Below are 288,358 nucleotides of genomic sequence, written 5' to 3'. Positions count from 1 at the left end.
ATTCCCAGTACAGTGACTGCAGATGGGCCAGTTAGCACATGCATGGTGTCGAGGTGGGATTGTTGCTCATTTACCTTACATTGTTATGACACTGTAGTATTTGTTCTCTCCCCCTTAGAGATTCCCCAGAGCACTCCTGGCTTTGAACAAACTGATCTGTTGTGTCATGGAGAACATCACATGGCAGTTCAAGACTGTTGGGAAAATAAATAATAAATTACACATTAAAAAAGCTTTATTTTTTAACAATTTGCATTCGAAAAGAACTTCTAAAGTGCTTCATTATTGTAGTACTTAACAAGCAAACCAAAAACTTTAGTGTGCCTGACAAAACAAAACAAAAATGGTAACATTGCCAGTTATGTCTGCCTACCAGAAAGCAGGCTTTAGTACATCCTAAACCATTTCAGAAGGATGGTCTCTGTTCTAAATAACTTACAGCTGAAGGAAGAATGGACAAGCAAGCAGACAGAGAGCAAAGGGAGAAAGATTTCAGATAGACAGAAGCCTCAGCAATGAGTTCATCTAAGGTGTGACAGGCCAGAAAGACCTATATAGGACAGAACAGGGAGAAAATTTATTTTATATAAGGGCCATGCTGAGCATCCATAAGAATGCACAAAGAGAGATTTGAGGTTCTTTAGTATATTATGTTTAAGAATAAAGCCTTCATCTGGAAACAGCACGTCTTACTCTGTTTTCATGTAAACACAGCAGCAAAAATCCTTCCACTGTAATAGAATTAATGAGGCTTTGTTAGTAAAAGCAAGGTGTTGAGAGAAGCAAAGAACCCATTAATAGAAGTAGGAGTAGTCTGCTGCAGGATGTGGTAAGAGCACTGGGTATAAATTATAAACACTCTGGATTGACCGCAGCTGTGTTGGTTAAGCGTTAGCAACGCTGAATGGGTTTCATTAGCTTACTGCCACTGAAACAGAAGGTCTATGGAATATAATCATGCAGTAAAGTTAGGGTTTTCTCCGAAGTCTTATGTAGAATAAAATCAGAATTTTGGTACCATCTGTAGCCCTATCTTTTCTCTTCTGTATAATTCCAAGAATAGAGATGCTGGATACAAGCAGAGATGGCAATACGTTCTAGTTTGGAAATTGGACAGTGAATAGGAAGGGAATATGGTCAGAGGCTTTTATAGTCAGTGAGAGATCAGAGGAAAACCAGAAAGCCAATGTGCCTGGAATTCTTCTAAATAAAGGATGAATAAAGAATTGTGTTGCTGCAAAAGGGTAAAGCTGTCCGTTCATCCATCTTTAAGAAAGTCAGGATTATTTTCATCACTTAACCAGATTCTGAATAGTAAATTTTACTGTCAATACCACTACTTCTCCTTACTCGGTGGAGAGAGGGCTATTTCTTGTTATGTGATTTTAGCCACGTATCTGATAAATGTCTTGTGAAAATGACAGCTACAGAAATGCTTTCTCACATGTTTTGGTCCCCAGGGATTTGAGTCCAGAGTTGTCCCTGTGTTTTCCCACTCCCACACAGCTGAAGACAGACCAAAGTGACAAACAGAAAGACTTCTGATGGAGCTGTGAAAGCCAGATGATCTATGGAGACACAGGGGAAAACATTCACCCATACCATGACATGAACAGTACTTTAATGTAAAGAAAATGTAGCCAAATCAATTTACCCAGTGCTGTGGGAGGCTAAAGAAAAGGCTTTTTGACAATTCAATATAATTTAGAAAATATCCAGAGCCTGTTTTGAATGGTTTATATTTTTGCTGTGGTAACAGAGTGTTCCAGAGCTGAAGGGCATTATATTCACCTCTGGAGCACCCAACGGTTTTGCTCCAAAGCCTTCCCTTGGTTGCACTGTTATAATCTTACCTCTACTGTGATGGCATTGTCATTCAGAGCACTTTAGCGAAAGGCGTATGGGGTGGCAACTTCCCTTGTTGTGAGAAACATCTTACCCTAATGTGTCACATGAGATTCAGGCTCCATTAAAGCTACAAAAAATTGGTTAATCTAAGTTTCAAGATTCTTCTTTCTTATAGTCCATACGCAGCCTTCTTGTGGATATACACCATCCATTGATTTGATGTTCTTCCCTCAGGCTACATAAAGCAGAATATTTCCCTTCCTGATTTGGGATACCAGTAAGTGAATCAAAAGCTAAGAAGGATGTGGTGTTTCAAGAAGGAGATGGTGACTGGATGAGCCACTGCGCTGTTTTACAATCATGAGCGGCAGCCATTCAGGCAACAAAAATTCACTCCAAACTTCTCTCTCACACCGGATCTCATCTAGCTTTTTTCAACAATTAACTCTCTTAATCTGTTAATGTTGCTGAAGAATATGTGTAAAATATGTTGATATAAATAAGATCAGCAAGTTTTTATAATAGATAAAATAGCTTGTTGTCATAAAAAACAAGATGTCAAATTGTGATGGGGAGGCTTGTATTAACATCTCTATCTGCTCTTTCTCCCTTGTCAGCACATAGATGTATCTGACTTCTTTCAACGACAACTAAAAATAACTGATTAAAAATTCCCTGAGATTTCACACCTATGAAAACAGGTTAAGGAGAGACAGAAAAGGTCAGTCTTACAAAAATATGGTCAGGTATTTCACAGAACACAATCTGGGCTTTTTTCATTGCCAGACTGCTTAGAAATCTTTTCCATAACAGACGCACAAGGAAATCATCAGGAAGAGACAAGAAAGATAAGCTGAGGTAAAAACAAGGGTAAAGAACCGCTCTCCTGTGGCAGGATTTCTAGCAGATTCAGAGCTGTGGTACTGCCAAACCACTACAGAAAAAAAACCAAAACAACACACTGTACCTGTTTGTCTGGTTCACTGCAATCACTGGTTCTGAAATCCAGATTTCTTCTCACTGCTGTAGCTTGCCAGTTTGAAATGAAAGCTGCCCCTGTTGCTTGGCTCAGAGGTATGTAATTCCTGAGAAAGGTCTTTTTGTTTGTCTTTCATCATTCTAATAAGTGGTGTTCAATGTGAAGGTGGTGTTAGCAATGGATGATCTGTTTTGTGTTTTCCAAAGGATATAATCTAATAAAGGCTTGTAGTGACCCTTTCACCTGCTTATAGATTGGTTGAAGAAACTAGATTTTTAAATTTGGCTTTTGCAAAGACTTCTTAGTATTGGAGATCTTTCTTCTAGGTGAAACCAAAGTGTACAGTGGTTTTGATCTATTTTATTTGAATGAACTTCCCAGGCAGATAAAAATTTGTGGTCCTAAATGCTTAAAACTGGAGATGTACCGTTAGTTTACATGAAATTAACTGGGGGTATTCTAGCATCTTCTAGTAGACAAAAGATTCAGTTCTGAGAAACCATTTTAACTGTGATTAACAGCTTTCTGGTGCCAGTTAAAGGTTACAAGGCTAATCCTTCTAGTAGTTATAAGGCAATATTCGCATTGCTTAACTTCAGCTGTCTAAGTCAGAAACCTGAATAAGGAGTCTAGTCTCCCCAGTCTGCCCGGGAGCAAGGTGCATGAATGTAATTTAAAACCCCCTGGAGAGTAATTCAGAGAGTCTGAAGTTGAGGCATTCTAGAGAGAAACTGCAATTAGGTCTCTAAGTTTAGCAGAGCGAATATGCCTTCTTTGTGAGTTGCTGGTGAATAGTTGGGGGGCTGCCTGTCATACTGTAAGTCTCGCTTTCCTTTGAGTGCAGCAAGGTCTATGGAACCCTCTGCCCTTGCGGCACTTGCAGGGCAGCTGCTGCTGCTGCGTAATGCAGTGCAGGGATTTGCATCCTACTGTAGGTGACAGGGCACTGTAAGAGCCGCTCCCAGCTACTGCAAGATTGAAATTACTATGGATTATCTATGCCAGACCTACTTAAACACCTGGCAGAAGATAAAAATATGAGAGAGAGAAAAATGCCAGTTCAGTAAAGAATCTACAAATTAACTTTAAAAAAACCCACAAAACCAAAACAAAACAAAAAAATAAACAAACAACAAAACACAATTAAAAAAAAGTAAGCTAAAGAAGTGCTTTGGGGGGAACCAGTCATAAACCAGTATTATCCTGGAAGGCTAAAGCTTTTAATATTACATGAATTATAAAATATGAAATGTAACAGTCAAAAGATTTCCAGACATTTCCCTGCTGAGGTATAATCTTCTATCACTCATTGTCACCTTGTGTTTACTCATCCTCTGCACCACAGAATTGGCTTCAGACCATAACAGTTAATGCATTAAGTGCTCTTTTTTACCTTAAGATTCATCACTGTTGAAATCAAAATATAACAGAAAAAATGTGGTGTAAGTGAGACATATTTTAGCTGTAGTTATGTAGTTGCTCTCAACACAGCTTAGTATTTCATTCATTTTGTAACTAAAGGCTACAATAAGCAATAAACTTTCATGGTGATCAGCAAATTTACACCACTTGCAAAATAACTTGACTAACAGGGTAAAAGATTAGCATGTACACACTTCTGAATTTTCTATTTTAGATCACAGCTGGTGGCAACTGGAATCAGTTCTTTAGTGGTGTGACGATTTATACCATTGAAGAAACTCCTTATGCTTCTTTTGGGTCTTCTTCTGTTTCTTTTACTCCAACAGTTTTCACTACCATTTTGTGTATTAATAAGAACAGTCTAACTCTTGTTTGTTCACCTAATGTAAATGCAATTGCTCTTTTGATCTGTCCTGATAGCCATTGTACAAATGACAGAAATGAACAGTGATGATTTTAAGCTTGAAATTTCCTGTCTCCCTTGGACAATAAATAGGCCAAGATGTTGAAGCAATTTAGATCAAACAATATAAACAATCTTTTAATAACCACCTACTCACTTCTAGACAAATGAGTTCCATTTCCTTCTGTTCTTCCTCCCTCCATGTGCTTCAAAGTAAATTAAAGTGGTAGTACAGCCTATTATTTTCTGGGTTTGCCTTTCTTTAATGAGTCCTGTCTTTATTGATCCTCCTGAAAGCTGGGTACCATCTAGCTTGGGTACTAGCCTATTTCATGGCCAACCCTATGGTTTGATGTTTAATGGGAATTCATTAGAGGGACACAGGCAATTTTAAAATTGCACTTTTATTACTCCAAACTTCAGTCCAAACTTTTCTCTGACTATTCTTGTACTAGTTTAGTAGCCACAATGCTGAAAATTGAGAGAAAATATGTGTATTCTGCTTCTGGTTCTCCCTCAGCATCTCCAATTCTTCAGTCAATCTTTTGCCCTCCTAGCTGGAAAGTAACCTCCAGCAGATGCCATGTGGAGGTGTAATACAGTTTGAACTTCAGTTGGAGCCTCCATGACGTTATACACCTGCTTCTATACCTACAATTACCATCACTACAGTTTTCTTCTTGTTAACAATCGCTTCATAGAACAGCTCATAGGCAAAAGAAGTTTGAAGAAAATGTTCTCTAAATACATAAGTTCTTTTCAGTTGGGTTACCACGTGTTTTTTAGGCATAAAACTTGTCAGCCTTTGCACTGGGAGGGAGAGGTCCAGGATGGCCCTTCAATACTGCATCTGGGCATAAAATCAAACACTGAAGGAAGAAACAACACTGTACTACAACTACAACTAAATATTACATCTGTACCTATGTTCCAAAACAAGTGCTATCTAATTCAGCTTATTAGATCTACTTGTATTCCCTTCCAAATTCCCAAAGAGAAAATGTGTTTTGTCTGAGGAGAGATAAAAATCTTAAACAATACAAACATGTAAGGAAACAAAATTGACTCACTGACTGACAGAGTAATATTCTGGAGATATTTTTTGATCAATAATATTTTACTTCTTGTAGCAGTAACTTAGGTAATGAGAAAAAGATATCTTTTGTTCTTGTAGGCTTTTAGTCTTTATATGTCACTAGATAAAATGATGAAGTATACATTTTTAAATCTATCTTAAGATAAGCTTGACTCCATATCCATTTGATCACATATAGGATCGCACACTGTTGTATCACTAAGGTGAGGAACAGAAGTGGCAAGTCTGGTACACTGGTACTGTCTGGGCTTAAACACTTCTATTTCTTGAAATGTGGTAGTAGCATACCACAAGTTACCATGCCCAGATATCACAACAACGCCAGAGCGATGGAGTGCAGAAGAGCTGCTTTTAGCCCCTTTTCCACACATACAGTGCCAAAGGGCCCCGCAGCCCATACAGAGCAATTCAAAAGTTCATTGTCAGTTACCTACTTTTGGCATCCACACACGTCATGGCTAACTACTTAGCTTATAGGTTTGGAATGAGAAAAACTTGCCACATTGTGACGTGTGTTGCTTGGGAGTATCCATACAGCTATTTGTGCTACATAACATTCATGGGTTTTCCTCTAGTTTAGCACTCTGACAGACTTCAACAAGTTTTAAAACTGTTTAGGTGTCCACAACTACCTGTTGGTGCCTATAAGAATCAGCATCCCACTGTGCAAAGCTGCTTCAAATTAAGAGTGTTTTACAGACACTGCCCTTGCCTAGCTTCCAGCATCTGTTATGCTGCAATTTCTTCTGAAAGAGCAGAAATCATAGTGCTTGCTTTCTGGAGCTACAGTTGAGAATCTGCATGATAAGTTTTAATGTCTAGATACTAAAGAGAGAGTGTTTCCTGATGTCTGAGCACCCCAGCTTCTTCAGATGGCTGTTTTGTTCATCTAGACTCTGTATTGTGTTTATTTCTTCTGATTTGGATGAACATTGAAAAAAAAATCAGTCATCCATTCTATATTTAAGTAATTTTTAGGTCTCTCAAACTGCATTTGAGTTTTGTTTAGCTATCAGAGGGTGTCATGGTTTAACTCCAGCCAGTAATTAAGTACCACCCAGGTGCTTGCTCACTTCCCCCTCACCCAGAGGGGTGGTGGTGAGAAGTGGAGTGTAAAACTCAAGGGTTGAGATATGAACAGTTTAACAATTGAGATAAAATACAAACAAAAGTAACAATAATGGTAATAACAATAACAGTTATAATGAAAAGGAGGGAGAGGGGGAGAGGAATGAAATCCAAAGGGAAGGGAGAAAAGAAAACCAGTGACAAACAATACAACTGCTCGCCACCCGCTGACTGATGCCCAGCCAGTCCTCGAGCAACGATCTGTAGGCCCCGGACAACCCCCGCAGTTTATATACTCGGCATGACATCTCATGGTATGGAATATCCCTTTGGCTAGTTCAGGTCACCTGTCCCGGCTGTGTCCCCTCCCAACCTCCTGTGCCACTCCAGCCCTTGAGAAAACAAAAAATCCCCAACCACAGTGTTCCCACATCAAATCTGACACACAGCACTGCACTAGCCATCAAGAAGAAAATTAACTCTATCCCAGCTGAAACCAGGACAGAGTCATTTATTTATCTGCTTCTATATCTGGCTTGGTCAGACTGCAGACACATTCAGAAGAAACGAGAAGTATTTTCTTGGGTTAGTCATACAATTAGTTACAAAAGAAAGCTAAGAGTCATTCCTGCATGGTGCAGCTCTATTACATGTGAAAAAAAGCACATGCTTTGTTAAAGAGCAGACCAAATAAAAAGGGCATTTCTAATTTCATCCGCTACTTCTGGGAAAGTTCTGTTGGTTAGTGGAAAGATTGAGCATAAAGGTTTTCTACACCAGAAAGGACTATTGTTTGACCCAGTCTAATGAGTTTTGATTTTTGAATTGCCAGATATTTTTTTTGCTGGACTGTAGTGAGATTACAATTGCAATGACATTGAGTGAAATCTCTTGGAAGAGTGAGATAAAATGTAAAATTCAGAGAAATTACTAATATGCATAATTAAATGCAAAATTTCCAAAGATGAATAAAACAGAGAATAAATATTGCTTCTTCTTTCTCTTTTTTGTTTCCTTTTTAACCATCCTTTGTTCAGGAAAAACAGTAAGAAAAAAGAAGCAACAATATATGATAAACTGGACAGTCTGATCTGCACTGTCATCTCTGGAGAGCACTTTACATAAAGGAAATGATCCAAAAGATGTCAAATCATCTGAATTTTTTCACAACCCTCAGTTATTTTAGATAAGGCATTAATGTTATACAAACCGCCTCTCCTGACATCGTAAGGATTTGAAATAGCAAGATTGGACAGAAATCCCTTTGAAATTATCATCAAACCTGTCATTTACTTCTGGGGAAAAATATGAAACTTGAAATGAGGATGCTATATGAAGAAGAAAAAAAAAAGTTATATGTATTCTTCAGGTTTGTCTATAGCTGACTTTTCTTTCTGGAGTAAGATTCAGGGATTATCTCTAACCAACTTTTTGCGTTATCGCTAAGAATGCATTTCTATCATTTCTGCCTAAGTAATTTCAGCTGTCACCAACATCAAGAGAGTACAACTGGTAAACAGCAGAGACATAATAACAGGCTTTCTGGGCAGTCCTCAGGAGGTCTGGTTTGACTGCTTTCAAACATCTGGGTGAGCAATTAAACAGAAAGCCAGCCAAAACTGATCAAGGCTATGTCCTTGTCAAGCGTCTTGTTTTACTTTACCTCTAAAAAAATCAAGGAATGAGAGGTGCCAGGAAGCAGCGTGTGGGGCCCCTTGGGAGGGGATGAATCAAGGGCAACCTCCCACTGGCTGGGCTCTCACCGAGGGGCCCATCAACAGCCCCTCACACAGCAAGGGGGCACCCAGGATGAGGGGACACCCAGGAAATGGGGGTGGAGACCACCACTCCATGGCAGAGCTCAGGGAGGGGCTGAGATGGCCCCTAAGGGCAAGGGGGAGGAGGGGACCATCTAGGTGAGCCTGCGGTTATGGCCCTTCAGTACCTTCAGGGCCCTGATGGGGGACTGTGAAAACATCTCCACAGGATATGTGCCCTACACTAAATTGCAATGTAGAGAATAATATGGTTGTTAATGTGAATTGCAGGACCTTGCCTGATACCTTTACAAAGAATCCCTACTTAGATGTGGAATAGGACTGTAGGGGGCTTTGGTGTTAAAGATGACTTCTGGGGAAACTGCCTTATTTCATTGTAGAATAGCATCTAGTCACGTTGACCTGACTTCCCTGAAAGTCATGCCATTATTAATTAAAAAATCTGTTGTATACAGAGAACATGCAAAAATCTGTAATGTTGAAGGACATCAAGGCATACAGTGGTGAGAAAGGTGCACCATAAGCAAAAGGATCCAGGGCAGCAAGACGGGGAGAAACGCAGTGTGGATGGGAGCCTGTACCAAGAGGGGTAAAAGGGAACTGATGAGTATACTGATGAGTATAAGACAGAGTCATCTGAAGCATCAGTGGACTACTGTGTGAAGATCTGGGCTGAGTGGCTGTCTTCTATCTGTCTCCTATGGTAGGACCATTCCTTAATATAGCCATAAAGGGCAAACATCACTCTCCCGTATGTCCTGCCTAAGGAAGAAAAAGCTACTGCAGCTTCCAGGCCATATGAGCTTTACTGTCCTGTGTGGCAGCAGGATGGACACAGCCATCTAAGGGCATTGGCTGCTCTGGGGGACAAACAGAAATGATGAAGTCATGAAGCTGTGACTGCTTTCCCTGTATTAACGGTGCGTGCAGGACCAAGAGGACAACAGCTGCCCTCAGGCTCTGCTGTTTTGCATGCTTGGTGGCCTAGAGTAGGATGTTTGGTTATGCCCAACAAACCAGATGTGACCTATATCCTGACAGATGAAGAAACCCAGTGTGGTTTATGGACTTCAGGGGTAGGGATAATGATGTTGCTTTCCATAAATATAAGGAAAATTGCCTTAAGAAACCCTCAAATAAACCAGACTGAGTCCATTAGGAAGGCTGAAGGGTGCACAGGACACGTAAGGCAATGGCAGACAAACACTCTGCTTGTGACTTCACCTAATCCTCAGGGTGGTGGATCCCAGACATCGATGTGTCTGATATTTGGGCATGAACATTCTAGCAGGGCAGGGCATTTTCTTTTAAATAAAAGGAAACAGGTTCAGTAGGGAAGCGTAGCGCTGTGCGCCATCCCCTGAAAGACCAGAGATGAAAGCTGTACTTGAAAAATGCCTCCCTAGACCAGGTGTAGAAAGGCAAGAGACAGTAGTCAAATAATTATGCAAAATGAGGATTTTATGGAATTTTAGAGTTTGTATTATTTTATACATTTTTAAGAATATAATATTACTATAATTTCTCTAGATTAGGGTTTTCTTGGAAAAAAGTTTCTTCCTTAAAATAACCAGCTGACATTTTCACTTTAAAAGTTTTAAAAGAAAAAATAATGTATGTCTATATGTATACACATACATATATTTACACAGATATTCTGAAATGTTAAAGGTTGCCTAGAGACATTAAGAAGGACAGTCATTAATTTACTCACCTAAAGACAGGCTAGTGAACCAAGGGGACATTTCAATTTCAAAAAAATATTTTGTTTTGGAAAAAACAAATTAACCAAAAATTTGTTTTGAAGTTTTGAAATTATTCTCTAGATAGAAATGGCTAGAACTTGCAGTTTTCTTTCCTTCAGTTTTATTCCAAAATACTTCATATCTTTAAGAACACTAAGATCAAAGCATTTTCCTTGTCCCCAGATTATATTTTCACCTGGCCTATCACCAAAAAAATTAAACTACTTTTAATTCCCCTGCCTCAAGGAAATTCTTTAGGATTCACAGAAACCAAACAACTTAAGCACTGGTAGAACTTAATTCTAGGTGGAATTTAATGATGTTTTCAGCCTTACCTCCTTAACAGTCGTTTTTGAGATTTACATTGTTGGATTTTGCATGCATTTGAAAGACAGAAAATTCACTATAAGTGATACAAATCATTACAATATGATGGTAAACATAGGGACAAAAAAGTGCCACAAACATTTCTGAGAAAATGAAGTGTTAAAAACTAAAAAATAATGTCAAATGTTCTTCAGTTTAAAGGTATCTTCATTTAGGCAAACAATTGTCCTCTTTCAAGAATCCATCAAGGTCATTCATTTAAAGTTACTAATCTCTCGTGGACTTAAAGACCGATAATTCCTTAGCTACTTAAGGTATAATTCCTCACAAAATTTCATAATTAATTAATGCACACATTATTCCTTTTCATTTATCGCACTTGAAGCTAATTAACATATGTGTTTCTGTAAGGCACTTAGAGGAATGAAGTATATGAAAGAATTGGGGTTTTTTTTGCTATGAAACAGAGAAGTCAAAGTGATAATTTAATGAACGTTCTGGTCCAGATTTTTATCGCAGTTACATAATGGTGAACAGCAGTACTGAATAACTGAGTGTACATATGAAATCACAAGCTAGTCTTCAACAGCAGCAACTCAGCATTTTAAGTAAACTTCTAGCACTGTGCATTCACAAATGTTTATCAGTACTGCCAGAACAACCAACTGTGGTAGCTTTAACATGTCAACCAACTCCAAAACGATGCTTGAGGACTAGAAAGAAATCATCCTTTGTTTTTTTGTGGGTTTTTTTCAGGTGCTTTTATTTTTAAATATTGTCCAAAATGAACACTGCCAGAAACCACGTAATTTTGCTTTTCCAGATGAATCAGAGTAGGAAACATTGGAGGAATACCTACGACAATGGCCTTTATGGAAGAACTCAGTATTATATAGTCTTTTAAGCTAAACATAGGCAGAACTGACAAACAGTGAACATTCAGTTCAGTGGTTGAAACATAAGAATATCTTGGGTTCAAATGAAGTTTATGATTTAAAAATTAGAGAAAAGGAGACAAAAAAAATTGGACCGACCCTGAATAGTTTGATCCAACTCAAATGTTCTGATTTATTAAACGAGTGGTTTAATGCGCTTTTCCTTTTTAAACGAAAACTGGTATTTCAAGAAGAAAGGTCAATCTTTGATACATTACCTAAGCATTTCCTAAACAAAAACATATTTTTAGCAAGTTGAAAATGAATATTTTAATAAATATTTCAAGCAAATACTTTGATAGTTCTTAAACAAATGAAAAGAACTCTTCCTCTTTTTGTCACCTGAAATTCCTTTAAAATTCAGAGGTGTTTTATAATTATTTCCAATTCCTTTGAAAGCTTTGTTGGTAAATGCAATTGTTAAAAAGCCCTTTAATTTTCATTTTCCCTATCAGAGTAAATATCTTTTGTTTTTTTTCTCAAAATTTACTCACATTTGGTTTAAAAATGAACCTGAGGTTTTGCACAATACAACTAGCTTTTGTATTTTTAAGAATTTTTTTTAATCTCTCCTGGCTACAGAGAAAATTCATGAATACATGAATTATGAAGTGTCCACCAGCAGAACAAAAAGAGAAAAGACATTGACTGCATTGTCTTTTCAATCTTAGATCTAGAAATCAGTGCTTGTAACTTTGGGTATTTGACTTACAGTTCAAACACGTGCAGTTGACCCTGAGTTGCAGCAAAGCAGAGAGCAGCAATCAGTGGCAGCAGATGTACCCTCGCACTCTGCAAGGACCGTTCTCATATTCCTCCAAAAACTCAGAGAAAAGATTTTTGCCGAGCAGAGCTCTTTTCAATTTATTTTTTTAATATATAATGCCTAACCACCTCTCTGACAGCACTTCCACTTGTCATACAAATTTCTAGGTCAGAGTTACAAATGGAAAAGAGATTTTGGACAATTTAGTTTTGTTTCAGATGCATATCAGCACGACTGAGTGCCTGGTGTTTGAGTATATGAATGATTTCAAGTGCATGCCACACTAGTTAGAAACTCTGTCAATCTTCCAGGCTGATTTACTGAGTAAGGTCCTCAGCTGCATCCTGCCTCTATTTGCATGCATAAAAAGGCTAAAGCAGCATGCAGAGGCTTCCAAAAAACATTAGTTATTCAGGACTGTCACCCCTGCAGCACAGGCAGTGCTGAAGATAAGCTCACAGGAGTGCCTCTCAAGCTCTGCTCCAGTTGTCGTGCCAGAGTAGGAGCTGCGCAGTGGGGCAAAGCCTTAGCTTAGGACACTGTCACTGTTTAAATGGTGTTGAGGTGAGCTCATGGATACGGCAGTAAAGACAGGCAGGCCTGAATGTCGGGGTAAAGAGGAAAAAAAGAGATAGAAACTCCCTAGCTACGAGAGCAAACCAAAAGTTGCAGTGCACAGAGGTGATTGAAAATTATCTTCACCACCACACCTCAGTGCTGGGGACTTTAAAAGATTCGTCTCAGAATCAGACTCATTCTGTTTAGGTATGGAGAAGAATTTTATCTTTTTTTCCCTGGAGGACATGGACTTTGCTATATATGCAGCTGCTGAAAAGAATACAGGTCTAGAACAGCAGCAGAGCAGGCTGGGGTTGTTTTTTTCTCCAGCGGGTGTTTTTCTGACTTATGACATCTTCATAAAACACATGCTACTGTGAAAAACATTTATCAATTGTACTTAAAAAACAAACAAACAAACAAACAAACTGAAAAAGATGGCAGCAATGTCCTTGTAATCTCATCTTTCTATCATATGTCCATATTCTAGTTTCACATCAAAGAGATTTTACAGGTCCCTCCAGGAATCAATCCACTTTACAACATGTACAGTAAATCACGTTCTCTTTGAAATACATCAGTGGCATAAATGTTCAGTGTTTAACTTCTGTCCTATATTATAGTAAATCCTTATAATGCAAACTGGATTCATTAACTGACCAGTACTTCTTGTGCAAAAATCATGGATACAACTTCTGCATATCTTCCAAGAACTAATTACGTGGATACATTTGTAGAAAACACAAGATTTAAAGGAAGCTCCTCCTCTTTTCAGGAAACAAAAGGTACATGAGTTATAATTGCTTAATTCTGAACTGTTCAGTCAGCTTAAAATGCAGTATAAAATGTTAAGGGCAAACCTTTCTGTTAATTAAGTATGACTAGGTACTTTTTGCTTAGTTTCTAATTTCAGCACATTTAAATGGATAGATTTTCCTGTGTAAATACTACATCTATCTCTTTAGTGTCATTTTAGCTTTATTAGCATAGCATCACTGCATAAAGAAGAAATCATTCTTTTCACATCCATCCAGACAGAAGCCCATTCCTCATGGGAATCCATCATCAGAGGCCTCCAGTTTTGACCAAGGCAAGCAGCACCCAGAAAGGAGTTCTACAGGCGCTTGCAGGGGTGAATATTGTCTGACCACGCAGAGTTGCTTCTGGGAACTGACAGGTTCTCTCACGTCGCAGCACCAGCTCAGCTCCCCCGAAGACATTAAGCGCTTGGGTAAGACACCAAGGGAGCGCAGACCCCTCCACCTGGGCAGCAGAGAGGGCAGCCTGGGGACCGAGAGCAGGAGTTTCACGGGGAGGGAGCTGTCTTCTCCTCCCAGCTGTGGAGGCTTCAGCAACTTCCACAGCAGCTGCCCAGCAGCCATGCAGGACAGTCACAGAGACAGGGGACGGATGCATGAGCACTGGCTCTGAAAAACATCATTTGAAAGGAAACCTTGCTGATGAGAGTCATAAAGACTGGTACTCCATGACCAATGTTACTATTTTGCTAAAGACAGGCTAATAAAAATGCTATTGTTCAGAAGTGAATTTTAAGTTAAATTTTAGGTCAAAATGGAGATTCATTTTGAAGTTAATATTGTGATGCTAACTTTGTGATATCAGAGTGAAAATAAGAATTCCTGCTTTTCCATATTGACTCTTACAAAATGATGCAGGCTTTCTGAAAGCATGACACTGTCTTTAGGAAGACGTAAGTATGTCTGGAGCTTATTGCTGTTATTTCAATTGCATTTGGGATTAATTTAATATACGTAAGGGGGCATGTGCTGAGAGAGGAGTGGTTGAGCATGTAGCACTCACTAGGGTTCAGAAGGGTTTTTGTCAAGCTTTTCCCCACAACCTGATGGACAAGAAACCCATTTCACCTTTTCAATGAAACACTTATTCTTGCATAGGCTTTTGAGTTGGGATACTGTGGCTTTATGGAAAACATTAAACGTTGAAGAATTATTTTAAGATCTGATTCGACACCAGTGGCATTTTCATGAGATTAAGAAATGGCTTAGCTGTGTTTTGTAAGCCTTTGCAACATGACCAGTGGCACAAATGTTCATGCACTGTTACTGACTCCAGCTGAAGGAAAACAGAGAAAGAGACATGAATAAAATATAGTGACAGAAACAGCAACACTTGGACCCAACAGGGATTTGTGACCCACTGGGCACACTATTTTTTCCTAGTGGTTTAGTCATCCCTTGCCAGTGACAAAATTATTTACTAACCTCACCCCGATACGATGAAAAACACTCCATGCTTTCTTGATTCAGAGATGCTTTTGGAGCTCCACATGAATGCTGTCAAACTGTATCTAAATGACTTACTGATAACAAGGTTTTATCAGAAAGCAAAGAAATAAGGGGATGTTCCCTCCTCTGGCTCAGTGTGATGGATAATGTGGGGATAGAGATATATGATTTTTGCATTACCCCATGGAAAAAGAATTAGCTCAGGAATCATTCTTACTTCCCAGATACCTGAATCCCCCCATATCTGTCACAGAGCAAATGTGACAAGATTGTGAATTACAGGGATACTATGCAGTTTAATCTCTTTTAGTTTCCTTCCTCAAACTTTCACTGAAAGGGAAAAGCAAATAAAACCTATTACAGCTGGAGTAAGACAACACCAACAATAATCTCAGGGTCTGACCTAGCTTAGATTTTATGTAATGGCAGTGGCTCATTAAGTGAAGGAAGAAGTTTGTTTTCTTTGATTTTAAAAGCCCCAGTTCTATGAAGCTTTAGACTGGCTACATTTCAATTTGCATAGAAGAGGCTACTATGGTAACCTCTTTATGTTGCTAGGGCAACTATTTAACAATAATTAGTTCCTTTAAAACTAATTCACCTTTTATAGAGCGTTAAAGATTACACGTAACACTTCCAAAAGGTGTGAACTTTCTGCAGGAAGAAGTCATACTACCATTTATAACATGTCAGAAAGACACCTTTTTCCATCCACCCCCCACCCCCCCCACCCCCAAACAAGGAAGCACAATTACTCCTCTTGCCATATTCATATATCTATTCATGGGACTCGTGTCATATGTGCAGTCTCCACAATATTTTTGTGCTTGGAAAAGATACACTCAATATTGTATAATTTCAAAAGAACTGCACCAATTCAGATCTCTCAAATTAATGAGTGTCTTCATGTCCTTATGGCATTCTGCTCTAGCAGAAAAGTGCATGCAGGAAAACTCTTTTTTCCACCATATTCTGTAAGAAGGGATGACGTTTATTACTGCAAATGAGCATGTGTTACAGTGCACCGTGTGCTGGAGGCACCCTCAGTCAGCCGCTGCCATGAGTAGGGCTGTGGGAAGAGGGATGTGTTGGGGGGCTCATGGCTGGCCAAGGCAGGGCTGTGAGAAACTGGAGCCCAGCCCTGCTCTGGCATTGCTGGGGCAGAGGCTGATAACTCTTGGACCTGAAATGTCCTGAGCCATGGGCAGGGTGGTGGGAGCCCTCAGGTCCATGGCTGAACCGGGCGTTTGAAGCAGCTTCCAAAGTCAGGAAAATTTGTACTCGGGTCTAAGCTGCACACCTCAGATATTAACTTCACAACATGGGAAATTCCACTCTATGTATATGCAGTTACATGACTACTTAACAGCTGTGAAACTTGACTCTGAATCCATACTTGCTTTCTAATTTACCCAACTAGGAATACAGCTTTTACAGACAACATTTTCTACTCATGTCATTGCTCAGCAGGGGTTGAAAGGTAAGGGTGAGAAAACCCTCCCACTGATGACACTTTGCTCCTGATCACTTCAATTTAGTGGCTACAATTCAACACTTATAACCCCAAACTTTCCCCTTAGTGTTCTGAAGTATCCAATACCTCCCTTTAAAAGACTTAACTGCCATGGACAGTCTCTCATGATAAGCAGAGCACATCACCACAAATCGGAAGTTTGTACTGCCACTCCCTTCCTGAAGGCTTTGTGTGCAAGGTGGTTAACATCACCTGCTTTCACGAGTGAGTCAGTCCCCATGCTGGGGCATTGGTACCTGCAGACAGTCACAGATTTCACAGCAGCCTGACATTTAATAATCTTATACAGAATTTCAGACTTAAATTTTATCACTTTGTGACTTGAGGTCCTGTTTGTCTAGTGCAAACTCAAACAATTCTCTGGGCTGCATGAGAATGCTTGGAAGCAATATTTCTGTTCATCTGTCACTCCCCCCTGCAGCCACCTGAGGAGGGAGATGATGAGAAATGGGAAACCCACTGAAACCACTGTCCCTGTGGCTCAGAGTAGCTGAGGGAACGCAGATAAAAGAAGTTACAACCGTGTAAAGAAAATGGGACTGAAAGGAGAAGCACAGCTGAGTCACCGCTATTTCTCTCACGTGTTTGGACACTGCTGAGCCCTTTCCAAGCACAGTGACATACAGGTAAGCAGACTCCCAACCCCTATAAGCTGAAATGGCTTAAAAAATGCACAAATCTCTTCTTATTGCAACATGAAGCTGACACAATTAGCCTGACAGTTTGCTTTTTGATGCCTGTAGCTATTATTGAAGACATTCCTCTGAAACATACCCAGAAGAGCAGTAAGAAAGCAACAGTTTTCTAATCACCATCAATTTATCTGGCTTTTCATCTGTCCCAAAATATTGGGTAACATCTGGTAAAGACCCCCACCCCAGCAATTCTTTTAAAACTGCACTGATGAATCTATATGACTAGGGGCTGTAAAAGGAAAGCAGATGGCACACTTATCACCCAAAAACAATCCCACAACCTTGTCCTTTACAAGAGTCTCTGGTGAGGAGGCAACTTGTTAATGATAGCAATTAGCATCATGGAAATACCAGGAAGGCCAGAACCTTGCAGACAGCATTTCTGATAAGCTCAGGGATTGATGCTTTTGAAGCTATCCAGAGAGGCAGAAACCATTAGTGTCTAATGTTAATTCATCACAACTAATCAGGTCCTATGGGTTTTTACTTTGGGGTAACAGTAGCTTGCTAGTAAAATGCTAAATCAAGGAGAAAGGAAAAAAAAAATCTTGGTCTTTTGTCAGGAATCTCACATTTTTGTTTATTATTCTCATGCTCTATGGACTTTCAACATCAAGCTGTCCTGTGTATATTGTGGTTTGGTGAAAGTCACTCTCCTTTAAAGTAACTTTTCCCAATAAAGGAAAGGAGCAACAGTTCACAACAACTTAGCTGAATGAACTTTGTGCATAACAACAAATTTCAATATCACTTCAGTCTGTAATTTTATTTGGTAATTGCAGAACACCTTCTTGAGAAGGATGCAATGATAGGAAAAGAGGTGCCTGGTCTGCAGTTTGCAGAATTGTGTGTCCTTGCAGCAACCTACATAAGCTGAGCACCTTTCTTCATCTTGATATATTAAGATTACTGATTAAGAAAATTAATTCAGAAGATGCAACATTTGCAACTAGGTTTATAGTGAAACTCAGTTTTGGCTATCTGTACAACTCACAAAGGTGTTTTCATCACAACACTGGTAAAGTGACTTTCCCCCCTACCCCGAAACTGGGGAACTCGACCAATTCCCTAGTGAAACATCTTTTTATCAGTGAATTTCTCTGGCCTAAGTGACTTATCTCTTTGTAGGTGATGTGCAAAGAAGTGAGATCAAATCTTGCTTTGACAAACGACCCTGAATTTTGCACTCGTAGCTCTCAATGGGGTAAATCCAGAAAATCATAATTTTAAAGACAGTTTTAAATTCCTAGCGGTTTGAATGGTGAAGACCCCTAACAAGCTTCAAGGAGAATGCCAGCTTATTGCTGAGAATTCATCTTCCATTTAAAACTGCATAAAAGTTGATTGCTATGCAGCTTTATTACACAAGTAAAACAAACTCTACAACACTCACTAGGAAAAATATTGGTCCAATAAAACTGAAACAAATCAGGGAAATCTGTTGTGAATTCAATCATATTTATTCTCCAAGTGTTCATGTCAGAATTTTCATCTATAAGTTACTCTTCTGGTAATTTAGAGTCTTCAGAAATTCATTGTAACCTGAAAACATGGTGTTTATTTTGTTAAGATGGGTATTTTATAGTTGCATCATTCCTCACTTTTAAAAGTGGGGCTAAGGGAAAATGAATACCTGGACATGAAATAACAGGCAGATACATGTACACCTGCAAACATATCTTTATATGTGTATTTTCAATTTCTGTTGAGTGGTTCAGGTCTTAGGGTAGGTCAGCAATCTGTGGTGAAATTAAAGCATTGCCTCACTCATGTTCCTGACAGGAATTCATCAGCACCCACAGTGGCTCTGGGATTACCAAGTGCCTGGGCAGATAGACTAAGGACTGCAACTGAACTTCTGTTTGATCCCTCGTGGTGCTCCCTCTGGTCAGAAAAGTGGTACATTAGCAAGACAACATCTGGCATCTCACACTGTCACATTTGTTCAGAAGATCAATGGAAGACCTCTGCTCACAGGGTAGTCAATCTGTTACCTTTTATAAGCAGCAAATTCACTTAGCAAAGCATGAAGAACAGGAATACAATAGAAATTCATTTACTTTGATCACAGCCAGATCTTGACATTTAGTCTCTACTGTAAGGACAATAATTCTGAATGGTTTGATGTTTTTCTCCTCCTGAGCTATAACACTAAAAAGCCAGCTGAAAAATATTAAAATCTAGCCATGTTTCCAGACTTCTTAAACTATGTTTAATGCAGCTTTGGTCTGGTTCACTGGTTGGTTGGATGATCTCTTTAAAATACTGTTTAATAGCAACAATCTAATTAATAAGTTACACACTTTTATAAACATTACCATAGCCTGTAAATTGTCAGTAAAACTTCTTTAGATTCTCATGTTGTTGTTTATGGTCGGTAAACATAAATAGTTTGCAAATCAAGACTACTGCACTTATGAACAGTTGTGGTAAAAGAGTAAGAAACTCAAGGTGACATGAGAAGAGAGAGTACATACCAAAAAAAGAAAAAGTTCTCTATGCTTGTCTTTACTCCCTCCTCTTGAAAGACCACCTTGTAATATAAACACCATCCCACCAATTCCTGAGGTGGCATTACCATTTAACTTTGACAAGGCTGAAACAAACCAGCTATTTCTACCTGTCTTGTTTCACAGATGTCTACCCTCTTACTAAGCAGATGGTCCTAGCTTGGTATCAGCACACAGTTCCAATACAGTAAGAGATATTCTTTTCCTTTATTGTCTTGAGTGTAATCCTTGTGCCTTAAATACAAAACATTCAGAATAAGAATATTCTTTTTAGAAACCTTATTTTTTAGTAAGGAATAATCCTTCAGAACATGATGCAACAGTTTCCTCATGCTCTGTGGAATGGTTCTTTTTTGCTTTGCTTCTTTCCTGTAATGAACAACAAAGAGTTAATGTAATTTTAAAGCCTTTCCCTTGTCTTGGGCTCTTGTTTTACTAGGATTTTCCATTTTGCAGCCTCATGAATTTCAGCTGTTATTTGGAATTATACCAATAGGAACCTAGTAAGTAAGCATCACTCAAGGGTCTTTCAGGTTCATCATTCGACATTGCTTGCAGTTCTCAAAAAACATGCTCTCGACAGGAAAATATCTCTCCCAGAGCTATACCCCAGAATTTTGAAGAATATCTAGCACCCTGAAGTATCTCAGACTTCCCTAAAGATTATTTTATTTACCTTTCCAGATTTAAAGGCAGCCTAGACAGTCTAGCCAGTTTCCCATTTGCAGTTGCTTACTCCCAGAGATACTCTGTACTTCCCCACAGTTCCAGTTTGGATTAGGTCATGGCATTTCTTCTAGTTTAACTCACTGAATAGCCAGGCACTTGCAATCCCTTCCCGTCCCTCTCCCTCCCCTTGCAGACTGCCCTCTCAACCTTCCTACGGTCAAGTTCCCTCTCACTTTTCCTGTTTATTATTCCCAAAAACTCACACGGTAAGGGCCATGCGTGTTTCCTTTTCTTCCTCCTCAGCTTTCTATGTACTATTTACACTATGCTTTTATTACCTTTCCCACAGGTACCTGGGCTCACTTCTCCCCTCACTCTTCTTTCCAGGAGTTCCAGCCTTGGACGTAAAGTAGCTTCTTAAATGCTCGCTGGGAACGCTTCAGACAAAAAAGCTCTGCATTACCAATTGACCCTGCTGATACCGAAGTATTCAGCCCAGCTGTAGCTGTTTAATTAACTCTCTTGCAGCTGAGAAACTGAGTATTTGTATATTAACCCCTTTGTGGCCGGCAAATACTAATGAACATCACTGATCTGAATAGTAATGAAGATAACTGGCTCGTAGATGATCCAGCATTTACAGTTTGTCTCTCTACCATTTAAACACTTGTGTGTTTTCTATTTCTTCATATAGAGGACAGGCTGAAAGAGTTGGGTTGTTTATCCAGGAGAAGGCTCCAGGGAGACCTTATAGCAGCCTTCCAGCTTTTAGAGGGGCCTACAGGAAAAACAGGAAGGGACTCTTTATCAAGGAGTGTAGTGATTGGACAAGAGATAACAGTTTAAAACTGAAAGCGGGTAGATTTTGATCAGTGATTAGGAAGAAATTCTTCACTATGAGGGTGATGAGGTACTGGAACAGGTTGCCCAGAGAAGTAGTGAGTGCCCCATCCCTGGAAGAATTCAAGGCCAGGCTGGATGGGGCTTTGAGCAACCTGGTCTAGCAAAAGGTGTGTCTGCTTGTGGCAGGGGGGTTGGAACTCGATGATCTGTAAGGTCCTTTCCAAGCCAAACCATTCTATGATGCTATGATTCTTTCTGATTTCTCTCCCCAGACCAATAGACCTATGGTTCATTCACTCTCTAAAATCACCTGAGATTTAGAAATGGAAATTGATACAGAATGTAAAAGTTGCCATGTCCACACTATCCAGTGCTCTGATGAAGTGGCTAATGCCTACGGATTGTGACTATCATTTCACTTTGCTCAGTAACAGTAATCTGGCCTTGGAAGTTTAGTAGCATAGACCAAGGGAATCTCATGTAGAACAAGCAGAAACAGTAAAGCTCACAAAACCTTACAGCAGCTTGATTCAAGGCATGTATTGGTGATGAGCCTCAAATTCATGAAATAAATAGTTTGTGTTTCATGTACTACATGGCTGATTAGCCCCTTGTTTTCACCACGTGGTGGCAGGCTATGATTTTGAATATATATATTCATGCATGGCATATGAAGGCACAGACCCCAGGTGAGATCCTTTATTGCATACGTAAGTGCTGGTTATAATTCATAATCCACCGAGCTGTTTACTCCCTCCACACTTATCTGAGGAGCTCTCTTCTTTCCAGATCAGGATTTAAGATGTGGGAGGCTTTGGGCACACCCCTCATTGCAGACAGGTGTGCACAGAATTGATTTGCAGGTGAGCTCAGAGAGTCAGATTTAGTGTTAGTTGTTTCCTAACTACATTTTAAGGCATAATCTCTGCAACCTGGCACCAAGACAATGAACAAAGCCTTTTCATTATCTCCACATCCAGGGCTAGGGAGCAAGCAGGACAAGCCTTCACAGATTTCAGAAAGAGCCCTTACCTGCATATATAATTATATATATATTATAAATATATAATATATATAACATTTACTATATATATAATTAAAATATATACAGTAAATCCCAGACTGTTTCTCCCAACTCTCTGCTGCAGTTGCATCTCTTGTTTCTGTTTCCATCCCGAGAACATCTGGCAGAAACTGACTGTCAGCATCTTGTGAAGCAGATCAGCCAACAATTTAAGCAAAGTTCACCCAACAGCAGGAGAAAGTAACTGTAAGGCTGCAGTTACTGGAGTTACCAGTGTTACCGGAGAGGTCTTTGATGACATTTCTCTTTCTCAGGGATATGTTGCTTAAACAACTGTGTTAAGTTTTGCTCAAGAACAGGAGCTAAATTCTACGGTGCTCAGGATTTCTCTGCATCAAAGGTTTTAATCTTTAATAAAAGGTAATGAAAGTATTAATGACTAGGAGAACTTTTGTTTCAAAACTAATTTAATGAAATTGGCTTACTAAGATTTGGAAATTTCCCCTCTGAAATTTCTATAGAGTCGCATTACACATATAACTGTCAGGATTTAAACCGTCATGTTACATGAATCATGTCTCTCAAATAATTTTTCTTAGATGCTCACCAGGCAGCAAATGGAGTCGTACATTGAACTTGTAAGTCTGTGTCAGTGGTATGAGTCTACTGCTTCTGGCTACATCTATACTAATAGCTTACTTATAAGTCTAAGCTTTCATTCAAGCTGAAAATCCTGGTTTGGCCACAATATGTGTCAGCTCAGATTTGACTTTAGTCCAGAGCAAGCCAAAGAGCTGCCCTAACAGGAATATTTGTGCTTACGGAGAGGCTGCCTTAAGCAGAAATGTTGCCTTCTACAAGCTGTACTGAAGAGGCGTCATGAACAGCTCAGTGTTGTTAGCCAGAGCTCACATTTGAGCACAGATGCCAGAGACAGACAGAAGCTACGTATGTGTGGGGTGTTGCACAAATGGCTCTTTGAAGCGAGAGCACCTTAGAGAAGCAACCAGAAAGACAGGCATTTCTGGCAGAACATAGTGACTATGCTCTTAATTCCTAAAAGTATTTACTTCTGATTAGTCCTGCTGAGCCAGCACACCCCCAGGGGAGTGAGCTGCGCTGGACCAGGGCTGCAAAATAAGCAGCAACGGAAAGTGAGTTTGAATCACAGTCTTCTCTGCGAAGGGTGACCTTGGTAAGAACTCACTTGCATTTCCCATCCTAAATCAGGTTTACTGGGCTGGCAGTTAAGAAATACTACTATTTAAGCAGAGGTTAATTTATCAGCAGCTTTTTATGGAAATGTATGACAAATTTGAGTGAAGAAGGTATATCTGCATAGTCTACAAATAGAATTAATGTAGTCTCTTGGAGACAAATCCAGTATAGTTTTCATTACATATTATTTGAGAACTGTAGGTAAGTATTAAACTTTAAATAATCCTAATTGTCAGATTATCAGATTTGTCTGGCCTGGTGGGATACTCTTACCACTCTCTTCTCACGCACCTTTCATCAAGTCTCCAGTTTACTGATTTAATTGTTAAGACAAACCTGCACCTGGAGATTCATAGGCTTGCATTAGAAATTGTCAGAAGAAAACATAGATAAAGTGACTGATTGACTACAGTAAAAATGGATGGGGAAAAGAGCTGTGAAGCCACTGAACTATAAAAAAGGAGAAAATAAATATTATGTTCGCAGGTAGAATACAGCGTTCAAGTCAGAGATGAGTATGCGGTGCTAACGGTTTCTTTTTCCATCTATGTGTACTCTGCTGGTACATTAGAGACAGGAGGTATTAAAACAACCTGGCTTCCAGATGCATTGAGCTGCCTTATTTTAAGATCAAGTTCTGAAGTCAGAACTGAATGAGACCAACTAAGGAAAACACCAGATAGAGAGAAAATATTTTGTCTTGTCTCCTGTATTTCCAGCTGGAGATACATGGAATTATAAACCCAAGACTGCTTCATCTCTGTTTCCTGGTAAATCTTATTGCTCTGTTTAACTGCAATAAGGGAAAACTGAGTGAAATCGGTAGCAGAAAGAGATCAGTGAGAAATTTTCTACACATAAGAGAATAAACTGGTTAGACAGCAATAAAATAAATTAAAATAGCATTTCATAAAAATGGAAATAAGTGTTTTTTGTCTTGTGAAGGAGTATGCAATAATATGTGACATTGCTTATAATGAATTCCAAGCAGAATGCAAAACACTTTAAAATGGGTGAAGACTAATTTTCTAAGTGACTTACTTGTCTCCAATGTTCTCTTTTATTCATTTTATTGTTACAGCAGAGGTTCTGTTGCTGCACTGAAATATAGATCAGTTACAGTCAAATGGCATTGTTTTGTATGAGAAGGGGTTTACTTCCTTTTATTTTTGCCTGCTTTTTGTTCTTCTGTTATGAAAATGAGGTTTGGTACTTCATGTATTTTCCGGTTCAGTTACTGCATTGCTAAAATACTGTTGCTAGCTTGTTTGGTTCTTTTTTCTCCCCAACCTTCAACACCTTAGTTATTTCATGTAAAAAAAAAAAAGCTAAATCCTATTCTTCCCATTATTCTGAACCTTCAGTTTCCTGTTTGCAGTATCATTTCTATGATACAAATTCTTCATATTGCTAAATGAAAAGAGCAAGACTTCTTTATCACACTGAACTGCCAAATAGCAACAACATTTAGCAATGTTTTACTAGCTTGCTTGCAAGGGACTTTGGACTGCAATAATGCCATGGCCACCTGCTCTAACAGGTATGCCCACCTGGTATTGCCCACCCCCCAGCAATGCTCTCTCACTGTGGTCCTCCCTGCTGTGTTCACCTAGATACTGAAGAGACAGCTCTCTCCTGAAACAGGATGGGGTGAAAAACAGGGAAAGTTTCTGCCTCAGTTAGTGGTCCTTATCAGGTCTCAAGAGGTGCAGAACAGGAGCCTAGTAGAATTGGAAGATCTCTGCTTATGATAAGAAGAGGTGGGGAAAAGGAGAAGACACCAGCGTGTCATAGCACTAAGCAAAACTAGCCAGCTACAAGAAGGCTTTTACCATCCCATACCAGGTTAACTTCAATAAGTAGCTCCCACACCTTGCCCCTGCACAGCCACCAATCCCCCACAAAGTTTCAAAAGTTCATCTACTGTCCAATGCTGTTTCTTCATCCGCTTCAGGCCAGTCCATCCTGCTGCATCCAAAGTCTTCTTTCTCTAAGCCTTCTACATACAGAGCACACGCTACGCTACGCTACGCTACACTACGCTACACCCTGCCCTGCCCTGCCTCTACTTCATCTGGGTTCTCTCTTCATCCAGTAGCCTTCTTCTATCCCCTTTAGAGCTATTTAACTACTTAGCAGGAACCAGCCACAGCTGCACATTGTCCAAGTCAGCCAACCCACTGCCCCTGAAGCCAGCCCACAGCTGTATATTATCAATGTTAATTAACCTGCCTTCATTCCTCTACAATTCCTCCACACCAGGGCACCCTCAATCCAGGGCATCCAGTAGTTGTCATGCTTCAGAAACTGCTTTTCTCTCTTTTCTGCTATTGAAAAGTGTCAAGTCACTTGATTTTTTTATAGTCCCCACAAAGGCAAGCCCCATATTCCCTCTATGCAAAATAAATCCTATCAGAAATAGCCAGCAGGGTTTAAGACATTGAGGAAAGTATCAGAAGGGGCTTAAGTTTGACTTGTTCTCTTGAAACAGGGAAGATGTTGAATAAATATAATCCTTCTCTTAACCCTTCTCGAAAAAAAACCCTAAATTTACTTACTGCCATAGGTAATGCACATCATTGTGGTTTTTCTACAGAAAGCTTCCGAGTATGGGGCTTGTGCAAATGATGTCATAGCACCCACCAGCAATGACTGCCACGTGTCAAGACATTCTTTCACCTGACTGGTATACTTTCTTCAGGTATATTTAGGTATTTTTACAGAAACCAGTTACACTTTGGAAACTATGTTAAACCACTGCAATTGAATTACAAATTCCTGTGCAGTATAGATTTGACATGGACATAAAATACTAACACCAATCTGTCCCTTGACAGAGAAAAAGGGATTTTTCTGAAGTGATCCCCAATCTAAATCTTAAGTGAGAACAAAGCATATGTTGTAAAATAGGGGGAAAACCCAACAATCTTAAATCCAAACTGAATATTACTAAATGAACAAAGAAAATGTAAATGAAGTTCTGATAGCATTATAATGTGGTTTTACAGTCTTATAACCACAGTGATTGTTAAGCTCATCTTCATAGTTTATTTGTTCTCATATAAACACTGCAAGTACATTATTTTTCATTAGAATTGAGCAGAAGTCTGTAAGAGGGACTTGATAAATACTTGAGCAATACAGATTTGATTGCAACATGTACCTAACATCATAATCTTAGTGAAACCAATAGATTTAAAGCTGTACACACTACCTATGGACTAGGTGATATTCATTTGATTGATTTTTATCTAAATGAAAAGCTGATGGAGAAAAGAAAGCTGGAAGCCACACTCAAACAGTATTTCAAAAGTGCCTTCTGATTCACCTCTTGTCCTCCTTCACAGCACACATTATCTTCCCATGCAGAAAGATTTTTCTTCTTTGGATTTCCAAGAAAAAGTAGTGAAAGAATTAATAAGATAATGTCAGCAAAGTCTTTTTAAGTCTGAAAGCATTGTATTAAGTATACTTTTGACTCCAAGGCCAAGGAGCTCACATTTCAACATTCAGCTCAAAAAAAATTGTATTAGAGCAAGAACAGCCACAAAAATTATTTCATTCCCTAACTCTCTGCTGAGGACAACCTCTTGAGAAAATTACCTAGAAGCAGATTTTAACAAGATAAATTGTATTTCCACACTCGGAATGTACTTTTACAAATTTATTCACAGGAGTTGCTAATGGGTGTCTATGTCCCTTTTTCAAAGGATTCTATAACATGTCTAAGAGAATGACTAGACTAGTTCTTTTTTGACTACTAGAAACATGCAGTGAAATTATTCCTGTATATTTGGAGAGACTATTTTAGTACAACTGCAATATAATATCTGCTGTATGCCTCGGTAACAGCCTCTGAAAACCTCTGTACTTCTGTGTCTGTCTCACTATGTAAATGCATTACAGTGTGTCAATAATTTCAGTTGTAAAGATCTCAAGGTTGAAAAAAAAAGTTAAACTACAGCTGGAATCCACTTCCCCCCCTTTCTGCTTATCTTCTGTTATTGCTAAAAGGTTCCTGTAAAAAGAAAGGTCTTGATCTGAACTCTGACTGTAGCCGGAGTTTTGATTCAATCTGACACCTCTGGCAAGGACAGTCACACAGCCAGGGACTTTCAGATGATTTCAGAAGGAATGAAGTATTCATTGCTGTTATAGCATCTCAGGTGAAAAAAAAAAAAAAAAAAAAAAGCGCAAAAAGCAATTATTTTAATAAGCTTTTCACTCTTTTGGTGCCAAAGGTGAGGAACCATCAGCGGAGGATGAGATCAAGATGTCCCATGGCTCAGTATATCTGCTCAGCCTAGTGCAGGCTTCATTTCCACTGACTGCTTTCTTGACATGGCTAGCAGAAAAAAACCTGCAGAATCACATGTAAAGCATTGAAAACATCTTGGCACAAGCCAGTGTTTCACACAGTCACCCAGACATGCTGCATCTGGTCTGTTTTTAGCCAGGTTTAATATCGATAGATCTGTATGTAATTTTGAGGGTCTGAAATTGCTGCCCAATAGATTGCTTCTGGAACAGTTTCATAAGTAAATAATTTTACTGTCACTGCACACAGTTAGTGTATCATCAGCTGCCACTACAGACAACTTTTCATAGTTGACTAACAATATATCCAATACGTCTCAGTGATATTGGTTGTATTAAAGCCGCCTACCTGGTATAGCACAGCGCAATACGACAGGGCTCTGGAAAAAAAAAAATCAGGGTTCTTGCTAGATAAAGTGTGCATGCAAGTATTGAAGATTATTCCAGCAAAAATCATTGCCAAACAAACAACTAGTTCCAATGCTGAAAAGGTCACTGGCAAATGAAATGTTCTTTAAAGGATTATGTAATTCCTCATATGGGTTTTAATACCAATTTAGTGCGCACTGCCTCCAGGTTCACAGAGCGTTAGATCAGATTTTCAAGTTAGTAATGGAGAGAGATCTATGTCACTTCTGCAGCCAGAAACCGCTTGAAGTAGAAAGCGGGAAAGCAACATGAAATGAATACAGTGGGCATTTATCTTCACAGAACCTGTGCTTTCAGCATAGCACATCAGAAAGCATTACATTCAGATTGTCCCCATCATACAACATAATAAATATCAAATTGACCTTTTGCATTCCTTGGACAGTTGCAGTGTTCTAAGGCATTGAAATAAATAAACAGATGCTCTCAAAAGATAGTAAGCGGCTGCCCTCTGTCTCTTCCGTAGGTAAAAAAGGACTTTCCTGTTAACACTTCATCTCCTATCACTTGGTAAAGGGTAGAAAAAGCAAAGATAGCATGTAGTACTTAATTAAGAGTCCTGACTACCAGCCAAATAGCTTGCTCGATCCAGAACTGTAGAATTTAACATTTGGTTTATGTTCCAGGTAGCACACAAAAGACTAGTGTGTCTCAAATTAGAAGAACTGGTTGCATAATTTATATGTAAAAAAAAAAAAAAATTGCTGCTGGGTATTTAATGGAAAATATTTAAAAGGTCATTTACAGAACTTGTTGCAGAGACTGTAAATGAAACTTCAGAATTTAAAAGAGAAACTTTTTCTTCCTTGCTGTAAATAATAATAACCTTGCTGGCTATATATTTGTTATTCTCAAAGTATGACTTGAACCTCAAACTTCTTATCTATGTATGTCAATCACCTGTTAGACACTCAGGAAGATCTTTACATAATTGTAAATTAAATTAGTGCTAAGCAGCAAAAGAGTACCTGGTATCTAAAACCACCTGTTTATAATCTTTCTCTTAAAACACTTTATTATTGCTCAAATGGATTGTCCTGTGTACTAAACATAAGTTTTGCATATATAATGTGAAGTTTTGGTACCCTACTGTGTTTTCTCTATCATCTTCCATCTGGCTTTTTGTAGAGGAATGAAGCTGGGTTAATTAGCATTGATAATATACAACTGTGGGCTGGCTTCAAGGGTGGTGGGTTGGCCGATGTAGATAAGGTGCAGCTGTGGCTGGTTAAGTGGTTGAGAACCAATGAAGGCAGAGCAGCTGAGGAAGAAGCAAGAGAAGAGAGAGCAGGCTCTGGATGAGGTGAGGAGAAGGCAGCAGAGGCACTGTATGAAGAGTATGCTGGTATGAGGTGGCAAAAGATCTTGTTGCAGCTTGATAGTCTGGAGAGTGCTGTGACAGCTTTTCCCTAGTTAATATCATGGATCTGTGTTCTCCAGTCACAGATTTCAGAAGTTTTATAATATACCTAACTTTTTCCCATCTTCTCTGCTACTTTGTACTAGTTCTGTATTCCAAGATGTTTGGATTCACTTGGTTTTCATTTTTCTTAGAATAATAGATCTTTTCCAATTTTTATAGTATCCGTCTCTCATCCTTTCCTTGGAAACACAGATCTAGACATGTAACACTTTGGTAATCTCTCCTTCAGTCAAAAAATTCCCTCTGACACTTGACAAAGGCTTTACGCTCTTTCTCCTTGACCCGTGGTTACTTAGGTGCTTGGAAAGTATCTAATTAGGTACTTAAGTTGTATTAATATCTTATTTTTGTTCTTTAGGTTTTGCTTCCCCAAAACCTCCTTCCTTCTAACTTCTTTTTGTACTTATCCCATTGTCACATCTCCACTTTTCTTCCTCCCCAGGATCTGTGGCTCCAGCAACAGGGACTGCACAGTTTGGCAGCGTGGCTCTATAGTTTGAGAACTGCAGGCTATGAATATTCCTTCAGCACTGAGCGTTTTCCCTCTCTGCATTGCTGCACACCATGCATTGCAACCTGCACCTTCAGCTTTGACTTTGAAGACTATATTTAGCCATTGATCTGATTTACAACGCTTCTGAATGCCCCCCACTACCGCGGGCTTCAAAGTCACTCCCAGTGTAGCTGAGAACAACACGCTGGGACAGGGAACATCTAGATAACAAGTACGCAAATATTGCTTTTGTAGGCATGCATCTCAGCAGCAGCTGCTGGGTTCTGAGTGCTTTGGAAAATCAAGGAGGCATGACACTACAGACTTCAAAGACTTGACTTGCCCTGTCCAGTTCTGAAACTCTAGGACTGCAAGTAAAACTTGTGGAATGCTGGGCGACTTGGGATTCTCATTGCTGTTCATACTATCAGTACGCACTGGCATTTCTTTCTCCTATTGATTGTAGTGCTTCCCGTTTGTTTGATTAGGAGGGCAAAAGCTGCTGAAGAGACCTGTACCACATAATTGTATAATGCTTCTAATGCTGCTTTAAAGGTCCCTTCAGGCACAAATCTAAGCCTTGATTCACTTGTTATCAGTCATTACTAGACAGTAAATTGAAAGGGAGTTTCATACTCTTCGGATGTAAAGCAAAGTTTAGCTTGTTAGAGTTCACAAGTCTGGGGGAACAAGACTTATATTATAAAATAGATTTCATTATAAACTAATTATTAATTAATTAATATTAAATTTTATTCTCTGGGGCTCAGAGCTTTGAACTGAAAGAAATCCAAATTTCTTTTTTCTCTGTTTTTCTGTTTTTTTGCACAGCTGGTCGCAGTGAAAATATCCCATTATGTACAAGAAAATGTGTTGAAATGTTTGCTTTTGTGTAGACCTTATGATTTTGGAATGCAAGTGATTCATAAATATTAATTTTTTTGTACAGTGACTCTGAGAGCCAAGAACTATTATTCCAATTTTGGGGGGCGGGGTGGTGGTGATAAGAAATGAGAGAACACATAACTTTCTACAGAACTGACAGAATGGCCAAACTAAAACTCTTTTGTGAGAATTTTTGTGAGTGTTTATATAGTGACTTTCAGATCAATATAATTAAAAAAAAAAAAAAGAATTAAGACTGAAACACTAAAATTCTTTTTTGGGCATTTTAAATTACTATTTGTTTAATCAGGATACCTCTAAAATGTAGTTAATACTAATTGCATGCTTTCATAAAATACTTCCAACTATTACAATGAAAAATAAAACCAAAACTTATCTCTGTTCTCTTTGTGGTATATTGTTGCTATTGTACTACTCTTACATTATCTACAAATTACAGAAGTCCTGGGGCAAAACTTGTTATACTTTCATCAAGCTAAACATGCAAGAATGGCTTAATATTCTGGAAGTCCCCAGGTACAACTTCTATGCCATAGCAGAGGTTGGAAGTTATCTTTCTATCTCCAGCAATTATTAAAGTAGTCTAGAAAACCAGTTTAAAGATTGAACATTTAACTGCACATGGATAAAATCAGAGAAGCCAGATCCTTCCTAGGTGACAGGCTGTGAAGCGTGGCTGCAGAATTGCTGTTGGTATTGAGAATGAGATTTTTCAAGTGCTGTAATACTAGCTTAGAGAAACAGATGCCATTGGAATTTTAACCAAATGGCTGAAGAAATTATTTCAGAAATAAACATCAGCCTCTCCTGCTTGTTGTCTTTGGAAATGTCCAGAAATTAGTGATTCAGGCCTTATGACTGCTGTTCAAAGAATCTTATAAGAAAATGTCTATTTGTGAAGTATTTTCAGTCAGTCTGAGATCTTTTAACCCTACTTCCACACCTCTTTTCCTCTCACTTCCAGTATTTATGAGCTCTGCACAAATTTTATATGATGCTTCAAGAAAATTATGTGAAATATTTTATACAGAATTAGAAAAGAAGGGGTGATAAGGACAATAATGGCAGGTGACCCTCTGTTGTAGTTAAACCCTATCCAGCAACCAAGCCCCACAGACCCACTCACTCACTTCCCCCAGGTGGGATGGGGGAGAGAAGCGGAAGAGTAGAAGTGAGAGAACTTGCGGGTTGAGGTAAAGAAAAATTAATAAGCAAAGCAAAGACTGCTTGTGCAACCAAAGCAAAACAAGGAATTTATTCACCACTTCCCACCGGCAGGCAGGTGTTCAGCCATTGCCAGCAAAGCAGGAATCTATTGCACGTCATGGTTACTTGGGAAGACAAACACCATCTCTCTGAATGTCCCCTCCTTCTTCCCCCAGCTTTATACGCTGAGCATGACGTTGTTTGGTGTGCAATATCCCTTTGATCAGCTGGGGTCAGCTGTCCCAGCTGTGTCCCCTCCCAGCTCCTTGTGCCCCCCCAGCCCGCTTGCTGGAGGGTGGGTGAGAGGCAGAAGAGCCCTTGGCTCTGTGCAAGCCCTGCTCAGCAGCAAGCCAAAACACCCCTGTGTTATCAACACTGTTTCCAGCACAAATCCAAAACACAGCCCCATACTAGCTTCTATGAAGGAAATGAACTCTATCACAGCCAAAACCAGCACATCCTGAATGCAGGCAAGAACCAACAGAAAACACTGGAACAATTTGAAATGACCACGGACATCAATTGGTTCTGAAAACATCCAGGTAGTGAAGGACAGTGGCCAGATCTGGAGGGTCTGAGAAGATGTAGAGCTCACTTCTGAAAATACTGTTTGCCACCTCATCCCACATACAACAGGTGAAAGTCTATCGTTACACATGGGGAGACACATTCTCACCCCAAGGAATTTGAGCACCACTGTTTTCCTTCCCTGTCTTTTCCCTTTTGAGTCACTTTTATACCTACCTCAGATGTCATTAATTTATACTGAGTCACATTTCATTCCCAATATAAACTCTTCAGCAATGAAAGAGAGATCCAGAAATACTAAGATGACAAATACTTGCTAGTGTAACCTAGATTAGTCTTGGTTATTTAATCTAAAAATATTCCTTTCCTGTGTTATATGTGTACTGCAATAGAACAGAACAGAATTACATGAATTACATTTTGCTGAGCATCTTTTATTCTATTCTCCAATGCATGTTTCTCTCAATACTGGCCTTCCAAAAATTTTTTCACTCTTTTTCTAAACGTAGCTTTTGACCTTTGCAGCAGTTCTGGATTCATGACTTTCATACCATACTGAGTGCCTCTCTTGTCCTGTAGGCAAAAATGTACCATGTAATATTCTCCTACTGTCCTGTCAAAAAGAGTCTCATCCTAAAGGACTTTAGTTTATAAGGTGTCTATCTCCTGTTCAATGACCCCTTGACATTTGTTACTAGCAATCACTAGTATATTTCTTTTTTAGGTGCTTTTTACTAAAAATCTTTAGCAAGTAGCATACCTAAGGTCTTGTAGGTACTTACTGGTCTCCTGTCATCATCCAACTTTCCTCCCGCTCTTTACAGTTTAACCTTGTACAGGTTTTCTCTTCTTCCTAATTTCCCTTCTATTCTCCTTACTCTGTTAATATAGTTGTCAGGATTTCACTTTCTTTCATACTTAAATATTTTCTTGTCTGCCCTGTTGTAGTCTGTGCTAGAATCAAACTCTGGTTTATTTCCATTGCATTTTCCCCTGGGTCTTCTTTCTGCACCCAGACCATTTATGAAGGAAATGTCACAACTCATTTACTACATCTTTTCTGTCCTTTTTTCCCACTTAACAACTCTTCTCCCATTTAGTGGATTTTCTCAACCCAACCATCAATCACCTTGTCACTGTCTTCAAGAATTGCCCCACTGCAGCCAGCATTTTACTTGTTCCACAAGCAGTTCCTCTCAGGCTCCCAAGAGGAACTTGACCAAGGCGAGTGCCTTTGCATTGCTTTTGTCTTCCTTTTCTTAAACTATTAAATTTACCGATTAAAAAAAAAGATGTTTCTTGACTGCCTTTTCCTTAACACCTTTACTTGTTCAAATGACCTCACTGTGTAGTCTGTCTTCCTCATGCTCTTTTCATTTTCCCTTTTTACTGCTTTCACTATAGAAAAATGCTTCCTAGCATGTTTTTCCTCACAAATGCATTTTTGCCTTTTACCTCTGAGACATCCCTTTTCTACATCATTGCAGATGCAAGTGATCTATCTTCTAGGTTTATAATCTAGGTTTAATCTTTAATTTAGAGTACTTTTTAACACTGACATGTAAAACCTATTTTTAAATGTAGCAGATTCTTTTTCAGTGGTGGTGGAAGCTTGCAGAGCACTGCAAAGATACAGTTTTATTGTCCGTTTAAATTCTTAAAGCTTTGCCATCTTACAATTCAGTTGCTGCGGCATCATGTTGTCTGTTCCTGTCAAAGGCAGTTTTGCTCTGCCGGAGTGCATGTAGAAGGTTGCTGCTAAAGTCATTTTCCTAGTCCATCACTTTGACTTTCACAGTCTGCAATTGCTCTCCCTTTCTGTGTTCCATCAGAGTACTTTAACTTTCCAGGCTTTTCAGGTCTTACTGCAGTATCAAGTTGTCATTTCCCTCCCCCAGACGGCCTTTGAGGACAGCTTTCATCACACCCATGTTAAATTCTGAACTGCATACATTCAGGCATCAAGTGGGACCTCCACCTGTCTTTTACTTCCTATAACCTTCCACAGAAATCTGTGTTACTCCCTTTCAAGCCACCTCTTAAACCACCATTCTTCTTTGATAGAGTGCTCACAGAAGTGGGCATTGCTGGGGTTTTGGTGTACTGAGATCAGAAGCCAAGCACACCCACAAATGTTGCCTCACTGTTTTCCTTTACTCCTCCTATCTGTCTCCGTCCATCTGTTTTGTCATATAGTTTAATTCTGGTTCTCTGAGGACAAAACATGTTTGTATGTCCACAGCACCGCTACCTACAGCACTTGACACACTGGGATCCCAAACTGTGGCTAAAAGTCAAAGACAAAGGCCCCAGGATAATGCAAACAAATAAAAGTAGATGCAATTATTAGAAGATTTTCTCCAATATTTTATTGTTTGGGTTGAGGGTTTTTTTTCATTTTCTTGATGATGACAGTGTTCATGATTTTTTTTAAAAAAAATCTGTCTTGTCTTTTTGCTAGTAGTTTAGAAATGTTAGTGTTGGGGGTTTTGTCACAACAAACTAATCAACATTAAACTGTGTGCATGAATTCTGGCAGAATTTTTCCATCAACTGTTCATGAACATTTTCTCTAAAAAAGTCTGTAATGTGGTGACACAAGAAGTGTTAAAAGGACACGTTAGCATTCCTGCCAATAATGACAAGAGGGAGTTAATCCATATGTTGATAAGCCGTCAGTCAAAAGCAAACTAAAAAATAAATTCGTCTCTAGGCAAAAAATAAAAGGACATTCCTTGAATTTTTGTTTGTTTGCAGTCCTCCCCCATGACTCTGTGTGGCTAGTATGCATAAAAATAAATACCATGGGTCATGGTAGATATGTTATGGTCTACATGTTAAGAAGGTAAATTAAATTTGTCCCTCTTCTTTTGAAAGCTGTTTTTCTTATTGCACAGTAATATTAGGAAGCAGAGAGGACAATAGGTAGCTTGACGTCCTTTCTTCTGCCATTTTCCCAAAGCTTTCAGTGGAGATCCATATGCTTACTATGCTATTTGTATACACAGTTATTTTTCCTGTCCAAATGTCAGGGGCAGACAAGGAACCATGACAAGAATGTCAAACCAGCAGAGAAGCACTTTTAAGAACCAAACTTTCCTACTGGTTATATGAAATGTATTGGTGTTTTAAGCAACTGGGGTTTTTAAAATTTGTATTGCTTTATTTTATTTTATTTTATTTACATGTAATATCAAGCTTTGCATTTTTAGTTTTTCCAACATTTGCCATCTGTAGATTACTACTGCGTTCTCCTAAAATGCCTTACTGAACATCAAGGGACATAATCATGTCTTTAAAAGATTTGCTGAATTGAGAACGTAGCTTTATTCATGAAGAGTTGTGATAATCTTTCATCTCTGCGCCCCAGTTAACAAGGTATTTTGATAGAATTTTCTCCTGATATATAGTGTCAAAGCCCCTAATATTCCTAACCTCTGAAACAAGTTTTAGTCCAGATAATGAAAGTTAGTGCCTGTCATTTGTGTCTTTGAAAATGTCCCCTGAAGCCCAGCAATGCAGTGGAGTGCAGTTTTGATACTGACTGCTCAGAAGAACAGTCAGTCAATGGTTTGACATTTTCTAATCTGGATGCATGAGATAAGTCAGTTAACGAAGCCCAGTGAGCTCACTATAATGGCAAATATCAAATAATTTTGTCTTTTTATATAACCGGGTGTGGTAAGAATTGGATCTGGTACTGTTACTCAGGTAACTTTGGAAAGTGCTATCTGCTTCACGTTAATTTGTATATATATATGAAGTTTCAAACTAATGTTCAACTCTGCTAATTCCACTGTGCAAAATTTTCCCTCTATCAGGCAGTGATAACTCGATCAGAGTGTTTAACCATTTGTACTTCCTAAAGGTCAGAAAATAAAGTAGAGCCACTGCACAAAAAACCCTGATGGAATTACTTAGCCAGACCACTTTTGGTATGCATAAAAAATTTTCTCATTTATAAAAAATATCTTTTTGTATGAATTCTTTGCAGGCCTCTTTGGTCCTAAGAGTTCCTAAGCAGAAAGTAGGATTTGCTCTTGACAGAAAGTATGAACTGTTGCAATCTCCCTTCTTCCTCCCTCTCCCCATTCAAACTGTGCCTCTGTCTGACACTGATGGCCAGTAACCCAAATGTATCAGTGGAAGATGTAATAAATCTTAAATTGGGAAGTTACAGATAGAATTATGGAATCATTTAGATGGAAAGGATCTTTAAGATCATCAAGTCCTACCATTGTGGTTACGTGTCATCTTAACCTTCTCAGTGGTAGGAGTTTTCCTTGTTGACTTTTAATGCATTAGGAGAAGCAAGAGAAATCCTGAACCCAATTCAGTGGCATATTTGCTCCCTGACTTCACTGTGGACAGATTTTTCTCTCCGAGACCTCCCTCTCAGGTTTCTCTGCAAAAGACTGTCCTATCTGTTTCCCCTTGTTTCAAGGAGGCCAATCCTCTCGAGCCATCAGCAGTAGCAGAAATAACCTCTAAGATCAACCAAGGAATTTTATGAACACCTACAGCTTTCCCTCTTTCTATTGTAGTCCTGATATTGATAGCAAACAAGATACATACCACTTACTGGGTGAAAGGCAGGACACTTGAATGTGTGTGTCATGGTTATGGTATCACAGGTAGCCTTTGACAGATAAACAAGTATGCAACAAGCAACAGATTAAAAAGTAACAAACAATACAGCCCTCTAACGGTAAAACTGAATGCTAACATTTCAAAGAATAAATAATAATTGTATGAGAGAAATATTTTTATAAATCATATAAAATGTAGCGCTCATAATCCCTTCTCTGGTACTACTGATACCAATTGGATTAAAGTAAAGAAGACATTAAATCCAGCTAGTGGACAATAATGAATCCCAAAGCACAGAAAAAAACCACGTAGCCCTGATCTTAAAGGCCAGCAGAACTGAAAGAAGCAGGAGAAACATGAAGGATGGAACGCTTTCTCTGTGACTGCTCTCCATAAATGCACAGCTCACAAACTTGCACTGTGCTTTGGGGGCTCCTTTCCCTGGTTTCAAAAAAAAATATTGTCGCTCCACTGGGGACATTCTTCTTTCTGAAGCTACACTGGGATCTGACTTTGACCTGAATCCTACTGTTGAGTGCTGATGGTTGAGCCTAAAGCTGCTTTTGTCATTGACTGTACTTATGGTAATGCCCTACAGTTTCCAGGGCAGTGCTCCTGTGGTGCTATAAAAGCAGCAATTGAAACATGAATGCTAGAAAACACAGTTGCATTCAATTAATTAAAATGGGAGGTAGTTGGTTGCAGGAAGTACACTAGGAGAGGTTCCTGGTTCTATTCTTCACCCAGATCTCTGATCTGTTTTTTTGTCATGCATGCTCACTTTTTCCCTTGTGGAACAGTCCAAGGGTGGGAAGAAGCTATGTGAGGAACTAGCTGAAGATATGTACTAATAAAATGGTTTATGTGGAATTATTTCTGCTGTTATTCGGGGATAAATCCTCAGTTTTTCGGATATACTTCTCCCTGCAGAGTTTTCTGCTGTTTTTTTATTTCATGCCCTTTGCATGGGTCTGTCTCTAAATGAAGGTCTACAATCAGTAATGAAGTCCTGGCTGTCTAACAAACAAAACAAAGAGCCTCATCACTATCCCTCCAACTACATTCTGCTCTCATGCCCCCATAGCAGCCTCAGCAAGTCCGACAGGCTGACATGGAAATACAGGCTACTTCCTCTCTTACCTCATATTTATGAATGAGAAGTTTAATGTAATTTCTACGGTTATATTCAGATCTCCTTCTACCAGAAAGCTTACAGCTGTGTTATAGCTGGCCAACAGTGACAGCCAGTGTATCATGTAAAGATATTATGTGAACTAGATTAAAAAAACCATCATTTTTCTATCTTCCTAGATGTTATGGCACCTACATATCACATCACACAAATACACTGCAAGTTCTTCATAGCAAAGGCATTCCTTTCATTTGTGTTGATAGAATTAAGCCTTCACTGGTATGACTGGGTGCTACTACCATGCAGCTAAATACATGAATGAAGGGCTAAAGCTGCTTTTACAGCAAGCAGCAAATGAAGCTGTTTCAAATTTGGGCTATGTTTTACTACATACATATTTTCAGCTGAAGGTATAATTTGCTTTCTATATAATGTAAGCTGTTTCAGGGCTGATGTAGCCTCCAGGATACTTATTTAGGTTACTCTTTGAATCCAGACATTTGTGTAAACCCTGATTCTGTTATAATTAGAACCCACATAGACTCTCATAAGCATTACAGAAGCTCTTTAGTTAAACCATGACTTAATAAGATATACAATTTTGCATAGAACACAAGAGTTTCAGACTATTTTGCACATCTTCTAGAACAGGAAGAGATATCAAACAAGAATATCAGTCTACTTAGAAGCAACTCCAGGAATAACTCCATTAGAACTACATGAATGGCATTTCAGTGCATTTTTCAGCTATTCTGAGCTTGAAATATAAGACAGCCAGGCTTCTGTGAGAAAAAAAAAAAACAAAACCCACAACAAAAACCAACCACAACAACCAAAAACAAACCCCCAAAAACCAGCTATTATAAACATTTCTTCACTTTATAATTCAAAAGAAATTCAGGGCAAATATGTAATGTTTACATATGTGAGTGATACTAACAGTGACCCTGAAGACATGGAATTTGTCATACTTTCCCACTGTATGCCCCATATTATATACTACGGATTGCTTCTTTTTAGTCTCCTATTTCTGATAGGAAGGATTGTGTTTTCATTTAGAATATTTCAGCATGATTATGGATGTATCATCTGTGAGCAACTGTTACTAGGAAAACAGATTTTTTTTCTTTCATGTTTTCTGAAGCAGTTTAGCAGTTGCAAAGAAGATGAGGAGACTACATATTTATTACATGGATCATATCTGGAGAACTAGTGATTTGCATATCTATTATTTTTATTTAATATAGTTGATCTATAGGATAGAAGGGCCTCAATAAGACAACTTAAGTTTTCATGCTCTCAAGAATTTTTTTTCCGTTCATTTCAATCGTGAATGGCTGTTTTCCATGGATACTTAATACTGAAGTTCTCTCTACTGATTATATGTTAGTACCTCAAATACCTCACAGTCCTTTCTGTACTAGGGACTTACACAGAGCTCTACCTTCCAGTTTCCCTTTTCTTAAGTAACCAGAAACTTATGTTGAAAGTTAGTAATACTAAGTTCTCTTGACAGTAATAAAGCCAGCTTTAAATATCAGTTCAGATGGGATGTACTCCCTGGAAATGTCCATTTTACAGAGAACAGAGAACTTAAGATCTAAATTTAGACACTTCAATTAAGTGCTTTAAATGGGGTGAATCCAGGCTTAAATTCCTGAACTGTTGTTAAAGATGTTCTCCATTGCCATCTTTTGTTTCTTTTGAAAGCCTTCCTTTCAAAGGAAGAAAATTGTCTTGACACCATGAACAGTATGGTTTACAATACAGAACTTGAAAATCAATGTAATATAACTTAAGTTAAATTTGATTTTAGGATTCAGGACACTTGGGATGCCAAACAGACTTTTTTCACCTTTGTTTACGAACAAAGCAAATCTTTATGGGCAAGTTGTAACAGCTGAAAAGGTAAAAAGCCAACACCCTACCCCCACAACAAGTAAAGTTTAGATTATTAAAAGACAGAGTCAGCATTTCTGGCTGCTGATAGTCATTATGAATGTGCTGCTATGTTGTTTCCAAAAAAATTCCTCTCCTAGTTGATGATGCAGAAGCTTTTGCAGGAGGAACAGCACTTAGGAATGGGCTCTTCAGTCTCCTCATATCATCACACATTACACTGCAAGGGTCAGTCTTCCCTCACCTCATTTGTCTGGTTGTACAATGTCATTACAGGATCCACTCTGTAGTTCAGGAGGAGTAGGCAGATGAAGACATCATTTATTTCTCATCATGAAGACACATAATCATGTCTAACTTTTTGCATGAGTGCCTTTTGCAAGAGGAATGACAGACTATTGTTTTGACTAGTACTTTGTACGTACAGCCCTGGTTTGTGAGAGGTCCTCCTTTTTGCTGCCTGGCCTCACTAAGTCACATGAATCAATTCGGTCAAATATAATTTGTAGTTTGCATTTTTCACTGCAGAAAAGTATAATTTGCCAGACATATAACACTTCCCTCTTCTTTGCAAAGGTGAATCAAATAGACAAAGAGCATCCTGACACTTGACGGTCTCAAAATGTAAATGAAGCAGGAATGTATTTTTAATAACCTGTACTGACATTAGATAGAAAACACCTTTAATTTCCTTCACAGAGAAATATTTAATAGTCATTTTTCATGTGCTTTGGCATTTCTCTTAGAAAATTATTATTACAAATTGTGCTGCCATTTCTATGACTTGTAAAGGTGTTTTCTTTTGTTTGTTTTCTTTTGGCTTCACCTTTGCTCCTGTGTTCCCATTTCATTCTTTATATTTTAAAGAATACCACTAAGCAGCTGGAAGCTATATAAACATTGACTGCAATGAAAGCCATATCCCATTTTTATGGCATTTGAGAGACTATTTTCAGGAACCCAGCTGCATGGGTGGGCTGGAATACAAACACAGGAGACCTTCTTCCCACCACACCACACTGAGCTACAGAGGATGAGATACTTTATAAAGAGAAAATAAGGGGACATTGCATTGGGATGCCTTCTTGACAAAGTTCAGTACTCTGCACCAGTTTACCCCTTGGCCACAGAGGTAAAAGGAATTTGTTCACTCACTAAATACTGGGGACATGGAGAAATTCTTCCCAATGGAGGTTTTGGGGGGAGTCAGACCAGCTAGTGATGCCACGCGTGGAGACCAGCCTTCTCACAGCAGAAAGTGAAGACCTAGTGGCCACTACCTGATGGAATATCCTCTGCATACAGGTAGGAAAGAAGCAGTAGCTGCTGCTGTGGCAGATTCAGCAAGTACTGGGGCAGCACAACTAGCTGTGGCTAGATCAGCAGCAATTTCCACAGAAACAGCATTCGGGAAATATTCTTCAGGAAATATTCTTCAGACTGACTATGAGAGAAATTCTGCTTCTGAAAGAGCAGTCTTAACTAGTTGGGTGAAGACTGTCAGATATGACATGGAAGGGCAGCTAACAAAAGCCTGGCTTTGGAAGCTCTGAAAGGTGATCTGAAGCATCACTTACAGACACATCTGAAGATCTCTTGCATTGCTGCTGTTTGCTGCACAGAAAATTGCTAGAAAGTAGGAGGGTTTACATGAAATGGAAATAATCTTTAGATCCCTAACTGAATGCCTGTTTATCCTGAGAACTTCCAGATGGGATATGGCAAAACAAAATACTTAAGGTACACCTAAGGAAATAGGAAGATTAAACTTCTTAATAAGGTAATATATTTAAAAGATATGCCCAGATCCTACCATTGACAGTACAAGTAAACTCCTTTCTGAGATTAGTAGGATAAAACTGATTAATCCTAATTGAGTTTCCAGCAGACGCAGTCTCCTTAATTGATCCTATGTGTAACAAAATACTTCACAGAATGAAATTATCACCTGTGTGTGCAAACAAGTTTAATACGACCAACTGCGCTTACTGAAATGCTTAATGCTTTGAAACTCGGAGGGTGCCACAGAATTAATTTTGTATGTAGACACTTAGGAAAATTTAAGGCAGTCCTCTTAAAAGCAAGTGAGAAAGGGTGGATCTTACTGTAGCTGAACCAAAGATTTCTCATATCCAGCAAAATAATGTATGTGATAATAGAAAAAAAATCCCACAGCTAAGGAAGCCAGCTGAGACCCTAAAATAGTACCTTGCAGTAGGGTTCACTAGAATTATTACACACAAGTGGAGACCAAATCCCAAACCAGCCCTCTGCTATTCATCGCTTTAGCCTTCTTTGTCATCAGGATGTCACAGACCCACTGCTATCAACACAGGTCCACGTAATGAACATTTTTCTCACCATGTTACAGATCTGTTGAATGAAGAACGAGTCTGATTCAATTCTAAGGAGGTGGAAATGAAAAGGGAAGGTGTGTAATTGAGTCTGAGGCACCTATCCTCACTCTGAGGGAGGAAAACATGCAAGAGGAAAAGCAAGGAGAATCTGGGGAACTGCACGCTGGTGAATCTAACCTCAGTTTTTGGGAAGACAATGGAGTAAATTCTTGTGGAAACCATTTGCAGGCACACGAAGGACAAGAAAGTGACTGGTACAAGCCAGGATGGATTTAGCAATAGAAAGTACAACTGATCAACTTGGTTTGTTTTCCAAGAGGACATGACTTGATCTATGGAAAGGAGACAGAACAGCAGATACTGTTTATCTTGAATCTAGCAATATTCTCGGCATGGTATTCCACGTTGCTAATCCAAAGAGGTATGTTTTGGATAGATGGTGTATAAGGTGAATGGAAAATTGCTGGATTGTTGGCCTGAAGGGCTAACGGAGAGAGGTTTTTGAACCAACTGGCAGCTGGGTACCAGTAGTGCTACTTGGTGGTTGACACAAGAACCAATACTGTTTAAATTCTTCATTAAGGACTGGCAGCATCGAATACCCACCCAATGGACTGGCAAACAAGCAAACTAGGTGGAGGAGTGGTTGATCTGCGGGAGAGTAGGGCTGCCATTCTGAGGGGCCTTCACAGGCTGGAGACATGGGTCAACCTCATGCATTTCAGCAAGGGTAAATCCAAGTCCTGCCCCAGGACTGTAATAACCCCATACAATACAATAAACTGGGGGCTGGCTAGCTAAAAAGATGTGATGGAGAAAAGGGGTTGGGAGTCCTGGTGGACAACAAGCTGAACAGCAATCACCAGTGTGCTTCTGTGGTGCAGGAAGGTGTAAACTGGATTTTATTAACAGGAGCATGGACAGCAGGTACAGGGAGAAATTATGACCTTCTCCTGGCTTGTGCAGCACACTTTTTATTCAACACATTACGGTGGTTAAAAGCTGTGGGGATATTAATAAAAATGTGACCCTAGATAAATAACAAAAGTGATTTTCCAATCTGATCACTCAATAGAAAAAGTACATTTGATTTTAACACTCTTCTTATTCATTTGTGAGATTCTATTATTTTGGTATTTGTGTTTCACAGGGAGACGACTGGTTAGAAGAGATTCTAACAAGGCAAAAGGGGGTTTTTGTCACAAAACTTCAGAATATAGGTCATAAGGCTCGTGTGTTCACACAGAAATTCAGGAAATTTGCAAACTTGGGTGCATCTGCTGTTTTGACTGGTGTCTGGGCAAGGAAATGGAAATCTCCTCTGACAGGAAAGCCTCTCAGCATGGACGTGAAAGGAGACATGAAAGCTGTCAAAACAAACCCCAGTTATATACACTTTATCTCTTTCAACACTATAAGGAAACAGTTCCTCTGAAAGTGTACATCTTCCCGAGGAATGCAATTGATCCATCTCCTACAACATGATCAGCTCCTGGGTCTCTAGATTGCATCTAACATTTAGTCTAGTTAGTAGCAAGGTTCATCAGTACTCTTACCATGGCCAGAGTCCCTGTTACAGTGGGTACTAACTTTTCCATTGCTATCTTCCTAAGGGAGTGGCTCAGCGATGAGTGATTTTCAGATACATAGCCTAGGAAACACTGGATTCTTTATACCTGATCCCACTAGTATCTTTTATACTACTTCCTTTCATGATATGTTGATTATATTCTCCTTCACTCATTTATCTCTGAACACTGTATAAACGGGTTATAGCCATGGCTTTGTAGAGCACAAAGAAGCAACTGAAGTAGTCAGGAAACAGGATGAGATTCAGGTAGGTGGACCTGAAAATATCAGTGAACAGCTTGGTATAGCAATCATCTACATTGATCTTGGTGAACGCTTTCTGTATCTATTAAATACCAATAGATTTTTCATAGTGTATGTTAATGAACTTAATGCTCTTCAGCATCAAAAGAAAGGGGAGTAGAAACAAAGCATTTCCATACACAGTAACTGACACCTCTCCATAACAAATGTTTAGTGGCAATTACCCGCAAAAGGCAATAGCAACAGCAATTCTATCCCATGACAAAGATGGCATGGGATAGTCTATATGACCAACAAAGACTTGGTTTAGCCTCATGTAATTCAGACGTCTAAGCAAAGGTTCTGCTCAGTAGAAGTTCCCTTCAAGGCTGTGCAGAGCTTTAGGGCTTGGTGGACTGAATCAATATTTTGCAGGTACCTCTCTTTTTGCATTGTCTATGGAGGAGGAATTTAAAGTCACACAGCTGATGAGTTCCATGCATAAATTTAACCAGAAGGAATTTGGCATAAAGTATAGTGTCTGAAAATTAGGTTATTTTAAATATATGCCCTTGTTACATGACTTTATTTTAATAACTTCTTTTGCACAACATTTATTTTAAATTACCTCACTGAACAAATACCCCAAATAAATCTGTCTTTGGAAAGGTGCAAATACTGGCACTCACTTTGTATCATGAAAAGAGAGTTATGGACTAAGGAGTGATCTCAGTTGAACTTGTTGGCATTTTGAACGCTTGACTGTTGTCATCCTCCATCTCCTAAATGGTGTAACACAAATGAAATTGAGCCACACTTAGAATGCCAATAGCGGTGTCATGGTAGATTTCCAACCTCGGGAAATACTAAGTAGCAAGAACTCCTAAATCCCATAGAGGAAGACAGGGCTTCTCTGTAGCACAAAATAATATTCACCTTTATCTATTTTATCTTTTCTTAATAAAAAAAAATAATAGAAAAGATTAATGGTTGTGAAAAATTCTAGCAGAATACATGGTCTGGACAGAAATTACATTTATTGAGCCAGTAGCCTCCAAACAGTGGTATTTATTATTCCTGCTTCCGACGTGTTATTGAGATGATTTTTCTGAAATGAAAATCATTAAAATTGCCATTAGAAAAACCAGCAGCACAGAATAATAACCAGCAGCTAAGCTACTGGGTTCTGAATAAGGACTTCTCATTCTCCATAAGCTTTTCTCAGATTCCCCTTAATATGGCCAAAGACATTCGCAAATTGGAAAAGCTTCAGCCAACAGAACATGGCTTATGGGCTTAGTGTGAGGAGTCAGCACAGCTTCACAAAGCTCTCTCAAGGTGCTCTCAGCAGAGTCTCAAGTGACCAAAGACAGTGGCTTCTCACATGCTCTTGTCTTTAATAGGTAAATCCAATATTAGTTCATCATCCTTCTAAGAGTGTGACTCCTCTGGCAGCTGGATTTTTGAAGCCCAGGATTTCTGAAGCTAAGTGGATTTCTAGTGGAACCACATATAATAAAAGCTGCAAAAGTCTGAATGAGAAAAATGAATTTTTCACAGGCAAATAATTGACAATGAATTCTACAGACCGGTGGGTTTGTGAGCACAGGATATGTTGCATTTTGGAGGACTCTGAATGTCCTTGCAGAGACTAGCTTCAATTTAATGGCCGTGTAGCTCTATTGTCATGGGAACTGTTGTGCTGCTATTGTACAATTTATTTTTTCAGTCCAGATAAGGTATTATCCAGTAATGAAACCTGTTACACAGATATGGTCATTTATATTATAAATGGTGATAATAATTTCTGTCTGTGAGGTGCTTGTACATCATGCAAGGTATTGCACTCTCAGAGGATTAAGCATGTTCTCTGTTCCAAATCACTGGCCAACATAATTTATGACATAGGGATCCTTTTTACTCTATTCAGCATCTTCACACCCCTCTATCTATTTAGAAGACACTGGCATGTTTTCTTCTGTATAGCGTTCTTCCCTCCTCGTTTTTTTCTAATTTTTTTTGTCTTTTAATTTGCATCAATAATTTCAATCTAATTAAAAAAAGATGAAGAAAACCAGCCGGTGTGAAGGAAAAAAATCTAATGATATCCACAGAACAGAGTAATTGTGGATAAGTTTCTTTTTCTATGGAAATGATCTGGCATCAGATACCACCCTGAACTACCGCCTACTGTCTGGTGGGTTTGTGCTTTGTTTTAAAGCATTCGTTGTGGCAAACACAGTTTTTCATGCAAGGCCTTGATCCTGCTGAGAGTTGTCTTGACAATAAGATATCCTAAATTCCCTGTAGGGCAGGAAGCCAACCCCCTAAGCCAACAAAAGGAAAATGAGGGTGTGCATACAGTTATCGCTTGTACTCCCACTGTTTCGATGGAAAACTCCTGTGCTCCAAAGGCACAGACAAAATTGAATCAGCTGAGGAAGCAGGATGCAAGCTGGTTGGTAATTTGAACCACATATAAACCAATGTAATATCTTTTTGCGTCTACAAGTGCCTTGAAACAATAGCTCAGAGTGGGATCAACTACTGTTCTCATCTCTGTTTAAATGTACATAAACATAGGCACACAAAGACGTTGGTAACTGTAACCCTCTTCCTCTGTTCCTCTGCTAAGGGATGCAGTGCTCTGTGGCCAAAGGCTTAGCTCCAGTGCAGTCCAGCTGCAAAACACAGGGATAAATGTCAGAGCAAATTGTTTATTGTGAGAAAGAGATGTGAGGAAGTGCATGCAATCATGCAAGACAAAGAAGCTAAAACTGCAAACTCATAGCAGCTTGAGGACCTAAGAGGGAAAACACCAACGTGAAGACTTGGTGTATAAAACCCTAAAAGAAAAAAAACTGGGAGTCATAAGATAGCAAAAGAGTAATATCAGGGCTTGGCCTCTTCCACAGAGCAGTGGAGGCTGAGCCTTTGCCCCCTCCTTGACCACTGCCTGACCTACAAATAGTCAGGGCTCCTTATTAGGGGTTGTGAGCATATGAATGCTTAGAGTAATAGCTTGGTAAGTGTAGTTGTGGTGTGTATTAGCTAATAAATTACTTCTTTGGTCTTTTAAGCTATGTGAGTATGTGAGAAGCACTTGAGCATATGGTAAACGCTGCCTGAACAAAATGATCCAGGGAGAGCTGAAACAAGGATAATGAAAAGAACTTTGTAATTTGCAGTTTTGTTTTTTTCCATTTCAAGGGAGTAGGCTTAGCCATTCATATGACCACAATTTAGAAAATCACTATCAGCTTCTGTTTTCTATACTAACCTCTGACCACTTACATGGGAATAGAAACCAACAGAGAAAAAGAAAACCAACCCTGTCAACTAAAAGACTTCAGTCTTTTATTTTGTATTATTTCCTACAGTATGACTCTAAAAAAAAAATATTAAAATATATAATGGCAATTTGGCAACTCTTCTTCCACCATATTTGCAACCTTCTATATTTCTGCCATGTTCTTCATTATCCTTTCCTGGGACTAAAACTCTTAAACTTGATATAGAGCTCACAGATTCTAACATGGAAGTGTGTAGTCTATGGAGAAGCAGGGGAAATACAAATGTAATGATACCTGCGAAAGTGTTCTTCCAGTCAGTGGGGGGAAATGTGTGAATTAATGAGTCTTGCTGGTTATCTTTGAAAAGCCCACAAAATTTAAGACAATAAAAATTTTTTCAGCATAATTTCTACCTTTATGTACTTAAACGAATCATGAGAGTAACAAACCCAAACATCATTTAACCATCAGAAGCCCTTCAGAAAGATGACAGCTAAACTCTGAGATAATTTTTACATTTAAAATTCAGGCTCTTTTCATTATAAAAGCATTTGGTTTATTTATATTTTTGCTCAGAAAGGAGAAAGATGGCAGAGGGAGGCAGAGGTGGGAGACAAAAGCAAAAAGTCATTTTGTTGGATGAACCTTTGAAAGCTCTTAGGCTGAGTTGTGGAAGACAATAGAAAATGCTACTTTGGTTATAAAATGTAAAGCATATTTTGTGTCCTTCAGTAGTAGAAAATACAGCAGAGAGGATGTGCTTTGGGATAAAATTGTATACTATCTGCTTGAAGTGCAGGCCATATGAATGGAAATATTAAAATGTAATAATATCTCTATTGAAAAGTCAGATGAGAGAAAACCTGTCTGCTGCTATTTTGTTCTCAGATCTTTATGTGGTCTGACATTTCTAGCCAGACTAGCGGGAAGCAGCTGCACAGCACTGGGAGCTACACTAACAAAGATTGCTCTCCTGTAGAGCTGAGCCATCAGGACAAGCTTCTTAACATTTCTGGCATGAAACCCAGACCTTTGCTAAGATTCCTCTAGAGCCTAGACACAGAAGAAGCTGACACCATGCAGACTTCCTTTAAGCAGTTTTGAGATATGCTGTGCTCTCCTGCGTTTGGGCTTCACACTGTAAACCATGCACTTAACATCTTTGATTTTAACACCTCTGCTACTTCATCCAGGGTTGAAACATCCTGACCTCTGATAACGGGTTTCACATCTCACCTCAGCACCTCTTCTTTCCTCTTTCATGTCCCCTCTGTGCCCAGAAGCCTTTCAAATTCTGCCTGCAAATTATCATGAAACCTGTGTTTATGTTAGAGCTGGCCAGAACCACAAATGCATCTTTGTGAACCGTGTGATAAAAAGATACCTAGCAGTTTAACTACTATGATTTCATTCACCTCACAGCAGAAGGCATGCTATAGGATGAATGCTGGGACCTGATACAATCCCTTTGAACATGCAGTGGATAAAATATAGATCAAGAAACAGAGAATGCATGGGAGAATCACCTCACTCCGAAGAAGCCCACACCAGCATGGAGAAAGCATAGCAGCCCCTGTTTTTCACAATCATCTCACCTGTATGTGTGTAGGGTGTGACAAGGTTCAAGGGAGTCTCTCTATATTTGGCTGATACCCAGAAGTAATTTCAGTACATTAGTTCTGTTAGTAGTTAGGGTAACTTAACCTCACAGACAGCATCCCAGTAACAGAAGAGCTTTACGTGATCCTTGTGAATTCCCCCTGACTGGTGCAATGTGCTTTTCAATGACAAAACCCAATTTGATCCTACAAAGACTGCCTTTTTTGCATGACTCCAGCACTGTAGGTCTTATGTACTTTAACACAAACATTTCTGAAGTAGGAGCCTTGTAGAAATGAACGGAGAAGTCCACTTTAGTTCCATTCCTGGGTTTGGATCTTCCTATTCCTCCACAAAAATAACTCTAGTGAATTACATGAGAAAGCTGTCCCTTGCAAGCCAAGAAATACAGTTCAAACTGTTTGTTTCATGAAGCTAAAGGTATCAACACAATAGCATTCTCATATCACTGGCAGGTAAGACACAATTATGTAATTTTGAGATTTAAAGCAGATCTGGAATAAGATAATAAGTTTGCTTCCCTTAGAAATGATTCCAGGGGTTTTAAAGCAAGAACTGAATGTAAAGTTCGAGGGTTTTTTTCACTAATATAATATTCTGCATCACTCCTCATTGTCAGATGAATATTTTGTAAAATATTGTTTCTCCAGACAGTGTGATACCCTGAGACTGTTTTAAGACGCTTTGTAGTCAGATTTTTAGATAAAGATGTACAGAGAAAACACTTTTTGAAAACAACACACTATAAATTTTAAATCAATATTTTCCTTGATTGCACGTCTACCCAGGAGAAAAGTTCTAGTTCATTTACAAGCTATTAGGTTCAAACTAGAAATGACTGGATAAAATTCAGTGAGTCAGATGAAGAGATAAGTCAGAATAGATAATGTTTATGGCTTAAAATCTATTCAACTGTTTAGAAGGAAAAAAAAAAAAAGTAATCTAGATTGATTTGTAACATGGAGTTGTTTGCTTTGGTTATTTTGAAGGGAAAGACAGAAAGCTCAAGTCTAGAAATACATACTTCCCTGAGAGATCTGTTTGGTTTATCAAACTGTTAGTGCATATTGTTGAGGGCCAAAAATAGGAGCTGAAAACTTGGGCACTGATTCAGCAAGGTACTTAAAATGAGCTCAGCCTTAAAATTGCTTTAATCACAGACAACGTTTCTGGTGCTACTGCCCAATTTTAGAAAGCAAATTTAGCACTAATGAAAAGACGCCAGAATGAAACAAGTAAAGGCTGTCATCTCTTTCTGTACGGAAAAAAATGACAGGGGAAGTAGAAAGTCAAGCTTTTTTAAGCCTTTCCTGCCTGCCCCATCCCCATTACCCCTCCCCCCATATGTTTAAACTTAATTTTATTCCTGATGCAGTCCTTGAGATGCTTAGCAACAATTTCAGTTAGCACCAACAAAGGCAATGCTATATTGACACACATTCAAACTAGTAATGTAAAAGGTAGTTTGTAGCTCTAGCCAGTCCTGTTAACTAGCCAGTCCCCTTAACAGTTCATCATCTTTTTTACCTCTTTCACCGCTTGAACTTGTTATCCATGGTTCCCACATTAGCAACACCTCAGCACGATGTCTGCTACCTTTTCTCTCACTCAGAACATGTCAGGATATTTGCCTGACTGACAGGTTTAATTATGAGTAGCTGGAGCATGATAGTATCAAGGGCACAAAGGTGACAAAGAGAAATGAGGTTTGGGGTGGATTATTGGAGGCCTTAGGTATCCTTGTAAGCCTCCAAAGGTGTTAGGCTGTGAAACAAATGTCTTCTTGGTAGAAATTTTTCAGAAGAGGTGTTCTGGTTTCTTAACCTGGGAACTGTTTTCATAAATAATGCGTAGTTCAACTGAGACATAAACTTTTATTCCCCCACAGTCCCCTGTTCTTGGCATTGATAAACTTCTCATCAGTACCGAGTATCACTGTCTCTCTAACGCAACATTGAAAATTCTTCTTCATGTTGTAAAATGGGAAAGAACTTTGGTGGGGGTTGGTTTTATGTGTTATTTTCAGGGCACATTTTCTACAGTGTCTTGCTGTAGCAAACAAGAAGCTTGCAACCTACAGCAAGATCTTACCAGATTTTCATTAAGACATCCTCTGCGCTTCATGCACCAACAGGACGGGACTGAGATTCACGCTGTACTTCCCGCATGGGACATGAGGTTGCCCTGAATTACAGTTCCTAACCCAAAACAGTGCAGAATTTCTATAGTCTCCTCAGAAACCAGTTCCTACAAGAAGGGTTCAGGGATGGGTGAGGATAGGAATGAGAGCCAAACCCAGCTCTTCTCTCCCAGCATATGTCTCTAAGTGTGGCTGGAAGATGTGTAGGGAAGAACATGGCATCAAAGCAAGGGGAGAGCAGTTCCTGGATATCTGCCTTGTTTGCAGAAATGATTAGTTACAGGATTTAGATGAATTTGTCTAACTTTTGAATGTGCTAATACTTTTTTTCCCTCATGATGTTCTAGATAAATACATTCCAAAATTGCCAATGCAGCATTTGAAAAAGAACTTTCAGGTGTTTAGGTTTGGAGATAAGAGCACCCCTAGCTCTTCTGCTCTGTGTTGTAACTCCCTTCAGCTGTTTCTTTCCAAGCTGAAAAGTCCTAATCTGTTTAGCCTCTCTTCATGTCTCATCATACATGTTGTCCTTCTCTGCACCTTTTTTATTCCTGCTATATCCTTCTTCAGTAACTACACTAGGTGTTCAATATACAGAATGCTAACATTTTACACATTGGCTCTAAGATATTTTCCAAGCATTGTGCCTGATCATGATTATATATTTTTTTAAACTTATCCCTATGTGGGTATTTATGTATTTGCTTTCCTCTCTGCATGTATATTACCTTGCATTTGTTAACATTGAATTTCATTTCTCATTTCATGTCTCTGTAACTCAGTGTCATACGTTGTCTGGCAAAACTTTAGGTACACTTAATATTTACTGTGATGACTAATTTTGTGTCAGCAGCAAATTTTATCACCTCACTAATTTCCCCTCCTTTCACACAATTTATGAACACACGGAATAGCACAAGCTCTAGAAAAGATTCTTGAGTGAAAATATCAGTGGTAAACCATTCATTTACCTTTGCAGTAGCTTTCTGAAAGTCAATAATTTAATTGAAATTCAATAATGCTGTATTTACCAGGGCTCTTTTATCCCTTGCTTTTTGACTGCTCCAAAGGAGCTAACAGATCTGTGGTGCATGACAAACACGTTGACTTTTCCCCAATGCTTTGTACTTATACATAGGAAATTATTCCTGTTTTACTATAATGTCTACCAGTTTTCTTACTGCAGAAATCAGATTTATTGAGCTGTATTTGTCTGAAATCTCTCTTAAAAATTGGTTTAACATCCTCTGTCTTCTGATAAAAAGCCTTACTTTAAAAGTTACATATATGTTTTTAGTAAATAATTTTAGCAGTTATTAATTGTATAAATTTGTTCTAAATAGATCTCCTGCCTTTCATTTTGTAAAAGGTTCTCAGAGTTGTACTTGAATGCAGGACCCTTTTTTAAACCTCTTTACAGTGAAAAGTGGAGCATAACAAAATTTAACTTTTTCACTTTTAAACTTCTACACCTGGAGAATTTTCTATCCTGACTGACTCTGGTTGGTTTCCTGCTTTGATGCATTTTGGAAAATTCCTACTGAAAGTTTTTCTGCTTTTAGCAAGTTTCTTGTAGACAACATTCCTGACCTGCCTCATTGCCACTCTACATGTCACGTGCTGCTTTCTGTTCTTTTTTGCATTCCTCATTTGGACAATAGAGGGAACACAGGTTATTATTTTTCCTCTGAAGCATCAACCATTTTCTGGCAGTATGGTGAAGGGACTACACTGGCCTCTTGGAAGAAATCTCCTCATAGAAAAAGTAGGGAGGCTTGGGAGATGGTTTCTTCAAAGGAAAAGTAGCTTCCCTGGGGGCAGCTGCCACCCCTGAAATAGCACAACTCCACATCGTTCTCAACACTGCAACATATTGGGAAATAAGAGTTTATTTTAAATGGTAGGTTTAACCTTTGAGTAGGGATATTAAATACTGCATGAAATATGAGTTTCTGAGTGATGTTTGCCTAAAATGTCACCTCTTAAAACTCCTGGATTAGAACTGAATCTAAAGAGAGCATGGGAAATTCTGTTAAACTGACAATAACACTTGTTACTACTTTTCCTAGCTTTTTCATGAAAAGTGAGTTTTGTGAATGATATTTTTAGGGAAAGTATGAATTAATCAAGCAGTGGTAGTCACTTGAAACAACTTCAGCTGGGTGCAGTACCACTGGAAGGAACAGAAGGGGCAGGGGAAGGTTCCTCCTCACTCCTCAGACTTACCACAGTGGACCCTACATGGCTGCTATCCAGCATGGTCATGGTCTTTGCCAGTTTACTTTTTGTCACTGAATCTTCACCTCTTCAGTTTAATTTCTTTTACCTTTTGAACTTGTACTCATCCACACATACCAAAACCAGAGACCAAAGTGAGAAACAAATCCCACCTTCCACCTCCAGGGCTTGATGAAATTTCACTCTTTTCTCAGCTTTCAACATCATGTAATCCATTTCTAATAAAATACCATCACAGCACTTCATATTCCTAACAAAATTATAAGCACTTTACTCAATTTATAAAAAGCATTTATACCTAGTTGTATGTGGAAAATGGTTATTCTAACCAAAGAAACTTTAGGTGCTCACAGCAGTATGGCCTACAATGCATCAGGGTAAAACCAAGACCTCGACAAGGATTCCATGAGAAACAAGCAAACAGATCAGAGCATTTGCTCCTTGGGGTTCGAAACTAGATCTGCCACATTTCCAGTGAGTCCCCTGGCACTGTAGGAAATCTGTCCTACAAATCTCTCTCCTTCATTTCAATCACACATTCCATCTTGATCCTCCCCAAAAGGAAAAGTTTCTGAAAAACACCTCCAACAATGCTGCAACTTCCTTGGCAACTGCTGGTAGTTTTCCTGACCAATGGAATAGGAGCCCCTCTGCTCAGGAATATGGGATTTAGATTTATCACAGAAAGTTGTATCGTGCTAGCCAGACTGCTCTGCTTCAGCAAGGTAGGCTTTTGCATCTTCCACCCACTGCTGATACAGCATTCATGGTAACAGCAATGGGGACGGAAAAAACGTCAGGAGCGACAGGTTTTTAACAGTGCCATTTCTTCTTGGTCTTCTGCTACCACAGCTATGCAATTGACAGAACTAAGTTGCCACTGTAAAGCTCTTGAATCTGCTACACTTATTGCATTTCAGAGAGGCATATTTGGAATTAACTCCTCTTGCATTTGTAAACAGCCTAAATTAATAGAAATTAAAGTATTTGACATTTTAGATCACTTGATGACAATTATTTCATTGCACTGGGTTTTTCACATTTCAAAACCAGAAAATAACTACATGCACTTTTTCCTCCAAATTAGTGTGTTCTCAGAAATTCACAAGTCATATTCTCTTCTTCAACAAGATTTGCAGAGCAGATACATACAAACCACCTGTGCAACAAAAACCTTCATTTCTTTCCCCATATACTCATTCTTTCAGGTTGATGCTATTCACAGCATATGAGGTCATGGCCACCTTTCCAAGGCTGATGGATGACCTCCAGAGACTAACACTCAATACAAAGCTGCCTACTTAGATGATACAAGTCATCTACAATGAAGACTGGAAATGCCAGCTGCAGAGACTGATGGCTGTTCTGTAATCACTGCAAAACACAGGTCATGCTCCTATCAGGCCATTCTACTAGCTGATGAACTACCTATTATCTGGGTTACATCACGGGAAATGGCCAGGGAAAGGTGTCATTTATGAAACTGCTCCTTTGGCTTAGAAACCAATCACAACAGTAAAGGAAGCCTGTGGCGGTTTAACCCTGGTGAGCAGCTCAGCACCACACAGCCACTCACTCATGCCCACCACCCAATGGGATGAGGGAGAGAATAGGAACAGTAAAAGTGAGAAAACTTGTGGGCTGGGATAAAGACAGCTTAATAAGTAAAGCAAAGTGTCACGTGCAGGGAAAGTAAAACAAGGAATTCATTCACTACTCCCCATCAGCAGGCAGGTGTTCAGCCACCTCCAGGAAAGCAGGGCTCCATCACACATAACAGTTACTTGGGAAGACAAATGCCACAACCTGACTGTCCTCTCTTTCTTTCTCCCATCTTTATTGCTGAGTGTGATGTCATATATCATGGGATATCCTTTTGGTCAGTTTGGATCAGCTGTCCCAGCTGTGTCCCCTCCCAGATTCTTGCCCGTTCTTAGCCTACTTGCTGGCAGGGCAGCGTAAGAAACAGAGGTGGCCTTAACACTGTGTAAGCACTGCTCAGCAATAGCTAAAGCATACATGTCTTATCAACACAGTTTTGGCCACAAATCCAAAACAGCATCACATGAGTTGCTATAAAGACAATGAACTCTATCCCAGCAGAAACCAGTACAATCTCCACCCCTTATTTCATGCCATTGAACAATGTGGGACTTGAGCATGACGTTAAATGATCAAGAAGGTGCAGTTAGGATGGCAAGGAGTTCAGAAAGATCACCAGCTATCTGTTCTTCTGGTAACACTGCTGTGCTCAGACTCTTTTTAAAATATCTGACAAATCCATTTTCAAATAATAACTTTCACATTTAAAGAAACATCTGAAAAAGTTTTGCAAACTGAGCTGCAGGTGACTGGACCTGCTGACAGATTCAAACCCTTTGAAGGACACCTGTTAGAATCAGGTTCCCCTCTCGTGCGTTTTCATTTTGCAGTCAAAGAAAGTCCCTCCTATAGTTGCCCCTGTGTGGGATGCAGTACGATTGTTCTACTTTTCTACACAAGTCCAATCATTTCATTTCAGCAAGGAGACTGTACCCAGCACTACCTTACCTGATGAAGCTGCAAGGTATGTGACTAGTTTAAAGGATTCTGGGTTTGCCTCTTTTTATGTGTTTACTTATTTTGTCTAATATTGGCTCTTTTTTGAATGTATTCATATAAACTTAGCTCTTGAATCTTCATCCAAACTCACAGCTGCTGACTGCCCTAAATCCAAAACAAATAGTGGGGTTCTGAAGACAGAACTGCTACTTTGGCACTGCCAGTACAATGACATCATATACAGATTATTTGCTGTTGACCCTGAAGGTGGAAAAAAGAAGAAGAAAAAAAAAAAAAAAGCAAAAAAAGACACAACTTTAGTAAAAATTCTAGCAGTCTTATGCATAAGAAGTACCAAAGGTGATCCATGTGATACAGGGATTGTAGAGTTTTTAACAAAATGTAAAAGACATTAGATTTGTATCTTTCTAGAGAACAGTTAGATACTTGAGGGGAATAAACACAAGTGATGCTGCAACACTAGGTGACTGCTAAACATGGGAACATAAGTTATTTTTCTAACAGAACAGAATCAAACATACATGGAAACAGGTTTACTTTGTAGAAACTTTAGCATAAAATACTAACAGTGGCATTCCAAGAAAAAAATGCATACATGTAAGAAGTGGAAAGAAGAGGCTACAGGAATACAAAGTAAACCTAAGACATGCAGTAACAGGGACTGGCTTTTTTGTTTCATTCATCTTCCCGTATTTTTGAGTATTACACAAGTGCTCATGAATGGGATAACTTCCCTGAAAAAGTCAAGGCACATTTTTTTGGTTTTGGGGGGTTTTATTACAGGTTTCCAAACAAATAAATAAATTTGGTTTTCTTTCACTGAAGACCTGCACAAATCCTCTGTCCTTAGCCCTCTCAGTGAGAGCCGTTACAGAACAGTATGAGTCTCAATGGTGATTCAAATATCATACTTGCTTCATGTATTAATTTCATGTGAAAACTAGTCTTAGACCCTTTCTAGTGAGAAAATTTTGAGATAGTCTGAATTTGACAGACAATCTGAATTTGAATTCAGTATAAATTTTTTACTTTTGAAATGCAAAGATTTTCAAGACAATCCTGCATTTATTCTTCAGAGGGCTTTGAACTTCCTGGGACATGCTCCATTTTATCTACATGACTTAATAAGTCACTAAGTTTCTAAACTGAAAAGGAAAAGAAAAAATGATAAATGTTCAGCTTCTCTATTACTCATATAAACATTAGTTTAATCCCTACTCAATGATTTTTTTTCCAAAATTGATCTCCCAAAGAAAAGCAAGAAATTCTTGTACCAAGATACAGCTGCAGAGCTTTAAAACCTTGAGATGCAAGTAATGATAGGAGAAACTGGTTAAAACTGAGTTTATTACTTGCCTCCTATAATGTGCCTTAGGTCAAACTTTCCAGAAAGCAAGAAGGAAAAAAAATCTTTGTTTAGAAAGGTAACTCTCTTTTTTGCAAAATGAAATAAGGGCTCCTGGCTTTTTCTCAATGTGTTGGTTGCACTTGCTGCTCTTTTTTTTGCCGTGCACAGGGAAGCACACAACCTTCTATAATCTGTTTGTACCCCAATGCCAGTCCTGGCAGCCAGCCCCCACAAGAACCCATTCATCTACATTGTTCACCTTCTGCTCAGCCTTATGCTTCCCAACACTTCTGGCAGTGGCCACCACCACACCAGCTGAACCACCAAATGCAAATTTACATGGGGCTGGATGAGTTTGGGCTCCCTGGACCCATGAGTGACAGCTGCTCTGGCACGTGCTCTCTTGGTAGAACTGCTCAGTGCCTCCCGTTAAAGTGAGGCTGCATCTATCCCTGGCTCCCCAAATATTAAATTGTTCCCTCAATATACATGAAAAGATAAAATATTTAGTTTATCCATTGGCTTTACCTAGGTCATCAGTTAGCACCCATCATGAATATATTGCAGTATAACACAATTTCAGCTATGTATTATAGAAAACTTCTAAAATATCATCTTTTTTCACAGCAAGTTAATTCAAATACACTACCAAAATGCCTGGTTTACATCCAAGACTCCTGATATCAGCATCCTGGAACAAATTAATGAATATCTCAGCAACACAGTCAAGAGGAAAAAGATTTATTAGAGATGGCATTTGCTTACTGGTCACTACATGGCTTGAAGAACGAAACGAGAGTTTGCAGGTTTTGCCTGTCTTTATCTTTATATCTTTATCTTTATCTTTATATTTATATTTATCTTATCTTTATCTTTATCTTCATCTTTATCTTTTTATCTTAATCTTAATATCTATATTTATATTTATATTTATTTTATCTTTACCTTTACCTTTATCTTTACCTTATTTTTATATCTTTATCTTCACCTTCATCTTCATTTTATATATCTTCACCTTTATCATCTTTATCTTTGTAACTTAGCCTTTATCTTTGTCTTTCTTTGCCTATTTTATGTGCTACCATAGATGGGGACTTTGTGTCAGTGTTTGATGGACTGAAATTTTTGGATTTAGGCACTTTGAAATAGCCTAAGAGTTAATTGTTTAACTATCACCTAAGCATGAAACCCTCTAATACTCCTAGGATACTAATTATACTTTGAAATTCCTCTAGTGATTGGTCCTGCCCTGGTATCTTACGAACAACAAAGCTTAAAAAAACCTTTCATTTTTTTCATTACATCTTTTAAATAGTTCTATAGACTAGACTGCAAAGAGATCAAGCTCCTTGCTCAGTGCTGTGCTGTGAATCAATGACAGACTCAGCAACATACCCAAAATGACATACAGCAGTTTACTCTCCTTTAACTGACAGGCTGTATTTTCCCAGATAACAAATTATGAGATGTACAGGTCTTTATTTCCCCCTATAGCATACAAATTCTCACTACTTGGAGTTAGGTAGGCATTCTATATTTTTAATGAAGCTGTATAATGTTTCACAATTAGGCAGTTTCCTGATGGGAAACTTCTGGGTTTTTCCAAAGTTTTAGAGCTCCATGGAGCATTGTCCTATTCTGTTATTTTAGTTCTTATTTTTGTTAAAAAAACCACAGAACTTTTGAGATTGTGCTTATTTGTTTTGCCTCCCTATGTTAAATACCTGGCCCGGAATTGAAAACTGAAATCTTCAAAAGTGTTCTTTTTAAAAGGTAGCAATTATGAACAAATTTGTTTGGGAAAGGAAGAGAAAATGGCGCTTCATTATAAGGACTTCAGGCGGAGAAACTGCTGCCTCAGGAAAAAAATGTACATAATTGTTTCTTTCAGTCATTGTTAATAAAATGGAAGTACTGTTTACAGAACTGTGGGAGTACTGCCAGAAATCCCTCTTCAGTGCAACATCAATATAAAATATTAAACCAAATTATTCATTCAGATCCCATTCTTTTCCTCCATTAGGATCAGCACTGGTTTTAGACCCAGACTGCCTCCATGTGCTGGTTTTGGCTGTGATAGAGTTCATTTCCTTCATAGAATCTAGGATGGGGCTGTGTTTTGGATTTGTGCTGGAAACAGTGTTGATAACACAGGGGTGTTTTGGCTTGCTGCTGAGCAGGGCTTGCACAGAGCCAAGGGCTCTTCTGCCTCTCACCCACCCTCCAGCGAGCGGGCTGGGGGGGCACAAGGAGCTGGGAGGGGACACAGCTGGGACAGCTGACCCCAGCTGAGCAAAGGGATATTGCACACCAAACAACGTCATGCTCAGCGTATAAAGCTGGGGGAAGAAGGAGGGGACATTCAGAGAGATGGTGTTTGTCTTCCCAAGTAACCATGACGTGCAATAGATTCCTGCTTTGCTGGCGATGGCTGAACACCTGCCTGCCGGTGGGAAGTGGTGAATAAATTCCTTGTTTTGCTTTGGTTGCACAAGCAGTCTTTGCTTTGCTTATTAATTTTTCTTTACCTCAACCCGCAAGTTCTCTCACTTCTACTCTTCCGCTTCTCTCCCCCATCCCACCTGGGGGAAAGTGAGCGAGCGGCTCTGTGGGGCTTGGTTGCCAGCTGGGGTTAAACTGCAACACGGCAAGCACTTATTGTCAGGGAAATAGCTGTTACAAAATGAGATGTGAAGTCTAGAGTGGTATCAGCAAAGTATTGCAGTCTAGTGCTATAATGGTGAAGAATCCCTTTCATCTCACACTAGAAAACAGCCTTCAGCACTGAAGCTACTCAGCTGCTCAAGGACTGAATGTTTGTTTAATACCCTTTGACGATATTTGCCAGCCAACTTATGCTACGCAATGTAACAAATGGTATGAGCCTTGTTTTGCACAACAGACTCTAGCAGTCTTGCAGCTCCAGTGACTGAGCTATAAATTCAATGGCCCTTCATTTGCCTGCTGTCTGATACCTCCTGCATGTTTCCTAGATGACTACTTAGCTTTATCAGACCACCAAAACCAGTGGTGACTTCCAATCACCATGGTAAGCATGTTCAACACATCTGGAAACACGATGGTTCCCAGGTACATTCTCGCTGTGTGATGCCCTTCTTATTTTACAAGTGCCATCTATCAGTGCTTGCTAGCCTTTCACTGGGCAAGAGGTATGTTGGATCAAGTAATGCGTGGCCAGCAGCCCCTCTTAGTATCTTGTTACTCCATCATTCACAAATAGACCACGTTTGGTCTTTCCCATGTGATGCATGATGAGCCCGTTTCCCAACCAGATCAGCATGATGTCACAGATGTGATAAAAATTAGTTTCCTAAGCCAGTAAAAATGCTGTGCTATGTTAAAAGAAAGCTTTAACCTTCTTGGTATGCTTGATACCATGATACTGCTTGGCCTTGGCATGTATCACATGCTTTAATGTACTCCAGTGATCAGTCAGGATGCTGGCAATACCTACATACCTTCAGTGGCGGGTATTTCCTAAGGACCCATTACCACAGCTATTGTTTAAACTGTGTTTCAAAAACAGTGACTCTTTTAAAGTAGTAGCCAGACATCTTGTTGGACTACAACACAGTTTTGGGGATATATCATCACCTCATGAAATCCTTCATTTAGGCTTTGAAAAGATGATTGATTCCTTAACCAGGTATCCTGCCTCCATAACCCAACATTTAATTGTCTTCTGCTCCAGAAACCAGACTGGATGGAGGAGGGGGAGGGGATCAGCTCTCTGCCCCACTGTCCTGGGCTATTTTGAAGCCTTTCTGTGAGTTCTCAATGGTGCTGGCAAACCTACAGAATAACTGTATTGTACAAAGATTTGACTAACCCCTCGCCTCTGATTCCTGTAAGACTTGGAAGCACAGTTTTGCAGCAAGGCACACAGCACACAAGCTGCTTATGAGCTTCTTTGAAGACAGACACAGTCTTGAACTGTAGTGGAGATACATGCAGAGAGGTTAGTTTTGCTGCATGTGACAGACCTTTTTTAACAGCAAATAACAATTCCATTGTCTTGTTTTTGAAGGTAATCAAAGCTCCAATAAATGCAAAGTTTTTTGGTATAAAACAGGATCCTACATATTTCCCATATATACCTACTCAGTAGTTCAAAAGGCTGATTGAGGGAAACTTGTATTGGTATCAAGGCAGTTTAATACATAAAAAACCCTCTGCATTTCAACTGAGAGGGAAAAACAGGCTCCTGAGAATTTAATGATTGTTTTTCAAAAGGCTTTAGTGACTTAGGAGTCCAAATCTCACTGACTTGCAAGGAAAGTTCTCACAGGTCCTGGAGGCTTTTAAAATTAAGACAAATGTTCCTAAATTACTGGAACACTTTTGAAAAGTTTCCCCCTAAATCACTGTGGTGAAATACTGCACACAAATCAGATCAGGATTATGTTATATACATTCGCTTCTCCTTGATAAGAAAAAGATTTTACCTTTCTCTTTTCACTGCTATATACATCATGTGTCAGTTTAACTTAAATGCTAAAGGCTTTTATTCTCACAATCAGCCTGTGGTTTAAGTGAATTATAAAGGAGAAAAGTGTTAACAATTCAGTTCACAGAACCCCTAGAGTTACCCTATGCAGAATTTTAGACCTAGCATTAAAGCAAATAGTCTAGCTTTAATAAAGGAAAGATTATGGATGTTGTAATACATGAATTATTAACAAAAAATATTCCAGCCAAGATAAATCAGAATAGTGAAAATCATCCTCTTATTCTACTTCTGTCTGTTAAGTCATCTTTGATCAAATAAGTTCATTTTGGGCTTTGATCAAAGATTTGTTTCTTTTAAGGTACAATTTTTGCTGAAATATTAACAAAAGCCTATCTAACCTTTCAAGCTGGATGACACAGAGGGCATCGCAAACAATGAGGATTTCACACACTACTCCCATATAGCTACTTCTGGGGTAAACACAGCAACCCTTCTGCTGATCAGCATCTAACACAGGAAAGGCTAGACTTTCTTCTCAGTCGTGCTGATACCTCAGACTAAAATCTCAACTAACTGTAACAGGAAACATCAGCTTTGTCAGGGGTGTTAAAGTGGGAAAGTCCAACAAAATCAGACCTTCTTGATGTAGAAATTACTTATTTGGAGCCAAATCCTACCACTGTCATGCATGTGGGATGGCATCTTGTCCACATAATACATACATTTCATGGCTTTCCTGGGAGACACACTGCTACCCAGTAGGAAAGCTGTACATGGTCAGTTAGTACTTATGCCTCAGTTTACACATCTAGAAAATTAATATTAGTAACACCTGTATTCCAGGTATGATTTTATTAAAGTTTCGATAATATTTAGAGATTTTGAGACGCATAGATTCAAATAAACAATAGATATTGCATTTTCTCATTTCTGCCATTTAGTTAGGTTTTCTGATGGCTGTTTCCCAATAAGGGCAAGTAAGCAGAGCAAAACAGAATGAAAAAGATGAGTTATGCAATGCCATGCAAAGAAGACATGAAATCATAAATCTCTAATATACCTAAGGAAAAGACTTAGGCACAGAGATACTTTTAAATCAGAATTCCCCAAGCTCTTTTTCCCTGCACTGCAATCCCAAAAGTACCCTCCTCCCTGTGCCTCCCACCTCATTTGCTCCGTCACAGCCCTGTGTCCCTGTACCCCCACTGCTCTATGGCTTTCCGTGTCCACACCTCCTCTACAGCCTCATGGCACAGGCAGCGCAAGCACCAGCCCAAGTGTGTACCTCAGCTCCACTACCAAGTTCAGGTGAGCTCTGGATTTTCTCCTCTCAAGTAAAATACTTGTGTGATCCCTTGCTGGAAACTGCGTAACAAGGGAATGTTTTTGCCAGACTGCAAAGGATGGCTGAGTTCTTGTTTGCAATTTTCCGTTTGTATTTATATATTTTTGCCTTTCATCTGAATGCCATGCTTTGACATATCTAGATAAACACAGACAGCACGTGCCCTGCCTGGTCCATATACCCAACAAGGCGATGTTCTTGAGTGCAAGGCATAAAGTTCCTGCCAGCTTAAGGACAAAGCTCTCTGTCTGACTGAAATGTCAGATACTATATTAAAAAGGTAGCAGATTGTGATGATAATGAAGTGCTGCAGCCTGTCGCTATGTTACCAGCTGCTCTGAACTGACGTGTCAGAAGGAACAGCAAGGAAAATGCCCAGGATCCCTGTTTGGATCCCCTTCCCACACCTACCACCAACTGAAGTATTTAAAATATTTACAGATATAGCCAGCATGTTTATTTAACAAAGCCTAAAATTATAACTAGATAAATATATTACCCAGCAAGGCTGCTGTCTAAAATCACCCTCCTGCTTCTCCACTTCACCTCAGATCACATCCTGCACCCTCGAACAGAGAGAGATTGATTTGGAGTGGGTACTCTGCCCATTCTCTGTCCCTTAAAGAAGCCAAACTCCCCCTGACAGATGCAGTGTGTTTAAAAGTAGATTGAAACAGGAGGGGAGATGTTTTCCTGCTGACTGAGGATGAGGTGAGAGCCATGGATGCTCTTTAAAGGGAAGGGAGACATTTTCCATCCTTCACCTTGCTGATTCTACCTGTTATTTTCTTATTTATACAGTGTTTGCATCACCATCCTGGGCAATGAGCCTTGCTTGATAATAAAACTGGGTGCAGCTGGCCTGTAGGAGTGGAGGCAGACGGGAGGAGGGTGGTGCACAAGGACACAGCCAAAACTATTGCTTCCATCCTGTACAGAGCAACACTCATGGCAGGCTTAATCCCTTCCCCTCCCTCAGCAAACCTACCTACTGTGCAAAGCAGAAAGCGCTCACAATCAAACCGCTTCTGCTTTCACGGGAATTTTGCATAAACAAAGAGAACAAAACAGAGCCCTTATCACAATGCTAGGGATGTACTGTGACTTGTCTGGTAATTTTGATATGAGATGGGTCTTCATCACGGGGTATGTTTGCTGAGAAGAGATTGCGTTTGGAAGGGCACTGGATCTGGATGTGATTCTGTGCTCATAGACACTAATGTAATTTTTAAAACTGTCTATACTCAGTCAAGCAAACAAACTGGTTGGAGTCACTTGTTTCCTGCTGCACAGTACATAGAAATTGAATTCTTAATTATTTTACCAGTTGTGGCTGAATTTTCAGTTACATAAAATGGTAGGTTTTCCCAACATTATGAAGAGATCAGTTCTCTGAAAAGCCTACAACATTTAAATTAGAAACAGGTTCATTTTCTGCTAAAAATCTACTGTATCTTTATCCTAATTTGTCAGTAAAGTATTTTAAACTGGGTATTGGGTGAAAGTAAAGTTGTGTTAAAATAACAGCAGATACATTGTGAAGAGCCAAGAACACAATTATGAAAGTAATACCATTGTTTATGAAAAATCACACTAGTAGAGGCTGCTAGACATTCAGCTTCAATAAAGATTTTTTTCACAACGATGTGAAGCATCAAAAGGCAAGTGTCTAGATTTGTGCATCACACAGCTACAAAGCTTCACGTACCAGGTAAAATGGAGGAAATAATGTGGTATGAAGTATGTGCTGTTACTTGACCGGGTACGCCAGAGATAATGGAAAAGAAAAAAAAAAAAAAAAAGACAAAACCAAAACCACCTAAACCCCACAATTCCATATATTTCTAATTGTGTTTGAAAACAAATTGCTCAGAGTGCAACTGAAGCCATGCACACCTAGGAGACTTCTACCCCTGTCCCTGTTCTCCTAGTAGTAAGGGCACATGGTGGCAACTGCTGTACTGAGGAGGGGGAAACAGGCATTTAACCAAATTTCTGATTAACAGTGCAGGAAACCTTCATGGCCTATCACACTTGATCAACTATATTCACCCTCATGCCATTTGTCATCACTTCTCATTAGTCCTGCCAGGCAGCTCAGAAGAAAATTGGTAGAACTTACATAGCCGATACGAGGCCATGCTAACATCTTACAGGCATTGTTTTTGTTCCTTTCAGCTTCATTTGCTGTTCCTTCCTTTTGCACCCTCAGTTGTGAACGGGCAGGATCTAGACCTAGCTGAGGCAAATATCTGAGAAAATCTTATTCTTTAGGCCCTGCTTAGCAACAGCTGTCAGGAAGCATATATGACTAGGCTAAAATTATACATAAAGGAGAGAGACGGACAGGACTAACTCCAGTAGCTTCCAGCTGCACTGTAAAAGGTTGGGTTTGGGTAGTCCAGGACAGGGCTTCAAGTAAAAGCATGTGCTTTCTCACAAGGGACTAAAGCTAAGGACAGTGAATAAGTAGTTCAATGAAGCTGTGGGATGTCCACTGGCTGAGGTTTCCCAGATGTCTGCCAGGTATATTTTAGACATGAGGTGCCAACATGTTCCTGATGATTAACTAAGGTCCCTTCCAGCCCTGTTTTCTATGACTGTATAATTCTGACATATATGTTAATATATTTTCTGCCTCCTATGAAAAAGGAAATGCTGCTATACCATTTCTTTACTAGTATTCAGTGGTACATTTTTCCTGACAGCAAGGCCCTTGGAGTGCAAGATATCAGATGCATTGACTCAAATATAAATGACTAAATTGGTTTTTTCTCCTCCATTAATTCTACTCAGCCCTTTACTCTCATCCTCCAGACAGATTCCTGATTAACATAATTGGAGCAAAGAGTTTTGTTTTTCACTTCTCTGTAGAAAGTTTTGTTGTTCCCCCCACCCACCTGCCATGGGTATTCAGTGCGTGAGCTTGACAACATCAACCTGATTGATTGAAATGTGCCTTTTAACTTTGTCTGAAGAGAAAACCTAGAGGAAAAACATGAAAGAACAACAGCTCTAAATGAAAACTCCACAGTCTCTGTTCTAAGTGGATCAACAAAGGTTGATAGAATAGAGTTAAGGACTGCCTGCATCGGCAGGACTTGTGATGAATTAAATTGTTGGGGGCTTCAGCCAGTTTGTTGTAGTGAGGAGAAGTCTTCCGGGTCAAAGCTCTCCACTCTAGTTATTTTTACCCGTTTACTGGCAGTGAATGTTTTATAGATGAACCATTACTGGCAGGAGTTAAGCAAGCACACGCGCACTCAGTTGGATGCCCAGAAGCCTTGGTAAATACTGAGATTATCCATGAAAACAAATGAAGCATAGATGAATTTTGACCATCATGAAATCTGGTAAAACATCAGATGTCACATCCAAAGGCTTGACAAACATATATTATTGTGTACATAGGAGGTGATAACTTTATGTTCTCTGTTTTTCTGAGCCTGAGATGTCCTTTGCATTATTACAGTTCCTGGGGGGATTCTGAGGTACCAGCAAATGTGAAGAAGCTTCATGGATGTATCTGCATTTCTCTTCATGCTCAGAGAGTTACAGAATTAATTCTAGTTCATACTCAATAACTGCCACACTACAGTGGGAGAAATTATTTAAATAATTTGATAAATAAAATTTAAAAAATATCTTAGGTATCAACTTGCATTGTGTGATTTAATTTCACAAAGCCAATGCTGTAGGCTATAGGCACCCGTGAACCTTTCCTACTGTGCCCAGGTTTTGCATAGACTTTGTTCTTCTCCAATTCTCAGAAGTGCAGCTCTTACTCTATGCATGAAAGAGGAGAATATTTCTGTTGCTTGGTGCTTTAGCTGCTTGAGTGCTTTCTTGACTAGCTTGCTATTCTAGTAAGAGAAAAATTTCACAACAAGTTTTCCATCTCTCCCCTCTGCTTTTGCAGCATCCAAAACTTATAGCAGGAGTAACATTACAGTGTATTACAAAGAGGTAAAATGGAGATGCAATCAATCAGATCCAAAGATGGCATGGATGAGAGAGGAAATTCTGGTCTAAGCTGCTGGTAATACACTCATCTCTATCTCTCTCTGGGGCTAGATCTTTTCTTCTGGGTTTTCTGAGTTAAAACCATGACACTTAGATGCAAACTCTTTCATCTTGGCCACTAGATGATAATAAGGCCATTGAAATGGATTGCAGCCAGCCAGTAGTGAGGGTGAAAAAGTTACTCCTTCAGAATGGAAATGAAGAGGTTGTTTTGGTCTTGAGAGCAAAGACAGGCAAACTGCAATGAACTGAGGTGAGCTTTAGCAGATCCCTAAGGAAAATGGGCTGCCACAGAGGGCAACTGAGTGGCTTCAAGTGGGCTCAGCCTCTTACTGCTAGGCTTGCATCCATATCCTACCCCAGACTCACTCTTCTGCAAAAGGTGGAGTGCCACCTCCCACATCTGCACTGCCAGGAGCCTACAGACTTTGTTTGGCTTAAAGTCCTCAATCTGCCTCTAACAGCCCAATGGTGGCTTTAGAAATGATGGTTTCTGATGATCTCACTTTGCAATATCCCCAGTAGATGGTAGGATCAAATTTATCCTGAGCGCTTCATTTTTGTACTGCCATTTTTAATGAAATCATAAACAACTATCCAAAGAAAGTGGATGAAAAAGTAATTTCAAGTGGAAGTACTGCTAGCAATTTTCTAACCAGTTCTGCATCTTAAAATAAAAGAGGATCAGAACAATATTATAACAAATTAAGTACCGAACAAGTATAACAGGAAAAATAAAACAAATCTGATTTGTTACTCTCCAAATTAATAAGTAAGTTTACAGTGCTGGCAAAAAACACTTGGTCCCATTGTACCATCCTCACTACTTTCCCACCCACCATTTCATACTTGAATGTATTTTTGTATGACTGGAGCAGATGTGATCATCCTGAAGGAAAAAAGTAACTCGGTAGCTTGCATGCAATACTTGCTAAGTTGTTATTTCTTCATAATAGCCAATATGACTTTAATGGAAACGAACCCTTTAAAGAATAAAAAAGATAGATCGCATTGTTCCCTTGGGACAATTCTAGGCAGGCTAACTTCAGCTTATTTAAATGGGTTAACTGAAAGGATGTTACAGTGTTTACAAAAGTAGCCATTGTACCCACGGGCTGGTGTTGTCCTTTAGTATATTAAAGTATTTTGTAAAAACATGATGAGCAGTAATCAAATATTATTATAAAAACTATCAAGCTGCATAGTCATTTATTAAAAAAGTCTATTTCAGATTCTACCAGAATCCTGGCAGAAACACGGTTAGAACCATTTAGGAGCATATAAACAAATTAGCAATTTGGAAGACAAGCTCAGATCAATAAATGTCAGATCAGTAGGGTCTCTTGAAAAAAATGAGATGGAAGGCACAACAGAGATGTGTCTTTTAATGGATTGCAAAGGTGAAAGTGTTTAGAGGTAAGATTATTCCGAACACTCTTTGATAACTTGTGCTCAATGCCTTCCTGACAAGGTCATTTCTAGTATGGAATTATACTTCCAGAAATTTCTAGAATATCTGCTAGTATATGTGTTTGTGTATATATGTGTGTGCACCTCTAGGTACTAATACACACACACTTTAAACAAGATAATGTTGCAGAAAATGTTAGATTCAGTCTTCAGATTCCTGGACTGTATTTACTGTGGTACGGTCGGAGAGATGAGTGACCTTGAATCAAACTCTGCTAGTTCTCTGTGCTTCGGTTTCCCCATTTGCAAAATGATGCCAATCACATTGACTTCGTCATGAAGTGTATTGACATCTTCTGATGAAAAATATTTCATGTTAATGGACTGAAAATTGTTTACAGCTATTTCTCACTAGTATGAGTGAGTTAGAATAAAAGCAATGAGCATGATTTCAAAAGAAAAGCCTGTGGCAGTGGCAGTGGTTTCACCTGCTAGTCAGCACGTTGCTTTTTGCTGTACTTATCTTTTCTTTCCATTGGCATTGTGTTACGATTTAGAAGTCTTATCAGCTCACAGCACTCGCACAAAGAGCACAGAAAGGTTTCACTGCCCCAAAGAACTCAGGGATCTATAATGGGAGTTTTCAATCCATTCATGTCAGCTGCATTTGCACCCTTCAGCATTGCTTTCTCCACAACATTTCCAATACTATTGACTTTCATGCTGTTAGTGTTTTTTCCTCTGAGGCTCAGAAATACAAGGGAAAAGAAGAGAGAAGAGTAACTCTCCCTCTGGATCTAAGAGCCTATTCACCAATTCCTTTTCACACTCTCACTCTAGCAGACCCTGAACAGCTACCTGCCTGTCTGGCCTAATGACTTTCATGCTCATCAAAAGCTTTATTGCAGGATGGTTATTTGGTATCTTTTAAAATGTTGCCATACACCTCTCTCAAAGCAAAAAGGAATCTGAATAATACCTGACAGCCAAAAGATGTGCAGTCTGTACACACAAAAACATTTTGAAATCGTGCTACTAACCACCCAAATCAGCACAACTTCTCTTTGTTGCAAGATATGAAAAGCAAGCAGAGTGAGACAAGAACACATGCACGAAATGGACCTTCTTTTCAATACTCAAATTTTCTAAGAAATGGAGAGCTTTTTATATCCAGCAATCAGTTACACCTTGTAATTGTGGGGCTGAGGGGTACAGGAACTCATCAGGTTGATTTTGTAGCTTTTGCACTCCCTCCCTCCCTCCCCTTACTTTACCAGCAAACTAAAGAAACAGGACATAGATTGTTTTTCTGCTAAGGGTGAAAGCAACTGTACTTAACAGCACAGTTGCACAATAGTTTTAAGCCATCCTAATGTGGCACTATCTCTTCCTGATGCATGCTACACGCTCCCACCTCGCTGATCCTATGACCTGGTTCAGGGAACAAACCCAAATGGTTCAGGGAATTAAACCAAATGAAAGCTAGCCCTGGAAGGAAAGCCTGATTTGGTTTTGCCTGGCTTAATTTTTGAACCATTCCACAGTTAAGGTGTAGTACCCCCGTCAGCACTCCTGCTCCCTGAGCAGTTCCTGACTATACAAGAGCTGAACATCCTTCAGCACCCTGATCCATGACACTTCCACAGTATGAGAGTCCTGCTTCTAAAGCCAAACATTCAAATCTTGCTGCTTCTCTCTCTCTGTAAACTCATAGGATACTGGGAAGTGGCTCCTGACCACAACAAGCTCTTGAGCTCACATCTTAGACTTAAATGTGTGTTGAAGAGCTTTGCTAGACTGCAGAGCTCATGACTGCAATTGTGTGGGTTCCTCAGAATGTATTTTTCTGCTTCCACTTTAAGTACAATGTTACAAGGGTCTGCTTGAAGAAAGAAATGAAGGACTACAAAAAGAAGAAAGACTATCATAGCCATTACTGTCATCTGTGCAAAGAAAGCATTGCAATGGAACTTTGCCTGTTGTGTCTAGTTTACTGTCTTCCTTTGAAGAAATATATTCAAATACCAGGGAATTATTTTGCTTAGTCTGCAGTCTGGCTTTTGCAGCAAGGCTTTTCTCAGGGTTTCTGAGCTTCAGGCTTTAACCTGTGCTAAGGTGTAAAGGATGTGGAAACAATGAGGTAGAAAGGTCAGGCTAAATTGGGATCCTTAGGCAGAGCAAAGGGAGATAGCAAATGGAGAAAACTGCCTCATTGGAATGAAAGTCAAAGATAATTTATGAACAACAGCAACAAAATAGTTTCTCCAAATAATACTTGTTCACATAATTCACTTATTTTTTTCTGTTTCTATTGGCCTTTTTATTTAAGGTAGAGTGGGACTCTGAAATCATTTAGCTTGTCCTGAGGCATTCACAGCATAAATAATACACTGCATGCAAAATAATTATATATTACTCTGAAAAATTAGGGAGCACGAGGATTAAAGAGGCTTTTTTAACTGTGCTCCTTCCCTTTGTGCAATTCTGTTCCTACATAGTCACGTAAGTTTGCATTTCATGCTTACATGCTGTTTTTCTCAGCAGGCACCCTTCCCCCTATAAAGAAGTCTCAAGGCTCTCTGGAGACTGTGTTTAAGCATTCCTGCCTGGGGTCCAGGCCATCTACTCAATAGACCACTCAAAATGAACTTGTTTTATATGTTGCTTCACATCAACAGATTTAACAGGGCCACGTGGCACAACACAGCTGTGTTCTTCTGAGTGTTTTAGACAGAAGGAAAATGAAACTTTTGAAACACCAAAACAAGATTCTGAAAGGGAAAAAGGATATGGATCTGGTAAAATCTAAATAAGAGGACACTGTCCAGCAAGGCTTCACTGGCTCTGGGAAAAAAAGCAAACTGCTCTGATTGGTAATACAGCTCCAGCAGCTGCAATTCATACAGTGAGACCTGTGACACATTGAACTGCTTCTTACCAAGGTTTCTCTGCTAGCACAGGTCTGTCACTCAGGGATCACACCTCGTCACAGCCCCGAGCAATGCCAGCACAAATTTTTAGTGCAGATTTGAATTCAGTGGAGCTCATCTTATATCAGGTCCTTTAGGGGCTAGTTCAAGAAGACATGAAGGGAGCGCAGTTTAATTCCCTTTCTCCCTTTGTATTTTTAAGATATGACTTACAGTGTACCGTGAAAAATTCCCTAAGTACAGAAGCAGCCCCAACGGCAGCTTAACACTTTGGTTCTTTCTTTCACACTTTAAGCTTAGACTTAATTCTCTTCACGCTTCAGCAGATGTGAACCATAATAATTAGAGCTAGCTTTTGGAATGAGCTGCAAGAATAATTGCTTGGGCACCCTGTGTATGGAGAGAGGACAGAGGGACCATTAAATTATGTTAGGCTGTGTCCACACTGAGAGGCTGGTGTGCTCTATGATGTCCACTGCAGCCTTGGGCTTCTGGTCTCCCAGCCTCCCAGCCTGGCCATGACCACTTTTAGCCGGCATGTTGGGATTTTCTTTCCCTGGAAATCTACCTGAGAGGAGAATAAGAGAAGGAGCTGCTGAATAAGCTGAAAAGTGTTCCTGGCTCCACAGTCACCATATGGAAATGTCAGAAAGGAGAAGATCCATGAGTTACTTTCTCACTGTAACACTGACTGCCTTTGCTTTTTGCCAGTAGTTACCTGCAGTTTTCTGATCTTCTACAGATAGCTGGTGTTTGTTGAAGGTTACACTGAAGAAGGATGCTAAAGAGTGGAAGAGGTATATACCTAGCCATCCTTCTTCATTACCATTAAGAGAATTATATGTGCTAGTAGCTACCTGGTGCCAATAAGGGATAGGAAGGGGAAAAGAATATGGTCTTTCTTTTTTGCTTAACTGCTTTGCTAAACAGGTGTCAGCAACCTTAGAACAACATTTGCTTACATGTGGGCTTCCACAGAAACTCATCCTCAGATAAAAATTCATTTTTAATGAGGCTTTTGACCCTTATGTGCAGGGTTCTTAAACAAAAAGGGTAGGGGAAAGTGTCCTGTCCTCAGGGTATTTAACAGGTGAACAGTGAACGGAGCCAAAGATTTGCTATAATGTTACAAATCCACTATCATTTCTTCCAGCGATTTTATTCCAGCTCTAGGAAATGTTTCTGTTTACTATAAAAGGGGAATATCTAAAGAGTTGAGGGTTAAATTTACACTGAATATTGGGTTAAGTTAAATCCTCACTGGGGAACGAATGGTTACTATGGCAACTGGAGCATGCATTCCATACCTGTTATTCAAGTCTATACCCTCATGCTTGTTAACTATCACATTGTTTATTAATCTTCACTCTAAAACGGATGTTGCCAGAACCTCTTTGCTTTGACCTAAGTAGCAAGCATTAATTAATGTGAAAAGAACTCGCAACTGCTATCAATACATTAAGATGCCTCTCAAAAAGCACAGATCTTTGTATCTGAAGAACAACTTTTGCTTCCTTGTAATAAAACCTCAAAAAAGCATTTTTAAACAGAATTCTGAAGGGAGCTCTGCCTGGAAAACAGCAGGACTTATCATGATCTCCTGAAACAAGCAGTGCAAAATTAACAAAAAAAGGCAGGCCAAAACACCCAGGTAGATACTAAGCACCAACACATAAGAACTGCCATGCAGGATCAGACTAAGTGCATCTGACTGTATGTGTTGTTGAATACCATGAGCAATATGAAATGACTTAGGTGAAGCTGGAGCCCTTGTGGCTCCCTGTTTTTTTCTACTATGATAAAAGAGAATAATATGTTCAGAAAATATATGCTAGTTTTGGCCTATGATAGTTTGCAGAGGTCAGGAACATTATAAGGACTTGCAAGAACTAGTATGCATTGTACAACACAGTAACACTTCACAAAGCTCTTGAGACCTCTGTGTAGCTTCCCACAAGAACACAGAATTAAATACACATAGCAATTCATCCCTGAGCTTACTCATTCCTCTCCCATTCAGAAATTAAGTATCAATAGCAACAGATGCTTCAATCTGAAACAAATAAACAAACAAAAATATTTAAAATGCTTTCTTGGGAGTGAAAATTCTTCCCATTCAGAATCATCAGAACATGTTATTTAATTTCATTTAGATTTTTACACCATGTTAAAATATACACAATGTTATATAAAGCTTACATGACACTTATACATGAACATGGTGTGTTCTTTTAATAGTGCACAAATATGACAGCGTGACTAACAAGTGTCTGTTCATGGAAACTATGAGTTTGTCTTGTTGACTCTTGGAACGCTAACAGACAGAAGTTAGGATCAGCTGGATCATCTCACTTTGTTACTTTCAGAAGGCAAGGCACAACATTAGTCCCTGTGTACATTTGGCCCTAAACACCCAACACTTTTCATAATTTGGTGTTAGGCTCTGAAGTCTATCACATTTCCTCATCACAGATGTTACAATCTATGCAGCTGCAATGCTCCCAAGCATAACAGAGACAGAGACATATCAGTTCATCTTAAAAAATTATGCTATTGAAGCAAAGAATATCATTCTTCACTCTAAACGAGTCTATGAAAGTAGGAGCACTCAGTTACTGAAACAGAACTAAATTGCCTGTTCTAAATGACATATTGCAGACAAGTATAGAGCACAGAGTTGATATTAAATTGATCATTCTGCAAAAAAATTAATATTTCTGCATAAGCTAGAGTCTCATATCCTACAATATCCTTGACTTCAGCTGTCTGAAACCACAGTGCTTTGTATTCTCCCAGTAAGATCACATTGGCCTAAATAGAAGAATTACTCAAAGGATTAAAAAAAATCATTGTAGGAATAATTTTGTACATAGTAAGAGTTCTAGACTTTTTATTTCATTTTTATTAAATTCTTGTAAATTTTCCATTCTGCAAGGGCAGATGTCACATAAGACTTAGCACACACTGGACAACTATAGAAAAGAGGTTAAGATGTCCTCAGGGTATTTTTGAAGATCCTATGGGATAAAAGTAATGAGTACCAATCAAAAGTAAAATCTTAGGGGAAAAAAAGTACTTTGTACAGAGATTTAAGAAGTGTCTGAGTTTTTCACTTGAAGTGGTTTTTACTTTCCTTCCTTTTGCTAGCCTCAGATGCTGGCTTTCTCAGACACTATAGTGATGAGAATGTGACTAGCCATTATACTAAATACCCAAGCCTTTCTATAGTTAAGACCAGTACATCAGAAAGGCATCTGAAATCTTTTGGATTTTACTAGCAATTGAAACCCTAAATTCTCTTTGAAGTCCTTTAAAATATTTAGCCCACATCCCAAATCCAGGATAAAGCTTGGGATGCTGTAGGGTTATAATTCCCCAGCAGCAGCACTCTTAGGCTCCCAGGTGCAGCAGGCAGGGCCAGGGTGGCCAAAGAGCATTCATAGAAGTTGTGCTTCCCAAATTTACTTGGATGGGTTGCCTTGTTCAGTGATGGAAACTTGGGAAGTGTCAGCACAAAATTTCTTGGTAACTGGAAGCATTTGAACTCTAATTGCTTGCCAGTGACTATGACAATCATCAATGAAAGACTGATATCAAGTTAATATCAAATAACTGTAATCAAGTAAGTGGGACTTCTCATTTCTGTGTGATATGTGCAAGTTCTTCATTTCCATTGAAGACTAAAAAGAAATATAAACAGGGCTCGGCAGAAAGCATCACTGTTGATTTTCTTGCATCAGACATTAATAAAATACTTAGAGCCACAGTCCTGCAAAGACATAACTTCTGTGACTTGTCCCATGAAGGCACCCAAACTTCTCTCACTGCAAACTTGGAAGTCTTTCCAAGGCAAGAGGTTTTGATTGAGTTTGAGAGCACTTTAAAATAAAACACCACTTTGTTTTGACATTCGTACTGTAACAAGAACAGGTGGTAAAACATTCTGACCCTACAGATGATCTCTGCACTTATTCAGATTATTTTAATAAATGCAACAAATGATGTCTAAGAAAATAACACCAGACAGTACGAAGTTTTTTGTTTGGGGGTTGGTTTTGTTTTGTTTTGTTTTGTTTTGTTCATAAAAAAGCAGAACAAACAACCTTATGATAGAAAGAGGAGAGCTAATTAAAATCTGGACAGATAATCTAATTCTTTTTGAAATGCTGCTTGGTAAAGTGCAACACCGTAATTAGGTTGTTCCACCAGGTTTAATGAAGTGGGTCAGTTAAATTAGTCTCTCTCTGTTATGAAATATAGTGAAAATCTAGAGTGACTTTTGGACTGCAAAAAGTGTTTGAAATGATTTTTTAAAAGTATTATCTAACTGTGGGATAAAAAGATTGAAAGAGGTTGGTAATAGTTTTGATAATTTGAAAATATTTCTTCAATTTTTACTCAGGAAAAGAGCACCATCTACTGATCATCACTCTGAAATTCCAGTGTGATGCTTCATGTGCATGGGGTTACTTATATACAATATTATAATCTTAATTCCAGCAGCTCTGGATGACTCTTGAACACATGTGAAAGAAGGTTTACGTATCTGCAGCTACCAGATAATACCACTGTGATGTTCTATTGTTTTAGTATCAAGCAACACCTTAGCAGCAGAAAGCATGAGCTAAGAAACTACTAACATGAATTAAGAACTTCAGAACCTATGGCGATATTAAATAAACCCACATTTTTACCAAAAGGATGGTACATGCTTTCCTAGTACAGTTGCTTGTTGCATATGCCTGCTTCTTACTAGCACTTTTTGTGAAGAACTAACCTAAGCAGGGGAAAGGTGGTTTTTTAAGTAGGATCTCTTTTTCAGCTGCCCCAATAGGGAGAGGACAAGGACTGCCCTTTCAGTCCCAGCACAGATTTATACCAAATTACAGTATCGTTTAACAGTTCCTTAAAAGACATGCAGCTCTTCTGCTCTAAAGAGAATACTGAGTTCTTGAGTTCACCTCCAAAGCTTTTTTTGAGCTTGCTTTTCTGCCAGAGTGCCAGCTGTGACAAAGAACATCACACCGAGGAGTATTCACTGGAGAGAGCAACACTCATCCAATGCCATAAACACTCTCCCCACTTACACCCAGAAGATGTAACTATACTTAAATCTCAAGTCATTATTCAGGTGTTCTACCAGACACATTCTAATTATACTCTTTTAATTATATCACATACATCTTCTTTTTATAGCTGTTCTGAAGGCTCTGACTTTTTTTCCAGAAAGGTGGTTCATCCAAGTTCCTTTATTTTCTTTCCCTCTGAAGGAAGAAGTGATTGCATGCTGGCTGGTGAGAACACAGTAGTGCTCCAGGAGCAGAGGGGTGGGCTGCCCAGTGGGTGTGGGGATGGTGCTGGGCACTGAGGGTGGTGGTCCAGCAGGCCCTAGTGGGGCAGAGATCTGGTTGAGCCGGCAGCTGGGCTGTGACAGTGACCAGGACAGGAGCACCCTTGCTTTGGACAGAACTGAGAACTGGAGCACCCATGCAGCCTCAGACCTAAGGCACAGAGGCCCTCAGTGAGGTCTCTCCCAGCTCTGTCTCACAACCCAGGGGTGGCAGCAGAGCCTGTAGAGCCAGCTGGTGCACTCGGGGCCCTAACAGCACCAAGCAAGCTTAGCTATAAATAAGTTTTTTCTTTGCTCATTTTCCTGTACGTTTGATATGACTTGAATTCTTAAAAAGCTCTAGTGCTGTTCTGAAAAGCAATTTCAGAAAATTGGTGTGCTGGTGATTGCTGTCATCCTATGAGTGATGGGGCTATTTTCCCAGTGTTTCACACCTGATGTGATTGTGATGATTGTCTCTAAACCAGAACTGAGAAGCTGAACCAGGAGCTCCCACAGCTGCATGCACAGCTACAGTTTGAAACTTCCAGCTAAATCTCCATGACTGGCACTCGTGCCCGCACAGGTCTGGCACACAGGGGAATTCATTGCACGTCTTATGCAGTTATGCCTCTGTGCGAACTACAGGAGAATTCAGGTCCTTCTCATACTACTACCCTTGTCAAGCCATAGCCCAGCAGCTACAGCTGAAAGGTACCGTTGCTCAATAATTTCTTGCTTGACTCAGTCTTCAGTGCTAATGGATTCCTTGTCCCACGGCCATGCGACCAATGGGAACATCTCAGCTGCCTGGGGAGGAGTTGTTTAAAGAACATTTCTAGATCTTCTATCTTCAGGGTAAAACCATCACTTATTTGCATTCAAGATACTCCGTTGCCCTGCCTAAAAAAGAAAGTATCAGCCTTTTGGATTTGAGGTTTTTCTTTTTATACACTGGAACTTTTGCTGGACAGGTTTCTACTTTGCCTGGAAGGGTAGATGGTTATTTAATGATTTTTGGATGCAAGCCTTGTTAAGACTGAAAAATCTGTTTCCTCCATTAACAGGAAGAAGAAATGAGTGACTTTAACAGAAGTCACTGTTTATAAACAGAAAGCATAGTAAAATCATAGGTTAGGATAATTCAAGTGAGAAGTGACCTCAGAAGGTCTCTAATCCAACCTCCACCTCCAAGCAGCAGCTGTGAGCTTAGACCAGGTTGCTCAGGGTTTTATGCAGTTCAGTCTTGAAAACATCTAAGGATGGAGATGACATAGCCTCTCTGGCCTACCTGCCTCATTGCCTGACTGACCTAGTGGTGAAATAGCTCAAAGCTAAGTGAGTCTCAGTTAAAATATAAGTTGCCTATACATATATTGAAGGAATGGAGAGAAAAGGATATACATATATTGAAGGAATAGACAGAAAATGATAAAGTAGAGCCATCTACATGGGAGAAACCATAGCCACCGAGGTGTGCAGTCAGATATTAAGCAAGTCAAACCATCTGTAGGCTATGTACATCACTGGGTAATTGTCCTGGTTTCAACTGGGATAGAGTAGCTAGTGCAGTGCTGTGTTTCAGGTTTGGTGTGAGAACAATGTTGATAATGCACTGATGTTCTTAGTTGTTCCTCGGTGGTGTCTATACTAAATCAAGGATTTTTTTAGTTTCTCAGGCCTTGCCAGCAAGAGGGCTGGAGGGGCATGGGAAACTGGGAGGGGACACAGCCAGGACAGCTGACCCCAACTGACCAAAGGGACATTCCACACCATATGATGTCGTTACTGAGAGGGGAAGAAGAAAGAAGGGGATAATGTTCAAGGTGATGGTGTTTGTCTTCTCAAGTAATCTTTATGCGTGATGAACCCCTGCTTTCCTGGTGATAGCTGAACACCTGCCTGCCGATGGGAAGTGGTGAATGAATTCCTTGTTTTGCTTTGCTTTGCTTGCGTGCGTGGTTTTTGCTTTACCTATTAAACTGTCTTTATCTCAACCCATGAGTTTTCTCACTTCTACTCTTCCAATCCTCTCCCCCATCCCACTGTGGAGGGAGGGAGTGAGCAGCTGTTTCATGCTTAGTCACCAGCCGGCGTTAAACCACGACAGTAATATAATTCCAAGGTACATGATAAATTCATAGATAGAGGTTGCAGATGTCCTTTTGTGGAAATTAAGTTGCAATGCTAGAGTGGAATGAATGGCTGAACTAGTCAGGAAATGCATTTTCATGCATCTACAAAAAAAAAAAAAGTGTGGTTGAATTATCTTCTTTTTTTTTTCATTCAAAGTATTTCTTTGACATTCACATCACTGGTTTGTTTTAGGAGCATCTCATTATTAATACTTTGCACATAAAGAAAATACAGCTGGTATTTTGGGTTTTCTAGCTATTTCTCAAGTCCCTCGAGTCCATCCCTTTGTGCCAAAACAATTTGTGGGATTAACTTTAAAGAGGAGCAAGTATTAGATTTTTAGGTTCATCAATTGAATCAGGTCATTCAACATCACACCGTGCCATGAGAATAAGAACCAATTTCTCATTTTATTGCGCTCTCTGCCCCAGACAAATCATTCATACAGAGCTGGGCAAACTCAAGTGTACAGCTAACATGAAGAAGACTTCAATACTTTCACATACATTATGAGGAAAATGTAGTGTTTTTTTCTTAAAAAAAAAAATGTAAATAGTTTGACACTTCCTTAAACTTTCTTCTCTCTCTATTGAACTAGGCCAGCTGTCCCTGTTCTGCAGTGTCAGGAATTATCTTTGAATCTCATAGTGCTCTGTGTAAAAATTAGACTTTAAAAGTCAATATGAACCACCATAAAACAACTATCTCTTCTAGTCAATAACTACATTTGAAACCTTAGCCTTAAACAACTTCATACTAACATAGTTAGTCAGTTATGCCTTCTGTTTTTCTGTGAAAAACATACCAGGTTATTGATCTGAGAACTCCAGAGGATATTTGGGATAGAGCATCTAAGAGTAGAGTGAAGGGAGTGGAAGTTATTTTGAAAAAGATTCTTTCAACAGGTTTAAATTAACATTAAAATGCATCTTCACTGGAAAAGATTTAAGGAGATGCAAACTGAAAGGCTTTTTTTTTTTTTCCCCAGGCAGGCAATTATACTTGGTATATTTAAAGGTGGTAAGTTCTGATAATTTTTTGATAAGATGATTGCCCTGAAATTCTGATTTCTTATTCCACATTGTTCTATACATATTATGTGTATAATACATTATGTATCTACTGTGTGCTAAAACAGTGCACATATCCACGGCAAGACAAAAAAAGTCCTGGATAGTTACAGCTCTTCAGAAACTGCTCAACCACCTTACAGATTGTATAGAACAGATTTTACTAAGGCAAAGAAAAGAAAATGGGCAGAACTAAAACAAAATCCGAGGATTAAACATATAAAAATATACACAGAAATTTTAATATATGGTTTTCTGGCTCCATCTGGTGTTTATTTTACAGAACTTCTAGCCAAAGGAAATCCACTCTTCAGCTATACACTGGCAATGACGAGAGGTATTAAAAGGACAGTTAAATTCATGCATCCTGAAGGCTTACATTCAAAGTTGTATATTAGCTACTGTGAAGGAATAAGAATACTTTTAAGTGTTTATAGTCTGTGACTTAAACCATATTCAGATGCAAGAAAGGGCGTAGACTGCTAAAATACTGTTCATCACTACTGATCTTGCCTTGCTTACATCCTCATGACGGCTAAATCATCAATACTACTGCTTTATTCAAATGAATTCTCAAACACTTGCAAAACAATTATCACAAGTATTCACATCTAGTCTTTTATTGTTGCTGCTCTCAGGTCAGATAATAACATATTCACTGACTGTACAGAGAAAGCAAGTTGGAAGGAAGAGTGAGCAGATGACCACTTGACTGCTCACTGAGTCAAACATTCATGGAGAAAGTACCTTTACAGTCTGGGACATAGATCACTTTTAGTATCATAGAACTATAGAACAGCCCAGGTTGGAAGAGACTTCAAAAGGTCATCTGGTCCAATATTTTGTGGGAAAGGCAGCCTAGATAAGATTATTTAGTACCCTTACAACACCACCTTGAAAACCTCTGGTGATGGGGACTCGTAACACATTTCTGAAAGGTTGTTTCGGTGACAGATTGTTATCGCAGTAAAAAACTTCTTTCTTACACTGAGAAAGAACATCTCCCAGTACAATTTGTACCCATTGTCCCTTGCCTTTTCCATGTGACTCCATGTGAAGAGAGAACCTCCATCCTCTTTGTAGCTGCCCATACAGTGCTGGAATGCCATGATGAGGTACCCCTGAGCCTTCTCTTCTCCAGGGAGAAAAGACCTGACTCCTTCAGTCTTCCCTGAAAAAAATATTGATCACCACCTTCCAAGTGAGGCCTGTGAGCCAATTTCCTACCTATTTCAGAGACCACCCATCCAGTCTGTATCTTGCCAGTCAGTCCAGCATAAGGCTGTGGGAAACAGTGTCAAATGCTTTGCAGAAGTCCAGGTAAACAACATCTACTGCTCTCCCCATGTCAACAGAAAATGTTATTTTGTTGTAGAAGGTGACCAGGATTGTCAGGCATGATTTGCCTTTGGTAAATCCGTGCTGGCTTTTCCAATCATCTGCTTCATTTGGTTTGTAATAGTTTCTAAGAGGACTTGTTCCATTACTTTCTCAGGGACTGAAGTAAGACTAATGGGTCTGTAGCTTCCTGGGCCATTCTTGTAGATGGGTATGACATTTGCCCTCTTCCAGTCATTAGGGATATGCCCCGATCTCCATGACTTTTCAAATATTATAGAAAGTGGCCCTACAACATCGGCCTCTTCTCTTAACACTCTGGGGTGGATTTCATCCAGACCCATAGATCTATGTAGGTGTAAGAGCATAAGCTCTTCTTTATTACCATTTCTCACAACACAATGGCATAACACTCTTCTTTTTCTACTGGTCTAACATACAAAACTGTCTTGTTGTGGTGTGTTCATACACCAGCAAATGTACTGTAAAAGCCAGGGTAAGTTAAATGTTATCCTTTAAGATAGGGATTCTCACTTTCCATAGAGTAGAGAACATACATACCCACACATGAATGTTAAAAACAGTATTAAATCAACATGAACACATTTTCAAATATGATTTCACAATTAAGAATAATGTGGAATAGCCGGTACTTCCAGACAAACAAGCCTTCTGCATACCTTATGGGCTTGACTATACTTGTAATGCACCTGAGTAAAGTAGGTAACATTGAGAAATTCTTCACCAGAAGAAAATATGTTAAAAATTACATCTTTTTTTGTCCCTATGTCAGTTAGAAAGAATGGGTTTTCCAACCTTTCTCATTTAAAGTAGCTTACTCTTCAAGATTCTTGGTTACAAGGGACAATCTGTTTTCAAAGACATTGTTCATTATATCTATGGATGTTACTATGGCCTTTACAACTTGACTGCACAGACTTACTGTTCAAAATTACCAGAGTATTTGTATGTCTCATCTGCAGGTAACTGAAGAACTCACTGTACTTGATAAGCAGCATTTCAGCTTTGGTTTGGACTGAATGCATGCACTAGCTCCTGGGATCTCACTGGTGCTCCGTAACTTTTACGTTCTTCTTTATACTGCAGATACTCACACTTCTGGATTCAGACCTGTGTTTTGCCACACAAAAAAATCAATTTCCTAAAATGTGTGTGTGATGGCAATGTGGAAGGAGCTAAAGCAAAGATACTGTAAATCAGCTGTCAGTCTCACTAAGCCCAGGTTTTCCCTGGGGTAGTCAGTTGAGTGCAGTCAGTTCAGTTCTCCCCAAGCTCAATGTACTCCCATTTGAGCTGCCGCTCCTCATCCCGTCCTTATTCACCACATGTGAATTACCAATCTCTATTGCAACAGCTGGCAAGAAGCTGAAGGAACTACCTTAATAAGACCCAGACAGCCATAAGTCCCTGGTCTGAGAAGGATTACAACTTGTATCATTCTCTGGCAGGACAGGCAGGCAATGAAAAAATCAAAGCAAATGAAAAGCAGGCCATATAACTGGCCCGTTCCCAAGCAGGCAAAACAAAATGGGTGCCATTTAGCACAATGGACTCCTTCCACCCCCTGAACATTGCCCAGAATAGCACCAGTGGTCCTGGAGATGGGTAGACTTTTGTGCTTCTTCCTGATTCCTTCTCTTCTTCAAGATTAAATACATTCACTCTAAACAAGTTACAGCCAATGCCCAGGGTGGAGTAAGTGCTGCCTGCTTAGGAGACTCTCTGATCTGAGGTGAAGGCATATTTGGAGGAGCTCAAAAAAAGGAGTTGCTTCTTTTCCTCTCTCCAACCCCAACCCCCATCCCACCCTATGACAGTTGTATTTATAGCTGTCAGACTGAGCTCTTCCTTCCAATAACATATGCCATCCACCATACCTGCCCTCTACAGTCTCTAACTCAGAATGATTCAGCATCGGCTGATGTAAATGGAATGGATTTCCTTTAAAGGAAAAAATTATTTTTGGCTGCCCACTGTCACAAAGGAAATTCATGGCACGTAGGAAAACAACTGTGCCCAGTACTGTTGAGTCAAGACTATCTAACATGTTGCACTCATTATAGCCTAAGCATAATAACATTTTTAATGAGCAGAAAACAGGAAAAGTCTTATGTCCCTTTGGTGATAATGTGGAGGCATTATTATTATTAAAAGCCTTGTTTCCTTCTGATTTCTGACATGCTAAGAATGGAATCTGTAATATTAGTGATCTGATCCAGCACACATGTAGATGGCCTCAGCATCAGGAAGTTATTACCCAGTGATATATTTGTTCCTGATGCCAAAACCAAGCTCATTTCCAAGACTCCTGGGAGACCCATTCCAGAAGGCAAGGAATCCCAACCCTGCCTCTTGTGCCACATCCATCCAACCCTTTGTGTGCCATTTCCAGATGTCAGCTCTGGCCCAGGGAGGGAAGCTCAATATAGCAGCTTTGGTTAGCCTGAAATTCAGGAGAAAGTTGTCTCCAATCCAGCTCCTCATCACAGTATCACCAGGATCAAAAAAAGAAGTTACTTAATCTCTTTCTGTGCTTTCTTTCTAAAAATGGGTAGAAGATATTTCTGTATTTCACCAAGGTACCTGCTCCAGAAAGGCAGAAAGCTACATGCTTTCTGTCAGACGGAGCATTTGAGCTTTCTGAGAACAGAGGCTTAGTCTGAGCTGACATGGTTTCAGGGAAGAGTTGCCTAATAGTTCCACAGTAGGCACATGTTTTGGGGGTTTTTTTGGGGGGGTTGAAATCTGAAATGGTATGTGATAAAGAGACTTGTAATGCATTGCAATAATCTCCAGTCTCTTACTGGCTTTCAGCAGAAGGATCTCCCTAAGTATTATACTGCCCAAATCTCAATTTATTATGTGTAGCCATTAAAAGAAACCAAACCCAGCATTTTGCAAAGGACAACTACTCTTCGTTTTCTGGTTGTGCTAGTAAAAAAAAGGGATGAAAACAAAGGGAACATTTTTTTTGAAAGCTCTTGTGGGATTGATTCAGGTGGGAGGGGGGCTCTGGAAGTCCCTAGTCCAACCTCCTACACAGAGCAGGGTCTTCTCTGAGCTTAGAGTGGGGGTTGCTTAGGGTTTAACCCATCTGGCTCTCGGAAACCTCCAAAGGTGAAGACAGCACAATCTCTCTGGGCAGTCTGTGCCAGCCTCCTGCCTCCTCTAAGTGACAAAACAGCCTATTCTTACATTCAGCCCAGTCCTCTCATTTCATCATGCCCCTGCTATCTCTCATCCTCCCATCTATGAAGAGCACAGCTCCACCTGGCCAATATCCCCCTTGTGAGCCCTGGGGGGTTGCTGTCAGGTCTGCCCATTCCCTGCTCCTTCAGCCTCTGCTCGCAGGGAGGTCTCCTGCCCTGATCAGCTCCTGGGCTCTGTGCTCAGCTTGCTTCAGCTTGTCCAAGTCTTCCCTATGCCAGGGCCCTAAGCCCGGCCATGGACACGCTAGATGTGATCTAGCAAGTGCTGAGTAGGGAATGAAAAAACCCAGCAAACAAACCCCCTTTCATTCAGGCCTCTCCAGCCTAGGAGGCTAGGATTTCCCAAGCACTAAGGCAGGGAACACCCAAATCATACAGGCCTCGCCCGCACCTGGATGCCTGGTTCCTCCTATCATTCCTTTTGATAGACTCCATTTTGAAACTACCCGCAGTGTAAAAACTCTCATTTAACGCCCCTCGGGAGCGGCGGGCTCGGCTGGCCGGCACCAGACACCTCCCCGTGCAGCGGGAGGGAGGCCTTAAGAAGCGGGACCGCCGCCACCCTTGCGTGCTTCTGCCCCGCACCAAGCAGCAGGGAGCGGGCGGCAGCGCCCCCCGCCCCCAGCGGGTGGGTCCCGGCCCGGGGCCTGGTGGAGCCGGGGCCGCCCATGGGCGCGGGCGGGCGGCGCTGGGCGCACCCCTCCCCGCGGTGAGGGCGGGCCGGCACCCGGAAGAGGAGCTGCCGCCGCCCGCCTGACTTCCCCAGCTGGTGGGCAGGGAGGGAAGCAGCGAGGCGGGCGCCATGCTGCAGTTCTTGGTAAGGCTCCGCGGGGCGGCGGCGATGCCGCCATTTGGCGGCGGAGCGAGGCGGGCGGGGCGGCGGTGGGTGCGCGCCTCGGCGGCGGCAGGAAAAGCCGCTGTGTGCCGTCACCGCCCGCACCCGCGCTCCCGGGGGGGCCGGAGAGTGGCGGCCAACCCCTGCCGCGCTGCCCTGCCTGGAGGGCTGGCGGCGGCCTCCCCCTTCAGCCGCCTTGGGTGCTCCTGCCCCGGGGCGTCACTCGCCCCCCTGGCCGTGAGCCCGTCTCAGCGGGGCGACTGCGCCCGGTTCTGGCTCCCCGGCAGCGCGGCATCCCTTTGCGGGCGGCTGCGGCCCCGCTCCGGCTCCTTCAGTCCCGCCCGGACCCCTTGAGTCGCCCCGCCGCGCCTTTGGGCACCCGCTCGCTTTGTCCCTGCTCCCCGCCGAACGATGCCTTAAAACGACGCGTAAAACCTTAAAACTGCTCCGAAAATGAAGTTCCTGCCTGCTTTTTTCTCCCAGGTGTGCCCCTAGTTTGCCTTGGAGACTCAGCAGGTTTTGCTTGCTCACGGTTGTGCCGTCCCTGCCGCTGGAGTTCCTTTGTGTTGCCGTACGTGCCTCCCCGTTACGGGAGAGCGGGGCTCGGGCCGTGCTGCTGTGTGCACCCTTAAATCATTTATCGCTTCAGATGCGGGCTTTTTATATATAGAAGTCAAGGCAGGGGTCACGTTTCATCACTGCCTTTCATTAAATCCCCTTAAGAACAACAGAATTAGACTGAATATTTTTGTACGTTTCTAACAGTCCTTTCTATATGTTCCCCTAAACTCTTCTGGGGGCCTGACGTTGGATGCTTGGCTACTCTTCATTAAATACTTGATCAATGCTGGTATTTTTACTGCCCAGTGTGGAAATAAATTACCTGACCAAAAAGATGGTGTTTCCTGCTATAGCAAAGCATGGAAACAGCCTCCTGGTTTTCGTTCTAGTGACGTGAGGGATACTTCAGGCTTTTGGTTGTGTTCAGGTATGTCCCAGTAAGTACTTTTGTTGGGGGAACTGTAATTCAGCTGGCTAATAAATTTCACTTGTTGATACAGAGCAAGAAGAGATGGCCTGTTGTAAGTTGGGAGAGTCTCTGTGGTTTTATGAAATTAATAAATGAGGCCTATTTCTTATCTCAACTTTGGAGCAACAAGTATGAAAGCCTCCGTAATTTCTGTAGCTGTTTACAGTCTCTGTCCGCTCTGGTGAAAACAGTGAGGGTATATACGCTTAGCCACTCTCGAAGTTTCTGTGTTTATCAACTCCACTGCTTGCTACTAATCTTTTGTTGCTAGATATTAATTATGACTTCTTGATTAGCACCTGAAGGTTAGAAAAAAGATACACTAATTCTGTGTTTCTTCCTTCTTTGGGTGTAGACACTTGCTGCCCCTTGTTAGGGCTGTAGCAAGGAGATAAAGGGATAATCTCACAAACCTTGTATTTTTGCTGTCCCAAGTATTAAATAAACATTTTTTTAAAGTGTGACTTGAAATGCTGGGTAGAAACTGGAAGACCCCAAACTCTCATTCGCCCTGTTGTCTTTAGTCAACATGCACGTTTTAATTGGCTATATTCTTTACTTTCCACATGATTGAAGTCTAAATAGTGAATTTTTTCACACTGCTTGAGTGTACATAACTGGGTAGACTGCTCTTGAATGCAGTGCTAGACTTTTCAGTAAAGGGGTACCTTTAAAGGGAGTACTGATCTCACTGCTCTGTACCAAATAAGGTTTATCACACAGCAGAATATGATAGTTGTCCCATCTTCAGAAAAAAGTTGTCTCATCCTACCTTTTGTAGGGTGAAAGCCTAGGAGACGGCTAATAAACAAGGACCTTGTTTGTGTTTTCAAGTGAGTTCTCAGACGCTGCTAAAGATAGAGGAAATTCTCTTGCTGGAATGATGCTCTGCATTAAGAGGAAGCACAAGTCTGGTTTACATCAGTGTAATATTTTTAATATCTCCCAGAGTACTACTTTAACTGATAATTGAAACTACAAGAGCAAATGATAACCAGTGTAGTGTACACAAAAAGAACTCTACTTTTTCTTTAAATTGTTTAAGCTCCTAGAAAAAGTAATGGTAAGCAAAGTATAAGACTAAAAATCTGTTTAAGAATATACTGAAGTAATTGGCAGTTATGGTTCATTTGACAATTTTCAACCAATTTTAGTTTTCTAAAGCTTTTAACTGGTGATGCTTATGGAGTCTGAATCACTGAAAATATGAGCCATACCGTATATCCTGCTTTTGGCATGGAAAAGATGTCTAGTCAGTATGTGATGGCAAAGTTATTATTGTAAACAGTGGTTTTATTTTTCTTAAAATATTCTTATTTTGACAGCAGTGACCATAAGCTATAATAATTTTCTTAAATTATTAAACTGACCTCATCTGTCAGAGTGATTTGTCTACTGACTATGAATGAAGGCACAATATTAGTAGCGTCCTTCCAAAATAGTCAGATGAGCTTTCATAGTACAGGATGTACTTCTTATGAAATACAAATATCAAAATAAAATTTAGGGTCTTGGGGAATTGGTGAATGAAAATCTCATCCCCTGTCTGAAAAGAGGAATTTCTTTCACCCCAAAAGTGTTGTTACACTTGAAGATTTTCCTCAGCTGGCAAGCAAGGTCTAGGCCAGGAACTGTGCTTCTGTTTTAATCTTGCTCTCCTTCCAGCATGCATTTTCACAGACACTCCTCAGCAGCTACTAGTTTGCAAAATTGTCAAGAGAGGTTGTGCCCTGCTTCCAACCAACAGTGTTTTCCTGCCTTACGAGATTTGGCTGAAAACTAATCTTTTGGGGCCAGAAGGGTCTGGAGGTGAACAGCTGTTAATTGTTGCAGAAGAGAACTTTCATCAGTTTAAGCTGATGGAGAAGCTCTATTTTTAAGCATTTTAAGGTGAGACTGGGATCTTTTTGCAGTCAAAGCCTGACTTTCAAGAGTTCTGACTTTCAAGCTTGTGAACTTTTTTTTTTTTACTGTATATTATTGTGTTATGTCTTTGTATATGTGTGTCCCTTCCCAGCACGGAGTGTTATTCTAGTGGGGTGTTTCTTGAGGCTTTACGGGCATGGACCAAGAGATATGTGTGATGTAGGTTTGTGCTGCTATCTCACCCATTTTTATCAGAGTTGCTGCCTTTGTGGGTATGCAGAGAACTTTACAAAAGTGATCCAAATAGTCTTGGATATGTGTATTGACAACACAACTGTGCTGTATTTTGGAAATGATGACAAGGATTTCCTAGTGAGGAAGATGGTTAAAATGCACCTCTCTGGAGGAAAGGTGAGAAATTAAGTAGAAGTGGAATTGAAAATCATTAGTCTACATTACTTGCAATATTATTTTTTTTAAATTTTATGTTAACATCCTTCCATCAAAAGCACATTCGTTAACTATTCTTCTCTCCCTTTTTAGCTTGGTTTTACTCTTGGCAATGTGGTTGGGATGTATCTGGCTCAGAACTATGATGTGAGTATCCTTGTATTCTCAGAGTTAAACCTATTCTGAACTGAAGATATAAGGCTGTTTTCTCTCAGTTGGAACTGAATCAGTTTTTATTTTGATGGTTTATTTAAACACAGTGCAGATCTGACTTGAGTTACAGGTGAACTTGAGTGTAAATGGAACCAAACATGTACCTCTGACATCTTCCCTGTGAAGGAGTAATGCTTATAGCCTTTACTGGTGTTAGGGCCCTAGAGCACAGGTATGGTAAATAGGTATCTACACAGGTAGAGACAGGAGAAACAGAAAAGGTTTAGCACCTGTTTATGGGTTATATCAGCACTAAAATACTGGTTTCCTGACTGATGGACTGTCTGCTTACAGTGTTCTCCACTCACTACACCTGTTTGTTACTTAAAAATCCTTCAGAGCATCTGAAATTTCTGTCTCCTGTACCAATAATGAAAGTAAGTTTTGCCAGCTTTTGTGGAAAATTCAGCATGTGCTCCTACTTCAAACAGCGTGTTGAGCTACAGTCTCTTTCCTCTTTTTCTCACAGTGAGAAGAGAGTGAACTTCCTTTCCTGAGTTCCCACTGTGAACAGAGGTTTTTCACTGTGGGAGTTAGAGCAGATTTAGAGCTGAGTCTTCAATACAAGCTTTTAATTTCAGTGGTCAGCAGAATCCCTTTTAAGAGCAGTGCCACTTAGCTTTTTACAGGCTAGAGGAGTTAATAAAATTTAACATTAAGTTTTTTCCTTTCTTATGCAAACTGTATTAGACTAGTTTAAAAAAGCAAAGCTGTTGAGGCTCAGATCTCTGAAGACGTGTTTTGCTTTCCTCTCATCTTCAGTATTGAAGTCATGTCGCTTTCAGAATTCTTATTTTTAGCTTCTTGGTCATGCACAAACTGTTGTGATGCTTCATGTCAGCACTCCTGTAGGAGTACTAATAAAAATCTGGTGTTTCTTTCCAATATATGTTTTAACAGTATTATGAAAATGTAACCATAAGAATATATTTGGGTGTATCAATATGGATTGTAAGCATGGTATAGTGGGTTTTTTTGGCAGCACTAATAAAGTATTGCCACAAGAGGGGGACATGCTTTTGATTTGCAGGAAGTGGTTCCCTGGGAAGGTAACACTGACTTGCAGGATGAACGTGGTCATTTTATTGCTGGTATTGAAGATGATTTGTTTTAAATGACATCTAAGATAAACATGTCATAATGAGGTCCTAATTCTGCAGCTGTACACACATGTGCTTAGTTATAAACACATGGAGGGTTCTCTTGACAGCAGTGGAATTCTCTTGGTTTAGCTTAAATGTCAGGCATGTTGCAGGCTGGGCTCTTAATTTTGTTTGCACAAACAGAGCTTAACTTTGAAAGGGAAGGTAAGAGAAAAACTTAGGATGCTACCTGTACTATTAGCCCAAACCATCCAGTCTGTTGGGATTCACTTCTGCTCTGTGGTCAGGTTACATACGAAGTAAAACCCCATGATTTTTTTTTCACAATTATACCAAGGGGAACTTTGCTTTCTTTTCATTTTAATCAGTTAGCTTGTGAAATCCAGTGTTGTCAATTCCCCGTTTTAGCTAGAGTAATGAGATAATCTATTCCTTGCTCCTTAAAGTTGCTGCTATTTTTTAAAAAGTTGTCAAAATTTACTGTTGGATTATTTTTTTAAAATGCTTTTATTTGCATGGGAGAGCTGAAGTTTTGAAATTCACGAGCAGTAAATTGAATTTTCATTCAAGTGTGAAACTGCAAAAGGTCACCAATTTGCAATGTAGTAGAATTCCCAAGTGGGGAAGTTTGGTTCCCAAAGGTGGACCAGGAGAAGTATTTCTTCATAAATTTCTTGAGAACATATTTGCTGCTCTTGAACCTATTTTTTCTCTTAGTTTGTGATGAGTATAGTACAATCTAATTTTCCCTCAAAAAGTCATTATTAAAGTTTGTGCATCAGTGTTTAAATTGGCTTATTCTTGGCAGTCTGTCATCTTTCAGTGGGGAAGCCAGACTGGTCTTAATAAACTTCCTGTAAAGTGACATTTTTTTTTCCTCCTGTTCCTACTGGTTGACTTTTAGTCTTAACAATCTAAAATATCTCCTGAAGCCTCATGTGAAGTGTTTTTGTCAGCTGTTTGCTTGATATTGCTTTGTTTTTAACCTCTGTGCAAGGTAACATCCTGGAAGCAAGTATCTTCTAGAAACCAGTTTAAACTTCATAGAATTTCTTGCTGTGTTTATAGTATTGTCTTTCCTGCTGAAGCTCATGTAGCTGAGGAGATTTTGTTAATTTCTGTGGTTTTTTTGGTTTTTTTTGTTGTTTTGTCTTTAAAGATTCCTAACATTGCAAAGAAGCTTGAAGATTTCAAGAAGGATGTGGAAGCTAAGAAGAAACCTCCCAGCGACAAGTCCTAAGAGAGCAGTGTTACCCAGGTCATCTCTGTGTGTGCATCAAGAATGCAATTTACCTTTCAGGCAACAAAGATCAAGTAGAGGGTTGGCATGGGAGGTTCCACCACTTTTAGTCTCCTAGAACTGGAAAGTCCTTCTTTGGAAAGAGCAGCCGTGAACTTTTCCTGGGACTGATTTTCAAGGGTTTCAGAATTTGGATTTGCAGCTGATATGCGACTGGATAAGATCATTTGTAATTTTTGTTATTGCTTTTCCTAATATTTTGTAACCCATTTTTACCTGACCAAACTGGAGTCCTCTTAGTCCTGTTACTATGTATACCTCACACTTCGTAAAACCCTAGGTCTTAGAACATCGCAGAAGAAATTAAATGCATAGAAAAGTAACTTTCAGGGTTTCTTGTCATTTGTTGTGAGCAGTGATACTTCACTGTCCTCAAGATCTGCGTTCCATTATTGGAGATGGGGAAAGCTCATTTGTCAAACTATAAACCTGGGGGGAAGTGGGGAGCTCCTGCCTTTTCCATTATGTTAAATCATCACTTCCAGCAGTGTAGACTTTGCACAAACATGGCTGATTTTAAAAAGCGTAAAAGGCCATCAACTTTAACCTATGTTTTAAATTTATGGTTTCTTCTATTATTGTCTCTTCATCTTTCCCTTCTGCTTGGTTGCTTGAGGGTGTCTCTGGAGCATTGGGGAGGATGGGGGAGAGAAGAGTTATCTTCCGTATGTGGTAATTGGGGCACATGGAGGTCAGCAGTTAAATTGTGAATCCAAACCATTCACTTTATTTACTTACTTAATGACCCAATATGTGTAATTGTTCTAAGTATGCTTTTTTATTGCTACTTGTTGTGGAACAAGGACTAGAGCTCAGTATTTCTATCAAGTAAGTCTGGTATTGTCATTACTTCCTCATTCCTGTGCGTGGTCTTCAGCCCACTGCCGTTGCAATTTGTTTCAGTTGTCTACCATGTATTTTCTTAGAATTAGAACCATTGATCTGCTGGTCTCCCTTGTTGTCTGGTATGCTCTTCACCCATTGCTGCCACTGTGCCACTGAAAACCCTGGTGTGTGAGAAAATACATATATTGTAGCGGTGTCCTAATTTCTTTGAATGAAAACCAGTCTGCATTTGGAAACCATAGTTGTGCAGAAATTCTTTTGTAAATTCTGAAGAAAATATTGCCATAATTTGAATAGATGTAAGTTTTATTAATTCAACAGTCTATCAAATAAAATTTAATATTTTTTTTCTGTAAAATAGATGAGATCTATCAACTCTGTAAGGTGGCTTAAATCACTGAGTCCTCTTGACAGTCTGTCCTGACAGACAGGCCGTGAAGGACAGAGAAAAGCACCAGAAAGATACTCTCCTTGCTTTTATTAACAATGCCTGGTGATGGACTGCTATGAACAAGCAGGAGGAACAAGCACAGAGAATGACCTTCTCTACTCTTTCAGGCTCTTGATTAAAGCACACCTAGAGTGCTTCTCCGGTAGTGTTTTAGTTAGGGTAAGGATGGTGCCTTCAAAGTGAATTGCCCTTTTACCATGTTTTCATTGTCATTATAGGAAAACTGTAGAGCACATGGACTGGATTCCTTTCAGAAGAGACTAAATCAGAAGATGTGCTTTGATCTCTAATGGATGTTTAGTCCATGAGACTGGCCTAGAGGTATTTGGAGGGAAGATACCACAAGCTTTTGGCAGTAACTGTTTTGCTCCGTAGACACGGTGGACTGTGCTCTCTGAGATAAACATAACATGAAAGCTCTCAAGTACAGGGATCCCCATGTACCCATTGTAATTTTCACCCTCCACCCCAAAGCTTTTAATTTGGATACATCGAGGTGGATTCCAGGCTTAGGAGTTTTCACTGAATTGGCAAAGACAGATTTTCAGAGTATCTTACACCAAACTTTTGCTTCCTTTACTAAAGTTTGGTGGTGGCAGAGTTGTTCTACAATGCGGTTCTGCAACTGAGGAAAGTATATCTCATCTAAAGATTCTCCTTTTTAAGGAATGTATGTATATATACCTGTATGAGAAATACTTCACCTGTAATTTCCCATCCTTCCTTTTACCATCTGCCCTGAAATGTGTAGCTAAACATAAAAACTTTCAGTCTTTACTGATGAATATTTGACAAGTTTAAAAACCACAATCTTACTAGCTATGCTACCAACTCTCCCTGTAGTGAACACTCAAAAAACTTGAACAGGGAGAAATTATTTGTGCTACCTAACATTAGCTACCAGAAGCGCAGTGGTAGCAGTATGTGTAAAAGATGCTAAGAGTGCGCTTGGTGAAGGGAGTTCCCAAAGTACAGCTGTTGTACTGAAGCAGTAGTGTACGCTCTGGTCTTTGAAAGGCGTTGCCATTGGCTTTCCTAGACTTCAGACCAGATTGAAGGAACTGTCTTACACACCCACAAACTTTTCCATAGAGTGAGACAGCTCTGTACAGCTGTTCTAATGCTTTCATGAATGTGGTGAACTTGGCTTCCTGCTCTGCCCCCACCCCCCCCATCCCCATTTCTTTCTTTCCTATTTTTGAGCAGAGTTCAATGCTGGCTCTAACCCATCCATATTTCTTTGCCTGTCATATAAAATTATGGTAATGTTCAAAATTGGATTATTTCTTTCCTCAAACATGCTTTATGTTCTTCCCTTTATACAGAGACAAGAAAGGAAGTAATATTTGCAATCTCTATTTGTTGCCAAACAGGCCTGTGTTACTCAAAGTGTTATTTGGAGCTGAAACTTTCAGCTGAGCATTCCAAGCAGATGTTAGGATTTTATTTTTTTTCCCTGACAGATTATGAAGTGAACCAGCTACAGCCAGCTGTAGTGCTGTAGAAACAGTATATGCTCATTAATATTAAAGATAGGACAAACGTTTCACAGTTTGTAACACTTCCCATTTTAGCTCAAGCTGTCTTTTTTGCCCCACATTGTAAGCTGGAGAGCTGTATAACATTGTAACAGAGTTCTTGTGGACTTTACAACTACTGTATGACACATTTTACCTAAGTGATTCAGCCTGAGGCTATCCTAGAGGATACTAGAGGTTAACCTTGTATTTCAGAGGGCAGAAAGTACACAGAGATCTGCTTGGTGCAGATGTTACGTCTGAAGGCTCAGAGGGCTTTGGTTGCAGTGGTGTCATAGCAGGTCACAAAGGATGCATGCACCTTCAAGATATCCAGGAGCAAGTTTCCCGCTTACAGTGGGTACTGTGAATTCCTGCATGTTCAAAATGCCTGTGTGGATAGCTGGAATTTCCACCTAAAATATGCCATCTTCCTTCCTTTACTAAAAGCGGTTGTATTCACTTTCATGTATTGATTCTTTTGAGACATGTCCTAGGAGCTGAAGGTTCAACGCAGAAGGGAGGTAAAGGAATATATGAGCTACTAATCAAATATTTGCTGTGGCTTGAGACTTACTATCTTGTGATGGGAAATGCTGCCCTAAGGCTCCTGTAGACTATCTTCCATTGAATACAGTAAAGGATTAATACTGAAAATCACAAAACGCCAGATAGCAAAGCTAATCATTAGCCTACTGGGCACCAGAGCTCAAATAAAGACAGTGGATTTACCTCACAGAACTAACATGAATGTGCAGTGGTGCCATTTTATGTCACAGAACTACAACCCCTTGTCTCATGGTGCGTGATGCACCCTTTGGTCTTCGTGGCCCTTGGACAGGACTTGTTCTAGTATGCCCATGTGCCTCTTGTACTGGGGAGCCCAAAACTGGACATAGCAGTCCAGATGTATTTCAGCAGGGGTAGGAGGGGAAGCATCACCTCCTCCCTCAGCCTGTGGAGGATGTTGTGCTTAATGTAGCTCAGGGTACTGTTGGATTGCTTTGCCTCAAGAGCACATTGCTGTCTCATGTTCAACTCATCTACCAGGACACCCAGGTGCTTTTCTACCAAGTTGCATTCCAACTAGTGGGCTCCAGCTTGTACTGGTGTGTGGGATTATTCCTCCTCAAATACAGGACTTTGCATTTATTTCCCTTTGTTGAACAAATTGCATAAATTGCCCCCAGAATAGATATTCATGCCAAAGTCAATTCTGGCTTTAGTCTTTAATACATCTGGAAAATACCTACATACCCCATTTCTGTAAATCGCCAACTCAAACCATAACTACTCTAGTAACTTTACTATCTTGTAAGCCCAGACACTGGAGTGGAACATACTGTTGGGTTTCTGTGTGAAAACAGGGGTTCTGCAATCTTTCATCACACCAATTAGAGCCCTTCTCTGACAACTGTACCTTCAGGTTTAAAGATGCAACCCAAGTAGTACGATACTAATGAATGTATAAAAAAAAAAAACAACAACAAAAAAACAAGGGCCTGTTTTAAATTCTATTATTCACATTTTCTGCAAACCAGAGAGAACTGAACAACCCATGTACAAGTATAAAGTACAGCTATCGTGCTCTGCTTCTTTTTCCTGAGAAACAAAATATTAGTCTATCAGTTAAAGAATGAAAAATTGCTCAATATATATCACCTCAGTTTACTTCAGTTAAATTGTTCAGGTTTTATATCACTGTGAAAAGAATATATATGTAGCCTTAATAGGATTCTAGTAAAATGTAATATGAAACTGTAACACAGAATAGTACACTGCTTACTAGTTAATGTGATTATACTTTTTGGATAGGAATCTTAAATTCTGGGCTGAAAGCAGAACTTTTATTTTTAGGACTTGATGTATGTGCTGAATATTGAAAGCATCTGGAAATCACTTAATTTGAAATCAGGCTTATCTTCTCTCTGGTGAAAATACTTCAGCTTTGGTTATTGGTAGAGACAAATGTGAAGCTGAGTGACAGTATGCTATAAATTACCAGTGAAAATATCCCACTTGTTTGTTCACTTGCCATTTATTTTATTTTTTTAAAAAAAACAGAGCAGCAGTCAGCACCCATTGCTGTCATGCTATGAGCTGCGCAGCTTCCAAGCCCCAAGCTTGTTACTCACCTGCTGCTATTTTCCTTTGCTATATTCAGATTCTGCCACAAAATACTTTCTTGGGTACGTTCTTATGTCTTCAGTGAAATAAAGGGAATTCTACATGTATGTCTAAGGGTAGAATCTGGCTGTGGTGCATGCACTGGCTTATCTAATATGGAAAAAAGGCTGGTACAGTGCACTGCCTTCCTGCAAATGCCTGGTGGGACAGGGCAGTGACAAGTGCCAGCAGCTGTGGACATGGAAGTGTGCTGAGAGCACTGAAACAGGAGGAGAGGCTGCTGGGGAAACTCCTTGCCCGGGTCCACTCCAAATTTCTCTGCACCAATCTCATGAGACACAAACTATGCCAGAGACTCATGGAAATGTTTCTGAAGGAATACTGCTTGAGGTGCACAAGACAGCACTGAGCAATTTCCATTTAGCTAATGCTGTTGGTGTTATTACCAAGGAGTGTCGGTGGCCACTGTGTTTGATTTGTGAGTAATCCTAGATCTCCCTAAAGCTGATTAGTGTGCCAGCAGCTTGTCTCTTGCAAATGAGAATATCCTGTGTTCATATCCCCTGGGAGAGCTGTGGGATAGCAGAGGCCTGATGGGAGCTGAGCTGAGCAAGAAATAAGTATGGGGAGGGTGGGGAGTGATTTGTCCCTGAGCAGCTAGGCAATTTGAAGGTGATGGTGTATGAAGTGTGAAGTGAAAAGCATTAGATGAGTGCAGAGTAAAAGGCACAGAGCAGCTGAAGCCTTGGGAAGAGACCAAGCCAGAGAGTTTCTTGGCAGGGGGAGATGGCTGAAAGGAGTTTGGGGGACTGTGAACAAAACGCCCAAGGAGGGGAGCCGGAGTGGTGTGGAGGATCTGGATCCCAGCGGCAGGCATGAGTTTTATATGCTGGGGTGCAGCAGAGCAGCAGGCTCAGGATAGGGGCAACACAGGGACTGGGTAGTTGAGAAGCGTTGAGAAAGTGAGGCTGAGGTCTTGTTTTGTGGATTAGGAGGGCATGGGAATGCACTGAGATGTTAATTCACAGGAATGCTTTTTCAAAACCAGGTTTACAGGAACTACTATGAATAGCAATGGTTTTGCTAAGGGATGCTGCCTCCTGCTTTTTGTACAAGGGCTAAATCATGATTTTGTGATTTGTTTTATTTTTTCCCCCTACCATTTCATTCCTCTTCTGCCAACCTATGTTTTTACTCTATCTGTTTATTTCCAAGACAAGTCTTTGGGATCCCTCTGTTTTGGCAGAAGCAGTAACGAACGCCTCTTGCTCAACACTGCTTCCCTAAGAACTTTCGGTGAGTTGTGAGGTGAAATATATCCTATTTATATTCTCATAGAGCACCACAATATGCAGTAGTGAATAATTTATTTTATTGACATTTTATTTTTGTAGAATAGATATTCCCACTAATATCTAGAGACTAGATTATAAATGTAAAGCATAAAAAATCATTAAAGTGTATATATAAAGAGCATGATTACATGAGATTCGATCATCCTAACAAACAACTTAAATGCATTGACATTAAAGAAATTATTAAAACCAGGACATAATACAAGAGAAGGTTTACTGAGTATCACAGGGATCCAGTCAGAAAAGCAGGGCATTCACTTTGCAGACTATAAAGACATTGGCCTTTTGGTTTAGTAGTTATCCACTCTACGTCACAGTTTCCAACATTTGAAGTTCCTGTTCCCTGGGCTGCTAGAGAGCAGGTGGGTGTGATGTTCAAGTGAATGCACACGATGAGGAGATAGACCAGCACCACTCCACTTCAGCCCTCTCCCTTCTTACTCATGGAGCAGCACTGAGTGCCATCTTGGATGAGATTGTACTTTCTCTGTCAGGGAAATCATAACTGCATAACTAACTAAACAGCAGCCAAAGAGAGACCAATGGGCCTGTTGGCCTGGTAAGGTTTTGCTGGTCAGTGTCCCCGCTGCAGTACAATGACAAGGAAAGAAGGTATTGAACAAAACTTTCTATCTGTTTCTGAAGCTCTTTCTTCCAAAGCAGAGACTGCAAGTACTGCAACACTGGAAACTTTATACTAGTGCTGTGGAAAAAAAAAATTCTCCTTCTGAGAAGACTTCTTCCTATCTGTTTGTTGGTCTCTGTTATCCCTTTGAAATGCTGTAGTTGGTAGTTGTGTTTCTGTCCAGGCCATGTGGTTAGACAGGAAAGTGTTTTTTTCCAACACAGTGATGAGTCACCTCACAAGAATAATAATTTGCCTTTAAAAGAAGTAGGTTTATAAAACTCTGGGTTTGTGAATAAGACTCACCCTTTATTCACTGTAGGAGTCAATGGTAGGACTGAATACTTGGCTACTGAGTACACCAGTGTGTATATACTTGTCTTCTGCCATTGGCGTCCTATATCCCCTGTTTTACAAGTCCTACATAGTTGTTCTAGGGCATGAAAAAAACATAGGCAGAGAATTTGGAGGAGAGTGTTATTTCAGTTATGGTATCCCAGGGAAAAAATAGAGCAAGACTAATCTCTCCTTTTAACTCTTCTTGATTTTCAGAATGGAAAAGCTTATGCAGAAGACCTCCCTGTGGATTTTCTTCATGGTTTTGCTATGGATCTTGGTTCTACATATACACAAGTTTTCTCCTTTCTTTCGTATGTGCAATGTAGTTTTAATATTTTATCCCAACTTGCTTTGGTCTTGCATTTTTAAATTTTTTTTCTTATCTTTCATGGGAGATTATGTTTGGCTAGTGATGTTGCTGACTGCTGCCCATTCTGGAAAAGTATTCAGCTGGAAGAGTCTAATTCCCCAGGTGTTGATTGCCACCATGACAACAGCCAGGCCGATCAGATTTACGCCCAGGCCAGCTTTCACCTACAAAAGCAAAATGAATCAGAGCACAACCAATGACAACTTGATTAAAACCAGTTAACAGGGAAAAAAGAAGGCAATAGGATGTATGTATACTGACTTACATATGGTGTGATAAATTATGTACACTGATTTCTAGGGCAAAAAAACACACAATGAGTATTATGTATTGGAGTGTACATTGTGGGAACATTCAGGAGTGATAGTCAAAGGCTCTTACAGCTCATTGGAAAACTGCTCAGTTTGTCACTTGAACTTCTCAATCAGATAATCAGAATGGGGAGTTATACCACACACAGCAGGGCAATAACTGCATGACTTACTATGGAGCTATGTGATAAATCTAATTTCTCATCCTCTCCTGTGCTTGTCTTAAGAGGTCAGTGCAAAGAATTGTGTACTCCTGTTCTTTGATACCTCTTCAGACAATTACATTCCTAAAAAACTAAGAATAGAAATGTACATTTCCTCCAGCAGATGTGTGGATGTTCTTAACCTGACAGCTCATTTTTATAACAGCAGTGCAGATCAATATGAGTTTATATTAGCACTAATATCATCATTATTATTATTGGCTGCTGGATGTGAGGACAAGGTTTTGAGGTGACATGAAGCATGGGAGGATATACCCAATCTTAAAACTCACCATATCCTTAATCTGGCAGTGCCCATAACTGAAGACAATGGCATTTGGAGGATTACCCACTGGCAGCATCACCGCAAACGAGATACACATGGTGACAGGAATCAGGGTGTATAAAGGGTTGATAAGCAGGGTTTCTGACTGGAAGGAGAAAGGCAGAGGGGTGTTTCACTTCACAAATAAAAGCTGCTGCTTACAATTAGGATGAAAGGACCCTCTCTGCTCTATGTAAAGATTCTGTGAATCTCCTCTCCCTGATTTCTAAACTTAAGTGTGGAAGTCTTTTGTGGTATTTTTTTAGAGTAGAGCAGTGCTGTAATTTGGAGCTGGTCATGCTCCAGGGATTTCTTTTGAGGCATTTCACACTGAGGGAGGGTGGAGATTGCTACTATTAGACTGCCTTTGCGGTTTCTCCCACTTGTTCTCCATGTCATTGTTTGTGTCTTCTGGAGCTTAACATTGACTGCCATTTCAGTCTTCATCCAAGAAAAGTCACAACAGCTTGACATGAAGAACAAAATTCTTTCAGTTGCTGAGGGTACCGAGACCATTATGTAAAGTCCTCCTGAATGGTGGTTAAGAAAACTAGTTTGTGGTCCAAGCTTGCATGGTGAGAAGGCAGAGATGCTGGAATATTCTTTACAGTGGTCTGGAGAATTATTCTTGCACTGCAGCATTCAGTGGTGGTGAAATTTCACATTTTGTTTACATTGCTATGGCCTTGTTTTATGTCAGAGAGCAAGGGAAGGGTATTCACAAGGCTAACTTCATTTTGGAAAGGGAAGTGTGTCCAGGATACTTTTACATCAAAAAAGAGAGACTGCCTTAAGATGGAAGTTCAGACTACTGAAGGTAGATTACTGCTCTAAATTTCTCATCAGGAGAGCCTTTTTATGCATGGAGCAGAAGCAGATGTGAACTCATAATCCATACAAATGTAATTACTTATTTTCATCTGACCATATCTTCCTTTTACCTCAGAGCTGCTCACATAATGTACTTTGGGACAGTCCCGTAAAGTTGTTATAATAGAGAAACACAATTAATGACCTGCATTCTTGGTATGAAAAGCTTCACATTACATAAAATAAAAAAGACAGTTTTCTGTAACTGCTCTTCCCATACAGAATTCAATTTGTATTTCTTTCCTCTGCCTTTGTCACCAGTCTTCTCATTTTTTTCTGTCCCTTACAAACATCTCTGCTTTCTGTATTGAATGATAGTACACTTACCAGATCACCCCCTTGAACATATTTAAATCTGATATAAAATTCAATCATACAGTCTTTTCTTACAAGTAGTGAGTGGATGACTACTAACTAAGGAGCCATACATTTAAAATAACATTGATGAGAGTATCTCAAGCTTTATGTGGACATCACCTGTCTTGTTGATTGCAATGTCACCTTTTCTTGTACGAAGACTATGAATCCCTCGGTGCAGGAGCTATGTTTTCATTTTCCCTGAAGAGATATTGGATAAATTTCTTGATGCTAAAATGGGCTTTTGGCTGCCCGAGTTTATTATTTTTCCCTGAGCTCAAGACTGCGGGATGGCAGTTTGGGAACTAAGACCAGGTTTCATGTGAACAGAGTGGCAATACCCTGATGTCCTGAAACATTCCCATGAGCCTGTCAGCAAACAAGAAGCTAAAAATGTTGTTGTTTTTACTCACCATGCTGCATAAAATAGGCAGAAAGATAGTTATGGTTGCTGGATTACTAACAAACTCCGTTACCAGGGACACCAAAACGCAGGCCAGCAGAGTTACAGCCCAGTAGGGAAGGCTGCTCAGGGACAGCATTTGGCGTCCAATCCACATAGAGAGACCAGAGGTCTGGGGAAAGGACGGAAGGGCAAGAATTACTTAATGTGTTTGTGAAACAGATTCTTCTCTTTGGGGCAGTTTACATTAGAGAATCCCACCAGCAAAACCCCAAAGTTTAGGTCAATGCTTTCTGCTTTTCCTTTTGTTCAGTAAATTGGATTTCATTTCACTGCGGTGCCTAATAGATAGTTGTCCTTAGTAACAAAGAAATACATCTGGCAGTTAATAACATTAAAAAGGCATCAAAGATGACCTTTCCTCTTTCTTCAGCATGAGAACTGCAGTATAGCAATTTGGTGATGAAGGATTGCACAGTCTGGGTAGAATTCATTTTGAGATTAAAATAAAAAAAATTTAGTTGTCTACATGTAGAAGTCTATAGCAGAGAGAGGTGTGTATTCATGAATTATACTAAGTGTAGATACAGTCAGTAAAGCCTAGCATATGGTTTGGCCAGTCAGCGCTAGGAGCTTGACTCAGTTGCCTAAAGAGGAGCATCCAGTGGCAGCTGGGATGTTCCCCCTCTGCTAGTTGAGAAAGTGTGAGGTCTCCCTCAGATCCTGTGCCATGCCTGCTAGCCTTGCAGGAATATCTAGGTATTCTAAAGTGTCTGAAATGGCAGATGCTTACACAATTGTCCTGAGCCCTAAACATCCTTTTGTTAGTTAGTTGTCCATTGAGTGCAGGGAGTTGGGACTAGGTTATGTATACATTTGAAAGTATCCACATTGTAAATCCAAATTCGGGAGCATACAAAGGGATGAAAGTCCAGATTTATAATTTTTGTCTGAAGGAGGGTAAAAAGCTAAATCAGTACCTTGCATCCAGCTGCTAATGCATAACCTCCTCCAACCAACACTACGATCTCCCATGGCATGGTCTTCTGGAAGTCCTTCCAGGTAATGATGGGATCCAATGTGTTCATGTCTGTTGACTTTTCACCATCTCCTATATCAAAAGAAAGTACATGTGTGACCAGTATCACATTGGCCTTTTTGCAAAGATCTTCACATTTTTCACATTAGTAGGAATAATGTAATATCCATAGTAATTTTGAGAACTGTCTGTGAGAGCGGTGAAGAAGAGGTGTGTGACCTATTTCTCTGTTTAGCTCAGCCTCAGAAAATGCAGCATATTAATTCCAAATGTCCTGACTTTACCTTGGCTGCTCTGTTGATGTGAATAATTATAAATGTCTGTGTTTCATTCTATGGCTTTTTGAGGAATGGTGTGCTCTGTTGTGTATACACATGTGCAAATTACATGTAGACTGCAAAGATGGAGTTAAAATGTGATTATTTTCTCAAAGAAGGGCATTTTCTCTTTCCAGTAGACCATGAGGCTTGAAAAAGTGGATTTATGCCCCTAGGTTTTATCTGAGGACAATATTTTTTATGGATGCCTAAGTATTTTCTTGAAGTAGGAGTTAGAGAGTATAATTTTTCCTAAATGCTGCATAATATATGTCAGTATAAAAAAATAAGCATATCTATACAAATTTGCAATCTCTACGTAAGAGTCTATGCAGGCAATTCTATTTTCATACAGGACTGCTGAAAGCCTGGCACAGCAAACTTACCAATACCACTGAGTGCTACCCAAATGTGAGTGTGAAATACCAATTATTATTAATATCAAGAAGATTGTGCGAGAAGCATTGTGCAAAATTGGAACTTTGTCTGATATTTACTGACCACTTTTATGTTTACTTTAGGACATTATAAATTATTTCTGCTGTGTAAGCAGTGACCAAATTATTTACTAGAGCTTATCTTCAGCTGCTTTTGTAAACATCTGCATTACAGTTCTCAATATGGAACTCCATCTGAACCTTTCCTAAAACTCAGTCTTAAATTTTGATAACTCTGTTAGCACAGAAGAGATGCTGGTCTCAGATACAAGACCTGTTTGTCATCTGCTGGATGTCACTATATGAATAAAAGCAACAGAAGAGTGGACTTGATGCGGGAAGGGCTGGTATCAGAGGGGAAGGTGAACCCTGACCTTCCACAATAAAAATCTCTTCCTGAATATTTTACAGAGAACAGGAAAATGTCATTAAAGTCACTGGAAAATGGGCCAGATCTCTTTCTTGCTGCATCCTACTCACCCTTCCCCCTTTTTCCAAAATATGGCTTTTTTGCTGGAATCAGGAAAAGGAGAAACCCAAGAAATACAGAGACAGTGGCATCAGTCCGGTAACCTTTCCTAGGAAAGAAACAGTGGGATTATCATAAAACCTCACTAAAAGAAACATTTCCAAACAAGGTACATGGCTCCAAGGAAATTGTTGCAGATGAAGTTGTATTTCCTCATCTGAAATCTCACTGACAGCCCACTAGAAAAATATGTCTGCATGTCAAGGATACAAATTGGATTTCCTCCCTCCCCCCCCCCCCCCCCATTTTTTTAAACTGAGTCCTGTGGCTAACTTCAATCACTGCTCAACAATTTTTAACATTCCATTAAAAATAAGAAATGCCTTTCAGTTTACAAATCTATTAACTTGGAGGTACAGAAAAATAGTGTGTTTATTAGAAGCAAGAAACAGTAAACATGCTGGGGAAACATCAAACCCAAGTGATCCTTTAGAAGTGAACTGTAGATTGATTGTACATTAAATGTTTAAAATTAATTCTGAAAAACTGTTTTGAGGAGTACCAAACTCTAGAGATCCTCAGGAAATCCCAGTATTAGGAATTGTTTTCTTGTCAAAATTGGTATGTTAAAATAATTTTATGCAGTAGAAATGTTAAGAAAATATAAGTTTAAATAACTTGTTCTTAAATATGCAGTGTGTTATAGTTACTTTTTTTTGGTGTTATTTAAAATAAAAAATATTTGCTTCAGTCACAATTTTGTGTAATATTTAATGGAAACGGACATTTTCTTGATAAAAATTATCTTCAGAAAAATACACTTTTTGTAAAAAAATATTTTTTCAAAATATATATATATTTAAAATTATTTTCAATTATAGTTCCAGTCTATTCTGGTGACAGCCTCTCTATGAATGCACTAAAATGATGTAACTTCAAAATATGACCCTCCTATTTTTTTTACATTTTAAATACATTTATTTTGTTTTCTCTACTTAATTCACTCTGCTTATTGAAAGGGAATACAATTTTCCACCATGTGAACACGTGTAGTTTAAAAAGAAAAAAATCCTATTTTTTAAATAAAGTCCTAATTTTTCACCACCTTGTTAAAAGTGGCTGATGGTGTATTAAAGCCAAAAATTATTGCAGAAAGTCAGAAGAAGCAAGGCCATATTCTGGTGCAAGTTGTTTAGGGAATTTTACTTACCTCTCAAAAAAAGATGACCATCCTGGTACAAAGCCAGGCTCACGAGTAAACCAAAGCAAGGTCATCAGAATGAAGAAAAATCCAGTCACCATCTCAGGATAGCTAGAAATAAAAGAAAAAATAAAAAAAAAACAAAAACAAACAATCAAACAAACAAAAAGCTAGGAATATAATCCAAGGTCTGTCTGAAAACTCGAGAGCAAGTTCCAGAAGTACAAAAGCAGAAATTTGTTCCAAAAGAAGGATAAAAGCCATACAGAAAATAGAAAGGAAGATTAGTTTGAATTAAAGAATTTTACATTTGGCTGCCGGCTGAGAACCGTCTAAGCCCAGTAAAAAATTGGCTAAAATTATCCCTCCATATTTGCAGTTCAATCATTTATGTGCAAGTCCTGAATGAAACTTATTATAAATTCTTGGTCTGTATTTGCATTATTATCTGATTAAATGCATTAACAAGGTAAAGCTCATGTTATTATTCTACTGTAAACACTTTCTACTGCATTTTCTAAAAGTGTAGAAAGCCTAAGAGCAAATGACAATGTAAATTAGCACAAATGTTTTAAACACATGGAATAAATATAAGGTGATTTGAGGATACTGAGTTTTCATTTAGGATTGCTTTAAATTAAGCATGTTGTCATATTTAGGCACAGTCTGAACAATAGTCTGGATTCAGAGTTGATCGTATTCAGCCTGTTGATCTGTCAATATTTCAGTTGAACAACACAAACACGTTTTGGGAAGAACAAGTTTTATGAGGTATCATCCCTTTTGAAAAATTAAAATCTTGCAAAATAATCCTTCCAAGGGACGTATTTTGCCACCATGAATAAAGATTATGGGCAACTGAGAAGGGCAGACAGCTTCTGGCGTGGGAGATTGCTGCAAAGCCTTTGCTAACAGTGAACGTCTATCCACCAAAACAAGTGTGTGCTTGAATGGGGGAGGGGGTCCTTTAATAATTTAGTTCAAAGGCAGAGACAAACCCTGACTCAGATGACCTTTGCACCCTGGTATAAACCTGAATCTTTCCATTTATTTCCTTTTGCTTCACAAATAAAAAAAAGTCTGATTTTAGTTCATTTTTGCATTTAGTTCTACTCCTATCCCGGAAAGAAGGGGAAAGAGCTGACAGTTTAAGAACCAAAGGCAACATGGAGGGCAAGATGAGAGGGTGGTCCTGCCTAAACAGGCACATTCCTGAGGAAGGCAGGTATGTTTTACCTAACATTTCCCAGTTTCTTATATTCTTCTTGAATTCTTCTCTCTGACATTTCTTCCCGTTTGGTCTTCTTCTTCTTGCTCACAGAACAGGTCTCTTTAAAACTGAGTAGGTAGCACAGTAAAATTAGGCACAGGCATAAAGTGGGGAAAAAAAAAAAAAAGTCATGAAAAATAATAGCCATGAGACAAACTGAAAATTCCAGTTGCCTGGGGGCTGTTGGGAGAAGATGTGACTGGGGCAAGGCCTGATGGCAATGGAAATTACTGCATGTGACCTTTGCACAGTCTAGTTGCCAGATGTGCTGAGAATCAATCCTAGACGTAGTAGGAAGGTCTCCAGGGTGCTCTGGCTAATCACTGAGCCATCTCGAGCTTTGACTGGGCTCCCTTTCTGTAGGCTTCCTCAAACAACTGCTGGTGGCCACATTCTTCTGGTGTCAGAAACCTCCAAAGGCTATGGCTAATTTCTGTCACCGCATGGAAAAACTGTGACAGAGGCCAGCTGTCAACAGATTTTCTTAATGGAGGAACGGCATGCTCCCCAGTTGGATCAGGGCTATCCAAAACATATGGGACCCAGTCTGGCTTTTGAGCCCAAGTTTGACTTTAAATATTCAGGATTTACAATAAGTAATGGGGGAAAGCTGTGCTGAGGATCCCAATAGCTTTTACAACCTGTCTGCTTCTACTAATAGTAGCTGTTTCTAAACCAGGCACAATCTGTGTAGCACCAAATTGCCTCTGTCAGAGGCCAAGGCAACAAGCCTACTGTTCTGTCTGGGTCAAAAACGCCTGTACTCTTGACACACAAGCACAGTTCATAGCTGAGCGTATTTAAACCTGTTATACATTTGTATGAAAACTAGGTGAAGCCCTTACTTTATTCAGATTGCCTTCATAATATAACAAAACCTGGGCATTCCTAATTAAAATTGAGATACTAGCAAACTCGCTTTTAAATTTTCTTCTTTCTAGTAGCGTTACTTTGCTGTGCTTTGAGCCACAGATCTCTGCCTCTCAGCTTCAGCTGTACGCTCTGTCACACAAAGGTGGGTGGGGTGGGCTGAGAAACCTCTGCAGCTAAGCCAGAGGTTTATAAGCTAATATAAGTTAATATTCTAAGCTAAAATAGGCTGCAGCAGCAGGGAATGAAGTACCATGGGAGCACCATGGCCTGCTTTTATAGTTCCTGCTATTTTAATATCTAATTTGGTATCCTACTACAGCTCCATGCCAAACCATGGAGTACAGTCTCACTCTGTGTATCTGGTTAAGGCCAGATTCTCAAAGGAATTTGCAGAGCTCAGGGTGCAGGCAGGCCCTGTCTGGTAAACAGAAAGTCTTAAACAGGCTTTTCATTTCAGTCATAAATGGATACTTATGTGACACTTGGTTTTAGTGCACTTAGCACCACCCTGCACCTATAAGTATTTAAATTTCCTTGCAGACTTCGCTGTTGGAGTCCAGCAAAACCCACCAGCAGTAATGCAGTTGCTGGAAAAGAGCTATGTGGTTTATAATGGCCAGTTCTACAGTAATGATTCTACACTTAGCTCTGCTTTGCTGGCAAAACTAATTTGGTGGGTCCGTTATCCTTCCCCTTTGACCAAGTTTAGAGCCTAAAAAGCAAGTCTGACATGTTCCAGCTGGGCCAGATAAGAACAGACTGAGGACACTGGGCTTCCTAGAAAAGAACAAGAACATTATGGGAATTCAGTAAACATTTATCCACAGGCATTAGGCAGCTGTTTCAACATGTAAGTATTTACAGGCTTAGGAGGATGTAAAGACAGAGTATTGTAGCCAAGCTCCTAACATAATATATTCTTTAATGAACTGCAGCAAACAGGAGTTAGAGATTAAGGAGGCTTGGAATCAACCAGTACTTCTCAAAAAGTCAATAATGCTTCAGTCTCTGGTATTATTTAGAACAACATTAATCAGCATGAGGTCTTGGATGCAATGAAGAGTTTCAATTATATTTATTTTTTTTAAAAAAGAAAATAAGGTAATTGAAGGTCATGTTAGGGCCTGTTTCAAGATTTTTTTTAGAAAAACCCAACCTTTTAATTTGGAACCAGAAGGCTCAGGAGACTGACTTGGAGAACTCTACATTATTTCTTCAAATCTAATCAAGGTCAGCACCAAGCAGAATTCATTATCAATTTATTCATTGTCTTAGGTGAAATAAATTAGTGATGTCAGTTCATCTTACTTTTAAGAGTAAACTAAATCAAATTAAGACCACTTTAATTCTGAGTATATGTGTCTGCACCACAATTTAATGCAGATTAACTAATCTACTCTAAATGCACACATTTAGTCAATTTTCGTTAACTTTGCTGAGTGCCTCTGCAAAGAGAGTACGTGGTACAAATGAACTGGGAGACTGAGAGTTGTTCCTATTTTGGGGCTAAGAGACTTACTGGTATCAAAAGATATTAATCTCTTAGGCTGTGAGACCTTCCCACTTTAAAGAGAAATATGTATGGAGTCTATTTACCTTTAATTTTAACTGGCCTTATGTTAATTTCATTGAGCTGGGGAAGATCTGAAAAGTAACTTGTTCACTTGCAGTTATTTTTCTATTAAACTTTTAAGCTGTACTTTTCCAAAAGGACTTCTAGTAAGATTTTTGGTCCACATTGGGATTCTCATGAGAGTACAAAAAAAATCAGTTGAATGCATAGTAAATATTTCCATCAGCAATACCTAGGTACTTCACTCTCAAGCAGCAATACAGTACACTCCTGTCTATGCAGCACAGCTAAACAATCAGATTTCCTCTGTAACTGTTCTGGAAAGAAGAAGGAAGTTGTGCCTTAGTTTTTGTTACTTGCCACTGGAAACATCTTTATGAGACATGTTCTAGAGTAGCCACAGATGCCCTGCTTTTGTAACCCATGCATCTTGAACAACCTCCACTCACTTGCAACCCAAGAACAGCCAATGCATCCAGAACCAAGTCAGGACCAACATGATGAGGGAGATGGGGAAGCTGAATAAAAACCAGGTTCCAAAATTCACCACTTCAGCATTTGGGTAGTGGCTGTAAAGGTAAAAAAGGGTGCACCAGAAGTTAGAACAGTAACTCCAATATGCACAGATGCACACACACACACACACACACATATATGTGTGTATATATTTGTCATGACATGATAGAAAAATTGCATCAGGAAGTATTTGCAACAGCTGCATTACATGCACATAGTGAAACCAATTGCCAAAGAATATCAATCATTGACCATGCCTGACCAAGAGATGAGCCATGTAAGACTTCACACCTTTAAGACCAAATGGTCTGGATTACCTAGCCAGCTTCAAAAACCTTTAGAGTTACCAGGAGTGAAATTCTGGCCCTACCTGTGGTTTCTTTAAAGCTCTTTTTAGCGTTAGCAGACTTAAGAATTATTTCACCCAGAGTCTCTTTGTATGTCTTACTGTCGACCACGTGAATAATGACTGTAGTCTGCTGGGCTCTGACAAAGATGTCTGATATGTGCTTTTGATACAACTATCATAACAGCAAGATCTTTGGAAATTCTGTAAAATCCAAATCCTTGGATTAAGGATGGCTTCCAAAATCAGTTTTCTTTGCTACCACCATTTCAAAGAAAGAAATGAAGGATACCGTGGCGGCAGTAGATGATCAGAATCAGGTCTGAGCTTGGACACATAGCTGTGCATGAGGATTACCACCAGGCTTCTGACAAAGGTAACATTCATGTTTTTGAAAGCCCTGGGCATATATGATAAAGGAAATGCTTAGCTGACCACAGAGCTGTTTCCCATCTCCTCTGAAGCAAAGATGTAAGGCCATATTTCTAAGTCTATTTATTTTTTGCACTACATGTAGAGCAGCCCAAGTACCGCTAGTGATGCCTCTTGGTTCACCATAAGGACTTGCTTTCTAAGAATCCATAGAACAACTTGAAGCTGATCTTATGACATTTCTTCTTTTATGAGTATTTGTCTTCTTTGCTGTATCTTCATGACTTTAGTGTTTGCTTTCCCAGAGTGCCTGCTGTCTTCATGATAATCAGTGTGTAAAATCAAAAGAAGTTGGTGAAGAAACTCAAATGTTACCACATGCTGAGGAATTTTTATTTTGCATGGGAGAAAGATATTGATATGTATTAACTTATGCTCCCCCTTTCAACCATTAACCATTAGTAACAACATAAGAGTAGAGTAGGAAACAAAATTGCCTTCAGAGACACTGTCTTACAAGGGTTCCTTGAGGTAGTAAATAACCCATGGGGAGCACCACAGAGATTGTAATGACCCAGCCACCATTCTCACACAACTCCAGTAGTATCACTTACTTGTTGAAGTGCTCTAAGAATATGAGGCTAGTGGAGGTCCCTATGATGGTTGTCAGTCCTCCAATGGTTGCCGCGTAGGAGATACTTAGTGAGAGGCATTTACAGACCATGTGGTCATGTCTGGTCTGATACCGGTACTTAGTGCTCAGGCCCAGTTCTGAGGGCTTAGGAGGCAGGACCAGTATCTGAGCCTGTAAGGGAATACATCCACCAAAGAAAGCAGGTGATCAGAACAGAAGCCCAACTTGCCCTAATGCTATGGTGATACTGGTCCCTCAGAAACAACAGGTTTGCATAAGAGGGGGCAGATTTTTCTTCACAGGGATTAACTGGGATCAGAACTAGAAACCTGTCCAGGGGCCTGAAATTGCCTTGTCTGTGGCAGAAATGTAGGACAAACAGTAATCAGACTTCTGGCTATGGTTTGAGCCAGCTCCGGTTCTCACTGGAATCTCAGCAGGATACCAAAAGCCTTAGTGGGCTGCACGGGCAGGATGCCAGCACTGCATCAGTAGGAATCCATAATCCTTGAGGTTTATGAGCAGCTACCAGACAAATGCTTGGTAAATGCTTGGTGGACTTTTTATGCTTACAGTGGCTCAGACCCTCTAATAAGGAATGGAGTGCTAGGGGTCTCAGAAGTAGCACACAAAAAAAAAAAAAAAAAAAAAAAAAAAAGGAAAAGCTGGGCAACAGGCAAGTGAGAGAAAAAGCAACAGGAAAATACTGTTCCAAAAGAAACTTTCTTAGCAGTGATAGGAAAGTCTCTATGTTGGTAAATCAAGTTCCCGTACTGGAAAAAGAGTACAGTACTTCAAGGCACTTCACATGCAACCCAAGACTATAATTTAGGATCAGGAAAATGCAGCAAGTGGTTCAGATAGATTAGTTAAATTTATTAATTTGGATTTGGGTTTATTTACTAAATTCAGTCATGCTATATGTTCATCATCATTGTGAGGGTACCCTAGCTAAAATCCCTGTAGGTTAACAATGAAGTGAGTATATTAGTTATAAAATAACCACTGAATGTGTATGGGAAATGGGTATATAAAGGAAATCAAGTACCAGGAGCAGCCCACTGGCCTCTTTTGAAAACATGCACTCAGATTCTTTTGAACTGTGAAAAAAAATTGTGTCGATTTTAGCCTAACCTTTCCCAGATTATTATTTTATGCCATAAAGATACTATATAATTGTAGTTCAAACAGCAATCACTTCTTGGATACCTTCAGGCAAGGCAGAAATACCAGTGCAGGTGATGTTCATGTCTGTCTTTTCCCTCACCCCCTGGGTCTAACATCTCCTTACCTGAGGTAGGTGCTGCCCATTGCTCTTAGAATTCATCGTTCCAATTGAGTTGGCTATCATGTGCACACCATTCATACTCTGTAGAGAGGTAAATGCCTTTGGATTAGCCTTTCTTATGTTCCTTGGGGCACTTAGATTAGAATTTATGATACTTTGTAAAGGTCATGGGTAGTGGGATTTTGGGGGGCAGGGGAAACCCCAAACCCCACTAAAATTTCAGCTGTAAACTTTATACTGGAAAAAATAATAACCAACAGCCACCAACCTGATTTTACTTCAAAGTAATCTTAAAAGTCAGATTATAGTAAGTTTAGGTCTTCTCCGTCTGCCAGGTATGAGAATCTAACGGGTCCCTTGCTAGAGGCTATGGCTTTGTGGTATGTGTAGGTTGTTCTAGCAACTAAACTGCAGAAGCTGGCAATACTTGGACTATAAAAGGTCATATCTGAATTTTCTAGAAACCATATGGAATCATTAGTTTACTGACTGGATCTCAGGATCTCCAGCAATACGTACAACAAACACTACAGAGCTAATGTTCCCCAATTTGATTTGTGCAAGCAGTCTGATAGATTAAATACAAAACAGGATGTGCTGCGATATTTACTTTCTGCCAACAATCACTACTTGTTTGAAATAAAGGAAACAGTATTTTGTTGCAGAGCTGTGTGGACTCTGTTGATGGTTCCTGCATTAGAAGACAGTGTAGCTCAGGAGATAGTACCTATGACAATACCTTTGAGTGCATCAAGGAGCTGAAGTCAGTAGTAGTAGCACTAAAAACAAAGAAAGGAAAATATACTTTAAAAATGCCTGTTCACCCAGCTACCTCAATAGGCACACATCATGGGTAGGAGAGGCAAGATCTGCAGGATAACTAGTGCCTACTGAAGTGGTGAAGAATACTATTTATCAGTGTCTTATGTGGTGTCTTGGCCAGATACATGAGTCATCGTTACGTTCCACAGCCCTGTCTCTAGCTATGTAGCAATGGGGTTCCATCTCCATGCCAGAAAAAATATGTATTCTAGGTAGTATATACCCCATCCTAGGAATGCACTCAATTCACAGTGCAGTGAATCACCAGGCAATCCAGTACTACTACTGTCTTGTTCTACTCAAGTTCTCTGATCAACTTCTCCAAACTGCTCTTTCTGAGCACCCACCTGTACTACATTAAAGCCTTCACTAAAATCTGTCCTGTGTGGCATGTGGGCCATACAAAAAATCCACTAAACTTTTACTTTGACACTGAAAACAGATTTAATTTTAGATGTGCTGCGTTTCTTTTCCTACCAATTTTCAAGCTCTTTTTCAAGTAATGTTATTTTACTAATAGTTCTTTTATGAAATATCCCAAACATACTCTTTGATGGGGCTTGAAGGGATTAATGCACAATGCCAAATCGAAAAATTTATTCTATACTGCACAGAAAATATGGCTGGGATAAAAAGAGGTAACAGAGGGAATATTGGAGAACCCATTAGTCTCTAAACTAATGAGAAAACTATTTAGATCTTGTAAATTAACTTTAAGTTGTCAACAGGTTCTGTTTGATTTTATAGTTTTTATTTTAAATCTGTAAAATTTTTACAGATGTTACAAGAACTTGTTTCTTTTTTATTTAGAACACTTGTGAACAATATAGAAGGAGCTCAGGAAGGCACTGTGCAATTTATTCTCACACCTTGTAAGAAGATGCTCAAGATTTATCCCATAACATAGATTTAGGACAATAACATTGTATATTCTTTTGTGTACCCTGAACTGCAGAAAAATTAGTCCTTTCCTTTTTTTTCTCTTTTCACATTACTAGATTTTACCCCAAATAGAGATCTGGTTGAAACTGTTAGTGTTTCAGGCTTCTGAAGAACTTTGTCTACACTAAAAGAAGTATTTTAGGGTTTTTTTGGGGGGAGGAGGGGGTGTCTTTGGTTGGCTCTCCCTCCCTCTGCCCCTCTGCTCTCAACTGTCGCTTGAATCCAGGAAATTTAGACTTTCCTCAGGAATCCTCTGTACATGTCTTCCCTCTGGATATGTCCTGTGGATACTCCATGTTGTGCTTGGATCCTCTCCATTATTGTTCCTTCAGGGGAACAGAAAGCAAAATCTGTGGGCAGCACTCTCTTACACAGCACAAGCACAGACTTCAAAAGATCTTTCAAACCCTGAGAAATATTTTCTTTCTCTCTAAAATGGCCATAGTGTTAAAAACTATATGAATATTAGGAAGCTTTAGTGAGATCCAGACCATTACATTAATCCCATTTCTTATATAAGCCTTTGTCAGTCACATCTGAAACACTCATTTGTAAGCTTCTGCTTGCCCTTCCTGGCTCTATTCCTGGGTTCATCTCATTGCAACCTGTGTAGGGCTCAAATCTCCAGTCGTGATGTACAGAGTTCATTCTTACTCCTCATTGATGAAGATGAGCTCCAGTGAAGGCTGGCCATTCTTTTCGCTGAGACCTGCAACGAAGGAAGAGAAAGCCGCCCTTGGGATATGAACTGAGCTGATCCCCTGGGACTCACCACTGAACCTGGAGAAATTACTGCAAAAAAAAGCTTGTCCAAACCATCTCAGGTACTGTGTGACCCTTATGCAGCATTTTATTGTAACAGAGTGTCCTGATCACGTGCTTCTGGCAATTAAAATAATACCTACGTATAATAGGCAAGATTAGATGACATCATTTTCTGCCTGGAATTTGTGAGTTGAAAGAAAAGGGAGACTCTTTTCTTCCAAAATCCTTTCTTTCTGGGAAAGAATGAACAAAACAAATCTTAAAGCTCTTATCAATTGTTCTAATTTTTTTTTGTGTGTGTGTGTGTGTGACACCTGCTCTGACTTGGGCAGCCTGGAAGGGCAGAACGGACAAGAGTGGAATTGTCACAGACCGCATTTTTAGGCCTCTTCTACATTTTTTTGACTTTCTTCTCAGAGGTTTCTTTTCAACCCTGTAAAATCCTATGACCTAAGAATCCAACACACAATCTCCAGTTCATACCCTAATCCAAAGTAAAGAGTTTCCCAACTCCAATTGTCCCATCACATCTTGGAGCTTTCGAAAGAAATATCAGAGTACAAAAAGAAAGAGTATGGAGCAGCCTTTTTGGCAGTACAAGTCAGATAGCTCTGACCTCAATAGAATGTGAATAATGTGTATCGTAGCAATGAGTCTGGTCACTGATAACTAATGAGAAAAGAATGACCAGTATTGACAAATACCTATTGGCTCCTTTTCTTCAACAGTGGTGCTGCCTGCAGTACTGATGACCTCATGCTCCTCCTCAGCATTCACTAGCTCCTGGAGCACTGCCTCCACGATTGGCATCACCATGGCTGTGGTGGATGTGTTGGAAAGCCACATGGAAAGCACCGTTGTGCAACACATAAAGCAAAGAAGCAACCTGGAGTATAACACAGGGAAATATTCTTGAGGTACTTTAACAAATATTAAAGACCTCCTTGCCTAACATTTTCATTAGTCAACTGATAACTACACAGTCTTTTTCTTTTTGCAGGTGCCAAAATATCATGCTGTGCACAAGGTAAAATGCAGCCTTGTGCTGAGAACTGTCATAAGGCAATGTGTCATTGGAAGCCGTTTGCTGCCCCGTGTAGAAATCAGCATTTGACATAAGAAACAGTGATTTTCAGCATATCCAAGATTTAAGCATCCTTTTGTGTTGGCTAAACAGCACACAAAGAAGGAAAAGAGAGAGTGAAATCAGCATCGGTAAAAAAATTGAAAGCAAAGGAACAACAAGCCAAGGAACAGGAGGTGGCAGAAAGGGGATGAGAAAACTTGTAAGCTTTCAAACTCTGAAAGGAAATATGAGGGGGAAAAAGAGTCCCAAACCAAGCTAGCTTTTGCCCGTGGATGGGAAAGTTGGAGTTGTTATTTGCTTTTTCAGGCTGCTGCTGTCAGCCTCAGGCTACCCCAAAGTCAAAGGTTCACTCACATGCCTGGCTTTGCTCCTGCCATCATGACCATGCGCAGGGCAATTCGCTTGTGAAGATTCCACTTTTCTACAGAAGCTGCCACACAAATCACACCCATGAGGAGCAAAGTTGTGTTCTTGAAATATTCAGCAGCCACCTGCATTAAGGGCAAGAGGGAAACAGTCAGTTAAAACAGCAGTAACCCCTCTACACAGAGAGCATGCTGAATGAGAGGAAATATAGTATTATGGAATTTCTCCCCCTAGAGAATGACATGGAGCTGGAGAAAATGAATAATTCATAAGTCAAAATGTTGTCTTTAATCTCTTCCATGCTGTTTTTACAAATAACAAGGCTCTATACCCACTTGTTAGTACGTTTCTCAGCTTTGAACAGATCAAGAGAAATTTTACTTCACTGCCTGCAGTTAATCAATCATACTGAGCTTGGCCCAGGCTGAAACAGCTACAGAAAAACCTCTGCACTGAAGGCAGCTTATTCATGTGCTTCATCATTCTGGAGATGCTATTCTCTATCTTGTTTATAATTCTTATCTTGTTCAACTGTTGGGCAAAATGTGACATAGCTGGAGCCTACAGTTTTAGAAAAAAATCCTTTGTGACATGCTCTCTGAATGCAATAAAGGAAGGCTGGGGTATTGCTGTGATGATCCACAAACACCATGCCAGAACTTTTCAAAATGGACATCCATCTCCATTGGATAAAGAAAATAGAACAAAGTTTAAAAAAAAAGAAAAAAAAAGAAAAAAAATACTTTTAATTTAATGGGGGTGAGTGTAAATCATCAGCTGGCTCAAGAAAAAATTCAGACACCACACGTGGTCCTCCAAAGCAGCATTCTTGAATGTGGGGCTTGCTAAGATACAAGATGATGTTCTGTGATGTGGCTGCAAAAATAACAGATGAAGCAAACCAAAACATTCACATATATGCACACTTAGAGACTCTCTTGTGTGAAAGCAAACAAAATGGGAGAAAATAGTAGTTTCAAAAAGATGCTTGGAGTCTAGCTAAATTTTTCATTTCATTCTGATGAATCTTTCCAAAGTTGTTGCAGGAATATTTTTCCAAAAACATTGTTTCTTCAGTTTAAAACTGTTCCTCTAACCAAATGTAGGTGCCAGCATTTTAAAACAATTAAAATCATTAGAAGCAGTATTTTTTCCATTGTCCTCAGTTATACCGACGTTTCTCCATAGAAGTGCAAGAATGACACTAATGTTGTTTTGTGAAAGCTGCAGCAAGTTAAGTATTTAATTATATTTATTTAAAAAATCCCCATGGTGACCTAAATAGACTTGGTCTCATAGCTGTGTGCCACAGCTTTTAAACATCACTTTTTTTGGCTCTCTTCACTGATTTCTTTCTCATTAGCTTTCTTTATTTTCCTGCTACCTTGTTAAAAAAAGGTCTTGAACTGAATGAAAGGAATCCATCAAGCCAACAGCACAAAGAATCTGTTGTTTTCCTTTATTCCTTTCCCAGACTTTTTTGAGAAATAAGTGAATACTAATATCCTTATTACTACACACGCCCACATATACGACACACTGGCTCATGTTCTTAAGCCCCTGTGAGTTATTTGTAGCTTAAACTGCTAGGCAAGAGCCCTGGGCTTTTTTTGCACTGTAGAACAGCAAACTGGAAATACTGAAGCAGCGTCAGAGTTGTTTATTTTAAAATACAGGGGTTTATTTCTGTACTTAAAGCAAATAATACATTCTTCATGGCAGTCTCACTTTCAAGTCTCACTGTCATCTAAATTGATAATACACTGAATTTCTTTCAGGCTGCCCTTAAATTTTCCTTTTTCAATATGCTGCAGTATTTTGTAATGAAAATGTGTAACTGCTTTACCTTTATGTGAGGAAAAAGAAATCCTGAAAATAATTTACTGTGTTGGTGTGGAAATGAATCTGATTATATTACACAGTTTTCACACCACTGGGAGAAATATGACAAGTCATAAAACTATTGGTTTATACTTGAGTCTATCCATAGATGGGTATGACCAGTGCTAGATTGTGTTAGAAATTCATTAATTGTATGGTTGCTATATATTCTTCTGTGTTCTTATCTCTATTTCTAATCCTTGTAAATCAAATGCGATGCCCCCTTACCCCCCAAAAAGAGAGAAAAAAGCACGGGGGGGAAAGCTGTAGATGAAATAAAATAAATTCTTGGATGTTATAAAAGAAAGTAACATTAAAAAAACCCTCAAGTAAGTAATTCAGAACTAATCATAGAGACTTTTTTGGCTTCTGCTTTGCCTTAGAACTCATGGCCACAAGGCAGCAGTAAGGTTACAGTTTGGGAAAAAGACTAGACAGCATAACGAAATTATCTAGTCCTATACAATAAATAGTAACTGTTTTTAGCATATGTAGCCTCTTGCCTTACACAACATCTATAATAAATATAATTGGAAGGAAGGAAACTCTACAGTTTATCCCATAGCTGCTATTGACATGGTCCTGGAGGAAGGGAAAAGAGGGATCCTTTGATGCAGTAGGTTTTGGGAATTGGTGACGCAGTAGCTGACAGGATGGACATCCCTCTTGGCTAATATAGCCTTTCCTATATCTATCTTCAGTAGAAGAAAGAGCTGGTCAGCCCAAGTTACACATTATAAGGTGTACACTTCTTCCTCCCATACCTCTTAGTCTTTGCTAGTCCACTAAGATTAGTTTTATTCGAGTAATTACCTTAGAGTAAGTATATTAAATCATAACAAAGTACACACTGGTCTGACCTCACTGGACTTCATGACTCCAAAAAGTGGGTATAGGAAAGCAGGAACTAAGGCTCCTGCACCAAGAGGTACCGCTTCAGAGACCCAGTATACAGCTGTCACGATCAGCACGTAGGCGCATGAGGCTTCCTGTAGAGAGAAAGCACAGATGTTATGGGTTCCTGTCCCAACACCTGCTGTGGAAGCCTTGTCAGTATGCCCATAGGACTCATCAGACTGTGGGTGCTTGGACTTAAACTCAACAAGGACTGCATGAGGACCTCCTAAGGTGCAGCTGTTCGGGTGTGAAATCTAGGCCAGTTCCAGAAGATGATACTAATGAAAGGTTTCGCACATAAGCTAGGGCAAAGCACTGGAATAAACATAATGATCAGCAAAATAATGGTTCCAAATGCATTTAGGGATTTGTTTGATGACCATAATCCATGTGTTCAGCCGTGAGTCCTCAGAGTGGGCCTGTGGAGCTGGTATTTCTACAGGGCTTTCTTTCCAACATTGGACAAGAACATGAAGCCATAGTTTTCAGGATCAGATGAGAACGTTCACATTTGCCATAAAATGAATAAAGCTATATTGTGGCTTTTTTTGGGGGAATACTCTGAAAATTTGCTTTTTTTTCAAACACTGCGCAAACCTATTTTTTTTTTCAGTTGAATTTATTTTCTCAAGTAATTTCCACAGACCCTGGCAGACGACCACAGACCTGAAGGGCTTACAGGCAATGGGTTAATGGGGTCAATCAAACACATTTGCTGCTGTCCAAGGCTCTGGTAGAGAAAGCCATGACAACTTCATGAGCATTCATGGAGCTCATATGATGAGGAGAGGTGCTATCTGCTGAATATTTTTACAGGAAAACACAGCTAGTCCACGGAAGTCTTCTGGTCCATATTTTAGATAGAAATGTCTTTATTTATGGCATTCAGTGGAGTTCTCCTTTGGCTCAGTTTGTTATGCTTAGAAACCTGAGGCTATTTCCTGCTAATAATTACAGAAATTACACTCAGGTAAATATTTTTCCTTTCCTTTTATCAAATTTGAAGCTGGCTCCTGTAATGGGGCTAACTGGTAGTCCTGTGGAAGCTAGTGGGTCTGCACTGATTTAGAACAGCTATAAATCTACTCATTCTTCATTATTCACTGGGTCTTCTGTATGAACTTAACAAGCTGCATGGATTCACAGGTCACAAAGGCTATTGTTTAGAAAAATCACTGTTCAAAAATGCTATTTGCATGTGTTAAAATATAATTTCATTACTTTTGTTTCCTGACCGGATGACTCCCAAATTAAGCAACTTTCAAGAAGTCACACAAGCAGTTCCCACAGATCCTTGTGCAAATCAATGATCATGTATTACACTTAATTTTTTTTCAAGCAGTTTTGTGAACAAGGTGGTAAAGTCTGAAGTAAGACTATACAGGGATATGGGTTCAATGGAATGAATAGCTTGTATTTAAATTCATGTTTATACTTGTTCTTTTTACAATACCTCTAATGAAGAGCCACAATCAGCTGTTCCTCTTTTTTAGTACAGCTTATAGTGATGACAGGCAGAACACAGCCCAGAGAAAAAAATACGATAGATTGCTATGTGCCATTTCCTTTACCTGCTTAAAAATTGCAGCCAAGGTTACTCAGAAGCTTGAGTTTAAATTAGCTGCCAGACCTTGCCCTGACTCCTGTTTCAGAAAGTGTAACATTAAACAGTTCTGATTCAAGTAAGCAGGGCCACCAAATAACTGAAATAAGGTTATCAGGAAACATAATTTCCTTGAATCAGATAAATTCCAATTACTTTAGAGACTATAAAGAGTGTCTGAAAAACTATTGGGGCAATTTAGCTCTGGATTGTTCCTTTACAGATGGATAAGTCCTCTGAACCACACAGAAATACACACACTAGTTTCTTTTCCTTTAGTACAATAGAAGAGTGGTTTAGGTTTTAAGATTTCCAGTACAGGTTTCACTAGTCTTCTACCATCAGGTCATTCAGCAAAATATTAAAAGATTTTATTTCAGTTGTAGCTTCAGTGCTACCAAGAGAAAATTATAAGAGAGGCTAGAGGAGGTTGGCATAGAATGGATGAGATCAGAGGCGGTTTTTTAACATTCATGGATTGTGAAGCATGCATTTTATAAAATGGAACTACTATTCTGTTTGAAACTCCAAAGACTGGTATTCAGTTTGTAACAATTTCAAGTGATTACTCAGTAAAAAACCAAATAATTTTGACTTAAAAGTGGAAATAATTTAAAAAGTGGTATGACAGGCATTAGAGATTTTTACAAATCTCTACTAGGAAGACAAAACTATTTTAGATGAGAGTCACAGAACCGATGGATGGGCTCATAAACATTAGCCACCTTGCTGCTCAGTCATCTTTAACTACATGTACTTCATGGTTAATATTCCACAGAGAGCAGAGCATAGGGTCATTTTTGTGACTTAGTGACTGACATATTTTTTTAATTTTTAACTCATTAGTTTCTGCTAACAAACTTCTATGTTTGCATGGGCTCTGTATGACATCCAGCACTTGTCTGAGGTGAAAAATGCCTTTTAATGAAAAAACATTGACTTTCATTTTAAAGCAGTGCAGATGTAAGATACAAGAGATATGTTTTGCCAAAATTAGTAAGATTACTTTCATCCTAACTGGATTACAAACTATTTTCTCACTCCACAAATATACTCCTCTTTAATTTCTTTGACCAAAGATTATTATTTCCTATTGTTCCTTGGTCTGTAGAGTAGACTGATAGTGGAAATGCAGTAGGACAAAAGGAAGTTGCATCTCTATCAAAACATAGCTAAAGCTAAGCTGGTCATTGAGTCTTTGTGTTTCCTATAAACAAAGCTGTAATCAGTTTATAAACAAAACTAAAATAAAGCACATTTTGAAATGGTATAAAACTGAGTAGCAAGTACTAGGAAAGCCAAAGTTTGATAATCTGCACTAAAAGCTTAATCAGCTTGTCTAGCAACTTTATTTTCGAAGTGCTTTAAACCAGCTCATTTCCAAGAGAAACCATATTAATCTCTTCTATTTAATTGAACTGAATTTATATATTTAATTAATGGTTACCAGAGCTACTAAGTACTGGACTGAAGTAGCAACTGTATAATTTTAACTGTTTCACTTCTCACTTCTTACTGTACACCTGAAAATTACTGTTAAACCCAACTCAGGACTTGAAGCAGGGAATAAGGAAACATGTGATGGGTGGAGGGACTACTCCCTATCTTCAGTCAGTCCCTTAGATGAAAAGAGAGGAGCTGAAAGGAAGTCCTGGGTAAAAATAAAATTTCCACAATAAGGGTCATGCATAAAACTTTTGTAACTAAAATGTCTGAGGCTCTCAGAGTGAATAAAAAGAAGAATAAACTTTGCGTTGCAGATTTGACCATTTAAGAATGTGCATTGCATATCTTGCAAGCAGGTACATGGTCAAGCTGTGCAAAGTCTAGTCTTTGTGATCTAGTCTCTGGACTACCATCTTTGAGTTTATGCAATCACACCGTAATTCCCTCCTTTCAGCTTGTGTAAGTAAAACCAGAGGTGAACGAAATTAAACCATCCGTTGCTGTTCAGAGCCTGTTCTGTGCTTTAGGGTCCATTCTGCTCATTTGGTTTGTCAGGCTGTCAACATCACTTGATGCTGCAGGTTTCACAGCTTACAGCAACTCTTGCTGACTTTTGAGGAGTCATCTACATGTCCTTGACTGTGTTCAGTGTGGCCACAGGATGAGCAGTCATGGGAGACCCTGCCCACAGCTGACTGGATTCATCTGACATGCTTAATGGTATTAACAGTGGCTTTATGAAAAAAAGGTGGATAAAGATGAAAAAAAGAGACAAAAATGTTCCTATGTCACTGTTAACAATGAGGGAAGTAAGGACAGAATGAAAAAGATTCATAGTTTGTAAAGCATACAAAGTTCTTTTCTGTCTGTGTCATGACCTGAAAGGCACTTATGCATGCCCCAAAGTTTTGTGCAACCCATAGTTCAGGTATAAACTTTGGAAAGGGGAGAAGAATGAAAGCAAATTTGCTCAGGTTTGAAATTTTACCCAACCGTTTCTTGTCATAAAATAATAGAAAAGAAACTGTGGACATTATTCCCATTAGCCATATCTACAAACAGTTCTGAGTCCTTGTGCTCCCTTTGATCAGTCCTGCTGCTACATATTTAATGCTCCTTTGACATTTCCAGAGTTGTGCTGATATCATCAAAGAAGCTGCAAGATGATTCCCTGCAGAAATGCAAATATAAACAACCTGGTAATTCTGATCTTTATAAGAAAGACAGAAAACTAAAATAATTATCTGATAAATTAAAATATAAGTGAGCAGGCAACAAATTTAATCTTCAGGTTTAAGAAGTAATCATAGTCAATGGGTTGTAGCAAAGTAAATACTACACTAAACCACTTGAATAGTGTATTGTCAACTGAGTTTATTTGGTGTAGATGTCTTCTTAATAGTACTGTAAACATTTGTCCAACTCTGGGTCAGATTTACCATCTGTGGTCATTCATGTATATATAAAGTGGATGTAAAACTGCATCTGAAGGTTTTTCATATGACTTTGCAATAAAGCACACTGAGGTGCAGAGTAATAGCACAGAGGAGCTTGTACTGTATGGTAGCAATTCTTGCAGCAATACTGTCAGTGAACTTCTGTTTCAACATCCATATGATGCTGTTACAATTCCCTTGGCTATTAAAGAGTTTCCTTACTGCATCCTGTTCCTCTGAATCCAGTAGGGAGCAAACAAGAGTGACAAATTTTAGTGCAGTGAATCTCATGTTTCTGAGGAGAGGTTCTCAAGGGACATAGAGCATGCTGCAGTTACAGTGCCTTATGGGCATGTCAGAGAGTATCTGTTCCTATGTCGCCCTTCCAGTGACATTGGGAGAGATTAAACCCTTTTTTTAAAACAAGCCTCTGTGAAATGGTGAGCCCTGCTGTTCCCTGAAGAGCATGTTTGTCTGACATTCATTCCCTTGAGAGAGAGAGGAGAGATGGAAAACTACTATGAGAGGACAGCTGAGATACACGTTGAAGTTCAGAGCAGGAAAACTCATTCAAAGTGCAACATACAATTCAGTGGTGTAGGAATATTTCCTTTCTATGAATCCTGTTTTTCTTTCCAAACAAAATCCTACAGTGTTATTTTTGAAAACTGCTATGCAATTTCTAATCCTTTCCATTTCTATTTGATAAAGTTGTAGTATTCATAAATCCGCTGGTACTAGAAGGAAGAATTAATCTTTAGCAGGGGAAAGACAGAATGGAAATTGCTGCACCAGTTGGCCAGATTTATGTCTAGGATTATGGAAGCACCAGCCACAGAATTTTTATATTGCACAGACACTGCAATTTTTTATAAATTAAACATCACCATCTCTATAAGGTAGGAAAACTGTTATTTGATGGTTTACAACAGCAGAGATATGCATAGAGAGGAGTTAACCACAGGGCCAAGGGTACTACTCACTAGCTCCAAAACAGTATCGCAGCTGCATTCACTCCCATGCGCTGGTCTGTGTGTTAAGCACAGGCTATTCCCTCCTTTGTACCGTTGTGTATGTCTCTGAGCCATCACTTACGAGCCACTGCCAGAGCTGCGATGTTTCACTAGAGGTACCTACACTTGCTTTAGAGTAGCCAGCGCCATGTATGGTCCTAACTCCAGCCTCACTGGAATTGCTATCCTATAAACCCACACTAAACTGAAAGTCTCTCCATACATACTTCTTAGTAAAACCTAAAGACACAAAAAGAATTCCTTTTAAAGACCTCTCCTCAAAGAAAGTTTTATGGATATGTTTGTTCCATTCCCCTTTTCACACACATATTATTGTAGAAAAAGGAGAAATACAATATTTCTGCTTTAAAGTAGTGCTTTACAAGCTTCACCTGATTCTTCACCTCTGCTTGTGACATGACTCAAGGTAGTTCTGACTCTTACTGTGAAGACTCAGTGGCCTTCCCAATCCTTCATATCTGAGTTCTTGATTTTTCTAAGAGCTATGCTTATTTAGGTCTTGGCGTTCCTTTTTGTGCACATCATGACTACCTACTGCATTCAGAGGGTTTGCTAAAAAGAAAATGAAAATGTACTTACGCTGCTGGGATATAAGAGTGGCAGAGGAAGCAGCAGAAGTGGAATCAAAACAACGAGCAAGAGATTTCTGGATCGGAGAATCTCCTTCATCATTGCCATACTCTTACTTTCTGGTGGCTTTCTTTTCCTTGGGTATCTTCTCCAGTTCCTCAGATATTACAGCTTCCACTCTACGTGTTTATTCACCTGTTTATCGATTTCCCCAAAAGGTCTTTCACTGCCTCATTTTCTATCCCCACCCAGTCACCTAAAATATTTTTCTCAATTTATTTATTCTTCAATCTGTTTTTTTCAACAAGGTTGTTTTCAATTAAAAAGACATTCAGTTTATGTAGGGCTCACCAGCACATCCAAATTATTATAACACCATAACATGCAGAGGTTTGCAAGTTGGAGCATAGTGATCTTTCGACAATTTTTCTTTTTATTTCAGGATAACAGATGTAGCTGTGTTGCATCCTTATCTCCATGTTTTGGAAAGTTTTTTTCTTCCATCATTTAGCAATGTAGTTCCTGTTTTAATAAACCAGGCGAGGTATGCTTCAGGCTGCTGCTTTTCCTCCTGTTTAGTAGTCTGAATGTCTCAAATGCAGGTTTCTTTTCTGTTGAAAAGTTATTAAAATCAACAGTTTATTGTTCAGTGCACAGAAGCAAATTTGCAGGTATTCCTTCTTTAAAAAAAAAACAACAAAACAAACACAAAAAGCACAAACAAAAAACCACCAAAAAACCCAACCGACAGCTCCTCCAGATTTTGTCTTTTTGCTATAGTTTTGGCTTCTACTTTGTAACTACCTTTACCCTACTTTTGCCCTGAGTTTGGAATTCACAGGGCAGCAATTCCAACACAGATTATACTTGGTCTGAAGACAAAAACTTGTTAAAAAGCTTCGTGCAGCTCTAATTGACCAATGGGGACTGTAGTCAGTAGGAGTTGCTCCACCCATGATCCAAAACCCAGTCAGAACATTTGAGAAAATCAGCAGCCTCCTCTTTCTGACATGCACGCAAACATACAAAAAGACCTTTTTTAAGTTGCTGAACAGTTTGTTATTGTTTCAAGGTCCCAGTAGTGATGATAAATAAATAATCATTGTTTTCTAAACAGTATCTTTTGTTTTTCATGTTTCTTCCTTCCTGATCTGTGAATGTCACTTATTCATAAGGCATACACCGATCTCTGTACTGATCCATTTGCCCACAGTAACCGTACGATTCAGACTCAAACTGAGAATTTTTAGGCTTTCCACTCTAGTCTTCTAGTGGAGAAACATTTCTACAACTCTGCCATTATTAATGCTTTCTGTGGGGCAGAAAGTACTGGAGATTTAGGACTGAATCCCTTGTACGGATTCTGTGCTGCACGACCTGTAGATGGCCATCTGTTTGCCCTGTACCTCATAGGAAGCCACACACCTAGGATCTTCCATGCTCCCAAACCTTGCTCGCCTATCATCTCCTCATACTCTGCTGTCAGACACAAACTGGGCTCCCCAGACTGGACTGCAATGCCTGTGTGACACTGAGCCCTGGAGAACTGGCAAAGGCAGACCTGCAAAGGAGTCCGATATGCAGGGTGAATTCTTCCTGGAATTAGTAATTATCCAAGACTGTGTAATGTTTCTATACCTTGGAACCTCCATCACGCAGCAGAACCTTGGGACCCTTCAGGCAAATTTAGCAATTGGTTCTGGAATCAAAAATATAGCTAATGTGAAGATATGGGGTTAGCCAATACAGTCAGAGGATTTATATCTGTTTTGTCAGTTGTTTCAGAGAAACTAAAATAATGTATAAAATACTCAAAAAATTAAAAATGCTTTATTTTAAATCAAAAAAGTCTATGCTTTATTTCACTTTTTTATGATCTGTAAGGTCAAAGGATTGATAAAAGGTGCTATTTAGGGGCAATGGCTCTTTACCCCATGAGAGATGGACTGTCTATAAACATGATTTAGTTTGAAGTGATGAGATGCAAACTGAGAACTGAGCTAGGGAGCAAGAAACCTATGGCTGCATCTTAAGCAATACTGAGAGAGGAAAGCTGCCCTAAGCCCAAAGAGCTGCCCTGAGGCAGATTGCTCATTTCCACTTGAACTCTGGAAAAAGGAGGCACTCATTCCTATTTATTACCTCCTCCTGCCCATCAGAGGGAAGGTCTGTTCCCTATTCTCTCCTGTACTGTTGCTCCCATGAAGAGTTTTGCAGGCTGAGGTAACCAATTACTCAAGCTACAAGCTGTTAAATAGTAAATCTACTGCTGAAATCAACACAATACAAAAACAATTAGTTTTATGTAGAATATTTTTATTATTACATTGATCGTCTCAGTTAAATTAACCTGGGCAGTCCGAGCACATTCCCAAGGAATAGATCTTTTTCCTACACTACACACAGTAATGGGAGGAGGGAAACAAACTCAGAAAAACTATCTTCTGCTGAGGAGATAAACGTTTCTATTACCAATTTGTAAGGTACAGTAAGGTATATATGCCATAGGGGATGATCCAATATTCAGAATTATCGGTAATTATTTTCCATGGGATACTTATGATTAGTAAACTCTGCCTGCTAAACAGTCCTGTTGTGGGGTGAGGAGTGTGACTAGGAGGCATTTCTCTGGATGGTGACTGCTAACAATACTTGCTTTGGTGCTCTCTGGTTATTTTTGCAGGTTTGGCATCACTGGCTGTAAGGGATTTATGAATTGCCCGGGTTCCAGACTATTCCAGCAAGTGCTGCTTCAGGGAGCCAAGGAGAGCTGGAAAGGCAGAAGTGCAGTCCATGGCGTTTCCCCTCCATGTGTTTGTGAAGCATGGCGTAAGAAGAAAACACAAACAGATCATCAGTGTTGATGCTGAAAGCTTAAAGCGCAAGGCTGATTTGTGGGTGCTGAGCTGTGTGTGCACATAGAGGAGACAGAGGTACTTGTGGCTCATAGCTTTGTGGCTGAGCTTCTCAGTTTCATTTGCCGTATGCCGGCCAGTCTTTGAAGATGGCCAAGAAACATCTTCAGGTTTAAAAGTGCACCTACACATATGTGCGTCTCAATGCAAACATGCATGCTCATGCATACACATACAGAAGCTGCTGGGTGAAACAGGGCTGTCTGTGTCTTTTATAGGCCCTTTGCCCAGCTGCTTATGCCATTGTCAGCCTGCCCCTAAAGCTGCTGTCTTCCCACATTCCCACAGGTGATTGCCAAACCCAGTGCACTCTGACTGCTTGCACTATTTGCTGTTTGCTGCAACAAGGTGGTGCTGGATCAATTTTTTCAGGTCCAGTCCTTGGGGTATCCCTGTTAAGGGACACTGAAGAGTTCATTCCTTTTGCTCAAGTGATGCAAAAGAAATTAATCACGATTCAGAAACAGGGTTGGAACCCTCAGTTCACTTTTACACCTTCAGGGATTTGTGATTTGGGCCTGTATCCTTAAGATATGATGCAAGTAGAGAGATAGTGTTGGTATGAAAGGTGAAATAAATGTTCAGATGTTTTTCTGTGCTTTGGAAGTAGAAGCACCTCTAATTACAATAGAGAAACAGAGTTCATATAATTTTTTCACAAAAAATAGAGGAAAATGCTTTAGAATAGTTTGGATCTCTCATTGCTAGTCAGCTATCTGACAAGATATATATATCTCCTTTTTATCTCCGTCTTCTGTCCGTGATTTTTTTCCAGTTTATAATAATCAGTTGCACTATTTCTACAAACAATTTTTGCTGTAAACAAGTACTGCTTTTCCGCTGCTCCAAAATTCATAATTCCCACAACTGGATTGGTGAATGGCCTTTTCTGCTAAGTGGTTGGATGCAATTTTTTCCTGACTGAACAGTTTAGGATTCTTCCATGTACTCAGCACTTAAGTGCACACGCATACATGAACACACACACACATACACACAAGTGGATATATAGTTTGCTATCAAAAATGAGCCACACTGCTAAATTCAGCACCAGTTATGTTTTAATGCACCTTCCTCCCTTGCCTCAGGGGATTCTGAAGTATGGGTTTAGGTGACCTACTAGTTCAAGTGATAGAACCAGGAAAAATGGGTCATCATTAAATTAAACAGGGTCTTTGTCTTGCCTTTGACTTCACTGAGAACAAATCCATGTTCCTGTCAAAAGACAAGGAGCAGAAACACGGTCATGCAAATAATGAAAGAATCATTGCAGACTGTTTGGGAGGGTGGCTCTATGAAGCAGGCAATATGTTCACAGGCATTGTTTACTGCTGGTGTTCACAATGCCCTTTGTCTTCTGCAGATGTTATTGCCATTAAAAACCGGCTCAGCCAAATGAAGTGAATCAGACAGTGCTTATTTACAAGAATACTTGGAATGAATAATAAGTGGCATAATTTCTGAAGACTGAAAGTTATGAAACCTCTTCTACTTATAGAGGACTTTTGCATTTCTGTATAATATTCTTTTACTGGCCAACCAAAATATGAACTTGTTTCCCCAGCTAGGAAAGCAGCATTCTCCAGCACATACACTTAGGTACGTGAGCACAAGGATAGTATACTTATGTATTGCTTATAGGAAACCCACAAGATGACACAAGGGCATATCTGTCTGGCATGTACACCGGACTCCCTACTTTGCCTGTCACAGAATGTGCCTCCAAGTGAGCACAAAAATTGAATTCCCAAGACAACATTTTTTCCCATTTAACATGGAACTATAAAGTGGATTCCACAAGAGGGAGCTAGAAAACAAATAATCTTTTGAAGCAGGCTATTAAAACTCTTTATAGAATAAAGTGGTGGACGTGCTACGTGTCCCTTATCAACCAGAAGAGGTGGCTGAGTTGTCGTTGCATCAAGTCTCCCACTATGATGGCTCTTTGTTGTATGGGAACATCAAGTCGTGCTTCAGCGCTTTGTAAAGATTGACAAAGGATTCAGCCCAAGCGTCTTTCTGGTGCCCCTGGGACTGAGCAGCCCTGTAGGCTGTATAGACCATGGTCAGCACTGTCCTTTCAAAGTCTTCTTTCTTGAGGACCCTTGGGTAGGAAGACAGCCTGCTACTCAGCCTGCGGATCTCTGTGATGCTCTTGGGAATAATCTCATTGCAGATGGTGTCAAACTCAGCAGCCTTCCTCAGTGAAGCAAGCTCCTCATCTTTGATGGAGATCCTCTGACCTTTGTCAATGTCAAGCTCAGCTAAAAGAAACTGGTACAAAATCAGAACACAGAAAGCTATTTATCTTTTCCAAGAGAATCTAGGCAAAGTAAATGTGAATTATCAACATGTCCATAGGTCTTTATTTTAGGTCAAATGGAGACAAAATTCTCATTGCACTGGCTGGAGTGAGGCAGACCAGAAAGGCTCTATGTGAACTTCAGACTCCTGTATTACCCACCTGGGAAACTTAGAGACAGGCTATGGGGAAAGGAGAGAGGAAAAGGAAAAAGCAGGTAGTCTTGTGTTGTCCAAAACAGGCATGGGTTGCTGCTGGTGCCACATGGGAATTAGAGAGGTACAGGCAGCAGCACAGCTGGGAAAAGCTCTTTACCCTGCCAGGGATAGCAGTAGTGGCCTAGCTCTGTGTGACAGACCACAGCAGTGGCTTCCCAGCCTGTCTCCCCTGTTTGGACATCCAATCCCAGTTTCTCAGGGTGTGGGATAGATAGATTTGACCCGTATACCTTCTTCAGGTGGGCAACTCTCCCTTAGCTAACTGTATGACACTGTTCCAGACTATGCATTATATCTGCAGTCTCCACTGCTGTGAAAGTGGGGACCTGAATCATTTTGAAGTGAAACAGTCATGCCCTTGGGACTACTTTGCAATGACTGATACTTGTGCCTTTAATGATCTGAACAAATAATTTGGGACTGAGACTTAGACCAAAGAATTTAAACGCATTGTGTTGTTAGTACGTAACTCTTCTGGATAAGATTGAGCTACAACCCACATTTGAGGTACTGCAGGCAACTGCTGCCTGCTTAAGTGTTGAAAGAGCCAAGTTTGTCATATATATGTCTGTTCCCTGCCTTCTGCTGAGCTATTACATAGCCAGCACTGGTTTTATTGCTGGGATGAGGGAAAGTGTCATGAAGGTGGATAACCCCCATATGGACAGTCACCACAGTCTTGGTTAGGGCTTAAGGTACCATCTGCTCCCATATACCGAACCTCATAAAGCAGGACCACATCTTCCAGCGAGTTTTGTAGCACTGGGTTAAGGAAGCCAGCTGAAGACCTCTTGAATCGCTGAGCAGCTGGGAAAAGCATAGCTGGAAAATAATAATGGGAAAAGAGAAATTCCATAGAGTAGCAAACACTGAAAAGAGGAAGCACTTTTCAATAGTAGATTCAACAAAATTACAGCCTGTTGGAAAGATTTACAGTGCAGTACAACTGTGTAGCATGGACTGCTTAGACAATAATCTACTAGGGATGGAGGTTAACTGTTTGTCCTGTATACAGTGGCTAACACAGAGCGGTTTATAATCCAGGCCTAGTCTGAGGTGCAGCCGCGGTGTAAGGAATAATAATGATAACCATCACATCAACATTGCCTGAAATATTCCTTCTTCTTCTCAAAACATGTATTTTCATTTCATGCTCTGCAAGGGGGAATCAACAGCAACCCTCAAGAAAGCCCACTTTATTCAGGCCATTCTCCCACTGTCACACTTCTAAGACTACATTTCTCCTGGTTTCAGCTGTCTAACAGTTGATCTCCTTAGCTGATTGAGACAACTCCTACAGAGAGTAGGTAATCTCATCTGTCCTGGGCATATATGTCTGGAAGAGTGACTCACCCTTTGGAGATGTCTGTGTCTATTCACTGAGCCTGTTACGAGCTTAGACAAGACAGCTACGTTCAATGAGGTGAATCAAAATTTGTTATGATGTTAATACTTCACAGTGTTACACCTAGAAACAACAAAGTCTGCTATGATCGGGTATTTATTCACCACTGTGAAATGTAATACAGATATTGTCTCAGGGAAATGAGACAGAAAACATACGTATAGCCCCTGAACTCAGCACCCCAGTGAGGTAGACCGTTTGTGGAATCAATGGCCTGTACATTATATATATATATAATATATATATATATAGAGTATATAGAGTATAGAAAACATCTGATGCTACATTACAGACCACCTAAATGCTTTGAGTTGCTAACTAGATTACTAACCAGGTAACTAAGTACTATTAAAAGGTGTAAGTTCCTTTCAGAGCAGAGGGGGAAAACTCTGGGTTTTTTTAATGTTAAGTGTATATGTTTTAGATGTTGATGTTTAGGTAACCATAGTTTGGATTTGTTGGATTTTTTCTAACATTCAGGAACAGGAAGGGTTTTTCAAAGCTGTGCTTATGTTCCTCATAAACTTAACTTCTCAACTTTAACTGTTGTTTACCAATAGACAAATTTGGAAACCAGTTAAAAAAAAATGAAGAAAACACCTTTTGAGTGGTATTATGATCCCTCCTCCAAAATTTGAAGTTCTGCAATTGAGTAACATTTAATGGAACATACAGCTTACTCTGAATTTCTGAAAAGTTTAATCCCACCTTCTCTGTACCAGATTTTTTTCCATTAAATATTTTTACTAGATCAGTTTTGTCTTGTTTTGCCAAAGTTCTTGTGATGGATTTTGCATGCTGCCTGTAGAAAACCTGAATGTCATTTAAAGCTCTCTCTGCTGGGCATGCAATGAAAGTTGGAGCCACTGTAATTATTTTATGGAAAAGTTGTCCCTGCTCCCTGACTATATGGTTCCTCAGACAATTTGCCTCTTTGATTACCCAAGCAGATCACAAATATGCAATTGCTTCTAGACTCTGAAGCCTAAATGCAGTCCTGTTTCCTGGGCCATTGCCAGCTGTTGACTTTGTTAAAGTTTGACTTGTTAATGATATTTAAGTTCTAGTAATGCAAGGAGAAAGAAACCAGACCCTCAGAGATTGTGTTAATTACGACCTTTACTATCTAGCATAAGGAAAATTAATTGGGATAATACTAGGTATGAAGTAATTCACGCCTGACCCAGCAACGTGTGTTTTGGCCTTGAATTAGCTAGGGAATATACAATAGGTAAAACAGTTTGTTAAATTGCAATAAACATACTGCAGCTGGATACTACTAACTGTAAATGTATCCTGCAGGAATGGGCTTCAGGCATTTTGGTAAGACACCTGCAGAGCTTCCTATTGGATCCATGTGAGTTTAGATTAAAACTTGTTTAAATAATAGAATAGTACCTGCAGGATATGTGACTAAAAGCCTGAGGGAATGAATGCACCAAGTAAAAGAACACAGATGTTGAAAAGGACTTGGTTTCTGCAGTAGCCTTTCTGCAGCGTGATGCCTTTACCGCCCAAGCATTTTGTCTGGCCCAGCTGAGGAGGTGATGAATTTGGGAAAAGTCACATGCTGCCTTCAGATTCTGCTCTGTGGGAGTGTTTGCCTAGCTGACCACTGGCAACTGGGGCTATACCCATTTTCTGTTGTTGCTCCATCACTGATGTTCACCTCTCTCGCTCAGAGCTTTGCTGAGATACACTGGAGATAATCCATCTCTTGCTCTGGGCAATTTGAGAATGCAATTGAGTGCATATGTTGAAACTTCAAGCACTAATTGCTGAGTAATTAAAACTTTTATTACCAAGCAATTAAAACTGTAATTACTAAGCAGCTGGCAGAAATCCAGTCCATAATGATGACAATTCATTTTTATCTTTTAGATGCCCTTTCAGTGGAAAAAGCCTCAGAGTACAGAATACCTCTACATATGCAGATGGTTTACATCTGAAATATTCTCTAAGCCATGGAAAAATGTTGCATCTTGATTCAGTGCTGTCATGCTCACTGTCATCACACCAATTGCTTTTAGCTTTCAGGCCAAATGCAGATTCCCACCATGGAGCTGAACTAGGAGTTATCAGAACCAGCCCATCATCAATCACCCAGAAAAGCCTCAATGAAGGACTTGCACAAAAATGAATGCCATATTATCAATTTAGTATTGACCTACTTGCTGAATCACAGGTAACACCTCAGAAAGCAGCTTGGTTTTTCTACCCAGCTGTTCCCAGTGTAACGTGGATTAGGTTAGGAGATTCAAAGGTGCAAGAGCCTGAACTGCTATACTGTGAAAAAGGACTTTGTATGCGTGTCAGAAGCTTGCCATCCTCTGTAGGGACCAGGCTAGCTCTGACTCCTTGATCTCACTATCTTGTTCCCAAAACACATCAAACTTTGTTACAGTTCTTAGAGACTCTGCTCAGGAACTGTTTTGTATTTGTCATGGTGATCGGATTTTCCTGAGCCACATTTTATTTCAGTCCTTCCCTTTCTCTTCCTGCACAGTAGTCAAATCCTTCCACCATCACTCCCTCCACAGTCCTTTCCATAAATTCGCCAGTTCCTCCAAAACTGTGTGAGCATTTAGAGCAAGCACTCTCTGATTTTCATTACCCTGACTTAATACGCATGTAAGTTAAGCACAAAAGCTAAGACAGAGGAATACTTGCAGCCAGTTTCTGCATTTAGTAATTGCAAATTCCACTTGAAACTTTTGTGCTGACATGACTTCTTCCTGCATTTACTTCCATCTCTGACATGAATTAGCCGGGCAGTAGCAAATATAGCAGAGGAGTGTTACTGTGACTTTCCATCTCTTTACTATTTACTTCCCCAAGGGGTTTCCCTGAAAAGCTGTGAAGCAATTATATCATAGGAAGATGCATCCAATGTGTGTCATTTATATGTTGATGTTGCAGCCAATGGTTTCAACGGCAATACCCATGAATGTCCAAAAGGCAGAGATCCCTGATCAGTACTGACAGAGACAGCTCAACCCAGTGATCTCTGAAGTCATTTATTGATTTAGTGTTTTTACTTCTCATACAAATGCGTCAAGACATCTCCAATGGAGATGTGGGTGTTTCTGTCCTAGGGACTGAGCAGTCACATAACAAAAAGCTTATGATCCACAGAGGTAGGAAAAACAAGGTTATTGTTATCCTTACTGAAAACATTTTCTATTATATATCTGTGTACTACCAGGCTCATCCTCGTCCAAATTCCTTCTTCAGACAGGCTTTAGGAGTGCTCCCTGATCTGACCTCCCTCGTTGCCCACTGAAGCCTCAGGGCTAGAGGTGGCTGGGAGCACTGTGCCCGAGTGCAGCCACCCGCTCCCAGCCCACCTGCCGACCCTGAACGGCCTCATCCTGTGCCCTGGAGTGCACCACTGCTTGTGCCTGGAGATGGTGGGCAGCCAGAAAGTCTAGTCCGAAGGGCGGCTACAAATGCCTGTCAAAACGTGGTACAGGAGTCCCTGTCTTCTGCACTGCTCACTGCAGGAGCCCGTCCAGTCTCCTATGGCTCTGCTAACTCAACTTGACTTCTCCTTCAGGACTAGCTGGATTTTTAAACAAAAGCTGGAGATATTGGCCTGCTTCTAACAATTCAACTCATGACAGCTTAGAAATTTTACGGTTTAAACATAATGTCGGATCTGAGGCTGACAAGAGCTTTATTTTATAGATGTTTTTATCTTTCTTAAGAACTGTACCAGAATTTTCTGGACCTCATTAGCCACATGAAAAACATTTGTGATCCTCTTCCAGATTTTCTGTGCAGTTTCACTGGTGAGGGTACAGGTGCTTAGTTTTTCTTTCCAGTTCACATTCCTGCTTCTGATTTCCCACTTGCTACCTTTGATGTGTTTGCTCAATAAGTATGGAGCATAGCTGCAGGAGTGCTCCATTATTTGTTCATCATCAATACCCTTTTCTTCTCCTGTAGAAAGGCATGAAGGCAAGAGCAGGAATCAGGCCCTGTGCAGATCATTGCTCCAAAGCACGTACATCTCCCTGGTGCTCCAGGACATGAACACAGTTTAATTGGGTCATGACTCAGTAAGAATTATTTTGATTGACTTCAGGAGCAAGGAAAAGGGCTATCTCATTGCTTCAGTGGGACTCCTTTCATGAAGGACAGGAGAAGGAAAGGAAAAAGTACTTGTGGGCCGAAACTCCTGACTCCCTGCAAGCAAAGCAAAGGAGTCACCCGTTGGTGTAGGGAAAATCAGTGGCCCAGCTGGAGTTGTCCTGTAATCCAAACTCAGCCAGCAGGCTGCCAGTTGTGTTCTCATGTCTTAGGTTTCTAGGGCCTGAATCAAAAGAAACTCATTAAAATAATTTCTTTGGGCATCACTGTCTTCCTGGGACCAGCCCCCTATTTCTGGGAACACAAGGTAGGGAGCAGTTGCACAAGCAGCAGCAGTTCCTGCTCAGTGATGGACCTAAAAAGGAAAAGTGATCTCTGAAACTCCTTTATGTGTTTGCCAGCAGTCGTAACAGGGATTAATAGGGCTCTGCAAAGTCATATCCACTCAGATCACCACAACTGTCTTTTTACTGCAAGCTCACAACCGCACCTTAATAGTGAGAAACTTCTACAAGCTCAGCAGCACATCCAGCTTGATCTCTCATAGCAAAAGTTTCCCTTTCCTGCTCAAAGCTTTTGAAGTCGAGACTCCTAAGCCTCAACAGAAAGAAGTTAATGCATCCTAAGTTATAACGACAGCAATTTCTTCTTATTTGGCTTTATTTTATCGGTAAGCAATAAAATGATTTACTGCTGGATGAACCTATTTTGATGCAGAGACTGCTGGGAAGTTCCTAAAAGTCATTATTGATGTTGTTCTTTGGGCAAATGCCTGAAGAAATGCTCACAAGCAGATTTTCTTTAACGGTGTATGGGAAGCACTGGTTTGAACTCAATCTCTATATTTCTCCTTGAACATGTACTTGCAGAAGAGAAGAGTACATGAGTGTCAAAGTTGACATACCCTTGACAAAGGCTTTTTGTTTCATGTTCTTCTTTGATCACCTTACTTATGAGGGTTTACTATCAGACGAGAAGTATATTTTATACATATTTATTTCTGTCAGATGACTCTTTGGTGGGTCCTTATGCTGAGTTACTCCATTGCTAGAGTGACAATTCACTGTCCCCAATTTACTGCCTCAGGCTGTATGAAATACCTGTCCTTACCATCCTGCAGTCAAACTCACTAAATATTTTTCTGCCCTGAGCAACTACCTGCTTTGTGCTTGCAGCAGATCTTGATACCAGAAGCATTGCTTCCCCCAGGGTGAAGTCATGTTGACCTATAAGAGGCATGGTGGGCAGTGAAAGTAGTCATGTAAATCACAAAAAGTGCAGTGATAGTGAGTGGTGATCAGGCTTTATGCATAGTAATCCCATCCTCATTTACTTCTTGTGCTGCACTTGCCTCATCGCCAGAAGGACACACGTTCACCATCTGCAAGGTGCTTGTACTGCCCTGGGCCTGCAGTCGCTGCCAGGGCAGAGCCTGGGCTGTGGCTGGCCCTGCAACGGGGCATGCTCAGGCATAACTCCTCCATGTTTCCTGACCTTTGGCTTTTCTGTGTCAAACTGCTATGTTAGAAATTATTGAACACTTTGCCCTGGCATAGGAGAAATGGAAAGAGCGGGAAGCTGGAGGAAGAATAAGAGGAATAAAATAAGGGAAAACCTCACAAAAGCCTGGAAAAAAGAAGGGGAAAAAAAACCCACTGCAGTGCTATAGGCTAGCTTCGGAAGCCTGTATCTGGAATTGCAGATACTCTCATAAGCAGCTCCCATGACAACAAGTGCAATGCAAAGGCTAGTGCATTCCAACTTTAATACATTTAAATCTCCATTATTGGGAGATTAAATCCCAATGCCCCTTAGGAGAACACAGCAGCAAGAGGGAGAAGACATTTTAATTACAAACCAACATGAACTAGCACATTTTTAAAAGCAGCTACCAAGAGAGTTTGCCTCTTCTTACTTCCAGCTCCTTATCCTAGCTATCTTAGCTCCCAAGACTAAAGTTAATAGTGGCAATGGTCTCTTTTTATTCCTGCCTGTTGGCAAAAAGTGAAAATAGGCATGTTTCTTCTTTAGTTATAAAAAGAATGGTTACAAGAAAAAAGCTCAAACTTGAAAGTATAAGTTTTTTCAATAAGGATGGAGGAAGTACATGTCCCTACAAAAGTTGGCAACAGGCAACACTGTTCTTAAGAAGAAAAAATATATCAGTTTAAAACTCTTAGAATTAATAGCAGATTGTATCAAATTCCTTAGTTTATCACATAATCATTTTTTTTCAAAGTGGCCTCTTACTAATTTATCTCGTTTTTAAGAAACACACATATTCTCAGTTCTATAAAACAGAACCCACTCCAGCCTACACTTCTGCACCTCATAAATGTCCTGAGATATGTTAGATGAGATTAAGCTGCAACAGAGTTTCTATATAAAAACTAGAGTGGAAATAGCCTTTCTAGCTACTTGGCATGAGTAAGAAAAGTAAAGGTGTATTAGAAAAAAAATCCACCGTTTATATTTACAGAAATAGGTATTGCTAGAGAAGGAAATGGTGCATCTGAGCCTGTGTTTGTGAGAGGTGGAGGGTATTTTTTTCTTTTATGATTTAAGTAAAATGGTTTTAAAGCTATGACTAACATCAGCCAACTAAAATGGTCTGAGAATTTATTCCCTCAGATGGAATTTCCATTATGCAGCATTTTCACCTGTTTGCAGCCTGGAGCAATGTATGCTGTGTTATTTATTCTTCCCTTGGTCATAAGGAGCAGATCCTACCTGGTAATGTTTATGCTCACAAAAAAAGATGCAGTCAGCCAAAAGAAGCCTTTGATGTGCTGGTGTAAAGTTGCCATGGCATGGAGAGAAAAAATGCACACAGAGAAACTGAAGGAAAGAAGTGAAATATACTGTTATCCTTCAGTTTGCTGCTATATTACCAGGAACCGGGGATAGGCTATGGTGAACACTATATGAGTGAAGGGCTGGAATAAAGAAAGGAAATATCAACCCCGTTCCACAGGTTTAACACAGAGGCAATAAGTAATTTTGGTAACACAAGAAATTTCAGGCCGCGTTGGGAAATGAAAGAGTGCTTTACATCTCTGTCTTCATTGCAGGGTCACCTTTGCTTCCATATCTGTGTTGCTCACAACAGCCCTTATGCCAAGGCACAAAGCAATCTTAATTAAGCCCTTTTGAAAATGTTCCTTACAAATGAACAAGTGAAGGGATATAATGACACTCCAGTCTACTTCCATTTCTCCCAGGAAGGAACAGAGAATGAGGGAGTGAGGGAAGGAAGAAATACAGACACGTGTTGGCATTCCGGTGCTGCGCTGTGGGGAAGGACCCTAGGAGCAAAGTGAAGTGGATGACTCTCACATTGAAAAATGGAGTGAGAGCAAAAGAAATAAGGTGTGCTTCGCAGGAAAAGATAGAGCTGCAGCAGCTCCAAGAGGTCTGTGTCTTACGCTATTGCTGCTCAAAACCAGCTCGCTCTCTCCAGTTCTTTGCCCTTTTTATATTAGCAACATAGAGCCCAAAGGGGTGGGCTTGAGCCCTGCACCACCTCCCAGATACATATTTACACAGAGCTGACAAACTACGCATAGAGGAGAGATGTCTAGTAGTTAAGAATGTTTTTTTTTAATTGTGTTGTACTTTCTTTTTCAGCCAGGCTTCCCTGGTTTCTTGGCAGGCAGAGGTGGCTGAGTAGCTGGGGGTTTGCTGAGGCTGACCTAATTGCAGCTGCAGCTGCAAGGGGCAGTCCAGCACACCTGCCACCTGTGGGGCTTTTCTCTCCTTCCCTTTGTGCCAACACCACTTTGTGTGGTCACACAGTGAGCCAAGCCAGGGATCGATCGCGTCATGAATGGAAGGAAAAGCAAACCAAAAAGAATGATAGATTTTAGCTGTCTCACTCTCTATCACAGCTGCTACACCAGCAGCACCCCTTACATGTGAGAAACTCCCAGTGCAAGTGTGGTCCAGCTGCTCTTAAGACATTTGGTGATGATTCCAGTTTTCAGATGACATAAGGATGGACATCAGCCCTGGTTAAGGAAAAGCAGAAGCCCGTCCTCATGCCTACACACCCTTGATCTAGCCACCAAGCTCATGATCTCCTTTCTGTGGATGGCCACCTCGACTAGTGTAGTCTTTGATCCCGCTAGAGGTTAAGATCAGCTGTGGGACCACCAGATGCCAAACACTTCTTTGCACTCTATGCTTACATTACCCTGAACTTTTAACAGAGTATATTCAACTGGCACAAAGAATATCTAAAATTTATTCCAAGACCGGATGGTAAGAAAAGAATCAAAGGTCCAGTTTGAACCACAGACCTAGCAGGGAGCAGTATGAATTTTATTTCATAACCATAAATGACAGCTCAGATTCTTCAGTCCAAGTATTAACTGTTGTCATTGACTAGTTCCATAAAATGTCTATTCAGAGAGTAGAAACAATACCATGTACTTTATCTAAATGACCAACACTATGTAGGTTTAGGAGATCTCTTTGAAATTGTCTTGCCTTTTTATTTGGGACAACGGCAATGGCCCACTACAGGCTAATGAAAGAATTAGCAGATTTCCATCTCATGATGTCTTCCGGTTTGAACGATATGCCTTTTCAGAAAAAATGTGTTAACGAAACACAATGCATTGGATCTGTTGCAAGGGACACTACATGAAATGCTGTTCAGGTGGCCAAATTGAAAAAATACATAGGCATTCTGACTTTAAAATCTATGGCCATATGATCTGCAGATTTCTTGTTATTGCTAATTGAATTGTCCTGTGCTGAATTATCCTATGGGAACTGTCCCCCTGATGTCATGGAGCTGTTAGCTGAGGTGAAGAAAAACAAGAAATTATGAGGACCCTAGAATTATTCACTTAAACCATCTGTGAATAGTTTAAACTGACAAGTAAATTCAAGTGTTTGATGGTGGATCTAGGAACTGTTATTGAACTGATAGCAAACTATTTATTATTTTATTTGTGTATGAACTAATCACCCACATATAGTAGCACACATGCAAAAAAATAAGCTATTCCTCAAATTCACTAAGTATCAATACTGCAGCTCAAAACCGAGGAGAAATAAACAGTATGTTGACCATTTCTTCTCCTTCACATTAGAAAGAACCATAATTGTCTTCCCTTTTCTTTCAAATCCCCATCCAGGTTGAAATAATTTTTTAGGAGGAGAATTTATAAATTCCAGTTTTTTGCTTTCTCTGCTCTGGGATTTCACTTGCTCTTCAAAAACAGGGAAACCCCAGCTGCCTTTCCAGCTGTTCATTGAGCTCCAAATGTCAGTGCACCTGCTGCTGGTTTTCTTAATTACAAGAATATGTGCTGGGTGGAGAAAGTGTCAAAATCAGCCTTGCCCAATAAACAAAAAGCAGGGGTATCCTGGGTCCTTTTTGTGAGGAAATGAGTTGTTTCTGGAGACAATGCCTTTTCAAAACACTGTGTGTTTTCCAGTAGTGATGATAAAGACAAGAAGCCTGAGATGGTGGAGCCTCAGAACTCAAGATGGATTCAGGTATCTTTCTGAACTGAACTGGTACAGCTGTTTTGCCACCTGAGTGGAACATGAAGGGTGAAAGCTGTGCTGTAGCCCTGGGTACAAGGCAGGGGAGCCACATGTCTCTCCTGGAGCAGTGAGTGAGGGTCAGTGTGAGAAGTTGTCTATTCTGTCAAGTTCACACCTGCATGAATGCCTGGGCTCTGATATGTTAATTTCTGCATCTGCATGAAAATAATATTAAAAATTATTGCAACTCAAATATAATCATCCACAAAATCTAATCAGTGGATTTCAATGTGTGCAGACACAATGGTGGCCCAAGACAGTCTTTGTGATATTGCTAGAAACATAGCAAAGAAATCTGAAGGATGAATGCAAAATGGATTATTGATATAGCTGCCTTCCCCACTGTACATACATGCATATGGGATTTCTATTTTGCAAAGCTGTCATTTTTCCACTGTTCCTTGTTATTTCATACTCCTAAAATCTGACTATTCCTAGATCTTTCAGGTTTCACAATCTGCTGAAATAAAACTGAAACTGTTCTATAACTGGATTCACCATTAAATACAGAAATCTCTGCCAGAACTTTGAATATTGCAAATTGCTAAAGGCAGCTGGACACTGTGGGTGAGGTCCAGATGACCTCAGCTGGCACCACCAGCCCCGTGATGTTGCTCTGTGGGCAGCCAGGTCAGAGAGAGCCCTGTGCTGTGAAAGACATGCTTGGGATCAGAGGGAAGAGAAGAAGGTTAGATTCAGGCTTGCAGAAATCTTAAAGCCCACAAAATGACCCAAATATCTTGTTTTCTGAGGAGTGGGACCTGGAAGGCACCAAATGCTGACAGTTGCACCTGAAATTGATGGAAACTCAGCATCAACATCAAAACTAAACATCTGCTGCTGCTGCAGTTCCTGCCCCTGCGGATGCCGTCTCTCACTCTTCAACCCAAGAGGACCCTGCAATTTGATTCAGTGATATTCTTTCTTATCATACATTCTCTTCTCCTGGAGTCTTTTGGGCTGAAGTTGTGAAATAGATTTTGGCTTACAGGAAAATAGTCTAAGTAAATGTTTCAGGAAAATAAATGTTAATGACCTCATGTCCTAAATTTAGGAAGAAAAAATTTGGAGAAAGGGAGGAAGACTTGATTTCCAGTGACAACCTCTAGCATGTTGCTGACTGAAACCAGCTGGGAGTTTATTCTTTGATTTAACTCCTTTGTGCATGGGGACTGGTAAAGAAGACATTATTACTGTGGAGAAGCACTTTAGATAATCTGCTGTGAAGCATTCTAAATTTCAATCTGTTTTTTCCTGGATTGGGCTTTCTTCTTGCTAATTCAAACACTCTCAAGCTTGCATAATGACGCCTGCTTACTTTTTGCCAGCATGTATTCATTCTGTGGGTTGTCATTATAGGCTGCTAATGAAAAATCTTTTGGTCAAGCTGATATCTGTTGTCTTGTGCCTAGAGAAGCATTCCTTGCAAAGGTAGACTTCATCATATGATAATTCTGCATGACAGTTCTTCCTCGGCTTAGTACTGATGATGTCCCAGATAACTTACAGAGATTGTATAGATCTATAGATCTAAGAGAACTTATAGAGATCATCCCGCTATGAACATGTGATTGATAATCATGTCATCTTCATATGACTTCCTTTTGTCATATTAGGGATATTTCATTACTGGGTTTTGCCCTATAGATAAGAGATAATCATTGTCTGGGATACTGGAGCACGCTAATACAACAATCTAACCATTTGGAGGGGTAGACTGACATTTAGTGTGGCCACAAACTAAGGCAGGGACTACTTTTCCCCCTATTTTTACTTCTAAGTGTAATCTTAATTACACTCAGTAATCTTTAAGTTCTGTTTTGACCTCTGAGCAATGTGCAGATATTAAGGATGGAGCAGAATGCAAACCAGCTTGTCATGGCTGAGCTCCTTGGACACACTGGATTAGTAGCTGTCACCCATTGCATTGGGTTACAGTGAGAGGCTGGTGTGAGCACTCTGGTTTGTTGTGAAGGGGACACTCAGAAGGTGATTAATACCTTTGTTTAAATAATGTATGTGCTACTTTGTCAACAAAAGCACACATACGGAAATGCACTGCGTTTTGAAGACGGACAAATAAACCACCATATGTTCAAGTAGCTGTTCCCAGCTGAACTGCAGTGAGAACTAGCACGCTTTTCCACTTCAGTGGGCAGATGTTCAGGGAGTGCTGAGGTCCAGCATTGGGTTCAGCAGCATTCATACACAGAGGCATCAGCGGAGATACAATTGCTTCCTTGACAGTTTATGTCTTGTTTGGCAGCATGAACTCAACAGGAGTGAAAAACTCCTTTGGAACATCATAGATGGGTCTGAAAATCCAGCTAGACATGATGCACACTTCCATCTTTGATCACGTAAATAGAAAGGAGGGAGGGGTATAGAGTATATAAGACATATGATGAGTCGGTTGTATTTACCTCAGTGACAATTTTGTGCAAGTAAAAACGGAGCTCTTTGCCTTGACTGTGATATTTTACTTAAGAGCCCCCATCTTTTCCTTTGGGGATATAGGTGCACATGTTGTTCAGCACTGAAGTTCACCTCAGCTGGACCATGCTGGCCACGAGCAGCATGCACAGAGATTAGGGCTGGTATAACTGGATCCATGCTGAATTGATGGTCTGTGGCACACACAGTTAGTCATTCGGGGTTTGAAGGGCATCCAGAAATTCCCAGTAAATGTCCAACAGCCTGCTTTCTAAATACAATTTCTGGCTAGAAAAGGAGTGTCTTTCTAGGGAAATAGAATTCCTTATAGTATCTCTAACACTTAACTGTTTACCAGGCAGACTCTTTAAAGACAGACTTCATCAGCTGGAGCCCACAGCATTTCCCTGCTGTGATCATGAGAAATATCGCACCATGGCAAGACAAGCCCCTAGTCTGCAATAGTCACCTTGTGACTGTCTCATCTTTCTCAGTTCCATTGCTAAACATCCAAATTCCCTTCTCAGCTCTCTGTGTTCCTGGAGGATTCCCTTCATCCACTGCATGCAGCATTACTCTGACCTCAGCCAAGTAGCTGCTGTCTTCCCTCTGTGTAGCAGGGCTGGTTTTAGGGAGAGGTGGGCACAGTGAGAGGCAAGGACCTGGTACAGAAAGGCAGGAAGGTTAGATAAGGCAGCTAAAAATCCCAGGCCTGGGCCAGAAAGCAGATTTTGGCTGTTCTTGATGGTTGACAGAGGACACCTGGTAACTGTAGTCCATTCATCAAAACTGGGATCCTCTGAGCTGAGCTAGGACGCCGTGCTGCCTGTTTATTTCACCCTGGCTTCTCCCAGGCACTCTGTGTGGAATCAGGGCCAGGTCATCCTTGTCCTTCTGCTGGAGAGCCCAAGACAGCAGTCACACCCTGTCCCTTGCCACTTGAGCCTAATTGGGCCTGATTGTATCTGACTTTTGTCAATTGTACGTAATTCCTGTTATGGGATACCCCAGTGTGGAAAAAATCTTTGGGTACTTTTCTGTCCTTGAATCTTTGTGAGGACCCAGCTGAGCTTTAGATTTGCTAAGGACAAGTCAAGGTAAGTCAGCCTCTTTGAGCTGTTTATTAAAAACTCTAGTAGTAGAAAGCAACAGAAAAAAACAGTATATATGTTTTTATCATTAGACTTACTACCTTCAAAAACTTTCTGCCAAATTGGCATCATAATCCAGAAAACCAGAAGTTGCTGCAACTATGACAAATGAATGGTTTCACTTAACACATGCTGTACTATATTAGGATGTCTACAAGTAGTGTTTAACTGGAAATGGAATTTGTTCAATGCCAAGCCATGAATAATTACAGTAAATAAAAATGACACATGCCTTAAATGTCTTTTATTTTAGGAGAGGTCTTATGACTGAACAGTTCCCTTAGACATAAAATCTGCATTTAATAAAAAAAATTCAATAAACAATTATTTTGTGTTTCCTCAGACCCAGGCATAAACAGAAATGTAACGTCATGGCTGTGAGCATTATGAAAATCAGGGAGGAAACTGAGGGCTGGCAGAACTTGATCCATTCTTCCAGGGACTGACAGGGGGAAACAGGGACTTGTGCAGCTGTGACACTGTTACCATGACTGGCAATAACAGGGAAGCTTGACTAGTATTTATGGGAAATGCTGTAGCCTCATAGCCCTCTAAAAGAGCAAGTTTGTTGCAGTTTCTCTGGAATAAAGCAGGCAGTTTCTTGGGCAGGGGGACGAGTCTTTTTTCTTACCTACATAGTTTAGGAAGCTCAATGGGAAGGGGGTAAAAAAAAAAAAAAAAAAAATAGAGAGAGATGTGCAGAGTCCTCAACATATTGCTGATTCAGTAGCAGTAACTTCAACTCCTATACTGTCACCTATGGTGAACTACCTGGACTAATGTATCTCAATATTGTGGTGTACTGAGAGTCTGGTGGGGACCAGGAGCAAACACAACTCCTGCTTACATGCAAAAAAGGCAATGCCAGCTCCAGAGAAATGCAACCAATCCACGAGCCTGAGAAGCAGACAGATAAGATGCAGACCAGCTGTAGACCAAGTTCAAATGGGGCTGCATAACATGCTGACAAGGGTGTGAATGTTACCCTAATCTCAAATGTATGTGTGCTTTAATCTTTCCCATCCACATTTATCACAGTTTCTCTCTCCACACTTTTCCTTTCTCTTTCTTCTTTCCTCTCATTCACCCTACTTCCTTCTATTTGCCATTTTTACCTCTAGCTTCTTCTCTGTTCTTTCCCAACACCTCTGCCTTTTGCCTTCACTGCTCATCTCCCTCTCTGTGGCTCAAATAAACCCTGTCAGATTAGAAAGTCTGTACTCTTTTCAAGACAGCGACCAGAAGCATTGGCTCCATTTGGGGCATGCCACCACCTGCCAAATAGATGGAGATGATGAAATCCTGATGCTCTGGCTAGCAGCAGATGTGCACATCCAGTCCAGTGCAGTTTACTCTCTTCAATATTAGGCAAAACTCCTCCAGCGCCATGGCAGGGGGTGGAGGGGGTCACACAGGCACTGCAGAAGACCTTGTGCATTTGGGTCTCTAACATCAGACTGCAGCATAGCATTGCCCTTCCACTGTCCCATTTCCTGCCAAATAACTTCTGAGCTTTGAACAACTTATTTTTCCCTTTCTCAGCAACTTTTTTTCAGCTACCCACCTGGCTCCTCCTAAGTGGAGAGAGACTCAGTGAGTTCAGAGCTTGGCTCCTGGCTGGTGACCTGTTTCCCTGTGGCTGGGGAGGAATTTCCAGAGGATGAGTGGTATGCGTGTTGATCTCAGGGGAACTGGGGAGCTGCCAAACCTAACTGGCAAACTGGGCCAGGAAAGGCCCCACATGCGCTTTCACCAGAAGAAAGGAATGTTTGTGGAAACTGGGAATAGTGGAGCTTATTTAACTCTGTTCCTCTCCTCCCCACATTCACCTTAGTCTCAAGCTCACCATTGAGGTCACCCTGCCACCGTGATAGCAAGACAAGAGGAGCCAGGTTATTACTGCAGCATGGAGTATCTCAGGGGATATAAAAACAGTTACTGGCTAAGGTTTAGCCACTGAGTAGCAAAGGAGCGCTGTGGCTTCTGGTGCACTCAGGCTGGTTTAATGTCTCTGAATAAGAAAGTATTCTGTGGGAGACATATCATAAAGCTGCCATAGCAACAGCCAAATAAACCAGGATTTTAGGGTAATGAGAGACAAAGGCACAGTAGAGGCATACAGGATCCCTTCCTTGGCTTGCTTTCTTTCCAGTGGGAGAGAAACCCTCATCTGTTACTGTCCCCTTGGGGACTTCTATTTGTCTTCCTGCAAGTGTTATTTGCAGCTTATTCTCAAGGTGGCATTTTTTGTCCTTGTTATGATTCTTTGGTGTGTTTCATCCTCTGCTTCCCACCATCAGCTATCCATGTAGTGACCTGTAGCAGCTTCATTCATGGCAGTGCCATTTTGTTGAAAAACACTTTTATATGTGTTTCAGTTGGAAGATTTTAACAATCAGGGTTACTACAGGAAACCAGATTCCAGATAGTGACTGAGATTGTGTCCACACTCCTGAGAAGGCAAAACTCCCATTGACTTCAGTGGTGACGGTCTGCACACTTCAATGCTTTTAAAGCTAAAGCAGGAAGCAGACTGGTTTGCCCACTTCAAGACACTCACACAGCTCCTAGTTTTGCTCCAACTGGGTCCATGAACCCAGCTAGCTTCTCTGCATTTTGGGTGGACTCAGCTCCCTTTAGCAGAGCCACTGGGGTGCAGAGGGAGAGTGCACAGCTTTGCAGAGCCCCAGTTCAAGGTGGATGCAGGCTGTGCACATGGGCAAATAGCGGTGTTCGTCTTCAGCACCCCAGGCCAGGCCTATGGGTCCTGCCCTGCCTTGAACCCGAGCACAGGCACTGCATGTAAAGTTAATTGCTCCACCACTCAGTGCTTTACCTCAGCAATTTACATCTTGCCTGTCATTATTGGAGTAGTCAGAACCTCCGTGGCTTGATGATGTTCATTAAGACCTGCTGACTTTCCTTTCAGTGACGTTGTACTATTCAGTGCTTCTGACAGGATTTCTTCTGCCTGAGAAGTCATTACGCTCCTGCCTAATCTGGCATGATCCACGCCCAGAAAACAAGAAAAGCAATTTATGCTTCAGAAAGAGAATTTAAAAAAAAAAAAAAAAAAGATCACCACTATTAACAACATACAGGACTATACACACACACACACAGTCATACTGAAGAGATGGGCAAATGATGTAATTACTCTGTGCCTCAAGATAAAAAGGGATGCTAATGTTTCTTCTCCTTAATTACACTGAAATTTCTTCGGAAAAGGAAAGATATTTTTTTTTACTCTTTGTGTTTGCATAATGCCAGGTACCAGAGGGGTTTCTGGACACAGCAGTCGAGTACAAGATACTTAGGATGGAACTCACAGAATGCTCTACAGTCTTTGCTTGTGTACATGAGTTATTTCATTCATAACTGAGCGTCTTCACCTATGGAAGGGAACGTTGCCTTAACAGCATGCATTAAGAGCAGTGAGGCAGTTGTTAAAGGTAAGACCTATTTCCATGTGAAAGTGTAAAGAGGGATTTGAATGGTAGGAGCTGCTTCTGAGCTGGACTTTGGGGCATGAGGACCCTTGTGCAAACTGATCTGGAACCCATGACAGTTCTATACCTGGGACTGAGGCAAATAGAAGTGACATTACAGTGCACAGGAATCCTAAAAAAACTGACCAAAGTAGCAACAAATGTCTTACTGAGTTGCCAGTCCTCAGCACTGGGATGGAAGTGGGTTCGCTGAGAAGATTCTACTGGTGCCACTTTCAGTTCACAGTTCTCACTTAGTCTAGCACATAGGAAAGAGAAAACAGCTTTACCTCATGTGTCTTCCTCTTGCTGCTTACCCAGATTTCCTCAGAATTGTCTAGCTCCTTTCTCTTTTAAAATTTTGATTCTGCCTACCAGTTTATGACTGTAAGCCTTAGTCATTTTTGGCTGCTTCCTGTGGTGAGAAGAACCTCAGAATCACTTAGATCCCTCCTTGCTAACAGCATGACTGCCTTTATAGAGTACAATATCCATCTGTGATCTAAACTAAAATGTGGAAACTTCTGTAATCTATCCTCCCTCTGATCTCATCACAGTTTAACATCATTGCCCTAGAAGAGATTAGAAACCTTGATTTTTTTTAAGCATCCTTTGTAGGTCTTTCAGGTATCCACTGTGAATTCTGATTCAGGGATCATCCTCCATGCAGATTAAATTAACTAAGTCTGCCCCGAAAGGAGTATTTGAGGAATCAGGGCATGCTAGAATGGATTTTGATAACAGCTGCAGCCCTACCCTACTGGATATTTATCCTGTGCAGGTGAAATCCATTCAGTGACCGTTATTTTCTAGCTACCTTTTGCAATACCAAGCAGCTTTCCCAGGTACCAATAACTAATCCCTCTTCAGCCTCTTCTTCGGTCCTCTCTCTGCTCTTCCTGCAATAGCGTTTTGTTTAATAGTTTCAGACTGCCACTACAGCTGATTGCCCAAGGGATCTGCCACAAGGACAGGAAGGCCACATCTGTGCTGCACAGCAAAGCAGAGGGCGGAGATGCCAGAGCCAGAAGCGGTGTATCAGTGTGGCACTGGGTCCAGCCAGGTGATCCCTGTTGAAAGGCAGAGCTCATTCCCTTGGGCACATGCTGTGCACGTGACTATCAGCCTGCTGGGACACCAGCAAGTCCCTGCCTTGTCCTGTGACATGCAAAGCAGGCAAATTGCCTTTGCCCTGGGTCTGTGATCTCAGCTTCACACACAGTTGTGCCATACAAATATCTCAGTTGCCTCCTCAGTTCATTAATTCTCAAATATTTTCCACATCTGCTTGAAAACATATTTTTGCCTTTATTTTTTTCTGATTTCTTAAAAGCCAGAAAATATTCTTCTAATGCCTCTTTCCTACTACTTACAATGTAGGAAAATTTGTTTCTTAAGGATCTGTGTTTAGGTCTGTGATGTACATTTATACTCATCATTTATACTTTGCTCTTTGCAAAGGAATTCAGGAAGTAAAAGCACAGGTATATAAATTGTCTTCTTCAGGTCATACAGCTGCAAAGCTAATTCATAGAATCATTTAGGTTGGAAAAGACCTTTAAGATCAAGTCCAATTGTTAACCCAGGGCTGTCAAGTCCACCACTAAACCATGTCCCTAAGCACCACATTTATACATTTTACATTTTATACATATACATATACATTTTAACACATTTTTGTACACTTCTGGTGATTCCACCACCTCCCTGGCCAGCCTGTTCCAATTCTTCAACACCCTTTCAGTGAAGAAATTATCCCTGATATCCAATCAACACCTACCCTGGCACAACCTGAGGCCATTTCCTCTCGTCCCGTTGCTTGTTACTTAGGAGATGAGACCTACCCCCCACCTGTCTACAACCCCCTTCTAGGTAGCTGTAGCAAGGGATAAAGTTCCAGTTGCCACCCCCCCCGAGCCTTCTTTTCTCCAGGCTAAACAGCCCCAGTTCCCTCAGATGGTCCTATAAGCCTTGTGCTCCAGACCCTTCACCAGCTCTGTTGCCTGTCTCTGGACACGCTCCAGCACCTCAGCGTCCCTCTTGCAGTGCCCAAAACTGAGCACAGCGTTTGACGTGCAGCCTCACCAGTGCCAACTGTCACTTCCCTTGTCCTGCTGGCCATACTACTTCTGGTACAAGCCAAGATGCTGTTTGCCTTCTTGGCCACCTGGGCACACTGCTGGCTCACATTCAGTTGGCCATCAGCCAGCACCCCCAGGTCCTTTTCCTCCAGGCAGCTTTCCAGCCACTCTGCCCCAAGCCTGTAGCATTGCAAGGAGTTGTTGTGACCCAAGTGCAGGACCTGACACCAAGCCATGTTGAACCTCACACAATTGGCCTGAATTCCTCTGAATTTCAGTCTCAGGCTACCCTTCAGGCAGTGCCTTCCTCTCTTATAGGTGCACTTGTGGTACTTGGTGTGGTAATAACTTACATCAGGCAAATAAATCCCCATACCAGGATACTCCAGCCTACAAGCATGCATTCCTAGGAACTGGTACAGACTTATGGAACAGGCTTGGGGTGGGTGGAAAAGACCTCTGCAGCAGATTGATCAAGCCTTTTGGAGCTCCGGTGGAGTCACTGGAATGGATCCAACAAGCATGGAAGTTGGTGCAGTAGAGGCAATTTTCCAAGTGATCATGTGGGAGCCAGAAAAAAGGGAAATATTACATTTTCTGAATAAGAAGAAATGTTCTTTACACAGCCAGGCTTAGACAGGTTTGGCTCAGTTTCATAACATTTCATATCTTTCATTGGTTTATGTGCACTACATATTAAGAATTGGATAAAAATGGCTTTATGGAAATTAAATAAATGTTGCATTTTAAAAAGTTCTTGTGGCCACTCCAGATGATTTAATTACTTTTTACCCTTGGACCAGACCTTTGGAAACCTCAGCATGTCTTAAATAAACCAAACCCATAACCTGGCATACTCAAAGCCTGCTGGGCAAATATGTGTGCATGTGTTTGACCGTTTGTGTTGTAATTCCATGTGTCGATCAGGCCTCATTCTCTTTGCTTGTGCTATCCAAGACAAAAATGTCACATAGGTGTTACTGTCAGCAGTGGAAACCCAGAAGTTGCTCAAGAAGGGAGTGCCTGGCTGTAAGGATGCAATATGAAATGCAGGGAAAGAGAGGCAAATTAGGTCAAAATGTGTGCGGATGCAGTGCATGCCCTAATCACCAAGGCACTCATCTTTCGCCCACACAGCAAGATCATCGGCAGTCTGGTACGTAGCAAATGATCGGAGTATAGAATATGTTAAGCATTGCTTCCTCATAAAAGGACTGTCTAGCCTTCTAGCAACAGCTAGTCTCTCTCTTTTACATTGTTTTCCCTCTCCTGGCACTGAAGAGCTGCCAGCCTGCTGTAGCTAAGCCCACAAGCAGAAGAACCATGCAAAAGTTGCTCATGTAGCAGCTGCTCCATCAAACTCACAAACTCAGTTGCCACAACACTAGAGCAAATACTCAAAGTTTGTACTGTTGTGGGGAAATCAAGGAGGATGGGCCTTCTGTTCTTCCAAGTAATTCCTTCTGCTGAAAGCCTCTAAGGAGAACAAACTGTTCCCCTGATGTTATGGAACAACCATTTGACTTTCACCAAGCACTAGAGACTGAGTACAAAATAATACATTAGACCAGATAGATCTGGATGCAACTGTGATACTGCTTTTAATGTCTGGAAAGCACAGCACAGCTATTTCCCAAAATCATGGAACCTCAGTAGTTCATTCCCTGAACAAGTGAACACCTGTGTAGCAAGCATGCTACTGTCTGTGTGTTGTTTATTTGAATCAGGAAGCCCTTACAACAAATAAACTACAGCCAGCTGAGATAAAACGTGTTAGCAAGGATTGCCTTCGAGTTTCTCCTCGGGGAACAGGCAATTCTTATAACGCACATTCTGCTTTCCAATGTGTTGGCACTGATCAGAACAGTTTGATGAAAGCAACTGGGTGGCAAGAAGTGACACTGTCTCTGGTTACCACAGCTGTATAGTTTTTTTGTTTATTTTTGTCATTAAAGAATAGGATTTGTTCCTTGGTTTCTCTGGCAAACACACCTCTTAAGATCTGGAATTTTTATTTGGGACCTTGAGAAATGAAGGACCCACTTCTACTATTGCATAGAGAATACCACTCAGAGAGACCTAATGTTACCTTTTCTCTCTAGACAGGCACTTCACAAAATCTAACAGAGTAATATTGTACAGCTAAGCCTACAAGAGGCTCAAGAAGAAAACCTGAGATGATGACAAGCAAAATATTTCATCACCACTCAGGATCTTTTCTGTATTATTCTGAACATGGCCATCCTAGGTAGCAAGCTTTGCCTGTGACTTCTGGACCAATGTCTGCAGCTGGATCTAGGCAGGCTGAGCAGTGTGTGATTTTTATTGCAAATGGGTGACGGAGTTAAAAAAGGAAAGAAAATGCACTCAGTTTTTCTGCCAGAAATCTTTTTTTCTCTCCCGCCCCCCGCCCCAGCCCCCCATTCTTTGATGCTAGTAAAAGCAAAGGGAAAAGGGAGGTGGCAGTCTGGAGTTCCCACTCACCAGTCAGCACAAGTGACTTTACTCCCATCTGACTTTTTCATTGAGCCAAAGCTTAAATACTTGGTTACAAGGGTTGGGCTTGCAAGGCTGCCCCAGTGCTCCCTAGCGGAAAAACAGTAAAAGCTAGACCTTGTTTTATCCAATATTGACTGTTCATTTCTATTGCAAATAACTGTTGATAAATAAAGCAGAACCCTTTGTTCTACTATTTTGTAAACAATCTGGACTACTAGTCAACATGGAAATGATATGCAGATCTGTCTTTCACTTCCATCAGACCAGATGCTGATCTGTCTTTGCTTTTCCATTGCAAAACTCAGATCAGCAGTTGGACAAGACCTAAATTACTGAGGTTTAACCCAGGCAAGGCTCAGTTGTCATTTGTGGAGGGAGGGAAGAGCTCTGAGTGTGCAGAAGGGTGTGTCATGTCTCGGTACTCAAGTTTCCTCTTCGGTTTCTAAGCAATTAAAAAATTAGGACAGTGCTTTGGCCCTCTACATACTGCAGATTAGGATGGGATTGGTTAGGTTGACACACAGATAGCTTAGGGGAGTGGAGGTTCTCTGAAGCTATTGTTGAAGGAGTCATGCCTCTGAAACATATTTGGAGCTAAACAGTCCCAGCAGCTGTGGAGAAGAAATTTGGTTTCCTCCTCAGCAGATGTCTGTATACAATATTTGTGAGAACTGAACTCCTTATCACAACAGGGGATGAATCTTCTCTTCCCTCTGAAGTCTCCAAAAGCAAGCTCTAGAGCTTTCACCTTGAAAACAACCTACTTTCCTAAAAGGCACAACAGAATTCTGATGTTTTCCTTTAAATATTCATGGTGATTAAAATTGGATTTTAATAGTTGCATGAATTCTTTTTAGGAATGTGGTTGTGGTGTTGTCTAATTAAAATCAGTGTGTAAGCAAAAGTGAAGAACATCCTTAAATTACAGAGTGATTATTCCATGGAAATGAACCCCTTTCTTTTCATTTTTCTTTTTTTTTTACATTTCATAGGTAAGGTGACTTCATTCTTCCCAAAGGTAGGGTTGGGTTTTTTTCATATATGCAGATCTAGTTCTGATTTCCTCACCTTTTTATGCATCATCCCTGGAAAGACAAACTCTTATCTACACAATTAAAGGATTTTATGATGCCAGTCGGTGTCACTACCTCTATTACACAGTAAGTAAGAGAAAAGTTAGGTACATGCAGGTATAATGACCATCCACTATCATCCAAGAGGCTGATGGAAAAGCTGCAGAAAGAACCTGCCATTCTGAGACCCAGGTCCATGCCCTGTCCGTGAGCCCCCACTAACTGTAAGGAATAACTGAGCATTCACACAGCCTTAGCAGAACTGCACAGCTCTTCATTCCTTCGCTCAGCCATTGCCTCCCCTACAAAATCAAAACAAAACCTAAATAGCAGACTAGAAAGGAACCAGCTATAATGAGGAAAACATGGGAGATTGGGGTGCAGAGTGGGGCATCTGAATGCTTGGTTTTCTAACAGACTCTGGTTCCATTAATTCTGTGAATTTCAAAATCAGAACCAAAGAAATCTTTTGGGAGGTGTTTCCTTTCTCCACTTCCAGCAGCTACTGAACCCGTGCCAAATACCAGAGGAGAGAATAAAACAAAAAAGGGAAAGGACATCATCACTAGCTTTTAAGGAAGCATCTCATATGCAATCCAATAGCCCCAAACCATTTCATGTGTTACTGTCACACACTTGAATACCAATATGTCACAACTCTATATTGTTGTATTGGCAGCTGAAGCGTAAAACACCGCAGAGAGCTTTCTCTATGTTGTATGTGCTAGTCTGTCAGGGCAGAGTGGCAGGCATTCCTAGGCACCTTGCACAATTCATTGTTGTGTTTACTATTGCCAGGTATCTGCCCGGTGGAGCAGAAGATTATGTCACGTCACCTGTGACTGCAAAGGCTTTTGCTTTAAGGTTCCATGACCTATAATTGTTGTTAATGCAGGAGAAAAAGGAGAAGGAGAGAGAAAGGAACAAAATGAGAAAAGAATGGAGTTTTGGTTCTTGGGATATTTATATATATATATATTTGATTATAATAGAATACATATATCATTTTACCTTTATGCACTTATGCATGTGTATTTTTCTATTTGTCTATATAATTATTTAGCTGACCTATTTAATGGAGAAAAAGAATTCCAGAGTTGGGAGGGAAATATTGTATATAAATATATATGTATATATAGGTATAATGGAACATAATTTCAGACCAGATCTACAAACTCAAGGTTTTCTCTTAAATAATTTTTCATGTTTAAATCTTACCTCTGCTCCATCTGTGGGTCACAGTGGCATGAGCACTGTAATAGAACAGCAGCAGCAGCAAAGTCTTCCAAAGCATCTTTCTCTTTAAAATACGTATGTCTAGCTGTATAGCTGATTTTTAATTTCCTACCTCCTTTCTTTTCAGGAATAAATAAATGGCTTTTCCTTTCCCCCTCCCCCTTTGAAGGAGAACCTGTCTGTTCTTCTGAGTACAGCTGAAGTCAGTGTGCAGCTCCTCTCTCAAACCAAGTCTCCTCGGGATCAGGAAACTTACTTTCACAGACAGACTTTGTTTTTATCCACATCTGGAATGACTCATGGGGCATGTGAGTTTGCTGGCAACTGTGTGAATAAATATCATTACATTTTTGTAGCTGAGTTTCATTTCTTATATGGGCCAGTTGGAATTTATTTTTGTCCAATAAACAGCCACAAGTAACTTCATTAAAGGATCCTAGCTCTGTAGCTACTGCTCTGCAACGCAGGGGGCTATATGCTAACCTGTGTCTAAGGCGAAACCCTCCTCTGGAATGATGTACAGCTGCCCTTGGATGCTTAAGCCAGGGAGAGGGGCATGTGATCTGCAAGAACATTTTGCTACTGTGATTCATATAATCATTCCTTTATTAAGAACATATAATGCTGCGCTTAGACTTCAGTTCTGCAAGGCAAGTCCTGGCCTTTTCCTCCGTTTGGCCAGTGCAGAGAACAGGAGGATCCAAATCCTTAACTGGCTCTTCTCAACGGTACTATGGGGAATGCGAAGAAATCCTAAGGACAATCTACAGTAACCAGGATGAATGCGGAGAGGTAATGCTGAACAAAAAGGCTGCTGATAGACTTCTCCTTGCTGACACTTGCCCCAGGGAAGACAACACTGGAAGCCTTTATCCCAGAGCGACCTGGCATGGAGGAATCTGCAGGTATGTACTGTCCCTGGCACAGTTTCAACAGCCGCAGCAGGGTGTGCTTTGTGGGAATACAGCGCTGGATTAGCAGCAGGTTGCTGTATGTTGGAACAGACCGATGAAATATAGGAACACAAGAAGTATTTAGCAGAATCAAGCAATAGGAGATACTCCATTTGGCTCCTAGAAGTGAATCTAGTCTTTTATTTTCTATCTGAGTGTAAGCCAGGAACAAATCCACAGACATCTATGAATTTACACTGGTGTAAAACTGGCACTTAAGAAAGGACACTCCAGCTCAGAAGGTATAAATAGAAGAATTAAGGGAAAAGACCAAGAGCTGGCATGACAGAGGGCACTATGGCTCAGGATTAATAAGCACTGGCAGGAAGGCATGGAGAAAACCTGTTCAACTCCTGTATGCCTCATGCCAATGTCTGGCCTCAACCTCAGTCCCCTCATTCTTCTCTGTCCCAGCTTCAAGTAACACCAGCTGTAAAGGGAAGGAGGAGGGTCAAATAAGGTTGTCTTTCTTAAGGCGACTCCACTTCTTTTCCTACATGTACAGATTTTCCAGTGCTCAGACTGCCACAGGTTACTCCCACATGAACAGCACATGAATGTAAGACAGTATTTTACATGCCAAGGAGATGACAAAATGTGTAACTCAAGCAAAGGGTGGCTAACTAACTCTCTTGCTGTATACTCTTCTTGTTACCATACATATTAGGGATGGATCTGAATGCAAGGTTAAAGCTAGACGTGGGCTCACTCAAATGTATTTGTGAAGAAATTATAGAGCTGGAGCGAACTAGTTTTGTGTTCCCTAGAGAAGGGGAGAGAGAAAGAGAGATGCTGCAAGAGGATGATTATTCCTACTTAGCTCAGTCACTTATGACAGGATGAGTTGTTTTCTGGAGAAGGTGGATCCAGTCATCAGCATGGCCAATTCTGAGATGATGTGCATCAAGATGATTTGCATCAAGAAGGTGCAAGTTGCACCGTAGTACGGGGATAATGATCTGTCAACCACTGAGGAAAAACCGTTGTTTTATAACTAATACTGGAAAGACTTCAACCAGTAGGGAGAACTTGAGGAAGTACACTTTGATTTAGTAAACCACCTGAGTGAAAGCCCTTTAACAAGCAACCACAGTGGGTATAGAAGGCTTCATTAAGTTAATTGCATCAGCCTAGCTACCCAGCTTGATCACTTTAATGTCAGCAGGGTCTGTGAATGAGATGTTTCAAAGTCAGGTAGACAAGGGAGAAGCAGCACTTAGGAAGCATGTCGCAGGCTTGAGAAATGAAAGAAAATTATGAGCAACCTGAAGATCTTGTGGGGTAACGAAGGAACACATTTTCATTGTTATTTGGGGAGAGGGCATGGAAACTCTTCTGAGGTGCTGTATCATTTAATTGTTTACATCTAAGGAAACAGCAGCTGATAAAAGAGGATGAAGGAGGCCAGAAGGGCTCTGCCCTCTCTGAACCAGAAATAGAACAACTTTGCAGAAAGAGCCCTGCAAAATGGCTCTGTCTCCTGGCTGCCAGCAACAGACACTTCCTTTGCTTGTTCTTTGTCACTGCTTAATATATCCATCCTAGAAAGGGAGGAGAATACCAGGAATTTCCTTCCTTAATCTGCGCCTCTGCCACCAGCCTCCGGAGCAAGCATCCTAGCAGCAACAGAGGAAGAGTTGCTGAGAGAGACAGAAGAGATGTGTGATAAGACTGGCATACAGGTCAAAGGGATATAAGAGTATGAAATGATCGCTGTTCTCTCCATTTTCAGACCCTGGAGATGTTGCTCTGAAGCTACATTATATGTGATATATTTTATTATTTTTATTTATTTCTCCTTAATCTGAGTCTGACTACAGAATTCTCTTTAGCAGCCTTTTCCTTATCTAAGCTCAAATACAAATGCTCCCCATCTGTGGTTCAAAGCCCCACTCCTCAGTGCAGTCTTCAGTCATCCCGTCTTTGACTGCCTCCTTGTGTGTACCACAACTGTAGGGCAAATTTGACTTTAAGACTTTGAATGATGTACTCATATATATTTTCTTACAGGAAATGCAGCTGCAAATATAACAGATCCATGTAAAATAAATAATGCTTTCCCTGTAGCATCTCCTTAAGAAGTGTAAACGCCCCTTTCCCCCTCTTAAAACTGTAGGTGGTTTTTTTTCTCCCATATGGATTTATATACAGGCAGAGTCATACCCTCCATATTAAAAAGCCTTCCAGATTAAGCCAAGAAATAAATCTCTTAGGCATGCTCAGGGCACTTCAATTATATAGTTTCTATTCATCTCATGACTATATTTTATTAGATAGTTGCTCAATTTCAGCTCAAGACAAATTCTGCCTGTGCTGGAGGTTTGAATCTCTGCAACTATAATGATAGCTGAAGCAGGGTAGAAATCGTCTGTATTTATAAATAATAAACACTCCTAGATTGCTTTGGAAGTATCAAGCAGAGGAGCTTTACAGTGAAGAATTCATCCTGAATATATGTCCGGTAGGAGAGGGTGCCATGCTGTTGAAGCCAGGACGCTGAGAGCTGGTCTGCCGGCTGGTCAATATTCAGGTCTTAAGCCGGTGTAGTGCTAGACAGTGTCACAGTTATGTTAAGGTGACTATTTATGTTTTTCCAGTTGTCATAAATTTGGAGATGCAAGTCCTCCAGTGCTCCTAGATCTGTGAGACCCTTCAGGCACAGAAAGACTCTGGCAGTCTGTTTGAGGTGAAAAGGGACATTTATGCAACTATCAGCAATATGACTAGATACCAAGGGAGCAGCTTTTCCATTCGATTCCTCCATCCTGATGCTGTCAGTGAGCGTCTGTACATGCTGTTACTCCCACACAGTCTTTTTAAGAAACTTGGAAATAGGGAAGGGAGAAAAGAAGTGGGTGAAGAATGGAACAGAGAAGCTGCCAGCTGCATTTTTGCAGCCCATGCAGAGTGGGAGCAGAGCTGGTTGTGGTACTCCAAAGCAGTCCTTCCTTCCCATCTCAGGTGCTGTCATGGTAAAAGGATTTCAGCAGGCTGGGAGTGTAGAAACTCTGTATTTCACAGGGGATGCTCTGGAGTGACCAGTGCTTCAGGTGAGGTGCCCTTATGTGTCTTCTTTAGTAGCTCATTGTGTGAAATAATTTATAATCTAAAAAGATAATAGAAGGAGAAACAAGGCAACAAGTGATCCAAGATGAGCAGCCTGTGGGTCTTTCAAAAAAAATAATCTCTTTTTCACTGGACAGTACCAGCTCATGGTGTTGGTTCAGCTTTGTCCTTGATGGGCTCCTGCAAACCCAAGGCAGCGTTGCAGTCTGCCCTGACACCTCAGTTGCAGTTAAGAGTCCCTTGCAAATCTTCTGTGAAACACGTATTTTTTAGATTGGCCCTGTTTCAATTAGAAAACAGAGTGTGTGTGTGAAGGAAGTTCCTCTGAACCAGAAAGTCTGTCCTGCAGCCAGAGCCCTGCCCTGCACCGTAGGCAGTGCAGCATCTTCCTGCTAGTGTGCCAGCACAGTGGAACAGCATTCATGCATGACACAGGCATTGGTCTCCTTCCCACCATTGAGACAGATAAATGGAGACATACGCACGAAGTGACTCACTCACTGAATGACTTGATGGTAGAGCTGTGGATAGAAACCAAGAGCTGTTCCATTCCTCTGCCCAAAATATAAGGCGCTGGTCTGGCACTTCAGCAGCTCACGCAGCACCAGTGCCATATACCAATAGCTTCCACAAGAAGCCAAGAAATACCCTCATAGCTAGGAGCACAAAGAGAGGAAAAAAAAAATAGCTGTAGACAAGCTGCCAGGAGAAGAAACATTGTTTTTTTCAACTCAACTATTGGCATTTGAACCTCATTATCCATAATGACTCTTGCTGGCCCCTCAGCTGAAGTTGCAGCTTCCCGCAGCAACAGTTTGGACAGCAGAATCTCACTGAGCCTGAAAGTGACAGCAGCCAGGATGAACCTTACATAGCCATACAGTGCAATGGAGTTGTAAGTTGGAAGGGACTCTGAGGCAATCTTTTAGCTGTCCTTCTGCCCCAGAGTCTCTTTGCTTCCTTGATCTAGCTGCCTGACCTCACATTCACAAGAGCACTTAGATGCTGAGCTGATACTTTACAGATCCACATTTAAATAACCAACATTTAAATCCAGCTCTGCAGATATCTGAATTCCTTGTGTGCCTAAGTTTCCCCTATGAGTCTCCTTAAAATGCTTGTATCACTGTATCTACCTTGAAAACACTGAGCCACTTACAACCTATTTCATATTTCACACAAAATAATGAGACTTGCGTTAATATTTACAAAAATATATGACTGCACAATGCCCCATCTCAAGTCCCGTGTTGCACATTTCAGTTTTTTTCCACATAATCAGGAAGCAGATGGAATATATATTTTACTCGTTGACTCCAATTGTTTGAGAAGTTGCCTGCATTCTAAAGTGTCCTGGCTCAGATCCTTTCTCTGCCTGAGGAGATGTGAATACCTACCGTAAGAGATGACTCTAAGACCTGAATTACAGGATTTTCTTGGATGGGACTTTTCAACTCATTTGCTGGATCTGTTACTATCTGTGGGTGGTAATTAAATATTTGTTGTGGCAGAGAGAAGGAACGTGAGGATGACCCTTTCACTGTGATCACAGCACTCACACATATGATGCATGTCTTACTACCTACCCATCCTTTTTATATGGAAGTAGGATACATACCATTGATACTTCATTATTCAAAGGCTCATATAAAAGATGAAAGTTCAAGTTGCCTCAGGAATAAGAGGTATTTGAATCCAGGTTCTTGGATCCTGGTCAAGTACACCAACTAATTAACTAAGAAGAGATCCTTCTCATCTTTTAGATAAAGTCAGGGGAGGATTCATGTTTGCAATGAAAACCTGAGCAGAGACAAATAACTCTCACTAGCTTCAAGTTCCAAAAAGACGCAAAATTTATTATGCCCCTTTCTCCTTGGTATTTCCTCTTGACTAGTTTAGATAATCTCTGCGTTTCAGCCTGGACTATGTGAGTCATCATCAGACATCAGGCTTTTTCCCCAGGCACTGTACAGATAGCCTAAATACTGAAACTGGGGCTGGGAATGAAGCTTAGAGTGAAGTTAAGCATGCTCACAGTTAAACCCAGCAATGCTGAGCCAGGGTGTCTCCTAAATCAAGAATTCACAAAACTGATGTGCTAGTAAGGCTGCTTTGATCAAGTGTGTGCTGCACTACATAAAATATTAAGGTTGTCACATTTTTTCCCCAAGATTTTCAAGACAATATGGAAAGACTTTTTGTTCTGATCCTCAAACATCAGTCAAGGTGGTGCTACTCACACTAAGGAAGGAGCATGGAGATACAGAAGTCAGCAGAAGCTAGCACAGAAAGTCACTTATGGGAGTCTGACTTCTTTTTCTTGTAAAATATAAACTTACAAAATACTGACTTAATTTTCCTTGTGTCTGCTAGGGGAGTTGCTGATGTAAATGATTAGAGCTACACCTACCATAGGGAAGAACTGTGCTGATTTATACCTGCCTATTAGCATGTAGTCTGTGCTGGGTAATGCAGCATAACTCTTTTAAACTTTTCAAAGATTCCGTCAGTTCTGCCTCTTTGCAACCTGTTGGCTGCCAATGTAAGCTCCAGTGGCACAAAGCCAATGCAAACACCAAGGCCATGACTTGCAGTTAAGCAACAGAAAACGGTGTTAGAAGTGCTACTGTAAGATGAGGTCTGAAACGAAGTAGACAAGAATGTTTTGTCATAAATCACTGCTAATATCATAAAGGAAGGTCAGCTATGCAGGGAATTTCCTGCTTTTCAAGCCTAGAAAGTCAATAATGACAGCAGTGAACATTCACAGGGGGAGTTTTATGATTAAATCCTCAGAACAGTAGGAAAAAAGTCTCTTCAGTAAATATAGCCACGAAATGTTAAATCCAAAGCAATACCAGAATTTGACAGCACAAAACTAAGAATAACCGATGCCATCTCCGGAGCTCAAAGAAACACCAAATTATAAACATAAGCTCATTACCACAAGTTATTACCAAGCACAGCCAGACCAGAGCCTTCTACAGATTTTATGGCTTACTTTAGACTGTAGATTCATCAGTTTGTTGAAATTGTGGATGGAAATTGTCCTGGGGTAAAGAGAGAGGCAAAGGCTCTGCCTAATAATTATGAAATTGAGAGATTAGAGACACAGTAAAGATGGATTATGTGGTGATAGTATTAGAGGCTGGGTGTAATGCAGTGGCATTACATAAAGAGTCAAATGGGAATGGGATGAGGCTTGATCATACAAAGAGGATGACAGAAGAGTGGTGGGATTAAAAATGAGTGCCAGATGCAGATGAGGTTATGGCATCAGCATAAAGGCACAGGGAATGAACAGAGATGGACTCTTTTTTTAAAAGGCCTGATGTAAAACTTGAACCAATGGGAAGCACAACATGAAAGTTAGATCCCAGTTGTTCCTGCTCTGAATACTTCTTCCACCTACTGCTTCTTCCAGTTAACACACTGACTTTCCCACTCGTTTACTCCAGTGTAGCACTGATGGGGTTTTTCAAGGGAGTGTGGATAATTTAAAACAGGAGTGAGATGAGAGGACAACTCAACCTATTCCCCCCAGACAGAAGCTGAAGAGTGGTCCAGCTCTTCCTTTCTCCTTGAGCAGCCATGTAAGGAAAGCAATGAGAGATGCAACAGGTGACCTGCAAAGCATAGTCTGAGCCTTAAGATATCCTAGTCTGCAGACTGATCATTCCTCTCTGCAAAATGAGTATTCTCCACCCCATCAAGCTTGTTTACACTGAAAAATAACAAAACAATTGCATTTCTTCTTCAAAATGAAATCCTGCTAGTTTCTAGTTGCCTAAATAAGCCCCTTACACCAGCTTGCAAGTAGCGATGATACAGGGAGCCAAGACATCCTCAAAAACTGGGAGGCTTAATGTGTGCCCGACCCTTCAGATCCACTGAGAATGTACAGGTCTTCACAGATGTAAGACTTACTTTTCCATGCTACCAGTATGCTTGGCTGTCAGACCTCCAAAGAAGCAATTCATAATTTTCTGAAGCAGCAAAGTTTTCCAATATGAGAACAACTTTGTGGCAAAGGTCTTTAAGAGGAATCCAGGGACCGTTCCATTCTTTTCTCTGTGTGGTGCAGGCTTCAGGCAACAGGCAAACTTTGAGTAAAACATTGACTTTTCTCTGCCTTGACTCCCTGTGTGCAGAAAAGGGAAAACAATACTGCCCTTGCCCCTCATCTGTTTATCTCTTTTGACTTTAAAACCTCTTGGCCAGAGGCTGTATGTTCCATACTAAGCACACATGAGCATTCACCTCTGTTGAGGCCCTGGGATGCTTTAGGTGTCCAATCAATCCACCAACACCGTGCCTTTGCTTATAGTGAGCCAGGAAGATGAAGGAAGAGAGAAAGCAATTATCACTTTATTTTCGTCAAAGAGGTCACATTCTGATTCAATCCCAAATGACCTAACCAACAGAGATATTTAGCACACAGCTTTGTTTAGCAGTCTTAGGAGACAAAAAAATGACCAAGTGAAAAATCCCACCTTGTTTCGGTGGTGGTGGGGTGTGAGGACACACAAGAGCAGAAGCGGATACCAGCTTCTTACTTCTCCAGGCCTTTCCTTGGTTCCCTGTTGTGAAACAGCAGCTTGATCATAAGAACCGAGACACACAGTTTTGCTGACAGCACAGAAAATAACACACAGGTTGGAGAGGAAAAGGAGGTCAGAGCCAATTAAATCTCCTAGGCTGCACAGACTGAAGTAGCAATCAATACCCTGAACACATGAAGTGTTGGATGATTGTTCATTTGTGAACCAGGATTTTTCTTGGTAAGTAGCTCTAAAGTGAACAGCACCTTAAAGCCCTAGACTTAGGTCCTCAAACTACGGCCTGCGGGCTGGGTACGGCCCCCCAGGGTCCTCAATCTGGCCCCCGGTATTTGCAGAACCCCCCTGCCCCCCCCCCCGCCCCCGCCGGGGGTTTAGGGGGGGGAACCAAGCAGCCGCAGATGACTGCCTGCCACTGCATCCGCGCGCCGGCCCCCTGGTTAAAAAGTTTGAGGACCCCTGCAATAGACTGTATCTAACACTTCAGGAGGAGAGACAACTCACTGATTTAACTACTCATGCTTATAGCTAATATCTGTCAGGGATGGTAGATTTGTTCAAGGATAAAGGAGCAAAGGTGAGTGTAAACCACAGGTAATGCCCTGGGTTCAAAAGAGCTCTCGCAGCTGCTTTAAACCATTGCAGCTTTCAAGAGGCTTTCTTCCCAGCTATGATCCCTCTCTCCTTGCTCAGGCTCACAGGGCATCCTCTTGCTTTGTGTGTATATACGTGGCAGGGCAGAGGTTGATGCAAACTTCCCAGCCATCCTGCCGGGCTCGAGGACCCGCCTGTTGCTGGGGTATGTCCTCATCCCCAGCCGGCTGCAGCTGCCCAGTGCCTCAGTGCTTGACAACCTAAAATGCTACAGTCTGGTGATGAAACTGGCCCAGGGCCTTTATAAAACTGTTTTCAGTGCTGCCAGTTTCCTAAGGAAAAAAAAACAAACCCAAAAAAAACAACCAAACAAAAAAACCCCACCAAAAAACCAAACAAACAGACTGTGTGAGTGAATAATAACGCACAACAGAGTTCCTTCTCCTCCGGAAAAATAATGGATGCATACAGCAGGCTATTCCCTTGCTGGAGAGGTCCACAACCTCTGAAGTTAATGTATATTCCAGCTAATGGGAATTGTAATCATTGGCACCAGGCCCACATTTAGCTCAGTACCAGCCCTAGCACAAGGGAGGCATTCAGAAGCAGCTCACATCCAAGGGCAGGAGAAATGAGCTGCCAATTGTGTCAGACATGTTGCCTCAGGGGAAAATCTAGCTTGTGGTGGTGCTGCCGCCTGCTACATTTCCCTGATCCCTTTCAGGACAGGCTGCCTCTCTTGTGCCTAGCACCCACAAGCCACCAAAAATTAATAGCACACTGTTCCTATTATCTGCCAAGATTTCTTGATTATGTACGGCACAGTGCACGGGTGACAACACAACCAAATTACCCTTCTCATTGCTAAGAGGGGTGTGGGCTGGTTTCTCTCTGAAATGCTCCCACTTTATTCCTTCCTCAGCTTGCCACAAAAGCTTGAAAGCAAATGTAATGGAAAAGCCAGCAAATTTCACCTCCTTTTTTTCTCCTTGAAGAACTATACATATAAGTGTATATGCATGTGTGTGTGTATGCATATGAAAGGAGGGAGTGCTGCTTAAAGCAGCTCCCTCAGCAAGAGAGAAAGCTGTCTCTTGTACTTGCAAAGCACAGTAGTAGGGAATTGCTTGCACTGCAACAACCTTACCTCTCTGACAAGTATGCACTTGTCATTCGTTGGAAGCTGTACCAGCTGCACCTTGCATCCTGGGCTGTGCTATCAGTGCCAAGAGACCAAGAGTCTAATTAGCTTGACTTGCAGCGAATCTCCAGTGAACTGATGGTACTGGCCACACTGGAGACCTAGCTCGTACCTGTAAGCTGAACAATTCACTATTGCTAAGTTGCTTCGGTGGGGCTTCAGCCATTACTGTTGTCTCCAACTGTTTCTGCCATACACAACAGTAAAAACTGTAACGGAGGCCAGACTGACCCCATTTCTTGTGTGTCACCTAAGATAAAAAAGGCAAAGTGTTTACAGATAATGATGGCTATGCTGCAAAAGAGAGGGAGAAAGAACTGTCTCCCTTTTCTAAACAGCAAAATCAATGAGATTCGGGTAATTCAGAGGTGGTAGGGAACCGCATGATAAGTGTATTTCTTCTTGGAAAACATCAGTTAAATAAAACTTAAATTTTCCAAGGTAGGGGAAAATGTGTGTACCGATTCTGGGAGGAAATGTTTCTAAATCCCAGAGGGAACTATTGGTCAAACCTGAAAGAGCACCTGGTACTCAATGGATGAATGAAATCTTACAGTTCAATGCTATAAGGTATGGAAAACTTGGATTTAAGCTCCTGTAACTTCCTTATGTGAGACAAGAACCTTATCTGTCTATTGCCTACATGAGGAGAGAGTCCTTCAGGCTCCTTCATTGTAAGCACTCTATTTCCTTCAAGCAAACCAATATTAACTGAGGCAGGGATCCCAACTTGGCCTCTCCATATGCCGTGAGCATGTTATAACCCTAGTTAATGCCGTCCTCACTCTTCTTCTTAACAACTAATTACTTACACAAAGTAAAAACACTCCAACAAAAGGATTGAAGTCAAACCTCTCTCTCTCTCTCTCTCTTTTCCTCTCTGAAAGGTGTTGGGTTTGTTTTAACATAGACAGAACATTTTTGACAATGGAAAAAATTTTGCAGGACAGGAAACCTGGTTTCCACTCAATATAAATTGTGCCCCTGTAACAGGCAGTATGATAAGCAGAACTAGGCTTCATAAACCTCATGAGGTGAGGTTTGGGTACTAAAATCCAAACCAAGAATGGCTTGGAGTTAGTACTTCTTTTAGTTGACCTCACAAAGCTCAAAAGAATTATGCAAGCAGTTGAAGAAATGGTTCCAGTTTGACTTCTCTTGGAGCCAAATCATTATGTCAGGCTCCACAGAAAGCAATGGTAGGTTTTCATCTACCGATACAGGTTTCATGAAAATGGTCTTCAAAGAAACATGCAAATGCCTAATGCAAAACAAGATGCCTGTCTGTCTGTCTTTCATATGTTTGTATTCACACAGCTGTGACACCCTGTGTCTAAACCAGGCTTCAGATATTAGATATCACCAAGCAGAATTTAGGTCTCTAGTAATCTGGATCTGCTGGGAAGAGCTCAGCATCAAGAGGGTGCATTAGTGTCACCATCCAGAGTGCAGGAAAGACAGATGTATCTGACCTACAGGCTGCAGAGGTTAGGTGCCATCAAGAGTCAGAGAAAAGTACGATGGGAGCTGGGCAAAACTACATGAGACCCATCCCACTGTTTGTACTATGTTTCCACCTGTAGGAGCCCACAGGAAGACAACTATGCAGCACTACTGGCATGGTGAGGTTAACTGATGCAGCAGAGGCTGGAAAGCTCTTACAGTGCTCTCAGGCGTAAGTAAGGTGGTCAGGAGAGCATGTGGAGGTGTAATGGGAGATAAGAAATAACTCCACTGGTGCAGTGCTGCAGGGCAGACACTAAAGGGGAGAAGAGAGCACAGAGGAAGAAATGTGGAAGAGGTAACATCCTGACAAATGCATGTGCAGTTGTAGAATGGAAGCAAAGGTTTGAACCAAACTCCAAAGCATGGCTGGAAATGAGAAAAAATTACATAAAATCCACCTTAGCACAATATTCTGTGGATTTAGTCACAACATGAGTCAAGAGCCTTATAGCCTTAGGATACTGGGCATTCCCAGCCTGATGTTTCCACTGATTACTACAGGAGCTGATTTACCAGGGGCCTTATTGGGCCATGAGCACCCCCATCCCTCCTAGACACCAGGGCAAGTCTCTGCTCCATGTTGGGGGATGAGGACAGTCTCCCCTGCTCTGGCCAGCGTGGCTTCATTCACTCCTGTAGCCTCACTACAACTCTGGTCCCCTAACTGGTCTGTCTTCCTGGCCATTCCACTGGCACGCTGGTGCAGCTGGGAACTGCTTGACCTCACTGGTCTGGAGCTGGTTGCCTTCCAGGACAGATTTCATGCCTTGTGCTAACAAAGGTGTGCAGGGCTGGCTGGATATGGAAAGCATGCATGGCAAATTTTATCTGAAAACAGGTAGGCACAACTACGGTGATAACAACAGTGTTGTGAACAGTGTGTGCTACCAGGTTGTTTAGGAACCAAACAGCACTTGAAAAAAGAGTAGGACAAAATGTCCAGACAGTTCTTTTGAGACCACTTCTATGCCCCAGTAATCTCTGAATGTAGAGTCTATATCATTATTAAAGTCATTATTAGGTAACCTTCTTTTGTGACCTGTATAACTACTTGTTCATTAAACTAAAACAACAGGACCAGATGAGTAGAGTGTTCCAAAATTACATACATTTCCTCTCTAAAAGGACCCTCTTTCTCCTCACATAATGCTGGCCATTGCTAGCATAGCAGAAGGGAAAGCAAAAATGACCGTGTATCTTTAAGGGCTGGATCTAATAGTTATGGAAAGAATAAGAGGAGAAGACAGATTATGTTGAAGCAGATGCTAGTAAGTATCAAAGTGAGATTAAATGTAAATGTCAGCAAACTGGGGACGTAGAAAAAAAAAAGGAATTTAACATAATCCTTTTTGAAATTATAAAAGAAAGATAGCTGATCCCTTCTCCCTCTCTCTTTTTCAGTCACTATCTTCCTCTTTTATTTTTATTTTGACAGTAAGCCTAACGGAAAACACCAACAGCTGAGCTAAGTTTCTGAAACATTGAACAGCAAAGGGAAAAGATGAAGGCAGCTTTACAGATTTTGCAGGTTACTGCCTCTGTGACAATAACCTCTTTTATTCCCTCCACCCCCTCCCTCTGGGGATGTGCATGTCCTGCTGTCTTTAGTTGGAAAGCAGAAAGTAACTTAGCAGATAAATGGGTTCAAGCATGTGTCCCAGGGAGATAATAGCTCTGATGTTATTCTAATTTTCTCCTAGTAAACTAGGGCTTGGTCCTGAAACACCCTTTAAGACGAGGGGACCGTACGTATTTCAGGACTCCCATTTCAATCACAGAATAATACTTGCAAGAGAACTGTTAGGTCTTTATGGATAGCTGAATGGGAAGGAACTTTGGTGCTTGACTGGCAGCAAAGAGATAGGACATTTAGATGCTGAAGTAGAGACTGCTCCCCCCGAAGTGTTGACCCATTAGCAGCCGCAAAGCGGGGAGGATTCACATTCTCTCCAGCCACTATGGTTGCTCCGCCTGTTGTTCTTACCTCTCTCTACCTCGTTGTCCCATAGTCTCCCCTTCAGTGACCCTGTGTCTTGCTTCCTCCTGGTGTCAGCCCCTGGGGCAGGGGGAACAGCAGGAGCAGAGGAGAGTTGGGAGCCAAGCACTGTATGCTAAGTTTGTGGCTTTGAGCAGTTTACCTGTGGTTGTTTACTCTGCCTCTCTCTTTGTCCAAATGCTCTCATTAGTTTACTCCTAATTATAATATCCACAAGTGCCTAGTGTCTGTGGCTCCCTCTGGCTTGCTAAATAGTCTGCTGAGGCATTACTGAATTCCAGGAGAGACAGAAGGTGTGCCAATGCCTTCCCAATGCTTCCTTTCTCTCTTTCTCGTGCACACACATCACCACAGAAAAAGCAGCTGACACCATTGGCAAGAAAAGGTAACCAAAATGTCCAAGACCCCACCCAAGGCTATTGAAGCTACTAGGAAGACGCCCAGCAGGCTCTTTGTCAGACTCACAGTGAGCACATAGTTTTAAAATTAGGTTTCTTGTGACAAGGAAAGGAAAAATGTTTTTTATTTAGCTTGTGGCTCTGTCTTAGCCTAGATCTTCTCTGCATGGTTAACACAGAGAAGCAGCCTCTGTCCTGGATTAGCGGATTTCTGCACCTGGTGGTCATACCCTGAGATCTGCTTGGACTTGGGCTGGCATCTCCTCTCCTTGCTCTGAGGAGAAAGACCTATATGAGTGCAAAAGGACATCTGCGGCCCCTCAAGCCTTTCCCAACAGTTCACTTTCCGCTCCTGTCCCCACAAAGAGCAGAACAGTTTTCTTGCAACCAGCTGGCAAAGCACCCTAGACCACCCCCGATAAGAGACATGGACTTAGGAACATGGGCGCTGCTCAGGGGTGCTGACATCTGTAGTAGGCTAATACAGAATTGCACGTCCAGGACCAGGAGTCACAACAAACAGACCAGCATTTGCTGTGTCCTGGTACACCATGGCCCATCTCAGTGGGTGCAGCTGGGGTATACAGTGGTGGAAGGAGAGTTGTAACCCTTCAGTGGCAGAAGCAGTCTGTATCGAAGACACAGAAGCTCTCTGAAGAAGCTAGCTGGTGCTCTGCAGCCACAGTAACACCTGGAAAGGGAATACAGGGCAAGCGTTCCTGCTATCACCACCATAGGTCAGATGGGAGATCACAAGAAGTTGTTCCACCATGGTTCAGAGGCCCCTTTTTTAAAATGAGGAAAGTTGTATTTAGGAAAGGAAAAAAGCACACTTTGTCTTCCCACACAGAAATTAAATTTTCAGGTTCTCAAACTTGTCATGAAAGCTATGAATCCTATTTAAATGAACCATTCGTTCTTAACAAGGGAGCATTACATAGACTTTTCTTGGGGTTTAGTTAGTTCGTGGTAAGAAAATGACACCATTAATATTTGGTGCCTGTGCTAGCTAGGAAGATATGCTGCCGTTTGATATGAATTGCATTTGGTTTAAATTGTCTTGAGAAAATTGTCACATTCTTTAGAGCCTTATGACCATTAGCTTGGACCTGAAGCTATTTTTGTGTTCAAAATGCCTTGTTGCACAATTTCAGGCAAAGAATTCCTGTTTTCTGGAAGAAAAAATTCAATGTGTGACTGATTGCAAGACTAAAATTCTGCCTACAGGGTAAAAGCCCTTCTAACAGTATCTGTAAATATGTGAGGGTTACATATAAGCAAGAAGAAAGAAAATATTTGCTGAGTACAGATCAGTGTTTGGAGAAGCACTGGAAAGTTAAGAAATAAGAAAGTAATGCACACTGTGAAAAATTCATAGAAGTAAATCTCAAATTGTTTGTTGTAAAGGAACTATTGTAACTCAAGAGAGCATGCACTGCATTGAGAATATATTTCCCAGATGCTTCACTGAGACAGCTCAGCTGGCTGCTACCAAAAAAGGGTGAAATGCTGGTGTTGCTACCTGACTGCCACCTTCAGTAGCTGCTTCCAAGATTTCAGGTCTGACCTTTGCCAGTAGAGACCCGAGTCTTGTAACTCTAGAGGAGGAGGAAACCTCACACAGGAACCCACAGCTTTTGCAACCTCTTCTCCTCCCTCTTAGGGCTTGTGCTGCCTGTATCCATGGAAAGACAGAGGTCATGGGATTGGACCTCGCCCACAGGTGGGCAGACCTCCCAGCTGTCCCTGAGGGTTGCCTGGTGGCCATGGGGCTGTAGCTCCTCCTGTCTCCACCACCAGTAGAGAGGGCTGAGGACCATGAAGCACAGCACAGTTGGGTCTGGTCAATAAAGTCTCTGCTATGCCAGAAAGAGATCTGCTTTCCAGTTACCCAAAAACTGAGAAAAAAAATCACGAACATTTTGTCCTTTTTTCCTGAAGTTTTCACAGCTTGGTGAAATTGAAGAGGTTGGACTTTGAATTTAAGCACAGATAGAGCTGAAGTTCATATTTCATTGGAATGCTGCATTTCTTACTTTCTGATAGTGCCAGACTTTATGACTTCTTTAAAGTTTGTTTCAGGTTTTTTTTACCAATACTTCTTCTAGCTTTTTCTTGAAATAGGCAGAACAAATTCTGTTTCTCCTACCTCAAAGTCTAAGTAAGCTTTAAGACATCAGGTTGAAGCCATGGGGAAAAAAGAGAGAAAAGAAGAAAAGCTATTTGAATTATTATTTTGGATGCTACCATAAACATGCTTTCTGAAAACATGAAATAAAGTTTCAAAAAAGTATTTCTAAAAAAATGCCATAATTAAAATGTGAAATGACTTAATCTGAAACACTTTCTCTGTCATGAAACATGACCTATATGCTGGACATTTGGACCACAAAATATCTGTTCTGCTAAATTTTCTGATTGGTATGATTTTTTTCATAAATGTGTAAAGGAGACAAGAAATTACCCTACACTTCTTGTGGTTGGGTGAAAACAGAAAAAGAAAAAGTGTGGATTTGGTTACAGATGAGGTTTTTTAAGACTTTCAAAGCTTTAATGTGTTCTGAAATAAAAGGAAATAATAAACTTCATCTAAAAATAGCTAAAAAGCAAGCCATTACAAAGAAAACTGAACTTTAAATAATACTCAAGTGTTTCCATTCTTAATTAACTAGTATTGCACTTCCAGCTGACTCATGGCACTTGCAGTTGGACCAAATGTACCCGTTGCTGCAACACTGCCTATTCTAGAATGCCCTCCATACTGCTGTGCGACCACGTATTGGGTGTTCTGGGTACAGCCTGCTGTATGAAATGCCACTGTGCAAGCACCGCCAACAGAGACACACGTTACTTCTGGATTCCCCACTGCTCCCTGAACCTCTCCACAGATGCTGAGAAATTGAGTGGCAGGAGAAGACATCTTTGCGTGGGGACCAGAATTAAAAATGTTACAATGGCCATCTTCATGCTTGGAATTTAACAATTCTATTAAAACATCAAAAGGGACTGTGAACGTCATAAAACCTGAACTATAGCAAAGCATCTGTCATAAATTTGGACCCCATCATGTCCATGTTTGCTCCATCAAGCAAAGGTGCTGTTGACTTACACCTTCGGGCAATTGTCCTGTTTCAGTAAAATTATGCAATTTGTGGTGAATTTGCTAAGTCTGTTCTAAATTGTTCCAAAATTCTTGGAATTCAATGTCGTCATTGTTACAGCTGCCCTGTACATCCTCCAGGTAACCAGAAGTTCTTGCCAAAATGAAGCAGCACTAAAGAGAACAGGAACATATCTACCAGAATATCTCTGGCCATATCTAATTTCATATGTGCCAAACAGGCGTCACCATGAAAAACCTTTCAACCTTTCTGAAAATGAGGAAAATCACTGTTTAAATGGAATTTTAGTCCTATGGGTGTTAATCTGAAATGAAAGGACACCAAGACGCAGAGCAGAGCCATATGAGTGAGTAGGCACAGGTAAGGTGCCCTTCGCAGTAGTGCAGTGAAAAAAAAGACTCAATACCACAAAACCTGCCAACTTCACAGCAATTCATACTCTGTGCCTTTGGCTCTGCCACTGCATGTCTTGCACCAAGCTTGTACAGTTTTTATGGCTATGCAAAGCAAAGCAGGCATTAAGCACAACTATGGTACTTTCAGATGGTGCCACTGAGATTAATTCACCTCATAAAACTATGTCTCATTATCAAGACTGCAGTGCTTTAATCTGAAGCCACCCAGGAAAGGAAAAAAATGATAAACAGCCACATACTTTTTTTTAAAGGAGTATTCTCAATTTTTTCCGTTATCTGTAACCCAAGAGTGCCAAAGGTTTCCTAGAAAAAGGATATCTAAATGAAGTCTCCTGGGGCTGATCCAGGAAGCAACAGTTATAGGGTTTGTCTTAATCACGAGCTCCTGTCGGTGAGCAGAAGTCTGAATCCATGTCGGTTTATTGGATAATTTAGATTTCAAGTGTTTTAAAATTTGCTTTGATTACTGACCCAAATATAAGCAAGTTAAGCTTAGAAATGGTTCAGTACAGAAATGGCAGCCGGCGCTGCATTTGGTGCTTTTCTCCCTTCCACATACACTGTTTAATTTGTAAATGCCTTATGTTTAATCTTTTAAGTTGATTAAGTGCTCTTATAATTAGATTGCATACACACAAAAAGCCTGCATTTTCTTTTTACTTATTGCATTGTAATTACTAACATCATTTTAAGCAGAGAGATTATTTACCATGCATTTATGGTATCCTAGGACTTCTGTGGTAATGTAGGTTGTGTTTTGCACTAAGTAAAAATTTCAACTGAAAGACAAAAAATTTGCTAAGGAAACTTAGTAGCAATCTATCCTCAGTGAAGAAGGTGTACATTTAACACAGACAACCTGTATTGAGGTTACCTGCCAAGTTGGGGGAATAATTATTTTGTGGTGATCAGGGCTCTGGACCGGGACCATAGACATGACTTCATTCACACATCCTCATCCTGGGACTCTTCAACAAGACAGCATAAATACAGCCTCAGAATAGAGCTATGACCACTATGGAAAACCACCTAGGCATGAAGATTTGCAGATAGGCTAGAGCATGGAAAAGGTGGCATACTGACTGGGAAAAGGAGAACAAGGATTAAAACTTTGTGCCTCAGTTGAAAAGATGCTCCAGTATTCATCTACATAATAAGAGCCATTGTGAAACTACATTATTACTGCCTTTGAGGCTCTGAAAAACTTTATGAGAGGCAGTAAACCTGCCTGTGTAAAAAATGAGATGTTTCACTTCTGAGCTAGGACAAAAGGACATTGTATTGATGAGAAGAGCTTTAGTTATGCTGGGCTGAAGACCAAGCCTCATGTTATGCTTTCCATTTTTTAATTCATTCTTCCTGATGAGTACTGGCATTTTGATGCAGTTCCCAGTAAAGGAAAGATCACTTATGGGCCAAAAATGGGTGAAGAGAAATGTTAACAGTTACGGACTCATTAAGTTCTTAGGTTTCCCAGCAAGGGAGTTTGTGTCAAGATCCAGGGTCTCACCCTAGCATGGAACAGCTTGGCTGGCCAGCATTCTAAGGGAGAATATTGTTTTGGATCAAATAGCATCCCCAATGGTTGAATGACACCTTTGAAACCACATATATAACTTCACTTTACCTTCTAAGGTGCTTTTTGTTTTTCCCTTTTATGAGGTTTACAGCAGCAGATGTTTCTTGGTGCCAGCTCCAACAGTTCTATTTGAGATGTTTAATGCCTTCCCCTAATCCACAAACTGTCAGAGCCTAATGTTCTCCTGATAATCTGGCTTCCCTTAATGTGAAAATAAACCAAAACCAATTCACACGATTTCTGCAGTCTTCATGGTAGTATAAAAAAAACAATACCAGACATCAACACAAATAGGAAATCTCCAATTTAGATGGTTTGAAAGAAAAACACAAGCTACATACTGAACTATTTATTGGTCTGCATTAGCAGAAGAGTGGCTAGCAAGTAGAGGGAAGTGGTTATTTCCTTCTCAGTACCAGTGGGGCCACATCTAACCTGTGTCCTATTTCAGGGCATGCCAGTACAAGAGAAACCAGTAAACTGGAGAGAATCCAGAGGAGGGTCAAGGGGCTGAAGGACATATGATATAAGGAAAGGCTGAGGAAACTGGCCTTGTTCAACCTGCAGAAAAGAAACCTAAATGGGGATCTAAAGAAACTGAAATGAGTCTTCCCTCACCTAGAGGGAGGCTATGGAAAGATGGAGACAACCCGTCAGAGATGTTCAGTGGGAGGCCACAAAGCAGCCATGGACACAAATCGCAGCAAGGGAAATTCTGGTAGGAAACAAGGAAAAAGGTTTTCCCCCAAGCATTGTACAGTACTGGAAGAGGTGCTCAAAAAAGCTGAGGAATCTCCATCTGTGGTAATGTATAAAACTCAACTAGACAAGGTTTTGGAGTTAACTTTGAAGGTATCCCTGTTTTAAGCAAGAGATTGGACTGGATTGGACTAGATGATCTCCCAAGCTCCCTTCCATGCTGTAATTTTCTATGATTCTATGATCTCATTTTTTTAGGTGGAGGCTGTGGAAAGATCCAGCTCAGAGTGTCCAAACTGTCAGGTTACACGTGCATTTTTCCAACTTTTTAGCTGTTGGTGCAGTTGGTAAATCTTTTTTGATTGTACACAATTTTGTATTATAGAAGAATCACATAAGCACAAAGAACAAAAAAATTACTACATTTCCTAGATAAATACTTCCTGCATGGGAAATACCCTTTATATCAAGGTACACCTCAAACAGCTAATAATTCACATTATGTTTCTGAGAAGGGTCTTTCTGAAATATGGGAAACATGGCTTCTGAAACATGGGAAATAGCCACAAATGCAGGAAAACTCATGAGCTATTTAAAGGCACTCTTCTCATGACAGTGTGTAACAGCATTCATAAGGCTGATGGTAAGCACAGAAGTTTTCAATAATTTTCCACAGGGTAAGTCAGTTGCTTCTAGTTATAATTATTCCTACACTAACTGCATTGTGTAGAACTATTCCATGACAGCAAACCTTTACTATCTCTTCCAACCACTCAACAGATGCTTTTTTTCATGGCACAAAATGGCCTTAGTATTTCATGTCAGGGATGGCTGCCTTTTAGTGATAGCAGTAATTGCTGAACACACAGGCATGAAGAGCATTTTCAGAGCTCTCAGACTGTAATAGGACTAGGTTATGACAAAGCGTTACATGTGGACCCTCTTAAGGGGTGTCTCAGATGCTGTAGAATTGGATAGAAATCCAAGATGTAATAGCCAGTTTCATGTGAAGCCATTTTTTTCCCTACAGACCTTCTGTGTTCCAAGACTATTTTTGTTGCCTGCCACATACTGTCATGTTGATAGCCTAACATTTCTTTTATAGTGATGTAAAAGAAACATCATAAATGCAGGAACAGAGAGAATGTTCCCATCACTGCCACAGTTGATAACCTGGGATTAAAGTGATTTATTTCATTTTAAGTCAGAGGGCTTGCTTCTTTTCCTGTGAACTCTGATTCACAGCAGGGTTAAGTATTTCCTGCATCACAACCCTGAGTGTAAGTTACGCACGGTATGAACAGCTCTGTCAGTCCAGCAGCTCACTCCAGGCTGAAAGGGGAAGAGGACCAGCTCCTGTTACCACTGATTCCAAGCGAGTGACCGTGATCCCCTTCTTCTGCCCCCTCTGGTGCCTACTGGACCCTTTGATGAGCCAAATGGGATCTCTGGTCCTCTGTGTCACCAGCAGGCATGCAACCTCCCCTGGTGTGGCGTGGGCTTGAGAGTATGCAGCTGGAACCGGGGGTGCAGCTTAGGAGGTGGGGGAGGAGAAGGGAGAGCTTCCCATCACAGTGGTAGGAAGTCATTAGATCAGCTTAAGCCTTAAGTGTGATTTTATCCTCAAAACTCTTATCTTAGCCTGTAAACCATTTGCTGAAAACATCTTACTGCTTTCTGAAGTGATTCAAGTCCCTAAACAATACTGTCTTATAGAAGTATCCTAGTGGGAAAATTTTGCTGACACAAACTCCATAGCAAATTTAGAACAAAATGCAGATGTAGTATGGCAAATACTCTGAAAATGATGTTGCTGTGACAGGGAGGTGGTTATTTGTCTTTCTCTAGTTCTCCCTTGTTTCTGTCATTTAATGGAAAGCAGCTACCGCTGCCCCAGGCCTGCTGTTTTCATGTCTGAAGTGGTAGAATAAAAAACCATGAAAAACCACCTTTTTTTTTGTTGGTTTTTTTTTTTTTTTGGTTGGGTTTTGTGGGGTTTTTTTGTTGTTGATTGGTTGGGTTTGTAAAATGCTTCCCTTTTATTCCCTCTTTTAAAACTCATCTGTATTCCAGGTCTGTTCCTGCTCCCAGATGGTACATTTCACAGGCATGGTTTACTGCCATTTTAAAAAGCCTTTTACTAAGTCAAAACATAACAGGAAAAAAAGATCAGTATATAAAGAGCATAAGTATAAGATTGATTTTTCCTTATATATATCTGCCACTGAAAGGAATAGTGATGGTGAACTTGATAGTAAATGTTTTCAGCAGGAAAGGTCAATGGCAACAATATCAAATTCCCATAAAACCTTTGTTTCTGTAAATGAAGCAATGACGCAGAAGAAGATATGATATATGCTATGTGCTGTCAATCATCTGTAAGCCCCATTGCAATAATAATATTGGCCACCCCTTCTTCTGATCTTGAAGCGGCTATAAGAATGTTTACATGTTGTGCCTGTCCTCTTCAAACAGCATGGAAAATGAAGGCAGTACAAAGCTGGATATAACTGCGTTCTTTACAGGTCCTTGATTTCAAGTAGTTATATAAGCATACACACAATGCTACTCTGCAATTACCTTTTGACTTTTACACTTGGAAGTCCAACACAAGCCTTATACGTGAAACTAGTTATACATCTCCATTCTGTCCATAGAAAGACTGAAGCCTAACCTCTGCGTATTTTATACATATAGATGTAATTCACTGTATTAATTGTTACATAAATCGCTATATTGCTTTATAATCATGTGAGGCTATATATGAAAGTACTTAGTCATTTAGTAATTATTTATTAGGTCATAATCAGTGCCTTGTTGTCTGACACAGACAAATACACTGAAATTAATGGGCTGGACAAGCTTCATTTCACGTGTCTCATGGAGACCTTGTCTTTGCTGCAATACATATTTACATTCAAACTCAGGTGAGGACCTGAGCTCAGAGGGGCTTTTTCCTAGGACTCACATACCTGTTTGAGCGTGTAAGCTGACATTCAAGTGTTGCTGACGCATGTTTTGGTAATTAAGTTACAAACCCTCATAAACTAGTGAACCTAGTCACTCTTGTAATTGAAGTACTGTTAATAAAAATTGCCGTATCTTCCAACTCAAACTAATTTCATGGAGAGCTAACTACAGAGCACTGACTCCATCTGTTACAGAGCAAACTCACTCTGAAAGCTCAGTATCTGGAAAAATAATGCTGGAAAGACACTTGAACATGAACTTAACAAGATTATTTATTTTGGCTGAGCCAATAAATCCAGAAAATATAACCCATAACTGCTTCGTATAAAAAGACACAAAATAATAGTATGTGTATGTACATTTAGGGGAGAGAAAGAGATCAGAGTGACTCTTGCAAGATTAAATTTTTTTCCATAGAGTTGTTAAAGTAGCTGAGGACATAAATATTTTCATTTTCACATCCTGAAAAGAATACTTCTACGCTTCACATAGAAATGGTACTTGATGCTTTACATAAGAATAGCTTCTTGGACAGTGTGAGTGACAGGCGGTCTTACATAAGCAGAGCTGCCCCCTAAGCAGGACATTACTTGTAGTCAACAGACTCATGCGATCTATTTATAAAACAAAATATATCTGCGTTTACCATGATAGACATGGAGTGACTACGGAGTAACCCAGCTGCGACAATTTTTAATACTGTGCATTAGTTTTGGTTGGTAAAGTTATAAAAGACTGAAAGACTCTTCTGTGAATATGTCATTCTGCCTTAATGGAGGATAAGGAAGGCATAAGCTGGAAAAACGTGATGCTGTGGTAAAGTTCTTTCTCGGCAGCTTGGCAAAGGGAGTGTGTGTGTGGATAACTGGAAGATGATAGTCTGTTTTCAGGTAGCAAAATACAGTGAGACATGTGTTCTGTCAGTACTGAAATCAGTCATTAAAAAGGCCATGAGGCTGAGGGGTCTTGCTGAGAGGGTAAGGAGGGCGCAAGATCTGCAGTGATCTGTTGTGACCCAGAGGTAATCTGAAGGAGCTAAGTTCTTCACAAAGCAGGAAATCGCAAGTCCTCAGATCTCAGCTCAGCGTACAGACTGATTAGTTTTAAAGGTTTCATTCTGAATGTTTTAGTCTGGGGAAGCCATTTGCCTACTGAAAATTTCGCTCGGTGCTGTCGGAGGGAAGAGAGTTGCGTTGCTCAGCCTGCAATGGACCTGCTGAGATAACTGCAGCTGGTAGTACAAGGACTGCGATGCACAGGCCTGTTGGAGAGCAAATCATGGTGTCTCCCTTCCACCCACCGTTATTTAAGTGGGGTGAGGGCTAGGAAGGGTGAGCTGGGAAGGCCAGAGTTAGCCAGCCCAGTGTCCATGCTACATTGCACTAATCTCTTTAAATCCTGAAACAATGTGCTTGTATTTAAATTGCAAGCTCCTTAGGAGAGGATTATTCTTCGTTACATTTTCCCTTCCTACTGTTGGGTTTTCACATGATTACAAAAGCATCCCTCCCACCTGCTGCATGTGATTACCAGCCTCAACTGCAGCAGGACAGGAGAGCTTAGCTTGCTCTGCTCCTCAAAAAGCAGCGTTAACAGGATTTAATGTGCCACCTTCGAGGACTCCTGTCCCAAGAGTTCCTTGTTCCAAAGCTGCCATGCTCGGTGCCAGTCGCTGTGCTGCCAGCCGTGCAGGACATCGGTGCCGCCCTGCCAGGGAGCGCACAGGGTGGCTCCCCCTGCTCCTCCTGGGAACTGGTGCAGCAGCGAGGTTTCATCCAGCGGGGTAATAAGCCAGTCCAGGGGCCTGAAACCTCTCTGCCAGGCATGGATTAGGCTGGAAATTAATACTTGAACTTCCTGATTCCTCTTAAAAACAAACAAAAATTCCCTAGCCCACCCACATTTCTCAACAGCCTGCCTTGTGAACGCTCACTGATATTATCTTTATAGCACCTCACCAAGTTACAAAAAAAAAACCAACCCAGCTTCCCCTCGCTGTTACAACTGCTCACTACCAATTCTGTGTATGTCTGTAAATAATGTGAAAGACCTGAGTTCTCAGAGGCTGGTGTTTCTCACTCTCTGCCTACTGAGATCAGGACAATAGAGACTGGATATTAAATGTGGATTGCTAACCTGGCTGTAGCTTAAAAAGCAACAATAGAAAGCAGCCCTTAATGTTAAGTAGGTATCGGCTTATTAACTGCAACTTTGTTATAAACAAAGACAGAAAGATATGAAAAGACTTTTAATAAGGTTCTCAACAATAGCAATTTCTCAGTGACACAAAGTCATGAGAAAATAAACAACTTCACCCCCTCAGGAAGTATAGAGAAAACCAATAAATAATTAACTATAAACCCAACAAAAACATATGTGATAACATTGTCATAAATAAGCCCTGAAGGTGAAGACTGCTGATCTCTTGCATGCATGTTAAAGAGCAACACTTCTGGGAAGAGTCAGGTCTATCGCGCATGAGCTGGGCACTTATTCTGGGCCTGGCTGCAAAGCCCCGTGGTGCCTCAGGCACAACAGCTGCCCCATGACACAGGCAGATCGATGGCACGTGCCCAGCCCCTCACGCAGCAGAAGAGCTTTGCCCTGGCTCACCCAGCCAAAAGTTGAGGGATGAGTAACATGATTTCAATCTGTTAAAAGAAGCAGAAATAATCCTGGGATTCAGAACTGGAGCCTTGTTTCTTCTGGCTGAGGTCTTACATTTTCACACTGGTCCTAAGGTAAATGTGATGAGGTAGTTCTTCCTTTCTAGAGTAACCAGAAGGATTCAGCATTCGCTCTTTTAGGCAGGAAATCCATTTTTCCCTCAGGGCATTCACTTTGCCCCCTTTAACACAGTGGAGGAGTAATGTTTGCTGCCTTTCTCTAGTCCTGCGATAGTTCGGTTATTTCAAGCAAAATCACACCTTCAACAGAAAGTACTGACTAAATCTACTGTGCAGTATATGCCTTAACAGCTACTTGTCAGGACATTCTGTTGGAGCTTCTTCAAACAGGTATCAGATGATCAGTCCATAAGTTTTGGATTTAGGTACCTAAATTTCACTTGACATATGAATGTCCTTTTGCAGCCCTGGACCTTGAAAAATGTGGGGGTTTGTTCCCAGCCAGTAGAGTGGCTTTCAAAAATTATCTTTGGTCTTCCTGTTCCTGTTTACATATCTAAATAACTTTGCAAGTTCAGTCTGAAGTCATGTAAACATCTTTGACGCTCTCATTTGTCACAGAACTCATGACTGTCCAAACATTTGATCTTGCGGACTGAAAAACCAGTGCATTGGCATTGCAACTGAAAATGGGGATTTACACACGCAAAACTATTAAGGAACATTTATAAGATCAGGATACTTGCTTAGGGGTGTGTCTTAGGGTGAGAAGATACAATGTCATCCCTGTGTGACCAAAATAGTTTTTATCACAGCTTGTTTCATTTTTGGTGAAAGGGACAGTGAGTCAAGTCAATAAGCAATAGGGAAGTAATAATAATAATAAATTAATAATAATTAATAATTAATAATAACAAAGATCATCATCATCTGTTTCTTACAAGTACACAGAAGAGCTGAAGCCAGGCAAGCCTCAGAAAGGCCTTCCAATGTGGCCATATTATTTAAACTACATACTTTATATATGGCCAAGTTATTTAAATTAAAAATGGTTATATGAAACTAGTATTTAGCATCCTATACACTTGGCCTATTCTTTCATCCAACTGAAGTTTGAGCAGGTACATCATGCACCCTGCATCATCTTATGCAGGGATTCTCCAGAAATTACTGAAGTCACACAAGTACTGAAGCCTGGAACAGGCTCTGAAATGGTGTAGTCATAATTTTTAAAAATTCGTTAATAACTTTAAAGAATGACTAATAGAGTGCTAGAGCCTTCTTGTAACAACAGATTCATAGAAATGCAGAAAAATTAAGGTTGGAGATCCTTGGAGATCACCTAGTTCAACCTGCTCAAAGCAGTGGCAGCTACAAGAGCAGGTGGCTCAGGGTCTGGTCCAAACAAGAATGGATACTGCTTCTAGTGTCTCTTAGAGATGTGCTAATCAGAATCATAATCACTGATCATTTTGATTACAGGACATCTCCAAAGTGTTTTTTTGCCATCCCATTTCCCAATACCAGGCCTTCCAGTAGGCTTAGAAAGGCTTTTTGATGAAGTTGGGTTAAATATAAAGAGATTGTCTAGCTAGAAGTTGAGAAACTGACCAAGCTGTCTTGCATTATTTAAATCTCTTGGGCCAAATCCAGAAGCTCTTCCTTGGGCCAGACTCCCTCTGAAGTCAGTCCCAGTTTAAATATGCAGCTTTTTTACAGCTGTCAAATTCTTCCCTTACCCCAGCTCCTGATCTGGACTGGCTCTTGAATTTCGGTCATTCTGACTCTAGTCATTAGTAAGCAAGAGGAATTTTATACCACCTCTTCTCTCCTTCCTGAATATGTCGTGTCAGAGGCACAGTTGTATGCATTTCCCTTTTTAAGTCAGGCTGATCTGAACACTCAGAAATCATGGGAAAAGTAATGAATGAGGAGCTATATGGGGTTGGTCTGGTTTTAAAGGACAGTTGCTCATCAGTGATCTCACTAAGTGTCCAGCCACAGAGTTTCCCTGCTTGTGTCCCTACTAGAATTTTGCAACATGCACTTCAAAGCAATGCCTCGTGTAGCTTCTTAGTTGCTCCTCCAGAATCTTTCTTTGCTGGTTCCCTCAAAGTTCAGCCATACCTGAGACGCGAGCTCCTGGCCAAACCTCAGCCTCTAAGAAAAGCTATGGAAATGAAAATGTAAAACTTTCAGAGCATCCACTTTCACTGGGGTGATGAGGCAAAGAGGGAGAGTGTTCTCCCATTAGCTTTAATCAACTTAGGGTCTTGTACGGGAACAGTTGCAGCACTGCTGTGCAGCCTTTTTTCTTTCCTCTACTCATCTATAGATGGATTTGACTCAAAGAAACAGCATGTGGAAGAAATGAGGATCCAGAGGAAAAAGGCCTAATCACAAGCAAGAAATTTGGCAGGGACTGTATCTCTTGATAGAACATAAAGAAAATACTATAATCTATAGTGTCTAAGAAGGTCTGAGGAATGGCACAGAACAACACTAAATAGCACAAAGGTTTAAATTTGAATATGTGGCATCATAAAATTGTCCATATGACATAAATCCAGATACACTTTTCAGCACAAAACCTACATAACATTCAGTCTTTATGGACGGGTCTTGAGCTTGCTTTCTTTATGGAGGGAACTAAGTGCAGGGAAAAATTTCACTGAACATGATAGCAATATCTGGCAGGACAAAAATCTGTGGGCAGTCTGGCGAACTCCAGCCCAAAAAAAATACTATGGGCTACTTCTTAAAAATGATGTGGTTTAAAGGACAGAGACAGAATTCTGTCTGTGCAATTCATCCAATACACAGTCTAGCACCAACTAGATTCAGGTTCAGAAAACAGATGCCATTACCAGTACAGAGCAGGGAAGAGCTTTCTTATACAATGTACTGTGGCTTACAAAATCTTTTAGGAGTTGGAATAAGGTCACTTGCTTTTTCTTTCTGGAAAATAATAAAAATCATGGAAAATTGCCAGCCAGGGTTTTAGAGTTCTCTCCAGGGACTGGTTTTAAACCATACGATAACTTCTTTCTTTCTTTCTTTCTTCTCCTGGTGGTTGCTCTGGGCACACACCAGACCAAGGCAATCCATAACACACTTTTACTCACTCTCTGGGACCTTAGTTGGCTTCCCTGCACTATGAGCATAGGCTGTGAGGAGGGCCTCAAGTCTCTCTCCTCCACCTCACTGCATGGGTGTGCAAGGAGGAAAACATAATCCACCCCGCATAAAACAGCTGCAATTGCCCTGTTGTGGTTTGGGGTTTTTTGTTTTTTTGGTTTGTCGTGTTGTTGGGGGCTTTTTAAGCAACCTGGTATATGGGCAGAATTTGTCACTAGAAAGAGTAGAGGGGACATTTCCTAGAGAGATGAGGCAGGGAAACGAGATGATCTGCCTTAGAAGCAAGCCTGTTAAGAATCATATGGCTGGGCATTTTCAGGGCCCCAGGGGAAATTAAGCAGTAAATTCAGCTGAAAGTCAGAGAAGGCAAGTATCAGTGAAGTTACGTCAGTTCATCTTGGGAGTCTGGGATAGACTGAAAAAACAAAGAAAAATCATTGAAATAATGCCATATGTGGGTTTGTCAGGAACATTTTGTATATTCTAGATATTTAGAAGAAATTATTTTGTTATAAGAAGCAACCTTCTAACAAGGTATGGGACTAAAACCCTGTCACTAACTTTGGGAAATTAAAATTGGATCAAATTTGGTGGTTTGGCGCTGTCTCAAGTTGAATAGTTTGGACCGGGAAAGGGGCCAGTAGAATGTCTATTGCCAGAAGGAACAAAGAACAAGGGGTACATCATGTAGACCTACTGGTTTATGACAGCTTAAGCTAATGGAAGGAAGAATGGGTTCCCATCCTGTAAATATCCCTTTTGCTCTAAAAAGCTTTCTCTGCGCTCCCCAGCACTACTAGAACTTGTCATGGGCTCCCTAAGTTCAGTGAATGATCATAATATCCTGTACTAGTCAGGCGCTACAGGAATTAAAAATGTTCCTTAGTCAAAACTCATATGTAAATTGTATTTTTAGAAAGGTCAAAAACAACTGGGAGGAATTTAGAGTAAATATGCAAAAATATTATTGACTTTTTTTTTTTTTTTAATGACAACAGCTAGTCTGTACATAAAAAAGAAACCAAAAAGCCAGGATACAATCCAACATTTCTGCTGAACTGACAAAGAGGCCATTCAGCAGTGGGAGTACACAGTTGTTACCAGCCTGATTAGGCCTTTATTAAAATAAGTCCCCATTACTGGAGTCAATGCTGTCATCAGATGAAGCCCCAGTTAATCAAACTGAAGGCCTGAGCCTTCCCAGGTGAAGCTCACCAGCGGCATGATGTGATCAGCATAGGTTTACATCACCCAGCTTCACATGCCAAAAAGCCAACTGCAACACGGTGCTGATGTTGACTCCTTGCTACTTCTCTCTCTTCTCTATATGAGGGCCAGATCCCAACTTTGTGGCTCAGTTTTCCTTCTGTCTGCTTTACCAAAGCCCTGCTGCACTTTGCCGTGAGGGGCTTGCTGCTAGAAGCTGGCATCCTCCTGTACCAGCAAAAGCAGCAGCTTCATGGTTGCCCTGTGTGTTAAGGTTGCAGCTGTGCGTAGCATGGTGGCCGACACTGGCCCTGCTTTTCCTGCCTGTCAGCCAGCGGGTGAGCCTGCGCACCACAAGGCAGGCTTTGGGCAGCTGCTTTGGCTAAGTTGAGGGGACAGTGTGATAAATGTTTGGCATTCCCTGCTCTTCCTAGCAATCCCAGGCAAAGGAGATACACTGCAAAAAAATAAAAAAATAAAAAAATAATCAATCTTCTGGGCTATCTCTGCATGCATCAGCCTGGGGGCAGCATAACTGTGTCAGCACTCTGTCCGGGCTGACTTTGTTGAGTGCTGCATCAGAAAACACACACTAATGTTTACATGAGCAACAGTTTGGCACAGTCAAGGCAGATCAATAGGTTCAAAAATACATTGCTGAGGGCACTCTAACTATACCACATGCAGTTTTACTTTGGACTAGATATAGTCTAGTGTCCTGAACGAAGCATCCCTAATATGAATATGGCCACAGCAAAGTCCTGATTCAACCTGTCAAACTTCAGACATTCAACAGCCATCCTTGATTTTTCTCTCTGAAGCCCCTCTCTATTGACTTCCAGGGAACAGAATGCAGCCAAACTCCATACTTCAGCATCTGAGCTTTAACTCCAGTGGTAGGAATCTTGCCCCACTCCATGGATACTGCTCCATGCCCCACTCAAAATAGGCTCTGCCAATACTCTGGATGTATCACATGAGCTTGCTGTTGTTTTGACATTTGACCTTCTCCTTATATTGTAACTAACATTCTTAATGTAAAAATAACAAACCAGACTAAAAATTATCTCCCTGCTACATTGGACACTGTTATATCTGAACAGACTGAATAAAAGGAAGCTTTCCAAGCAGCAAAAAAGAAAAAAATTCAGACTTCCTTTTTTGTTGCGTATTAAGACTTCCGAAATTCTTTTTCTTTTTTTTTTTTTTTAATATTCTTTATTCTTCCACTGTCTAGCATTTTTCAATTCATTTTTCAATTTAAAGCATGTGTGTCCCAAATATATTTTTGTGGTGATGCATCTTGTCCTAACGTGTGGACTTGTTTCTGTTCTGTTGTTTTTTCTCTTTTGTATTCAGGTCAGTGGAATTTTCTTCCATATTTTGCATTATTTAAATGGCTATGGGAAAGTGGAGCAGCTAATGAGACACATCTGACACTTCTTCCTGTCAAAGAGTAAGCCCAGCTGTGAAGCTTAAGCAGCCTGGGCTGGACAGAACTCATTAACCTCATGCTTTAGAAGCTGTGTGCCACAATTATTGAACCAGCTGTGAGCAGAAGGACTAAGAGATGGCTTTGAGCTTCCTCTACAATAGCAGACCCATGGGCAGGCTCCAACAGAGGAGAAAGCACTCACTCCAGCCACTGGGGAGGGAAAGGATGCAGCAGAGCTCTTTTATCTCACAGATCTCTACTACCTATTCTTTTCTTTGGTGGAAGACACCTTTCCCCACCTTTCTTCTTTGTCTCTATGCTCTGTACCACAGATAAACTTTGCTCTTTTCTCATCTTATCTGCCTCTTGATGCCTCTTGCTGTAGAACCCCTAAGCAGCAGCAGCCCATTAATACTCACACCCAATATCTGTTTAAAAAGCATCACCCTTCCAAAGTATATAAATAATCCAAGGATTAGCTGTAGAGAATTTGATCTCTGACCAAGATGTTTGTTGCTATTTGCTAGCTTTCATTTTGGTAATATAACTGGAATCTCTTGGATATGGAGTCTTGCTGGCTTGCTCTTTGCCAAGAATCACAGAGACTGAGGCCCTGGTGATACAAGTTTTGTTCTGCAAGTTCTGATTTTCTCCCTTTCCTTTAATTCTCATTTCCATCTCTTCAGACAAACTTGCATATTCTTTCCTTAAAAGATCACAGATTAGGATGGTATGGGTTAGCTGGGCTATGCTGATTTATTCTGGGTAAGAGCTAGCCTGCTGTGGAAATCTGCATTTTTTGGTAATAAATCACCTGGCTGAGTTTACCTTCTCAATCTTGGAACTGCAAAGCCCAAGTAAGTCTTTAGATCAGGAAGCTGCACTTGTCTATTGAAGGTTTTTGTTCTTCGGTGTTCAGGCTGGAGATTTCCCTTTGGATAGCGATCTCCTGAATATTCCCCCAAATATTTGTTGATGGAGGGACCTGCCCTTCATTTTGCATAACGTATGCAAAATATATGTGGACATAGTTTGATTTTTTCCGCATTTTCCCACAAGATGGCACACTTTTCTTAGGAGAACTGTACAATCCATGTTAAAACACAGAGTGATGCTTTCTGCATATGACAGGAATACAGCAAATAATCTTTGTAGAGGTCCATTGCTTTATTTTGCTCATAATTAGTTGATTTACCCTGGCTAGCTGTCTTAGAGAATCTTGCCTTCTCTCTTAACTTCCTATTCCTCTCCTATCACTTCTTCTCCCAGCCCTCAGAGGACCTGTGTCCATGCCATCACAAGCTAGGCTTCCCACAGGCTTGAACTTCACTGTGTGATGCTTGAAGAACACGTTTTGGGAACTGTGCCCTTTAGGTTGACGACCACTTCATCTTGCAGGTAAAGGACAGACAATTTTGGTGTTCAGTGAGGTGAATACTTTGAGCTCCATGCTGAGCATAGGGAGAAGAGCAGAGACAAGGGTGTTTCTCATCAAAATATGTTTAGAATATTTGGAGTTAGTTTCTGGGGTTTTGGTTTTGGGTTTTTTTGGTGGGTTGTTTTGGTTGTTTTTTTTTTTTTTTTTGGTTTTGTTATGTATACCTTTCGGAACAAAACACAATCAACCTGCTCCATCAGGTTTCACCATTGGAAACTCAGCACTAGAAACTCAGCGGGACATTCCCACTCCTCTCTGGGTGGAAATGTCCCATTCCTTTGCCTCTGATATTCCAGTGCGTTCTGTGTCCCAGACAGAATGACTGTGGGGCATAATCATCTGTTCAGAAATATGTTCTACTTGAACACCTCAAATCCTATTATGTCAGAATTCACATGACTTATTTCTCATGCTTCATTACAGGCCAAGCTCCTTTATCCCACCTTGCAGTTCTTGCAGGTCACTGCAGCTTCATCTCAAAGCAAGCTGCAAGCCAGGGGCCTGCAGCACCATTGGCAGAAGTATGTTCATTTTGAACTGACTTCAAATAAAGTTGCAGCTGAGTTCAGCAAACCAAATCCTAATTTGGGAACATCAACACTATTCATTTCAGTCAAAAATGTTAAACCAAAATATGTCAACTTTCCAAAATATTCTTTTTTAAAAATTGAAAAATATCAGCAGTTCCTCTGGAATGGAAATTGTGATTCACAGTCTAGTCTACCTATAGGCAAAGGTATGAATGTGTGTGTGAATGAGACAGAAAAAGCAGGGGTGGCTTCTGCAAGAAGGCACTAGAAGCTTCCCCCATGTCTGATAGAGCCAATACCAGCTGGCTCCAAGATGGACCTGCCGCTGGCCAAGGCTGAGCCCATCAGCAGCAGTAGTAGAGCCTCTGGGACAGCATATATAAGAAAGCATAAGACCCCTGCACAACAGCAACTGCAGCCCAAGAGAGGAGTGAGAATACGTGAGAGCAACAGCTCTGCATACACCCAGGTCAGTGCAGAAGGAGGCAGGAGGTGCTCCAGGTGCTGGAGCAGAGATTCCCCTGCAGCCCATGGTGAAGCCCTTGGTGAGGCTGCGCCCCTGCAGTCCATGGAGGTCCACGATAGGGCAGATATCCACCTGTAGTCCATGGAGGAGCCCACACCAGAGCAGAGGGATGTGCCCAAAGGAAACTGTCACCCCATGGGGAGCCCAGGCTGCAGCAGGTTTGCTAGCAGGACCTGTGACCCTATGGGGGACCCATGCTGGATCAGTGTGTGCCTGAGGGACTGCACCCCATGGAAGGGACCCATGCTGGAGAAGTTTGTGAAGAACTGTGGCCCATGGGAAGGACTCATATTGGAGAAGTTCATTGAGGACTGTCTCCCGTGGGAGGGAACCCATGGCGGAGCAGGGGCAGAGTGTGAGGAGCCTTGCCAGTGACAAGGAAGGAGTGGCAGAGACAACGTGTGGTAAACTGACTGCAATCCCTATTCCCCATCCCCCTGCACCACTTGACAGGAGGACACAGAGAATTTGGCAGTAAAGTTGAGCCTGGGAGGAAGGGAGGGGTGGGGGCAGGGTGTTTTGAGATTTAGTTTTATTTCTTATTACCCTACTCTGATTTGATTGGTAATAAATTAAACTAATTTCTCCAAGTTGAGTCTGTTCTGCCCGTGACAGTAACTGGTGACTGATCTCTCCCTGCCCCTATCTCAGCCCACGAGCCTTTTGTTGTACCTTCTGTCCCCTGCCCAGCTGAGGAGGGGAGCGACAGAGCAGCTTTGGTGAGCACTGTGTGTCCAGCCAGGGTCAACCCACCACAAGTGGAGGAGAACAGTGGCTGTGGAGAGGATGAGATGCCATTTTTAATTTTCTTTCAAAGTATCTGAATTAAAGAGAGGTTGTTGCAGAGTTTTTTAAGTGACTTTAAACAATCATTTCTTCCTGCTTTTCATTCTATTCACTTGGGATATAAATGTATTCAAGTCATGGAGAGATAAAAGAATGAATGTGATTGTAGTATCGTGTCTCCTGTCTCTCAAGCACAAGCAGCAAGCTTCCTCCTGAGCAAGTTTATTATTTTCAGGGTGGGGAAAGACAGGGAGACATTTCACTTTTTTGCAGGGGGGGTCTGCCAGGCACACTGAAAGCCCCTGTGCTCCTGTAACCCCTGGACTCCAGCTCTGCACACACTACTAGTCCTTGTCATTTGCCCATGCTGCTACACTGTCACCTCCTTTCTGATTTCCTTCTGTACCTACCCAAGCCCAAGAAAAGAAAGACTGTGTACGACACAGATGATCCTGCAGGAGGGCTAGCAGCAAGACTGGCCTTTGCGGTAGGCAGCACTTGCAGGTGTGAAGACGCTTTGCCATAGCACCTTTTCCCTGGTTATCAGCCTGCCTTCCCAGTGAAACCCTGGCCATCCAAGGTGACTGTGAGAGGCGGCCCGTGAACTCCACCTGAAAGGCTGGTTCCCATCAGGGTCTGGGCAGCAGAGCTGGGCTAGGGGCTCTCTTGACAAACCACTGATGCCAGCTGGACTGGGAGGAGGAAGCAATGGGCTAAATGAGCCAGTGAGTTCAAAAGGAGGAGTGGGGTTAAAGGAGCCACGGCTAACATCTGCCTTCAGGGATGCCAAACACAGAGTTGTAAGATTTCATCCCGCATGGTGGGTAGTAGGGGCTTCGGTTCTTGCAGCCATCAATTGTATCTATGACATTAGATCTGGTAATTTCCCTGCAGCTGGAGGAAGCCAACTGCAGACCACCTTGCTGATTTTAATAACATAGTATAAGAAGGAAATATCTTTGTGATAGGATTATAGATACGAAATGCTTAAACACTCTTCTTCACAAAGAAGAGTGAGCAGCTCCTTGACCTCCGGCCAGTTTGCAGGGTGAAGAGTTAGGTCCATGCTGAGATCTAATTTTCACCACCGAAAGGCACTTAATGAAGTAGACTCTGCCAAGCTGAAGAAATAAGGAGTCTCAAGGCAGTCTCATGGAGCATGAATGGTGCATTGTCAACTTCATAGCATCCAGAGTACTAAATTAAATACTAAATTTCAAGGCAGAAAGGACTATGAAACCTGATTTCAGAGAGTGCAAAACATAATCTAATGTGGTAGCTAAATTAATGACTACATTTTACAGCTGGGACGACCTCACTGGATAAACTCATTTTATTTGACTTTCCAAGTGCAGGCACTGTTCACTCAGACAAATTATTGGTAGGCCCATTTGGGCAATGCTGTAGTAAAAGATGAGTGGATGTCGTCCATGGATGACCACCTGGCGGCACAGGAACTCCTGTCCCAAGGGAAGAACTGCAGTTCCACAGTCACATCAGCACCTCAGAGGCAAATCAAAAATCACTGGAGCAGTGAAATGTTGATCCACATTTAGAGTACTATGTTACATCACTGATGGTTGTTAATTACTATACATGCTGTGTTTATCTGGAAGGAAGATGTGTTGACATGCACCTTCAAGAAATTTTTGCGAACGCTGGTTGTGCTGAGTCAAGTTGTATAAAGTTGGCATTATATGAAGTTTATTGTTTGGCATTTGGATACTTGGTGAAACAGACAACGCCCAAGTGCCACCCTAATTTTTCCTGTGTGACTCTAACTTTGAGAGGAAGGAGACTAAAATTTTGTCAAATAATAACCATGTCATGACTTTTTGGCTTTGTCGTGAACATTAATGGCTAAACAATGTTGTATTTGGCATATAAAACAGTGTTTTCAGACTTACATAGAGAATAGATTATCTAAAAATGGTAATTTAGTCGGATAAATTTAGATCTCAACTAAAGGGTACAGGAATAATGTAAATGCTAATACTTCTCTCTGTGGATTTTACCTTTAAAGTGTACACATTTCTGATTTCTCTTTCCCTCTATAGGCTGAGGAACATGCATTGCCATATAGCTTCTTATTGTTCCCATCAGATGCTCAGTCTGAGAGCTGCTCTGAACTAGGATTATAGTGAAGTTAGGTTTTACATTCAAGAATATGTTCCATCTGGCTGGGTGTTTTTGGTTGAGTTGTTTTTTTTTTCCCCCCAAGTTATCTTTCTAGAACTAATTCAGCCAAAGAGAAAGAAAAAAAAAAAAGGTTTTGGTGTAGCAGCAAATCTTTTGCATTGTAACATCCCTAATGTAGTAATATAGACTGCAGCCCAAATGCTAATCCAGTCTTCTACTGTCCCAGTGGGGAAAATCTAGCAATATTACAGAAACCATGGTGAAAATCTTATGGAAGTGAGAATATCTCATGTGCTGGTGAAGATAAAGTTGCTCTGGGCTTTGAAATTCTTGCTCTTTATGATTTTTTATATTAGAAATATCCAGGATAATGCAGCAATTTATCTCTCTCTGGTGCCGTAAAGTGGGATATCAAAATATATCAATATCCTGTCTTCAAATTTCTCATTCCTGAAACTCAGGTCAGCTCTGTCTGTCAGTGAACAACTTTATGTTTCATGACTAGCAATGGTAAAAAACTCCATATTTCTGTTCCATGGTAATTTTGAAATTCTGAGCACACAAAATTACATATTAAAATGAAATACGCTGTGATTTTTCCTATGGCAAAAAATATTTCCTTTAAATTCCAGAGAAATAATACATTTTTATGTTTTGGAATGGAATTGACATCAGGCTTTCTGCTCTCTTGTAGAGCACACACAAAAGCAAAGAGACTAGCTACTGCAGTTTGCCTTTGACATCCCTCTTGAAAAGTCAGGGGCTTCACCTCCAGGGCTGTATTTATCCTATTCTGTTTCCTTAATGAGAGTTTTTACCACTTGCTTTCCTCTGCTAATATGGTCAAAAACTAATAATGGTGGTGTCAGCAAGAAATAACTAACAGTGTTTTGGGTTTGGGGTTTTTTGGTTTTTCCTGGTGAGGGGTTTTGCTTCCAGTAATTGTTTTAAATTTGATAATTGTGCAGTTTCTCATTCACTTAAAAAAAAAATAAGAAAAGCCTGAAGTGTTTTTCATTTTGCATGAATGTGTGGCTTTAGACACTGTCACTTAAAATCAGTATGCTGCAAGAAGAAGGTAGAAAAGGAAATAATGAAATAATCCAGAAAGAGAGATGGATGGCAAGGCATAGTGAAGGCCTTATAATATAAAGTCACATTTATTTTGGGCAGTTATGACTACCCCTTTGCTGAGTAATAGGATAGGAGGGAAAACAGGATTTCTCCAGGCTCCATGGTGTTGACAGGCAGCAGTTACTCTTCTTGGAGATGTATAATCTGGAACTGAAAGCCAGCATTTTCAAGGATATACTTAAAACTGAGCAATTAGGCCCAAGGCAAATTTCTGACTCCTCACTGCTTATTATATATTTATTCAGCTCCTATCTTTCCTTGTGAAAAATCAAAAAAATTATTCTTTATTATAATTGCAATAGACCCTTGATTTAATCAGCAACCGCATGGATTACACAAGGACAATGACAATCTTGAAGATATTGAGTATTTTGGCCTCAATCTGACAAAATCATCAAGTGGAATCATTATTTCCAGCATGGAAGTAATTCTTCTGCACATAAGATGTTTGCTGTTTTGGACTAGGCTGCCTTCAGGAAAGAGTGCCAGGCAAGCAAATACAAGGGGAAGAGAATGGGAAGCAAGCCGTGACTGGGAGCACTGCATGAAACAGCAGTCACTGTGGTTTCAGGAATCAGATGGGCCATCTGCCACCAGCCAATGACTAGCATTGTATATGCTACTCTCTAGCATATACAGCTTGCTGTATGATTTTGGAAAGCATGGATTGTTTTGGTAGTTTCTGATCTGCTTCCCAGAAAGCTTATTGCAAATCTGGACACTGGGACTAGACAGGCTTTCGATGCTCTAGGGTAGTGGGGACATCCTCCAAAGGGTGGCACATATGGCACGGGAGCATAAACCTGTGCCTTTACAGACAGGTTACTGGAGGCCAAGTGAAGCATCCTATGGAACCTTAAATGGCAATGGACACGTGTAGGCAACTGAATTGTACCCCTTACTTATTGTTACAGCAGGTAACAAACATGCACCAAATCCTGCTAGGCGCTCCTGGATGCTCAGTCAGTATACGTATTTTCTCATTAATGTCAATTTAGGTAAAAAAACCTGCATTTTAAGAATTCAACACTCACCATCTTCAGAGTGTGTAGGCTAACAGGACATTTTGCTGAATGCCAGCAGATTACATTAAGATCTCTTTAAAGGCAGAGCTGCCTGTTGTGGTAGGTTTTGAGTGAATCTGGTGGATACTCCAGAAGAAATCAAGAAGAATAATCTCTAACTTTGCTGTTGACCTCCTGCATGCCCTCAGACAACTCCAGAAGGGGAATATAAGGTCTTCTTTTCAGGAGGAAAGAGAAGAAAATAAAACCCAAACAACCTTCTTATCTGGACTGTAGGAAGTAACTTGAGATAAAAGTTGAGGTGAAGACAAGTCAATTTATAATTACTGTAGAAATTCATAGGCGGGTTTAAACTATGTCTTCCCCTACCAAGTATCAATGTTTGTTACTAACTCAAATAGCACCCGGAGACAGAACTGACTTTGCAAAGATTTTGTTTACATCAGTTACCACGTTAAGTATCTCATAGGAAAAATATATCTTTTTGTCCCTGCTGAAAATTGAGTAAATGTGCATAAAATGCATTGAGACTAGAAATATTTCTACAGGAAAATTTGCTATGTAGTCTACCTGCAGAAAGCCAACACTAAAAAAGTCTGACATAGGTTGAAATTATTTTTCATCATTTGATATGATTTGAAATTACTTAAGAGCGCTCTGAAATGGTTACACAAAGCTCTTCAGCCTGGTCTTACTGTAAAACACAGCTCTGTACTGGTGCAGACGGACTAGTGAACTGCCAACAAAGTACAAGCACAGGCAGAAGTTGGGCTGAGGACCTGCAGAAAATGACAGTAGGACAATCAAATGTGAGTTATCTGAGGTGTTGCTATTCACAAAGATAAGGGCTTCTGACTTGCTGAGAGCATCTCCCTACAAAGCCACAAATGAGAATGAATAGCATCAGCTCAGCTGGTGTAGCAGAACAAGTTCCTATGCCACAGAGCTGAGAATTTGTGGGTATTTAGTTAGGTTATGAGTCTGCTGGAAAGAGAGAAGATATCACACAACCAGGGCTACAAAGGCAAAGTAAGACTTTTTTCTGTCTGTTTCTAGAGTGTTTCACTGTATAACTTTTATACTTCCACTTTTGAAAGGAGATAGGATCCAACCTGGCTCTGTCAGTGAGCATTAAAAATAACTTGATTCTAACCTCTGCTACTGGTCTGCCTAAAAAATGAGTGACAGATTGACTGTCAGAAGAGAAAAAGAACATAGGACTTTGAACTGCAGCAATGATTACTGGACCAATATTAACTAAAGATGAAGGTAGCGGCACTGAGAAACACAAAGAAAATTGTCAATAGGCTGATGTAAGTATGAATCGTGCCACAGATCCAGTGAGCCTGCTAATAAAGGTACACACAGCTGAGCCACGAATCAATGTACAGTTACTTAAACACAGTAGAATTGAAAACAATTAGCAGACAGAGCCCAGCGTACCCAAGTCATTATGGTAACTTTAAAATATGGGCTTAAATTAAAAGGAAAAATACACAATCACAACTCTCTCTCTCTCTCTCTTTCTTTCTTTCTTTCTCTCTTTCTTTCTTTCGGGAGGGTGAAAGGGCCTTAGTGCATTTTCCATTTCCAAGGCCTGGTTAAGGAAACTCCCTCTTCTACACAGGGTGAAGACCATGAGTGTATTTTCACACTACAGTGGTATCTTGCTATTATGTAGAGTGCCTGCTCATTGAAGAATAGTCAGGGTATGCTACATAAGGTAATTCATATCTCAGTCACACATTTCAGTCCAGTCATCCTGCTCTGGGGTAGACAAAACCAGTCTGATAGAGTAAGCAGCTGCAAAGAAATCCATAGACAGCTCTGTGTGTGCCGTAACAGTTCCCTCTATAGCCTGTGCTGCACTGCTCTGGGTTGTTTTGCTGGGTTGCAGCTTGAGTGGATTTCTGCAGAATTTATCTTGTGACATAGTTATGCAATGGGAGGCCTTTGCATGCCAAACTGTTTTAAGGAGGAGTTCAAACTATTATTTTAATGCTTCTTTCATCATTTTTCCTTATCACCTCATGTTTGTAGCAAGGCCCAGTGTCCAACAAGATGCATGTCAGAGGAGTGGGACAGCATAAAGGCAGGAAAAACCTATCTTACAGACATTGGTGGAGGGAAATCTGGAGGGAGACAGCTTCCTGGCAGAGTTTACCTTTAAAGAGATTGGAAGTGTTTGATTAGAGGACTGGATGACTGGATCAATATGGTAAAGTCAGCAAGTAAGCACATGAGATGTAAAGGAAGAGCAGCTCAAGATGCATCCTGGGCATTGGAGAGCAGGAAGGTGAGAAGCTTCAGGAAGCTTCCAGCTTGCCTTTGCCTTTGCTCACTCCTGTCTCCATCCTGAAAGTTCCAGCTTCCCAGAAACAAATTGCTTATCTGGGACCAATGGGAAGAGGAAACATGTGGGGAAGGTCAGATTCAATGTTGCTGGATCTTCAGAGGGAGGAACCTGGGGACAGAAAGCAAGATGAGAAAGAACATTTGCACTCACAGAGATGCAGTTGCTGGGGCTGGGGCCACAGCGTTTTGGAGGAAGGTGCTGAGAAAGATTGGGTATGGTAGTCCAGAGTGTTACACAGAAGACTGGAGAGAGACCAAGTAACTCTGCGAACCACCGCCATCTTCGTTAAGGCACAGTAGTTCCAGTCACTGTCCCGAACCAACTGCAAGCCTGTACCATGCAACCCAGGGCTGCTGGTCAGTCACCAATTGTCACAGCAGAAGCAGTTGATTTTAAAGCCATGTATGAGTGCAAGAACCTATTTCTTAAGAAGACCTTGGGTATAGCTGTGATTTTTGTTTGTCTCACTCTCAGGAGGCTGCTTATATCTGTCCCTGTTTTGGGGGTTGTTTTGTCCATTTAAGTGTGAGGGAGAGAAAGAAGGCACATTCCCCAACTATTTTCTTCTGCCATTAACTGGTTATACATAAGCTTTGCTTTGTAGCAGTGTTACATTAACACTTGAGGATGCCAAGTCTAAGCAATCTGACCTTCTAAGGGAAGCAATATTTTTTATTGTGGTTGCTGGTGTCTCTGAGTCTTCATGGCAGAGCACAGCAGTGGTTTTGACTAAAGATAAGTATTGCTGCTGTGGGCTGAGAACTGATTAGGTCTTGGGAGAAGCTTAAAAGCTTTTGCTCAAAGTCCATAGAATCAAACAGAAAAATTTCCAGGTGATAGGCACCCACTCCAGGTGTTAGGCGTGCTAACGACATCATCTTCAGATACTCCCTGCCCTGTCCTCGGCTCTTGCAGAGGCTGAAGGTAAAACTACAACAAAGTATTTAGTAGTGAATCAGTTGCTGCTATGTTGCCAAACTGGGATTTCTCCATAGCAAAAATTCATCCTACCTGTACAGGGCATTACTGTGTTACATAGTGACTGGCGAGACCATGTGAACACACTTGTGATCTTGTCTCCCCTCTGTCTTCCGGATGGAGCCAAACCAGCGAGGCACTAAGAAAAAAATGGGAGAGAAGTTAACTTCTTTGATGCCTGTGTCTCCTAGGCCAGGACAGAGAAAGCTCATAAGCACCTTTATTGCTCTAAGCTAGGCACAATGGATGCTTTTCTTTCCAAAGCTGTCCAGGCTGAACTGTTCTTTTTTCCTTAATGGAAAGAAAGTGGTGTTCATTGTCAGTGTTGCTCATTGTTACTACTACAAAAGCTCATCTCAGAGCTCTGTCAGCTTTTGCAAGGTTATCACAATCTTTCATGTAACTGGTATTTGGTTGCATAAGGTAGAACTGTCAGAGCTACGGTAGGAAAAGTGAAGTTTTTAAAGCACAGGGTTCCGAGGCATATGTGCTCTTTTGACCTCGTTTACACAGTGTACTCTCACTTAATTAAGTTTATCTGGGTCTAGACAGAATGGTCTAAGACATTACCAGGCTGGAGATTATAAGATGCTGTGAAGGATCACACAAGGGCTTCTGTTTCATTTCAGTGTAATAGCAGGTAGGTTACTAGTAAGGGCAAATCATAACCCAGGTGACTTTGCAGCGAATTGGATTAGAGACATTTGCAGACCTTATTTGTGAAGGAGGAGGAAACTTCATGTTGAGAGGCTAAGGAGCACAGATGGGGTTACTTCTTACACCTCAGCAGCTACTCCTGAAATGACTGTGTTATCACACCCCACCACAAAGCCTACTCAGACAGGAAAGCGACTGCAAATCGCACAGCACCTCCACCACTGGCTGCCTTGAGCTCCTCACATGGTGGGACGATGCTGGGAACTCCCTTTCACTGGCCACCATGTACCATTGACTTTGCACAACCCAGGGGCTTCTGCTCTTAGAAGGGAGTTTGAAAGAAGATTTAGAAACTAATGGAAGTATCGGCAAATCCTTAGAAATGCTGACAGGTGTCTGTCATATTTAAGACATAAAATGCATCTTGCCAGGCTCTTTAAAGTGTTCAAATGTGAACATTTTATATCAAAAAAACTAAAGGAAGAACATTTCGTTTAGAACCGAATGTGTGGGCTGGCACCCAAAAGCTTAGAAATAAATCATTGTACTATTGTTGTAGTTCTCCTCAGACCCAGGAAATTCACATTGTAAACTGTATTTAAAAAGTTAACACAATTTTATATAGAAATACAAGGTTAAGACATTTAAACAACTTTAACACAAACAACTGTATGGAAGTATTATTCAATATATTATTGAGGGAAAATGTATCATTGCCGCAGAAATAGCTTCTTGGAAAATATTTTTACCTTCTCTGGAAGGACAAATATTGAACCTCATAATCAGTGGTGTTTTATCACCACTTTGGTGATGAACAATCACCTTAAATTCTGAATGATTCAGTTTTTGTGCCTGTTTCTTACACCAGTCTGACAAAATTGCATGTGCAGAGTGACGGAAACATGGCTTTGTGCAGTTATTGTCTCTAAATTAATCCCTTTATAACCTGGGATATAAAATTTAAATCAAATCCTTTCTGACGTACAGCCATAATAATAAGAGACTCTGCAATCACAGGAAAGTAAACAAATCTGGCCATGATGGTTAAGCAGAGAAACCAAGCTTCCAACTTCAGCTTTGTGGCTCATCTTCATTTCCCAAAACCATTCTAAATACAGAAAAAGGTGTCAAGTTATCAACGGGCTGAAAAATAAGCCCTCAAACCTCCAAGTCAACCTAGCCTAGCCTAACACATTAATAGTTGGGTTTCCTAACGTTGCAGGTTTTGTGACTACACTGGGACAAGAATATAGGACAGACACAAGTTGTGAACACAGTGTGCATTAATGGGAGGCAACATAATTTTTTTAATAATGTACTTAATAGGGCCAGTCTAGTGATGGAATTATAGTGGGCACAAAGAGTTTCTTGCAAGTCTTTACTTTTGACAAGTCAAGTGTTCTCATGAAGACAAATTGTGTTAAGCAGCATGTTCAGCCCACATACTTGTCAGTTGCCTGCGGATATGAAGGCTGGCCTTGATATCCGAATGAGGTCAGGGGAAATTTTCCAACTCATCGCACTATCTTGCTGCTTTAAAAAAAAAAAAAAAAAGAAAAAAAAGAAGAGAAAAAGAGGCAGACAGAATGTGAGACACAGCAGCGAGTCCCCAACAACTGGGGCCTGTGTGGCTTTGACTTGTGCCAGCAAAGCTCAGATGTGCAGGTCTGAAGAGTCCTTCATGTGCAGCCTGAGTGTTCTGTTAGTGCTGGTGGAGCTACTTTGCAGCCAGCCAGCAATCCCCCTGCAAGCTAGGAACTCACAGAGCAAAATCAAAGATTGCCAGAAGAGACACAGAGCTTTCAGCAGTAACATAAGATTGCCAAGGACATAGCTCTGGATGTCCGGGGTTATTTTAGCAAATGAGTGTCTATAATGTGATGTAGATGTACACACAAAGACACCACAGCCTCAAGAAAAACAGTGTGCCTCATGTATAGCATTATGCATAAGAAAGGTACTATTGCAATTGGTCTGTGTATAGCAGCATAAGACATGATGCAAACTATCATATATGGCTTATAAAATAGCTTAAACTTCATAATCAATGAGAAACACTTTTCCTATTCTTATTCTAACATAATTTGCATTACAATCGAGCAGTGAGGCCTCAATCAGGAAAGTGACCCTGCTGTACCAAGCACCGAACAATCTAGGGGTAATAGCTCTTTTCTGAGTTCAATTTTATGTGCAGTGAAATGTTATAATTAGGACATAGAATCTAATAAATAAACCTATGTTTAGAGAAAACAGTCTAAATGTATTTTCATCAAATGTACAGGAAGCAATAGACTGCTCTTAAAACTTGCTTTTAAAACTCACAAAAGGTAGGCACCAGCTATATTAATCTATTGTCTGTGTAATGAAGCTGTCCAACACATTCTTTGGGAAAATAAACTAGCACTCCCCACCGCAAATCATAACACATTCTTATGTGCAATAACATAGGGACGGCTGAACTGAAAAATGGCTCAGGCACTGAAGTACTGGCCCTTCCCAGCTTCTTCCCTTGTTTTAGAAATCAGATTAGAAACGGCTTGATTTTCCTGAGCTTCAGACAGGTTGCAGGTAGAGAGTTTTTCACTGCTGTTTGTTTGTTTCTTTTTTAATTACTTCTTTTTTTCCTTTCTGTCCTCTTTCTTCAGCACCTCCAGGGCTGCTTGGGCAGAGGGAGGGAAGCAGCATCCTGAGACATTTCTTAGCAAGGAGGGGCTGCGTGCTGGAATTTGGATTGAATGCCTGCATGCAGAAGCTGCTGCTCTGTGTGGGGTTTGGTTTTTTTCTTTCTTTCTGATAGCCAGACCATTTTAATCTTTTCAATGGTAATGATGTGTGTAAGGAATGATTTTGTTGTTTATTGAAGCAGTTAAACCATAATTGCAAGGAGAGGGTAAAGGAAATAGCTTTTTCATATACTTCTTGATGTCATTTCTATGCTAATAATACTCAGATTGCTATGTTTGAGAAAGGACAGATAGATAATACACACACACATATGTATATATACACTCTAATATGGGGGAAAAAACACACTAGCAGGGCAGGAAAGGTGACAAAAGAAAAATGCCTGTCTTTGAGAGTAGGAATAGGTAAGACAAAACAAATTACAGGTCTGACTGATTTCTTCCCTGGACACCTGACACGAGAAGATGACTTGGCTATAGCCCAGTTTATAGGACCATTTCATAGTTTGACCACAAGCCAAAAAAGCCTGTTGGGTTTCTGTGCTCCATTTGGTTTGCTGCCACGAAGAAAGAATACAGGAGCCAACAAACATCCAGCAGCTGTTCACTTCCTCCTCTGCAGCAGCAAGCAAGGTGCTTCACGGCTGCATCAGCAGATGGGGACTTTTTTGGCACAAACATGAAGAGATACTGGAACAATGGAATAATATTTTCACTGTTTTGCCACACAGGCGTATTTGGAAGCATATGGGGGACATGATCTGGTTATTCCTATGTCTGTGATCTATTACATTATGCAACAGCTGCTAAAGTGAAGGGTGGGATTAATTTTGCTTAGGTCTAGGTGCCTGCCAGGTAGTCACCCTAGACTCTTTTTATATTTGCTGGTCAGAAACTGGCAGTTTTAGTGGGTAAATAGTCTTGTTCTTCTTAAAAGTCCCCTGAAGTTTAAGTGAATTAGTGTCTTTTTCTCTCTCAACCTCACAGGGAGGTTAGATAGAGAGCCCAGACATAAGCGTCTATGCTGTAAACAACATAAATGAAACCCCACATAAGATGTCTGGACCTGATAGAAACGTGATGTGTCAGTAAGGATTACTCCTGAGCCATTGGTAGCCTTGTTTCTGTTGCTCATAGATGGAAGAGTTACAAGTAGTATTTCTCAGGAAGATTTTTCCTGAATCCTGGCAACAACAGCTACCAAAACAAGTTGGAGTTTAATGGGCAATGCTCTCCAATTGCTGGAATAATAATAAAAAATGTCTTGGCTTGCTAAGCTTCTCAAAAAAAAACTTTTCCCATGCAACAAGTCTTTATTCAGATTTGCTGTCACTATGAAGTCAAACTCTCAATGTTCTTATATACAAAGCTGAAGACACATCTAAAGGAGAAAAACCCGTTAATGCTCATACTCAGAATATAGCTCAATCTCCTGACTTAGCTTGCTTTTATGTCTTTTGGGGAGGGGGAGCAGGGGGAGAGCAGCTATGCTAGACTCACATAGAATTCCTATGCATAAATACTATTTCTCCAGGTTACCACCTTAAAGAGTGAGAAGTTATCCCAGTGTCTTAATTTCCATCTTTCAGGGGCATTTTGCTTCCTCTTGAATGCAAATTTATTTCAAAGCCTGTTTCAGCCCTCTCTCCTACCTTGTTCCTTCCCTAATTGTGAGGTCTTGTGGTCTTTTAGGTAGCTGCCAGACATCCCAGAGAAGGGAACAAGATATCTTTATCTGAGAGTGAGTCTGTTATGAATAAAGAAGGACCTCAGAATACCAGGTTTTATTAAAACTAATTAAGTTTTTCAAAGTCAGGCTAATTCCACTTATAAGCTTACATTATAACATTTTGCAAGACACATGTCACAAGAGTTTTCTTCCATCACCGGCAGTTCCTGGTTGCAGGTCAGCAGGGGTTTTATATTGCTAACATGTGACATGTTTATGTACACTGCTTTTTTTGAATCATCACATCACACAGAACTGGGCCAAACTCAGTGTTAGTTCATATGTAAAAATGCACGTATTCCATACAGGCTTGAAAAAGTACCTAAGAAGATAAAGTCCCAGAATGTTCAGAATATAATTTCATTCTGTAATAATTTTTAAAGATTTTTTTTCCCTTTTCCCTGAGGTGCAGGGAAAGAGCTGCACAGGTGTAATGACCACTTTGTTTCTACTTCAACACTTTGATGGCTTTTTTTTATCCACCTCACAAATGATGTCAACAGGGTCACCTGTATTTGACCATTAGAGGGAATGCATGTCCTTAGCTGCATCCTACACTTTACTGAAAGCGTAGGCCTCCTCATCAGGCTGCAAAGGATGAGTTCAGTAGGACCATCCTTTTCCTGATGTCACGGAAAGAAAGGTCGGTGTCAGCAATTTCTGATTAAGTTTACAATGTGAGGAAAGGAGATTAGCAAGATTGAGCTTTGTCACCTCTTGCTTTTTGGTTCAAGTCTTCAGTGAATGAAAAATCATCTGTGCCTAATTAGAATTCATGACTGTCAGAAGGTATTTCAAAGAGACGGTAACCTTTGCCTGGCTCAGGCTGAGGTAAGTGTTGAAAATCCACCTCTTCTTACAGCCAGTTCAGCAAAGACAAATGAATGTTGATGAGATTGGAAGCTTATTTGTCCAGAGAAAGGAGAAACTCTTCCCTGGAATTTAACAACAGTCAAGGATTCTAAAGGATGCCGTGGTTTTTGACTACCACTTCTCTACTACCTTCCATGAATAGCACACGGAAATAGTATAGAGAAAGCTTTCACTAAGGACAGCTAGAAGTCTAGGCCTTGTTTTATTTAGTTTTATTTTGCTGTTACCAGGGACAGAAGCCCTGGTTATTTCATTCAGGAAGGTGCCACACATTTTTTGAGGAGTGTGAAAAGTCAGATAAATCCCTTAAAGAAATAAGGTTTATAAAAACAACGAAAAAAATATCAACAATATTAAGTCTGTAAAAATCAAGCTCATTTCTCATAATCAGGGGTATAATAGTAATAGAAAGTAAATCTCAAAACAACATTTCTAGGGCAAATGTGATATACGGGAAGAGTGGGAATGGAAGCCAGCCTATCTGAAATATTCTGCATGGTACTCAAGGGATTACATAGTAAATTGCACAGCACAAGACTGTTTCTGTTATGTTACTGTACTTTACGTTTGTTAGGTATTGAGTGTGATTGAAGAGCAAGTTCATTGCCCCAGAAGAACAGAGGAATTGAAAAAAAAGAGGCAGGATTCTCCTTTTCTTGAAAGAGGACTTATTTCCTGTCTGTAATGTGAACAACCAAGGAAAAAGAGAAACTTGAAAAGAGGAAGCCAACACCTAGTTCAAGCTACTGTTGTAACCTGTTAGTTATTTGTACATTTTTACTTACAGCAAACCAGACCAAACCTCAGAGAATAAACTCTTAAGTATTTATTATGGGCCTCTTCCTTCTCTCTACCCTCCATGAGGAGTTAGAAGGACTTCCTTTCAGAGAACAAGAGAAAAAGAGCAAGCAATTATTCTCCTGAATGGCTCTCCACATTCAGCTGTCTGAAAGGGCACAACCCTTCACTTGGTTGCTATTACATTACCTCAGTATTTCTACTTTGAATTAGACATAGCATTGCATCTAAACCCAAACCTTTGAACAGTATCTTTGAAAGTAATGAAAAAAATCAGTAGTGTGACAGTGCATGCCCTTTACTGCTATTTTGCAGTTCTTTGGAGTCCATTGTTCCCAAATGACCTATTTATCTTCTTTGAACTAAGAATGTGTACAAGATACGGCAGGGTGGTGGCCTGATGGGAATGCTGATCTCCGAGAACAGAACTTTATTCCTCTGAGCTAACAAGAGTATTTGTAGCTGCCTGTCTCCATGACTCATGCAGTGATAGTAAGTTATTCCCCTCTGGGAGCCAGAAGCTACCAGCTCATCTGTTTTACTGCATGCAGTAACTCACTTGCACTCTCTGGAAAGCCTTCTTACATAAATAGCTATGTGGACAAAGGTCCCATTTCAGGATTCTACCTTGTTTTCAATGAGATATTTCATATTTAAAGTTCAATATTTGCTAAAGCTCCTAGTAAAATAAGATTTAAAGAGAAAGCCTGCCCTGTCCATCACCCATTTGTTGTTGACTCCACACCTCCACTGGTCCTCATACCCCTAGCGATACTACCTCAGCAATGCTATCAATATAGTTTCCTGCTGTATTTTGTGGGTGGTATGGACTCTCCCACACAGAGCTCTGTGTGCAGTTAGTAGAATGGCAAAACAAGAGGAAAGCAGAGCAGGTAAAGACTTCAAAGCTCAATCATTTCCTCATTTTTCTGTTCTAGCAAATGACTGGTTTCAGTGAGTTGTCTCTGTAAGGCAGAAAAGGAGCCAGCATAGAAGGCTGTGGTGGTTGCATGGTTCACTTACATCAGCAGGAAATACAAGCACATCAGGCAAGGTACCTCACTATCCTTTCCCAGACGTTTAGGGTAAACCCAAGACAAATACAGAGGAAAGCTTTGTCTCTAAAGTCTTCCTGTTCTTGCCACTACAACTAGCAAGGCAAAACCAGTATTCACCTCCTCACTGCTCCATTTATTACGTGGGGACATAACAAGGCATCAGACATACAGAACAGCGCCAAGTACCTCGATTGTTCGTAGCGTGGGTGACAAGTACAGCAGCCATCTTCCCTGGGATGGTGTGCAATCATCGAAAATTAGGGCTGTAAGGGACCTCGGTCTAAGTAACTAGCTTATTCATCTGCCCCAAGGCGGGATCTACTGTGCTACTGCAATGTTGACAGATGTTTATCTAACTGATTATTAAAAACTACAGGTAATGGGCATGCCACAACAATCAGACAAATTATTCTTATGTTTTACTATACCCTTAGCAACATTTTTAGCAATACATTTTGCCAGAAGCTTTATCACCATCTTTCACTCTAAGCAGTCTTGTTAAGATATCCTAGTCATTCTCAGGAAATGTAATTTCATTTCCCTTTTATCACTTCTGGAAAATTTTAACTTTATTTCAGCCAGGCATGGAGATACCAGGAGGCTCTGCTGGGTTCCTCAAAGGTCCTTTTTTCTTGTTTGGGAAGGAGTTTGCCTTAGAGAGTACCAGAAGAGGGTGGGTGGTACTCTGACTTACTAGTTTCAGCTACTTACTGATAAATGTAGAGAGGGTTTTTTTATTATTATTATGTTAAAGGTTTTCTTTGCAAAATATCTCAACTATTCTTTAAATGAAAAAATTGCCCTATGCTTCTAGAGAACAGAGGCTTTAGAAAGGGGCTTGTATCTCAAGCAGAAATCTACAATCAATATTAACACAGATACACAGCACCCTCAGCAGCAAAATACAGGCAAGAAACATACTCTTTGCAAAATCCCTTTTTGAGCAGTTAGCCTTTGTGTTTCTGAAAGCAGGTGCTACAGACACAGATACAGTGCTTATTAATTGGGTGAAAAGCTCTCTGTCTTTCTGGGGGACATAAGTCGTTGGTGAATTACGTCCTTGTTGCTTCCTAACTGGTTTCTAGTTAGCTTCCAGCTGGAGCACAGAAGGTAGCCACCCCCTGCCCCACTGCCTTCCTGGGGAGGGTGCGTTGGCTCACTGGTACAAGATTTTTCTATGTAGACAGTAGAAATAGGGACAAACTTAAGGTGGCTAACCACACAGTCACACAGTGATGGCATGTTCAGCGTGAGCTCTGACAACACTGTACTTCCTCAGATCCATTCAAATGAATGAATGCCTTAAAGTTATGATCTCATTTTATATCTGCTTTTATACCATACGCCTTCTGTAATTCATGAACTTGTCCCTATAACAAGCCTATAATACTTGACTTCATAACTGTGTAAGCCTATAAAATTTGGCTTTCTAGGAGATGTAAGACAGAGATCAATATAAAACACACAATTTCAGGGGACACCATGATCCCACCCTCTGACTATGATGTTTTGTAGAGGCAATAGGTGAAGAAATGCCATCCTTTAGGTTGTAATTCAGAAAGTACCAAAGCATGTCTGAGAGCACTGGACTTTTTTTTTTTCCCCTCAAACCTCCCCTTGCAATTAAATATATTTTTATTTTAAAATTTTACCTCTTGTATTGGGAAAGTTGTTGATTCTCATTGCAGGGAGAAGGAGAAACATAAATAAGACATGGAAAATCAAACAAAAGTGTTACCTGTGGGATCCTGTGGGATCTGTGATGGCCAATAAAGTAATTAATAGCACAGTTGTTGGCAATCAGTCAGAATTAGTTTGCAATGACCCCTGCAAGCAGAAGTATAGACAAGGCAGGCAGGAAAAGGACAGAAATCAGAGGTTTTCAGGTGTCAGTGGAAAATAAATTGGTTGGTTCTGCCCCTTTACACTAAGTTGTTGAGTAGGTGTATCTTATGCTTCCCAGCCAGCCACGCAGGCTTGCAGGAAAACAATGATTTAGGGACTTCCCATTTTCCCTCATCAAAATTCTAATCTTCAGAACAACAATTTTGCTGCAAAATCCACAAGAATGGAACAGAGAAAACAGCTGGTTAGAGATCCAGACTGTTGAAAACCACCTGTGTGAAAATGTGCACATATGGGTACCTCCTCATTTTTTATTCAGTATGTGAAAAAACATTCATCACTCATTGCCACCAGAAGTATAGTGTGACACATCTTTTGATTAGTCTCCTGGGCCAAAAGGGTAAGGGAGGCAGCATGTTCTTTAACACTGCACCTATTGATTAAATCTTGCATTCTGACCAGGAAAAATTGGTTGAAACAAAAACGTCTTAGGGATGCAACCTTAATTAGTAACTCAAATTACACTGACCAGTGAAAACCACAGTTTTTTGGAAAATCTTGGTATGAGCTTAGATTGAGCTAGAATCAGGCTAATATGTCAAGGTGGCATTTGCCATGCTGTGTGCTGCCTTCCAGGAGCTGTCTTAATCTTGGAAGGCAAAGAGCTGACCACTGTAAACATAAAATTGGTGGAAAAGGAAACATCTAATGGTATCAAAACCACTCACAGAACAAGTACAGAAGCAGTATCCTGTTCATTTAAGTAAACCCTTATAAAGATGTTAAGTAAATCCTTATAAAGATGTTCATACTTCTCAGCATGAAAACAAAGCTTTCCATGGAACAGCAAGAGTTGAGCAGGTTTGGAGAGATCAAAGGTAAGGGTGCTAACTAGTTGCGATAGCTGGTAGTGTGAGGTGGTATGTGTTTTTACTAGGCAATGAACTGAAACTAGCATTTCCTTTGGTGAATCACTGAACTAGACATAGGTTCAAAGTAGTGACACAGAAGTAAAATTGTCTAAGCATATTAAAAGTCCTAGAGCTGTTACCTGGACTTCAGCATCCCTGCCCACCACTGAAAGAGACTTGAAGAAAACCAAAGATGTTTGGTCTGCTGGATGAGGTTATTTCCATCTTAAGGTTCATACTAATTTTGTTTGGTTTGCTACCCTTTGTACCAATCCTGCTGTCCAGAAAAAATACCCAATACAATAAAAATCCAGCCTTTTCACCACGCATTTAGGCATACAACAGTTATCTCCAAAGATAGCTATGAGACATGCAATATTCTGAGCTCAGCACATGCTTGGGGAGAGGGAATGTATCTGTCCTCATCAGTGACTAATAGGAGGTGAAAGAGGAGGGGAGGCTGACTGTGACTTTACAGGTGTCAATCTTTTCTGCCCTCCAGAAAAAAAATCCCAAACTTTTTGTTTACTTACTCTTTTACTCTGTTAGTGGAGATGTGAAGAAAGATGATAAAAATGTAAACTGGTAAATAATTCAAAAGGAAAACATTTCCACTCCAAGAAATAAAATTCATAGAGTTTTAAGACCAAAAGAAAAATCTGTGGTAATATAATCTGATCCTTACCATCACTCTCTTCTGTAACAATTTTTGTTAAGGCCGAAGCAAGTACATCCTTCCAAAAATCTGTGCATACTTGCTTTGAATATTTCTAGTTTACAGGGTATCCACTCCAATCAACAGATAAGATATTTCAATGACCAGTCATTCCCAGCATTAAAATCAGTATGCTATCACTGTCCTGAACTTGCCTAAATTTAATTCCCAGATACTGTTACAGTGATGTTGGCTGCTATGCATTATGTTCCTGACTGGAAGAAAACTAAGAGATAAACAAGTGAGTAAGCAGTTTCTGTAAGTCAGTATGAACCAAACCCAAAAAATGTTCCAAGGAAAAAAGCAAGCAAAATGCTGGTAATGAACTAACAAATCAAAGTGACATTCCAGTTTAGCTCTATCAGGACAAAACAACTGATGCTCTGAGGCTGCCTATGACTCTGGGTACCCACCATTAATCTTAGAAGACAGGTGCCTATCAGCCTCGGGAACAGCAGCTCAAAGTGAAAGATTCTGGGGTACAAGGTGGCTGTCTAGGGAACACATCCTACCTTCCTTGGCATGCTGAATAGCTGACCACTGATAGCACCTGACTGAGGTTAGAGCTACTAATGAAACAGTTCCTGTCCTGCTTCCAGGACTGGGTAAAACAAGAGACTGCCTGTCTGTTCAAAGTGCAAGAACAGGGCTTTGAGTTACAGAAAAAAGGCTGAAAGGCAACAGAAACTGTAAACTTTCATCATTTTTCTATGTCATGTAGCATTGTTGTGTTTCTAAATCAGCATTTAGTGTCCAAATTTCAGAGGCACTTTAAAAAAAATATTAAGTGGGTAATCTAATGGTCAGAGTAAAAAAGATCATGAACTATCTCTTATAATAATTCCAATAAGTGAAATCTTAATAAAAAAACAGGTAATTATATTAAACTTCTATATATATTGTGTTACATATTTCAAGTCAGGAAAAAGCAGTACCATTTTTCTAAAGATTAGTTTTGCAATAGAATAAATATAAGTTTGGCTCACAAGTTGAGAATTAACTGCACAGAATAAAACATCATGAATTTAAAATGAAGATAAAGTAAATGTACTCAGCCCAGGAAATCACTTTCAGCTTAAATAATAATAGTGCCAGATCTGATTGCATTTATAGCTGTATTCTCTGTCCATTGTTGGCAGCTCTTCAACTTTTATGGCAAGATGAATAACAATGAAGCTATTCATTTATTTTCCATTTGTGGGAATGGAGTAAATAGAGTAACATACAACCCTTCCTTAAATTAATAGCAGTTTTCTTATTAATTGAGAAGCAACAGTTGAAAACACGATCAAAGTGCATGTCAAGACTCAGAACATAAAGGACAAAAAGAAGCTTCAACTTCTTGTTACAGAGTAGATGAAAAGACAAGCAAAGATACAGTGGGACTGACTCACGCCTGTCATGGGTGAGAAAGAGCAAACAACCACCCATAGTAGATCTGGATATTGGCTTCTGTTTAAGAAGGAACTAATTATTTCACACAGTTACAGTCTCTGACCAGTGCTATCTATCTTCCCTAGGTCTTGACTTCTCTCTGTAGATGGGAAATCCCTCCTGGCTTGGGAAGGTCAGGCTGCAAGTCAGGCTGGCTCCTGCTGAGCAGCTGCTTGCAGTTGTCAGTCTGCAGCCTTACGTTGGTTCCTGGGCACCCCCTAACATTTGCCTCTATATCTCCCCCCATTTCCAAGATCTTCCTTCAGCTGGGGTGTTTGGACATTCACACACACACACACAATTATCTGCTGCCTTTAAAACCCCTGCCCTGCATTCACAAGGGTTTTTTTGCCTACCACAATGACTATTTATTTAATGGTTGTGATTGGACATATTACTAAGCTACAAAAGAACCTTGGAGATTTTCAGGAGCATCTAATGGCCCTAAAAACATCCATGAATTTCCTACAGCAGAGATATTCTTCATCAGAAAAAACCTGCCTCGACTTAATAATCAATACTGGATGACTTGGAACAAATTGAGAAACCAAACAGTGAAAAACTACACAGATCAAAGGATATTTATTCAAGAGCTTAAAGCAATTCAGCTATGGAACTGCCATGATGTGTGATCTACAGCTTAGCACCAATGAAGTGCTAAAGGAATGGAAGGTGGTAGTATGGCACCGATCTTTAACAAGGACTCCCTGTCTCTGGTGAAAATCACAGAAAAAAGTCCCAGCCAAAGGGAATGAATAGTAAATAAGATATATGTATCAACATGACTTTTGTTCAGGGAAGTCATCAATCATGTGGACAGATACAATGCTCAAGTGGTCAGTCTGTCACCTTCAGAAAAGGTGGCAATGGTGCTTATTGGTTTGGAAGGAAAGATTCCCTCAAGGACTGGTCACTGCTCAAAAAGTAGGAAAGGGAGCACTGAACTATATACAGTTTGCACAGCGGAAAGGCAGTTGTCATGATCCTCCTAGGTTCAAGTACTGGCATCTGTGTTCTTCAACATATAAAAAAAGAACATGAAAAAGGCTAAAAAGTGACATGGCAAAGTTTTCAGATGATACAGCAGTTTCTGGATACCAAGATCTAGTGTGACTTACAGCTCTGGCTCCCACAGAGCCAGTGAACTGCCACAGAAGGGTGCATGACATTGAACGACCAAGCCATAAAATGGCCAATGACACTCAAGGACAATAAGTGTAAAGCAATGTACATGTGGAAAAAAAATCCCCAAACCCCACAAAGCTGTACAGACTTTTTAATAAACTGTAAGTTAGTTATTTCCATTCAGGAAAGAGCTCTTCCACCCACTGTAAATGCTGCTCTGGGAATACCAGATGATTTTCCAGTAGGTGTCAAACAGGCAAATATAGATGGTTTAGCCAAATAAATGTCTCAGTGTTGACACAACCGGGAGGACTCACTCCCCACTGCCTCCCCTTCTTAGTTCTTTCCTTAATTCCTCCTCCTATCCAGACTTCTCTGATCTTTCCTCCCACATCCACTGACCCCAAGTGCACGACCCCTCTGCCTGGCTCTGCGACCCAACCGAGCTTAAGGCAAATGAGCTCAACTCACCGAAGACAAAAGCAAGCACCTCTTCTTCTTAAGTGACTTTTCTGCCATTTCAGTGAATTGGCTTATTGTGTGTCTGAACCAGCACCAGAAATGAGCAGGCAAGCTGTGCTTTATGAATCCAGGACACGGGGGTGCAGAAGCTGGAAGAAGGAGCAGGACTTTTCCCTCTTAGCAGTAGTGAGCTGTTATCTTGGCTTAAGCTGTATCATAAAACCATAAACTGGGGCTCATTTCTAAGCATCTGCTGCTGGCCCTGGACAGCAAATTACCTAAATTAATCTTTATTCTGATGCTGCCCTGACATTCTTATATTCAATGAATTAGACTTTGAGAGCAATATGGATACTTACCTTCAAGCAGTGTAGATAATTCTGTGCTCACTGTGCCAGAACTTCAGTAGTCTTCTCCCATTAAGTAATGGTTACGGTAGTAGATCTTCCAGCTCTTCTCCCTGGAAATCATGAGGAAATTTATCTACATAAGTCTATAATAAACGTTTTATATATACACAGAGATATTTTTGGATCTCACAATTCTCTCCTTGCTTTGAAGTGGAATTCATCCATCTTTATTGGTGGTGGTGTTTTGGTTTTTTTTTTCCCCTGGGCACAGAAATAAACATGTTGCTATAGCCCGGGCAGAAAAGTTACAGCTGAACTCATTCTGCCGTTTTGGAAATAAGATTATTTCACCATTTTTGTGAAGTCCTATTTGTTGCGAAACTCTGAAATGCTTTACAGATTAATTACATGCTCTGAGTCATCCTTTTATAAAGCTACCACAAAATGGCATCCAAGCAGTACTCAGAGATTAATCCATTTTAACTTTTGAAATCTTACAGCTTGAAAACCGATGACTCTGCCTGGAGACGGTCTTGACCTGAGCTGTTTCTCTGCCCTAACTTGATGTCAAATCTAAACATGGAAGTATGGTGGCCAATCAGTCAAAAAGCTCATCAACTTGGGATGAAGACAAGGTCAGCAAAAGAATGCCTTGTTCACAGATGTTACATTCTTTTTCTTTCAGGACGCATAAGCACAGCAAAAAAGACTTCAATGTTTAAACTTTAGAAAGGCCAAGAAATAGTCTCTGCTCATGCAAACTCATGTTTTTAATAAGCCATCCTGCATTACTGTTACTGTGATAGACAGCAAAACTCACAAGGTCCATGCACAGGGCAGCTAATGAAGGACAAGAAATGTGAACATATCCAACACTGAGATTTTCAATTGCTTACTCTAAAGAAAAATGAAACATTTAGCAGATCTGCTAGCTCATCTGTTGTTAATTAACATATGTTAAAGTCAATAAAATTTGTCCCACATTGCAAACATTGGCTTTGGTAGCTTTGTACTTGTGTGTAATTTTTGTACCATTTCTTTGCTCTGGCATAGCTATAGCCCTACTGATCAAAATATCAAGAAGATATATCTTTATGCTTGCTGGTACAGCTTGGTATAGCACTGGCCAAAAACATTCTAAGCTGTGTCACACTTCTCTTCCAGCAGCAGAGCTGCACCTAGGTTAAGTGCAAATATAGCAAGGCCTATGTGCACCATTTGATTTTGGTGTGAACAGGAGGCCAGTGAAGTCAGGATGCCAGCCTGTCTTAGATGGGTTAGCTGCTGGTATTTAAATGAACATTACAACTCACTGTGGTAACCCTCAGAGAAAAATGTCAGCCATAGCCAGCTAACAGATTTGTCAAACATTCTTCATCTTCCTGGTCTAAGTGGAACTATGGAAGTGTATTATTATAAACATTTGCATTTAATACATTACATCATTGTGGAAAATTTGTCATGAATAAATATAAATTCAAGCACAAACTCTATTCTTCTAGTTTATAGTGAGAAAATCTCACAATCCTGTATTTACTTTTTCACATACCCTCACCCTGCAGAAGCACAGGCAGCCAGCTTGGGAAGCCACGGTAATCTGCTGTTAAAAAATATGAGGGAGGGAGGCAGCTCAAAACCAGTCCCCGGTGTACATGGCTGGAGCTGAGACGGTGCAGTTCTGCCCTGGATCCCACCTTCTGAATGGCTGAACATGAGCCAGCAGTGTGCCCAGGTGGCCAAGAAGGCCAACAGCATCCTGATTTCTATCAGAACTAGTGTGGCCAGCAGGACTAGGGAAGTGATTGTCACCAGTACTCGGCACTGGTGAGACCACACCTCGAATGCTTGTGTTCAGGGACATTGAGGTGCTGGAGTGTGTCCAGAGACGGGCAATGAAGCTGCTGAAGGCTCTGGAGCACAAGTGTTATGAGGAGCATCTGAGGAAACTGGGGTTGTTTAGCTTGAAGAAAAGAAGGCACGTGGGGGACCTAATTGCTCTCTATAGCTACCTCAAAGGAGGCTGTAGACAGGCAGGGGGTAGTTCTCTTCTCCTAAGCAGTAAGTGATAGGAGGAGAAAAAATGGCCTCAAGTTGCACCAGGGAGGTTTAGATTGGATATCAGGAAAAATTTCTTCACTGAAAGCGCTGTCAAGCACTGGAACAGGCTGCCCAGGGAGGTGGTGGAATCACCGTGCCTGGAAGCGTATAAAAAATGTGTAGATGTGTGGTCTTGGGGACATGGTTTAGTGGTGGACTTGGCAGCCCTGGGTTAATGGTTGGACTTGGTGATCTCAGGGTCTTTTCCAACCTAAATGATTCTATGATTCCATGCTTGTGTTTGATCCTGGCCAGACTGCTGCCTTTCTCTGGCCTCTGTTTTCTCTCACGTCTTCTGCTTCCCTTCAGTATGCAAGGTATACAATCAAAGTTGAATAAGTTAAGCACAAAGATTCCTCTGAAAGTCCATTTGGGCATTTAGTTCTATATAAATGCAAAGTGAATTTTAGGTCAAGGATTCGCAGATTCACAACCAGGCACTACCTAGGGTAAACCCAGCCTTAAAATGACTTGTCAAAGTCATAGAAAACAGTTTGTATAACAGCATAGCATTGCTTAAGAGAGATAAGTGATTTAATTGTTAGATAACTGATTTAATTCTCATTTCCAGTTCATTCTCAATTTAATGAAACTTCACGAATTAGAACTTTAAAAAAGGGCATATGTGTAATCTGTCAGTTCAGCATATGGATGCTGGGGGAAGGAAAGCTATTTTGTATGTCTATAAAGTTGGAAGTTATGAAAGGTGTGTATGAATTGTTGGTCTAAACAGAACATAAGCTGTTGGGCTGATGGTGGGTTGCATGGGGGCTATATCCAGAAGTGAGTGGGAAGATTCAGTACCCAGCTCCAGTGCTGAGATACCACAACTGATGTACAGCCAGAGTGATCAAAGGACAATGGCAGGGAACAGTTGAAGAGAAAATGTTGCCCACTGATACAGAAAACATTGATTCTTCCCTCCCACCAGCTTAAGGTACATAAAATAATCAATTTTCTGGCTTACGGAAGCCTGGAGGGAAAGAATGATCTTCTGTGTGCTTTTTAATAGCAGCAGTATTGTAGCTTTGATGGCCAGAGAAAGTGAGGCTTGGAGCAGAGCTAATATCATTCATCAGAGCAGATGATACAAAACATTTTCAAGCATGGAGTGACCTGCAGAGTCTCAGAATTTGACAGCACACTTGATTTTTCTGAATATATCAGCAAGGCTAGTAAAAGATGCCGCCACCTCCTACCAATCTTGCTTTCCTGGAAATAGTGTTCTGTAGCTATCTACAAAAGGATTTACAACACAAATTAGCAAAAGTTTGAAGCCTGGGGAAGTTCCTTTACCACTAGTGAATAGCACAAGAGAAAGAAAATCCACTGCTGGTGGGCACATTGACTTTTCTCTTCTTAGCAGTGTTTAAGGAACACGCCTTTTATAGTTTCACTCCCTCAATTACCATTGGATTCAGTGGATGTGACCCTAGCTTGACAGAAAGCATAATTTTGTTTAGTATAAAGCAGAAGTGAAAGTCAGAAGGAAGAGAAATGGACTCTTAAATGAGATAAGAGACCCCAGCCAGCGCTAAGTCCCTCTCTCTAGGTGTCACTAGAGCTATGGCAGTTTGTCATGTCAATATGATTCTTCTTTCTGCAGACATTGCTTTACAAAACTAATTAAAAAACATAGTGGTTAATACTAACAGCAGTCATTATAATTCTTCTGTGAAAGCAGCTGCACAACATTTACCATGTTGGCTGTATGAAATGACTTCCCACTGGGACAGGGAGACTAATGGCTGAGATCAGAAGGTAAACCTAGGATACTAGCCAGCCAACAAGGGGAACAAAAGGTCAGAAAAAAAAAAGTTAAAAAGCAAATAATTGGTATAAGCACAAAGACAATTTGCCTGTTTTATTGCCTCCTGATCCCGTTTCTTTTCAACAAAAGCACAAGGCCACATGCTACATCAATGCAGATGTATCACATTCAGGAGTATGTTTATTCCCTTGATCACAGCCCTTTCTCTTGTTGAAATTCATGCTATGAAGGTGGCCCTGAGAAACCTCTGACAAAGCCCTCCCTACACAAGCACAGTGCAATAAGAAACCAAATTCAGGTTCTTATGACCGATTTTCCTTCAACCTCTATCATCTTTGAAAGAGATATCAGAGTAGCTAAAGTTAATTGCTAATCTCAAGAACCTTCTGAAAGTAGACTCTAAAACTTGTCTTTCCAAAACAGTCCTAATCTTTGAAAATTGCTATCAAAATCTGCAGTGAAACAGCCATCCATCCACTTTCAGCTCTTGTCACAGTAACTCAGAAAGATACATAGCCATGCTGACATGTGGTGAAAACAAGCCAGGTTTCAAAGGCGGCCATCTGCATGCAAAACTTGCTCCGTTTTCATTGTCTGAAATAATGCCTGTTTCTATTTTCTTGGTTGTTTTTTGTGTGCGCCTATGTGTGGCTTGTAATAGCACTTGCTTGAAATGGGCGTAGAAGAAATGATATCTCAAGCATAAGGCTGGAATAATGCCACTGAGCATGTCCACCCCTTCTGCCCCAAAAGGGAAACTTCTTAACAATGTGGTCGTTGCCAGGAAAGTGTATTTTAGGACTTGGTGTTTTCTGTACATTAAAATAAGCTTTTATATGCTGATTTCATCCAGCTTCTGTTCCCTGCCTCCTGCTTCTATCTTGTCTGCTGTTCTTATGCCTCCATCTCCTCCTCTTTTTTGTTCCATACAAGACTAGTTTTTCCTGACTATTTTCTCTAGATCTCTTGGGATGAATCTGCTTCTAAAATTTTCTGAAAATAATTTATCAAAAATTTTTAATTCTACCTTTAAAACTAGTTCTTGATGCTGGCAGAGAAGGTCTCCAAATACCTGTTTTAAAGAAATAGGGATAAGTGGAAAAGTTATTAAAAACAATGGCAAATCAATGCCAGTGTTCTCTGTCAGGAAGAGGGTTGCTGCAGAGATGCAAGAATTGCCATTTTAAGGGACAACTTGCATTGCATTTTTGGTAAGAAAAAGAACCACAACTGTCATAGCATGACTGCAGTAACTTCAAAGCAAGCCAAAAGCTGAATTATTGTAATTTAGTCCCATGAAAAAATCATTTGAGAATCACCCTCACTGTGCACAACCCAGATGTCCTATGTCTCTTCCACAACAAAATGTAAGTGCTCTATTATTAGTAAAGTGCAGCAGCACCCTCTAACAGAGCTGGGAGAGGAGTGCTGGCAGGGTTAGAGAGGTCTGTAGCTGAACACATTTGCTAGCTCATCAACGAGCCTGGCCAGGACTTGCACAGCTTTGGGGACTAGCAGCCTGAAGGGACAAGCTCCATAAAGTTGCAACAACAAAGCTGTTCTGTGCGTATTTAAGCAAAAGTCTTCCTCTGAGGCATAGTCTGAGAGCTCCCCACGGAAAACTTATTTACATATTTAAGTGATACATCACTTGGTTATGTGCACACCTCCCAGGACTGTAAATCTGGTAGCTAGACTAAATCTGTGATCCCGCTGTGGCCTTTAAGCTTCTTCCCTGTTACAGGCAGAGAAAAATTTGAATAGATAAACCCTATTAAAAGTGACTATTTTTTCTTACTGCTGAAGAAGAAGCAGTAGCAAGATGAGCTGTAATTTTTCATCCAGATGGTGGAGAAGTTTGTGACTGTTTTTAGCTCTTGGACCACAGACCACAGACTTTGAAGACTTGCAGTCCCACATACCTCTCTCTCTCAAAAATGAAGAAAAAAATGTGTTCTGTTTTCTAGTCAGAGAGGCTGGTTTTGGTCATTGAAGCAGCACAAGTCTCTGAGACAGCTCAAGTCCAGTCAATTAGAGATCTGGGGAATCAATGGAAAGACTTTCACTATCAAGCGGTACGGAATGGAAAGACAATGTATCCATGAAAGCATAGGACTCAGATCTTTTAGGAAAGGTGTCTGGATATCTGCGCTACACAGGCCTCATGCTGCATTGGAATGAAGGACTCTGACACATCTGTATGGGATTTATGGGAGAGGAATTGCATGAGGTAAAAGAATAGTCACGGCAGTTTATCAGCAGTATTCTACAGAAGTGTACTTCTAGCAAAAGAATAGGAGCAGGCTCTTACCCCCACACCATCTGCAGGAACAAAGTTTTACCAAAATACTCTTTTTCTCATGTGACTAAAATGGAAACCTGGACAGCTTTAATTCAAATGCAGGCTCAGAGATGTGGCTGACAAGCATGAGTGCTGTGGTCCTCAATGCTGCAACATCAGAGAGTCTGGCCACAGCAAAAGCAAGCTGTAACACTTGCACAATGCAACAAGACCGCACCAGCTGCTTCCTTGTGCACAGAGAAGTTTTTAGGCTGAAGCCCTTTTGGTGGAAAACCTCAATAGCTCCAAAATGCTGAAGGAGTTTCACAGACCCTTTGTGGGACTGTACAAACACCTCTGCAGACCTTGCTGAGAGAACGCTGCCCTGTGGAAGCAGATGTCTTCTTGTACTTCAGAACAAAAGCAGAGGACAACAAGCCCTGCACGAAGCCATTAGCATTCAGTGCCGGGCCCTGCTGCTGCTCCAGAGTTCAGAGGGGAAGATCGTGCACCTTTCTTATTGCTGATGACTTGTTTCCAGCAGGGATAGTGCTGTTGATAAATTACTCAATATCACTGTCCAAACCCCCACGCTGTATCTTCCTGCTCAGGGCTCCTTCTCTCCTCGTATATGTGCAGCTGCTGGGACACCGGGTGAGTGAGCTGATAAAATGACCAGATATCCGCAAGATGGGGGAGAGCAGGTAGAATTGTAAACAGCAGCAGGCACAGAGAGGAGACATAAAGATGTAAACAAGTAGCTTTTGTTTCCAGCTACTAGCGATGTCAAGTTATTCCGGCAAGACCAAAACTGCAGCTAAAGCAGGCTGTAGCACAGGGGAGCCGTTATTACTGGAGAAAAGGGCAATTGGCACCAGCAGCCTGTGAGCACTTCTGTGAGGTAACTGAGGGTCAGCTGGTACGGATTTCACCTGGTGACTTGACTGGAGAGAGAGAGAGAGAATGCCAAACGCAGCATGAAAGCAGCGGAGCAAAGCCGGGAGGCTGCGAGGCCAGCGCCCACCCGAGCCCCCTTGGGCGCCAGGTTGTAGCTCTCCGGGGCCTGGCTTCCCTCCCTTTCTGCCTTCCTGCGTGTCTGTCCTCACTTATTCACAACAAAGCACCAGGTGTTTGGCGAGGAAGAAGCAGTTACCCTGGAGAACATAATCAAAGATAGAGCTATGAAGAGCAGGCCTGGGGAAAAAAAAAAAAAAAAAGAATGAAGGAGGTAAAGAGACTGAAAGGGAGGGATGCGGGGAGGAATAAAAGTACTTCAAAACACAAAGTATCTGTTCATCCAGCAAGAACGTACGTCATCTTCTGTCTGTAGTACCAAGCTCTCCCCTGGGAGGTACAACAAGATAACTCCCAGCTCTGTCCTTGGCAAATCACTTTGTTTTGCTGTGTCTCCATTTGCTAACTGGAGATGGCCGCTGGCACAAGATGGCCACTGGCACACTCCTTTCATCATGGGATTTGATTTACCTGGTCAGGCTATGAACGTTTAGGCACAGGGACACCCGCGCTCTGGTTCTGCTCATGAACCATGTCTAGCAACAGCTGGGGGCCTGTGCCTCCACGAGAGCGCCCGGGAGCTGCTGAAACAAAGTCAGCGCATGCATTGGTTTCAATGCCCTCGTTCCCTTTGGCAGCAGCAGCAGCAGCAGGTCCAGCAGGTGTGTTGCTGAGGCTGAGCATCCTCTGAAGCTGTAAATACCAAAGCGGAGGAGGAAACGTGTTTAGGGGTAAATGAACTTACATCCTCACAAGTTGTTAGCAGAGAAGGAAGGAAGGAAGAACGAACAAGCAGATCAACAGGAACTGAAGTGGATGAGGTACTAAGAATCTTCCAAGGACATGCAGACCTAGACCCAGAAAAATGTTTGGGGTACCAAAAAGTAACTTTGTGATGCTCCCAGAGCACCTCTGAACTAGGTGCCCAGACTTCTTGTACAGACCCTGGTGAGCTCAGTAGTTCTCTATAATTCTTCTCTTTAAGGCACTGTAAAGTGGAGGTTAGTATCATTATTTCCAGTTATTTCCATTATTTCCACATGAGGAGACTGAGGCAGGAGGAGGAGAGATGACCAGGCCAAATATACAGCCTGATCCAGCTACAGGCTTGCTCAAGCTGCTTCTGATCTCTCATGCAAAGAAAGGAGAGAACCACGCTGTTCAGGGTTAGGCAAGCAGAACCCAAACTCCCTTTCGTTGGTTCATCTGCAACAGAAACCGCAATGTCATCAGTACTGTTAATCTTTTCTGAAATGGTTTGAAGGGATGCGTAAAATGTTTTCTATAATTGAGAGCATTAAAAAAGGAAAAAAGAATAAGATCTCGGCCATACAAATTTCCAGCCAGGTCAGAAACAGAGAGAGCTAATGCTTCTACATCAGCTGAGAAGGGGCTGAGTACAATCCTGCTAAGAGATAGTCTTGTTATGATATTTAATTTAATGATTTCAAAGAGAACTGGAAGGTAAAGGTTTTTTTTTCATTTAGTCCATGGCTTTATTTTGCAGCAATGCTGTGAATGTAGGAATCCCCAAGCTTGTCCTGATCTCCCTGGAGAGCTATGGCTTAGAGGTTAGAGATGGAAAGCTTACAGATGGAGGGCTGCTTGATGCAAACTGTTCTTTCACCACACTCTGGGTGTTGCTGGTCTCTATTGTAGTCGTTGTTTGGTTTCACCTACCCCTTATCAGAAAAGCATTATCTGCTCTGGAAGTACATGTAGATGTATAAACAGGATCAGAGTTCTCAAAAACAATGTTATTATTTTTTCCCAGTATGCAAGCTGAAAAAAAACACATTTCTGACTTCTAGTCAGCTGATTCAGAATGGGAGACAGGCTTTAATTAGAACATTAAACCTTCAAAACCACCATAACATCAATGTCATATCATTGCCTAGGATATTTTCCACAATGACACATGGTTTTGAAGTTAGGTATATTTATATATACACTTTTTTTCTTAGGTGTTCACTATCTACACATTGTATATATTGCCAGAAAAAACATTAATTAGCAAATATGCAAATGCTGAAAAATGAGTGGAAAATGAGGATGTGATTGCTAGGGCTCCAGTGCTGAAAGCAAAGCTGGAAGAGAGATATCAGTTTCCACATAATTTCCAGGTAATGTTAAGGGTGCAGGAGAGGGTATCTTACGTGAAAGGACTCAGGAGCAGCAGCAGTGGGTAGGATGCTGGAGAAGCAATGAGGTTGCCTCTTCTAAAACCTCTTGACCTAAATCACAATTGTTTTAACACCTGTAACGGATTCTGCAGTTGGGACAGGAATGAACAGCCTACTCAGTATTTACATCCCCTGAAGGAACTAGTGCAAACAACTCATTTTAATGTGGTTTCACCTATAAATGTATAACCTTGGACCAGGATGTTACATACATAACATCACTCCCAGGGAAAGATGTTGTGATATTGACATGCTAATTCTGGTGTCCTGCCACAGAGGTGCTGAACCCATTTTTTAGGAAAACAAAGGGAAAGGTAATTGCACAATATGCAAAGTCTTTTGTAATTTTCTTTAAAGGCTAAAGAATCCCCAGGGTTTTATTTGAGCAGGGAGACAATGGGCAAAGCCATTTGAAATGCACAGAAGTATCAGTGCAGAATGGGAAATGAACTAACAGCAGCTATAGGTCAGCGAAGGTTGCAACAGGAAAAAAAAAGGAAAACCCAGATAATTATCCTTTCTTTCCTAATTAACCCTTGCTTTCAGTTTCTGCCCAGCTTCCCAGCCCTGAGGGAGAATCTGTTTGCAAGACATATGCCAGGTGATCCACTTCAAGGTGTCCCATCACTTCTAAAGTGCAAGCAAATTGCCTGAACTTGAGAGTAAGTTGGCAACTACCACAAAATCTGCTGTCACATGTTATTTTTAGATTGAAGAAATGAGATATGTGACCACAAAGGAAACCCCACCTGTATGCTTTACTTCTAAGGCTGAGGAGACTTTTTTTCTCTTAAAAGGTGCCACTCCCCTATATAAGATAATTTTAACAGGCTTTTGGAAAGTCAAGCTGCCCTCTGCAAGCCTGTGCAAACTCTCTACTGAGTAATACTGAAACTTGAGTTTAGAAGCTAGGTCTCACTGATCTTCATAAAAGACCACCTATTTTTTTGTGCTTTTCTATGCTTTTTAACAGACTTCTATTTTTCTCTGACCTTTAAATGGTCTTAACCACATCATTGAGTTTTTTACTTACATGGAAGAGAAATTCTTCTCTGGCATTCTCTAAAAAACATCAAAGCTTTCTCCAGAAAAAGTAACAGGCATACGTGACTCATAATTTACCAAATCTATGTTAGGGAGGAACCAGCTATCCTGCAGGGAAAGGAGCAGTCATAGGTTGATATAATCTCCACTTATTCCAGTCAGTGCATAAAAACTTCCAGCACCAACAGGGGTAGATCCTGAATGAGAAGAAAAAAGAGGTTTTGTGTTGCAGCCAGCCCCTGACTTCATCACATGGAAATAATTCTTACGTGTCACAGATCATCAGAAAGAATAACTTGAACAAGTCATGAAGCAATTAATGCTACAAGCTCTTTACAGCTGTCTAATTCTCCACCATTCCTCCCAGCCAAAGCCTCCTGCAAAAATTTAAAATTCTTTGCCATAGCTTAGACAGTATTCTACAGAGCAGAAAGAATGATGGGAAAATTAAATCCACACATTAGAATAAAGTGTTTCCTTGCTCAAGGAAGATGTGTTACATCCACAGCTGAAGAACAAGCAATTGATCACCGTGTGTCACAGGACAGGATGGAGCTGCTAAATTAGTATTGAGCTGGAGTGTTCCTTCTCCTGCTAGGAAGCAAAACTGCATTTCACAGATGTCATTTATAATGAGAGACAAGATTTGTATTCATCTGCAGGTTAGGTCTTTAATGAGATTCACTTTCCTGGTCTATAAGTCACAATGAAATGAGTAGAGCTCTCCAGCAGCCGGTATATTAGCTCCCCAGCCACGGACCTTCCGAATGCCAAATGCGAAGTGCATGGAAGAGCACCCACTTGCTTTCCCTCATCATCACTGATTCACTTGGGATATGGCACAAATTGTCATCCACAGGACCATGATGGTGTGGAACTAGTGTGTGACCAAAAAGAGCTGCTGCAGAGCAAGGATTCTGCCAGAGGGTCTGTGCCTTAGAAGAGGCAAGTGTTCCACTTGCCTGAAATCTTCACTAAAGAAATAAATGGTGTTATTCAAAATGCTGCCCTAGGAAGGGCCTTTCCTGAAACTAAGGTGCTCTTTGCAAATAAACGTTTGTGCAAAATAAAATGAGATTAAAAAGCATAAAATGCAAAAAACCCCAGCCCTGATCTAGACCATGTAGCTGTGGTTGTATGACCTAGTACAGGACTGTGTGAGATAACTTTCTCCCACTGCTCCAGACGGATTATTTTAGGCAAAACTACAAAATAATGCAATATGAAGCTCAATTCAAGTTGCACCTTAATCCTTATCTTCTCTAGTCTTGGAGTTATTTAACAGTGTTCTTCAGTGCTGTCTTTAGGGGCTCTGGTTGAGTATCTAAATGTCATGCCTGTTTGCTCAATCGAAGTATGGTCTCTAATCCACACTTACCCTGCAACCACTTTAATAATAGCACTTAAATAATTCATTGTGCACCTGCACAAAGGCTCCACACGATCCATTTCGGAGGTGTCACCCAGAGTCACACGGTCCAACCCACCCCTTTGCAACAGCCCTGGTGTCTGGGCCATCCGGAGCCAACAGTGTTGCCCGGCGTCCTCAAAAAGTCAAGAGTTTTCACAGGCCTAGCTGCTCAGCAGCTTTATAGTCTTCTCAATCTGTCACACAAGCATCAATATCTGACCAGAGAAGGGAGCAGGATTAGGCAACTTGGGGCAGGGAAAGGAGCAAAATTATTGGAGCCCTAAACAAGACTATTTTAAGGTTTTACCTCAGAAAGTTCTGCCTCTTTCCATTTCATCCTTTTGTGATACCTTCTGAAGCTCCTAGCTGTGACTGATTCATGGAAAGGGGCAGGCAGGTTACCTAAAATGTTTTGAAACTGTCTTTTAAGTCATTCACATGTATTTAATATTGTAACTGATGACAATGGCTTCTCTTAAAAGGAGCTTTATCCACTCTTCCAAAAAGCAAAGGAGACAGCAAAATGAAGCTGGTTAATTTTTAAATAACTCTTTTTTTTTTTTTTTCCCCCCCATAGCTGTTTGCTGCTTATTTCTAGCGTTGGCTGAAATAAGAAGTGCTGAAATACATACAAAATAAGCTACACTATTTCTAGCCAAGCCAAAAATACCTGGAAACCAAAGCTTACCGAGCAACGCTGTTCTCAGTATATTCAGATGAAGATTAAAATCAGATTCAGCTTTTGGGAACCTTACTCAAATGAAATCTCCAAACATAACAATGTTCACTCATTGTCAGGTATTCTACTCCAAACAATGGCAGTGGTGAAACTTCATGAAAGAGCAACCCAAGATCCACCTTGCATAGAAAAATAACTGGCACTGCAAATATAGAGACTCTTCTCCAGATCAAATATGAGTTGCTTTAAATGTAACTTATTAATACAGGCCACGTGTTTTTTTACACAGCTAACAGAGTTGTAGAAACAAAGTAAAATATTGAAGTCAGGTTTTGTTTTCCTTACTTTGGTAATATGGGTATGAGATCTCTCAGACACTTTGGGAAGCGATCCCATCTTCTTTCACCTACAGGAATAAAAATAATTAAAGGAACATCCAGAGAAACATTAATAATAATAATAATAATAACAACAACAACAATAATATATTTTCAACATTGCATCTTTTTAAAAACAAGAAATCCTAGAGCTTTGAGGTATTTTAAGGTTTCCTCTTGCCTTCTCCCCCTAGCCACTTGTTTCTTTTAATCTTAGTTATATTAAAAAATGTCCATTTCAGCAGGTAGGACAGTTTACTGTCCCCTAAAGCCCATTACCCAAGTGACCTTTTTGGCCTTGAGGTACAGGAGTTCCCTTCTTCAGTTTCAGTCTTCTTTGATGTCTTTTAGTGCCCCCACAGAGGCCTTCTGCAAAAACAAACTACATATGTCCAAGCTAATGGGAAGCAAAAAAGTTGGGATAAACAAGGTACCTATGGTACCTTTGAGATTTTCCCTGTGTGTTTGTAAGAGGGCTCTCTAGAAATGAAAGGGCATATTTCACAACTGAAACAGAACCGCCACTTCAGACCCATCAGACATTAAATATCACAGCATTAACTCTTCATTATGGAACAGTTCAATAAAATACAAACCCAAGAATACTGGAAGAAACATTCTCTTACACAGATCGACCGCTGATGGACAGTTCTGCTGTCAAAGCCCCAAATGCTCTCAGCTCACTGAAGACTATATGTGTGATGTAGGGCCTCATAACCATTTTCCCCACATTATGGGAAATGGGTGTCCTATTTTTCTCTTTTCCTCTCCCTTTTTTCCCCTGTCTCTCCATTGATCCTCATCACTCTTGTCAGCCTCAGAATGAAGAGATCTGTAACTAAGTGCTAGATGATTCAGATCATTCGCTGACAATTCAGATCACGTCAGGTGAGGCATATAGAACATGTACATTAAAAAGCTGCATTTCATCACATCAAGAGATTTCAGTTGTCACAGGCAAGCACAGAACAGAAGATCATCATTCTAGGAATATGTTATAGTGATGATGCTGTTAGGTGTTGAAACAAGGGCTTTACATGTTATGGGTTGACAAGCAAGATAAGAAGACATTTAAAATTAAGTACAGTTAAAAATCTTGCAGAGTCCAAGCTTTATCATGTTTCCAGGTATTTTTAAAGCTGTAATTATTTATATTTTTCTTTTGTAACTTCATGAAAACCTAGTAAGTATAGAAGAAAAGGTGTGGATTTGCTTGTGACACAATAAAGTTAAGAATTAACTGATATTTTGTTGCAAGTACAGGAGAAATGATCTTTCTGATTATTCACAGCTCATCTTTTTCTCCCTAATAAAGTAGGAATAGGTCAAGGAAACAACTTTTATGTGAGGATATATTTATTTGTAACCAGGGTTGCTCTTCAGGTTTTTGTTTTGTCTTATTATTTAAGAAACAAAATATCCAGAAACCTTCTGGACTGCTTGTACCCCACTGTCTCGCCTCTTCAGCAGACATTGGGGTGGTTGAAGTCTCCCACAAGGGCCAGGGTTTCAATCATGAGGCTTCTTCCAATTAGCTGAAGAAGGTCTCACCTAATTCTTCCTGATCGGATGGGCTGCCACAGACACCCGCCACAACATTGCCCATGTTGATCTCTAATCCTGACCCATAAGCTCTTGCCTGGCTCATCACCCTTCCTATGGCAGACATGCACGCATTCCCACACCCTCTCACATAAAAGGCAACTCCTCCCTTCACCGTGCTGGTCTGTGCTTCTGAAAAAGCCAGTACCCATCCATTGCAGCACATCCCTGTGATCCCAGTGAGATCATAGCTCTGCAACTGCTCGCAGACATCTAGTTCCTCTTGTTCGCTCCCCACGCTGCCTGGAGTTCCTCTGGACTTCCTGGGTTTAATTCCCAGCACTAATACCTCTGCAAATACTTTGCGTCCCCAGTCTCTGAAATGTGTGTATTGTATGTTTGCTATTCTCCTGGGAGTACCTGGATAGCTAACAAGGAAATAGAGTGGCCACATGCACCTTCCCATGCACCAGTGCAATGGTCTTGCAGTTACAGAAACGTACCTGCTGCACATTATTGCATGCCTGTTCCAGCTGAGCTGTGATTTCCCAAAGAGCTTTAAATAGATGCTTTTGCAAGACTCTTCTGCATCTGCCTTTTTGCCTCCTTTTGCATTTTTACGTGGGTCTTGGAACGTAATCTTTGAAAAGACATTGTATAACCCCTTAAATAAATCTCAGGTCGCTTTACAGAGTTAGGCAGATGACTGCAGTCAGCCAAGCCACTGTGATTTGCCAAAGCCCTGTTGAACGGCTGAGCTATAAAAACAGACTACAGGTGGGGTCCTGGCCCCTTGTGCTTGCAAAGTGCTGTTTAACATCATTGCTGTGATTGTTTAACCTGTAAAATGGACAACCTAGATTAAAACTGGATGTACATTTGACTGACTCGTTAAGCACAATTGCACCACTACAGCCCATTTACAGAGGACTGCTTTCTCAGCTTTAACAGTAGGATAGTTCTCTAATGACCTTATTATTGCCTGCATTTGACTTGAAGACCTGAAAGGGAAGTATACCATCCTACATCACATGAAGGAAAATTAAGATAATCAGGAAGAATCCTACGAATTATTTCTTTCCCGTGTGTGTATGAATTCAAACTATAAATGGATGAAATGTTAGCACTCCCTCAAAATGCAACATATAATCTGAATTATTCTATGGGTCTGAGGGACCCCAGGAAATCTAGTCCAACCTCCATAAGAAATTCCAAACTGCAAACTGATGCAGATACAGCTTTGCAACCAAGAGGGATGCGATCTCTAATGGATGTATTTGGCCATTGAAGCTGATGAAGTAAATCTTGCCATCTTTTGCTGGTTTTTTGTTTGTTTGTTTGTTTGGGGTGTGTGTGTGTCTCTCTGTGTGCAGATTTCATATTGTAGCTGTATTCACTCTTGCAGCATTTTTCTAGTAGTCCTGATAATGTAGACATGTCCTGCAGCCAAAATTACCATCTGGTTTCACATTTGAAAAATTTAAAGTTTACATGCAGACCATGATGGGTTTTTTTCTCATCATTTGTCACAAATAAAAAGACAATAATATTATTAGATTTGTACCTTAAGCGCAAACAAATAATAGAAGATAAATTATCCTGAAATTATAGTTTTTGGAAGTCATGGAACAATAGCCTCATAGTAAAGAGGAAAAAGTCTATTACTTACAACGCAAATGTGTTTATCAGGGGATACTACAATACCTCAGGCTGTGTAATTTCAAATTAATGGTGCCTGTAAACACAATTATCTTGATTTTTTTTTTTTTTATTATTGCTGAAGTCATATACAGCTGTGAAGCATCACCAGAAGTGGTACTCTGCAGAGAAATCTCTGATTAAGAAGCTGGAGAATTTTGCAACTTCAATTAACTAAGATGAATGGGGGAAATCTGTAAAGCCAGTTGCAAGTGGTTTGTTTTGTATAAAACCCATTTTCCTGGGAGTAAAGATCTATTAATCAGCAATGCTACATCATGAAGGAAACTAAAATCTATTTTAAAAGGCATGGGGGGGGGGGGAGTAGCCTCATATAGACCTGTATAATTACAGAAGCACAGCCTTAGTACTTTGGATGCAGTTAAACATGAAACCAGTAAAAAGAGACAATTTTTAAGTGGGAAAGGAAATAAACTGTACTGGTGTAAGTTATTTTCACATTGAAGTACTAGCATAGCTAGTGTGAACAAAAATAAAAAAAAAATCACAATTTTATCTGAATTAATTACACCAGCATGTAGCCTGTGCCTACATAAGGCATCAGAACTGAACTTTGATAGATGGAACAGCTTTGCGATTTTGACATTGTTCAACATCCAACATGGCTCTCAGTAATTTATTTTTTTTTCAGATCGTTTGCAATCTCTTTCTCATAGACTGAGCTGTCAGTGACTCTAGGATTCTACAGAGTAGTGTCTGAGGAACAATACAAAGAGTTGCAGGTGATGCATTCTTGGAAGAAAGAAAGAAAGAAAAACACAATCCCCAAGGTTTTTTTGTAATTTACTTTTTAAAATTTCAAGCCTTTGTGATTTTTCTTTCCAAAGTCCATTATTTTTTCCAGCAAGCTGTACAGAGAGGTTGCCTTCCATAAGCCAAATATCTGATAAAACCACATATGAAGTACACTGAATGACAGTTCCAGAGGATGCCAAATCCAAATTAATCCTTTAAATTGCCCAGAAAGACAACCTAACTAATCATTCTCAATATGAGTAAAAAATTTTAAATCCATATAAATTCCATAAATGTATTCCTTTTATGCATTTTTTTTGTTAGATGTGCATTTTAATGCCTTTTAGATACACTTATCTTTATTAAATATATACATCTCAGGTAGATGAAACCACAACATTGCAACCCTAGAAGGGGTTTGGAAAAAGCGATCTAAGACCTCACCTTGTCCCAGAGGTTCACATGAGTAATTTCTGATCAATAAATAAATAAATTCCTCATATCTGTGATGGTGGCAAAGCACTGGAACAGGTTTCCCAGAGAAGTTGTGGAAGCCCCATCCCTGGAAATGCTCAAGGACAGGTTGGATGGGACATTGAGCAACCTGGTCTAGTGGAAAGTGTCCCTGCCCATGGCAGGGGGGTTGGAAGTAGCTGATCTTTAAGGCCCCTTTCAACCCAAACTAGTCTATTATTCTATGATCTCCTTTTATAAGCATTTAGTGATAGACTCCATAGACTTTCTCAAAAATCAGTTTCAGAACTTCATTATTTCTTGATGTCAGACTCCTCACTGTAGTTTATACTCATTTTATCTTGCCTACCACAGCCATGGAGAAAGACATCTTCCCTTCCTCTTTGCAAGTGTTATACATATCAGAACATCTGTTACTGAGTCTGTTTTCGGGACCTTTGATCACTCTTGCTGCTCTCCTCTGTCTGTGGGAAGAATGTTCAGTGTTTATCTTACTGAAACTAAGGACTTTCGATCTCTCAGAGAGATTTGAAGTAGCAGCAGAGGTAAAACATTAGCTTGCTATAGCCTTTTCCACCTCTTTGCTGCATGTCACAGAAGAAAAGAGATGTCATTCTTTGGCTGGGGCTTCTGGACCTCATGGTAAGACATTAAATAGGTTTGGTAGCAGTAAGCTCTGGTGAAGCTTCAGACTGAGAATTTGGAGATGTGAATTTTTCTATTTCTGTCCTTTACCATGATGCTTTTATCTCAACATGTCTGCTTCCTCTGTAAAACCTCCCACATGCAAAACAATGTGCAAGAACCAGACATTACTAATTACATTTTTCAGCTGTTTGCCCATGCTGTCTATGTAGTGTTGAACTCCAGCAAAGATTACACATAATTCAAAGTGTTTGCTCGAATTCTAAAGGACTGTCTGGTACACTCACAGACTGATGATAAATAATTGAAATACAAGACAGTCTGATGGCTTGTCACAGGCTGTTTGAAGCATCAGGCTCCTGGCAAACCTTGGATTTTCAGTTGAAGCTCACCCAGTTCCTGGGCCTGCATTATTAACTATCCATCCAAACTTAGTTTAGACTGAGATGAAGTTGTGTATTGAAGTTGCCTTAACAGCAGCTGGTAATTTGTTGTTTGTTACAGAGGCAGGGCAGGAAATCGATTAATTCATTCAGAAAAGGAATCAATTTCTCCCCTAAGCATATGTTTACCCTTGTAAAGAGCAGTTTATAGAGTAGGATGCCTCACAAGGACTTTGGGGAAAAATAGAACTTCTGGCTAGACTCTAATTGCCTTTCTATTTACATGTTTGGGATACTTGCGTCCTCTGTTTCCTTTAAAGTTAGAGTCCAGAGCTCTGAAGGACTGTAAAGTTACAAGATAATTACTGTTAAGGGACTATGCTTTCTAAAAAAAAAAAAGCCCATATTATTTCTTTGCTATTGCCCCCCTGTCCCCAATATCCAGATGATTTTAAATAGAGAAACTTGGAGATAGTAAATGTTTAAACTTTCCAAAGGCTTTTTACAACCTCCTTCACAAGAAGCTATTGAAGAAACCTGGCAACCAGCAGGGGAAAAGTCATGGCACAGTTTAAAAACTGACCGAGAGAGAATTAGACACAAGTAGCAATTTCTCACTGTTGACAGAGGTTAATACTAGAGTGACCTAGGGACAAGCCTTAGGACTGGACCAAGGATATTCAACCCACGTATTAATACAACTGAAAGGGACGGTGAACAAGGTGACTATATCCCCTTGATTATTCTAGATTCTTGCGGCCAGTGAGGATTACAAGAAACTTTGGAAAGACTTAGCAAGCCTGGGGAATGTGCCAGATGTAATGGATCCACAGATAGCTATGTACAATTTTTGTCACTGCTGTAAATTAAGAAAGAAAAATTCGCTTCTTCTCTGTAAGAACAGCTAAAATATTGCCTCAGGCTTATAATATTTTTTTTTATTACTGTTAGGCTATGTTTTCTGCTGTTTCAGCTCTCTTCAGGACCAGATAAGCATTAGTGCTAATGCAGAAAAAGTGACTGGGGCTCAGCCCAAGGGGGGAACATCTGCTCTTTCAGCATTTGCTACTTCAACCGCTTCATCAAACTGCAGCATAAATGTTTTGTCCAAAGAGAAAAAAAAAAAAAACCCAAATCTGTCACATCAGAAAACCTGCTCTCCTGAATCTGGAGACCACTTAATCATTTGGAGCAGCCTTCTTCTCAGCAGGGGAAAACAATGAACAGCAATAATCTACCGGCTGTCCACTGTGTCTTTCTGTACTGTGGATATCTGTAGTTCTCCCACTACTGCTGCAATGACAGCAACACACTTGTAAAAGCCCTGACAGCTTACACGACTGTGTCTCATGCCAGTTGTGTAAGGATCCTTTACACCAGACCCAATACATTACCCTTTGGATAGACATTTTCTTCTTCCTCTGCTGTAGTTCACAGCAGCTCATCAACCAAGGCCTGCAAGATTATATACTAAAAATGTGTTTAACAGTGCTGAAAGCAAACCTAGAGGTGACAGCTGTGAAAAATTAAGTCATTTGCAAGCCAACCTACACAGGCACTCCTGCCACTGCCAGCTAGAAGACTGGGAGCTGCCTCAAGGACAGGACCCTAGCAGGAGAGCCCAAGCTTTGTCACGCCAGATTAACTAACCTTCAGCCAAATAGATTCGTACTTCCCAGCCTCTGTTGTGATTGCTTATTACAAAATGGAAATAGTTTAGTGCTTGTTTATTTTTTTCAAATATACATTTATCTTTGTTATTTCTGTATTAAAGATCACTGGATTGGTTGACTGGTTCTGAAACTTTTCTCTATAAGGAATCTACATGAAAACAGAAGAAAGTTTCACAACTTCTAACCAGCTATAAACAAACAAATGGAACTTGGTCATTCCCGATGAGAAGAGAAATACAGCCTGAAAGTGCAGAAAGCCTGTGGAAGGTAGTGTTGGGTAACTGTTGTTCATTTACATACTGCCAATTTTAAACACACTTTTGCATTTACAAAGGGCTGCTGTGTTTGTCTATTTCAGGAATAAATATTACAACTGCTTTCCTGTGCTTTTTGCAACACTATTTCACAATGCTATTTCAACCCTGCATAATATAGTGGTTTTACAAGTCAAGATTAAATAATAGCACCATTTAGAAAGCAAAGATTGAGCCAAAGAACTTCAAAGCTGCAACATTCACTTATTCAGCTTTCATGTATTTAAAATTGCAACTAAAATAAAACAAAACCAAAATTAAATGAAAAAGCATAATTCATTCATTTGAAAATAGGTTCTAATTAATAACCTGAAGTTTAGATTTCTTTTGCTTGCTCCCAAATTTCAGCATAAAAAAAATCCAAACCTTTTCAGCTCTCACCTTACTATACTGAGCTAATGCCTTCTGGTGCAGAAACTATTGGACTGTGTCAACCTGAAGTTCATTAGTGAATGCATTAACAGACACTCATTGCTTTCCTTTCCTATGCAGTAAAAACTCTTTCTGCTGCCCTGGTCATAAAGATAGATTTGCTGTAAGAATCATGGATATGAATGCTGGCCCTGTTTTGCCACTCTGTATTCCACCTCCCCCCGCCCCAAGTGTTGTTGCAATGCATACTTCCCATTATTTTTTGCTCTTTTTGTTGCGTGGTATATTTCCTGCTTTGCCCCTCTTACCTATTACCTTTAGAGACCTTCACTGCAGCTGTTACTTTCCAGTGTCATTTCCTCCAAATTCATCAATTCATAATCAAAGAGAAAGAAATTATTTAGATCCTTTCCCCAAGATGATCATGTTTATTTCTGCGTTGCCAGTTCTCACTGAGTCTGAGTGAGACTTCATTTCATTCAAACCTACATTTTTCTTCCTTGACTAGCAGGTACAATGAATACTGCTGAACGACTGCAGTCTCGGTACGATCCTTAGTTCTGGAAGGACATTTACTCTCAGTGACAAGAGTCACAAGTCATGAAAAAGTGATATTCGGTCTAGCCACCACCTACAATGTGAAGCTACTTTGACAGTATAGCCACATGCATTGCAGGTGATCCTGCATACTTCTTCAACATCTTCTGTTTGAAAATTCCTCCCTGCTGCTGCTCTGCTGTTTCACCACATTTTACTTTACAGACGATTGCCATTTCTCAGCATGCGAGCAGAACAAATTCAGAATACATCAACTTGGTAACAATACCCTATGCAGCTGTGCTACACAGCTTAACAGTGAACAGTACACAAGTTAACTCATGAGTACTTCCTACTTTCAATCATCTCTGTCCAGAGGGCAATTATAACTGCCAAGGTCAAATCCAATGTTTTCAAGGAGTCACTTGCTAAACCATGAGACTGAAGGATGTACGTATTTTCTGGGGATTTAGTTTATATGTTGGAGAATCAAAAATAAACTCCTCCTCCCTCTCCCCATACACTTTTAAACTATGTTGTATTTTCCGGAGTTCCTTAACTGCAAGATTAATTTGTTACAGGAACAACACTCAAAGCTCAATTTTAGCTTTTGTAAGCTTTGTTTAGCTAAACACTGCAGATGAAAACAGTGAAACTATTTAACTAACACTCTTCCTAATATTTTCCCGTAATTTTTCTGAAGAAAGGGAAGCACTATATCTCACATAGAAATAGAACAGAAAAGATCAAAGTTTTTGAGAAGACCTGGGCTCCTGTAGATACTTGGCCTAACAATAGCAATGGTACTACATGGAAATATTTGCCTGAAGACACTGTGGAAAACAGAGAACAGACAAACCCTTGAGGTCTCATCTCTCATGTTTCTCTGGTGTAGTCACCTAACTTTGGGGAAACTGCTTTGAAGATGGTACTAGTACTGGCATAGATATGGAGACAATGAGAGCCTCTATATGCTACTGAATCAAAACACAGATAAGAAGCCGAGCAAGTTGCAGTTCTCAGCTTGGTGGACAAGATATTAATCTCCCAACTATCTCAGACAGGAACACAGAGGTCATTTTTGCTCTTAGTTTTTGTGGTTGTGGGTTGTTTTTTTTTTGTTTTGGTTTGGGGTTTTTTTGTATGTTTGTTTTGTCTTTTTTTTTGTTTTGCCTTTGCAAAGGAAGTGGAAGATTCCCATGGCTATTTCCATACCTGCTTATTACCTGCCACTCAAAGCCACCAAGCACTTTCATTTAACTCATTACAAAGAAAGTGTTTGGATCAAATTGCTCCAAATTCTTCAATTCTCAAGAGGAAATTCTTATATACAAGGTATCAGTTGTGATAACAAAGATGCCTGATATGATCTATTTATGTAGAATTCAACTGGCAGTAAAATTTCATCAGTTCTTGTTATACTAACCCACCAAAGATGTACTGATACAGGTATCAATTTTTAATTACAAAATTGTATCCAAGTCCAGGGATCAGGGAAAGTCCTACCTCCGATTACCTGGTGATCAATAGTCTATAAGTAAGATAAATTACCTTCTTTCTTCCTCCCTCTCTCTGAAAAGAAAGCAATGTAACACTAAAAATATTTTTTTAAAAAACATTTACTTCTATGCTAGATTTTCTCTGCCTGTGTACAAATACATGTTTCCCCCAGGCTATAAGGGATTATTCTATTTTAATTGAAAAGCATACAAAGCATACATCCCAGCTTTAAAACAGAGAACTGAGAGACAGGATATTAAATTCTTCTAGCATCATAAGTAGACAATTCTGTGAATACAAGGAAAAAGCTGACTGTATTTCTTAATATTACAAAAGAAAGCCTGAAGAAATTCCAACTGCCAATAATGTGTCAAAAAGTGACAATGTTTCTTACTATTAACTTGTCAAGAAATAATTTTAGTGTAGTTTCAAAACCTCTCTAAGTCAAGCTTTATATTTTTATTTAGTCAAATACCTTAATAGATCGACTCCCTTAGTAGCTGTTAGGCTTTATCAATGCTGCTCTTACACTGAATAAAAAAGAAACTTGCTACCCTGTCAGTATGCATCCACAGCAAGTTATCATTGTTTTTATTATTAGAACTGCTGTCAAGAATGATAAAGGCAACTTTAGACTTCTGTGTTCCACTGTTGTAAAGCTGATGGGTGAAACCAGAACATTTGAACAAATATTCTAACTCTTCAGGAAATGAGTGAGACATGACCGATTGGTAGGTGCATCTTAGCACAAATGCCCACTTCCTTGCAATGGTTTTAGTTTCCTTGGGAGAAGATCCAGTAGAATATACTTTTTTCTGTATAAAGTTTACACTAGCAGATCAAGCTCACGTTACCTCTTTCAAAACAATATTTTTTTTGCTCTGGTAAGTTGTCACTACATGAAAAGTAAAGCAATCTGGCTGAAACCTTTTTTTAAAAGGTGACAGTTTTCTGTCTAGATAGCCAAGAAATTATTGATGGGTTTTCACAGCCACCAGTGGGAAAAATGCATTTGGAAGTCCACAATGTGTCGCAGCTGCTCTCTGCAGCAAAAATGCTTGTGCATGCAGCAGGCAGCTCTGCATCAACACGGGCCTCTGCTTAATAGCAACACTCAGTAGAGCAGCATTTCTCAGTCCAAATGACACCTAAGCTTTTCTGAAAAAAAAAAAAAAAAAAAATCATACAGCATGCTGCACCTATAATTTCAGAGCAGGAAGGCAATAAACAGCTTCAGTATGAACACACAAAAGTATTACAGAACATTGTAAGTCAAACTATTAATGATAAGAGAAGCCAACAAGTTTCAGTCATTGGGATTATGGATTATCTCTCAAACGTGCACACAAATCTTATTCATTAAAATACCAAATGCTTGGGGAAACAGGATGGTTTGTACAACACAAAAATTGAATGTAATACCTTTCTTTGCCTTATCACCTCAACAACTATTGCATTCCACCCCCCACTCCCCAGCGTGAAGCTCAGGTGTTTACAAACTTGACTTATAACTGTTATTAAAGGGTTTTGTATCCAATGGAAATTTTGAAGAAATGAGCTTGAAATAGAAAATGGTCTATGAAAAACTACTCAGTCACTATGGGGATCTTATTTTTATATTCTTCACTTGCTTGCCTTGTTTGTTGGTAAAAAAACTAAAATACGGCAAAGCCTACCTCAGCTCCTCTCTGGCTGCTAGGTCTAACTTTTTACCCTTCTGCATTACAGAGGGTCTTTTAAATCCTGATTTTCACTGTACCATTTTGTCTAGTTTAATTAAAGTAAGGCGTCTGCTGCTGAATCACCCTGCTATTAAAATGTTGACTCTTGGAGATGTGCATTTGCCCAGGAGTATTTTGAATTATGCTGTATCACAACTAACAAGAAAATTGGAGTTGCAAGGCCAACCACACTGTAAAAAGCAGTAGGACCACAACACACACTATGTCTTCTGTTTCTGCCAGCAGTATGATGTGTTAACAATCAACAGTTCAGTATGTAAATTAAGTACCTTGCAGGTTTAAGAAAATTATCTTGCTTCCAAGGTTGAAACAAAATAGGGTCATTTACATTTTTCCTACCATCAGCATTATGACAGCAGCAGTCAAAAGGATGTCAAGAACCCAAACAACGTGCAGGTTAAAAGACTTGTGTTACATCCACGTTATTTCAGGTAGCATCAAAGATCTCTGTGGCACCACTGATACTACCGTATTCTGCAACCAATCTGTCTTCCAGCAGCTTTCAGAAAAAAAAAAATGAGAAAGTAAATCATATTGTTTAAGTCCTAAAATTACTCAGGGTACACAAGAAGATAAAGCATCTGACAAAAAAAAAAAAGTGGGACATGCTACTATAATATTTAAAGTGGAGAACAAGCCTGCAGCAGCAAGGATAGGATAGAAAAAGTCTTGCATTTACTTGATTACTCCTCGGTCTTTCCTCCTGTGTTTTTAATTCCTCCTTTCCTGTTATAGGTAACAGGCAGCCTCAGATAGAGTATTTTCGAGTAACATCTACGAACAAGTTCTCTGCTTACTTTCTCGCCACCTATTAAAAAGAGAAAGCCAAGATGGGGCTAAAGTAGAGCTTTTGAAAGCTGTGCATTCAGGAAGGGTAGATAAGGATGAGAGAACAGCAGCACCTGTCACAGGTCAGCCCTGGCAGGTGAAGAACAAATACAGTTGACAGAACATGATTGTTAGAAACCACTCAGGGAGATTTTGGCATTAATTCCTAGTACATTTCACTCTGCACATCTCTGCAAATCTCACCTCTGACAGTAAAAACCCCAACCCCTCAATCCCAACCTCTGAACTTTGCAAATTGGGAACAAGGGATTTTTCTTCCCCCAAAGCAACCATCGGCTAAATGCCAAATTTTTATTTTTTTTTTAAACTGACAAAAGAGAATGGCCAATATATATTCAGTGCTTTACAGTAAGAACAAAGCCTTAGAAGTACATCCTTATTAAGTATACAGGTTATGCAGCTTTATTACTGTAGGCTAGGTCTTTTTTCTTTCAAGTTATTGTTTAATATGGCTTTGTAAATATTTCAATTTATAGCTATCTTCAGAAATTTCATTAATTTATAAGCCTGGGTTTCGTTCTTACATTTTAAGCCTCCGACACTAGAAATTGGTGTGCTTCCCATCTGTTTAATCTCTCATTAAATAAACTCTTCTGTGCTTTTGAGAACAGTACTGACACTGACTGCAAAACACACAAACCCCCCCAAACACACTTTAAGGTGTGTCAGGTCCAAAGAGATAATCCTTCAATCATCTTACAAGCTAAGTGCACAATAAAAGACATTAAGTTTTCCTATTGAGAAGCGAAATACAAAGAGGTCTGTGCATACTCACAGAATGCATCTGTTGCTGTTGTAGTGATCCCAGTTCTAACCACATCTCATCCAATGCCTCAAAAACTTAACTATTTCTTCCCGTATTCTATTTATGCCTACTGTTCAGGATGTGTCCACGTGTAGATACTGGTATCAGGTGTAGGACTAGATTTTCACAGCAATTTGTCAAAAGTATAGTTGGGATGTATCTTTCAGCACACATTTTCTTTTAGAATAGATAAGAACACACAGACTACATTTTTTATTTCAAAATGACGTAAGAGATAAAACTGTAACTTTACCTTTTACAACAGGGATTTACTTTTTGCAAAGGAGCAATGAAAGAAAACTTAAAAGCATTCTTGGTTTAGGAGGCTTCCTAAAGCACATGCAAGACAAATTAAAAAAAATAATATATACATACACACAAGTGACAGGAATAAACTTTGGGAAATACTTTGGGAACCATAGATATTTTTTGCTCTTTCTAGAAGGCTACCATGCTATGATGACTACAGCTCATCCAGTATAATGACAAATTACTGTTTAATAGTCTTTAATAATGGCCACTACCCTCGCGCTCTGCATGCTAAGAGATTGAGAAGTCTTCTACATTGCAGAAACTCAATTAGGCAGTAACAACTCCGTTCAGGTATCTGTCTTTACCACAGCCCTAATGAAACTTCTCCATCTGCCCTGTGCTACAGTGGACTGTAGCATGAAGCTGTTAGGACACTCCAAAAGCCTAGGACATCATGCAGCTCTCCCACAGATATCACCACTAAAGAGAAACCAAGTTGAACCATTACACAGGGACATGCAAATACCGATCTGGTTTGGTGGCTGCACTGAGAAGTTGGGGGGAAAAAAAACAAACCACCAAACATTTTGTGTCAACCTGGAACATATTTCTTGGTTTTCCATGAAAATAAATAAAAAAGAAATGGGTAGTTGGATTTTTTTTTGTCACAATATCCTGCTACTCTTTAAATAAAAGGCTACATTTCTTAATTACCAGTGTATTACAAAAAGAAAGAGGAAGTACAACAATTTCCATGAAAAGCTACAGACTTTTCAAGACATCCCACCTCCAAACTCCCAAAATAGTTTCTAAAAAATGTTTTCTTTTACTTTGGAACAAAAGCTTTGGTGAACAAAGTGAGGCTTCTTTTGAATGCACTGAGGAATTACTTTCAGTTATAGGAAAATAAACACATACAAAGGAATGTTAAAAGGTAAATAACTTTATATATATATAAACTTGAATATATTGTAGGTTATGACATTATTTTCGAGACAGAGGTTTGGATCCTTGAAATTTACACTCAGTTTGACACAACTGTAAGAATTTTTCCTTTAATGAAGTTTGATAGATGAATTGAGACAGTCTATTGTGGTTTTGGCACACTGTCCTGCCTCTCAACTTTAATGGCCATAAGATGAACCTCAGTGCATGAAAAAGAAAGCCTCTATTCTTAATTTTGAAATGTTGCAAAATGACATGGAAAATGAAAACTCTTATTTTCCCATACTGAAGAGTACAGATGCACTCTGAATTAACATTAATCAGAATAGCAAGCAATGGTACCTAAATGCAACTTTTCATAGTTTAAAATTATTAGAAACATTGTTTTGACTGCTAAGGCAGGGAGACAGCAATGCTGCTCCTAGGAAAAAAAAAAAAAAAAAAAAATCATCATTCACCTCCCAAGCAGGCAAACACTAGGTGCTTTTGAAGCCTTTTAAGATACTGCAAGAAAAAGTGCTTTCCAGGTAACTCATCTAGCAAGTTTGTGGCATGACTTAGTTGAAAGCTGTTCCAAGACATCAGATAAGTAAACCACAATTTAGAAGAGAGCTTTGAGAATGCAATTTTCTCAAAATTGAGAGAAACAACCAAGTGATTCAATTGAAAAAATTGCTTTCTTGGGCCAACTTCCTTTTGGAAGGGAGCTGAGAATTCCATTCCAAAAGATAAGCCATAGAAAAATACTAGGAAGAGTTTTTACATGTATAGATGAGTTTGGCTAGCCAGTCGCTGAGGAACGTGAGTGAAAGAAATCTTCATTCTGAATCTTAGCTAGTATTTTCTCAAACAAAAAACCAACACAAAACAAACCACAAAAACCCCCACCCAGTAAGATGAACACACAGGCACTGAAGCACACACATGAGTTGCCACTGGTGATCACACTATTTGAACTGCTTTGGTATGAACATGTCCTTTTCTCCAATAATTGACTGAAAGGTTGTGCGTACAGCATTAGAAGTCCATGTTTTCGAAGTTTAGCACAGAAAAACAGATCAAGTTTCTTTTGAATTTTTTCCCTATATTTATATTTTCCCACTTTGACACAACACTTTCCTGTACTTTTCTTTAAAAGTGTATATTTTAAAACAAATCATATCAAACAATTCAAGCAATTGGATTTAAATTTCTATGGACAAGCAAAGTTATAAGAAGTCGTCCTGACAAAGTCATTGTAAAGATGCAACAGGAATAATGAATACAGTTTTCTATACAATTCTATTTCAACTGTGCCTTCTGTAAATAACTGATTCAATTTCTTTGATTAAGTAAAGGAGAAAATAAATTCCTTTAGTTTTCACAGGTAACGGGAGGATGATCCCTCTCTCTACAGACTGTCTTGGAATTTAACATGAATAAGAGATCTTCAACATTATGCATTACCATTTCAGCAGGAAATGCAAACTGAAAGACCACAGAATTAATCAAAACCTCTTTTAAATGGATTAATTAAAAAACCCAAAACAACTTCATATATTTAGTTCTCAAAGCAGCTTCCATTCCACATTTAAGTCTTCTAAGTATCTGAACATTTTAATCACTGTACATATGAGCTGGAGCTTAGATGCCTTCCAGACAAATATAAAGTTGTAGCCAGAGATTAAAAAACCAAAACAAAACTGGAGCAGAGGGAAATAAAACTCTACATTCTCATATCGCACAATTCAAGTTTATTCCATTCATTCTTGCAACACAAACTTAAAAATACAGTATCATTTAGCATTCTGATGTCTATGAACCATGATAATGATGAACCCAACTGTGTCAAAACAGTTAACAATGGTGAAAAGAGGAAGTCAAATATCAAAATGCACAGAGCACTAGTTTTCTTCTGTCACTGCGTAGAAAGATGATTGTTTATCCATTTACAAAATATAATTAAGACAAGTTCATTTTGAAATTTCGCATGCAACACTGCAATTGCTTGCCTAGGACACTCCATTCTTACCAGCCTCTTCTACAAATAATTCAATCTTATGTTAAAGGATAGAGTTCCATTTGATTATCATATTTCTTTTCCCATTTGCTCCCCTTAAGAAAAAGGAGCAGAGGGTATTAAATTCAAAATATACTTCAGGTTATAACTTATTGAGCACAAATTTCAAAGAGAAAGGTTTAAGAACAGAGTAGATTTCCAAGTATATGAGATTCCAGTCTGAGAAAGTATTAAGTTCTGTTTATAGAATATAAAATGATTTATGGTTTGGTATTTTCATCTAGTTAGGACCTACTCAAAGACAGAGGCAGCCACCCATTAATTTTTCCATAATATAGCTAACAAGAAGGGAAGAAATGAACAAGCCCAGTTTCTAGACAACTAAAAAAGCATAAGCTTTTATCATTACTTTTTTTTTAATCCTGGGCAAAATGATCAATTACCTCTTAAGTAGTGCAAAAAGCAAAAAAGTATTTCTTCTTTATGAGCCAAACATTAAATGCCATCTTTTAACTATCTCAAAAGGCAGCTTGGGTATATATTACAGCCAAATTAACACTTGTCTCACTGAAGTCTGCATTTTTTTTTTCAAGTGAAGTAAGAAAAAATCAGGTGTCTACATAATTGTAGAAAAAGGGAGGCAAAATTGCCTCAGTGAATCACCAGAAGAGTTAGTACAAAGACGATGTTCATTTACTATAATGCTCAGTTGATTGAGAGTCAATGAGAGTTGAAGGGCAGGGCAGGAAAGAATGCAGAGGAAAAACCCAAAAAAATCCAAAAGCACTACGGCCAGACAACTCGACACTAATTAACACAAAAAACTTGAATAATCAAGTTTTCCACATAAGAACAGATTGCAGTTTTCTAGACTAGTATTTCAATAGCTAAGTATTTAGTAGCATAATACGGAGGCAAATTTATGCCAAAGATTGTTACTTTCATAGCTGAATAAAGAATTAAACCTATAGTCTGTGTTCACACTGTTACAATGACATGACAATCCAGCACTGATCAGAGATAAGATTAAACAGTTCTCTTTAAATAGTCATTAAAAGCCCTGTTCACCAAACATGCTTGTTCTTTTATCAGCAGCTCACCGACTGATTTATCACCGATTTCCAACCCTTCTGCTCTTCCTTGCCACTCATCTCCAAGAAGCAAATAGTAATTGCACTATACAGTTCATGGCCAGAGTTGATTGTTTTCTCCATTGCTTTTCTTATGGAATGTGTACACGTAAATCAGTTTCTGCTCTCATTTTACAGTTTAAATGCAAGGCTTTTTATAGCTGAGACATTCAATCATAATATGCAACATATGATTCAAGTAAAACTAAGTCTCCATTAAATATGAGTGGTAGTCACTAGCCTACTTCTATGTAACTTCTCACTTTCAACAGCGATATCAAAATAATACCAGCTACTTTTGTTTAAGAATTCAGCATGAGACATTATATACATTTGTTTTCTGTATTCTGTACGCTATCAGAAAGTTTGAAATCTGTATTCAAAAAAGAGGAAGATGTACAGTTTGTGGTATACACTTTTCTGTTATAAAACTTGTTATTCAATTTTGGGTGAATCAGCAGTCTAATGAAAATTTTCAAGATGAAACCCAGAAGTTCAGACATTCCTGAGGACTGTAAGATGTGACAGAATCCCTACAACATCATTTAATACCTTCCCATGAATTATCAAGGCTGTCATAGTACTGTCATACTTACTGGTACAGCAAATCTTATCTAAAAGTCCATGGATAATGTAGTATGGTTGCACTGGGAATTTTCACAACAAGCTCCATGCCTTAATGAACTTTAAGAGGTTCTTTCAGCCAACAATAAAACGCCAGTTCAAAGATATGCAGAATTAAAAGTTTGGGTTCTTTCCTCCGGTAGTTAGAGCAAGACTTCTACTTGTACGTCTTCCTGTTCCTACCACCCAAACTTAGAAAGCTGACATGTATCTTTAAAGTTTACCAGAAAAGTTCAGCATCAATATTCACCTAACATGAATGTCCAAATCTGACTTCATTATCCTTGTGTACCAGCCTGTAGCTTTTGCACGTGTCTAAATTTTATGACACTAAGTAAAGAAATTCTATCTTACAATCCTTTTGGAAATAACTACAGTGACATTTTGAACTCTCTCAAGAACAGTTGCTTAAAATGTCTGCCCTGGACTAGAACAAATATGGGAAAAAAATCCAAAAGTACCTTGGCAGATATTCTGGAGTGTAACACCACAATGCCTCAACTGATCTTTCCTGGTTTACTTGAGTCAGGAAAACATTAGTGTGACATCCAATTAGTCAATATAAAGAACAGCTCCAATAACTAGTATCAAAAGTCCTCAAAACTGCAACAAAAGCTTTAGGCAGAATAAGAATAAAGCTACCTGCTGAGAGAGAAGAGAGAAAAGCAACCCAGCCACCTACATTACTACACTTCAGATTATGGCAGACACTAATAGCATGGGACTATTGTCTCCTTCACAATTAGTTTCAGGTACATAGCACAGTACTTCCATCTAAAGGAATCTTTCAACAAAAATCTTAGTACTAACCTAGGAGGTTTACAAGCCAAAAATTCAAGATCATGGTCTGTCTTCCTTCTTCCATTTTCGTGAGAAATGGGAAGAGATTGTGCACTGACAAGAAGTGCTACAGGAACACTGTTCCTAATAGTTTTCAACCCTCTCCAAACAGATTATCTTTGATACAAGCCCCTAACTAGTCTGATTCATGAAGAATTTCCCTCCCCCCCAGAGTATTTAGCTGAAGAAGCTGGAAGATGCAAAGAGTGACAGACAGGCAGCAGTGTGAGGCCACAAGAGAGGCATTTAAGATATCAGTCCATCCGTCACTGAAGAAGAGTTTTGATTGCCTGGTTGTCAGTGGCTTCAAAGGCAGTTAGTCCATCTGGGCCTTTCACAGTCTTATCAGCACCCTGTAAAGACATTGAGAAGGACTGTCAATTCACAAGGCCAGGCTGTATTAGTATTAAGTGTGTCACAACAGTTATTTACCTTGGATAGTTATATTAATTATATACGGCTTTCTAGTGCAGTGCATTGTTTTCATTTAGAAACTAAACCGCCAAGATTCATGTACAAAACTATCTGGCATGCAGCTAATCGAAGTTTCAAACTTTACAATTAGAAATAAAAAGTCACATAACTTTTGTCACACAGCAAGTTGCAATATCAACAAATTATCAATTAATCTTGGATAGAAACAGAAGGATTTTTGTTTGTTTTTACTCTTATGAATGCAAGAATTCAGCGTTACGCACTTGACGAAATCTGTGGTGCAAAAAGCTTTTTCACATGCTAAATTAGACAGTTAACATCTGGAAGTGCTTACTTATTATTCTATTAAAAATATAAAATCATACTATTTTCTTTCTATATCATAAAAGACTACATCCATCTAGGATTGTGCTTCTCTCCCATTTTGAAAAAATCCCTATTGCTACATACATAATAACCACCACCAAACCATGAAATCACTCCAAGTCCAAAACTGATAAAGTTTGTTTTGAATGAACTATGCATACAACTAAGAGGCAACAAAACAGAATAGGGAGATAACAGAAGTATAGAGGATAACAGAAATGCACCAACTAGACAAAGTGCAGAATAGCAAGCACAAACACAGCCTCAGTGCTAGGATTATGGAAGGACAGCAGAAGAAGAGAAGCAGAGAGCGATTAGCTACTCATGTTTGAGCACTGTGCAGTCATATACCTAAAAAGGAAAACCCAGATTAGATTGTAAATAGGGTAAAGGGATAAATATTATTAGAGAACACAGGACTGACTACAGAAATAGAGAGATGTTTCCTGAAAATAAGGTTAGACTCCAGAACAACTTTTCTTGAGAAGATAGGCAAGTGTAAGACCTTTTAAATATGTGTATTTGCTCAATCAAAATGACAGGAAAAAAGACTGTGGGTACAAGACACACTTTTTCAAGAGCATGTACTACAGAGATTTGTCTTTATGTATAAACCCTCTGTAGAAGAAGTACAAATCCTTTCTCACACTACAAGGAAGTGCACAGATTAATAGTTACTATTAAGGACACCCAATCGCTTTTTAAGAACATAATGGACCTAGAACTTCCAGAGGTTCTTTACTGATAAAATATTATACACGAAAGCCCCACTAAATTTCCATACGTACTACCACGTCTGTTCCCAAGACAACTCTCAGCCTAATAAGCTTCCCATTGTAACTGTTTCCAAAAATCTAATAAACTGGATCTGATATTAGAATGAATCATAGAATGGTTTGGGTTGGAAGGGACCTTAAAGATCATCTAGTTCCAGCTTCCACTAGACCAGGTTGTTCAAAGCCCCATCCAACCTGGCCTTGAACACTTCCAGGGATGGGGCATCCACTTCTCTTGGAAGTCTGTTCCACTGCCTCACCACCTTCATTGTAAAGAATTTCCTCCTTGTATCTAATCTCTTTCAGCTGAAAGCCGTTTCTCCTTGTCCCATCACTACATGCCCTTGTACAAAGTCCCTCTCCAGCTTTCTTGTAGGCCCCCTTGAGCTACCAGAAGGCTGCCATAAGGGCTCCCCAGAGCCTTCTCTTCTCCAGGCTGAAGAACTCTTAACTGTCTCAGCCTACCTCTGATAATTTTTGTGGCCCTCGAATGGACTTGCTCCAACAGCTCCATGTCCATATGCTGGGGGCCCCAGAGCTGCATGCAGTACTACAGGTGGGGTCTCATGAGAGAGTGGGTAGATGGGGAGAATCACCTCCCTTGAACGGCTGGCCAGGCTTCTTTCGATGTAGCCCAAAAAGCTGACCATATTCTAGGCTGCAAGCTTATATTGCCAGGCCATGTTGAGCTTATCAACCAAGACCCCCAAGTCTTTCTCTTCAGGGCTGCTCTCGATACATTCTCTGCCCAGCCTGTATTTGTGCTTGGGATTGCCCCAAAAATCATGTGCAGAACCTTGCAATTGGCCTTGTTGAACTTCATGAGGTTTGCATGGGCCCACCTCTCAAGTCTGTCGAGGTCCCGCTAGACAGCATCCCTTCCCTCCACTGTGTCGACCACACCACACAGATTGGTGTCATCAAACTTGCTGAGGGTGCACTCAACCCCAAATTGCTATGATCTGCTACCAATACTACTTTTCACATCATAAAATATCTCCCTCAAACACCTGAATATTCACAAGTAATCTGCCATTCTAAAAAGATGTGTTTACAGTGGTTTCTAAGGCTGTGTTTGGTGGCAGTCAGCTGTGGGGGCAGGGAGACATGCTTCCGCTATCAGGGAAAGAGCCTGAGAAAATGAAATTATATTGGGAACTCCAGTAAAGAATTTAGAGGGGGATATTTATAATTGCAGTAACTCCTTCCAAGCAGCTCATTTTCTCTAGTACCTTTCAGGAAGCAGAACACATACAAAACATTTAGTGCACATGCAACAAATTCACTCCAGGACAGGTGCAAGCCTAACATTTACATCTCTCCTGTTACCGTGTAACATCCTCATCCCAAACAGTAGGCTCCACACTGCAGTATCACTGTTCTACTCAGCATGAACATGAGCTGAATCATTCTGTTCCTAAGAAGTGACATTGTAAACACACACTTAGGCTGAAACCACTGAAACTCATTGCTTGTGAAACATTTATTTTTTTTCTCCTGAAAAAAACACAACTGAGATTTAACAGGTATTTTAACAGTTGCCATCTTGGCTGTCGTAGAAGAAAGGCAACCATGAAAGAAGTAATGGCTTCTTTTGCAGGTGTTGGTTGTTTCTACTGCTTAGATAGCACTCTCAAATTAGAATCCATATGGAAATCAAAGGGCTTCAAAGCTGTTCTTTGATGTTAAGCTCAGAAAACCCGAAGGAACTCACACTTGAAGGAAAATGGAACTATGCAGTAACTGACCAACTGTATTCACCTTGAATCAGAGTTTAAAGAACTTATAAACCTCTCCACCAACGTACCAGCATTTTGGGTATAAAAAATATAACTGTTAAAAGTTCTCTTCATACTTTAAAGTTACTGCAGCTAATTTAGACATAGGACTGCTTTCCACCCTCATGCACATTTGTACTTCAGAAAAGTTACAGATATGCAAGTCCTGACTTTCTAAAACAGCTTTACTGAATGTAGGATAAGAGGGTCATGATTACCTAAGGAGGACACCGTTTAATAAACTCTGTGTTAATAAATTAGGAGAACGGCCCCTTAGCTAGGCTGAAAGATTTCTGCCTGCATTTAATATAATGAGAAGAAATAATAAAGTTCAGGTCAATAGGACTTCAATTTTCAGAAGTACAACACTGCCTGGAAGCAAGTTTAATGAAAAGTTATAGAAGTATGATGATTCTACAGTATTCTCTACTTCCTCAGAATAAAAAGTATTAACAGATTATGTTTGCATTTATGTTGTTTTCTTAAATTACACACAGAAATACATATAAACTCTTCTTTCCTTGGCAGGGTAATAACAAACAAGAATGTCTGCCCTCTTACGCCACTGAGCAAATCACAAGCATTAAACATGCTCTGAAGGCAGTAAAATAGCTGCTAGGGTAACACTGCAGTTCAGGGGGAAAAAACCAACAAACAGCAACCCCAAAACATGAAGGCAGCAAAGGCAATGCAGAGCTGTCACCAAACCCTGTGAAACTGGAACTGAGGGCACTTAGTTAAGCTGGTAGAAGATTGGTACTCAGAATGAGTTGCCAGATGAAACTATGAAGGCAGATGTCCATTTGTTCAAAAAAGGATATGGATGAATTCAGGCACAACAAATTATAACATTTCTTAAAGGGGATAGATATGCGTACCTCTGAAGTCCCTAATACAACTATGAATGAGGGGAATAGGTGAGCAGAAGTGCTCATACTCACATCCCTTCCCAAATGTCATCCCTTCTGCCACTGTCAGAGGTGGAAAAAAAAAAAAGTGCTAAATTGCCTAACTCAATAGGATATTTTTTAACACATTTTTAGTAAAAAGCAGAGATCAAATTGCATTAGATATTTAAAATCTAAAAAACCCAGAACTATCTTGAAAACTGAACAAATGGGTGTGATTTGTCAAATCTTTTGCAACAAACCTCATCCTCCATTAGAAGCATTCAAAACAGTTTGTTTGTAGTAACATCGCAGTGGCTTCTACACTAAAAATCTTTTTAAATTACAATCTCAAAAAAAAGATTCTTAAAGAAAAACATTGAACAATTTGAATTTTGTATATTTTTGCTTTTCAAATAGGCATCCCTTAAATCTGCTATTCCTGAAGAAGCTAAAAGCAAACTGAAATACAGTGATGTTGCTTCAGTCCAGTTTTTAGTACTCATTACTTAATCTGTTATTCTGTAGAAGGCTGGCACATAAGATGAGCAAAATAAAACTTTGGTGTTTTGGAAGACAAGTCAGTTCAGACTTTGTCAAAAGCTACTAAAAATTAATTTTCTCCCCAGTAGTAGAATATGGTCCACTATTATGTTACTTAACATTATTAATAGTTCTGAAAAGACAGAGGTGAAAAAAATGAACAAAAGATCGGTCAATTCTGCTTCATTTTGAGGTCACAACATGCTGCAAACAACTTCACTGTTTAAAATTATAAAGACTATTTTAATATACCTCAAATTCCTAGAAAAATATTTTTAAGATTAATAAAAAGGAATAACTTCTGTTTATGTAGTAGTAGGACAAGCCCTACCTCTGAACTTTAAGCAGGAAATGCTCTTTAGACCAACTGTAGTTACTTTCATCTATTACAGTAAGTGAGAGCAAAACATTTTCAACTGAAACTCAGACACTGATAGAGCAGTTTTAGGCATCACAGCCTCCATAGGTGTGCTCATGGTGATGTCCGTGGTATAATATTACACACACTTTCATAAACTTGAAAAATATCCTACAAATTCCCAGAACTATTTCTAGGCTATATACTGTATTGGTAAGACTTGATAGTTTAAAAAGGAAGAATTATTAAAAAGGGCAGTTCTATAGGAATAGGCAACATGAATTCTTCAAAAGATATGTTTTAAAGGATACGGTATTTTGATTTCTAGCCTGACCAAAAAGAGTGTTTATTAGAAAAGCTTGTCTCAACTCTGACTTAGAGCATTTACACTACTTCTGGTAGCCATAACACCTTAAGATTTAACTCATTCTACTCTATTAAATTCACCTATCCCTTGTTGATGACAGTAAAAACCATCTTCACCCATTGTTTATTTCAGTACCTGAGTCTTTCAATTTTTAAGAATTAATATGACACTGTATATTACCTACAGGTAACTGTAGGTTAATTAAGCTTTTTGGAGGCTGATCTAGCATACATGTAGCAGCTGTTTGTTAATCTAAACATCAAAATCTTGTGCCCAAATGGAAGGTAAAGTCTTCTCTAATGTACAGAAAAGTTTCAAGTGTAAAACCTCACATTTAATTCCGCCCCCCCACACACACACACTTAAATGTTTTACAGTTTTATAACAACTTTGTGATTTCAGACCAGCATTGGAGCTTTAACCCTTATAGATCTGGAAGGAGTGACACTCCTTGAACATTTTAAACATGCCAACAAAAACTTTGGTTTTAATCTTTAACTTTAAATTGTCACATTATCGATGTTTTAGTTTAGTTCATATTGGGCAGACCTGAACCACCAGAGATGGCCACAACTGTGCTATGTTGAAAACCATTTAATGAATCCAATCTGTGAAAATCATGGCAGTAATTGATTGTGGTTGATCACTACGATTAGCACAATAGCAGTGCTTGAAACCACTCGATCAACTGTAATCTCAATTTTTGAAGTTTTAAAACTATATTTAAGTTTCTTATGTAATAAATCAAACTGAGCATTACTGATTCCAAAATTAGAATATCTAAACAAGGCATCAGGAAACTCACTGAAATGATAACTTCAGAAGAAAGCATGTAATAAAGGCCCTTTTGAGAAACTCCTTTGGAAGATTTACGTTAGGTGTTTTTCAGTTATCCTGTGCATGCACTGTAATTATGAGAGCAAAGTCTTATAACTATTTCACTTTGTTTTGAACAATGCAAGTTGTTTTATTTATGCAATGTAACTGTATGTTGATTATATCTGTTTTTTTCATATTGGAAAAAGTGTCTAAACTTGAATACCAACAGACATTATTGTAATATGTGAAGCTACAGTTCAAAGTACTTTAATCATAAAACTGTAATTCAACAAAATGTTTTTTACTATGCTTCATGAATAGAAAAAAATGCAAAATATTGGGGATCAAATCTATCCAACCATTCTAATGGGTGAAGACTCAGGTTTTGGGTTTGGGGTTTTTTTCCCCTCTAAAACACTGTCAACAACTTCAATACTGGACAAAGGATTTACCAGAGCGAAAACAACATTCTAGAGCTGTGTGCTTTCTGAAGCTGCAAAATAACTGCTTAAAACTGCTGGAGTACTCATTTGCAACCACTAATGAATATTTAAATCACATTTCAAAAACTTCCTATAAAACCTACCAGAAAATTCCATCAGATGGTTCTTTTTTTCAGTACTTAATTCACCATTTTTAATGAATATACTTTCCAAGGTCAAACCAAATGTTAAGGGATTACTTGCCTTTCACAGATCACACTTTAAATGATTGCAGGATTCTAAGAAGAAACTTAATAGCTAAATCACTTGGTTTGGGGAGCTCTTAATACACCTCCAGAGACAGTGACTTGAAAAGCTAAAGTGTTAAAACACAGACAAGATTATGGAAGGAGTTCTGCAGTTTTCCTGTTGCTCCAGTTATTTAATATGCAGCCAAATTCTACAGAATCACCAGCTGGTTTAGAAAATGTTAAATATGTCATAATTTGGAGCCACAGTTGACGCAAAACAGAATTTAATGCATTCTTAGGGGCATAGTGGGAGGGAAGAGGCAGGGAATAAGATCTATTAAATCTAAACTTACCCAGAAGTAATCAGTTCCAGTTCCCTGAAACTGCACAAGGGAGGTATAGCAGCACGGTATACTCTGTTCTGGCAGGTATAATATTCTAGACTTTCTTACTTCTACCAGTGAAACCCCTCCTCTGAGCATGTAACTACAGCTTTTTTTCAAGCATCTATTTTGCTTCCCACCTCCTTGAAGTCTCATGCTACCTGCAGTTACAGCTGAATGTTACTTCCCATACAAAGGTTAAAACCACTGTTATTAACCTGAACTGGTATTCAGATTTTGCCCTGCCTATTTCTTTGTAAAGGTTTTTAATATTTTTATTTTCATTGCTAAAATGAAGCAATGATAAGCTTTTTTTTCTTAGAAAATGCATATATTTGATTACAGGTACATTTCCCAGACAATGAAACTGTGCATTCCGACAACATGATTCCCTGTGATCAGGTACTTCCAGACACCCTCCCAACATAAGCTTCTAGACAAATTTAATTTTCCACAGACCTTATACTGCACAGCTAAGGGATTCAGACTTGCATGGAAACAAAACAAAAACAACAAAAGGAATATAGCTGTGGCAAAAGTTATGCAAGGGCTAAATAACCTTTAGCTTGACTATTTTTTTTTTCATAGAAGAAAAGTTGTAAGGCTGCATTAATCCCTCAGATACAACAATATCTCAGCTACCTGCTGTCAAATGACAATAGCTAGTGCTTTCTTTAGTTTACTGAAACTAGTAAAAATCAAACCAGGCTTTCAAAATGATGATGACAAACAGGCTTGCAAAATATTTTCCCCAGTTCTTCAAGAATAAACATGAAGTATGGTAATAAAGGGAAACAGACCAGTTGTGCCTTTGCAATTAATAGTATAAAGCAAGTGTGGGTATAAGGGACACTACAGGGCTAGCTAAAGGGACTTCATCCTTCCCATCCGCTCCATGTCTCTTATTCTCAAATTTCATCTGAAATTCATTCATCTCCTACAGAAACTGTCAGAACAGTCAGCTGAGCAAGTATTTAGTACGTGGCAACAAGCAAACACCACCTGCCATTTACAAGGAAACAACACAGAGATCAGGTGAGCAGTAAAACAGAGAAACTAGGTTCTATCATACATCTGCAAAAACTGTAATCAAACCCAGGAGGCCACCCTCTAGAACAGGCAGGTCACATTGCAAAAGCACTGAGAAAAATTTCCAAGGCAGCAGCTGAAGTGAAACTGATGATACCTCCGTTCCGTCTCTTGATTTGGCACCAGCATTTCTCGAATTCCGTAAACTAACACAAGGAGCTAAATCCACAACAGAACTTTAATTTAAAACCACTACAGGACACCACAAACTAAACTTCTGAAGACAGCTCAGGTGTTTGGCTGAGCAGATTTAAATGTGACTGCACATTGGCTGTACGTTACAAAGCATCCAGTGGCAATGCCTACTTAATCAGGTCACCCTCCATCTCCACAGACCCTTATCAATCCTTACAAGGCTACCGAGGTGGGTTTTTTTTGTAAAGTCTTGCTAGATTCCTCACTCATTTCCAAACGCTGCCATACAAAATCCATTTTAGGGGACTGGTAATAGTGTAGAGACTCCTCAGCCCACTGAATGTTTTGTCTTGTCAAACTATAGCCTCAAAAGCTAATTTAATAATAGAATACTTCAAATTGCCCAAGGAAAGGGCCATTTATAGATCATATACCACACCTTTCCACTTTGTTTCTTCAGACAGCTGCACGTTAAATTATATTTCCCTACTACAGTGTCATGGTTTAACCCTGGCTGGCAACCAAGCACCACAAAGCCACTCGCTCACTTCCCCCTGCCCCCCACAGGATAGGGGAGAGGACTGGAAAAGTAAAAGTGAGAAAACTCATGAACTGAGATAGACAGTTTAATAGGTAAAGCAAAAGCCATACACGCAAACAGAGCAAAATAAGGAATTCATTCGCTACTTCCCATCAGCAGGCAGGTGTTCAGCCATCTCCAGGAAAACTGGCCTCCATCAGGCATAACAGTTACTTGGGAAGACAAACGCCGTAATACCAGATGTCCCCCCTTCCTTCTTCCCCCAGTTTATATACTGAGCATGACATCATATGGTATGGAATATCCCTTTGGCTAGTTTGGGTCAGCTGCCCTGGCTGTGTCCTCTCACAATTTCCCCTGCCCCTCCAGCCCTCTCGCCAGCAGGGCCTGAGAAACTAAAAAGTCATTGACTTGGTATGAACATCACCCAGCAGCAACCAAAACCATGAGTGTGCTATCAACTTTGTTCCCACACCAAACCCAAAACACAGCACTGCACCAGCTACTAAGAAGAAAATTAACTCTATCCCAGGATATGCAGCCATGAATGCCCAGAACGAAATTATTCCAGAATTAAGGTTGATAGTTAGATCTTTTGAATTTTCAGAAAGAAGCTCATTTATGTAACTTAATAAACATTCAAGTCCTTGAAAGCCACAAGATTTAGACATAAGGCATGCAACACAACAACTCTCCCAGCAACAGTAATTTTACTCAGCTGACCAAACCTAGCCACAGGTAATGAATGGTGGTGATAATTTTGACCTGACAATGTACAGTTCTATTCCAGACTTGAACACCAGCATGATGGAAAGTTGAATACATTGAGGAATGGCAGACACTGAAGTTGGCTGATAGAAAGCCTTCAAGGACAAGTCAGATAGTCATCTACTCTACAACAGTGCCATTCTTAAAAATGACTTGAAGATAACCTCTTGGGATCCCTTCCAGGCTTTTTAAAAATTATTTAATCCGCATGCTAGATATGGTTGAACCTGATTTAAGTTTTTCCTCAACATATTCCAACAAATACTGCAGAATAAAATAGAAAATTCTGCTTCTGAGACAGAGTGCTTATCAAGGTATCACCCTGCTATGGTACTGTCAAACCAGATCAGTGCTTCAGGGAGCTCTTGAGAATTTGAAACATCTCTCCTTCTACTGCCTTCACATAAAACTTCACATATGGTCAGCTCCCAGAGGAATCTTGCTTCCCCAGAAGCTGTGAAGCCATTTGATTCTGATGCATTGCTAACCCCAGTGAACAAGAACAGGTTAGCTGGTTGTGACTATAGCAAGAATGGCTGGAAGCACTACTTGAAAGTTGGAATTGGCTTTATACTGCTTCTCAGAAAACAATCGGACAAAAAGCTAGTTTAGGAGTAGGAACAATGTCTTTAGTCTTGCTCCTCCTGCTGTCAGTCCAAATACAGTCTAACACTTAAGTTTTTGGTAAGAAAGGAAAACACAGTTAATGTCACCTGTGTGTTCAATAAATGCATATAATTAGCATAACAACTCTTGCTCTATATAAGTCCAAATGGGTCCACCAGCTTTATAATTAATAACAGCTTCTGAGGAGAAAAGGAGCATCTTCTCTCCAGACCAATGGAAGAACTGGTTTTTTACTTGTCTTTATAGTGTTTATTCTCTTCTGTTGAAAAGGGTGATAGGGAACAGAATTAGAACTATGTCATGTCATTTCTCCCACCTTACCACTAAAAGAGCAATGCATATAAAAGACAGTTTGACACATCACATCCAGTGGATTAGATAGATTTCAATGGATTCATAAAAGCTGTGTAGCTCAGATGTCATAACTACATGTCTAAAAAAATCCTAATCCTCAACTCTTGCAGGTGAGTGACGGTCTCTTCTCCTGAGTAACAAATGAGAGGAGAAGAGGAAATGGCCTCAATATCTGGGGAGGTTCAGAGTAGATACGAAGAAAAAATTCTTCACTAAAAGGATAGTCAAAGCATTTGAACAGGCTGCCCATCTTCACTAAAAGGATAGTCAAGCATTTGAACAGGCTGCTCAGGAAGGTAGTGGAATCACCATCCCTGGAGGTATTTAAAAAGGTGCGTAGACATGGCATTTAGAAACATGGTTTAGCAGTAGACTTTGCCAGTTTACAGTTGTACTCTGTGATCTTAAGGGTCTCTTCTGAACTAAATGATTCTATGATTCTATCAGTTCAGCTGTATATGGATGGCCAGCGATTCCCAGATAAACCACCAGCCTTCACTATTCCAAAAAAAGTCATTTGTATTTTAGACACAGCGTCATCACAGCATTCAAATTCCATGTGTGATAAGCATTAGCTAAGAAAAATGAAACAGTCCTTTCTGAGGAATACCAAGAGCAAACTGCTTTATCATAGGAAAGTCCTGTTGAAAGTTAGTTGAAATTCCATAAAACAAATGGTTGCTTTAAGGGACAACAGTTGGTGTAATGTCTTCAACTATTAGTATAATCTACAGAAAATTCCAAGTCACGTGGCGTACATGAAAACTTTTGTAGAGACTGAACTGATAAGAGCCAGGATAGGTCCCCCAATGTCTTTCAAGTAAAGCCCTTATGAGTGTAACGTGTTTCTAACATGAGCTTTGAAGAAGCTCGGCTGTGTTTTACTGTGCAACTGCATGATCACCAGTATCAACAATAGAAAGCACAGGTTTGCAGCAGCCCAGACTACTTCAATTTAAGATCAACTGGCCATTCTAATAATTCTAGTCAGTTTAAGAGCTTAGAATCTTGATTCAGTGTCTCTATATGTATTTATTACCCTCTGAAAGTGAATTACGCCCAATTATTTTTAATGGGTTTACTGCTTTCAGCGGAAGAATGTTTAAAAAATGCTTTGCAGTCACACCATGTGAAGGAGTAAACAGCTTATTCCATCATATGAATGAATCTTCTTCAGTAACAGAGTTTACAAAAATCCTACAGTGTCATCTTGACTAAGCTAACCTTTTTCATAATTGATACTTTTATTAAGGTACATTTTCTGCATTTTATATTCAATTAAGGTCTGAAACACTACTTGGAATGACCTTCCTCCTCTCAATAGTTCAAGAGTCTCACATGAAAAGTTTATGAACATTCCCACAACTCACAGTACTAGAAGGCAGTACAGAATGTTAACTTAAAACAATTCAATTCCCAAATCAACAACTGCATCCAACAATTATTTATATTACATCTAATCTTATCAGATCAAGAAGAACAATCTCTTCTTCCTTACAAAATTTTAACTTGATCAAACTGCTAGCTTTTTTATATTTGTAATATGCACATACACTAAGGAGATACGCATCACTGTGTTAATCGGTTCTCAGAACTTATGAAAGTACAAAATAATACTCGTTATTTTTGTTTTCCGGTTTAAATTACGTTAAGGAGGTTACTGACTTTAGTCCAAAAGCTTAAGGTATATGCTATGACAGAGGCCATGTATGCAAGAGATCAGCTAACAGGGTAAATGAAGGCAGCTGAAAGTAGGTACATGTAAAATAATGAAGCTTTTTAGCAGTAAATAGAAGTGTAATATTTCAAAAGCAACAAAGAACAGCTTTGAAGAAATCTTAAATATATTGATTGGTCCTTTTTTTTTTTTTTCATTTGCAGTTCCATTACTTACATACACTAACATGAGACATTCTTAATATTTTTCCTGTATTTGGAGTTACAATAAAATATACCCATTCCAAAAGTAACTAGGAAAAACACTGAACAAAGTTAAACAGTAATTTTTAAAACTTTCAACAAAGGTGGAACTACCTAAACTCCAAGGTATCTGCTGTCAAAGAACATTGAAAATCAAACGATGTTACAAACTGTGTGACAACAGATGTTCAAACAAGGGTCGTAGGATAATTGTATTAAGAGAAAGAACAATCTCTTAATATACGATCTGCCTCAGAGTGAGCTGATGAGCAAAGTTTCAGTTCATAAATACTTCATCAGCTAGCCCATGTGAATGGAAGCAATCAGATGTAGTACAACATTCAGCTCTGCATGAAGAAACCTGAAAGTAATATAGGCTTTCCCAAACTACTGAGTTGAGGTTAGAAAAATGTTCCTGCATCTCCTAGTCCAAGTTTACTTTAACATTCTGCACACTTTGTAATATTGCCTGATCTTTATGACTCTTGAACTTAACCAATGCCATTGAAATTGTAGCAAGTACAGAAATCAATACATTCTCACAAGCTGCGTGAAAAACAGCTGGTTCAGGAAGGACCTTAATCCTTAATGCCCTTGCTGACAGAGACTACTATGAATGCACAACCCTTACTAGCTGCCTGACAATTCATGTGTGAACTCAAGTTTTGAGGAATCTTATTTATTAATTGAGCAACTTAGAACACAAAACACTTCAGAACAGAAATGGAGAGAAATACAACATGGCAAAAGGGTAACTTTTCTTGTAATGTGTATATAATGATCCTAAATGAAGGATCAGTCCTCACAACAAGTTTAAGCAAGTTGGATGTACCACTTGAATCCTAAATTAACCCACACAGTATTTCTTCACAGAAAGGCATAACTAACATTAGACAGGATCAGAGAAGTGAAGAAAAGTGCAATTCATGCAGCATTAAGGCAGTTAACGGAAACTTTACCTTCGAAGTGGCATATGGAAACATTACGCAGCATGAAATCCTTTGGTCAAATTATTTAAATTTGTTCATATACTGAAAACGCACTGTTAACCTCTTTTCAATGTAAGTGAGGTGTTAACAAAAAGGAGCACATATGAATGGAGACAAAACATTGCCTGAATTAACTACTGCTTCGTGAAATGGATCACCTTTGTAATACAAATCAAAGGGAGAACAGAAACAGATCAAGTTTATTCTCCCCAGGACAAAATTTACAAACACTATTAATAGAGAAACTTGTCTTCCTACTTTTTACTTCCCCACACTCTGCCAACCCAGATGGGTTTTCAGTCATCTGGCAAAAGCAGGAGGGAAACCACACCTCTGAGCAATTTCACAGTGGAGATTCCATCACATGAAACACTTAAACAGCTGCCAAAGCTAAATCCCACTCCTCCCTGTCTGATGAAGGATAACATTTTTTTTCTTGCCTGATTTGTTGTTTATTGCTCTATAGCTGGAGCGCATAGTACTTTTAGTGGTCACTACTACTACTGCTACACTACAAAAGTCCTGGAACTTTCTTCTTCAGCTATCTTCTCCATAATCAGTGTATCCTTTTGTAGGCAACCAAATGGAAAAAACAATTTAACACCAAGGAAAGCCCAGAAGGGTGGGAACAACAGCAGGAGATGAAAATCGTTAATAGAACAGGGGGTGGAGATTCCCTGAGCCTGTCCAAGGAAGGTCTCAAACACTTGCAAGATCAAACAAAAGTTTACTTTGTATGACCCTGAAGAGGAACTAAAGACTGATAAGAGAGAATAGCCTGCTGAAGGATGGGTAATGGGCCAAGAAGCAGCGGAGTCCGAAGTTTTCTGCAATAACTGGGGGAAGATAAATGTGGAAAGGGGAGATCCCAACCACGGGCTCAATTCAATGCCAAAGGACGTGCCCTGCTTGCGCCCCCCAAAGAAGCATGTGTGCTAATTTACATGGCAAGCAAAGCTGATTTAAGTAAGAGGTAGTCCACATTAAAGGATAAGAATAAAAAAAAGGAAGGCAAGTACCATTTTGGGGGGGAATAAGAAAAAAGAAGTGACTTCTGGATGAGTGCTCCTACAAGAAACACCCCGTCGGCAGGCCCGATGCTAGACCCAGGACTGGTGATCCCTCCCCTGCTTCTCTTTTCCTGGTAAGTAACACAAGGCATAAAACTTTATACACATGGTGATTGATAAGCATTTCTACTAGCCAATTGTTTACCAACGAGCCTAACTATGGAATAAAGTCTTTGTTTACCTACAGACTTCAGATATTGTGTATATCCTATTCCAACCAACAGAGTCACCAGATCTGAGGCACTCCTACCTCCTTGGCAGGACACGACACCTCTCTGGTTTAGCAACATAAACAGCATTCGTTTGATGTTCTGAACTTACCTCAAGCATTATAATCTTATTTTAATAATCATAGTAATATACTTTGCTAACGGATAACTTGTTCTGAACATTTGTATCTCACCTTTGACAGAAGCAATTTCACACAGGAAACATGGCCCTCATAGACTGCTGATAGGAGTGGTGTGATATTATGTTTGTCTGGAGCCTGTAAATTGAGACACAATTTCACACAGCATTAAAAGGTTTCACTTTTGAATTATTTTTGTCAACAGAAAACTGAAGGTAAGGATTTAAAATATCCAGAAACTTATTCCCTCAAGATGTTTTACTCTTCTTTGTAAAAAGAATGGTCATTGTTTAAAAAAAAAAAAAAGGTAACAGCAAGATGTTTCTTCCATAAGTCTTCTAGGTCTATATATATAAAAATATATATTCTATTTCTATATATAAATATATATTCTATTTCTATATATAAATATATATTCTAGGTATATATACACACAAATATATCTATTTTTAGGCCAATAGTAGAAATTGTGGGGTTTCAGCTGACAAATTTTGACCAATTTACAAACTACTCCTAATTCTTCCATTTCCCAGCCAGTCTGACTTCAGAAGCTAGTTTTGGCTGAAACATTATTTGGGCTGTCTTCTCTAAACTATAATCCTGGAAAGAACAAGAAATGAAATAACTGCAATGTTCTTTTCCCCTCTATTTTTTACTCCTCTCCAGTTAGAAGGACGTCTGAGGGAGACAGTCTTTTCAGACACCAATGGAAAAATCCAAGCCATTTTGTTACGGACTAAGTCTAAGAGGTTTTACACATAAACTTTCAGAGAAGCATTCTAAAGCGTAGTTTTTGGGGTATATGGTTAAAAAATTTTGAAACTTCACTTTATGGAGAACTACACTATTTTGAAGTGCCAATACAGCCCAGCACGTCTTTTCACAAAAAGATCCATGCTTGTCAAGATACAGCAACATGACTAAATTTGTACAAGTAAGAAAGTCTCAAAAAAAAAAGGCACACCAACAACAGTTGATTCTACTCTAGCCAAAGATGCATTGCACTGCCTTCTGAAGTCTCTTCCAACAAATATATAGTATGTATTCCATGTAAACTTCATTCAGATGTGACGACTCCATTTATTTTTCTAAACATGGTCAAATTAAGTTTAAACTTTTTATAGCTACAAACAGCTTTTCCTAGTGTGTCCAAAAAGAATAAAAACATTTAATAAAAATAATTTTAAGCTTCTAACCTCTAGAAGCCCACCACAAATTAAGTGCATCCAATTTTTTCTCTTAATCTAAGTCCTTCAGTAACCTTAGCACTTATAACAATCCCTTGTGTGTGGGGGCAGAAGACCCTAACATCTGTTTGCAAGTTGAGGTACATACATTAATATCAGCTCCTTTCAATAGCAGAAATTCCAGAATCTCAAGCTGTCCACAGTCTGCTGCATAGTGAAGAGGCTTTCTCCCACCTTCAAGTGTCCGGTTGACATCTTCACCCTTCAATGTAAACATAATCTAATAAGCAAAATTTTAGAGCTAACACACCAAGAGCTTGGACAAAAAGTCCAACACTTTCAAATATGCTGAAGAATGTTCCATCAAAATATTTAAGTCATTGCCCAAGAAAACTGAAAATTAAGTTGCTTGATTTCCTTCCCATCATCTACGCATTTAAAAATGTAAGACAATCTTTGTCCCTCCTTCCACACTGCATCAAGTGTATTGAGTACCCAAATGCACTTGGTAACATGTATTATTAAAAAAAATACCATCAGAGCTTGTAAAAAAATGCTCACATTTTGCTTCTTTGCCTGAACTGGGACCCTAGTTATCTGGCCAAGTTACTTTACCTACTTCTACACATACTGAAGTTTCACACACTGAGAAACCAGATGCATAGAAATAAGTCAGCATCGTAACTATTAGCAAGTGAATACAGATCATCCATAATTAAAAACCCAATTACGAAACTGCCCATTCTGTTTTATAAATAGCACCCAATAATTCTACACGACACAAAAGTCTGAGAACAGTCAACCAAATCAGGACACAGGAAGCTGTATTCTAATGCCACTCATACTAGTGAATCAAGACCTTTCTCAAGGCGTAAACAAAATTTAATTCAGTGAGTGCCTAATCAGCTTTATTTCTTCACCTTAGGTTGGGCAACTAAGGATAAACTGATTTGCTGCACTTCAGTAATGACAAGGTGGTACTGGAAACCAAATACTGACAAGCTATGTGGTAAGTGAGTTCCTTCTTGTTTGTATGTGCAAGTAATAGTATTTTAGGGAGTGGCTAAATTTAGCATCATATCTCCACAGAAGAACAATCAAAAGAATTACAACTGCAGCACCAATTCATACTTCTCTAGAGCCCCTGCAGTTCTCTCAGTCCTGCCCCAAATCTCTAGAAAGTCCACAGAATAGAGGGCTTGACACATCTTCTAGACATTACCTCCCTTCTAAGAATGGAAGGAGGACTGTCAGAAGGAAATCTTATTCTGCATCTAATGTTCTGTATTATCAGTTTTATACTACTGGCCAAACAACAAGATGATCTCTGAATTCTCTCCTAGCAGCAGGATATTAAATTCTCATAACACACTCTGTTGAAAGTCAAAGCAACACCACAGCATTTAACTAAACCACTGTGCATTCTGTGGTCTCAGAGGTCAGGACCCAGTTCTTACACTATTGAAGGTTCTGGCTTCAGAGAAGAATAAAGTAGCTGCAAGTAGCACAGTGAAAATAACTCTGCAACTGCTGTTACTGACCCAAATATGGCTTCCGAAGTATGTTGGATATCAGGAAAAAGACAGTTTTACCTATGATTTTCAGAACAGCAACAAATTGTACCTCTAAACAAAGTCCACCGCGCTTTTAGCTATGTGGGCTACCAACACGGTACAACAGTTTATAATGTAAAATTCCAACATGACTAACTGAAGATCTAACTTTGTTTACCAGTAAAATTGTTGCAGATAGTTTTGTGATGTAAACTTCCCTTCCCTTTTGCTAAGCTCTACCCATGTTCTTATTTGCACCTTGCCACTTCCCATCAATTTAAAAAACAGCTGACATTTAAATATAACACACAATGTTTGCAGATACATTAAGGATTGGGATGCATAGCTTTAGCAAGCCAACCATGTAAAAGCCATGCAATCACTACTCTGAAGAAGGCTTTAAAAACTCCTGTAATGTTTGACACATGCTAAGACATGGCAAGTAAGAGGGTAAGGGAGAAGGCCAAGCAAGTAATACCTGGGCCAGTGCACAGTAAAGCTAGAGCATTCAAATTCAAGAACAAGTTTAGAATCATCATGTCTAAAGATTAGACCAGCCTAGCAAAACTCCCCCTTCCTTAAGGTCATAAATATTTCTCCCATTGGCTTACATTATCAGATTATTTCTTTTTTTGTTTTAAAGAATATACCACAGACCCCCTCTGTTCTCTCCTAAGCTGGCTGTAGAATAAATTCCTGCTGGATAATAAACTTTTGGAAGGAAAAAACATCACCTGAACGCAGAATTTTCTCTTAAAGATGATGAAAACTTGCTTACAGGGGAGTACCTAGCAAAAAGTCTGCAAAGATGTCCCAAACACAGATTACACAAATTTGAATACTAGCATTGAGAAAATGTATTGGCAGCATTCAAAATCAGAGTGTTTCAGTCTGAATTAACAGAACCAAGATACCCTGTAAGTTACAAAAATAATAAAAAAAAGCAAGTACTCCTAGATTCTGCAATAAACTGTCCAATATCCAGTTGTTCCATGGGTGTGAAAAGCCACGGTAAAACAGAATGCTGAATGTTATAAAACTTTGTTGGGTCTTTTCTACTCCTGGTTCAAGACATATAGAAATAGGAAGGGAAGAAAAATCAACCCATTTCATAAAAAGGGATCAAACCCTGGCACAAGCACCTGCTTTAAATGCAGTCTCTAACACATGTATGTCAGAAAACTCGCAGGACTCTTCATAAGTAATTTTTCCTCTGGCCTTTAGATCTCCTATTTGTATTGTCTGGGGCATCTCCCCATAGAAGAGCAGTGGTCTCCAAAGTGGGGTGCAAAAACCCAGACAGGTGTGCAGGACAATCCATTGGGGTACAATAAGAAAAAAATTTTTGCACTGTTAATAAAATGTAAAATAGTGTTTATTTCAACTTTAATTTCCAATTTTGAGCATGTTTTATAACATACATACTACATAATACATGTATAAAATTTATTTATAAATATAGAGATATTGGTGGAACATGCTGGAAATTTATTTATTGATGAGGTGCATGATCAAAAAGTTTTGGAGGCTACTGGTATAGAGCTCTATCGGTATCCATGGGAACAACAATTTAATTCTTTTTCAGAAGGAGCTTCATGCTGTAACACTAAATAGTTTCAGTAGAAGTTGTATAGGTAAACTGAAACCCCCCGTAAACCATACCCCTACACACAAGTTACGCAGATTAAAGACCAATTGTCACAAAATTCACAAGGACATCTTTACAGTTTTGCTTGTGCAAAGAGAAAGTGCGTTTAGACATGAAAATACTGATTTCATATCTTTAATTGAAATTCTATTAACATTTTCTATCTTTATCTACACCAGCTTCCATTTATATGCTTAAATAAGTCTCTAAGATACAAGTTTCATATAAAATCACCTATAAAAATGGGGAAGTCAGGAAACTGCTTGAACCCTCATGATCCAAATTAGTAATACACAGGTGAAAGACAGTAGTTAACCAGTTACAACAATAAACATTTTACTTGGCTAGACAGTGATACGAAACATCTAACACCCTAGATAAGGTTATTAAAGATTAACTAAACAAGCTGCTGTTCTCTTTTGAGCTTTGGATATACAATCCTGTGGGTGTTGACTTTTGTCTTCACTGGATGAGCACTCCAAGTTGGATTCTCTTGCTCTTCAACTTGTAAGTATTCTGTTTAGCTAAGCTAGGGAGAGATGTTTACTTACATGGGCAGATGGATTCTCAGTTCTGACAGCCTGGCCAGCCATGACAGACCACATTTTGTATAGGAAAAGCATCTTCTCTATATGGTGACATGCAAAAAGTGATTGACTATGCACTACAGAATTCAAGCATTCGCATTAGCAAAGAAATTATACTATATAGTAGCCATAGCTACAATGCTGATTCACCTCTTCATATGATAAAAAAATACCTAAGCATAAGGTCAAGACTTGAGCCCCTCATAAATAAGGCAGCTCTGGTCAAGGTGTGGCTAATTATGTCAACAAAACAAGACAAAGGGGTCTCTGAAGCCCTATGACAGGCAAAGGCAGGAAAGAGTGCAGGAAGTAAAGACTTAAAAAGAGTTCTCTCTATGTAAAGTTTTGTGAAATTGCTGTGTTTTCATATAATATTGGCCAGAGACATTATACTGAATGTTATAAACTTCCCTATCAGCAATCTTTTCAAGTGATGTTTCTCAGTACTGAACTTGGAGACAGCAAAGTAAGCGAGATTTTTGGTAGGATAAAACTCAGACTATATTAAATAGCTGCTAAAGGTTTTCTTTTAAAAGACTATATTCTGCACAGGTCAGAACACACATGAACTGCCAAAGAGCATGATTTTTCCTTTACACCCGTAGGAACAAAATCTTACGTACATTAGACAAAAAGTGATAGAAAATTTTCCCAGGAACATTTAAGGGACTTTTGTCATCTTCTAGAATCTAACATAGCAGCAAAGTAGGTATTTGTTACGAGGGTACTTTGAAGGAGACTTAGTTAAGCCAGAATCAAAGAATCATATTAACTTCAAAATAAAAATATATTTTCAAAGGCATGAAAGATTACTTAGTTTCACTTTCTAGAGTGGACCTACAAATTCACTAAGAATTGTGTAAACCTTTGTGCAAAGCCTCAGAAAAGAATTTGCCCTTGCAAAAGGAAAGACATGAACACCTTTTAACAACCTTCCAGAATATGCTGAGTTTACTTAGTCAGACATTTAAGGCTATGTCTGGTATAAGCTACATCAGTAATGTTTTTCTTTGCAGATCAACGACCTAGAGCACCAGCTATGCAGTAACATTAAAAACCAGTTCCGCACATGAAACATCAGAACCAGCAGTTAGCAGGTATCTGCCTTAATCCCCTCTATTAAAATCTGATTACAGGTAACGAAAAGCCTCTCTGTAAATCTCCAGTTACTAAACAAGACAGCATGAGAAGATTTTTATAACATGTTAATCTTATGTCCTACTTAGAAATAGCACATACATGGATAACAGCAGAATATTCAATTAGAAAGGCTTTAAATGTCATATTAATTTTTCAGTGAAGGACAGGAAAATAAAAACTCAAAGCTCAGCTCTAAATACTTTCAAGAATTTTCTCTGCTTTTTAAATAACTAATAGTAGGGTTCATTATAGCATCCTCCGAATGCAACTATCACCCACTTTCTGTAATGGAGCAATTAAATCCAAAAGATCTGTTCTAACTAATTTCTTAAGTGAGTGCTGTCAAAATTATTTACTCTTGAACTTTCTTAAACTTAATTCTTCAACTAACTTCTATCTCACACAATTTCCTTGCTCCACTTTTTCTGCCAACATACCTACACAAGCCAGGCTGTATCTCATGTCCTTTTACAGTTAAAAAAGCCAAAGCTTGCCTGGAATTCAGTTCCATCCCTGTGCACTCTGAGAAAGTGCCTACATTCTTCTTTGTTACCCACCCCCAATTCCACTTTTCATGCTCCCCCTTTTCATACCTAAGATCAGAGAGGAGTCCCCTGACAGCCAAGCTGCCCTCCTGCTGGATGTCCCAAATCTGGAAGGATCTGCACCTTAACAGCTGCCTTGAATAAATTCTGCCAAATTTAATTCCTTATTCTTTTGCAGCCCAGTTGAAAGTATGAATCAGATTTCATTGACTTTCGTCCCTAATGCACATTATTACGTCAGCTCAATGGAAATGTTGAATAAACAAGTTTAGTCATAAATTACAAGTTCTGAAACTCTTTATTTACTGGGCATATTATTTAATCACACCAAACTGACACTGTCCTTGAATAGACCCCACCTTTTCTGTAGGCTTTATTACACAGACTGTATTCTATGCACCCCTTCATCTAGCTTTACCTGCTAACCCCCTGCTTTCCCAGTTCCCGTCAGTTTCAAAGGCATCAACACTTAAAGCGAAATGAGCTGAACCAAACTTCATCTAGTGCCACTCTAGCATTTCTACAGGATATTCCGTGTGCTTCAATCACAGGCTTACGTTGCAGTGGCACACCAACCACAACCAAATCCGAGCCAGCTATTCACCTGAGCACCATGGTTTGCCAGTAGTGTTGCTCTAGAATATTATTGCCATGCTATTAAAGTCACAGCTCACCCATCAGTTTAGCACCGATTTTCTCCTGTGTAGCAGTTACAGTATCACTACTCTTATCCACAGTTTAATCCTTCTCACCTCTGCATCAGAATTAGTGGCTGAACAATGAATCCAATGAAGGAACTAATCAGTATGAGAATTAACTTGCTAATTTTCTCCTTTCCAGCTAAATCCATTCCTTCATCTGACTCACCACTTGGCACACGTACACAGCAGAAATAAGTAGCTGGAATTTACACTGCAGTTCTACCACAGGAATAGAAGCTGAAAATTGTGACCTCATTAAATCCTATTGCATAGGCTAACTGTATTAGTAGAGCAGTATCTGTAATACTGGTGGCATTAAAATGCTCTTTCAAATTTAGAAACAACTCCATATTCCCATCTGTACTTATCCTGCCATGCAGAAATAACTTCATCTCCCTATTTCATGCACTCTTTTCATTCCAGTTTTAATGAAGGAAACCTGATTCTATGCAGTCAGATGCCCTTGGAACACAGGGAAGCATCCTACAGGAGCTGCACTACTGGGTAATTCCTATCTCCATTGTTCCGGAAAAAGATGAATTCGCTGTACAAACTGTTGCATTACTTATATCTCTTGGCATACAAAGGATAGCCATTGTTACAGTCTATTAGGTAACGCTGACATTTTAAATATAGAAATACCTTTATTGTTGTCTGAGTGGGAAAGAGGAACAATGAAAAAAAATCTCTTTATTAAGAAAAGTTTAAGTCCTATGGATGAGATATTCCAATTATCTTACTGCATACTGAGAATACTACCTCCAAACACTTCATATTTTACTACCTTCCTGTAGGCCTTTGTTCACACTGGGTTTATTGTTTTTTTAAAAAATTCAGCAAAGAGATCAAGTGACACAGGGCATGAGAAGCATTTCAAACCAATCTCATTGTACAGATCTATAGCAAAAGGTGTTAAGAATTCAACTCATGGAAAGCATCTCAGGTTTTGAGCATTTATATTACTCAGGTGTAGAAACAATATGCAAATATGTGCGGACAAAAGAGAAAAGAAAAATTTAGGTATTGTACCTTCTTGTTTCTTTGTCACATCTCAGTGCATGGTCTTTATATCAGAAGAATCATGCGTAATATTCATTTATGCACTGTTAGCAACATTCTTCACTTTTAAAGCACATAGTGTAACAACAACAACAAAATCCTCCTGGGAATTTATGCCAGAAGAAACATTAGGAAACAAGTGAAATTCAGTGTAGCATCTGCTTTCTATATTCATCTTCATAAGTTGCCTTTAAAAAACAAATCTTAGTAGATAGGTAGGTAAGCTTTGATACACCCAATAACAATGATCAGAGGTATAACTGAAATGTAAAAATCTTTCTTACATTGTGATATTCTGAATCCGGAAATCCAGAAATTAAATTGGGACACCTGACCATGGTATTTTCATTCCATCAGAGGGGGATTGAAAATGCCATGGTCAGGTGTCCCAATTTAAATTTAATTTTGTAAAATGAAACTGGGAGAAGTAAACTATAATTTATGTGTTAATGTTGGACACAATCTGAAGACATTTTGCCATAATTGAAACTATATTGGTAGCCACTGAAGGAAATCTTTCCTTCCAACCTAACTAATTTTTAGTTTTTACACCTAGTTGCCTGAAATAGTAAATTTTATGGTTTTAAGTGGAACACAGATAACCTGAGTTTTAAATCACTTAAGAGCACTGTATTCCTTAGTCTTCTGAAAGGAGAGCAAGTTTGGACAAACCACACCTTGTAAAAAATTATTAGCCATATACTCTGCCACATTAAACTATGACATACACGAACAGGGTTTAGCCGACAATCTTGCACTTCCACAACGGGAATGTGGGGGATGTAGCGGAACTAATATATATTAATCTTCCCCTAACACTCTCCTTCATTTTCTCAAACTTTGAATCAGCTCACACCCCTTCAATCACTGTCCAGTATAACTTTTTCCAGACTCATCCATCTCTGGAAAGATTTTTTAACAAACAAAACCACCGCCCACAACTTAAGTACTCTGACGATAAAAATACATTCAGCTATCTTTGTCATCCTACTTGTATTCTCAAAATGGCTGTATTTTAAGTATTTAAGCCAAAGTTCACTGCATAAACCGTGTTCCAGTTGTATGTTCATAGACTTTTCAACTGTTTATTGCTGTCACATGTCAGCTCTGGGGCTCATCTAATCCAAAAGTCACCTCTCTAGCACTGCAGATCTGAATATCTTTATTAGGAATCCTTAATAACAATACAACAGAAACAAATGAAGAAACCCCTATTTTCTACATACTTCTGTTCCTCAAGGTCAATTATCCTACAATTCCAAAAATAAAATATTAAGCCCACAATTAAGTCAAATAAAAACTTCTGTCATTAATCTCTTTGCTGTAACAGTAAAAACATAAGATGATGTTTTTACATAACTAATCCATGGGTCATAAACACTAGCAGTAATGAAGGAAAACTCAACTACCACACTTCCTGAGACCTGACTAATAATCTAAAAATATAAGGACAGTTTAATTCTACAAGCTTGTAAGCCTAATGACTCATGGAATCACAGACTATTTAAGGCTGAAAGGGAACTCTGGAGGTTTTCTAGTCCTAACATCTGCTCAAAGTAGGTCCAAACAGATCAGGCTGCTCAGGACATTGCCCAGCTGAATTCCACACACCTCCAAGGACTGAGGATTACACAAGCTCTGTAGGCACAAACCCTTCCCAGGGTTTGATCATACTCACAGTGAAGTATTTCTCACATTCAGACTGAACAGTTGCCTCTTAACACTTTCACTATGCATCTCTAAACAAACCTCTCTATATCCTGCCCTTGGTAGAGAAAGACAATAAAACGTTCCCTAAAAAAAAAAAACAAAACCAAACAATCAAAACAAAAACCAACAAAAAACCCCAAACCCAAATCACCACAACTGTAAACAGCATCTCTTTTTATGTCCTCAGCAATCCTGATGGCCCCCAAGCTCTTGACTCTCAATATGTTCCAGTATGTCAATGTCCCTCTTCTACTAGGAAACCCAGAACTGGACACAGTGCTCAAATGCAGCCTCAGAAGTGGTAAGAAGGGAAACATTTCTTTCAACCTGCTGGCTGTTTTCTTGCTAACACAGCTCTGTATGCTGCTGGCCTTCAATAACACAAGAGCATGCTGCAGACTTATCTGCAGCTTGATGTCTACCAGGACCCTGAAGTACTTTTTCTAAAGAGCTCCTACTTAGCCAATTAGTCCCCAGCTCGTACAGGTGCATGGGTTCACTTCTTTTTATCCTATTGTCCTGAACAATAAAGACATCCCATTGTCTAGGTCACCAATAAAAACGTTAAGCAATACTACTACTACCAAGCCCTGACAGACACCACTGGTAACCAGGCACCACTTAGAGGTGACACTGCTAATCACAGCCCTTTGAGTCCAACAGCCCAGTCAATTTTCCACCAACCTTACAGTCCACATACTGCAAACTTTGACTTGATCTCCCACTATATCCTTACAGCAAAAGTCTTGTCAAATGGGTTCAAGGAAGAAAAGGATTTCCTGCATAGCCTTCCCAGAGACTGAGGCTAAACTGACCTACCTACAGTTCCCCAGGTGTTCCTTCTCACCATTATTGAATATGTGAGACATTTGCTTTCTCGGATTCATCAGAAACATTCCCCCAGTCACTAAGGCCTTTCAAAGATGACAGAACAGCTGCACAAAGACATCATACAGGTCTGTCAGCACCCTCAGATGCATCCCACCTGATCACATGGACTGGCGTATGTCCAGGCTACTTAAGGAATTCCCTAATTCCATTTTCCTTTACCACAGACAGTGCTTCATTACCAAAGGCTCTCCTATTAGGTGGAGGGCCCTGGAAGGCCTTACCAATAAGAAGGGCAAAAAAGCTTTTTATGTATTTTATCACTTGGTCCTCTGCTCAACAAAGCAGTAGCTCCAGATCTTCCTTTGCCTTCCTTTCATAATCAGTCACTAGCTCCTTCTACCGCTAGTACCGATTCCTTGCTAGTTTCAACTTCAACTGAAGTTCAGCTGTCATACTCCCATCCCTGCATATTTGTGCAATGTTTCTACATTCCTTCCACTGGATCATTTTGCTTTCACCTTCTGTGTAACTCTGTGTATTTTACAAATTCCTCAAAATAGTAAGTTGTCTGTCCAAGTAACAGCCTTGAAAAGCACTCTCTCAACTCAACATTTCTCATTCTGTCATGAGTGAGTCCCTGAACAGAAAGGCCCTTGAAGCATCTTAACCTTCTTCAGCCAGGCTGCAGTATCATCTATATTCAAATAACAAAAAAAAAAAAAAGGGCAATCTGACCTTCCATCCTAGAAACAAAATTTTATAGCTTGCCTCCTCTGAACTCTTCTTCCACCGATCAGTTCCTTAAGGACAGAACTGGAGCCTCAAATATCCCAGTTTTCAATTACCCTTCTAAAGGCTTCAGAACTAAAACTGAATGCTACAAGTTCAAACACAAAAACACTCTCATTTTTTTACTTTTGCCAACACAAAAAGCTGAGGTTTACCACTGAAAATTCAAGTGCTCCTACTTCAGTTTCCTTACTATTGACATTTTCTCACTATTGAAACATTCCTTGGACTTCGGTACAGAGAGCCCAGATTCCTCATATGACCTGATGGAGAGTGCTCTCATCCTCCTCAGTCCACCTTTGGAGTGGTTCCATATGTATACCATTCTGTAACCCTCGTTCTCACCTTAGGACTGCCAAAGAGCTGATTCAAGCACTGCTAAGCTTAACTCAAAGTTGGATTTGTAGGTGTCTTTTGCATTTCTATAAAACATGTTGAAGAAATCTGACAGCATTATAGAACACCAGTTCCCAACCACAGAGCTCACTATGTAAAAGTATTCACCTGGTCTGCACTTTAGGCCTTCAGTTCAATAACCCCACAACACTCGTCTTTCGAAGTGGTGCTGTAATTCAACCGAGTTTTTCCCCCCTACAAGAATAGCCTCAGGTTCTAAAAAGCAGCATTGACTTTAAAGTAGTTTTCATTCCTGCCAAAATATAGACTGATCTAGCTAACCAAAGTCTACACTAGCACTTTCACTGGTCCTTGGAGGTTACCGATAGAAGCACTCTTAAATGAATTCAGTAATTTGGGCCTAATGGCTTTTCCTGAAAAACTTATTACTAGTTTTCAAGTGTTAAAATTTATGCTACTGAAAACACCTTTGAGTAGTGGGAACAATAAAACGATCTCTTCTTCCAAGCCGGTTATACAATTTTCTCTAGAAATTTTGTCAAGTTAACTGACGTGGAGCACTAGCCTGAAGCAGTTTCTGCTGGGTAGAGCAGAGAGGTTAGATATCTGCATCCATTACTGAAACTGTCTCAGTTTTAAATTGCTACAGTAGACATACCCTCACATCAGCTATCTTAACACAAACCTGACTATAACTGAATCACTTGTCTAGTACTTTAGACAAGGAAACCATTTTTATAAGCTTCTGGGTATTTCATCATAAGCCTAGACTAACATGCTATTTTCAATTCCTGCCCACTTTTATTGATTAGAAACAAGAAAAATTCAAGTGATCAGCTCATAACACAAGTCAGTGCAGCATATTATTTAACTTTTGTACATTTTTTTGTGTAAGAGGAAAAAGCTCTGACACATGATGCTACATGGATTGCTGAACTAACAATTGGGCAGAGCAGGTCAAAAAAGATAAATTCCACATTTGCCCTAACTTGATGCATTAAAAAAACACTCAAACAATGCAGAAGGCCTAAGGAGACGCAACATTTTTCTATATATTCTGCTCAGCTTTACTATTCTCAGATTACTGAGTCTCAAGTTTTCTTGTCTCTATCTTCTGACTCACAAGGACAATGACCTTGTTGCCCCCTGGTCAATATTCAACCTAAAAGCAACAGTGGAACATGGTGAAGTAACTAATAAAGGCTGTGTTAGGTCCAAAGAGCAGAAAGGGAAGGAAAAACATTGTGTTGTAACTTGTGGATAAGTTATGATTTTGAAGCAGATTTCTTCAGTTAAAAACCAGCAGTAAGTTCCTGCCAAAGCTGAGAAATCAACCCATTGTAACTGCAAGTAGGCAGTTTCCCATGGCAACTGCAAAAAATTTGTGCAGGGTCCAAGTTTTCATTTGAATCCTCTATATTTTCAAAAATTATTTATTTTCAGCCCATTAAGTAAATTAACATAATCCAGTCTCATCCAGCCTGCCACAGAGAGACTACTGCTGCTATTGCTCAGTGGTTCAGCAAATTCTGACCATTCCAGTAGTTTTCCAACTGTAGCCAGCACGGACTACAGTTGTCTGTGGACAACTGAACAGAAGCAAGTGACCTAGATATATTGTATGGGATAACTACTTTCCACTTCAAGTATTTCAGAAGATCTAGAAGTTCTTTGGTTTTTGTTTAATGGCTGAGAGGGACTACATTAGCTAAGCCTTTCTACTGATGATCTTTGTGTTGATGGCAAGAGATATTTAATAATGCCTTTTTGACACTGACAGGTTTTTTTTATTCCCTGTCCTCTATATTTCATAGCCTGGAGCAACAAGGTATTTTCTCCCAGCCGTCTTCTTTCTGCTGTGTATGCTTTGGAGAATATTTGGGACAAGCTGTCTTTACACCTTCCTCTTATCACGTCTTCCTGAAACAGACAGAAACAGCAAAAACATCCACAAGAAACCCTGTAGATGATTATCAAAAAGCAAAATCAAGTTAACAGATGTTGAGATGGAAACTTCTTGAATACAGAAAGTTAAAGCTATGTGGAAGAGGCTACGGACATCAGTAACAACTTGTCATTGCTGTTCTGGATCCACATCTAGTCTTTGTTATTAGTTTTGCATGCCACATCCATCTGACCATTTTTTTAAAAGTTGAAAAAAGGCTACTCAAAGGATTACAGCATAACATTCCTGCTAAAAGACCCTCACCCATTTACCAAAAAGAGGTATATGTTCTGATGACAGTATGGGTCTCTCCAGTCGGCATTTTGCAGCAAGTTCTACGGCCAGAGCAGACAGATGTAGATGGCCATGTATGTTTAAAATTAGTATCTACTTTGCAGTTCTCTGCTTTGATAGAAGCCTCAACTGCTAATGATAACACTAATACTTGCTCTACACAAGAAAATTAATTATGAACCTCATGCTGAATTTTGCCTGTCTTGATATGGTATTTAAAGTACTCTGAAAAGCTTTTATAAGCACCCCTACACTTATTTTGGCTTAAGCCAATAAGGTACTTAGCAAGCGTAATTTTCAGGTTTTATTTGTTAGTGGTAAAAAAATACCTAGTTTATCCATGATAATCAAATGCAATGTGAAATCCTTTGTCTCAGTCAAAAGAATACAAATCCAGAAGCAACTGCTAAATAAACTGAACTACTGAGCCATCTGTGCTTCAGTTGTATCAGCATTTTTAGAGACAAACAAACCTGATACACAAGTTGTTCTTTAGAACAGTAATGAACCTACTGTTTCCTAGCTACAGCTTCTAGAAACTCATGCTACAATCCCAGCTTCAGAGCTGTGTCAGTATGTGCATTATTGAAAACAGTTGTTTCACCTCCCCCACCCCCAGCCCAAAATCCTTAATCTAAGATTTGAGCAAGAAACAGGGGAAACCACTCACTACTTGCATTAGCAAGTGATGAAACAGGAATGAAGGGACCAGTTTTGCAGCTTCTCTCAGCTCTTACGTATTCCTATTTAAAAGCTGTCCAAAAGCACTCACCTGTCAGTTAAGCAACAGCTCAGAGTAACAGCAGCAACTAGTTCTGACAGAATACACTGATGCTTATTTTTATGTATTATTACTTCTAACAAGAGACTCTGTTCAGAGTACTACTTCTAATTAATGAATGTCAGTGCGCTAAACATTCTAGATTCTGAACTGAAACAGTCAGTGATCAGACACACTGAGCTATCTCTGCTTAGAACTGTTAGAATTTGGAATTAAAGCTCAAATGTTTTAGTTGTGGCACCAAGGCTTGTCTATCAGACATGATACAGTGGCCACAACCAAAAATAAAACCATTTAACTACTAATTCTTAAGGAATCACAGACAGATCTAATGACTTTATACCCTAACTTGACATAAAACTAATGTTCAGTCTAAAGAGACGTGTTAAGTACTGTACCCAATCAACACAGCAGTGGTCCATTTTCACAGGCAACACTGAGCTGACCTAAAATTGTATTTCCTGCAGAAATGACTTGCCAGACTCCACATCTTAACACTGCTGCATTTTGATCCAATTTGGATGATACCCACTCTAAGACTATACCAAGCAGAACATATTCCAGCCCACATGGATGCCAGATGATTGCTAAACAGCAGACATCAGCCATACTTAAACCAGAAATCAGATAAGGTCTCAGTAATTCAGTACTATACCATCAGCAGATTGACAACAGATGACACTATCAAACCAGAAAAATACACAGAACACCTGTTCATGTAGTTTCACACAAACTCAAGCTTAACATGTCAGATCATCTAGCCACGGAATTATGAAATCAAGTTTGGACAGATAAAAATACAGTGCCACGTTTTTCTTCCTTGGTGCACTAAGTTTGTTTTAGAATACGATATTAAGTTCAAGGATAAAGCAATCCAAAGGTTTAGTAACAGGATTCAGGCTATTTCCATCATCAGATCACTGCTCCAAAAGTTAACCAGCTGAGCAAAGAATAAAAGCTATTACCATCCAATCTGCACTTAGTTGCTAGCTTTGAATTAAAGAACTTTCAGTCACTGTAAAAGCCCCAGCATCAACATCTATTAAAATCCTCAGTACACATTGTCCAAAGAATGCACAGGAAGTGACTTTTCCTTCTAGAAGAACAATAGACACCAGATATTGAGTTTCTCTTTCAGCAGATGCCACCTTAATATTTCGACTTGTGTGCATAATCTAAAAAACTAAGAACACCAATCCTTCCCCCCGCAACTAAATATGAGTTCTCAAATTTAAGGTTGTACTCAGTCATGAAGATAGGAGAGGATAAACAGGAAGATGAATTTATCTTTCAAAAACTACTGGCATAATTTCAAAAAACTACTGAATTTCAATGTCATAATTGAGGCTTAATATCATAAGCATTACTTACTTCTCTAGAATATGAACAAAGGATATGTCCAAGGCAAGATCAAGTGTTCTGTTACACCCAAGCTTAGCTTCTAAGTAAGTTTTGCTATGAGATTAACAGGCATTATTTTGCTGTGCAAATTGAGTTTACATTTTATTCACACAACAATGCATAAAACGATATGAAATATCAAAAGCAGTATTAATGAGTTCTAGAAGATCTGTGCCTTAACACATTTTTTGTTGAATTGCTGAAGCTGTTTTTGATTCAAATCACACCAAAACAAAACACAGAAGTAAAACACTTAAACATAAAAGCTGTTTTTAAATTCACAGAAAAACCACTGTTTTCTAAGCAGTATATACTTTAAAAAATATGCATTAACATCCACAGAATGGCTCTGTAAACCAATTACATACACTTGGAGTATTCAGCTCCACTGTAATACTTTCATTAAAAGTTACCAATACTGATATTGCATTTTTATAATTTAAATAATCCATCTACAAAAGTTAAGCTATTTTCTCCAGATTTCAACAGGAATTACTGTTGAAAATACTTTAGTAAATACAGTCTACTAACTTGTCACAGGAACAGAACTGAAGACTGTATTTCATGTTATAGTCTAATTGAAGGAACATATTTTGAAATCAAGTGTATTTACTGTTGAGTTATTATCTACAAGGTAAACTTAAGTAACAGATAATTAATGCTTTATTACAGAGCAAATTCAAGTTTTTTAACCAGGCTAAAAACCCTTTAGCCAAGGAAGAGTTAATAGTATTACTGAAGTTATTGAAAAGTCAGCAACCCAAGAAACAAAGGTTCTCCCAAACGCCTCACTAAAATACAAAGGATCCTGCAATTATTTTTTTTATACAGGGCATAGATAGAAATGCAGATCTCACCCTACAGGGACTCTCCTGACCAGTCTTTTTTATATGAAGATTTGAAACCTCCTCCTTTCAATTCCACACCTGAATCAAGTACTTGAAGTGTTTTAGAACAAACAAAAATCGTTTTAAAGCATTTATTGCTTATGGTGTTTGTATTCACAGCATCATTAACAAATCAGTTTAGAAGACAGATGCTGATGGTAACTGTTCTAAGGACAGCCTCTATCTTATTGTCTCAAATAGCTTTCCAGCTCATCTTTCCTCCTTGAAGCTAATCACTAATTTATAGGCCACAAGTGTGTTAAAAAGCAAGTTCATAAATTACTGGAGTTTGGGGAAAGAAAGTATCAGTCATTCAACAGTAATTATCAAGACTTGATCTTAGCTCATAAGAAACTTTGAGCACACGATTCTGTTTTATAAACTGACTCCATAATTAGATACACTTCAGAATATTCTTTGAACTTTGGCTGAAAGCATGACAGGCAAATGCCCAGAACACATTTCTAGTGATGTTTTGGTCTGTTCAGCTTATTAGCCACTGTGTGCAATTACTCCATTTTATTTTCAAAGTGTAGCTGAAGGCGAAGTAAAATGATTTTACCATTTCCCTTTTGGCCTGTAACCAAAGAGGAAGGCAGCAATATACGTAAGAAAAGACAAAAATCTAGACCATACTCTAATCCTTGTTGCAGCAAGAAAGTTACAAAAATTCTTTCTTTGGAGAAATGCAATAATGCTTAGTATATTATGAGTCTGTACTGAACTATGAACTATACTACAGACAAAAGACTAAAGACCATAAAAACGGGCAAAGTGCAAAAAAGCACCAAAACCCCCAAACTACCTCAAAGCCATATTTATGTGCAGATGCATTACGAGTTTACAAGACCATGTTTCTCTGTCCTTTCCCACTTTCTCTCACCAGGACTTCAGTTCCTTTCAGGATAATACCAATTTATTTTCTGTCCTTTTCTTGGTTTGGTTTTGTTTTGTTTTAAAAGCACCACGAAAAAAACCCCCAACAACCCACACACAAGTACATTCCAGTCAAACTAAGAATTAAGAACTGTAGCTTGTTCAATAGGACTTACTAATACTAATTACTTCCCAAGTCAGAAAGCAACACAGACACTAGTCCCTTAAACATTTAAAGAAAGCTACTGTATCCCTCCCCGTTTCTGGCACATGATTGCCGAATTTGCCATTGGTGGTTGCAATCAACATAAGCTTTAGCATCAATTTGCAATAAAAACAACTAATAGCATATCCAGCACCCAATAAAGATTTCAAACTCTTTACTACGAACTGTGCTAATTTGTTCCCAACCCTTCTGATAACAAGCTAAAGCAGAAAAATATCTAATTGTTCAAAACTGCTGAAACTGCAACTTTTAAGAAAAACAATTGTTGTATAACCAACTGGTCAGTTATTGGGACTTATTAATTCCAGTCAACGCTTTTGTTCTAGCAATAGAAGATCTGTCTACACAAATGACAACTGCCTCTTTCCACAGAACTGTATTGGCTGGTAAACACAACATTCAATGTGGAGCTTTTGCTAGGGGGGAATTAAAACTAGTAACAACTTAATATAAACCTTCCATTTCTCAAGTGTGCAAATTAGTTACAAAGAAGTGACTTTGTTTGCACTTTTGTCTGGACACATATTCAAGTTCAAATAAGCATAAACATAAAGCCATAAAAAAACCTCAAAAAGCTAAGAACACTTGGCTGGGGATCCATATAAAGAAAAAAATGAGTACAGGACTGAAGCAATAAAATTTTATACATTCCCCTGGCTTTCTTTATCTTTCCTAAATTTTCTCTTCCAACCTTTCACCTACATGTTTTAAGTGCCTTTCAGTCTCGAAAATTTTCGGCCTTGAGAACCCCGCATTTCTGAGTCCACTATGTTCTGCTTAAATTTGGGTAGGATATTTGACCTTCAGGTCCTGATATCTTAACAGCTAAGCATATGCTCCTTCAGAACAAGCATAAAGAAGTTGTTTGGTCTATTGTGACCTATCTAGGGATTCCTTATTTATGCATTTTGACACTGCTACAAGATCTATTCATTCAGTATTTTTACTCACGTGGCCTGCATGACTCACCAATTCCATGGTACCCAAGTCAACGTTCATTGCACAGCCTTCACAACTAGCACCACTTTCCACATATTATTCCAAATGGAGACAGAATACAAACCACTGAAGAACTGTTCTCTTGGAATTTTAGAAAGCTTAGCTCATCTTCCGTATGCCTTCCTGTGGAAATCAAAATTACCTAACTGAGTTGGAAGACAAGAGCTAGGCTTGAAGAACAAGGATTTAGTAAAGATAAAACAGATACAAGAGGAAAAATTGAGGTTAGAATAAGGGAGGGTGGGAAGAAAAGGAACAGTACTAGATGTGTTTTCCTCATACCACTGGATTCTCTGCCTGTTATTCATAACTTATTCCTAACTTTGTGCTGTTATACTTAGTAATGCATACACTAAAGACCAGAAACTCAGACAAAACAGGATATATTTGCAGCAGAAATAAAATTTCCTTTCAGTTTAAGAAATGTTATAATTAGTAAATCTTTCGGCAACAAAAGTTTAAACTTAATGTTTTATTAAAATCTGATTTTGATCACACTCTCTTTACTTTTTGCAGCAAACATCAATTAGACACAGGACAAATCAGCATAAGAACAGCCCAAACAAATAAATACTTAATTTTTTATTTAAGCGTGAAAAAGTCAAACACAAATCACAGACTTGGGCAGTCTCTTAAAGCCACCAAGAGTTTCAGAGCACAGAAGTCAAGTGAACCAACAAAACGATCATAGGCCTGACATCAACATTTCAGAAAGATACTACTATGTTTAGCAGTTCCAGATTTGTGATCAGTCTTGTCATGACTTTCATTTACAATTCAGACAAAAATGGCTTCAAAACCAGTTATATCTGTACCTTCACCAAAAGAACAGATTTGAGGATTTGTCCATTCAGCTAGCAACTTCCCACTTTCCACCATAATGCCAGGTTTACAGGCAAGATTGTTACTCCACGCTGTTCCTATAAACTACTTAAAAAACTGGTGCACAAACTGTAAATATCTGTGAGCAATTCTTTACCACATGTACTCAGACTCTTTTGGATCAGACTGGGGAAATTAATTAGCCATCCTGAAAAGGTGTTGTTCATCAACCTCATACATCTTATTGTACGCACTACTAAAAACTAGCTGCCGCGTTGTGTACTTCTGAAAGTTCTTCTAGTTTGTTCATGTCATTATAGTTAAGAGTAATTCTACCATGAACATGGAACCTGCTAGCAGCAGGTTCCAGTAGCAAGCAACTGTCTCATTTCATAAAGTAAAGGTTTAGGTCATCATGTTCAAATTTACAAAATATAAATTGAACACCAAGTTTAAGTAGAACTAAGAAGTAAAACAAAACTGTATCTTTAGGAATCACATTCCAACACGCTCAACAGTAATCAAGAGAAAATAACAGAAGGCCTAGAATCTCCAGATAAAGAAAAACCCACACAGTACAAGTATTGGCGTAACACCAAGGAGTTACAGTACAGAGATATCCAAGAGGCTCTCATGGGGATAAACTTCAGTCCAGTAGCTCCCAGGTCAGTGCCAGACTTGATATGCCTCTAGACAAACTACTGAGGTATACTTACACTGCACTGTAATCCAGCTAGGCTTTCAGGCTCCCTGTCACTGAAAAGCAAGAAAACATTTTCCAACCCAGAGGCAATCCAGCTATCAATGTAGCTGTAACACTGAAGTGCACTTCAGTATTCAACATAGTGAGACAAGGTAAATTTCAATGGTTTCAATTAACCATGGTATGGTTAATCTGTAACTAAAAGTAATCCACCCATATATAATGGTCACTTAATTAAGTGTTTATTTTCATTTAGTTTGTTCCTGAATAAGTCATTTCAATGGACACACAAAAGAATAGAGGTTTAAACTTTTGAGGGGTAACCTATTATTTCTCCATTCTAATCAATCTTCTCACAGACATATTTAAGTGTTTTCTCTTTTTCACAACACTTAAACCTTAACTATACCCCTGACTGCTCCCTCCATTTCAAAAAGGTATTTCTAAACAATGTTTCTGGTTTAGTCTCTCCAGTTAGTTTTGCAGTAGTCATGTTTTCTGCATTTCTTAAGACATGTATTCAAATGTCATTATATCCCAAAGAACTGCAAGACTTTGTCATATCACAATTTTGTGAAGGATGCATAGGTAGTTGCTGTTTTCTAGCAGAGTTATTGAAGGTCCTCTAGGAATTTGGTTTTGTTTATTTTGTTATTTAAAAAAATATTTTAAAAATCCACACCAGAAATGCCTACTAGGCAAGCATAGCATATGCATACTTTCTGAAAGCGTTAGTTTCACAGCGTACCATCACCTCAAACTCCCAGTCCTCTCAGCAGTAAAAATCTGGTGCTTCCAGTTTGGTTGATTGTCCTATCTTCTTATGGCGGTAGGTTGGTTGACTTATTGAACATAACTAAGCAGTGGTATGTTTAGGAAGCAATGATGTAGGGGACTACAGCAGCTCCTGAAGTGAGGACTTCTCAGTTAAGCTATGTGAGGTGAAATTACATTAGAAAAAGATTTATTGTAACCTCTTTCTTACCAATCCAAGTTTATCTGGCCAAAAACTTTGTGTCTGGTGACTGAACAGATGTTATACTTCACCTGAGAAAACTACTGCTGACTGGAAACATTACATGTACATGTTGATGGTCTTTTGAAGCAACTGTACAGCCTATCTCATTCCACTGGTGAATGAGTATAAAGAGAAGGTAAAAGAGCAAACGCCATTCACATTAAGAAGTTCTGCAGGCTTAATATACCCTGCTCTTCTTCTAACTGAAACTTTTTAGCCCCCTGTTCCCTTCCTCGAGGGAAGCAAATTAATCTGCGTGGGTCCTCCTCACCCATTTAAATGCACATTTGATTCATCTCTTCCCATGAAAGCTTCTGTTTTCTTGGGGAATTTTAAAAATTTGAGTGGATGTATGTAGGAAGAGTGCAGAATTCCTTCAGTCCCTTCAATTCGTGCAAAGACACCTCTGAAGCTAACATATGCTGGCTATATTCAAATAGACAACATCAAAGAAAGCGAATGGTAAAAATTACTTCTTAATCTAGTCATAAAAATAGATGACACCATACTTAACTGCTAGCATAACACACTAACGACAGTAGTTCAGTAGAACTTATAATTTAACTTAAAGAAAAAGTTGACAGGATTAGAAGTCAAGAAAAGGAGACTAATAAGATGTTTCTTGCAAAAAAAGTATTAAGTTTTACAGGACTATTCAAACTATACAGATAATCTTTCAACTTTTTATCAAGTAGAAGTCAAGTAGAAGTCTTCTGAATGCACACACTGGCAGCACTAAGATCTCTTTTCTTAAGCAACAAAATAGTATCATTTGACATTTGTTTGTTTCATTGCCACCCCTCAGAACTACTATTTCCATGAAAGATTCTTTCTGAGAAAGTATTTTCAGTAGAATGAAAAACCTCTTTACACAGACATAAATAAAGTACAAATGGAGACCCTTCCTTCTGCCTCTGTATCCCTTGTCCAAGAACTGCTGAAGTGGCAGAAGCTTTCTCTACTTAAAGAAAATAAACTGTCATCGAAAAGAAAGGTTTTCACGTTATACTTTTTCACCTGCTGTTTGAATCAAAGTCTGAGTGCTACTAAGCTACCTTCCTTTTGGTACCTACTAGCCAAATCTGAGATTAAATAATAATAATAATAATAAATACTAGTGACTCCAAAGACAGAACTTCTACAGCTTATTTCACACAGGTGAAGAAAAGCCAGGACTGACATTGTCAGAGTTCAACTCTTACAGTCTCACTGATGACATCCATTTACACTATTATTTTTGAAGTGCCCAGGGTCATCTAGTTAGCATTTCAAACTCTGCTATTTAGATAGGAAACAAAATCAGAGGTCAAACACTTTATGTTGTAATTGGCAGCAAAACTACAAGATTATAGTTAAAAGCTGTACTGTTTCCAATCAATTGAAGAAACAAGACTAGAACAAGGAACAACACAAATGAGAAGCTGGAAATCAAATGTTTCAGGAAGGCAGACAAAAAAGAATTTTATGAAGATGCAGACTAAGATATGTAACACTGCCTCCCACATTACAGGGAGAGGAAATTTCTACTACTGCAAAGTTCATATAAGTAAACTTAGGACAAGAAAGCCATACAACTGATAAGGAAGGCAGTCAAAAGAGAACAGGCAGTCCAGAAAAGACACTTTCCTGAGAACTGTAACTATCAAAGTATGATTTGCCTTCACAGAATTAATTTAGGAACCAAGAATGTGAAGTTCCAACGGAGGCTTCTCCTACAGTCAGAGGTTTCATATTGTTCTCTTGCCCCTCCTCAATGCACATTTCCTGTTATAAACATAAGCTCATTCCTGTACTCTTCTTCCCTGAAGGTACCTCCCTCCATTTTGTTTCATAAAACCCACCAGTTTATCACTGTAAAACTTACCAAAAATTAGCCAAACAAGTTAACAAACCATTAGGAAGGGTGTCAGTCAAAATTTGCTCATATAAGCTTTGTCTCTACATGAAACCAGGGTAGCCTGGGTACTAGCCCACAATTTGTCAAGAAAACATAACGGACAACTGGAAAGAAAACATTAGACTTCTTGTGTTACTGGCAAGTAGGATGCTTAAGAGCTGATGACAGAAAGCGCATTTGCAAGTGGGGGAAAAGAATGGACAAGATAAGGTCACAAATAAGCAGAAAATTCCCACACTTTATTCATCTTCTACAATTGCCAGTGCTAAAATGTAAGCTTGTTCAAGGATTGCAGGGTTCTTTTACTGTAATCACCTAACCACAGACAGTATCTCTCTTTTAAGGATTTCTACCTCATTAGTGCAGTTAGATGGTGCCCTTCAGCCTCTTTACTACAGCACCACCCTGGCTGGCTCAAGCCTCTTTCAGCAGCAGATGGAACGGAGTATTTGACTTTATGCTGAAGTGGATGAAGAGTGATCACATAAAACCATTTGCCACATGAGTTGCAGTGCCACTCAGGAAGAGTGGGAATATAGAAAAGCTTTGTAATTAGTACTGCAGTGATCTTGTAGATATAAACTGACTGAAGATAGTTACTGCCAAAGTTTTTGCCTCAGGAATAGATACACAAGGATCCACTACTCACTAGTGTGCAGTGAGTTGTCTAGATAAATATGGCATTCTTGTAAAAGGTGTATCAAGAAACCAAATCTGCTGCTGAAACACTCTGGAGGCCCCAAAGCTGAGAAGAAATAAGATACGTCAATGCAATACTCAACTGTATTACACAGACATAGATATGTGACCCTTAACAGACTGCTTAAGTGGGATAATTATATTATGCCTACGTATTAGGACCTCTAGCACTTTACAGACAGAGCACAGCATGCGAGTCCACAGCCACTTTGATGCAAAGTTCAGTAGCTTAGCTGAAACTGTCAGAGAAGACTATTAAAGCTAAACTGTTGGACTTTGTACTAAAGCAGCTGTTAAGTACTCACACACATTTCTTTCTGCCAAGAGTGCTACAAGTTTGTGTAACTTTCAACCGAAGTCGACAACTAGAGTAGGAAGAACTTAAGTCATCACAGCAAGATATGTCAGCATGTGTCAAGCTCCCAAAGACAATCATTAACTTGTTCAGAGATCTAAGTAATTACAGCTAAATTACATGCAAACTTCTGCTCTGATGTAACAGTTTCTAGACAACACTAAGGATTCACCGAAGCAGCATCTTGCCCTTATGTACATGCACTTTACCCACAAACCTCATTGACAAGCCATGGCAAATAAGGACATAAACCAACCTCCAAATACTACAGTGTACCTGAATACTTTTCACCCCTTACACAGGTATCTACTGTTCCTGTAGCGCTTGCCCTAAGAAGGTATCAAAACACTTCACAGAAGGTTAATGAATTAAGCCTCAACACACCCGGCAGCTTAGTAGCACCCTATTAAGGATGAGCCCTGAGGCACTGCGGGGAAGGATAACCAAACCAAGGCCACATACATATACACACACACACACATAAGATCAGCGGGGCAGTACTAGGACACAGGCTGTTAATTCAGGAAGTTTCGCGTACTGACATATAATAACTTCAGCAGCAAGCACAAGGGTCGACCGTGGGGCTGGAGGGGCAGGGAGGGAGCCCAGGACCCAAGCGGGCCGCGAGGAGGGGGAGGGGAGGACCCGCAGCGCCGCGGAGGCTCGCAGCCCGCACCCCGGCAGGCGGCGGGTCCTGCCCCCCGGCCCCAGGCGGCCGACCCCCGAACGGAGGGCCCCGAAGCGGGCCCCGCGCACGTCCCTCCCTCCTCAGCGCCGCCTCGCCCACCCCGGGCCCCCGGCGCCTCCTACCTTGGCCACATAATCCTTCACCTCATCCAAGTCCCCGTTTTTGAGGGCCCACATGAATTCCTTGTCAGACATCGCGGCCGCCTAGCACAGGCGCGGGCGGGCGAGGCGGCGAGGGGCCGGCAGCACCTCCACGGAGCGAGGGCGGCGGCGCGGAGGGCGGGACCCCTCCCCCGGCTGCCGGCGGCGGGCGGCTGGGCGGGGCCGCGGGCGGCGGCGGGCGGCGGCGGGCGGCGCGGGGGAGCTCGGCACCGCGCAGCGAGGCCGGACACGCGAGCGGGGCGCAGCACGGGAGAAGCCGCCTGACTGAAGGGAAAAGCGGTTTACTTGCGCGCGGCGCTTCCGCTTCCGGTTCCCATTCAGCTCCCCTCCCCCACCACCCGCTGCCCACCCCACCGAGACACCCACGCGGGAGAAGGGGAAGCGGGGCGCATGCGCGGGAGAGGGGGGGGGGGGGCGGTGGGCGGCGCATGCGCCCGCGGTAAAGCGTCCCGGGTTCCCGGAGATACCACGGGGAGGGGGGGGGGGGGAGGGGGGGGAGGGGGGGAAGGGGGGGATGGCGGCGCATGCGCTCTATGTTCCCACGGCCTCGCCCCGCCGGCGGCCCCGCCCCCGGTTGCCCGGCGTTGCCATGGTGACGTGGCCTGCGCCCGGCCCCATCAGCCGTCTCGACTGATGGCCGGCGGGGCCGCTGGGGCTGCGGGGCGAGCCCTGCGGAACAGCCTCGCCCGGTGCCCGGCACCCTGTAGTCGATTTGCGTGGGACTTTGCTCCTCGGCCCGGGGCGCAGCAGGTCGTGCGGGGCTCGGTGGGGCGGCGGGCCGCCGGCTCCCTCCTCCGAAGCGGCTGAGGAACTGCCGGTTTAGGCATCTTTTCCCACTGAGGCAACCCAGTGTCTAAATAGCTGTTCCACAAAACCTGGGGCACTGAACGTGCTGTGAATAATTACCATCATGCTTCCCAAACATGAGCAGGGAGACATAAAAGGAAGTATGTGATAATTAATTAATATGTTGGCACTCGGTGGTTGCATCTGTTTTTCGAAACCACATGTTTTGCGTAAGGAACATGCGGCCTGTTCCGTGAATCATGCCAGAGTGCTGGCAGGCAGCCGCCGCTCGTAACCCCCTCCGGCAAACATCGCCCTCAACACCCCTGGAGCTAGAGCTGCTCCGCCGGGGCTGCACCCAGTCTGACAACAGTTTGAAAAAGCACAGATAACTCTTTAAGGGCAACAAACCCTCATTAATGAGGCGGAGGGGCCACTACAGAGACTCTTTAAGGGCAACAATCCCTCATTAATGAGGCAGAGGGAGCGCTCCACGTACAGCCAAAGAAAATTTGTGAGGAGGGGTGGTGCTACCACGCAACTCGTGATTTTTCTGGGTTTTCTTTGTATTTCTGAACCACAGAAATGTTAAATATGTAGGGATTTGCAGATTTTTGTCAGGGATTAAATGGTATTTAATTGAAATACCTAGAATGTTACTTGCAAGGAAGTAAAAATCTACAACCTCTCAAGCTGGGTTAATTACTGATTTCACTTACAAACTGTGAAGTTTCAGAACACAGGGTTTTTGTCCTTGTTCGTTTTCCTAATGTCATTAAAGAAAAAGAATACAAAAAAACTGTGAAAGACAAACTGTCAAGTGCCTTTGCATTGTTTTGTAAATACTCCCAGCGCATGCATAAATACACATATTTCAGTGCTTAAATTTTCAGTCTGAAGAAATTGTAAGGGAGCATGGATTTTTTTAATAAATTGAATCAAATTTCAAGGAGCCAAGTTGTGACCACATTTTTTAAAATGTTGCATGCTTCTGTTGCCATATTTGTGCTCACTAGCCTATGCATCTAATCTTCCCATTTTATCAACAATTTGCCTGTTATCCTTAATCCTATCCCATCACTAAAGCAGAAAAACTTTCACACTTCCCTTTCTCTCTACAAGTTCTGTTACCTTAAGTACATGGTTTAGTCAGGCATTTCCCCCCCTCCTACCTGATAGATGCCTTTTCTAGAGGAATCCTCATCAGTTAGCTTCAGGCCCAAATTCTAAATGGCTTTTGTCTGCTTAATGACTAATACTGGATCTCTCAGGCATGCATCCAGAAATAAAAACCCATACCCATTTTCTAACTGCGGGATGTTGTCACATGTGCCTTCAAAGCTGCATGCACTGCCTTAGCCCTCTTTCTTTATCTTGTCCTTTTTTTGAGATTAGTTCCAACTCCTAGAAGTCTGTTTGCAGTTAAGAGTTTTTGGTTCTTAAACGTATGAATCTGGAAAAAAAGTGTAAGAAATGCAGTGAATAAATGTTTGGCAAAGAAATTCCTTAAACAATTTTTTCTCTTGAAAGCATGATAAGGTTACAGATGATTGAACAGAAATGCAGTACTAAACATATAAAGCCTGTGATACCTGAATTTGATTATAATTCATAAACTAGGGAATTTTACACACCTCTCTGCTTACCTCGTCTGTTTTGTAAGCGGTAGTAGATTCACTTTCCACTTGTGGAAAGTATCTCCTCTTTGTACTGTCTTTAACCATACTAGGAAAAGCTCT

The 288,358-nt window shown here is 40.0% G+C and overlaps 4 protein-coding genes and 1 long non-coding RNA gene across 7 annotated transcripts; 2 read left to right on the top strand and 3 right to left on the bottom strand.

The window, feature by feature from the left end:
• Positions 1-85,921: 85,921 nt before the first annotated feature.
• Positions 85,922-92,380, top strand: STMP1 (short transmembrane mitochondrial protein 1). The gene is made up of 3 exons (XM_056340500.1): positions 85,922-86,077; positions 89,535-89,588; positions 91,917-92,380. Exons 1-3 carry the CDS (start codon positions 86,063-86,065, stop codon positions 91,995-91,997), a joined length of 150 nt encoding a protein of 49 aa, XP_056196475.1. The 5' UTR covers positions 85,922-86,062; the 3' UTR covers positions 91,998-92,380.
• A 7,287-nt stretch (positions 92,381-99,667) lies between these two features.
• On the bottom strand, positions 99,668-126,402 carry SLC13A4 (solute carrier family 13 member 4). The gene is made up of 16 exons (XM_056340499.1): positions 125,350-126,402; positions 119,215-119,343; positions 116,462-116,598; positions 115,725-115,906; positions 114,910-114,964; positions 113,231-113,270; positions 112,495-112,572; positions 111,184-111,374; positions 109,785-109,904; positions 106,856-106,957; positions 105,629-105,730; positions 104,430-104,527; positions 103,137-103,267; positions 102,167-102,328; positions 100,495-100,632; positions 99,668-99,851 (listed from the first exon to the last, which is right to left on the bottom strand). The coding sequence occupies exons 1-16, from the start codon at positions 125,446-125,448 to the stop codon at positions 99,714-99,716; spliced, it is 1,902 nt and encodes a 633-aa protein (XP_056196474.1). The 5' UTR covers positions 125,449-126,402; the 3' UTR covers positions 99,668-99,713.
• Positions 114,952-118,635, top strand: LOC130150028 (uncharacterized). Its single transcript, XR_008822091.1, has 3 exons — positions 114,952-115,079; positions 115,749-115,937; positions 116,021-118,635. It is a non-coding gene; the product is annotated as an uncharacterized LOC130150028 (long non-coding RNA).
• Positions 126,403-127,635: 1,233 nt separating the features above from the next.
• FAM180A (family with sequence similarity 180 member A) lies at positions 127,636-212,994 on the bottom strand. 2 transcript variants are annotated; one of them, XM_056341383.1, is made up of 4 exons: positions 212,820-212,994; positions 198,203-198,308; positions 131,497-131,597; positions 127,636-130,529 (listed from the first exon to the last, which is right to left on the bottom strand). In XM_056341383.1, exons 2-4 carry the CDS (start codon positions 198,213-198,215, stop codon positions 130,188-130,190), a joined length of 456 nt encoding a protein of 151 aa, XP_056197358.1. In that variant the 5' UTR covers positions 198,216-198,308; positions 212,820-212,994; the 3' UTR covers positions 127,636-130,187. The 2 variants fall into 2 exon arrangements, with proteins under 2 accessions (XP_056197358.1, XP_056197357.1); XM_056341382.1 differs by lacking the exons at positions 198,203-198,308; positions 212,820-212,994 and adding an exon at positions 155,775-156,211.
• Positions 212,995-241,870: 28,876 nt separating this feature from the next.
• MTPN (myotrophin) lies at positions 241,871-286,147 on the bottom strand. Of its 2 annotated transcripts, XM_056340605.1 has the most exons (5): positions 285,795-286,147; positions 279,461-279,613; positions 261,310-261,423; positions 260,029-260,112; positions 241,871-245,100 (listed from the first exon to the last, which is right to left on the bottom strand). In XM_056340605.1, the coding sequence occupies exons 2-5, from the start codon at positions 279,488-279,490 to the stop codon at positions 245,014-245,016; spliced, it is 315 nt and encodes a 104-aa protein (XP_056196580.1). In that variant the 5' UTR covers positions 279,491-279,613; positions 285,795-286,147; the 3' UTR covers positions 241,871-245,013. The 2 variants fall into 2 exon arrangements, with proteins under 2 accessions (XP_056196580.1, XP_056196579.1); XM_056340604.1 differs by lacking the exon at positions 279,461-279,613 and having other exon boundaries at positions 285,795-286,143.
• Positions 286,148-288,358: the final 2,211 nt, after the last annotated feature.

The sequence above is a fragment of the Falco biarmicus genome, chromosome 5 (genome assembly GCF_023638135.1).
Source record: "Falco biarmicus isolate bFalBia1 chromosome 5, bFalBia1.pri, whole genome shotgun sequence".
NCBI classification, from domain to species: Eukaryota; Metazoa; Chordata; class Aves; order Falconiformes; family Falconidae; genus Falco; species Falco biarmicus.
This window is presented reverse-complemented; position numbering and strand designations above follow the sequence as displayed.

Excerpts from the sequence above, each read along its gene's own strand:
- STMP1 (XM_056340500.1), top strand. Across the intron at positions 89,589-91,916 it reads ATCTGGCTCAGAACTATGAT|ATTCCTAACATTGCAAAGAA; the intron begins GTGAGTATCCTT and ends TTGTCTTTAAAG.
- SLC13A4 (XM_056340499.1), bottom strand. The coding sequence starts at position 125,448 with ATGGCAATGATGAAGGAGATTCTCCGATCCAGAAATCTCTTGCTCGTT. Across the intron at positions 113,271-114,909 it reads CTCATCTTCATCAATGAGGA|TGCTACTACTACTGACTTCA; the intron begins GTAAGAATGAAC and ends CTTTGTTTTTAG. Across the intron at positions 104,528-105,628 it reads TGGTCATCTTTTTTTGAGAG|GAAAGGTTACCGGACTGATG; the intron begins GTAAGTAAAATT and ends TTTCTTTCCTAG.
- FAM180A (XM_056341382.1), bottom strand. The coding sequence starts at position 155,850 with ATGCTTTGGAAGACTTTGCTGCTGCTGCTGTTCTATTACAGTGCTCAT. Across the intron at positions 131,598-155,774 it reads GACCCACAGATGGAGCAGAG|CTATGCTTTTCCCAGCTGCT; the intron begins GTAAGATTTAAA and ends ATTATTTTCCAG. Across the intron at positions 130,530-131,496 it reads ATGTGGTCCTGCTTTATGAG|TTTCTTTTAGCTGAGCTTGA; the intron begins GTTCGGTATATG and ends ATTTTGTACCAG.
- MTPN (XM_056340604.1), bottom strand. The coding sequence starts at position 285,866 with ATGTCTGACAAGGAATTCATGTGGGCCCTCAAAAACGGGGACTTGGAT. Across the intron at positions 261,424-285,794 it reads TGAAGGATTATGTGGCCAAG|GGTGAAGATGTCAACCGGAC; the intron begins GTAGGAGGCGCC and ends TTTACATTGAAG. Across the intron at positions 245,101-260,028 it reads TGAAATTGCTTCTGTCAAAG|GGTGCTGATAAGACTGTGAA; the intron begins GTGAGATACAAA and ends ATGTCTTTACAG.